This window comes from Saimiri boliviensis, chromosome 19, assembly GCF_048565385.1.
Source record: "Saimiri boliviensis isolate mSaiBol1 chromosome 19, mSaiBol1.pri, whole genome shotgun sequence".
In the NCBI taxonomy this organism is placed as follows: domain Eukaryota; kingdom Metazoa; phylum Chordata; class Mammalia; order Primates; family Cebidae; genus Saimiri; species Saimiri boliviensis.
In genome coordinates this window covers 24,429,091-24,659,455 of record NC_133467.1, presented here as the reverse complement: position 1 = coordinate 24,659,455, position 230,365 = coordinate 24,429,091, and the positions used below count along the sequence as shown (strand labels likewise).

The following is a 230,365-nucleotide window of genomic DNA, read 5'->3' as shown; positions in this document are numbered from 1 at the left end:
TCCTACAGGAAGAACATATAAAAAATTAACATTGTTCTACTTTTTAAAACAGAGCTATTAATTTGTAAGCTCAGGGACATCTGTGGATACAATGAAGTATCATTTCTGCCTGACATTTGGGGATGTGCGTTCTGGCTGTCTTGGTGGAGAACAGCGTGTAGTGTATGACTGGAGGCTACTGTTGTCTCAGGTACCCAGACCTGTTGGAAAAAACAACACCCATTCTCGGCCTATGGGATGGTCTCTGGCTGAGGCAGAGAACTCTGTCCTGGACCTTTACTTTGTCCGGTTCAAGAATTTTATCCTTGACTCACATGAAGAAAAAAAATTTTATAATTTAGCCGACATGACAAAGCACAGAGGAAGTTTAATAACGATGACAGGTCTGAGAGTTGAAAATCATTTTAGCAGCCTGGAATAACAGGCTAAAACTAACAGGAAGAAGTTAAAATTTCAGAGGTGTTTTTTGTTTTGTTTTTTTTTTTTTCCTAAAGCAATTGTCCAAATTTAGAAGGAGAACTGTTTATTGGAAAAGATCCGGGAGCCAAAAGATACAGCAGCTACAGAGACAATGAGAGCGCAGAGGCAGGCGAGGTCTAGGCTGAGTGTAAAGAACTGGCCTGCGTGCTGTTGGGTCTGGGTCTGGAGTTGGTGGCAGACCTGCCGTCTAAGGAAGACACTGAGAGTCAGGGCTGTGGTCCAAGCAGCCTTCAGGATGATTACAACACTGGAAAGTGAACACAACATTATGGGGTGTTTTACGGAAGAGTAGAGAAGAGAGAGTTTCTTTCGGATCTTGGGAGATAGGTTATACAGAAGTGGGACTGACTAGTTCTGAGTGGCACCGAAGGCCAGAAATAGTTCTCCAGACCCACTCTTCTTCACTCTTCACTCTCCGTTTATAGCCACTTCATTCTAATAGGCCTTATCTGACCATCCTACAAAACGATCAGTCCATCACCCTTTTTTTCCTCCTCATTCATCTCCCTACTGTGTTTTCTTCACAGCATATGTTGGCACTAAATAACTCTATGTACTTATTTTCAGGCAGCTTTGGAGAAGCAGTGTAAGTTGGTGTGTGTGTGATGCTAGGCTCTGGAGTCTGACTGCCTGGGTTCAAATCCTAGTCCTGTTTCTTTCCTGTAACTTTAGGCATGTGTGTTAACCTCTCTGAACCCTATTTCCTCCTCTGTGAAAAGGGGGATAAGGTAATAATTGTATCTACTTCATAGAGTAGTGCAAGCACTAAATAAATTAATTGTTGTGAAGGACTTAGAAGAACTCTTCCCTAAGTACTCAGTAACCGTAACTCAGGTGTTGAGGGAGGGGCAGGTGGGTCCTTGACTGGGAGTGAGGTACAGCTTATCTCTGCTTTGGTTGGGACGTTGGACTTCCAAGATGCTCTGTAGCTTCTGAAGAGGGATATGATCTTATAAAGTGACAAAGGTCATCACTGGGCAAGAAGTGCAACTGAGGAACTGCTGAGTCCACCGAGCTTATAAGATGCCAGATAAGACTCTTTTGGGTGTAAATAACAGAAATAGAAGCAGGGGCTTGCAACTCCCGGGAAGCTGGAAACCAGGTGTGACAAGCATGCAGGAATTGTTACCTTAGGTAGCTAGTCAGGCAGAGCAGGGCAGGAGGGGAATCTGCCTGCCCAAGAATGTGGGGCAACCATCAGGTGATGGCCAGGTGCGTTTTAACTCTCTAAAACAGCGATTGGTCTCAGCCAGTGCCAGAAAAGGCAGTCTTCCTATAGATAGAAAAAACCTGAAACTGGTGATTAGTTTCCTGATAAAATCTCAGGAGTTGAGCCAGTGATCCCAAGCATGCGCATTAAGAGGCAGAATGGTGGCGTTTCACTGGTATAGGACCTTCTGCGGGCATTGCACCGGAATAGGTGGAATGCCTCACGTGAGCCTGTGCTGGGACGCTGCACGCTCCCCTCCCAAGCACTAGCAGGCCAGTACATGCAGAAAACCCACCTCAAGGGAGGAAGCGGGGAGAAAGGATGCAAGACCCCAGAAGTACGCCAACATAAAAGCCCTAGGCCAAAAGGTCAAACCGCACGCTTGTGCCCCAGGATGCCCGCTTAGCCCTCTTCCACGTGTACCTTACTTTGTTTGCATTCCTGCTCTAAAGCTTTTTAATAAACTCTCAGTCCTGCTCTAAAATTTGCCTCAGTTTCTTCTTCTGCCTTACGTCCCTCAGTTCATTTTTTCTTCTGAGGAGGCAAGAATCGAGGTTGCTTCAGAGTTGTATGCATTTGCTGCTGTAACTCAGACATCCGCCACTGATAACAGAACCAGGTGGGTTCCTGTGGGTTATGAGGCAGGAAGCCAAGGTGCTTTTTTCATAACTCTGGGTGACAGAGTTCAATTGGCTCCTGTAGTATGTAGGAGGCCAACTCCCTCCTACCAAGATTCACAAAAATAGGAAATTCTTCCAAATAGGATGTGGGTTTCTGTTATGGTTTGAACGTGTCTCTTTCAAAAATCAGGTGGTGCCAGTGTGACAGTGCGACTGGAGCCTTTCAGAGGTGATTAGGCAATTAGGGCTCCTCTCTCGTTAATGGGATTAAGGCACTTACTGAAGAGCCTTCTCTTCTGCTCTCTCTTGCCCTTCCACCTTCTGCCATATGAGTATGCAGCAAGAAGGTCCTCACCGGACCAAATGCCAGTATCTTGATCTTGGACTTTCCAGCCTCCAGAACTGTGAGAAATAAATTTCCATTCTTTGTAAATTACCAAGTCTCAGGTATTTTGTTGTAGCAGCACAAAGGGCTACAAAGGACTAAGACAGTTGCTGGCCAGCTGAACAGTGTGGCAGAAGTCCCTGTGTCCTGCCTGACTTCCCCACCACCTGAAGAAGGCACATATTCCCAGTGAGGTCCAGGTGTTGGGAGGACAGGCTTGCCCTGTAGACCTGGCTCAGTCCGAGTCAGCAGCGTCTCTTTTTGCTAGTTCTTCATCTCCCAGCTATGCTGGTTGGTGATATGTGTCGCTTTGCTGTCGCGAGATTCTTTAGTCTTCATTGCAGCCTTAATAATCTTGTAACACCAATAACAGTCCTATAATAGAAAAATAATTATTAGCATGTTCAAAAATGTATCAGATGCCAAGCACGGTACTTGGGTATTTACATGTGATATTTCTTTTAATTTTCATTTCCTTGAGGAAGATGTAATTTTTTCCGTTTTATAAGTGATGAAACAGAGGTCAATAATCAGTAAGTAACTTTCCCAAGGTCCCAGAGTGAGGGAGAGTAGGAGCTTGGATTTCTAAGCCTTTGTCTGACTCCAGAGCCTGAGCTATAAACACTGTACTGTGTTCTTCTGTCATGCAGGTGGGGAAAACAATGGTTTTACCTTTGTAGAATGCCAGTAGTAGATTCCTTAGGCTACAGGTTGGTCTTCTCTAACTCACTTTATAAGCTGTAATGTTTACTTTTGAAGTAGAGAAACTCCTTAACCATGAAACCAAGGTAATCTTGCCCTCAAGTGCAGCCACGTAGATAGGCTCAAACCACACCAGGGAGACGTCAGCCAGTCAAGGTGCACTGTGAGAGAGGCAGGTGGCAGTGTCGGCTCTAATATCTTGTCCTGGCCACCGTCTTTCCCCACCTGGGAGGACGTGCAATGTATCACCTGCTCCCTTTCCCCTGTCTTGCTTGTCTTGGTTTTTCTCTTCTCCTCGCTTTCCCTCTCCTCTTTTCTTCTCTCTCCCTCTCTCTTTCTTTCCTTTCTAGCTTAACAATATTCCCCACCTTATACCCTGGAATTTTGCCCGGGTACTCTAAGAGAATCTCCCTCCTTCACTTACTTTCTTTTCTTTTTTCCTCCTTTTCCTCTTTTATTTAGTTTAGTCCATTTGTAGACCAATTTTTAAAAAATTATCACTGATAAATGCATGAATATTGCCACCAAAACGTCAGTGGAAAGGAAAGTTCTATATCTGAGGGTGACATTAGGCAACTGGTATGGTCAGGATCGAAAGTCCTGGAAGTCATTTTAGAAAATCCAGGCCAGGTGTGATGGCTCATGCCTGTAATCCCAGAACATTGGAAGGCTGAGACAGGTGGATCATTTGAGGTCAGGAGTTGGAGACCAGCCTGGCTAACATGGTAAAACCTAATTGTTACTAAAAACAAAAAACAAAAAATTAGATTAGGTGTGGTGGTGGGCACCTATAATCCTAGCTACTTGGGCGGCTGAGGCAGGAGAATCACTTGAACCCAGGAGACAGAGAGTGCAGTGAACTGAGATCGCAGCCTGGGCAACAGAGTGAGACTCTGTGTCAAAAAAAAAAAAAAAAAAAAAAAAAAAAAAAGAAAAAAAAAAGAAAGAAAAGAAAAAAAAAAGAAATCCACACAAGTCGTTAGATATATCTGAATACACTTTTAATGAAACCTGCTTTTTTTCTCAAGCACTGAAATTTAATGAGTAAAAACATTCAGTGATGGGCAGTGGGTAAGACTGGGAAAGCAGAAAAATAATTAAATAAGAAAAAAAATGATACCCTCAAAGAACTCCCAATCTAGTTTTACCCATTTTTTTTTCTCCCTGCTAAGTACATTTTCTGTCAACTACATTTTGGATGGGAATTTTTGCAGGTGGTTATGGAAGCTAGCCACCTGTTATCAAAACAACTCTATGGGAAAATGCATTTTTAAGTTCACAAAAACTGGCTTGGACACAAGTGGAACACGATCCTTTTGTACATGAGGGCTGCTCTGTGAGCGTCATTGGATGACTACCCTCTAAGGCACCAGGCTGACCTACGGCTGAAAGAAATCTGTATCTGGCATCATCTGGGGCTTGAAGGAAAGGAAGTGCTGCTGTCAGCATTTGTGCCAACACTTCCCCTTATCATGACACTAAGAAAACCCCAAGCTGAAAATGACATCCAGAGAGGTAGAAGCAGTTTTCTAAATGGGACTGGTGTCTCTATCAGCCATTCACTTTGGTCTTTGAGTTTTAGCTTCAGGTCTGTCCTCCTGTCACAGCCCCTTCCTGCAGGCTTCCCTGCCTCCTGCCTCTCTCTGAACACTTTCCTTTACCACATGAGTGAGCCACCTTATCCCCAGAAATCACGCGGTGGTCTGGGAAGGCTGTAACTATGGAGTGGCCGGCAGGGGAAGGGAGAGGAGGGCCCCTGAGAATCTTGATTGTCTACTGACAGCAATTAGAGCACGGTGAAATAGATTAGGGCCACAAGAGGGCTGTGTCAGCTGTGGCCAGCACTGTTAGGATGGTGATGATGATGATGATGATGATGCTGGATGGAAAGCTTGGGCAGGGAAAGAAGGGAGGGAAGGAAAGGGGGGAGTGTCAGATTCTTCTGTACTGGAAGGCTCATGAAAGAAACAGCAGTACTGGGTATTTCATAATACATGCTATTGGGTGAGAAAATAAGTTTCCTGACATTATTATTAAAAAAAAAAATGGCATTAAAGAGAGTCTACTTTAGGTAAAATTAGTCATGAAAAGTACTGGGTCCACAAATCTGGAGGTGGACTTAAATCAGGCAGATGGCCCAAAAAAGGATGGGGGAGTTTGATAGATTCTTTTCTCTCAGCTTTGATTTTTTTTCAAAACATCAGTTCTGCGGCCATGGACTATGGGGATGAGGCTGGGAGGTGGAAGGAGAGGAGAGCTCGGAATGTGTAGATCTCCCAGCCGAGGGAGCCTCCGGTGCACAAGGGAGGTGACTGCCCAGTCACTTATGAGACCATTTGCAAACTTGGAGGCATCTTGTGTTTTGAAAGCTGTCTTCATGAAAAACAGGGCTCCTTAAATATGATGGCATATAGCACCATTTTCTGAACACTTATGAACCCTCAGGAGATGTATAATTCAGTCAGAAAGCTACTCGCTTAGCCAAGCTGTGTTTACTCAGTACAATTCTCTGGCTAACAGAGTAGGAGGCAGGGTGAGAGGAAGGTGTGAAAATAAAGGCAGGGCTCCTTTCTCGAGAAGCACATATTCCTTATGAGAAGAAGATACTAATACGTAGGGATCAATGAAAGCAAGATCAGAGGCAATTGAGAAGGCAGCGTGCTGCCATGTACATAACCCGTGAACGGAGGCCAGCAGGGAAAGCCAAAGCCCCCTGTGCGCGCTGGCTGGGGAAAGTTGCATGAAGGAGTTGGGATTTGAGTTGGATCTTGGAAAGGGGGAGGATGTCGACTGGCAGAGAGGAGAGAAGACACTGTGGGCAGAAGAATAACCAGCTCGTGGGGGAACAGGGAATAGACTTGCTGAATTGGCACAAAGGGAAAGATTTCAACTGTGTGGAATTTGGGAGTTAGGGACTGGCCAAGGTGAGAGAGTGAGAGCATACAATCCTATTCGCCAGTGTCATACTGATGTTTTTTTGAGACAGGGTGTTGCTGTGTCACCCAGGCTGGAGTGCAGTGGCATGACCATGGTTCACTGCCACATTGACCTCCTGGGCTTAAGTGATCCTCCCACCTCAGCCTCCTGAGTAGCTGGGACCACAGGCACATGCCACCATGCCTGGATAATTAATTTGTGTGTGTGTGTGTGTGTGTGTGTGTGTGTGTGTGTGTGTAGAAGGGGTCCCACTATGTTGCTCAGGCTGTTCTTGAACTCCTGGACTCAAGCAATCCTTCCACCTTGGTCTCCCCAGATGCTGAGATTACACGAGTAAGCCACTGCTTCTGGCTGATTCTTGATTCCACAGGCGATGGGGAACCCAGATGTTTGGAAAGGAGGAATCACATGACTTGTGTCATAGACACACTTCATTAGAGTTGCAAGAATCTTTAGAGAGCATGAAAGTCAAATCCTTCATTGTATATGTGAAGAAACTGAGGCCCAGAGAGGAAAGATGGTTAGTCCAGGGTTGTCCAGCAGGTCAGTGGCAAGGCCAGGTCTCTGATGCCACCCACCAGTCCAGAGGCCCTTCCCTAATGTTCCAGGGTTGTGTGCTCTTTGGAATATTCCAGTCTTGAGGACGGAGTCTACATATGCTCATGGCTGCTGTCATCTGCTGACCCAGACTCTGCCTCTGCCTCTTACCTGCCACAGTCCCTGTTTTCTTTCTGGGATTTGGACGTCCTTGTGAGAGAAGTAGCTTCCTTTTGGTGCGGAGAGCTAAGTCCAAGCAATGATTGTATTTGGAATGATTGTAGAGTTGGAAATATGGCTGATGACGAATTTATCATACAGCTTGGACATTTGTTCTTTCATCAAATATTTACTGAGCACCTACTAGGTAATAGGCACTGTGCATCATGCTGAGAAGACAACTGGGTTTTTAGGCTAGCAGAAAAGAAGAGAATGAGAATGTAGCTTAGGAAGTGACGTGTGGGTGGGAGACCCCGCCAGTGCCGAGGCAAGGGTCTGAAGCCTCAGCCTGTTCCCACATAAACGCTGAACTAGAAAAGAATTAGAGATATAGTCACATAGTTATTCCTATATATAATCATAAATAATCACATAGTTATTCATATGTAATCATATATGTATATACACACATATATATATATTCAATATAAACTTTTAATTTTATTAATGAGTCTAAGGTCATGAAGCATGGAACTGAAGTAACACTGTGAAAGAGGTGACCCTAAGGCAAGATGCTCTCAGCCCTTTGTCACGCCCGCGTAAGGGCTGCCGGAGGGCGCCTCGGCTGTGCGGCAGGGCTGGGAAAGTGCCCGCTGTTGAGCTAGCTATGGAAGGAGATGTCGGAGATGTCTCCTTCCTCGGAGGAATTAGGAGAAAACTCCACTCCCCCAAGCTCTTGCGGTAGGCCTGACGGCTGTCAGGGACCCACACACATCTGGGGGCTTAACCACCTCTACGTGATGCTTCAGCGGTCCCCTTCCATGCCTACTTTCATGTTCCGCTTCTGCACCTGGTTCCTCTTTTTCTTAGAGGATGAGAATTAGTAAAAGTAACATGAATCTTAATGTCTTTGTTCTTTCTTGACCAGTATGTAAAAAGTGCTGACGCATTAGATTTTCTCCTTCCCTTGGCTACTCGAAAGTCCTGGCCACCCCCCCACCCCCCGTTCTCCAAGACACCTGAGTTACCTGACCCTATCACTGACCACCAATGCTTCGCCCAACCTACCCTGCCGCCTGTCTTGTCCTCAATAAAAGTCAGAGCGTCTGGGCACTCGGGCTACTGCCGGACTCCACGCTTTGGTTGGCAGTGGACCCCTGGGCCCAGACTTTCCTTTCTCTACCTCGGTGTCTTGTTTTTTTTTTTTTTTTTTTTTTTTTTTTGAGACGGAGTTTCGCTCTTGTTACCCAGGCTGGAGTGCAATGGCGCGATCTCGGCTCACCGCAACCTCCGCCTCCTGGGTTCAGGCAATTCTCCTGCCTCAGCCTCCTGAGTAGCTGGGATTACAGGCACGTGCCACCATGCCCAGCTAATTTTTTGTATTTTTAGTAGAGACGGGGTTTCACCATGTTGACCAGGATGGTCTCGATCTCTTGACCTGTCTTATGATGTTTATTTCCACAGTTTCTCATCTCCGCACCAGTACGGAGGGGTTCATAGGATCCTGCAGGGCTGGACCTTACCACAAGAGGGAGCTGTATGGGCACAGAGAGCACTGACCCACTGTGGAGCAGGCGTGGGCAAGGCGAGGAGCAATTGGGCAGGCAAAGAACTAATGGGGAAGGAGGGAGGGAGAAAGAGAGAGAGGGAAGGAGAGAGAGAGGTCCTTTCAGGGTCCGCACGAGGCTCCGTGTGTCTGAAGTAGTGTGTGCTGGCTTGGGAGATTGAGAGATGGGGCTGGAAAGGTAAGTGGAATAGATAGTAAAGACTTTTATAGACCATTTACGAAGCTTGGATTTTAAATAGCAAAGAGTGGAGAACAGTAAGTGTTTGCAGATGCTTAGTCTACAACCTCAATCAGTTTTTAAAGCAACTCTAAGAGACAGGTGCTATTAATATCCCCATTTTATAGATGAGAAACATGTGCTAGAAACGAGAGAGGATTGAAATCAGGTAGTCCAGCCTCAGAGACCGTGCGTTTGAGCACAGCCCCTGGGCTATGTGGCCTCATTTAAGGGTTTCAGCAGGGAAATGCTGTGGCCAGACAGAAATGTTGGAATAGCAGGATCTCAGAAAGACCGACCCACTGACTGATGGGATCCAGGGCTGAGGGAGGGAGATGGTGGCAATGGAGTTGGGTGAGCTGCTGTGCAACAAGTCTGAGTACATCGAGACAGCATCTGGGAACAAAGTCAGTTGCCAGTCAGTGTTGTGTGGAATCTAGACCATCGTTCTCAACGGCAGGACTGTTGTGATGAATGACCGTGCTATCCTAGGGGATCTGGCAAACGTGAGAGCTGGACACCATGGGATTGTGAGAAGTCGTAGTGTCCTTAGGCCACCATTCAAGACATTCAGCAAAGGTGTTGCATTCTTTCCTTTACATATCGGGGACCAGGTCTTTATTGAGGAAGATTGTATGGTCAACGCAGCTGAGATTGCTTCCAATGTTGGCAAGAGCTGTGTGATTGGGTGCCGGTGTGTGTTGAAAGACTGCTGCAAAATTCTTGACAGCGCAGTATTATCTCCAGAAACTGTGGTCCCACCAGTCACTGTCTTCTCAGGCTGCCCAGGATGGTCACACAGGTAATGCCCAGCTTTTCTGCTGCTAACACATCTGGCCATGTTGCAGTTGCTCATAATCCTGGGAAAAGGTATTTGTGACTTTTCAGAGCAGAGATTCCTGTTGGCTGTTAAAACTTGAAGTGGGGGTGATTAGTGTTTCTCTCTCTTTTTCCTAAAAGGATCTTAGCTGTCCTAGGGTAGTTAGTCAGACTTTTTATCATTTTGACCTAGGGCCTTTGGCTTTCACTAAAAGTGGAGACCTCAGCATCTCAGGTTATACTTTTGCCAGGTGTTAGATTTGAGACTCTCGTGTGGATGCATTAGTTAGATGGTTAGTCCTTGCCTCAAGGTACTTACCTTATTTCATCGAAGACATCGTATTTGTGAACTCATGCTCCCTGTCCTGGAACCATTCAGCCTACCCTGTATTTGCCATAAACTCCACAATTCACACAAAAACGTCTGTATTAGGAGCCCATTCACACACACACACACACACACACACACACACACACATATATATATATATATATATATATATATATATATATGAGCGGCTCTTAAAATCAGTTTGTGGGCACAGAGCCCCAGGAGTAAATGAAGCTGCTAGGGCTGTTCTTACCGTCTCCTTCTGGCCAATAGCACAACCCTTCCTGGTTCTGCTCTGACCTCTTAGCTTAGAAGGAAGATTTCGAAGTGAGGGGCTGAGAAGATTGGCCTTGCTTAGTGCTCTGATCTGTAAGTGAATAGGGCAGAACAGTTCAGCCTTGAAGGTTAGAATTTAGCAGGAGCCATCCTGACTTAATGTCCACTTTTGGGGTTTGCAAAACAAAACAGCTGTATGTAATCATTTCCACTAGTTCCATCTAGAACTCCTTTCTAGTTTGTCATTAAAAAAAAAAAAGTTTATACATTAAAACCACATAGCTCAGACAAGATGGAAGTTTATTTCTCTCTCCCTTAACAGTGCAGAGATAGTCAGCTGGTCCTGGCCAGGCAAATGGCTGGTTCCATGATATCATCAGGCACCCAGGTTTCTACTGTCTTGCCGTGTGACCATGGTTAGCAACAAGGGAGGCTGTAGATTTAGTTTCTACTTGGACAGCCAACACTCTGAGGAAGGAGATTCTGCTAGTAAAAAGGAGTGGGGGGAGAAAGGCCACTGGGAGGCAACAAGCAAACTCGAACAGGCCTCTGTGGTGCTTCCTCTCCTCCTGCTGCACGTGAGCCTTCTCCGTGCATCTGGGGCCATGACAGCTGTCAGCTCCAGACCTGCATCCTCCCAGCTTGGAGGCCCCGAATGAACGGTTTCTTCCTGTCCAGTTCTAATTGGCAAAACTCCCAACATTCTCAATCATTTGTTGTGTGAGTCCTATGCTCTCTTGGATCAGTCCCTGTGGCCATGTGTGTCTGGACATGTGATTCATCCAGTGTAGGTCATGACCTTTTCTCCATCCAAAACAAGGTGCTAGGAAGACAAAAACAATAGCTAATACAAACAACAGGAGTTTATAACTGTGTGCTGATGTATTTGAAGATGTGTCGACAGTCCTAAGTGTGTATCCTTGGGAAGGCTAGCTGGACTCTGTCTCTCACCCCAGGGACCTAGGAACAGTCTGTCACCACACAATTACTTTTATAAGCCTCAAGAAGAAAATCTCCTTGCCCTCAGAATACTTCCAGAAGAACAACCAGATGGGAAGAACCTTGGTTGGGACTCTTTCCAGTGGGCTTGGGGCAGAGGGAACTTAATGGCTCGTGTAGCTAAAAAGGCTGGGCTAGACTGGGCTTCAGGCTGCATCCCAGGACTCCAAACAGGGATCTGCCTCCTCGGCTCTCAGCTCTGCTTTCCTTTGAGTTGGCTTTATTCTCAGGCTTCACGGCGTGGCCCCACAGCACCAGTTATTGGTAAAATGCGCTCTCCTTTGATGACAGAACTGCTGAATTTGGTTCTCATTGGTCCAGATGAGGAAGGTATCCAGCCTCAAGTTATCACTGTGACCAGGAAGATGAAATGCACTGAGCGGACAGGGCTGGCACGCATCCGCAGAGACGGAGGGGTGGTACTGGTGGTTGTGGTGGGCGGATGATTTTAACCGAAGAAGGGATGAATGGGTGTGTAACCGGGTTTTTTCTTGGATGTTGTGGGTTCTTGGCCTCCCACCTCTTAAAGAATAAGCAGTGGGGCCGCTTCAGCTGCACCATACGCTCTCGAAAAGTGAATATTGGACCCCAAAAATGTTGCAGAAAGGTGATTTTATTTAGGTAAAGAGAAGAGAAAGAAAGGAGAAGAGGAGAAAGGCTTCCACGAAGAGTGTGGAAGGGGCTTCCAGAGGGAAAATCCCGGAGGGAGCTCCCACAATGTGGGAGGGAATTCCAGAAAGTTGGAAATCCGGCACAGGTGAGGGAGCAGGGACTTTCATCCTGGGAGGAACCCCCACCTTCTCCAAGACCCTGGGCCAATGAAAGGAGTTCCTTAGAACTTCCGCTGGAGTGATTGACTTTTAGTTTCTTCCCGCCACAGCGAAATTCAAACATCAACTGTTGAATCTCCCAGATGGAGAGAGATGGGAGCGGGGCGTGGCGCCGGGGAAATTCTTGCCCTTAAAGCTAAACCCCTGGCCAGGCTCAGTGGCTCACGCCTGTAATCCCAGCACTTTGGGAGACCGAGGAGGGCGGATTGCCTGAGCTCTGGAGTTGGAGACCAGCCTAGGCAACATGGTGAAACCCTGTCTCTACTAAAATACAAAAAATTAGCCGGGCCTAGCCGCGAGCGCCTGTAGTCCCAGCTACTCGGGAGGCTGAGGCAGGAGAATCGCTTGAACCCAGGAGGCTAGAGTTGCAGTCAGCCAAGATCACACCACTGCACTCCAGCCTGGGCGACAGAGCGAGACTTGGTCTTAAAAAAAAAAAAAAAAAAGCTATGCCCGCTCATGGACCCAGAAAGAGAACACATTCCCTCAGGTACTGGGCAGTAAAAGCATGTACAGTTTAGGCCTCTTCTCTTTCGCTCTTGTCTTCACTTTCCTCCCTCTCCCTGCTGTCTTTTACCCTCTACCCAATCTCTCGGCACTCTTGGGAGGTGCCTTCTGAGGATCCTCCTGGCAGGGGTGCCTGAGCCCGGATTAGAGGCCAGGGACAGGATGTTGCATAGCCACAGTGGGTGTTCAATAAAGAACCATTTGGAGATGTTTTTTTTTTTAAAAAAGTTAGAATGACAACTCTGGCCATAGGGAGGGAAGACCTGGGCCAGTTAAGGAAAATGAGCTGTGAAGAGCTGCCCTTGAAAAGGGTGGGACTGTAAGAAGAGAGTCATCATCTTCAGCAAGCCGGAAGACACTGCTCTCCCTGATTCTGGAAGTGGCAGTTGCTTCCTTTACAGTGTAGACAGGAGAGCCTCGTGCATACTGAGGCTTTGTAGCTGCTGGAATAGATGCACATTTGTGAGTGTTTAGGAGAAAGGAACACAGCTGACTGAGGAAATGGAGGAGGGGTGATCAAAGTCAGAATGATGTGTCACTGATCCATGTGCTTCTTGAGGGCTACAGTAGAAAGCACTGGGAAAAGTCAGGTGGACAGAAAGCAGGAGGGCGTGGGGCCGAGGAGGAAGGCGCAGCACTAATCTACACACCCTTGATGGCAGAGAACTCCATCAGTATGCCCCAAGCAGGAGGGGCTTGGGGCATCGTTCCCCATGAAGGCAGAATAGGGAAGACAGGCGACATCTTGACTGGACATGAGGAAACACCCTGAGCAGCAAGGGGACACAGGAGATGATGACCCCTGACTCCTCTATCAGGTATGAGTCAGCCTCAAAGAGGAGCTTCTCAAGCTCAGTTCTGGATTCTGGCCACATAGAGGCGGCCTGGCCCCTTGCTTGTGGCTCTGCTCCTGGGGCAGAGAGACAGTGGGCTGAGTGAAGGCAGGAATTCTGCAACCAGGGCTGATGTGCCAGTGTTCAGCTTTGTCTTTTCAGCTATAAGGCCTATCTTGTTTCTGAGGGGAAGGAAGATAAAGGAATAATGGCTGACTGGGTCTGACCCAGGAAGATCCTTTACCCTTCACAGCCTAAATTACTAACACCTAACACAGGGCTTAGCATGCAATTCATACTCAAAATGTCTGCAGCACATATCCAGAAGTCCTGTAAAATCAGATATATGGCTGGAAATACTGACGGCATGAGGGACCGACAGACAGGAGAGGTCAAAAGTGTATACAGAGTTTTACATTTTGCAAACCCCGACTGGGGAAGAGTTGAGTGGGCATCAGTCCTGCAGCGGAGAGGGACGGTGGCTTCTGAGACAGGACACTTCCTTTATAATAAGGAAGCCTCTGAGACACTCCTCTTTCGGAAACAGGGAGAAATGACTTGCTTATTGGGTTAAAAGCTCATCTTGTAAGAAAACCCAGGTTGGCTGCGGAGTTTCCATGGGGAGGGTGCTGCAGACCGCCTCCCTCCTGCTGCAGGCTGACTCATTCCCTCTTAGACAGACAGATTGTGTCCTGCGTGGGAGTCGCTATGCAGATCCCAAAGCTGTTCCCTGAGAGTTACAGGAATTACAACCTGCTGAAGGGAATGATTGTTCTAAATATGTTCTTTTTTTAGTATATTTGTTGCTGAAGCGTGCACTAAATATGTTCTTTTAATGAGACTTTATTTTGATTATTATTTTATTAATGGAGTCCTAAGAGGAAACAGTAAGAACTGCTGTCTTCAGAAAGCCATTTGCTTTTCTCTTTAGGGGTGTTTGGTCAATTGGCTCTGAATCCTAAACCCTGCAATCAGGTCAGGCCTGACTTTTAGTGCACCAGTGTTTGGCAAAAGTCCTGGGCTAAAATCTTCCAGGAAGGCTGCTGCCTTGGGATCAGAGTCTCTGGGTGGTCTCCTCTGGCACATGGCATCACCCAGGGATCTGATGACTTAGTAAGGGCCTGTTGCTGGTTCATTATGGTTGGGATCTGTCTGAACAGAGCTGACAGCTGTCAAGGCCTCCAGGGAAAAGAAAAGAGCACATATCAGGTATGTTATTTTTCCAGGTGCCCAGGCGGAAAGCTCACACCTCCTCAAGAGGAAGCTGGGCTGGCAAAGGTCCTCATTGCTTGTGTGTGGCACCCCCTAACGTCAGATGATTGCTTTTGGTTCTGTTCTGTTAGAGATGTGGCAAGAGCTAAATTTTTAATCTTTCCTAGTTTGCAAAGCTTGGATACTGTGCCTGGTGGCTGCTGATAATGCAGGAGACGTCCAGTCCGATTTTTACCGGGTGAATATGAACAAGAGAGGTCCCCAGAACAGCAAGATCTCCACTGGGGATCATCAGGAGGTAGGCTGCACATGGTGCCCAGCTGGTTGTTAATCCAGCGTAATTTAACAAATGTCTGCCAAGTGCCTGTTGAAGGGCTGGGGCGGGAAGGTCAAAGGTAGGCCTGCCTCAAGTTGCTCATGGATAGCAAATTCTTCTAGGTCCTGGAGAATTTGATAAAAATGCTGAGAGCTCAGCTTTATCAATCTGTAAAATGGAGGTAATAGAAACCTAATGGTGTCCTTGGGAGAATTAAAAGGGACAATGCATGTAAAGTATGTTATATTTGCCTAGCCCATACTGGGTGCACATCATTTGTGGAAGGGATAAATGAATGAAAGTGAATCAAAGAGACAAATATGAGTCGAGTATGCATATTGTGCTGAAAGGTAGTTAAGTCTGAACTAGTATTTTAACCCACTTCCAGGTGGGGGAAAGTGCAGGTTAATTTAGGACAGCCTGACTTGTTACCCAAGTCAGGGAGTGTGAAGGCTGAGAGCTGAAGATCAGAAATGGGTCTCAGGCCGTGTGCTGGGTTGAGTTGGAGACCCAGAGCCAAGTGTTATCAGACCAAGGGGGCTTTGGGAGACTATTGGGAGTCAGGGCCCAGCATCAGTGGTGATCAGAGAGGCAGGGCCGGCTCAAGGGCGTGCACACCGAGTGAGCAAATGCACAATCAATTTGGAGGTCTGGGGCCCTCCCTGCTGCTGGAGATGTGTTTGCATGGGTGGGCCTTGTCTTTGAAAAAAGGTGGAGAACGGAAGCTCCTTCCATGAGGCACTTACATTCATTTCTATCCCTGGCCTGAGCACAGAGAAGTATTACATTAATACTCATTCGATTAAAGGTTGCTTCTCTTTACACTGCTTCCAGCAGTTTTCAGCTTTGCCTAAGAGATGAGGGTATGGACTGTGAGCCAGTTTCCTCTGCCTTCCTCTGCTCTGCCTCTTACTAGGTGTGCAGTCTTACTAGGCAATCTCGCTCTTTCTCAGTTTTGTTAAATGTGAATAACACCTCATCGGGCTGTTATAAGGACTGGTTGAATTAGCATAAGTCAAATGCTGAGAATAGTCACTCACACACTGTAAGTTCTCCAGTAACCCTTAGGCGTTATTAACACCTTCACCACTGAAATGAAGATCCATATCACTCTGGTGGGTAACCAAGCAAGAGAGTCCTGACTGGGAGAAAGGACCTTTGGATCTCATCCTACCATGTTGTATCCTAATGCCTAGATCCTGGCACACAGTAGGTGCTCAATAAATATTTGTTATTGTTGAATTGTATAGAGTGGAGTTCCTGGTGCAGGGTGGGGAAGGAAGGACAGGATCCAGGGTCCTTTAGGCAATTGCCTGACTTCAGGAAAATGGGGCAGGAAATTGGTGAGGGTCTCTGGACTTGGGACCCAGGCACAGCTTGGGGACTGATCAGTGTGGAAAGCAGGAGAGGCAAGGGTGAGGAAAGAGTGAGAATCACTCTAGGGCAGCTGCATTCTTGGATAGGCAGAAAGCTGGTTTTGAGTCTGCAGTCAGCCCTTTCACTTGCATAGGATAGGAGTGTTGGGTCAGTATTTCTGGTTATCAGGAGTCTCTTATGTAAAATGGAAATGATAATACCAAAAATATGTTCTGCTTTTCTAAGTCATATGTTTGTTAATAAGAATCAAATGAGGCCATACCTGCGAATGTGCTTAATCAACTATAAATTACCGTGGAAATATTATGACTAGTATAATTTTCTATCTCACTGAAACCTTGATTCCTTAGCATATCTTCAACTTTTCTGTCTCTGGGATATTTGCATTTTCAGAGAGAGTCTAGAAAAAAAGCCTTAATATGTCAAAGGAATGAATGGTGAAGACTGCAATATCAGAAAGGTGTTTCTGTTTAAGAGGACCTTCTAATCCTGAGCATGGGGACTATGATCACTAGGAGACAAGACCAGGAAAGAGGGCTTTGTAAAATGGTGGCTGCAAAATGCTTCTAATTTCCGTTACTGCTAACCTCCACAATTCTCTTCTTCCTTTCTTTTTAATCTCACTGAATCGTAAAGTGTTACAGAGGGTCATGATGGGAACTCTGTCTGTGAAGCTAAGCTGAGGGCAGGAATTGGCCTTGGGGGTGCTTCTGTCCCCAGAGAGTACAGTGCCTATTGCTTTCAAATAACTCGTATAAAGAAATTGAAAATATCATGTTGTGGTAATATTGAATCCACTTGTACACGTGCAAAAATACCTCCACTGAACCCTCTGGGGAAACATTCCCCTTCAATCTCTTTCCTTGTGCATGTAAACCTCTTTTTTGAAAATCGATCAATCTGCATACAGCAAATCATGTATAGCAGGAAGCAACCCTTTCTTTTCTGAAGGAAGGAGTGCCATCTTCTTTCTATTTGCAAGATAATTGGGAGAGATAGGTTTGATCCTTATTTCCCACAGTTTAGTGAGGAATGAGTGAAACGAACGAAGGCAGGTTTTAGTTAGGGAAGTAATACAGTTCTGTAGGGAAGTCACCACCTAGTTGCATTTAAGCAGCTGTCAGACTTGAAAGCTAAAAGCGTGGGCCCGGCACAGTGGCTCATGCCTGTAATCCCAACATTTCTGGAGGCCAAGGTGGGAGGATTGCTTGAGCCCAGGAATTCAAGACCAGCCTGGGCAACATAGCAATACCCCATCTTAAAAAAAAAAAAAAAAAAAAGATAAAAGAGTGAGTAAATTTCAAGTGCTTCCCGGCAGGTGAGGTACCCACTGTTTTTTCCTCACACAGAAATGTTTTCCACCCTCCTTTTCATCTACCGTAAGAGCTACTTGACCAGAAGAATTGCACTTATGCGTAATTTCCCTCTCAACTCTCTCGTGGATGTTGATTAGTTAATGCATTCATTTGCTTAAAAATATTCATTGAGCAGCATTTGATTTTATAGTATGGCTTTTAATAGTGGTAAAGCGTGTGGGTTCTGTTAAAAATTTGCCGCCAGACACAAAGTCTCTTTCTTCTTTGCACTCAATTTTAAGGAATTCCATTCAAACATTTGTAAGATAATAAATTACTGTTCTCAAAGATGCAACAATGGGGATGGGGCAGTAGAATGGGGAACTCATTGGCTGGGACAGGGGTCAGGTCTAAATGAAGAGGCCAAGCTATTGAGAAAACAGTCGAGGACAAGATTGAGAGATGTGTGAAGGAAACAAAAGAAGGGGTGAGCTCCAGCATGTGTAGAAATGAGGATACAGACTCAGATGCTGCTGCACTCACAAGTTCTTGGTAGGGAGGGCATCTTGAACCTAAGCCGAGCTTGTCCTAGGGTCCAGACATGACAGAATGAGAGAAGGGCCTGCTGGGGCTCTTTCAGCATGAGGACGTGTTTCTCACGCTCCTCTTGTTCATGCTCTACATAGAGAATGATTGCCATGGCATGCCACACTGAGGTAAACTGAGGGGCTGCTGCCTGCATGGGGGGCCTGGCTCCGTGACTCTTGACCTTCAGGGCCAGCCTAGCAACTCTGGAGACTTCAGGGGAAGGAAATCTCCTGGCACATCAGTGACCTATCTGCAGCATGCTGGTTGGAAAACTCTGGTTTGGGGAACCTACATGTCCTCCCCAGGGGAGAGATACAAGCTTTTTTTTTTTTTTTTTTTTTTTTCTTTTTAAGAAAAACAACTTGGAGTCAGAAATAAAAGACAGTTTTGAGTGTAGCATTCATTCTGCAGGACTCCCTCTAGCTCAGGCCACTGCATGTTAAACAATGTTTATTGGGCACCTGCAAGAGCCACTGTGTGTAGTGAACAGAGTGCTCCACTGAATACTGAAGAAGAGGAAATGTTGTCTGAAATCTCTGAGACAGCTCCGCCCAAAGGTGGCAGGGCTTCTGCTGTGTTACTGTCAGGACACTGGGGCTGTGGCTGTGGTGGGGTGGGAGGCATCGGCGCATCTGTAGCTCTGGCACCAGGAGCAGCTTCTTGGGGTTGGCACTGCAGATTCGGAGGAAACAGCAGCAGGAGGCCATAGCCGTGGCCATGCTGGAGGCTTTTCTCCCATGGTGTCCATGGAGACTTTGTGGTTTGGCAGCACCTTTGAGTTTCAGAGATGTCAGGCATTGCAGCAGGGGAGAAGAAAAATGGCTGATGACACGTGGTGGCCAAGAGGACTCTTTTGTGAGCACATGGAGACATATCTTTGGGACTTCCCCCATAGATGTGTTAACTTAGGACGGAGGTTTGGATTCTGCAATGATGAGTAAGGGCAGCGTTAATCAATGCTAGGGAATGAATGTTGTGCCCTCCTTGTCCCCAAATTTATATGCTAAAGCCACAATTCTCAATATGATGGTATTTGGAGATGGGGCTTTGGAGAAGAAACTATGGTTAGATAAGGTTGTGAGGGTAGGGCCAAGGGCTGATGGGATTAGTGGCGTTAAAAGCAGAGACATCAGAGAGCTCGTTCTCTCTCTCCCCTCCCACAGGCACTGGGGAGGAGTTGCGTGATCACGCATTGAAAAGGTGGCTGTCTATAAGACGAGGAGTTGAGGCCTCAGAATAAAACCTGCCTGGCTAGTGCCTTGATCTTGGATTTCCTTGCCTCCAGAACAGAAAAGAAATTTCTGTTGTTGTTTAAGTCACTCAGTCTAAAGAATTTTGCTATGGTAGGTAGCCCAAACAGACTAATATTAATCATACTAATAATGGCCAACCTTTGCCATCACTCTTGTTTTAACTCCCAGCATGTGCAGTCTGGAGAAACAGCTATACATGCTTGAAAGCAAAGCCCATTCTCTAGCAACAGGTATTTTTTAAGCCACAGCAGTTACCGCGGGCTGGTGGTATGGGCAGAGCAGACCCTCATGGAACCTGAGCCGGACTCTCTGTTGGGTTCTTACAGGTAGTGCCACTTACTTTTCACAACAGGCTGCAGAGTGGGTATGATTATCTCCACTTTACTGATGAGGAAAGTGAGATTCAGAGAGTAACTTCCTAGTGAGGATGGCATCCAGATTTGGACGCGTGTCATTTGATTTACACTCAAGCTCCCATTCTCTTGAGCAGAGCTGAAGCTAGGGAGTAGAAAAGCTAGTATTGTATCCAAGAGCTATCTAAATTTGAATTTCATGTTCTTTTCACTCTATCACTCTAATTCTCTATACTCTGGGAAGACAGTGTGTTTTTCAACTATTTTAAGTCACTATTTCATTCTTAAAAGAATCATGTTTTACTCTTAGAAATACGTAGTTAAATACTATTGGAAAGTAAGACCTACATTTTCAAAAATTGAGACAAAATGTCTTCCTTGCTTCTCTAATGATAATTTGGTTTGGAAAAAAAAAATTTTTTTTTGAGACAGATTCTTGCTCTGTCATCCAGACTGGAGGGCAGTGGTGTGATTTTTGTCTCACTGCAACCTCTACATTTTTGGCTTAAATGAGGCTTCCATTTATGCCTCCTAAGTAGCTACAGGTATACACCACCACACCCAGCTAATTTTTGTATTTTTTTTGTGGAGGGTTTTGCCATGTTGGCCGGGCTGGTCTTGAACTCCTGAGCTGAAGTGATCAGCCCGCCTTGGCCTTCCAAATTGTTGAGATTGTAGGCATGAGCCTTGCCTGGTTTGGATGTTTTTTTTTTTTTTTTTTTTTTTTACATGAAAGAAAGTGTCTGGTCAAAGTGTTAAGATAAGTGGACTGGACTCCCCATTACTTCACTTCTGTCCAAGAAGCTTCCATTTCTTGAGTGCTGGAAAAGGCAGGTTTGCAGAAGCTAGAGGGCGACTGAAAACAAGTGACTGTATTAAATGCATTTGTTGGCCCTAATCGCTGGTGAATGTGGTTGGAATAGAATATAAAATAAAACAATCGTGAGTCAGAGGTTAAGTGAAGCCATTTGAAGGCTGTTTCTGGGAGACTGTCTTCATCATCAGCACCAACAGTTACGCAGCACGCTGATCCCTTTCCATATCTTACTGTATTTCACCTTCACGACGGCTCTAAAAGTAGGTACTGTTAATATCCCCGTTTAACAGGTGAGGAAATGGAGACTTAGAGATAGTGTTTTCCCCAGGGTCACTGGCTGGTTAACTGTGGAAAATAAATGATTTTGGTATCGCTGAGTGTTGCCTACACGGGAGGGGGAATTGTGGTGTTGTGGCATTTGGGGGCAGTTTGATTTTGATTCAGTGAGCAGGAAGGTGTTAGTGAGGTTTAGGGGCAGAAAGTGATGTTTAGAGCAGTATTTTAGGACAATTAGCCAGCCCTGTTCACCATATAACAAAGCAGGAAATTGGTGCTCTGAAGACCAGCTGGGAAGATACTGTAGTTCAGAGGAGAGGAGATGAGTATTTGAATCAGGTGGTGGCAGGAGGTCTGGGAATGAGGGGATCAATGCGAGTCCATCAAACGAGGAGGGCATGGTCTCTGGATGAATATCGAAGTGGAAGAAGGATGAAGGACTCCAGGCCAATTTCAGGATTTCAGACTTGAGCAATGAAAGAACTATGAGGCTTTCAGCAGAAGTGGGAAGTGAGAAGGTGGAGCTTATTTCGCTGGAAGAAGAGGAGTAGAGTACGGTGCTTTGAGCTGAATAGAGAATCCCTGGATGGACTTATAGAGCAGGCTGGTAAGAGGTCGGGTTTAGGGGTAGAGATGTGGGCAACACCTGCAAAGTGGTGATAGTTGTAACCGTGGAAGTTACCTCCGGGGATGGGGGTACTGGAAGCAACACTTTTTTGGATACTGAGGGACAACTGTAGCAATTTAGGGATCCAGGATCCTTCTATCTCCCTGCTTTGCCATCTTAGTCTGAGGCGGCAGAAGGAGAGAGAGGGCGGAGATGGCCTCATTTTGATTTGAGAATGACCCATATCACTTCTGCTCCCTGGTAGGAACTGGTCACGTGGGGCCTGGGTGCAGAGGCTGCTGGGAGGCTTCTCCAAAACCGTTTTACAGCATGGAAGGGGATGGCTAAACGTTTGCTGGTGGCAGTAGTCTGTCTGAGAGAATGGCATCAGGGGTCTCCAGCTTTTTCCTCCCTGCCCAGTGGTTACCCTTTTTTTCTGTGGGGAGAAATCGTTATACTTATTGAGTGACGGGCTTTGCCCAGAGGTTAATTGAGGCTTCGAGTAGGAAGGGAGTGGGGAGGAGAAAGGGGTTTTAACTTCGTTGATCAGATTTGCCTCTGTTCCTGCCCCACAGAGTGAGGGCAAACCCCTTCCAGTCTCCCACTGCTATCCATTTTCTCATCCCCTGGGTCCCAAAGCAGAGTCGCAGATACATTTGCATGGGGATCCTTCAGGACCCCTCTCTGGTTCCCTGTCTTGTTTTTCTTTTCTTTTCTTTTCTTTTTTTTTTCTTTCTTTCTTTCTTTTTTTCTTTTCTTTTCTTTTCTTTTTTCTTTTTTCTTTTTTCTTTTTTTTTTTGCGCGATTTTGCCTTTTCATAAAGGCAGCTTCCTCCCTTCCTGTGTTTGCTGAGATGGGTGGGAGTGGGAGTGCAGTTCTGGGAGTTCTGGAGAAGCTCAGGGAATCAATTAAGGCTGACACAGGCCGGTGAAGCCCGCGGGAGGCGCGGCCGCGTGGCTGCGGAGGTGTCCTCGCCCGGTGACGTCAGGCGCGGCTGCCGTTGCCTCGGCAACCTCACCTGATCGCAACGCCGTGGGCGCACACGCTGACTTCTGGGCTCTCGGCTTCAGTGACGAGGAGCTAAAAATGAATCGCGCTATCCCAGAAAAGCAACTTAATCATCAGGAGATACTATCCAGTACTCATGCAACCTGTAGGTGGAGCCTGCTCCAGGGAGTGGATGACGCTGGACTAACCTGAAGGACACGTGGGGGACCAGGATTCTTTCTTTTCACATAAAATCTTCATGTTCTGGGAAAAGGAAACTGCTAGTTTGCCCTCTGACCGTGCTCTTCAGTTCCACCTGTTTCATATGTAGTCTCATTGAATTATGTGGCCCATTACTCATGACGGTTCTGGAAATATCACAGAGGTGGGCACCATTAGATGCCCACATGGTAGAGAAGGGGAAATGGCCCCACTCAGAGCTTACAGATCCTCAGCTACCCACGTTCAACAGATGTGTTCTTTTTCCTCTCATGTTTGCTTTTGGAGCCGCTGAGATGTTCTGATATGCCAGTTTGGATTACATGCAAGAAGAAGGTCACCAGAACTAGTGGTTGAGACAGAATTGCTTTAGTGGCCAAACACCTAGGCATTTGGTGACACTGACCCACCGGCTCTACCACTTCCTGGCTGTGTGATCTTGACCCAATTAATTAACGTCACTGAGCTTCCGTCTCGTCATAAAATGATAGCAATATCTACTCCACGGAGTTTTAAGTAGTAAGCGATATCATACATGTGAAGTGCTTAACACATGATCGAGCACGAAATAAGTACTCAAATAAATGATGGCTATTTCTCCTCTTTAGAATATTTCTTAAAATGCTTCTGGTCTGGGGCTGACATTTGCACACACTAAGCCTTCACACACATTAGAAAAAGTGACTCAGCTGGCAGACAAATTCAACAAAGGTCCTTCCTCCTGCAGCATAATGCAGGCCTGTGCAGGCTCCCAGAGGCTTCATGGTTTGGCAGAGAGTAAGCGTCACGTCAGCGTGCAGCGGCCCTGGCTCTGAACTCCTACATCTCTAGTTTCTCAGCAATTTTCCTGGAAGGCAGCTTGGAAGAGTTAAGTCTCATAGAAATATTTAAAAGATTCAAAATAAGTAAGGTTTGGGGCAGATGAAAGTTCTACATAGATTTAATCACCGGAAATCAGGGGTCAGTTCAGCATTGCTGGTCTCCTCTCTCCTCTCACCACAGACCTGCTTACTCCTAATCGCTAGCCTGTCTGTGACAAGCTGCAGGCAGCATCGGTAGCTTGCTTTTTAAAAAATTCCTTCTTGTTATAATTATACTTTAAGGTTGGCTTGTTGTGAGCTGGCACTGGATAAGGTGTTACCTTATTTTATTTATTTATTTTCTTGAGACAGGGTCTCACTCTGTTGCCCAGGCTGGAATGCAGAGGCAAGATCTCAGCTCACTGCAACCTCTAACTCCCGGGTTCAAGCAATTCTCCTGCCTCAGCCTCCTGAGTAGCTGGGATTACAGGCGCTCGCCATCATGCCTGGCTAATTTTTATATTTTTCAGTAGAGATGGGGTTTTATCATGTTGGTCAGGCTGGTCTCGAATTCCTGACCTTGTGATCTGCCTGGCTTGGCCTCCCAAAATTCTGGGACTACAGGCATGAGCCACTGCAACCAGCCAAAGTGTGACTTTATTACAGATGGTGTTGAATTTAGGAGAATTTAATGCCAGTTCTGAAAGCCCCTGCTCAAAGCTGGCTCCTTGGGACTATTTTCTCTATTGGGGTGCTGCCATAATTAGTATTAGAGCCATTCACTCAATACACATTTGCAGAGCAATAGCATACACCACAGCCTGGGCTGAACTCTGGGATCTGACAGATTGAACGTAGTCCCTGTTTTCAGGGGACTTGTATTCTAATGTGGGAGAAGAAAGACAGAAAAATGGTCATTTGGTCTTGTATATTTACATATACCTGGGAATCCTGGATTGAATGCTGGACATTTTATGTAAGAATAACATCCAGTTAACATCTGGATGATGTTAGCTTTCTTCAAAGAGAATTTGTTTCTACTTCTGGCAGGCTGTTATACTGGGGGCACATCACCTTCCTCCTATTTGGGATTGTGATGATTCACAGCTGTGTTTCAGTTTTGTAAGAATTTGTCTATTTCTAAGTCACTTTTACTGCAAGGATGTGTCTGCTGAATAATGGCTCCCCAAAGATGTCCATATCCTAATGCCCAGAATCTGTGAATATGGTAGGATCTACAGTAAAGTAGAATTAAAGTTGCAGATGGAGTTAAAATTGCTAATCAGCTGGCCTTAAAATAGAGAATATCCTAGATTTTCTGAGTGGCTGCAGCATAATCACCGGGACCCTTAAAAATGGAAGAGGGAGGCTGAAGAGGAGGTCAGAGTGGTGAACTGTGACAAGAATTCCATCTGGGCTTGCTGACTTTGAAGATTGAGGAAGAGGGCCACCAGCTGAGGATTATAAGCAGCTTCTGTAAATTGGAAAAGGCAAGGAAATAGATTCTCCCCTGGAGCTTCCAGAAGGAATGCTGCTACCTTGAATGGAGCTCAGTGAGATTCTCGTCAGACTTCTAACCTGCAGAGCTAAAGGTTAGCACTATACCTTTGTGTGGTTTTAAGCCATTACATTTGTGGTGATTTGTTGCAATAGGACATTAATATAAGGGTTCCTGCTGAAAGTCTTTGAGTGTTTTTTTCGAGAGCATCCTCTTGGTGGGTCTTGAACTCCGCATTTTGTTTCCATATCTCTGTGAGGCTGCTAAAATCTTTCCCTTTTACCCAATGGTTTCTGCTTGCTGCTTACAAATCAGCAACAAATCAGCAAATCTGGAGAGCAAGAGCTGTCCAGAATTCAGAATCGCTTCTCTGTAATTCCTTTATTTTAGGAATCAGTTCCCTCAGGTTTGGGCTGACTTGGTAGCCCTGAACTCAAATCTATGTCTCTCCAGCCATGTGGCACTTACCAGCTTCTCAGCGTGGAGCCTCATGCTACTTATGAATCAGCAGATATATATGCAATAAATAAATTAAGCCATTGTGTTGCTATTATCATTAATTGAGTTTAGGAAATCCTGGCTCAGCCTAATGGCTTTGGGTGAGTCATTGCCCTTCTCCGGGCTTCTTTTCCTTCATTTATATAATGAGGGTTTCAGATTAGATTATCTTCCAGCTGTTGCCATCTGCAATTCCGGGGTGACCTCTGTGTGCAGGAGAGTACCAGGTGGGTTGGTTTTGTGAGGGTCTAAGAGGTGGAGTCCCTGTAGAGAAAAGGAAACTCTTGTACACTGTTGATGGGAATGTACATTAGTACAGCCGTTATGGAAAACAGTGTGAAAGTTTCGAAAGAAATTAAGAATAGGAGTTACCATACAAACTGGCAGTCCCTCTGCTGGGCATACACCCAAGAAAAATGAAATCGTCACCTTGTAAAGATATCAGCACTCATGTTTGTTGAAGAATTATTTATAATAGCCAAGATACGGATTCAACCTAAGTGTCCGTTGATGGATCAATAGATAAAGAAACTGTGGTACATTATTACAATGGAACACTATTCAGTCCTAAAAAAGAACAAAATCTTGCCCCTTGCTGCAACGTGGATGAGCTTGCAGGACATTATGCTAAGTGAAATGAGCCAGATACAGGAAGAAAAATATTGCATGATCTCATTTATATGTGGAACCTAAACAAATTTCTAATATACAGAGATAGAGAAAAACAGTGGTTAATGGGGATGGAATCGGGGGAGGAAACGGTGAAGTAGTTCAGAGGATTCAAAGCAGCAGATATTTAGGATGAACAAGTCTAAAGAGATAATGTACAACATGAGGATTAAAGGCAATAAAATTATATTGTAAATAGAATTCACACTGAGTAGGTTTTACCTGCCCCCCCCACATAGATAACTGAGATGATGAATATGTTAATATGCTTTACTTATAGTAACCTTTTTATAATCTATATGTATTCCATAACATCGTGTTATGTAATTTTTTTTTTTTAATTTTTAGATGGAGTCTTGCTTTGTTGCCCAGGCTGGAGTGCGGTGTGCGATCTCAGCTCACTGCAGACTCCGACAACCAGGTTCAAGCAATTCTCCTGCCTCAGCCTCCCACGTAGCTGGGATTACAGGCACCCACCACCAGGCCCAGCTAATTTTTGTATTTTAGTAGAGACAGGTTTTGCCATGTTGGCTCGGCTGGTATGGAATTCTGATCTTAGGTGATCCGCCTACCTTGGCCTTCCAAAGTGCTGGGATTACAGGTATGAGCCATCGCGCCCAGCCCTGTTATATATCTTAAATATTAAAAAAAAATAGTTTTTTTTTTTCTGGGCCCTTTTACACAATAAAATTTACTTAACAGTGAAAAAAGAGGGTGAAGTCCTTGCCCAGAAGGTGATTCCAGTATCCTTATTATATTGATGAAATAGGCCTATTTATGCAGAAAAAAAATTAGAGAACCAAGTAGCATATAATCAAATGATGAGACAATACAGAGCAGGCAGACAGCAAGATTTCAATTTAGATCCAATGAAATGACACAGCCAAATATTATTAGCTCTTTTCTCTAAAAAAAAAATAACAACCGTAAGCCTCAATACTTTCATGTCAGCACAGTTTGGTTAATTAATCCATGATTAATCGGGAGAGTTAATTGAATTCACAGAATTTAACAAACTAACATCATGATGGATTTAGGACCCAATGGAGTTGCAAGCTATCTAACATTGGTTATTTGCACAAGCTGTGATTTTGACCTGATGACTGAGGTTCTTGTAAGCAGTGTGACAGTTAAATGGATGGCAGTTGGTTCCATATTAAATAGGATGGCATTAGGTAGTATTTTGCAGGCTCTGCAGTTCAGTTTGTTTTCTGGGAAGGGAGTCAAGAAAAAAAAACAATAAAAGCCCTTGATTATATAAGCATTAGACCAAAGCAAGGACTCCTCAGGGAGTTCTAACTCTTATTGTCTTTGCCTTCTCAGTGCCCTAGTACATCGCTTGGCACATAGTAGGTAATTAGCTAAGTAACTGAATGAATGAATGAACATGTGCATGAATAAACAATGATTTCTCCATCCATTTCTGAAATACATATTCAATAAATTACCCTGCTCCAGGACCTAAGGCAGGTATTGTATCTAAAAGGTGACAAATAAGCCCCAGTTCCTGTCCTGGGAGGGCTCCCAGCCTCATTGGGATGGCTGTCTCCCAACAAGTAATTGCATGCCATTTGATGTAGTATCAGGTCAGTGACTAGAATGAGAAGGATCTGAGGGAGGTTTCACAGAGGAGGTAACACTTGATCTAGATCTTCATGCACGAATAGATGTTTGCCAGAAAGAGAACTGGGGAAACCATGGTCCACAGAGAAGGACGGCGTTACTGTTAAAGATGGAGGTGTAAAAGCAGAGAGCCTTTGAGGAATGCTGAGTGGCTTTGTGCAGCCAGAACGTGGGAGGGAGCAGAGGGTGAAACCAGAAGGGGGATTGGAGCAAGTTTTAAAAAAGGAGAATGCCACTTTAGTGAGCCTCGATTTTATCTGGACCTAAAAGGGAGTCTTTGAAGGATTTTCAGTATGTGAGTGGCATGGTCAGATTCATGTGGGAAGGAATTCTTGTAAGTGCACTTAGCTGGGTTGGAGGAGATAGAGACTCGCGGCAGATGCTGGTTAATAGTTGGTATAGACAGACACAGCAAGAGGGCAGCAGGTTGGTTGGGGAGGATAGGTGGCCATGGTGGGAGGAGGATAGGAGGGCATGCTCTGGTCCAGTTAATTTCCCTGAGCATCCTTTAGTCCAGGCGTCCCCAAACTTTTTACACAGGGGGCCAGTTCACTGTCCCTCAGACCGTTGGAGGGCTGCCACATACTGTGCTCCTCTCACTGACCACCAATGAAAGAGGTGTCCCTTCCTGAAGTGCGGCGGGGGGCCGGATAAATGGCCTCAGGGGGCCGCATGTGGCCAGTGGGCCGTAGTTTGGGGATGCCTGCTTTAGTCTATAAAATGGAAAAAAATAATTCCTACCTCATAGGGTTGAGATTTTGATGAGAAATGGCATGCAAAACTCTAAGTATATATTACCTGGCTCATAATAAGCACTTAGTAGACATTAGTTGTTTATGATTCACCTGGGGAACAATTATAAGAGGACCAGCTAAGGCAGCAGCTGTAGGGATGAAGCTCAGAGATAAAAGTGAGAGACATTTAGGAGGTTGACTAAAATGCTGAGTCGTGTTGCTACCCTTGGAGCCGAAGGCAGTTTTATGCTGACATCTGCTGCTGCTGCATAGTCGGCTCTGCTGGCTTCATTATAAACTTCCCATGAGGCCCTGGGTCATTTGACCTTGGGCCATCCTGGGCTGTCAGGTAGAGCCCACAAAACTAAGTCAGCCTCCAGCAAGAGAGACCCTGTTCTGGTTGATAGCAGTTGCACCTGAACACCGGCTCATTGCACCTGTCCTCGCAGGAGCCCAAGGCACGTCTTGCCTAATGGTGATCAGCTTTGTTCCTGAGCAGCAGAGCCACGTAGGCCCTCCACGTGGAGCGGCAGACCTGATTGCATCGCAAAGGAGGCTCAGGCGCAGATAGCAGCTTCTGTGAGTCCCAAGTAGGTGCCCATGATATTTCTCTTGGTCTGAATCCCTGCTGTTAGGAAATAATTGTTTGTATTTAAATGCTCTTTGTCTTCCACTGAATGCAAATACCCCAAAGAAAGATAGTATATGTTAAGGGAGGGGTAACAATCGGTACCAGAAATAATAGTAATAATGTGACACCAAATATTTATGGAGAACTGTTTAGCATCACTAAACGCTGTGATGGGCACCTTCTATTTATTGCCTCATTTAATTGTTCTGACAGTCCTATGAGGTGAGTATTATTATGCCTGCAGACATGAGAATTGAGAGAAGTTAAGAAACTTAGTTAAAAACACACAGTGTGTATCATGGAGAGCACTGTGGTCAGAGTCTGAGAACTAGGGCGAGAGTGAGAGCAAGAGCTGGAGAGAGGTAGATGTTAAGTATGGAATGTTGAGTAGGTGTCCCTGGAGGGGAGAGAAAAGGAGGAATAAAAGGTAAAGGAGTAGCTAAATTCTGGCCAGGACTGGCCCTGCTTACTTCATAACCACTAAATTTACAGATTTGCTTCTCCCCATGCCACTATTTTAGTTTGGAGGCACAGAGATGGTCGCAGGGCTCCTAAGATTGGTTGAGTTAAAGATTCTGGAGGGGACTAGCTTGACTGCCTAAGAGATTCCACTTTATCTAAGTCTGTCCAGCTATGGCCAGAGCAAAACAGATCCCTCAAGAGCCAGGGTTGGGGATTAATAGTTTTTGCATTCCCTATGCAAGGCACAAGGCATGGCACTCAGTAAGTGCTCAATAGATGCTCACCTTAAAACGTTACCTAAGGAGTCCCCACTAGAACTCAGGTTTGCTCACCTAAGAGCCCTGCACACTCCTCTGACTGCTCTCTCTGTTTCCAGTGATAAAGGAATCAGAGGTTCTTTATGTACGCATTCAGGAAGGACCACATGAGGATCCAACGCAATTGAACTGCACTGTTTAGTAATGATTGCTCATCTGAACTATTTAAAATTCGAATCCTAAATTCTAAGCTTTTAATCACAAGTGGGCAGAGAAGATGGACAAGGCAACTGTCCTGATGGACAAGGCAACTGTCCTGTTCTTCAGGGTCATGGTGACACATGTATCTCAGACACAGGGTCAGAATGGCTTGATGGTGTCCAAGAGGTGTCGCATCCCAGCAGTAAACTGTATGTAAACTGTAAAGGTATCATGGGTAGGTCCAAAATGACGCTGGAGACAGAGCTGGAAGTTAGGAGATCCTGGTTTTGCCACCAGCTGTGTGACTTTGGATATCATGTTCGCTTTTTGGGCCTCGGTTTGCTCGTTTGTAAAATTGGGATATTGGATTTGATAAGTAGTTTTCAAACTACATTGAGATTTGGAGTTCTGAGTTATGATCTATTCCAACTCAAACTTGTTACATTTGGCTTCTACCCTCCCTATTGCACTGAAATGAAGTCACCAAGAACTCTGTAAAACCAAGAACACTTTTTAGTCTCTGCATTCTTTCTGTGAACCATTTTCTTTCCTTCCTTCCTTTCTTTCTTCATTCCTTCCTTCCTTCTTTCTTTCTGACACAAGGTCTTACTCTGTCACCTAGGCTGGAGGGCAGTGGCGTAATCATGGCTCACTGTAGCCTTGAACTCCTGGACTCACGTGATGTGATCCTCCCCCCCAGCCTCTCGAATATCTCAGACCACAGGTGTGCACCACACATCTGGCTAATTTTTAAAATTATGTAGAGACGGGGATCTCCCTATGTTACCCAGGATGGTCTTGAACTCCTGGGCCCAAGTGATCCTCCCACTTCTGCCTCCCAAAGTGTGGGAATTGCAGGCAAGAGCCACTGTGCTTGGCCCTGTGTAGACATTTTCTCTAGCAGTTCTCTTTTCTTTTGACTTCTGAGGCATCACTATCTTCTGGTTCCTTCCTAGCCCTACCTCCTTCATGGAATCCTCTTCTTTCCCCTCTTAAACTTCAGTGTCTCTTCTTACGCCATGTCCTAATAGTGGGTGACCTTATTTAAAGCCAATTTCGGTTTCCTCGGATGATACCAATTATCTCCAGCCTTCTCTCTGGTGTTGCACAGAACTGTCTCTCTACTAGATAATTCTACTAGGATGCACACAGGCATTTCAAGTTCAGTATGCTAAATCCTTGGTGAGACATGCACCTTCTGCTATATTTCTTATTCCCGTAAATGTCATCACAGGCCCCTTAGTTGTTCATTTTAAGGATGAACAACTTTCATTCACTTGTGCAGCTTCTCTTGCTCAGCAAACCAGTCACTACCTTTCATAGCTTCCTTAAATTCTCCTGTATCAATCAACGCATCTCCATCCTCACTGATGTTGCCTTGGATGAGTCCTTTATTGCTTTACTATATGTAGGTACCATACGGTAACCCAGGTTACCATTCTTCCTGCCATCAGTATTTTCCACCTTCCATTACTTCTTCCATACTGCAGACTGAGTCATTTTTCTCAAATCCAGTTTCCAAATTGATATGTCTTTCTCCTCCAGTGAATTTTTCTCGATGTGCTCCTTGGTAAAGTGTTTCAAGGTCTGGCTTTTGCTTACCTCTCTAGCATTATTTTTCTTTCCTAGGCCACATACATTCTTGCTCTGATGGTACTACCCAGCCAAGACCTGAGCTTCTAAAAATTTTTTTGGCTTCTTTTTTATCCTAACTTGCTTTACTGTCTTTGTTCTTTCCCAGATCTTCTTGCAGCCACTATCTTTAAAGTCCTAATATTTTAATGGTAACAAACTTAGGCCATTTATATTTAATAAAACTTACAGTTCCTTTCAGAAAATGCCCATATAAGTTAATCACATAAATGAATGGGAGCACACATACAAAAATAAGTGGGAGAATGTGTTTTATGTTATAAAAATGTGATTTATACTGAATTTCTAAGCACAATTATAAAGTAAGGAAAAGTGCATAGCTTTAAGGAAGTAAACAAATTTATTAATAGATTTTAATATTGGAAAAAATAAAATAATTTGAGAATATTTTGCTCCTCCTAAAGCCACTGGCCACCATTCTTCCACTATTCACAGACTGGACAATGATGCATCTAATTAGAACAAGAGTGTAACGGAGAGTGTTTTCCAAATTGTGGGTCAGATAGATAAATAATTAAAGGAGATGTTGGCAGGTTTATTAATTGTGGTCTAGCTTATTTTCTTCAGAGATGTGTTCATATGCAAGGCTCCATTAAGATCAGACTTAATTTTCACTTAATCCATCAAAAAATTTTTCTTAAGCTCAATCAAGCAATGGTACAATGATTGAAAGAAGCAAATTATTCATATACTCCAACATGGCTTCATTTATCATTATTAGAATTGATGTGGTGACTTATTCCTGGAGAAATGCTAAAGAGCTATCATCCTGGCCGGGCGCGGTGGCTCAAGCCTGTAATCCCAGCACTTTGGGAGGCCGAGGCGGGTGGATCACGAGGTCGAGAGATCGAGACCATCCTGGTCAACATGGTGAAACCCCCTCTCTACTAAAAATACAAAAAACTAGCTGGGCATGGTGGTGTGTGCCTGTAATCCCAGCTACTCAGGAGGCTGAGGCGGGAGAATTGCCTGATCCCAGGAGGCGGAGGTTGCGGTGAGCCGAGATCGCGCCATTGCACTCCAGCCTGGGCAACAAGAGCGAAACCGTCTCAAAAAAAAAAAAAAAAAAAAAAAAAGCTATCATCCTGCCCTCATAATTGAGGGGATGGGTGGTTTAAAAAAATCTAAAAGATCTTTGACTTGTTTTGTAAATAATTTTGTCCCATGACATAATGAGGGGCTAAACTATAACCCATGTATAAATTACATGAAATACATTTAGTCAAAATGAAATTAAGATGAACATTGCCATTATGGGTCTCTTAAGTGGAGAAAGAGAAAGTCATTAAAGATTCCATATAGTTTTCTCTCCCTGATTGCTTAATGTTAGCACTCAATCAGATTCATTGAAAAAAGTAGTTCTATGCCGAAATAAGAGTGTTGAAAGAATGTGTGGATGTATTTTAGTGCTGATACCCAGTTACTATTCTAGGTATATCACTAGGATAACTTTTAGTAGTTGTTATGTGTTCCTAGGCAAATCTTCTAACTTCTTTGAGTCCCAGTGTCTTCACCTGTAAAAGGAGAACAATCCTAGCAATCACACCCACATCACAGGTCCCCTGGAGGCGTAGTGAGTTTATATATGGAAAACTCCTGTCATAGTGCCTGCAATGTGGTAGGTCCTCACTCGACCCAGCTCCCACAAATGCAAACAAGCAGATACATGTGCAAAACACATGGGCGCAGGCACAGAAGGACAAATACAGCTTTCACGTGGGCATGAAGATTGTCCCAGGGGTCATGGGGAAATGAAGACAAGCTAAAGAAAAAGAATGGCTCAGGCAGGCAAGTGGACTATTTCATAGAAACCACACAAGGCAAAAGTCTTCATTTTTGGTGATCATTACTATGCTCATTTTATATGCTTGTTGGTTGCTAGTCAGCCATGACATCTCACAAGAGTTTCTAAAAAGCAGTAGATTAAAATTTATAATCCTGTTTCTTCCCATTACTCATCCCCACTTAGCCTGAATAGCTGATAAGGATCTTTCATAAACTGGTTTCTCAGAATCATGTTCATAAAGCTATAACTTAGAACCTTTTCATCTATGGAATATGATCTAATGTTATTTCTTTGTGGAGGGGAAAGGGGTAGGTGGAGAGTGGATGGAGACTGAGGGGATCAGGGCAAGGAGAGTGAGAGTAAAATTAGGTCTAAATATTTGTCACCATCTTCTGAATTAAGTGTAACATTTGGACTCTTTCTTAGATATACAAGTTGTCTCTGAAATCTTGGAAAGTTTTCCTCTTATTGAAGGTTCTGGGGAAAGATTCCTGAGGTTCCTCAGGGCAGGATCTGCCTACAATTAGCTGACAATGTGAATCAGTGATTTGCCAACTTGAGGCTTCCCAGGGACTGCTCTGAGAAGGGGTGGGGGCCCAGATCCAACTCAGGGTGTGGTTCAAGGCATAGGGCCATTCATACTGTGAGCACCCGGGATGCTCTTCTCTAGAGAGCATCTAGGCAGGAGGGGTGGTAGCATCTGAGCACCAGTGTGCAAGTCCTAGCTCTAACAAGTGAATGGTTTCAGGCAAGTCACTTAATCTTTTTGATTCTTATTTTCTATGTCTGAAATGTGCAGATTATGATATCTGTCCTGCTTATCCAAAAACATTGTTTTGAAGAGCAAATTATAGAATGTATATGAAAATACGTGAAAAACAAGAAAGCTTAGTACAAATACAAACCACTCCAGGAAAAAATAGAAATTCTGGGCTGCTTGAAGGAGGAAAGTGTGTTGGAAATGCCACCAACAGGGCTATCCTGATAAGCAGAAGGGTGTGACAAACAGAGAGACAATATGGAGTGGTGGCTAAGAGCTCAGACCTGAGGTCGAATTCTGATGCTACCACACATAACACGCATATCATGAGCATATTACTTAACCTCTCTTAGTCTCAGTTTCATCACCTGAACAATGGGAATTATCAAATATTTACCACCTGCGTTGCTGTGAAAATGAAATAAGAAAATATATGTAATGTGCTTGCCATGTTGTAAACTCTTAGTGAATATTAGCAACATATAAATGGACATGACAGCTCTTCCAGCTTTGCGCTAGGGGCTGACTTCATGTATAGGACACTTGGATTAATGTTTTTGCACAAGACTTTTCCAAAGTTCTTTATGTCCTACATAGGGGAGGTAGAAGGAGGTAAATCACAAAAATTGTGACAATTTCCAGATTAGACATAGTGTAGGTGTTGTCCCTTGGAAAGAGTTTGGTCATATTTCTTTTCTTTTTTTTTTTTCCTTTTTTTTTTTTTGAGACGGAGTTTCGCTCTTGTTACCCAGGCTGGAGTGCAATGGCGCGATCTCGGCTCACCGCAACCTCCGCCTCCTGGGTTCAGGCAATTCTCCTGCCTCAGCCTCCTGAGTAGCTGGGATTACAGGCACGCGCCACCATGCCCAGCTAATTTTTTGTATTTTTAGTAGAGACGGGGTCTCACTATGTTGACCGGGATGGTCTCGATCTCTTGACCTCGTGATCCACCTGCCTCGGCCTCCCAAAGTGCTGGGATTACAGGCTTGAGCCACTGCGCCCGGCGGTCATATTTCTTAAACATTTTTTAGTGTTGTCTTGAAGATGATCCAAGAACATTTTCTTTCATTCATTCAACAAACTTTTACTGAGCGCTCAGTGTGTGTAGGATGAGCTAGGCTAGGAGATAAGGATGCAGTGGTGAGTAAGATAAATAAAATTCCTCTGCTAAAGAAGCAGATGCTCTAGTAGGGAAGATACAAAAAAGTACATATTTAGTATGTAGTATGTAGTAACTAGAGCTAGGAAGAAAAGTAAGGTGGGGAAAGGCACAGCCTTGTCTCTGGGAGGACAAAGGGTGGAGACAGTAGCCACTCTGCCCTGTTCTGAACCCAGGAGCACAGAGTGCAGGTCACAGCTTAAAGGGCACTGCACTTGGCTGTCCTCTGTGGCTGTGTTTTTTTTTTTTTTTTAAATGCAAACATGTTTTAAGACATGAGATAATGACCACATATCCTCTCTGTCTCTATTTGGAGGCAGTGAGCTTGGTCAGTCAAGATCCTAGGATCATAGTGGGATAAGGCAGAGGTGACGATCTCCTCCTGCCTGTACCCCTGTCCTGGCCCATCACTACCCATAGGGTAGGGGTGTGTGTGTGTGTGTGTGTGTGTGTGTGTGTGTGTGTGTGGTCTGGGGTGGGATGGGAAGGTATACATAAGGTCTTTTTCAGGACACTTGAAATGCAGACCTCATCTAATAAGACTTTCTGTGACTCGGGTATATTATCTTCACAGCTCACGGTTTCATGGGACATTTGTGCAGATGAAATTGATCAGCAGCAGGAGGAAAATAGTCATTGCCTAGGCAACTAGCTGATGACTCATCCAGGCTTTGAAGCAGCCAAAACCATGAGACTGCAGTAATTTTCCAGATGCTTAACCCGCCCTCCTCTTTCTCTTCTCATTGTTTCCCACTCTCCATCCTTCACTTCTTTCTCCACACCCACTTCCCTGGATGCTCCTACTGGATCCTGAGCTCTCTGGACTAGGCATTAAGACCTCATCCCACCACTGTATATGTGGCTTGATTTGCTGCTGCTCCTCATTCTAGCAAACAGGGGATGAATGGCCAGGCTGCAAAAGTCTTGTTGCTGCAGAGCTCCAAGAAGCTGCTTGTTGCCTTTAATCACAAAAGCCTTGCATGAGTGTAGTACCTTTTCTTCTCATTGAATCCAACCTAAGCTTGTCCATTTGTCTTAGAGATCTGCAGAGCATTCCTTTGAGGAGACGCAGTTAAACCTTGGGCATCCCCAAGCCAATTTCTGGAAATGATATTTACAGGTGACAAAGCTCCTTTTGACAGTAGCTCTCTCTGTTGGGTTTTCTCATCCTCTTACCCCACCTTTCCTCACTCATAATCTGGAGTCTGATTTTCCAGGCACTTCTTAAATATCCATCATAATCCCCTCTAAAATGCAAAGTGATAGAAGTTTAAACCATTCCCTCTTCCAAAGGCGTTTTCATTTTAACAAAGAGCTTTTAAAGGCAAAGTATTTCAAGACCCCCCTCAAAAAAATCTTTAATTAGCTTTTCAAATACAGATTTAGGCAGTGGGGCTTGGGTGGTGGGCTGTGGTCTGGTAAGAAAGTTTCCCCCTGCACATTGTATGTGCAGTACCTTCTTTGCTGCTGATACTGACTTTAAAAACATTCATATTGGATACTTACTGGTGCCTCAATTCTGTATTTCACCCCCCATACGTGTGTATTCCATTCACATATGTACGTACACACACACACACACACACACACACACACACACACCCTTGAGCAGCAGGAGCAACTAGTGGGGAAACAACGAATCCCCAGTGATAAAGGTTGGTTCGCTCATTTTTATTTATTGGATGTATGTGAAGCATCTACTCTATGTAGAACATGTAGCCATCATTGGGATTGGGATGTCCACCTCAAAATGGCTATGGTCAGAATAGATTAAAGGCAAGCAGACACACACTTCTGTGGGAATGAGTAATTCAGTTTGGGGAGAGGGTGCTGGGTATGACTGCCTCTCAGAGTTTGCCCTCTGGGTCCCTTCATAGCTCTTGGCCTTAATTAATTCAGTAGGCTCAGGCCTATGAGAGCTTCCTCACTGGTGCTCCACCTGTCCCATTACGGTGTCACTCCACTTTGAGATGACCAGACTGCAAAGCCACCAGTCATAGACAAATGCTTGTTCCCTTCATCCTTTCCTGAAGAAAGCTCTTCTGATTGCAGGGACCTTCACAGTCTGAAAAGAAGCTGAATGCATATCCTTCTGGTCTCTCTGTGCATTTACACATGCAGAAACACACATGACTTCTGAGATGGATGAGTCCTTAAAGGGTACACACTCCAGCCATTTGTCTAGTGCAGGCATCACTTTGAAAGCATCTCCAGTGGTCATCACTGTCATCTCACTGCACCCAAATGCTCCAGAATGAGCAGACACTTCTCACAAGAAAACCCCTTTGTTTTTGAACAAATTTTAATGTTAATTTATTTGTGCACTTATTTACTCCACAAAAATGAATTGACATGCCTATGGTTTTTAGACAATGGAGGTGCAAAGGTGAGCAAGGCGTCCTTGCTATCATGGCTTGTGGTCTTCAGGGAAGGCAAAATTAACTGAACAGTCGGGCAGGACTGTAGTTACGGATGGGGAAGAGTCCTGGGAGGCAGCAGTGCCGGAGGCGATGAGACCATAGCGTAGGGGACTCTGGGCCAGTCAAGATGAGAGGCAGGGGTCAGGGAAGTCCAGGAATGGCTTCCTTGGGAAAGTGATGCAGCCGCCAAAGCATGGAGTTAGCTGGGCAGGGTGGGGCTGGGAGCATTCCAGGTAGAGGAAATAGACTGTTCGGAAATGATCGTGAAGTGGCAGGAACCACAGCAGGTTTGAGAAAGGGAAAGGGGACCAGTGTGGCTGGAGAGTCCAGGGGCAGATCAAACATGGCTTCAAGGACACTGTGGTGGCGGCCCCAGCTGACTCGCAGTGCAGTTCAGATGAGGGAGCAATAATGCAATAATGGTTTCTTCCTTTTTCTCTCCTTCTTCTCCGCCCCATGTTGTCTTCCTCCTCTCTCCTCTTTCTTTTTGGTGGGGGGTGGGGGGGGAGCTGGTGCTCTGTAACTAATTTGATCTTTCTCAGAAACCCCATCTGCTGAAGAGCAAAAATTTCAGTTTCAAAGCTTAGTGTGAAGTAAAAATATAAATACAGACGGTCCCTGAGTTACGGTGGCTCGACTTAACAATTTTCGACATAATGATGGTGTGAAACTGTCACAAATTCTATGTAATGTACAGTATTCAATAAATTCTGTAAGCTATTCAATACTTTATTACAAAATAGGCTTCATGTTAGGTGGTTTTGCCCAAACGTAGGCTGATGGAAGTGTCCTGATCATGTTTTAAGATAGGTTACAGTGTTCAGTGGGCTAGGTTGTAGTAAATGCATTTTTGACTTATGAGATATTTTCAACTTATGACACATTTATCAGGATGTAATCCCATTGCAAGTTGAGGAGCATCTGTAATCTTGTGAGTAAACATACTCAGATGCAGCAACCCTGACCTCCAGCTCCTCAAGGTGGTTTTGAAGAGTGGGCTAGATTTTGGCTTACTTGGTACTTGTAACAGAAATGACAAAGGAGACCTTGGAGCCTTGTAGTGACCTGGACTATCTTCTGCTTTTTTCAGTCTCTTCAGAGTGTCCTTGTCTTCCTGACCTCCAGTTGCTCTGCTGATGTTGGTGGCTGTGGTCTGCTACTTGTGCATCTGGTATCTGGGTTGTTTTTTTTTTTCTTTTCTCTCTCAAATTAGTCAGAGCCCAGCATCTGCCCCCAGAATGATCTGATCTTGTCTCAGCTCTTGCTATATTTTTGTCATGTTCTCAGACAGCTTTGTCCACGTGTTCACCTGAAGCATGTGGAGTAAAGTCTTCTGATTTCTGCTCCTGTACGTCTTGGTAGGCTGTGGGCTCTCAGTTAGGAGCTCACTGTATATGGGAATATGTGCAGGATGAAAAATATAAACGACATGTTTTGATTGCTACTATAGAACAGCAAGGGGGACCTTCTGTGTTCTGTGGGTAACCCATGATCTGGGCAGCCAGATTTGATTCTAGATTAAGTTAAAAGAGAGGATAAAGGAATTCAGGAAACCTTTTCTTGCATAGCTGCTGGTTTGCTGCAAAATTCCATTTCAAAGTAAAAAATGGGAATATGAACTCTTCCTCCCAGCTTCTTTGCATTTTTCCTTTACAGTTCTAATCTTTCCCAGAGCAGACGGGTGGCTCTGGCCACCTAGGGGATGCATTTACTTTTTTGGATTGGCATAAGAGAAAAGTGTGTGGGGTGTGTCTATGTTTCAAAATAGGATTTCTGTTACTACACTATTTTAAGGATTTTGGGTGCTTCTCCCTAGGATCATTGGGAAGTCACTGAAGCATTTTTAGCAAGGGAGTGACAGATTCGGATTTGCATTTTTATAAAGATCTTGCTGTCTACTGTAGAGAATAGATTGGATGGGACAACCAACATGCAGGCAGATCCGTCAGCAGTTAGCGGGTGGTGGCAAAGGAGACCAACAGTGACAGAACTGAGGGATGTCTAGACGGGTAGACGATAGGATAGAGAGGCGGATCAGATATAGGGTCGAAGGAGAAATAGGTATCAAGAAAGAACCTCAGTTTCTGCTTTACATGACAGGATAAATTTGGGGACCATTTACTGAGAAAAGGAAAAGAAGGAGATCTAGATTTAGAGAGTGGTGAAAAATATCCAGTAGGACATTTTGAGTTTAAAGTATCTCTGAGAAATGCAAGCGGAGATGATCAGTAAGTGGTGGGATGTTTGAGTCTCAAGCACAGGGCAGAGTCATTTATGTGCAAATGTCTTCATCTGTTTGAGTGACTTAACAAAATACCAGAAGCTGGGTAGTTTATAAACAACAGAAATTTATTTCTCACAGTTCTGGTGGCTGGAAAGCCAAGATCAAGGTGTCAGCAGATCTGGTGTCTGGTGAGGGCCCACTTTCTGGTTCATAGATGGCTCCTGCTAGCTGTGTCCTCGTGTGGTGGAAGAGGCCAGGCAGCTCTCTGAGGCCTCTTTTATAGGGGCACGAATCCCATTCATGGGGGGGGGCTCCACCCTCATGACCTAATCACCCCCCAAAGGCTCTACATCCAAATACATCACATTAGTGACTCACCTTTGACACGTGGGTTTGGGGGTGCGCACACATCAGACCATAGCTGTAAGTGAACGTTGGTGCCGTGGAAGCAAACAGCCCAGGGAGGGAGCATGGAAGGAGAAGAGAAGTGGGTGTTGGACAATAGAAGAAAACACAGAGGGGTGGTAGTAGATAAAGGGGACTTACATTAAACGTATAAAAATAATTTATAGGAAGTGAGGCTTTTCTAGTTAAAGAGGGTAGAGCCTTGAGTACTTCTAAATACACAATCCTGAGATAGTGGCAAAGTGAAGAGGAGAAAGTGCTTGGATTTAGAGCACAGCTTCCTTAACTCCTTCCCCAGACAGGGAAAAAGAAGCTTCCCCGATGACATAAAGGAGGGAGCAAGGGTCCGCCTAGAGCAGATGAATCTGTAGTGGGGAGACCAAGAGTTGGAGGCATTACTATCTGATAATATCTGTTTTTGTTGTCATGTAGGATACGAGATCCTCCAGAGAGTGGATTGGGTTTTAAGGATGGGGTTTTGGTTGGGGTTTTAAGGATCTGGTAAAAGTGTTGCTGTGAGATAATGGGAGACTGGTGAACTGGGACAAATAGGGTAGATGACAGTATTTTGTTGTGTCATCTCCAGCCTTAACTTTGTGTTATTCCCACTCTGGCCTTTTCTCCTCTGACTCCTCCCAACCACTGATTCGCAGGATCCGCTGCCTTGTCCATTGGATTCTTCCCGCACTCCACCCCCAATTGCTAACCTCAGTCTGAGAAAATGATGCATCTATTGAGTTAACAAATCAAAGAATGACTCCATAAAGGGAAGCCATTTGTTATTTGAATAAAACTTAAAAAAAAACCCTAAATACCATTTCCCTTAATTCTCTGTATTAATTTGGAATTTTCCTTTTTACTTCCCTTCTTCCTTTTCCCCATGCTAGGTGTGCTAAGACTCCTTATGAGTTGCCCTCTAGCTAAAAGATTAAGGGAGGAGAATAAGTTCATGAGCATGGCAAGGCTGCCAGAAACTGGGAGATCCAATTAAGACCATTGTAAGCTTTGCTGCCATTAGAAGAAGAAAAGTTAATTGTATGACATGAGCAAATATTTGAAAAACAAAGTAATTTCAAAACATCTAAAAGCAATTATTTTGTTTTGGTCTGGGTAGAAAACATTAAAGTAAAAAACAGATTAAAGAATGAAGATGGCTAATGCTAATAATGACAACTTGATAATAATACATGAAAAAAGTATGTATGACTGCCCTTCAAAACTGTTATATCTTCATCTATATTTTTATTGTTCATTGAGAATATAGTAACTATGTCTTGGAGTGTAGCAGGATAGCATTAGCTGCACTACAGAGTGTAATTTTTCCTTTTATAATTGTGATTGAGGCTCAAAGCTGAGAGAAGAAGGTGCAAAGAACATATATTCTAGGTTCAGAGGGCCATTGCGAGTTGCTGAGGCCAGTCTTTAGAGGACTGTACATAAAGAGGAGGACTGAAGAGAGGGGACAAGGCTATCTTTACAGGAATGCAGTGTTTGTGATAAGGGATGTTCTTCTTCCTTTTTGCCTCCTCCCCACAAAATCATGAGTGAATGTTGCCTGAGAGCTACCTGTAAAACCACTGGGGCATCTGATTGCTGGTAGCTATTGGGATATGGAGATAGTCAAACAAAGAAAGTGAGAGAGGGAATATGAATAAGGATCTAGAATACATTTCCCCTGTTTGGTGTGATAAGAATGCTATAGTTAAAATTAGATTTGGCTGCAGGTGACAGAAAACCTAAAGTAACAGTATGGCTTAAGTTAGATGCTCATATAAACAAACTCCATGGATCTGCACAATCTAGAAACCTTCCAGCTCTGGTAATAATAGATGAGGCAATCTGGGCCAGCCACCGCTCTAAAGGCAACTAAAAAGCTGGGGGGGAAAAAAAAACTCTCCTTAGAATCATCAAAGAGCTAGCAAGATAGTGAGACATACCAGGCTATGACCCAGAGAGATGAGTAACACTAGGCCACTTTTGTCCTGGGGTACTTTTCAGTTCAAAGGAGAGCAGAGAGACTGATTTGTACTTTCTGGTGGCTCCCGATGGTGAGAGAAAAAGTGGTAATTGGTGGACCCTGGTGAAACACCTCTGCTTTATGCTGTGTCCCCAAGGGGCTGTACTTTTGGAGTGTAGATAAACCAGGAGTTTATTTCCTTGCACAAGAGCCCAGTTTCTTTGTGTCATATGATGTCCCAGAAATCCAAAGGCCTTACGTCTAGATTAAAGTGGTCTTTTACTGCTAATGTCTCTGGTGCTTGGCAGAAGCAAACAAAAGTGTCCTAAGAAAATAACACTATGTTAGGTCTCATATTATTTCAGCAAATAATTTTCTTTTAAATAAATATGTACTATACCATCAAAGATAATGCAGTAAGACATGATGAATAAGAACTAACCAACAGAAAAAAAGACAGTTTAGGTATATAAGTGATATAGATATTAGAATTATCAGACGCAGACTATAAAACAACTGTTTGCTCTCTCCGAGAAATAAATACTTGAAAATTTAGCAAGACCTAGAAATTTTAAAAAGTGGCAGAATAGAGTTAAAAAGAGTATCAAATAGAAATCCTAGAACCAGAATGCACAGTAAGCAAAGTAAAGAATCCAGATGGAATTAACAGAAAATTAGATATAGTTGAAAAGAGAATTAATAAATTGAATATTATTAGGAGAATCTATCCAGTGTGGAGAGCCAACAGGATGGCAAGACTGAAGAGAGGGGAAGAGACAGGAGGAAAAAAAGCATTATTAGACATAAACAGTCTACAGGCAATGACAAAGAACAATTCTTCAGGTTATAAATCACTTCTAAATTTCTTTACCCCAAGTAAGATAATCCCAAAATGCATAAAGTAAAAATTATCAAAACTTCAGGAATAAGTAGAGAAATGGACAACCATAGTGGATGATTTTACTACACATCTGTTAGTAATTGACAGAACAACCAGACAAATATCAGTAAGAATTTAAAAGAGTTGAACAACACATCGAATAAACCTAAGAATGTTTCAGGAACTGTTCTAGGTGTTGGGGAAGAGTAGTAGATAAAACAGAAAAATCTTGGCTTTCATAAGGAAAGCTATGAAGAAACATCAAGCTGAGAAGGTGATACAAGTACTAGGGGTTGAGGGGTGGTTTGCAAATTTTAGTGGGGTGATCAAGGAAGACCTGACTGAGAAGTTGACATTTGGGCAAATACCTCAAGGTGGTGGGAGGAAAAGCATTCCAGGAAGAGTGAATAGCAAGAATACCCCTAATAATACCACCTCACAGCTCTCTTCCGTTCTCCAGGGATGACCTCAATTATGAGGAAAGAAAGGGATTGTGAGAGAAAGAAAGTAGCAAAGTGGAGGAAACTGGACCTTGGAAAAGAAATCTAGAGGCAGAAAGAAGATTTTGAACTTTGTCTCAAAAAATTCTACCCCTGATCTTGATCAGAGGAAGAATAAAGTTAGCAATGATGAATTTTTATTTTATAAAAATTTATCCATTTTTATTTTATGGTCATTTAGGCATTAAATAAAATTTCCAACCACACACAGAGATCTCTAATCTCACTACTTTTGCAGAATTATTTTCATTAGAAGTTTTCCTTCTAGTCTTATCTACACACATGCCTCTTTTTTTCCAACCCATAAAAAACCTTTATTGAGCCCAGATATGAGTCACAGAGTTAGGTGACTCATCTCTCACGATTTGAGCCAGAATCTAAAGGTGAAAGGGTGATGATTTCCCCGGACAACCTGTGAAGAATGGTTCTGGGGCATTCAGGGTGCATGAGGTGCTTGGTAGCTCCTGAGGGCATGATGGGAAATAGAGGCTTAGAGCAGCTGAGCCAGAATTCAGGGTCCTGAAAATGGGAAGGGCTGGGACAACAGCAGCATGAACAATCCTAGTTTCCATTCTGCACACACAGGCAAAAGGGCATCAAACAGCAGCATAAAAGGGAAGGAGGTCTAAATTAAAAAACAGAACACAAAACACAACATTTTATCAATAGGAAATCAATTTTCATCTATCCACTGTGACGGGAGCCTTGGAAAAATCCATCTTTCTCCCATCTATGTTCCCAGAGCTCCTTACACAATGCCTAGGACACAGCTTGCGTGCGGTGAGTGCTGGTGGGATTGGGTAAAGCAACAGTGATGCCGTGGCTGGATGTGGTTAGCACTGTGAGAAACTGTGAGCTTGACACGCCTGGGTTCAAATCCTACTTTTACTACCTGTTAGTTGTGAGCCTTGGGCAAATTACTCTTTGAACCTCTGTTTCCTAATTTTAAAATGGTTATAATAGTTCCTACCCGGCAAAGTTTTAGTGAAAATTAGGTGAGATAATTCCTGTCGTGGTTTTCAGCACATGGCATGTGCTGTTTTGACAACTTTGTCACTTTGGTCCTGTGACCATCATGCTAAAGGCTAGAAGTGAAGGTTGGGGAGGTTAACAATTTGATGGTTAATCCATAACAAACTTTTTCAGGATATTTTGGTCTGTATTTTGTAGGAAATATCTTAATTCTAGCCTCCATTTTATCATCGGCCACAGATTTAAGTAGTCTTTGAATTTCCGGTAGCATTACTGTCTCTGGCTGTGAAAAATAGGCAGTTCTCCAAAGACCTTTCCATGTCTGTGCTGAAAGGTGCAATGCAGAGTTTCGCTGCAGTGAGTCTGTAGGCACTGTCTTGCTGAGGAAGCCTCTTAGATTCCCCGAAGCTGGCTTTGTGAAGTTTCTGTTTTGCATAATAATACATTTGGCCTAGAAAGGGCTTCATGAACATCATTGTCTTTTAGACTGTGAGCCTGATTATATCAATCAACTCCCAAAGAACAAGTCAATCACTTTTCTCCTTGGGCCTCTTCGATGCCATTTAGAAAAGCATCTTGTTAGTGGCATAGTGGTACCTGTACCTTCCTATCTTCTGTATGGACTGGGGCAAGGTGCAAATCAAATCCGTCTGTAAAACCCTCTTCCTTCTGTCTGCAGAAGAAAAGCAGGAGATAGAAAATGTATTCAGGTTTGCTAACCTGGGATGTTCTGATTGAAGACTGATTATCACTTGATGTTCAAGTTTAAATCGGTCAACAACAATAAAAAAATCTATCTCCATCCTCGGGAATGTCATTCCAGTTGAGTTTGATTTTATTTACTTACGTACTTCTAACTAAAAGTTTCCTCTGGAAGGAATAAAGTTATAGGAAATTAAATAAAATTAACAGTTTCTCTGCCTTCTTAATGCTACAATTAAATATTACTCTCACTAATTATAATAGTAGTTATCCTTTATTGAATAATTAATATATGTTAACTATTTTGCTAAGTGCTTTATGTGTTTAATCTCTTTTTTATTTTAAAAACAATTTTCAAGGAAAGAAGTATTTATCCCTATTTTGCTGTAAAGGACACTGAGATTCCACTAAGAAGTCATGTCTTTACCTAATTTCATTACAATATCCTTCATTTAATACTCTGCTTACCTAACACTACAACTCTGCCTTCTGAGCCCTCGTGTCTACATTTGTAGGCCTTCAGTCTCTTCCCTCAAATTTGTTCCAAATGCAGTCTCAGCCACGACCCCAGTATCTGAGCATCTGAGTATGGGCTGGCTGAAGTCCATCGCTATTGGTTGTTCTGGGATGGGACCTTTTTGTTTTTTTGCTTATACTCTAGGTAGATAAGGATATCAGGTCACTACTAAAAATATAAAATGGTACTGTGTCATTTTGTAAAATTGGTGGTATATATATATATATATATATATAGCATTTGATAAATCTTGAGACGGTACAGGCTCAAAGTAAAAGTGGGTTTTAGAAAGTATTTAGGCAGGCTGGGCCCGGTGAGTTACACCTGTAATCCCATCACTTTGGGAGGCTGAGGTGGGTGGATCACTTGAGGTCAGAAGTTTGAGACCAGCCTGGCCAATGTGATGAAACCCCATCTCCACAAAACAAAAAACAAAAAGCAAAAAACAAAAAAACCCTCCAAAAACAAAAATTAGTTGGGTGTGATGGTGGGCGCCTGTAATTCTAGCTACTTGGGAGGCTGAGTCAGGAGAATTGCTTGAGCCCAGGAGGCAGAGGTTGCAGTGAGCCGAGATCATGCTACTTACACTCCAGTGTGGGTGACATGTTGAGTGACCCTGTCTCAAAAAAATAAATAAGTGAATAAAAGAAAGTATTTAGGTAAATGTATACAAGAGGTTTTACTATAAATATGGGGACTAAGATTCCTGTGGCTATCACCTCTTCTTTTGTTCTGTTTCTCTTGTGAACATATGTTCTTCAAGTCCCAGCATCTTCATTAGTTGTCCTGGACAATGTGTGGTGCCCACCCATCCCACCATTCTGGTACTCATTTCTATCAAGCATAGATGGGGGCGTTGGTGAGGGAGAGTGAAGAGGTGCCTGATATCTGCAAGCCTGATTTATCTTCTCAACTCTACCGTCAACTAGCTATGAGACTTTGGGGAAGTCAATTAATTTCTCTGGGCTTCAGTTTTCTTTCTTTCTTTCTTTTTTGAGACAGAGTCTTGGTCTGTTCCCCCAGGCTGTAGTGCAATGGCATGATCTCTGCTCACTGCAAGCTCCGCCGCCTTGGTTCAAGCGATTCTCCTGCCTCAGCCTCCTGAATAGCTGGGATACAGGTGTGCACCACCACAACCAGCTAATTTTTGTATTTTTAGTAGAGATGAGGTTTCACCATGTTGATCAGGCTGGTCTCAAACTCCTGACCTCGTGATCTGCCCACCTTGGCCTCCCACGGTGCTGGGATTACAGGCATGAGGCACCATGCCTGACCCAGTTTTCTTCTCTGTAAAATGAAGGCATTGGATCTACAGTTCTCTTAAGAGACCATTTTAATGGAAAGTTAGGATGTTGAGAACAGAGAAAACCATTAAGCTGTAGCCAGAAACATCCTGCTGGTGTCAGAGATAGACTGTTGAATTCATTGGGCATAGCAGTGAAGCACGGCCCTATTTCCTATGCTCAAATCATTTGAATATTGCTACCTTCTCCTCAGATGTTGAAAGCATGTCTTCCTTTTCCAGATGAGAGAGCTGAGGCTAATTTGGCCATTGGCTGGTTATGGACTATTAGTTATTGCTGATTACTTAGTTTGCAGGGCAAATGCAATATCAATGAATGGCAGATGAGTGGCAGCTGACGTGATGGTAGCCAGGAATAATTGTCAGTAAATGAAGAGGGCTGCCCTACTTTGCTTTACTAAAGTTAGCAGGCGCCTGTGGAGACTCATGGCTCTTAATGATTTTTGTTAAGTTTGGAGAACAGTTGGACTGCAGATTAATTTCACCATGTTTCTTCCTGACATTTCTCATTTAAAGGTGCTAAAATTCTAAAATGAACAAAACTCAAAACTGTCTTCTTTACTCAAGGGGAAAATTGCCTCTTTGCAGAAATGCTTTCTAAGGAATATTGACTTCTTGATTTGACTGAGACATTTGTCTGTCATGAGTTTCCTCACTGACCCTACTTTCCTTTCTTTTTCCAAGTATTTGTTTCTACGCACTTTTGTTCTTTCTTCTCTTTTGTCTGAGATAAAAAGATAGTTTTCTTCCTAAGTGCCATGTCTTCCACCTGTACTCTGGAATTACCTTCCTGATTGTAAAAGTAATACGTATTTATTGCAGAAAATTTGAAAAATGTGAGCTGTAAAAGAAGAAAATAATTATCACTCATAATCCCACCACACAGAGAAAGTTGCTGTTAACATAATGAGGTCTTTCTTATTTTTTTTTCCTAGGTACATTTTTAAAAATAATAAAATTACAATTCTATTGTACACTAATTTGAGTGGCACTTAAAAATTAATGTTATGGCCAGGCGCAGTGGCTCACGCCTGTAATCCCAGCACTCTGGGAGGCCGAGGCGGGTGGATCACGAGGTCAAGAGATCGAGACCTTCCTGGTCAACATGGTGAAACCCCGTCTCTACTAAAAATACAAAAATTAGCTGGGCATGGTGGCGCGTGCCTGTAATCCCAGCTCTCAGGAGGCTGAGGCAGGAGAATTGCCTGAACCCAGGAGGTGGAGGTTGCGGTGAGCCGAGATCGCGCCATTGCGCTCCAGCCTGGGTAACAAGAGCGAAACTCCGTCTCAAAAAAAAAAAAAAAAAAAAAAAAATTAATGTTATACAGAGAGTATTTTCCATGCTGTTAACTATTTTTTGAGAACCTTGCTTTAATGACTGTATCAAATTTTATTGTGGGATTGTATGCTAGTTTGCTAAGTTGTTCCTTTCACCTGGCATTAAGGCTTGTCCCTGCACTTTTGATCTTGTCCTTTCTTAGCTCCCCTAAGAGTACCCCTTTCATCATGCCTCTGCTCTTCCTTCATCACCGCTGTGTTTTCTGCTGATGCTTTCTTGCATCTTCAGGCACATAGGTGCACCTCTACTCTCATCTCTAATCTGCTGTGTCATTTTGGATGTTTCCCATTTCAGTCTCTGTTTTTTTTTTTTCTTTTTATTGTATTATGTCTGTGAACTGATGGTTTTGTCTGGAAGGAAGGTTTTGTCTGGAAGGATGGAAGGCAGAATAATGCTCCCGAAACATGTGCATGTTCTAATCCCTGGAACCTGTGAACATGTGGTCTCACAGGGCAAAAGGACTTTGCATATATGATTATATTAAAGATTTGAGATGAGGAGATTATCCTGGATTATCTAGGTGGGTTCAGTACAATTGCATAGGTCCTTAAAAGAGTTAAAACAAGATTTGAGGATGGAGGAAGGAACCATGAGTCAAGGATGCAGGCAACATCTGGAAGCTGGAAAAGGCCAGGGAGCAGATTCCCTGTAGAGCCTCCAGAAGGAACGTAGCCCTGCTGACACCTCGATTTTAGCACCATGAAATCCAGTTCAGACTTCTGATCTCCAGAACTGTGAAATACTAAATCTGTGTCATTTTATGCCACCTGGTTTGCGGTGATTTATTGTTACAGCAATAGGAAAGTATTACAGTAGGTGACCAATAGACATTTTAAATTCTTGAGATTTGAAAAAGGCCTTAATGCCTGTCTACTGCGATCCCTATCCTGAATTCCCCTTTTTATGACTTCTGTCAAAGGGAAGCCTGTGGTGTATACATTGGGATTGGGAAGAAGAGTATAGGCGAAGGAAAATGGGAGATGAGAAAGCATATGTAAATATACAGTAGAGTAGCTTTTTGGAGATGTAAGTCACATAACATTTCACCCATTTAAAGAATACGGTTCAGTAGATTTTAACATACTTAAAGAGTTATGCAACCATCACAATTGATTTGGAACATTTCATCATTCCAAAAGGAAATCCTCTACCCATTAGCTGTCATCCTCTAATCCCTCTCACCCCCAATTCCTGGCAGCCACTAATCTACTTTCTGTCTCTATAGATTGATCTATTCTAGACATTTTGCATAAATGGAATCATGCTGTATGTGGCATTTTCTGACAGGCTTCTTTCACTTGGTATAATGTTTTCAGAGTTCATCCATGTTGTAGCATGCATCAGAACTTTATTCCTTTCTATCACTGAGTAATATTCCATTGCATGGATAGACCACATTTTGTTTAACAAGTTATCAGTTGATGAACATTTGGGTTGTTCACACTTTTGGCTTTTATGAATGATGCTGCTATGAATAATTGTATGCAAATTTTTGTGTGGACATACACTTTCATTTCTCTTGGCTCTGTATCTAGGTGTGGAATATCTAGGTCATTTGGTGACTTTATGTTTAAACCTTTGAGGAACCACTAGTCAGTTTTCCAAAGGAGCTGCACCATTTGATTATACTTTCCCACAAGCAATGCATGAGAAACCATCGTCAATAGAAATTCTTGCTGGCCTCTGAAAGTTATGTAAAGGACACAAAATGCAAAATGTGGACAAGAAAGAGTGACCTGGATGTTTCTAGAAGTAAAACAGCATCAAAAGAAACTTGGGTGACCATTTGGCGTGAAAACTCTTGAATGATACCTGGATTTTTTTTTTTTTTTTTTTTTTTTTTTCTGAGAAACAGTTCATATTGGCCAAATTCTATTGGCAACTGGCTGCAATAAATTCTTTTGATGACTTTAGTCTGTTTGGTTTCTTTGCATTTCATGTGACCAGCTTTTGAGAAATTCTGATGACTAATGCCCCAGAGGGGCTTCTTGAACAACACAGTGGGGCAGGACTAAGTGCCCCATATGAATAAACACATACAGGCATTGATCGACTTACGACCTATGCAACTTATGACCATTCGACTTTACGACCGCAATTGCTAGCCACAACTGCTCTGCATCTGGCAGCGCAAATGTTGCCCAGCTGGGCGTACGACAGTGCGGACCAGCTTCCGGCAGCACTACCATCTCCACGTGCACCATTTCAACTGTTATCCCAGACTCTGTACAGCAATTTGTGTTTTGTGTCTTGGATATTTTGGACACCTCCCAAGATGTCTACCAAGAGGAAATTGTCTTTGTCTACGCCTCAGCCTGCCAAGAAGGAAAGAAAGGCCATCAATCTCGACACGAAAATGAAGGTAATGAAGCAGTACGAAGGAGGAAAGAAAGTGAATGTGATCGCACGTGATACGAAGTTATCACACTCGACTGTGTCGACGGTTTTAAAAGATAAAGAATTCGTGAGCTGTGAAAGGTTCTGCACCCATGTGATCAACAGTTATAACAAAGCAACAAAGCAGGCCCATCCATGAAATGGAGAATGTTTCCTATGGTAATTTTTACACCTGTATTTTGTATTTTTTATGCACCTGTATTTTGTAATTTTGTATGTTTTGCAAATATTAAACCCATTGTACTGGTAATGCAGTGTTTTACTTAAACCTGATGAATGTAAAAATAAGAAACAAAATGGTGTAGAGATGATACAAATGGCATAAAATGAACAAAGAAAATTATGATATATAACAATAATGAAAGAAAATTATGATAAAATATGACTTAAAGATTTTTATAACATCATTTCACAGTACTGTACATATAGCCTACTCAACTTACGACCAAATAATGTTACGACTGGTCTGTCGGAACCAATTGTGGTCGTAAGTCGAGCACTAGCTGTACCATTATTCTTAGTTAAAAATAATAGCAATTCAAGGTGAAAAGCATTATGCATTTTGGAATTTTTATTAGTTTGCTAGGGCTGACAGTATCACAGTATCACAGACAAGGTGAATTAAACCACAGAAATGGATTCTCTCATAATTCTGAAGGCTGAAGGAGAGCTGAATCAAGGTGTTGGCAAATGTGGTTTCCTTGGAGGCCTTTCTCCTTGGCTGATAGGTGGCCATCTTCACCACCTATGGGTTTGTCTTCACGTGGCCTTCCCTCTATGTGTATCTGTGACTTGATCTGCTGTTATAGGATATCAGTCATGAGAACCCACCTTGATAACTTCATTTACCTTAGGTACCTCTTTAAAGACCTTATGTCCAAATACTGGGGGTTAGAACTTCAACACAGGAATTTTTGGGGGGACACAATTCAGCCCAAGACAAAGTTCAGTATCATAAAATCGTATTTACTATACCAAAGGGATCTGGGCTAGTGGAGAAAACAGACTTTAAAGGTTTATATTATTTTTACTGTGTGTCTTTAGGTGAAAGCATGAGCTTCAGGTCCTTATTAAACATGGAAAGATGTTTGTTCTCGGTGCAAAAATGTCTTTGAAGGGTACTGTAAGACCTAGAGCAGACTCGAGAAAAGGTTAAGTGGATGCAAAATACATTCTTAGTTGTTCTTCTGTCTTCCCTTATGTTCCCTCCTCACCCATCACAATTAGGTATCAATATCTCCTTGCTATAACCCTTCCACTAAAACCTGTTCTCACTATCTGCAACTTATTTACGCTGTAATATGAATGCCTGACAAAACTTCAGGAGTTTTTTTTTTTTCTTTTCTGCTTTATGTTTTGTTTTTCCAGAGGCCCAAGCCTTAAACCAAAGGAATCATGCCTTAAAAGGAATTTCAGAGATCAGTGAGGGGATGAAGAAAGTATTTCCTGAAATCCTTTTTAGTACCCCACCCAGATAATTGCTTACTCACTCTTTTACAACGTCAGCCTTGATAAGAACTCAAGATGAAAGATGCACTTAATTAAAAATAAAGCCCAATTCCAGAGAAAGATATCTTGCAAAAAATTTTTCTAGGTCTAATGTTACCCACTTATGTTGCTAATGATGGTATACTTCTTAGTGTGAGTCGACATGTGCTGGCTCCTGTTTTCAGGGTTCCTAGATTTTTATCTGCCTGCCCTATTTTCAGAGGAACTGGCCTAACATCTCATGAGTGCTGATACTATTAGAACTGGCCAATATTTGGGTTGGCTAGGGGGTGGGGTGGGGCTGGGAGGCTGGCTTTGCTATTGGTCTCTAGCCTGCAGAACTGTTGCTGTCAATCACGTAGAATGAAAACTCCAACTTTAATGGTGCTCATTACATCATTCACTGTCTGAAGAGAGTGCACACTGTAAGTTAACATAAGCATTGATAGCTGAGGATGGAAGCCTGAATATATTTGATCTTCATGAGTTCAGTGTCTGGAGTGATGGCTAGATATCTTTGAGCCTCTTCCCTTCCCTTTGTGCCTCTTCCCTTTCTAGTTGCTGAAAAGGTGTCTGATTCAACAGAAAAGTCCTTCAAAGTCTGTATGAAAGAAGCTTGTCTCAGAGCTTCTTGATTATATAAAGGCCTCTTTAGCTTTGAAATGAGGACATAATCAGAATCTTCCTATTATATCGTGGGAAACATACTCAGAGACATAACAATTCAGGAGGAAAAATGGACAAAATGCCTTTGGAACCTTCCCATCTCACCGTAATTAAATTTAGTTCCAGGAAGTGGAGCCTGACAAAGGGCAGCCTTTATGTAGAAATGATTTCCCCCTAGATCTAGAGATGACCTGATAGCCAAAGGTTGAGATTCATTTGATTAAAGCCTAAACCTCCATCTTTTATGTTATGAATCTCTTTCAGATTTGTAATTCTTATCTATAAAATAGATATATGCTGCTCTTCTAGCTGCATGACCTTGGGAAAATCACTATACATTTCATACTTTAGTACATTTCATACATTAGTAAAATTAATATTTTACTTATTAGTGTTACAACAAAATAAGATAAGGTTTATTAAGTGCCTAGCACATAAAGATTAGATTACTTTGCCTTGCCTTGGTAGCAAAACTCTCTAAACAAGCCTCTTATTATGAACATGTTGAATTTTTTGAAAAATAGAGAATAGTAAGATGAACACAACTTATTCATTACCTAGATTTAACAATTGTTAACATTTTACTATATTTACTTAATCTATTTTTAATATTTTTCTGAAGAATTTGAAGTAAATTATAGACATAACTTTATTTTAATTTGAAATGCTTAACATGTGCCTGTAAAAATGAACATATTTTCCTATAACTACAGTACCACTTTAGTCTAACAAAATTAGTAATAATTTCTCAGCGTCAGCTGACACCTAGTCTATACTGAAAATTTTCAGTGGTTTCTAAATGTCTTTCAAAGCTGATTTATTCAAGCAAGATCCCGATATGCCTCTTATCAGGGAACTCTATTTCATCTCATTGCTGCCCACTCAGGGGCCAACCTTGTTCTGCTGTTTACTGGTCAGCAGATCTGAAATTCCTCAGTAAGTCAGGCTAGGAACATACTTTAAGCTAATTCAATATGCAAACTTAAAAACATAAATTATTCACAACAGCAAATGACTCACATGTTTTCAGGGACTGGTTGAAGACTTGAAGTCGTGGTCTTCCTGTTGGTACATCTTAGTGAGCATTCACAGGTGCTTGAATGATGGGAAGATGATTAGTGACAGTGGGTTTGGGGTGATGCAGACAGGATGAAAAACTCATTTATATGGCGAATCTAAAAGAATCAAATTTACAGAAGCAGAAAGTAAAGTGCAAGTAGGTAGGTCAGTCCTGGGTCTAGCCTACTGGCCAGAGGATCTTATAAACACCCTCAACTCAGCTCCGAAGAGAAAACTATTTCTCCCAACTTCCTTGGTGGCCAGAGATAAAATTGGGGGATCCCAGTGGAGGAGGTGGCTTTGCACAAGGACGGAATGGACTCATCAATACCCCACATAGGTTTAACTCCTACCTATCAAGGCTCGGTGGAAAGGCACAGATCTGGTTCCAGATCCCAGCTCCACTCTTCTAGCTGCATGACCTTGGGAAAATTACTATACATTTCACACTTTAGTTTTGTTTTTTCTTCTGTGTTGTGCTAATACTTTTGTCTACTTTTCATAGATGTTGAAGAGATGATAGCCAGTGAACACAGTGTTCTAGGTGTATAGTAACCACAACATCTATCTATCTATCTATCTATCTATCTATCTATCTATCTTTTATTATAATTATTATAATAGTTTACCTCCTATGGTGGTTGGTGCTTCCAGCTCTATTGATGAATGCATCCCACACTTGATTGTGCTCAAAATGTCATGACCTAAAGTGAAATAAATACAGGAGACATAGAAACTTAATTGTAGGATAGGGTTTTTCTGTCACATTTCAAGCAAAGCATTTCTCCCCTGATCTCTGTCCATCTCCTAACCCTCTTGGTCCATATGGAAGTACTGCAGTTCAAAGTCACAAGGCTATCCATGGCTGAAGCCTCTCTCTAACTCCCAGATGCCAAAACCTTGCAAAGCTCTGCCTCCTGCTGGCCCTACTGCCCAAGGTCAGTCCCGGATCTAGCCCACTGGCCAGAGGGTCTTGTAAACACCCTCAGCTCAGCTCCAAAGAGAAAACTATTTCTCCCAACTTCCTTGGTGGCCAAATTATCCTTTTCTAAAGCAGTTTTATTCCTATAGAATTTAGAAAGCAAAATACCTTTGTTTTCCCAGGAAAGAGGTTTCCACAACAGCGTTTGGCAGGTACTTGTCATTGTTCAATTGTTGCTAGGAGACAGGGGAAGGCTGGCTTAAGAGAGTTGCAAAGCATGGCAGTCTACTCTCTAGAACTGCAGTCTTGATTTCAAATTTTAGCTTGCATATGAATCACCTGGGCTAGTTAAGATTCAGGTTCCTGGCTCTACATGTCTGGGATGGCTTGTGTTTCTAATAAACATTGTAATACAGATGACCCAGGCATCAGGGTCACAAATGGAGAAACATGGAAGCAAGTCAACTTGCTTAAAAGTGAGTGTGTGGAATTACCTCTCTAAGAATTGGTTTTCAGTGAATTAAGAGCTTGGAAACGTTTTCCTAAAGAACATATGGTCTTTTCACTATGATTTTGAAAGATAGATCTCCACAGTCATTTATCTGTGCTAAAGTGGTGTTCTGGTTTCTTTGCCTTTATTATGAAAAGCTTCTGCAGCCTGTTATCATTTGCCTCATCATCGACCAGGTAGCCAGGAGAGGGAAGGAGAACTTTCTAGGCCATGGAACATCACATTAAAGGCCTATGATGGGAAATGTTTGAAGAGTTGAAGGATCTACAGGTAAATTAATATGATTTGGTGCTAGCCTGGCTATGGGAAATACCAGGGAGAAGATAATGCCCATGATGGGTTCTGGTTTATGCTTATCTGCCTGGTGGATATCATTCAGGAAGTTAGGAAACACTAGGAGAAGAGTCTTGTCTTTTTTATTGTTTCTTTGTCTGAAGGATTGGGAGATGGAAATGAGAGTTTGGTTTTGGACCTGGTTAATTTGAGATACTTTTGAGATGTCTAACAGAGATGATAAGTAGGCAGCTGGGCTGATGGGCATGGGGCTGGGAGGTATCTGGGTTTGACACAGAAAATGATGACTCATGTGAGAATTGGTGTTTATGGAAGCTGTGGGTATGGGCACAACTTTCCAGATAGTGTGGAGGGAGAACTATTAAGTTCTGATGACTGATCCAGAAGAATCTTAACAAGTAAAAGACAGGGAGAAGGGGATGAGCCAGCAAAAGGAAGCCTGAGGGAAGCTAATTTTTCTCAAGTGAAAAGTTTAAGTATTAAAAGTCAACTGGAGCCGGGCGCGGTGGCTCAAGCCTGTAATCCCAGCACTTTGGGAGGCCGAGACGGGTGGATCACGAGGTCGAGAGATCGAGACCATCCTGGTCAACATGGTGAAACCCCGTCTCTACTAAAAGTGCAAAAAATTAGCTGGGCATGGTGGCACGTGCCTGTAATCCCAGCTACTCAGGAGGCTGAGGCAGGAGAATTGCCTGAGCCCAGGAGGCGGAGGTTGCGGTGAGCCGAGATCGCGCCATTGCACTCCAGCCTGGGTAACAAGGGCGAAACTCCGTCTCAAAAAAAAAAAAAAAAAAAAAAGTCAACTGGAGAGGCCGGGCTCAGTGGCCCACACCTATAATGCCAGCACTATGGGAGGCAGAGGTGGGAGGATCACTTGAGGCTAGGAGTTTGAGACTAGTCTGGGCAACATAGCAAGATCCCATTTCTATCTGAAAAAAGAATGAACTGGAAGAAACCAGTTGTTAGAAAGAGGTTGAATGTACTAGAGAGAGAAAGATTTCATATGAAATGTACATAGGAAGGCAGGAAGGATGGGACCCACAGCCATGTGTTCCAAAGAGGTTATGGTGACACCATCACAAAGTATTTTGCTGAGTATATGTCAGCACACAGGAATTCTGAGTGTCACAGGGTTTTTGGTCTCTGAAGGGCTGGTGTGCTTTGGCTTTGCCTTCCACATTGACTCCTCTGTCTGGGGAGGAGATGTCTCTATGAACATGCAAGAGCTGTGGGTGTTTGCAGAGACTTGGGACCGAGAAGGGTTTTTGTGTGGGGAAGTTTATCTCCAACATTCCCTTCAAACAGGCTGGTCATGCAGTGTCTATAGTGCTCTATGCCCTGACTTGGCCTCAAAAGGAATGGCCTGGAAAGACCAGTACTTGTTTATTCGTTTCTATTTTCCTCAACTGAATTATGCAGCCATATAGGATTTCTATTATAAATTCCATGAATCAGCTTTCCCTAATGAAAGATTTTTGCATTTTGGGGCAATTTTGTGGAAATATTTTGCAAAATGTGAAGTGACAGCTGCCTGTTGTCAGACACCCTGATTCCAGCTGCACTGGCAATTTAGGTTCCAGAAAGTTCTCAGACAGGAAGGAGTCATGCTATAGACAGAAAACAACCCATACATTTAATTCCACTGGAACTGCATTTAGATCCTATGTTCAAGCTAAAGAAAGTGTGTGATTCTGGAATGGTTGCTGAGAAAGATTGTTTCCAGGTTTTTATTCATCTATTTGTACTTTCTTCGTGCCAATGATCAGTTTAATGCATGTCAGCTGAGCACTTTGTCCAAGTTGCTGGGTGCAGGACAGATGAACAAGGTATGGTCCATGTTACCAGAGTGCTGGGGATAGATGGATTCACAGATACAAAGTGATCATCCTACAATACAGATAAAACAAAATGAAATGAAACAGTAACACAGAAGCAGAGAAGGTGAGGGAGGTGATGGAGTGTGTGTGTGTGTGTGTGTGTGTGTGTGTGTGTGTGTGTGTAGGTGAGGCTGGCAGAGCTAGGACAAAGCCTGGAACTGGAAAATGCCCACAGAGTAGACGACAGTCAACTTGGATCTTGAAACATGGATGGGAGTTTGACAAGCAGAGATGAAGGGGAAGAGGGGAAGCCAGTGGCAAACACAAGGTCTGTTTGGGTATGTTTGCTGAGCAGAGCTGTTACCTTAGACTCTACAGGCCGTACACCTTCAATGAATTCCCACCAATTGTAAAATAAAGCCCAGCCCTACAGCCAGCTTGGAGTAGGGAATGTCTGGCAGTGCAGTTGGGCTTCATTTTACAGGTAGTGGAGAGTCATTGAGGGAGTCTGGCCTGGAGAGGTCCGAGGTAACAGCTCTGCTCAGTAAGGTCGCCCAGCAGAGAGGTAGAGGGGTGAATTGGAGGGCAGGGAGGCCTGTTGGGGGGCTGTGTCAAAATTCTCGGTGAGAATCCATGAACAAGAATGAGAATAGGAACAATGGGTTTGAAAAAAAGGAGATGGCAGCTGTGAAGGAAGGATATAGAAAAGAAAGGGGGAAGTTGACAATGAATTGAAATCAACAGACATATTTACTCAGCAGAGACAATGTTTATCCCCTATCCCCAATATTTTCTCTCACCCTCTTCTTTAGTTATGGAAATAACAGCCAGGTACGTGGTTACTCAGGATAAAGACCACATTTTTTTCTAGCCTGCTTGCAGCAAGGGGGCTCTAGGTCAAGTTTTGGCTAACAGGATGCAATGAGACAGTTTCTGTGTGTTCTCTGTTCCTTCTCCCCGCCATCCCCATTCCAATTCTTGGATGTGGCTGGGATGGTTGGAACCCCATCCAGTCATTAACAAGACCTCTGCAGAACAGGTCAGCAAGAGAGGAGGAGTCTTTGTCCCTGACACCGTAGACCAGCCTTGCAGGCAACCGAGACTTTTATGGGAGGAAGAAATAACTACTGTCTTGGTTAAGCTACTTTATTTTGGGTTTTCAGTCACTCACAGGTGAACCTAATTTGAGCTGACAAAAATGGTGACTGATTTTGGCTTCTGCTGACAAACTCAGAGACTAAAGCTAGGAGCCTGGGCCCCAGGAGAGGGGATGTTGGAAGGAACATCCCATTCAGGAGAGCAGGGCAGGTTCTGAGCACAAGGTAGTAGGCAAATGTTAAGAAGAAAGATGGTCAGGAAGAACCCCTGCCCCATGTGCTGCCTTTCGGCCCTGGTAGAGTTTGTCACATGCTAGTCCTTAGTTAGCAATCTATTGGGAAGCAAAGGGATGCCAGTGTCCACGCTTGGCTTTATAGAGAACAGGATCAACAGCTTGGGCAGCCAGGAGAAGCTGTTATGAGTTGGCCAGGGATGAAGGACAGAGAGGTGATATCTGGAAGAGGCATAAAGGACATTTTGGACAACATAAACACTTCTGGACATCCTTAGATGTATTTGGGAGGGTACTGATAATTTCATCTTGCACAACGGGGAGCTCAGACGGCCATCTTCCAAATATCGAAGGGGACAATTTGCATTTCGCCTTAGGTTAGAGGTTGGCCTAGATGATCTCTAAAGCTGTTTTCAAGTCTGAGAACCTATGATTCCATGAAACAATTAAATCACTAGCTTGATTTCCTAGTATATGTCATTCTTGTTTCTGCTCAACTGACTCTAGGCCCAAATCTTTTCTGGCACAAGTAATGTGCTCAGATACATGGTGTGCTCAATACATGGTGTGCATGTATTGGCTGGTGGGGCTAGGATAGTAACATCATGATTGGGTTTTCAGTCCACTAAGGTCCCGCTAGTGCTGACCCTGAAATGGAACGAGACTTGAGAATCACCTGGGAGGAGGGCCAGGACTCAGATGGAAATGGAAGTCCCAGAAAGGAACACTGGGTTGAGTGCCAGGTCATGTGATAATTATTTTTAGAAGGTGTAATGATCAAAGACAATATTTTGAGCAGGAAGCATTCCAGGACTGGATCTGGGGCCTGGGATCCCAGGAGAAAGGAAGTCAAAGGGATAGGTGAGGCCCAGTCTGATGTGGCTGGTGGCAGAGGGTGGGTTCCCTTGGGGAAGCCTCTGTTTGTTTGTTTCCTTTTGAATATGCAGAAATGCTGAACAAGAGAGATTTGATTTAAACTAGGGAACTGGAACTAGTTGCAGAAACTCCATTTATATGTCAACCAGTACCAGGGGGCATTGTGGAATGTGCAATGATGTGCTTTTTGCCTAATCTGTGCATATATTGTGTTCTGAGACTCTCTGACGTTATAGAATATGTTTTTTTTTTTTTTTTTTTTTATGGAGAACTGGGTAGGCAGCTCGGGAGGACGTTCCTGATTCCAGAAGCAAAGCTTCTGAAAAAGAAATGCCTGCTGCCCTGGGTGGCAGCTCTAGAAAGTCAGCTGAGTTGTTACTAAACCAGTAGGGAGATTTCATCATGAAGACTAGATCTGGATATATTTTATCTCCAAATTAATTTATTTATTCCTTTGTCGTCTTATGCCATCTCTATATTTATATCATTCATATGCATCTTATATTTATTCTCTTTGCCATCATAGATAATTAAATCCTATAATACTACTTGGCACAAAATTGAGTATGTCTATATCTATCTATCTATATGTCTGTCATCTATCTATCTGTTTTTGGAGGGAGCTTAGTTGATCACCTTTTAAAGATTGTGAGAGGCATTTTAGTTTCTGCTCCAGGTTGGCTTAGATGATCTGAGAGGACGCCATCTATCACCTCTCCCCTTCATCGCCTATTTCTAAAGTTTTTTTTTTTTTTTTTTTTTTTTTAAGAAATAATCCCTTCAGCAAATGCTCATTCTGTTGCCTCCTCAGGATATTAACCCTTTAGGACAACTTACTCCAAAAAACATCTTACTCAGTAAACAGTGTTATGTTCTGTGGATAGAACACTGAGCCCAGGCAGCTCTGCAGTTGCAAAGAAAAAAACCCTAGTCCAGAATTATTTTGGGAATGCAAGAGAGGCCAAATACATTGCTGTACTATGTCAGAAAAATGAAAAGTGGAGAGGGAGAGACACTATGGAAAAGGTGATGAGCATAAAAATAAGCTGCAGGGAACCAAGTCAGTGTATAAATGGTGAGAGGCAGCCCCACTGGAATCCTTCATCCTGACAGGTCCCAAAGCGCAAGCTGGGCACCTTCCTGAGGAATCATTTCAGCCTGCAGTGAGGGGAGGTGGACAGCCAAGATCTGCCAGAGACAAATGCTTCTCTGCAGGCCAAGCGTGAGGGCAACTGCAGCCAAGTGTCCTGGAGCACAGCGGGGCTTTGCAGAGGGGAGAAAAGGGCAGGACCCCTTCCCTGGGAGCAGGCACTTCTATCCATCCGCTCCCTGAGGTCTCTGGGCACTCCTCAGGGGCTCAGTTCACTGTGTGAACTCAACTCTCTGTGTTTTCTTGTGGTAGCATTCAAGCCTCATGCCTTTTTGAACCATGGGAGGCAGTATGAAGTTAGAAGAGCATTTTTTTTTTTTTTTTTAAATGAGATCAACTCAGTTTGAATGCTGGCTCTGCCTCTTAGATATATGATTTGGGACTAGCTACTTAACCCATGTAGGCCTCAAAATTTCCTTGTCTGAAACATCAGGATATCTCCTAAGATAGCTATGAAGGCTAACTAGTAATAAACAACAATACTTTTAGTGTTCTTGATCTACAGAAGATTCTCAGAAAATGTTAGTCCTCTTCCCCGGGGGCCAGGCTTTAGACCTGGCACCTGTAGAATTTGTGTAATTTTATAACTAATGGCTGTCCCACCTAAGATGGCACCAGTAATATGCCTAATGTCACTGGACCCAGGTGAAAACTGACCAGTTGAGGATGCTTTATAGCCTTCATCAGAGAGGGGACAGAGCCATCCCCACAGGAATCCCTGAGCAGACAATACCAGCTATTTATGAAATGCCCATCCTGTGCCCTGTGCTGTGCTAGGGACAGTGAAGTAAGTATACATAGCTGTTTAGAAGAAGAATTCTGCCCTGAAGGCTTTATAATCTGGATGGGAGAGCAACTCTGACACTTTACAGATTAGAAGCTCTGAAACTTGAAACAGATATACAACCCCAGATGTGGTCTACATTGTACAGTCCATGAGGGACTATGACATCTTGGCAGAGAAATTCTATACCTCTTTTAATGCAGCAAAAGATGGCAGTGCCCCTAGGGCTGAAGCATCTTATGCTGAATTAAACAGACTGAGAAGGGCTGATAAAAACAAATAAGAGCTAGTGTTTCTTTAAGATTTTTTTTTTGTTCGTTTTTTGCCAGACCTTGTACTAATCACTGTACCTCATTCATCTTTATTGTAACCTGACAAGGCTAAGTAATATTAGCCACAGTTTATAGGCGCAGGGCTGTATGCTCTGGGAGGCAACCCAAGGTGACATGAGAAGGACCAAGATTCAAACCTAGGTCTTTCTGGCCTTAAAACTTGATGCTCCTTTGACAATGATGTGCTGTCCTACAGAATTAGGCAGCACACCCCTAAGAACTGCTGAGTAGGCAGCATTTCCCCTAAGAACTTTCAGATATCACTTTGGGGTAAGGACACACAACCCTGGTAGAAACATAGCAAGTGGCTGACTACAGCATCACGGGTAGAGGGAGGGAGAGGCCAAGGTTGAGTTGAAAGCTCCCCTGCCAGTCTGCTCCTTTAGCCCCACCACAGCCAGCACTGGGTCACGCCCTTGGCTCTGAGGGGCAGAGGCTGCCTGGCAGGCGCTGTGACCTCTCCTCGGTCCCCGGGATGAGATACATCCCTCAGGGAAGGACTACTGTAGCCAGGTGAGACAGGTGGTGAATGGAGAAGGAGGGCACTTTAGTCCTGGGCCCCTGTTCTCATTCTTCCCTTTCCCGGCTGGTCACTGAACCATCCAAGCCTGAAAACAGGGTTAGTTTTACCATCGCCTTCCCAGGGTTTTGAGGGAGTAGGATAAAGTCCTACAGCGAGAGAGCTCTGTCAAGTGCTGCATCCATGCCAGGTAACATTTGACACCTAGCACTGCTGTGGGTGAGGGGTAGATTTTTTTTTTTCCTGTAAGTGTAATTTGCTAAATTCACCCTGAAAATAGACTCCAAACTACATCGTTGGCGGAGGATGAAAGGAAGGCCTGACTGTTATCTGCCGAAGCCATAAAGCTGCTCTCAGGAAGCTGCTGGCTACAAGGAGAGCCCCAGCTGAGGAGAGCGGCTGAGAGAATAGCCTCCTCCAGCCCAGCGGAGAGAGAGGAAGGCCTGCGGTCCACGCCAGCCACTCAGGCAGCGTGGGCGGCAGGGGCCCACACAGCACTTGACTGCTGCGCCGCCATCGTTCCGGCAGGGCATCTTCTCAGTCCACTTGTCTGGCATTGGCAGGGCTGCACGGAAGCCCAAAGGCTGAGCCAACTGGGGTGGTAGAGAGGAGCAGTGAGAAAAGAATGGAAAAAAAAAAAGAAGAAAGAAGAAACCCCTCCAGCTAAATGCTATCCTATTATGAAGTAACAGACTTTTCCCTCAAACCCTCGGTTGCCCTTTCACCAATCCCAAGCAAAATAATGGACAAGTCCGATTCTGTGGCTACAGCAGATACAGTCTGTCAATCTGAAATTGGGGGCTATTACCTCCAGTTCAGCCCTGGGTACCTAGAAGGTGGGAGGAAGGCTGTGGACGGGCCATGGGGTTGGTCCTGTCCTTCGCTCTGGGTGGTGTTTCCATCTAGGGTCTGGGTTGGCCTCGCCTTGGTTAGTCCTGAGAACTGCAGCCTCCTCAGCCTTTCTGCAGCTGTCAGGGGCATATTTTATAAAGATTGGATCCTTTTGCCTCGATGTCCTTGTGAGGGAGGATTGTTGGCCTTAAATCTAAGGATACTTCTGCTTCGGAACACAAAATCTGATGGGGTCAGAGGAGTTCCAGGGTACTCCATAAGGATTTGGATGGGTTTTGGGCTTCTATTCTAGCACTTAACCAACCTAAAAAAACTGCTCAGGGTCTGGGCCTATTCATGAAAATCAGATTCCAGAATATGGTGGTGAACGATCAGGACTCAGGCCACTCCTCTCAACCATGAGCTGTGGAGCCATTGCCAGTGAACTATGACACTGAATCTGAGCCCAGTCTCCTTGGCATTAGAAGTCTTTTCAACAGAAAATTCTCTGAAAGTATTATCATTTCTCAGGAGCTGTCACTTGAAATTTATTTATTCATTCAGTCGTGTGACAAATATTTACTGAGCTTTTACTTGATGTCAAATACTGCAGTAGGCATTGGGATACAATTCTGGGTAAAATCAGAGTGTTCCTGCCCTTCAGAGCATCAAGTTCAGTGGGAGAGCTCAAATGTACCAACACATGTAAAATTGCAACAGTGACAAGTATGTGTTAAGGGAGAAACATAGAGTGCTCATAACTAGTAGATTTCACCTGGCTGGGGAAATCCAGGAAGAAGGGATAGCTGAGCCGAGATCTGAAGGATAAGTAGGAGTTAACCAGGTTGGGGGCTGTGGGTGGAGGAGCACTTCAGGCACAGGGAGGAGCCTGTGCACACCTGTGGTGAGAGGGAGGCTGGAGAGTGTGAGTGCTGAGCACAAAGGAGGCTGGAGAGGCACATGGAGCCTGTGGTCTGGGCTTTTTGAGCCAAGCTAATGGGGTTTTGCTTTTATTCTGAGATCAGTAGGAGGTCACCAGGGAGGTTTACATAGTGAAAATGTGTGTTTTGAAAAGACCACTCTGGATAGAGTGAGTGTACAGAATGGATTGGAGGAACTCATCACGAATGTGAGTAGACCAAGGTGTTGGTGACTATGTTACTTGCATTTTGTATTGTGGGTTGTGGTCAAAAGAAATCTGGAAGTCACTGCTCCAGAGACTTCTAAGGAAATGGATCTGTTCTGGGGTTCTAAGCCAATAGGAAGGAACTCAGCACCAAATGGGGAGGGACTAACACTAAACATGTGATCACTGAGTCATTCGCTGCAGTCCTGGGGCCTTGGCCATGGGTGGCTGAAGGTTTTCCAGGATGGTTTCACATTTCTGGGCTCAGAGACAAGTAAGCACCTCAAGCATCTAAGTCAATGCTGGAGCCAGGCTTTAAATCCACATCTCCCAAATCCCATGCATGCTACCTGCAAAAAAGGGAAGAAGAAAAAAGTAGGCAAATTTGCTTTTTATTTTATTTTTTTGGAGACAGTGTCTTGCTCTGTCACCCAGGATGCAGTGCAGTGGTGTGATCTCAGCTCACTGAAGCCTCTGCCTCCTGGGTTCAAGCAATTTTCCTGCCTCAGTCTCCCAAGTAGTTGGGATTACAGGCATGCACCACCACGCCTGGCTAATTTTTGTATTTTTAGTAGAGATGGGGTTTCACCATGTTGGCCAGGCTGGTCTTGAACTCCTGGCTTCAAGCTATCTGCCTGCTTTGCCCTCCCAAAGTGCTGGAATTACAGACGTGAGCCACCGTGCTCGGCCGAACCTTGCTTTTGAGGGCTCATGACTGCCACATGGGCCCATCCCTGCAGAACATGTTCACTACCTAATCTGCCATGGGTTGGCAATGTCTGCATCAGGTCCAAGCCTTCTTTTTGTCTCCACGAAGTTGTTTTCCTAAGTCTTATTGGACTATAGACGGATCAGCCCCATTTCAAAGGATTTCTAGGAATGAAGGCTCCTGAATCCTGTCTTTCCTACATTTCCTGTGTTGGCCAAAGACTTTATTAAGACGTTTCCCATACTGCATCCTTTTACCTGTGGATCAAGCTCAGAATCAGGGGCTTCTGAGAGTATCAGAGCTCAGACACTTGGGAGATCGACTGTTTTCCAGGGACCCTGTATTTAGAAATCTGACAAGGAGTGATGATATGAGCTGTGGAGAGCTGGTTCTTTGGGTTGCCACAGAAACCAAATGGAGATGAATTTAGCATTAAATTACAGGGTACTCACAGGGATGGAGTCAAACATTTGTCTACTACTGCTTTTTTCTTTTCTTTTCAAATTGAACCTTCCTGGCAAGTGGCAAAACACCTGTGAAGCTAAATGGCAGCAGCAGATTGTGCTGCACTGAAGGAGTGGGCGTTCTGGAAGCTTGGTAAGCGGCAGGGACTTAGATTTTCACCCAAGGCAGGATGGTTGCTCAAGCATCTCCCTCCAGGTCTAGGCTCCTTCTGAGGGAGGACCACCTTGAGAGGATAGCACAGAGAACAACTGGACAGTCTGGAGCTGTGGGCTCCAACAGAGTTGTCACTAGCCACATGTGACCACTGGACACTTGTGTCGTGATTAGTTCACACTGGGTTGCACCGTGAACATGAAACACATACCAGATATCAAAGACTTTGTATGACAAGAACAATGTAAAGTGTCTTATTAACTTACAAATATTGATTAAATGTTGATATGATAACCATTTGAATATACTGGGTTAAATATGATTTAGTATTTAAATGAATATCTCCTGTTTTTTTTTTTATTATTCGTAATATTGTTACTAGAAAATTTAGCATTGCATATGTGGCTCACATTGAATTCCCTATCGGACAGTTCTGGTTCAGACACTTGTTCTGAGGCCGGATTGATGTTCCATGAACTGAAGAAGTTGTTCAACCTTGTGATACTTCAGATTCTTGATCTGCAGGATGGAGGTATTAACGCCATCTCTCGCTTCTTCACGGGTTTGTGTTGGAGATTCGATGCTGATGTGGGCTCTGTAATGCACTTGCTTAATTTCCCCTTCAAGGATGAGGTACTCACTCCCCTAGCTGCCAGCACTGGCTGCTGAGGACTCAGCTAAGTCCCTCTTCAGGCATTGCCTGTGGCTGAAGTGGGCCACCCATCACGAGCTGCGCTCTTTCAGATGAGTCTCTAAGATGCAGGTGGTTCATTCAGTATCAAGTACAAGCAGGGCTGGAGATCACCAGGAGCTACATGAGCAAGTGGCTTAGACTCCCACATCACCACTATTGTTTCCTCTCCCTCAGCAAGTACCCCTGGCTGTGGCGGAAGTGGAGGCTCCCTGATGAACGGCTTAGAGAGGAGAAAAAAGGTCAAGAAGGGTCACAGATGGGTTGGCTTTGTATGTGGGTTCCAGTTTGAAAATGGACTGCTGTGAACTAAAGTTCCACTTGGGGGTGTCCCTGAAAGAGAGAGATGAGAGGAAATTCTCTCAATAGGCAGAGCTTTGGGAGGTAGACCTAGTCATTCTTCTGTGTGGAAAGAGAAGTGGATTAAAGTACAAATATATTTTAGCTCATGAGGAGTACTGAATGGATTGACTGGTTGGTCAGGGACCTGGAAAGAAAAAGATCAACTAGCTAATGTCAGGGGCTGGGGAGGGGCATGGGGATGGGCAATGGGAGTGGGCACAAAGCACTGGAGTCTATGTATTGATGTTAATGCCACCTGGCAGCAGCTACCTTGGAAGAAAGAGGCACCAGACAGCCACGTAGACAGAATGACTGTCCGTTGACATCAGCCAGCCTCAGTCTTCAGTCATTCCAGTGTCTGAGCAATGGGTAGAACAGCCATGGTATTAAGGATTCAGGTGGCAATGTGGTATACCCTTTAAATCAACTACCATTGTAGGGGGCTGTGCTGCAAAGGGTGGAATTCATGGAGCCTGGAACTGAGGGGTGAATGTGGACGTGGCCACATCCCTTCAGCCTACCATCCCTCCCAGTGACTCACGGTGGAACCTGTGCTCTCCATCCCCACAGCAGGAGACTCTGTGGGTCTAGAGGTGCTGGTTCCTAGGGGGAGAAGGCTTCCATCGAGGTATATGATAAGGGCCCATTATACTTTAAGCTGTCATTGCCATCTGTGTCTTCTAGCTCCTTGTACTAAGATATCAGCAGGCAGGGAAAGGAGTCTCCACACTGGCAGGAGCCATTGGCCCTGATATCAGGAGGAAGTAGTGCTGCTGTTATTTAAAGAGGGTGGGAGATAATCTGTTTTGGCATTCAAGGGATACATTAGGGTGTCTCTCCTGCCCAATTTGAGGTAAATGGACAAGCGCAGCAGCCACAGCCAGAGAAGAGTGTGGTGACCAGGGGCTCAGTGTCTTCAGTGATGAGAGCTCGAGCCATTCCACCAGGCATGGAGGCCAGCAGAGTTGTGGACCAAGGGTGAGAGGAATCTGGAATGGATAGAAGAGGAGGGGCAGAATAAGACTCAGTGGCAGCCCCAAGATCAGAGCAGTAATGCGGTTCTTCCCATTAATCTCCCACTGAGAATTCCCCAGGTGAAGAGAGCAGCCAGAATAACAGTGAAGTTGCTCCCAGAAAGGGCACACTTACACTATGAAGCAAGTGAGCTGGTGGTGCCAAGGGTGTGCTGTCCCAGGTGCTGCAGTGTGCTGCTTGGATTTCCCACACAGAACAGAGCTACTTGTCCCCTGACTGCTGGGAGTACTGAGGGCCATTGAGTCCCTTCGGAGTCCCTCTGTAAGAATGACTCAGACCGGTTGGTGTGGAATGCAAAGGCCCAGTTCCTTTGTCTTGATTCAGGACAGCTTTGTAGGACATCCCAGCTCCTGGGCTTCCTGTGCGATTCATCTTCTCCTTCTGCCCAGTCTTACTCCCCTTACTCTCTTAAAGATGTTGTTTCTGAGAGCACTCCCCAGCACACTTCCTGCATGCAAATATTCTGTCTCACAACATGTTTCCTGGACTACTCAACCCAAGAATGATGTCCCAGGCACTAGATGGTGCAAAGCTTGCTGAACTCGGCCTGGGAAGCTCTGGGTTCTAGTCAGGGCTCTGCCCTTTCCTGGCTGTCAGGCTGGCCCAGGTTCCCCATGTATGAGTTGGGGACAGCAAGGAAGGATTTAGGACCAGGTGATGGAAGGTCCCTTCCAGCTGTGACATTTCATATGTGTGAAGTGGACGGGAAGGATGTGTTATATGAGGAGCTGGAATGACCTTTGTGAACCCTTCAGATGTCCTCTACATGTACAGAAACTAAACGTTGGAAGGGTAGTGTGATTTGTTTCATGGCTGCCCTAGAGCTGAGATTTGGACTAGACTTCAGTCTGCCACGTTGCCTTGGCGTATCCCCTTCACCATCTCTGGATCTCTAATGTCACCGATTAGGGGCAAGGTGCAAGAGTGAGTAGGACAGGAGAAGTTGAAGGTTGATTAGAAGGTTCTGATGGACCAGCTGCTGCACCTGCATGTCTCTGGGTTCTGCTAGCAGGCAGGGCAAGCAGTCACTACCCAGGCAGCAGTCATTCACCCTGAAAATGAGGAGGAAATTCTATTTACTTACCTCAGATTGCCAGGATGTTATAGCCTTTGTCCTAGGGCAGTGCTTCTCCAACTTCAACATGCAAATGAATCACCTGGGATCTTGTTAAAATATAGATTCTGATTCAGGAGGTCTGGGGTGGGGCCAGAGAGTTTGCGTTTCTAACATGCTTGTAGGTATGGATGTGAACTGGTCCATTGACCACATTTTGAGTAGCCAGGTGCTACGGTGCAGTTGTCAAACTCTGCGTGCGTCAGAAACCCCTGGGAACCTCTTAAAACTACTCATCATCATAGATTCAAATTCAGTAGTACAGGATGAGCATCTCTAATTTTAACAAATGCTCTAAGTAATTAAGATAACTGCCAACACTTGATAACTATGGTGCGGTTCTGTAGCAGTGACCTTCACAGTTGCAGCCAACATTTATGTTCCTGAATAAGCTGAACAGGTATCACACTACTGCTGCATGAGGAAGGAGACAAAGCGGTAGCCTGAATCACTGGGGACACAGCTGCTGAGCTATACTCAGCGTTCCACACAGGCCAGGCACAGATGACCACAGAAGGAACCCCTGGGATTTGCAAAAATTACCAAGAGGGTTATAGTTGTATGAAAACAATCAAAATACAGACATAAAAATTTGTGGTTACTTATAACATGTATTTCCAAAGTAGCCATAACCTTTATAACAAGGAGCTTTATCTCTATCTCAAGGCTGATGGGCAGTAGTTGGGCTACTTGTGAGTTGCACACAAGGGCATTTCATGGTTGTTACAACTCGGGCAAAATTGGGATCAAGAGTGTAGGCTCAGGCTGCAGGAGCTGAGAGTCCTGCTTAAAAATACATTGCTTCATTCCCTGAGCTTCATTCTAGGGCTTGTCCAAGATGCCAGTCAGTCTAGATGGCATCGGCATGTCACCCCATGGCTTTCTTAGCCCATTTAGGGTGGGAATGGGTTCTTCAGTGACATTTGGTGGAGAAAAATAGACCTACCTCCCCTAAGTGTCTCCAGGTGGCTCACCTGCTAGCCTGCTCCTCCGAAAGACCCCCCTTTTCACCTCCCTGCTCACCACCAGCTGTCTGGCGAATGGACATCCCCAGTGCCTGGTGGGGGAGAAGGTTCTGCTGCCTCAGCACAGGGTGGGTTGGGCATGAGAGTGAGTAATAGAATGTCCCCAAGAAATCCACCCTCCCTGCCAAATGTGCGTGCCAGCTTACACCTACGGAGAGTCTGGTTGCCTTTGCTTGTTCATCAGAAGAAAATAAGATGAACCCTGAAGGGAGATGCTGTTGGTAGGACAGCCACCATGGCAGGCGAGGACTTCCCGCAGGGCGTCTCAGAGCTAGGGGCTGGAGAGGGTGGTGCTGTCCTCAGGCAACCGACCTAGGACCTGCCACAGAAAGCCTCTGCTACTTGCTGGATTTCCAACCCCAGGTGATACTGCAGGTTGGGATAGCAAAGGAGTTCAAGAGGCCTTCAGCACACGCAGCCTCCAAGGAGAATGGAAGGCAAGGGGCTGGATTAATGGAGCTGAAGTCAGCCAGGACAGCAGCAGCACTAGCCCCGTTGTCTAGTGAGGGGAGAGGCCCAGATGCCTGTGGCCTAAGCTCCTTGGTTGGGACCTGAAAGCAGAACTGAAGGCTGGGTTTTGCTGTTTGGCCACCCTTGTTTGAAGTGAAATGACGAGATCTCTGGACTCTTCTCTCTCTCTCCTCCCAGTCTTTTCAAAGCATCTTTCTTCCTGGCACTCACTGGCGCATCCCCCAAATTGTTACTCCCTGTACTTCAACTGAGCCCTTGCCACCGCCCGGAGGATTTTGTCCTTTATGTTCTCTTCCCTTGTCATCAAGTTTGTTTCATAAAATAAATCACCTAATTAATTAAATAACCATTGACCGAGAATTTAGTTTTTGCCATATACCACGATAGGGTCTAAATGACCTCGTTTAATCCTCAGATGAGGATTTTCCTATGAGTAGACACTTTTATTCTGGCCATTTTACAGAAGAGAAGGATGAGGCAGGGTGGCTACGTGATGCCCTGTGCCTGCGGGGCCTCCTTTGGTGGAAATCATGGTGCCCTGGTTTTCCTGTCCTCAGGCTGTGAAGTTGCGGCTTCACTCTCAAGGTTCTTTTTTGGGGGGTGGGATGAGAGCAAAGAGAAGTAGAGTTCACAATTGAGTATTTTTGTTTGTTTGTTTCAGGAGATAATTATTCAGAAACAAATCTCAGGAAACTTGGTCAATTGCAAAAACTTGTATTTATCTCATCTGTTTGCTGGTAGGGATTAGAAATGAAAGTTTTAAAATATTAAGGGCTGATGTGATTTTTTGGGGGTGGTGGACAGGAAAGAAGATATTAAGTGAGAAGCCAGAGAGCTTGTGTCCTTTTCACTCAGTCTCGGGGAAGCAGGACCCCCTAAGAGAGTGGTAGAAGATGACAGCTTTAAAAAGACCAGGAGAATGGATTTGATTTCTGAGGCCTCTGAGAAGAAATAGGGGTGGGAAGCTAAGTCCCCAGACACTTAACAGTGAGGAAGTCCTCCAAAAGACTGACTGCAAAGATTAATCAGGTGTTGGCTTCCTTGGGCTCTAATAGGGGAGATAACATTTGAACATAAACAGCTATACTACAAAGCATAATGTGGAGCTGAGATCAGCATTGGTGAGATCAGCAAAGCCGCAGTGGAGAGAATTCTGTTGCAACATTTCTGCTGCAGGCAAAGAGCAAGAAATCTGAAATGCCTAAATTCGATCCAGCCTTTACGTGGTGTGGGAGAAGTCTGTGTTGGGATAGAGCGGGGCCGCGGAGTGACCTTGGGCATGTCTCTACATTCAGATCCTCAGCGGAGTGACAAGCCTCCAAGGCTTCTGTCTGTTCTCAGCTGGAGGGGAGAAATGAAACCGTAAGAAAGGAGACAGATGTGTGCTACAGGGCTCGTGCAGGGTTTTCCTGGGAGAGCCGCTGGTTTGCAGTGTGACAGGGAGTATCAGTACGAATTTCTTAGTTGCCGTTTTCTCCCTTCGCTGTGGAGAGCGGAATTCCAGGCACTGAGCAGCTTGGAGAGAGCATCACTGCGGTTTTCAGAGAAACAGGGTCCAGCAGTCCAGAGACAGCATGTGGCGCTCTTTCTCCTGAAACGCACGGATGTCTGCAGCTTGGCTTGCAGGCTGTGCGGGGGATGCAAACTGAGTAAGATCTCTGCAGTCTGAAGGCATCCCAGGAGACGAGGGCAAAAAGGGCTGGGCAGGACTGCCTGCCAGGTATGACGGTTCCCTCACTCGAATGCCCCCTGGAGGCGCCACCTGGGCCTGGGCTGCAGCACTGGCCGAGGTGAACACACACAGCCTCCTTTCCACAGTTTTACCGTCAAGTGGCTGCATTTGCAAAGGAAAATCTTCATTTTCACAAATGATTACTGTACCTGTATGGGCTTTAGATTGTGACAGGGAAGAGTCACTCCATCTCGGTGTGTGATAAGTATACTCATCACTTATTACATGGGAAGGCAAGAGGTCCAGGGTGCTCCCTGCCATTTTAGATGAGACAGTGTCTCAGGGGAATGCCACACACACACACACACACACAAAGGCAGAATCTGGGAGAATGTCTTACCTGGAGGACCTGGCTCTTTACCTGGGAGGTGTTGTAACTTCTCAGTGAGAAAAAAACCTGACATTAGATCTCCTTTGAAGACCTATTAAAGAAAAGCAAAAACAAAACAAAACAAAACAACAACAAGAAACCAAAATGAAACATTTCCATAATGAAAAGATCACTGCATTGAAATTCATGAATCTAGTAAGGTCACTCACTGGCTGTGAGACTCAGGCAGGAAACTTACCTCTGGTTCTCAGTCTCACTTTGATGTTCAGTAGTTATTGATTGCTACTGAACCTCAAAGTGAGAAAATTACTAGTGTTGATTCAGTAGTTATTGGTTAATGTCTCTTCTAGCACATTACATAGCATGTATGTGTGTGTGTGTGTGTGTGTGTGTGTGTGCGGGAGAGAGAGAGAGAGAGAGAGAATGAGGAGAGAGAGAGAGAGAGAGAAAAGAGAGGCAGCCTATCAAACAGAATACCTTTTGGGGGAAAATTTGTATAAGGCAAGACAGAAACACACATGATTGGGAACTGAAGAAACCCTTTCACTTTAATTTCCATTTCAATCACTGAAGCTCATAGTGACCACACCCAGTGAAAAAGTCATGCCATTTTCCTCTTCCGGGAACTGAGATAGATCCCTCAGAAGTATCACCATCAATGTAGACATGTACCTGTGATCTCCATTCAGTTGCTAGAACAGCCTTGTGCCCTCCATCAAAGCCTCTCTTCTGGCTTCTGAGGTGAGGGGGCAACTTCAACAAACCAGGTCCCAACGTGGAGAGAGAGGTAGCTCTTCCTCTGCTCCAGCGGCACTGGAAGCATGTAGTAGAGGTGATGAGGGAGGAATCATGGTGGGGAACAGGTGATGGTATTCCAGGGATGTGGGAGGAAACTGCAGTGTTGCACTCCTGCTTGAGGGACTTGGCCATTCAGCAGCCATCATCAGCCATCAAACATGAACTGAGCACCTCCTGCGTGCGGCACTGGGGATGCCTCTGGAACCCCACGCAGTCTTTGCTCTCAAGGAGCTCACTGTCTCATCAAGAGAAATTAGATAGAGTCTGTTTTCTATCAGAAAAGGATAGAGTCTTCTTTTCCCGAAGAAGCACGTTTAGGCCCTAAGGGGCTCACAGAAGTGCCCTGCTCAAGGGATACCCTCCCCAATCTTCCTACCCACGTGCTCGAGGTTTGGCTAGACACAGTCAGTAATAAAAAGATTGCTTTTCAGACCAGGGGATGCAGCTTTGCATGTGCTTTGCCTGCTATGCAGATGGTTGCCAGGCCACCCTGTTGAGGATTCTGTTTGGTAGGAACGTGCTCTGATTCCTTAACTGTAGGCTTTGGGGACCAGACGTGCCCAGGGGCTTAAAGGCAGCTGAAGTGAAGCAGCTTTTCTGCACACTCATCAGCATCAGGTTTCAAGCTGCAGTGAGGCATGGATCTGAGATAACTGCAGTGCCCCAGGTGGGATGCTGCAGTGTCCTTGGGCATACCTGTGGCTGCTGCAGGACATACTGAGCACAGTGGGCCACGGCTGGGTCTGAGCTGCCAGCTGCAGGACGAGCTGCTGACTCACTGCTGCAGCCATGAGACCTTTAGCAACTGGAACAGCACAGGGAATTCTTTCTTACTTTAAAGGAATATGTGATGGAGAGGAGGGCAATGGGATGACGAGACAAATTGTGAGCCTAAATAGCAGCTGTAACGATTTTCATAGCATTCTTGGGCAGAAATGTTTTTGTCAGCCTTGGAAGAATGCAGCCTATTGGGGAAGTTATTTAATCAGTCAGTCGGCATGTATTAAACACCCATCTTGTGCCTAGTATTTATTGTATGCTTAGTTTATAAGGGGAAAATGAGGAGTAGAAGATGTTTCTTGCCCCACTTGGGGATTATTATAAGACTGGCACTTAGGGAACCTTACTCTGTGCCAGACACAGCATTCTGTGTGCGCTAGTTTATGTCATCTCACAGTAACACTATAAAATATTATAGGTATTTTAATTTATTCTACTGTAAGTTGGGAAGTTAGAATTTGAACCATGTCAGTTCAGAGTCAGAGCTCTTTACCATCATGCAATTCTGTTGTTCGAGAAGTGCACACAATTTGAGAACAATACAGGATAATTCATGATTAAGGGCTAAATCATATTTATAATACGAGCATTTATGATGAGTCCAGAATAAATCCCTAACAATCTGCAATCCTGAGTCAGCTGAAGTATGGAGATTTGCTCATGTTTAAGCAAATATTGAGCCTGCAGAGGGAGTTTTTGAGAAGGTGGGGGGTCAGAATGAGCACTTGTAAGGTCAGGGAGTGGAAGCTGTGGGTACCATCAAAGGGATAGCATCAGGTGACCTGCTATGAGTCTCAGGCCACTGTGTGCCTAGAATAATCCTAATTGTTGGGGAAAACACAGAAAGATAATTAAACATATTTTTATCCTTTGAGAATTTGTCTGGTTGGATTTATCTGACCAATTCATCAAGTTATGCTCTATTAGCAAAATAGGAGGAGCATGAGGTTCATAAGGGGTTGAAGAGGGCCCATGACCATCCCATTCAGTCTTTACTGGATCAACATTTGTGTTAGCGAGGAGGCCATAGGCCTTTTGCCAGGTAATATTGACAAAGACCTAAAAGCTCTTAAATTTTCCTGTGGAGATACTGACCATACATCTGTGGTGGAGCTGACCAGAACTACCCTCTGGTTTCAAGGATGAGAGATAATCCTGGGCAGCTGTCAGAGAAAAATCTCTCATGAAACTGATGAAATACCTTTGTCTTTTGGCTGGTAGAGCTGATTTTTCCAGGTACACAAATGTGCCAGCTCTCTGACCCAAAGCCCAGTGTCTTGTACACTTCTCAGGCACTCATTTGGGTTCCTGGATTTGGGTTACAGTGTCTCCTTTTCTCTCTTCTCTGGTGTTTAGCTAAGGTAGTGACGGATACAATCTACCTAATTCTAGTTCTGCTTTGCCCATTGTTATTAACCTGTTTGAGTCCTATCAGGGACTCTATACCCTTTAGCTGGCTGGCTGAGTTCTGATGGGGGTTTTAGAAGTTTAACAATTGTGAGGAAGATGAGATGAGTAAGATCAGATAAAGATATCTTCCTGGACAAAACCCTTTGGCATAATGCCAGAAAAATAACAAATGAGTTCAGGAAGACTCTGGAGGCAGAATCTGAGACACAGGCCAAATCACCGTCCCAGTAACCATGGAGAAAGCAGTTTCCACGACAGCCAAGCAGAAGGAAACTTATCACCTCATACCTGAAAAAGGTTGCTCTGGAGCTGTTCTATGGGAATGGAATAATTATGGAGGTGGGCCGGGCATGGTGGCTCACGCCTGTAATCCCAGCACTTTGGGAGGCTGAGGTGGGCGGATCATGAGGTCAACAAATGGAGACCATCGTGGCCAACATGGTGAAACCCTGTCTCTACTAAAAATACAAAAATATTAGCTGGGTGCGGTGGCGCGTGCCTGTAGTCCCAGCTACTCGGGAGGCTGAGGCAGGAGAATTGCTTGAACTGCGGAGGTTGCAGTGAACCAAGGTCATGCCACTGCACTCCAGCCTGGCACCTGGTGATGGAGTGAGACTCTGTCTCAAAAAAAAAAAATTATGGAGGTGGACATGGGTGGTTATGGACAAGGAAGAATAGATCAAGAAAAAAAACGAGTTGAGGCAGGGATAACCAGAGAAGACTGGTAACCGTGTTATCTAGTCCAAGCTAGAGAGAATCCTGAGGCTTTAATTATAATCATCAAGTTATGTTTCTTCTATTCAAAGATCTCTATTCAGAGGAAATAAAGTTGTTTTTGAACTGGGAGTACCTGGCTATACCTGTTCTGTACAGAAAGAGACCCTGAGAAGCAGATCACCACAGAAGAATAAAGGGGAAAGCCAAGGCCCATACCCTGCTATTTCAAAGCAAAACCACCACCTCTGTGAGGTGGTGATGCAGGATTCTTTCCGTGTGGTTAGACTCACTGAGCAGCTTTCTCTTTGGGGCTCTCCTAGGCCTATTTCCTGGTGCAACCAGTGACCGAGTGAGACTCATATTCCGTGATAGCTAAGAATTGACTGTGGGCATGGCCTGGAAATAGAGACACTTAGAAAATTGTTAATTTCTCAGCTCACGTCTATAATCTTAGCACTTTGGGAGGCTGGTGTGATATAATCTTAGCACTTTGGGAGGCTGGTGTGGGTGGATCGCTGAGGTCAGGAGCTCAAGACCAGCCTGGCCATCATGATGAAACCCCATCTACTAAAAATACAGAAATTACCCAGGTGTGGTGGTGCATGCCAGTAATCCCAGCTAGATGGGAGGCTGAGGCAGGAGAATTGCTTGAACCTGGGAGGCGGAGATTGCGGTGAGCTGAGATCGCACCACTGAACTCCAGCGCGGGTGGCAGAGTGAGAGTCTGTCTCAAAAAAATAAAAAAAAAAGAAAAGAAAATTGTTTATTTCTCTAGTGCAAGGTTGTGTCTCACTCATCTCTTTATCCTCAGCACCTAAAAAAAACTCCCAACACATCATAATAAGCCAGTTTATTGAGCCATTTAAAATGGTTTGTGCTTTGGGATTGGCTATGTGGAAGATACAAGGTCTAAAGGACTGTGTCCTCTCTCTGTTGTCTCAGAAGTATTTCTCAGATAATAAAATAATGGCAGATTTCTGATGATTCTCAAGAAAGCTGGAAAATAGAGCTAAAAAACATGGAGGATAATAAGTTATCTCAGGAATAGAAGAAAAGAAAGTCTCTTCAAGAGAACTTACTGAGGTTCTGGTTTCTCCAAGGATTGTGTTGTGTAAGAAGGCAAATTGTTGCGATGTTTGCAGGAAATGTTTTCTCAGTATATGAGGTGTTTGTCAGATGCACAAGGACAATGTGTGCAGGACAGATGTGGCGCAACAAAGCCCAGCCAGGGAACTTCTCAGGGTGGTTGGTGGTGGGGTGAGTTGGTGTAGCTGGAGCACAGGTGGTGAAAGGTGAAGAGGAAACTAGAAGGGTTTCAGCCCTCAGTAGTATGATTCAATTTTCTTTCTAGAAAGACAACACTGGCCGTAGTGTAGAGGAAGGAAAGGGAGAAGGGATGATGGGGAGGCAGCAGGTCCAGGTAGGATTCAACTGCAATAACCTGAGTGCTGAGAACCTGAGCTGGGGACAGTGTCAGCCGGTGGGAGAGGACTCAAACTGGGAAGTGAGAGGAGTTGCAGTTGACTGAGCTTATACATTGTTTGGGGTTGGTGGTGAGGGAGCAGAAAGAGTCTGGGAAGGTGAACAAACACTCAGGGTTTGAGGTCCTGCTGCAGGGGACAACATTCTTTGAAATATTTTTATCTTAAACGTTCATGCAAATTTGTATTTTTCACTTACAAATATACTAACATTTGCATGTCTATGAAAATAATGTGTAAAACAAGTTAACAGACTGAACTTTCCAAAGCTTCAGAGAAAATGAACATGTAAGGAAACCGTGGTTGTATGTGGTTTCTGATGCTCCCAGCAAGGAACCCTTTTGAAAAGTGTGGGAGTCCTCCATGATCTGGCAATACCCACCCCTTCTAACCTTTGCTTTGGCCAAACTGGTCTAGTTACTGTCCCCTCAACTTTCTCATAAATATTCTACCTCTCTGGTTTTGTGTGTTTCAGATTTTCTGGTGTTTCTCTAGGCCATCTTCCAGGTCACATTCTCCCTCTAGCCTTCCAGGACTGTGACCTCCTTCCAGCTCCTTTCTCTGAAATTCTGCAGACTTGTTCTGTACTACTTTTTATAATTTAACTGTAGATAAAAACATACATAAAAGACCTAAAAAAGTATTGTAACTATTATTATTATTATTATGGTGCTTCAAGGTTGTATGTTTTGTTTTATTTTCAAGCAGATTATAAGCCCTGGAGGTCAGGGACAATGTCACTGATGTCTTTGTCACAGCACTCAGCTCAACATATACTTTTTGAATAGATGCAGTCATTCTGTATGTAGAAAACAAGCTTACATTAAAGTAGAAGGAACAGATGGTAACTTTTTTCCCCAGAATATATTTGTGACTTTAAGTTGAATGTTTATTTCCATTAAACGAACTCTTTTATTTCCTCTGTGAAGCAAATTTAAACATCAGAAAGCCAGGGTATCTCCTCCCTTTATGTTTTCTCCTTGGATGGGACAAGTAAATGGTAGGGCCTGGGTCACCTTAGGTGGCTGTGATTCTGACATTGTACAAGTGAAAGCACTTTTTCTGTCAAGTCTGCCTGAGTCCCGTTCTTAGCTTTTTAGGCAGACATTTCCCTGCTAAGGAATCTAAAGGTGGAAAAGCTAAGAGAAGTATGATGGGAAATTACTTTCTAAGAACATCCATGCAGAATTGTGTGGCTTTCCCTGAAGCCCTTCTCTCCTTATGCTAGGTTAGGTGTTTCTACCATGTCACACTTTATTGTTGGTATTGATTTTCTGGGCTCCCCAATAGTGGAAGCTCCCTGGGGGGGATGTCTGTGTCTTATAAGGCAAAAATCTCGTCAAAGAGTGTATTGGAATTATTCCTTGAGAGAACATAGGAAGAGAAAACTGGAAAATGTACCAGAAGGAGGTAGAAGGAGATGAGGATCATGTGATACTTTTTTGGTTCACTAAAGGTCTGAATCGGGTAATCATGGGTTGAGAAAATAGAAAAAATACAGAGAATTGCTGGTGAGGCTGTTGATACAAATAGAAAGGCTGAATGAGGGAATTAAAATAAAAAAGGCAGAAAAGTATGGAATAGATGGATGAGGCTATGCTTTGAAGGAATCAAAACATAGTATATCAATAGTTAAGTGACTTTAGATTCAGAGAAGGAAACGGAGTCTTTTGAATTCATTTCATCTCCTTTCATATCATCCTGGAACTACGTTCCAGGGTATTCCATTTCTTTCTCTGATCCTTTTTTTCTGCCTCCCTTTCCACTCTTGAGGACCTTTGTGATTACTTTGGGCCACTCAGATATTCCAGAACAGTCTCCTTGTTTTAAGGTGAGTTAAAAGTTTCCATCTGCAATGTTAATCTCCTTTTGCCATGTAGCCTAATGTAGTCATAAGTACTGGGAATTAGGGAGTGGACATCTTTGGTAGGCAAGGCTTTATTCTGCCTGCCACAATTCTTGGTCACCATTATTTTGACCTGGATTGCTGCAAAAGCCTGAGCTCTGCAGGTATCATACAGCCAGCAAAGAGCAGAGCCAGCATGTGAATGCAGAAGTCAGGCTGCCTTGAGTCAATATGAAATATTTGCCTCATTGAGAGGACTTTGAATAGCCTAATATGAAATTGAATCCATGTTAGGCTATTTGAAGTCCTCTGAATGGTGCAGATATTTCACATCTCTGTGCCTTTGCACACGACACTCCCTTTGCCTGGACTTCCTTCCTTCCCTTGACTCTCTGTCCAACTTCATTCATACTACTGAGCCAATTCTCTGAAATCATGGTCAGAGCTGATTACCAACTGAACCCTTCTGTACCAGCTACATGTCTGTACTCCACACTACTCACACCCGAGTGGGCCACACTGGCCAGGTAGCTTCTGCTTAGAGCCTGGCACATACTAGATACTCAAGAAAAGAGTGTTAAGAGCACTGTGCTGGGGATTTATTCTTTGCAATTTATTGGAGCGTTTTCCTCATGCATTTTTTTTCAGGTGTCTCCCAGAGTAGGAATTATTTAAACAAATTTTTTTTTAATTTAATAGTTTTGTGATACCAGGACTTGCAAATTAGAAAGGGCTTTTCAAAACTTGTTTGGCTTTTTAGTGTATTAAAAGCCAGCTTAGTTGAACTAGGTCTTAGAAATTCTTTGGTAGCATAGCGGGACACTGTTTTCTGCAGTTAACCTGAGCATAAGGTTTTGTTGCCCTGAGAAGAAGAAAGACAAGTTGCAGAAAGTGCATTCCAGAGGGGAAAATAAATGAAAATCTCTGCCTTAGGCCCTGGTGAAATTTGGGAAGGAGAGGAGACATGGGCTGGGGAGAATCTTGCATCACGGTTCTACCTGGTAGATGCGGGAAAGCCAGAAGCAGAGGACATTTTCATTTTCCTATTTTCCTTTTGGGACTCTGGGAGGAAACTGCCTTGGAACAGTCATGTTAAAGCAAAGCAAATGGGGAGCTATAGTTTGGCAGAGCGAGAACTTGAGCTCAGCTTCTAGAGGTCTTCTCCAGCTCTCAGGTGGAATGAGAAGAATCCAGATATTTCTTCCTACCCTACTGAGTGACATGAAAAGCAGCCGATTACGCGGCGGGCCAGCAACCCTGTAGTGAGGGCTGTTTGGCAGACCAACTGCACTAGGGATCAGGTGACCTTCCAGACCCCAGATCCCAAAGGGCCCCAGAGGCCATGCAGTGCCAGTGAGAGCTGATGTGGGGCCAAGTCAGCCAGCAGGGCCACTAGGCTCTCAGCAAATAGGAAGAGGTCAACTACGAGTCTGACTCGCTGCTGACTTCGGCTGCGGGCATTGGCAAGAAGAGAACTGACCAGGTGGACAAGAGCCACCTTCAGGGGGCCCATGAGAATGTGAAGAGAGGCACCAAGACCCACATGCAGATTGGAGGCCTTGCCACCCATCACAATAATCTCCCACATATGGCCACATATCATCTTAGGTGGGCGGTACAGGAAGGGGATGCATTCAGAAAAACCAAAAATAGACCTGCACAAAACTTTTACAATGGAAAGGAGGGCTATTTTAAACCAAAGGGAATAATAAAGAACTAACTGGCAAGTTTAAGTTTTTACTGTTTCCCAGCTACCCATTTTGTTGACTGCATTGCTGGTCTAGGGGTGAGGTCAGTATAGCACCAGCTGCACGTGAGATTTGATGGGGTGTCACTCATCGTATGGGTCCTCAGCATCTTGCAGTCTTTCTATCTAGTTCCTGAAAACCAGAATATCTTGACTCCAAGGGTACAACTGTCTGGAAGTATCATAATTAGCAGCTTTTCTTCTGAATGCCATTCTAAATGGAACTAACAGTTTATTTGAATCATATACCTTCCTCCTTGCTGCTTTTGCTATTGGTGCTGTATTTTTTTTCCTTTTGCTGTGTAAAGGAAAAGTTACGGAAAAAATTAACTTGGGATTCTAATTTTTTTGCTTAATAAATGCTGATACATTATTATTAATTATCACAGGAAATTAAAAAAGTGATTCCATGGAATGATGGTATTGACAAGAAACTTGCTCAATTACAAGAGTTGAGCAAGACCATTTGACTCTCTAGAGTATAGAACCTATAGAAGTCATTTTAATTTGCAAGATATGTTTAATGTTTTAGAGAGACAGAGGGTAAATTTTCATTTTCAGGGATTGATGAACAATATCCATGAGTTCTTGAAGTTGAATAACAGGAAACTGTACTTGCTTTTCAAACCATTTGGCTGCCGGTAAGAAGCTGCCGGTCACAAAATGCACATCCAAAAAACTGCAGTTCTACTGTGACTAGGTTCCTAGCCCAAGTATAACTCAAAATGCAGCTGAAATAGAGCACATTTGAAGCAAATAGTTAAAGATCATAATGGTATAATGCCAAAGTTTTTAAAAAAAGAAATTAAACTAAACCATGTTTATTTTGAATGTTTAGTCTTTGAGGGAAAATATATTTAATTAAAAAAGGGGCCGGGCATGGTGGCTCACACCTGTAATCCCAGCACTTTGGGAGGCTGAGGTGGGTGGATCACTAGGTCAAGAGATCGAGACCATCCTGGTCAACATGGTGAAACCCCGTCTGTACTAAAAATACAAAAAAAGTTAGCTGGGCGTGGTGGTGCACGCCTGTAAACCCAGCTACTCGGGAGGCTGAGGCAGGAGAATTGCTTGAATCTAGGAGGCGGAGGTTGCAGTGAGCTGAGATTCTGCCATTGCGCTCCAGCCTGGCTAACAAAAGAGAAATTCCATCTCGAAAAAAAAAAAAAAAAAAAAGGGAGGGGGATAAGAGGTATATGAAGATCCTAAAGAGGATGTCTCAGCAACTTTCAGGATTTCACTGGCTCTTTATAAATCTGATTTTTCACTTGAATGTCTACAGATTCCCCTTTTCTTGTTATTGCTGCTTCTCAGGCATCAATCATATCTATCAACTATGAAAATAGATTTCACATTTTTGGGTGGGAGGGGAGACTGGGGAGAGTTCTATTATGTTTCAGGCCTGGAATCACTTGAGATACATCAAGGGCAAAACAAAGTTGCTGTTTTTGAGAAATTTTCTTTCTTCTGCAGATATTTAGACAACAGACTAATGAAAGACAGGTACATCATAAAATATCAAGTAGGGATAAGTGCTTTGAAGAAAAAAATTGGGGTGAGAGATAAGATTTTTAGATACATGAAGCAAGACAAATCTCTCTAAAGGAGCTGCTGATAGGGTTCCTCAAAGAAGTAGGGAGTGAGCTTGTGGCTCTGCAGGAGGAAGGGCATTCTAGGCAGAGAGAAGTGAAGCTTAAAGCCCTATGCATGGGCAGGTTCCAGGAACAGCAGAAGGCCAGTGTGAGTTGGGTGGTGTGGCAAGAAGACAGCATGAAGTGTGAGGTCAGAGAGGTCAGATCGCCATGAAAGTACTCTGTGTCTTATTCTAAGCGTGACTTTTTTTCTATGTGTGAAACTGTTTTTCCATGAGAATCGAGAAAGACTTGCATACGAGAGAAAGAGGCAATGATAAAAGATGGATGAAAGAGGGAGAAATAATTTTTGGGGGACCATATTCTTGTGTAAATGGATAATTTGAGATATATTTACTTAGAGATAAATAGAAGGGGTACAGCAGGTAACTAGTGAGGGCAGCAGGGGTCAGATAATTTCCAGTGCTGACCACTAGATTGTGCATTTAGCCCAGGACAGCTTGGTTACTGTCCACAGCAAGCCTGGGGTGTGGAGGGACTGAGAAAAACCACAAATTTACTTAGACTAAGAAAGTCTATGCTTCAGGGTAAAAACTTACTGCTTGCTGAAATCATGAAAAATAATTATCTTAAGATAGAAGATCATGAAAATGATGAGTAATTTACACAACCTTTATTGTTTCGATAACACTAATGTTCCTCCCTGCTTCCACATTTTTTTACAGGAATGAAGAAAGAAGGAGCTAAGACTTCCAGGTGATCTAGGTAAGACCACCCCATCCCAGAACAGCCACACTATTTACAAGAAAAGTGGACGGGGGCCTGAAAGTCTGTGTGCTCCTGTCCCTTCTTCCTCAACATACACAGCCTCTCCATGACCACCAGACCACAAGGCCTGACTTCATCTGGTTCTTCATCCCATTTTGCATGAGTTACCACAAGAATTCTGAGACTCTCAGATCCTCCTCAGCCTTAGACTCTAATTCCCATAAAGGTCTCTGCAGGGTGTGGCAATGGAGCCTCCCCATCCAGCTGCTCTGCTTTCTGATTCTCCATGGCACTTATAGCCCCTGCCATTTATATAACTTATATATGCTAGTAAAAGCTCTATGCAGACAGAGGTTTGCATCTGCTTTGTTTAATTCTGTATTCTCAGGGCGTAGAACAGTGACAAACAGTATTTAATAAATATTTGTTGGAAGGTTAAATATTATTTACTTAGCCTGATCTAAGCAGGCCTGTGTATGCATGAGAAATGGAATACAGATTTTCAAGAGCTTCTGCAGGAAAGGAGACTTAATATTCCTGCACCTGCCAACTTTCTCTGTTTCCTTTGATCCCAAAGACCCTGTGGAGTTCTTGCTGAAAGAAAGGTTTTAAATGGCAACTTTCACATTATCCCTTAGAGCTGTGCAATAGTTGGCATTTGCCTGCAGTCTTTCCACCAAGGGAGGCTGGTTAGTCTAGAATGGGATTACCGCAGGGGATTATACAATCTAATTTTCTGAGTGTCTTGGGATGCTGCTCCTCTCCCCACTCAGACAAGAAGGGCATTATAATATAAGCCTTTGTATTATCTCTTCCACATCCTAATAATTAGTACAGGGAGTCCCCCTGCCCCTCAGGTGACATTTAAAGTGTTCAGTTTGTATAACTTGCATAAGGTTCATATGGATGCTGCCCTCCCCACTACTCAGGCTACTTCAGAGGCTACAGGGAAACACCCAGCTGTGGGAGTATGGCCTGCCCATGAATGCTTTAACATGTTCCTTCTTAAGTTTAGCTGCTTTATAGATGGTGAGCACCTTGAGGGCAGGTCTGGGTCTTGCGCATCTTTGTAGCCCCATGCACCAAGTTCAATCCCCTGAGCCCCTCCACTGCCAACCTCAGGTAGTTTGGTTGGTCTACAGTGATTGATAAACTTGGCTGATATTGGCATGGTGATGGCTTTCAGTTTTAATAGGGAGTGTCATGTTTTGGTAGCAGACATTGCAGTACCTAGGCCCCAGCCTGTGAGGACGTTCCTTCTGCCTCTTGACTTGCTCCATTCACTTTGTGTTGTGTCTAATGCATTGCATTTAAATCAGAACAGCTTGGTGGATCTCTGTAGAGCATTTTTCATTTAATGTTTGTTGAGAACTGGCAGGGATAGTGCTGCTTGAAAGCACATAGGCCGTGTCTATTTTCTTTCAACATCTACAACTTACAGAAAGAGGATAAATCACAGGCACATGGAAACTAAGCTCCTTTCCTTTTCTAATATAAACAGACCATTTCATTTACTTTCTCTCTTTATGAACAGACAGATCTGTAAGTGACATGGATAAATGATGGCAGCGGTTGGCTCCCTAGGTGGTCAGATGGTGACAGTGACTCTGTGGCACCTTGTGATAATTTGGACACTGTTTCCCAGTTTGTGGACATCCTCCTTTCTCCCTCCTTCAACTTGACCATTTCACTGCGATTATCACTTCCAGAAAGGGATAAACCAAGGAAGGGAGGTAGACAGCAAGTGAGCCAATTTTGCTGCAAGTTGGTCATTCCAAAAACCATGTGCAACAAGAGGGAGAGGCTGACATTAATGACCAGGATAATGATTTGAGATTATATATGGCACAGTGCTTCCCATTAAATTAGGTGGAAGAATTCTCTTTTTAAATTAGCTCAGAGGGCCTTGTATGTGTATCTATCAGAACAACAGTCCATTGAGGTGGGTGAAGAATGTTGTTTCTATCATTGCGGGAATGATGACAATCTCATACACATCTCCTCTCTTTTTATGCAATAGCCCCCAAAATGGGGTATGAACGTTCCTTCTGTATGACAATTTACTGCAGCACAGGAGTAAAATATTAGAGTTTCTATTTATTTATGTCTAAAATAAGAAGGAAATTGAGCTCTAAAAATTTATACTATATGAGTTGGCAGTGACTTACATATAAAATTTGTAAGTAAATATATTTTGGGGGTACATGCTCAAAAGTTTTTACTCACAGGGGTGGATAATCAAAAAACTTTGGAGACAGTGATATAAATAATCACAAGGAGAAAATTCCCTTGGAATATTAGAAGTTTCTCTGAATCAGGCAGCATTCAAAACAGGAAAGATAGGTTCATGTAAGTAATTATTATAACAACAAAATTTAAAATTGTAACTCAGGAATTCTCATCACAGAGATATTACTGCATATTACCTTAAAGCTCATGTCAAGACAAGATGTCAACACAGAAATTTAAACATGTCATGAAAAGGGCAAATAAAATTGACTCAAGTTGTGATTTGAATATGGAGAATGACAGAGAGTTTCTGAGACACACTGTGGGGAAGGTGTAGCAAAATGGTCCCTAAGGGAGAGGCCTTAGTCTCATGTTCAGGAGCCAGAGGTGTCTTGTGCAGGGGGCACTTGGTAAGTGGAGCATTGTGGTGCCATCCCTGCAATAGCGCCAGTGATAGCCAGTCAAGATGGCCATGCAAGAGCTGAGCCCCCTTTTCCCCGGTTCTTTCTCTTGTCAGCCTTTCCTTCTTACACTACATTGAAAGGCACATTTGCCTTTACTTGTTGGGGTATCTTCTGAGAGGAGATACGTACCTGAGAGATTAGACCAAATATATCATGAGATTTTTAACAGATTGAGAGCTCAGTGAGAATATTAAAAAGTAGGCCAGACACAAAGGCTGATTTTTCTGTTACTGCCTTACTCCAAGACCATTCCATTCGGTTGAACTCTGCAAGTCAATGAACACGTGGCTTATCTCTCTGGCTGGAAAAGGGCTACAGTTTCATCTTTTGGACAATGCTTAAAAAAAAGTCTCACTCAAGATTTTAAGCTTGAGTTCTCCTAAGTAAGAGAAATAAGTCTTTGTTACAGATATTGAGACGGGATGACACCTCCCCTTGGCCTGGTGTGGACTCCCTCTCTAGAAGGCATTAACTGTTGCTGGGTTAGCTGACTCAGAGGTTCATATACTCTCTGGCTGTGGGTCATTCTCTCTTCTGCCCTTTGACGGATTCTGAAGTTATTAAGAATCAAAGAGGGAAACTGCTGGGTAGTGTTCCAACAAGGCAACTACAGGAATGTTTGAGCCAAAGGATGGTGGCTCAAGACAAGGAGGGCAGGGGACCAGTGTGCAGGGAGGACCCAGGGGGTCAGGGCTGGTGTCAAGGCCAAAGCCAGTTATTGTGCCCAGGCAGGTATTCCTCACTGATGTCATTATACACAGCGACATTGCAGGGGAAGCCAGCCAGCATTAGGATACAGGGAATGATGCCTCCTTTTCTGTCTTCTACTAGTTTACTAGATCTTCATCTTTATTTTTGATGTTTTTCTAATCAAATCACTGGAGAGACTTTGAAATACACAAGAAGTATCTCTCTTTTCAAATTCCATCTCTTGCCATCAGCATGAGGACTGCTTTTTGCATATGGACAGTCTGTAAGACATGTGGCATATATTGGTGACTTTCTTGTCCTTGCAAAATCACAGGCATGTCACTGCCTGGATAGGTTTAGGAAACACAGCTCTGGCTTAATACCTGCTCTTCCTCACCATCTATTTGGGGATGTTTGATGACTTTTCAGTGTAGAATACAAACAAATGAAGATTTATCAAAGATGCTTTGTTTAGCAACTGGCTAGCTATTTTATCATGGCTTTAAATTTAACTTCTTACTAATGACTATGTGCATTTGGGAGAAAAGGCTGGCTTTGCAGATAAGAAAGCAGCTGTGTGTGTCTTGGTTAATGCCTTTATTATATCACCCTCTACAACCAAACTTCATTTTCATTAGCTACAAAAATGTTTGAAATCAAGCCTATATTCAGGGCACTTCAAAGGATTCAAAGAAGTAGGGGCCACAGTTACTTTTCTTTTTTTTTTTTTGGCTTAAAAACAATAAAAATTCCTTCCTTTCCTTTCCTTTCCTTTCTTTTTCTTTCTTTCTTCTAAAAAACGTGATACATGTGCAGATGTGCAGGTTTGTTACATAGATACACGTGTGCCATGGTGGTTTGCACACCTATTGACCCATCCTCTAGGTTCCCTCCCTTCATCACCACCCCCCAACAGGCCCTGGCGTGTGTTATTCCTCTCTCTGTGTCCATGTGTTCTCAATGTTCAACTCCCACTTATGAGTGAGAACATGTGGTGTTTGGTTTTCTGTTCCTATGTTAGTTTGCTGAAGATGATGGCTTCCAGCTTCATCCATGTTCCTGCAAAGGACATGATCTCATTCCTTTTTATGGCTGCATAGTATTCCATGGTGTATATGTACCACATTTTTTAAATTTAGTGTATCATTGACGGGCATTTGGGTTGAGTCCACGTCTCTGCTATTGTGCTGCAGTAAACATACGTGTGCATGTGTCTTTATAGTAGAATAATTTACATTCTTTTGAGTATATGACCAGTAATGGGATTGCTGAGTCAAATGGTATTTCTGGTTCTAGATCTTTGAGGAATTGCCATACTGTCTTCCACAATGAAGACAGTATGAAAATACTAGTTTACCTTAGTATTTAAATGAATGAATTCAATGAAATGATGGACTAGGGTTTATATCTTATTCAAAAACCAATATTATGTCTTATTTGAAAAGCAATATTATTCAAAAAACAATATTATTAGCTAATGGTTACTCAAAAAGGATGTCTTTTAAGCTCTAGTGAGAAGTTTGCATCTTTGAGAATGTTAGGATGGATAAACATCCATTTCACTGCTTCTAAAAGAAAAGAACAATTATATTATTGCTAGTCTAACCGGAAATAGTCTGGTTAATTACTTATAAACTAGTTCTTGGAACTAAGACCATAAACCTTGACTCAATGCAGGAAATGGTGTGGTTTTACATGCTCAGGAAACAATGACCAGAGTAAAATATTTGACAAATTTTATGCTCTGATTGAGAATTGGAGGCCTGGGGGAATACCTGAATGACTTGCATGCTGCTAAATATTTTTCCACAATATGGTTTTTAATAGTTGCATAGTATTCTATGGTATGGTTGCAACAAAATTTAGTCGCATGAAATCTGGGAAATAGGGAAGTTGCTAAGAGCAGGAGGGATTTTAGGAAAGAGAAATTGGGTATTAGGTTTGCAGTAGCTAGCTTTTCCAGCATTAGGAATTTTCCTGGAGCTAGCTCTGTCCAGGGGGTAACCTATACATGCTGTGTACTTTTCCAGGCAGGAAGGGGAAGGACTCATGCTTCTTGGTCTAGCTTCTTTCCAGAAACCTTTGCAAAGTTCATCCAACTCAATCTTGTAGTCTTAACGAAGGTCAAAGATTCAGATTCCAGTTCTCTTAAACCAGCTACAGAAAACATATCCTATAACTCAATGGAGTCAGGCTTGTTTGTAACTTAGATTGGCTGAAGTCTTTACTAAGTGAAAAAAGATGGAAGTATACCAACATTCCTAACTGAATGCCATTCATGGAAAGAATGTCTGGAATGGAATCCTCTGTCTTGGCTAAATTTGAAAGGATAGCATGTTCTGAAAAGAAGGATGAAGGAGATTAATCTGATCTTACCTACTGGCCAAGGATCAAAATGTTAAGAGAAGCACAAGAGATCATCTTTCTGAGCAGGAAGAGTCTAAAAATATCAGACATACTGAATTAAGTCATTAACTGGAGTCATGTCCTAGAATTGTGCCCATGCACCTGGCCAAGACATTTCCTATTAATTTCAGGTCCAAAGTTCTCATAGTGCAGAACTACCTTTAGAAACATTAAATAACAGATCTTCTTTCAGACTGGACCATGATGATGGCATCTTTCAGGCAGGAAGAGGAGGGTTAACTGGTCTGGGAGAGGTGATAAGGAGCTGTCTAACCAGTCTTCTCACCACCAAAAACAAAACCAAACCAAACCAAACCAAAAAAACAAACCCATTAGCACCTAGCACAGCACCTGTGCTAAGCCTCTATAGTAATAGAAGCTTAATATGTATTTTGTGAATAAATATAAGAATTAGAGGTTGAAGTAGAACTGTGGACTGTCTATTACCATGCTTGGTACTTCAGTAGAATGTCTGCCAAAGAATAAGGGCCCAGCTCCTCTCTGGGCTTAGGCCTGGTCTCTCCTCAGCTTCTCAGCTTTATAGGTCAGGAATTTCCCAAGGTATCATTTTATTAGTCCTCTCTGGTACAGAAGTGACAAAGAAGAGATGAGATATAGTTAGAAATTTATGAGAAGGGATGGGACGGAGAAAATAGTGCTGACTTGACTCTGTATTGACAGGGACCCCTGCCCATCAGCAATGCTTTGAGCTACAAGTAGAAGGTGGGGCATGGGGCAGAGGCTATATTGGTGGCTATAGAGTAACAGATGACCTGGTTGACCTTGATTATTGACCAACCTATTACAATGGAGTGGTTGAGGGGTTACAAGTATAGACACAAATAATTTTGTATGTAATAAGTAAACTAATACTTTATATGTTTGTTTTTTTTTTCTGGGAAGATGGAAAGCTCTTTGTTAGAGCAAATAATTCTGATAGTGACACATGCAGAATAAAAATCAGATTCATGACCATGACCTTCAGTTCCTGTTTCATATTGGATTAGCCTTGGGCAAGTCAAATAAGCTAGGGAAAAGAGTGTTTCCATTTCCCTCTGTAAAACCAAGTTGGCCTAAATGTCTATTTCTCCTTTCATATAATTAGTGTGAGTATTCAAGCTGGATGGAGGCAGACAGTCTCTTTTGTAATAAGCTGCCACTAGAATGTCTCATTTTGTTGAGAAGAGAAACCCCTGAAACTGATGGCACTTGGAACAAACTGTCTGGGACACTAAATGGCAGGAGACCCAGTGTTTTAAGAAGTCATTTCTGTCTTAGTTTGTTATTAAACTGTGGAGCTTCCTCCTCAAGTTAGTAATAAGTCATATAATACAAATCAATTTAAAATGAGACTTAGGGACTTACAGAATCCCAAGGCTGACAAGCATCAAAAGTGCCTGCTGATCCTGCAGGAAGCCAATCCCCAGATGTTACTTTTGTCTGGGAAGGGTGAGGAGGAAGCGGTGGAAGAGTGAGACTGTCTCAAAAAACAAACAAAAAAAGTAAATCCATGGTCCTTAGGCCAACCACTGCTGAAGACATGTGCAGGATGTGCAGGTCTGTTACACAGATAAAAATGTGCTATGATGGTTTGTTACACAGACCATCCCATCACCTAAGTATTAAGCCCAGCATCCATTAACTCTTCTCTTCTTCAGAGACCTAGAGGCAGAAACATGATATGACCCAGCAATCCCATTACTGGGTATATACCCAGAGGAATATAAATCATTCTGTTATAAAGATATGTGCACGTGTATGTTCGTCGCAGCACTATCCACAATAGCAGAGACATGGACTCAACCCAACTGCCCATCGATGACACACTAAATTAAAAAAATGTGGTACATATACACCATGGAATACTATGCAGTCATACAAAGGAGCGAGATCATGTCCTTTGCAGGAACATGAATGGAGCTGGAAGCCGTTATCCTCAGGAAACCAATGCAGGAACAGAAAAACAAACACTACATGTTCTCACTTATAAGTGGGAGCTGAACAATGAGAACACATGGACATATGGGGGTGGGAACTACACATTCTTGGGCCTGTCAGGGAGGGAGAGCATCAGGAATAATAGTAAATGGATGCTGGGCTTAATACCTAGGTGATGGGATGGTCTGTGCAACAAACCACCATGGCACATGTTTACCTATATAACAAGGCTGCACGTCCTACACATGTACCCCTGAACTTAAAAGATGAAGAAAAAACAAACAAACGAAACAAACAAAATCGTGTCTAGTTGCAAAATGCTCAATATGGACTGGACACTTCTGAGTGGGTAGTTTGGAATTTTCCTAAGTTGAATCCTAAAATGACCTCTGATTGATCAACATAATTAACGAGCTCCTCGCTGTGTGCCCAGCACTGCCAGTAGTTACGTGAAGGGCCACAGCTGTAAAATCACATTTCATGCTCTCATTGAGAAGCCAATCTAGCTGTACTGACAGTGCTGGCATCTGTGGAACAATGGTGGAGGTGAAAAGTCAGCATAGAACAAGGTGTGGAGAAAGTGGTATACAAACTCTAAGACTGGGTAGACCAAGGAATTGAGTGGATCAGGAAAGGTGAAGCTGAGCTTCCTAAAGAGGGGATGTGAGCACTGTGTCTTGAGGCATGCATGGGATCTGGCTGGGCAAGGAGGAAATGGGGGCATCTGTGGGGAGGCGATGGAGAGGAGCCTATGGGCAGCAGCGCTGCCAAACTTCTGTTTTCCATGCACTCCATGTAAGTGCAGTTATCCCAGTTAAAAAATATCTAGAGGACAGTGTCAGCAGCAATAGATTTCTACTAGATAGTCGGGTTACAGGATTAGAGCATGCAGGCTTACACAGAGCCTGTTCCAATAGGCGACCTTGTGTCTGGGACTCCACATCAACAGGGCTCATCCTGTTCTCTGTCCTGCTGTGCTCTGCTATGGGGCCTGTTGCAGGCTGAGAATTGAAGGGGAAGAATCAAGTGCCAGGAGAGGGAGCTGGGGGAAGCCAGAGGCTGGGTAGGCCTGCGGAAGGGTAGGCCACCTCCTAGCTGGAAGTTTGTCAAGGTTGGAACCAAAGCTTGGTGTTGGCCACCTCTTGCTGAGAGGGAAAGGGAGGAAGTGAGAATGGGGCGCTTGTGCTAAGGAGGAGCTGAGGCCAGCCCCTGCCGGCAGCCTTTCCCCTGGCATGCTCCCTAGGGCCTGGGATTGCTAATCTCTTTTAGAAAAGCAATGAGTTAGGCTTCAGTAATAGTCTGACTCTGAACTAGGGAGTTCTAAGGAAGCTAAAGGACAAAAAGATTATCCTTGACTGAGGAGAAAGGACTCATTCTGCTCACACTCAAATAGCAATGTGAAATACAAACAGTTCTTTTAAACCACCCATTAAGGAAATAACCACAAGGTTTAATGTGACAGTTTTTAAGATAGTGAAAAAATTACAAACAAAGTAAATGCTCAAGAATAGGGTCTTGATTAAATGAGTACAGAGAGCTCCTATCAGGAGGTGCAAAGCAAACATCAAAGTGAGGCTGTAGAGTAGAAATCAGCCGACTATGGCTCATAGGCCAAATCTGGTAGCTGCCTGATTTTTTTTAATGACCCTTGAGCTAGGAATATTTGACGTTTTAAATAGTTATCTAAGAGCTTACATAATAGCCTCAATTTTGCTTTGTAGTCTGCAAAACCGAAAACACTATATAGCCCTTTAAGAAAAGTTTGCTCACTATTGCTATAAAAGGATATTTAAGGAGATACAATTTTTTATTATTAATTAGGTGAGAATATAGTGTTAATTTGTGTCTAAGTTATCTGTTGCTGTGTAACAAACTACCCTGGAATTTGGCATTTTAAGACACCTACCATTTTGTTTGCTCATTATTGTGTGGGTCACGATTATGGACAAGGCAGGGTAAGGATGTCTGGAGCCTTGGCCAGGATGGTCTGAAGGATTAGGGGCTGGCTGGAATGGGCCTATGAGAAACACATGTGCAGGGATTTAATCCTCTCCATCTGTGACTGTGTTCTTCTCCATGTGGTCTCTCCATGTGGCTAGCTTGGGCTTCGCCACTGCATGGCAGGCTGAGGGTAGATGAATTTCTTACATGGCAACTGGTTTCCCCAGTGCAAAAGCAGAAGCTGCAAGCCCTTGAAGGCCAGGCATAGCTTCATTCGGCTGCATTTCACTGAATGTCATGAAGAGTTCCATAGGTCACAAGGTCAGCCCAGATTCAAGAGGGGTGAAGAAATAAACCTCCTCCTTTTTATGGGAGGAGCAACATACATGCACAGGGGGCTATGAGTGGAGCAATGTGGAGCTGTCTTTAGAGACCACCACTGTGGACAGTAAATATACATAGAGATGGACCTACCTTAAACAATTTTAAGCAGATACAAAAGTGTGAAGAAATGGCCCTACTTATTTTTATAAATTTGTGGTAGACTTCTGTCATATTCATGCTTACCCATCATTTTGAATAACATTTTTAGATTTGAGTAAGTGAACTAATGTCCTACCTCCTTGCAGTTAGGATGCAAACATATGAATGGAACATTTCAACAAAACAGAACACAAAAAGTGTTAAGATATCTCAAGCTTTGAAGCCAGACTATCTGAATTCAAATCTCAACTTTGCCACTGATTGTCTGTGTGATCTTAGCCTAGTTATATGATTTCATGTGCCTCAGTTCCCTCAGCTAGAAAAAAGGATGCTAGTAATACCAACTATTTTAGGGTTTGTTTTTAGGCCTAAATGAGATAATGCTTCAAAGAGCTTAGGATAAGTCAAGGCTCTGCCAATCAGAAAGAAACATGAAACTTCAATTCAAATATCAGCAATCTGAGACAGCAACTGACTCTGTGGATCTGCAAAGACATCCAACTTTTACCTCAGTCACAAGATCAAAATGGAATTGGTCTGGTGGGAGGAGTGGCTACAGAATAGTCAAGTTCCGGGGATTTATATATTGTTTCTCCATTGAATTAGTTCTGTGTGATTTAGGGCATTATTCCTGAAAGCTTCAGTTCTAATCTGTTTTTCCAGCTAGTTCAAGAATTCTGTGGGCAAAAGTATCTTTTAAAAACCTTCCCACCACCATTTTTCCCTGAACCATATAGAGTGGATACAGATACAGTAGATTCTGTTGTTCCCAATTCAGAACTGTGGCTGATATAACAGTGGTATGTTTCAGGGATGTAAAGAAAGGCCTTTTGGACTACTTTTTATGTCTGGAATTGTAGCATCTGGGAATTTCCTCTAAGGCTCTTATGTTGATGTGCAAATCCTAGAAGAAAGGTGTCATATATGGCGTTTTTAATTATTTTTGTGTAAAATGCTTTATTTGGAGCTGGGGAGGGCACTCATTTGGATTCCTGTCTAAGCAGCTTGAGTCTGGAATGAGAAATGAGATTGTTTTGATTAATTTTTCTCTTCCCTTGTTCTCCAGAGTTGGGCAACATGACGTTGGTTTGTCATCTCACATTTCCAGGGTTGCCTGATAATAACCAGAACTTGTTTTTGCCTTAAAATGTTTCACATTCTTTCCCCTGGGTGACACATAAGATTTATATAACTCCCATATTTGTCAGATCCACTTAGGCTAAATCATTCAGTAGATCCAAGAAATATCTCTGACATCATGATTTGGAGGATACTCACATCCATCTGAAAAATGTTCAGTAGTCATTGCCAGGTACTGTCAAAAGATACTAAGAACCCCGAAGAAGAAAATGTAAACATTTCTGGACTAGAAGTGAAGCATTAATGGCCAGCTGAGTTCACTTGATTATGTGTGTAATAGTTGTCGCTAGAGGAGGGGTTGAAATTCAGAGAGCATTGTAAACAATTTAGATGGAAGAGAAAATTTCTTCTGGATGGATAGGGAGGGATTGTATAAATTGAATGCACACCTTCGAGCTATGCAGGACTACCTTGCCAATACTCATAATGCTGCAAGAATCATGATATCAATATTATTTCTTAACATTTCATAAGGCAAACTGCTGTCATCTCTATTTTACTCCATAGACACTCAGAGTGGGTTATGGTGCCAGTCATAATGACTAGTCTCAGGCAGATGAGTCCATCAGGCCTTCTCTGAGCGTTTGCTCTCTGAAAGATGGCATTACCCCTGTGGATGAGGACAGGGAGACACATAGACATGGTGAGGCACTCAGGCAGTGCAGCATATCAGAGAGTGGTGTTGGTCAAAGTCTGGATGGGAGCAATAGAAATGGGTTGAGGGAAGGCACAACAAAACACCACAAGGGATGAGAAGGGCCACTAAAAATAACATAAGAGCTTGTTGGAGACAGATTTCACATATGCAGTTTACATTTTACTAAGACACCCCTGCTTAAATGTTAGAGAGCTCTGTGGCTTTTCTGTTTTTTTTCTTTTTTCTTTTTTCTTTTTTCTTTTTCCCAATGGAGTATTTTTTCTTCTTTCTTTCTTTCTCTCTTTCTTTCTTTCTTCTTCTTTCTTTTTTTTTTTTTTTTTTTTTTAATACAGAGTCTCACTCTGTCACCAGGCACCAGGCTGGAGTGCAGTGGTGCGACCTCAGCTCACTGCAACCTCCACCTACCAGGTTCAAGAAATTCTCCTGCCTTAGCCTCCTGAGTAGTGGGAACTACAGGCATGCGCCACCAGGCCCAGCTAATTTTTTTTTGTATGTTTAGTAGAGATGAGGTTTCACCATGTTGGCCAGGATGGTCTCAATCTCTTGACCTTGTGATCCACCTGCCTCGTCCTCCCAAAGTCCTGGGATTACAAGTGTGAGCCACCGTGCCCGGCCTCTTATAGAGTATTTCTATGGAAATCTGCTTAGAATCTGTGGCTTTTCTGTGGGTTTTTTTTCCCAACGAATTATAGTATACATCACAGTACCCATTTCCACGCTCTAGTTCCCTGACTTCCAGAAGGAGCAACATGCTCGATTTCTAATAATGCTTTCAGTGCAAGAGAGAAGAAAAAATGCAGGGTTAATTGCTGAGGTTTTGTGGAATCACCTTTTATTCATTTATCTGGCATTTGCCCAAGAACCTTAAATCCTTGTGGAGAGACAGTATTTGGAGAAACTGTACTAGCACAATATGTCTGCAGAAACATTTGATATCTTCTTGCATCTTCCTAAACTTTAAGTGTTATTCCTAAGAGTGCAATATAGCTACACTTTCTCCCTCATATTTTAATGAAAATGAATTAATGATTAACCTGCTATCCTTTGCGATTTTATTCACTTTTTATGTACAGCAGATGCTGATTTTCCTAAGGGGTTGTAAGCCCTCTGCTTGGTAAGAAAAGATACTTTATATTCAGCTGTTTGCATATTAGTGGTGCCGTACCAGCTCTTGCAGGATTAATGCATTGGTGATGCCAAATATTAAATTGCTTGCTCTCTTGTAGTTTGAGTAAAATGATGAATTGGAGAGCACAGATTCCCAGGCTGGCTGGAATCCAGACCTCTCCTTCTTTCCAAACCATGAACACAGTGAAACCTTGGGTAACCTTGAAAAAGTCACTTTGCTTCTGCTACTTTCTCTACCTTTGTGAAATTAGGCAATGATGTGTTCATCCCGTTTCTTTCCTTAGGGTATGTGAGTAAGGAAGAGGGTGTTCATCAAGTACTTTGGCTGCTTTAGAGGAGATGCTCTATTGAAGGCAATAATAGGAAATCTTATAAATCATGAGACCTCTTGGGGGTGTGTTGCCTGGATACAAAATATTCATATTATTATTTTACACTTTGCAAATTAGATCTGTTGCACAGTTAGCATTACATTGGATGGACATTTTTTCATACTCAGAAATTATGTTGTTGTTTTAAGAACCAAAAGGAATCCTCATTAAGTGATATAACAATAAGATTGACAAAATATATGAAATTCTTCTAGTGGCTTGGAGAGAAATATTTTACTAGAAAAAAAAAACCCAGAAAAGCTATTCGGTTGATCATTCCTAGTAGAAAATTACTGTAAGTAATTAAATATCAAGCAAACTTTTCAATGATGTCCACAGTACTCTTGTTAGGATGGAAACCTAAAATCAATATGAGAAAACCTCCAGACTCTTATGACCAAAATGGAGTACAATTCATAGCAAAAACTCATGTCTTAACATGAAAGAAAGCATAACCCTTGGTAACCTAGAATACCTCTATGTTTGGTTTCTGAGAAGAAGAGGCAAAAGAACAAATTGATATCAAATATTTATTTTAAGAAGACATTTCTAGGGCAAGTTCTTTAACTGTGGAAGGCTAATTATTATTATTAGTCCTCTTCAATAATCTTCAAAAGTCCTCTTGTAATTCTGTAGGATGAAGCTATTTGGCATGACAGTCCTGAACCACTGAAATCAAGAAGATGAGGGCTGCCTGGAAACTTAGAGATTACTAGACAAACCACTCTCCTTCACAGAGGAAGAAACCAGGGCTCACAAGAGGTCCTCACTGAAATACATTTGATAGGCTGGGTGCAGTGTGTCACTCGCATAATTTAAACACTTTGGGGGCTGAGGTGGGAGAATCACTTGAGGCCAGGAGTTTGAGGCTAGCCTGGGCAACATAGTGAGGCCTTACATGTGCAAAAAAAAATTTAACAAATTGACTGGGTGTGGTAGTACGCACCTGTAGTACTATCTGCTTGGGAGGCTGAGGTGGGAAGATCGCTTGAGCCCAGGAGTTTGAGGCTGCAGTGGGCTAGAACTGTGCCCCTGCACTTCAGCTTAGGGCCTGGGTGACAGAGCAATACCTTGTCTCTAATATATATATATATATATATAGTCATGTACAAAGTGTTTATTCATTAGTTCAACAAATATACATAACATAACTGCTATGTGTCAAGCAAACATTACTGATTACCTCCTCTTTGACAGGTACTCCAAAACATAGTGGGAATGGATAATAATTCTCAAACAGAGTAGGGTTTAATAGGAGAGAATTTAATTACAGTGCAATAAAATATGTATGAAGGCAATGGGACACAGAGAAACTCAGTATTTCAAGAAATACTGTAGAATAGCATTTCCTACACTTTACCCTACAAAATATAATAATCTATCATAGGAGGAGTATTGACGAAACAATATTCTTGGCTCTATAAGGTTAAGAAATGTTGAACACTTTTTTTTTGTTGTTGGAGATGCACAATGCCCATTAATGTATTAGAGAAGCATGTTAGAGAAGCATGTTAAGGAAGTTCTGCAATTTAAGCATCCTTCTCAAATTTATTTGAGCATGGAAAATATCCCTCAACTCAACATTCTTTCCCCCTTTCTCCTTTTCCTTCTCTTTCTTGTCCTTCTCTTTCTCTTCTGGCAGAACATTTGTTTATATCTCACAGAATGCTCATGTTACATAGGACAGAAACTTTAAAAAGCGTTTTGGCCACCTCTCAGTTAATCAGAAAGCTCCATTAGCTAAGAGATCACATCCTCAAAAGATTCAGCTAATGGAAGTTTACTGTAGTTCCAAGACATTGTTGGATTAAATGTCCCTATAGTGATAAATTAACATTCCCTTATCACAAATGTAGAATGTTGAAGCAATAATGAATGCAATTTGGGAAATTTGATTATTAACCAGAAATGAAATAATTTGAAATGTAATATAACAAGCGATGGCTTATTGTTTTGCTACAATTAATCTAATATGTCTAGGATAAGAAATAATTCAGAAGGTATAAGGTTTCAGAGCAAACACCTATTTGGGGAAATGCTCCTAGCCACCAATATATGCAGACTGGACCCCTGAATATAAAAATTCTTCATTTTGGTAGAAATTAGAGAAATAGAGAGTGTTGATTTCTTTCTTGATGAAATTTCATCAACGTCAAAATTACAGATTATTCCCTGGGGAAGTCAGATTTCATATCTATTTTTTCCTTGATATTTCACTTAGTTCCAAAGGATTACAATGCAACACATCTTTGCATACTATTTTATGGAATTTCTCTATTACTTGTAAATTGCCCAGTATATTTGATGTATGTGGTGTATATCATATATATACATGGAGATTTGATTTCCTTTTTCTGTACAACCTTGCCTAAAATTCTTCATTGTAGTAGTGATCTAAATGTAATCTGGAAATTGTGTTTGGGGAGCTAGTTGAATGGTGGGCTTGTGCTATTTGTCAAGTCAATATCTATGGCAAGACTAAAAATCAAATTGGATGGGGTTTATTTCTTGCATTCCTTTACTCTACTACATTTTATTTTCTCAGTCTCTTGTAACCTTTGGCAACAATTCCTGATAGCCAGTAAAATTTACCAACCTATAATGGAGACTCCGGCAAAGTGTCCTGACAACAAACCCTACTGTGTGTTCAAATCTCAGCTTTACTGTACTCTCTTCCAGGAGGTTTTTCTACTTCTCCGACACAGAGCTAAGGGCTCACTTAAATGCTCCACAGCAGTCTTCTTCTATGGCTCTTTCCCACTGCTGTGTCTACTCATCTCTTTGTTTATCACGGTCTCTGTCTCTCTTGCAGCAAAAGATGTCCATACACATTTTACTAGTTCTGGCTTTTCCTCTTTAAGACAATACTTACCTTGCAGTACTGAAGGTACTCGTTTGTCTGGATCTCTGGGTCCCCTTCCAGACAGGTTATAAGTTAGGTGAGGAGAAGTGCCATGTCTGTATTTTTCACTATAGAATTCTCAACAGCTGGCAGGGTAGAGAGCCAATAAATGTGTTGAAAGTAATTCAGTTGATTTTACTCTTGCTAGACCTCTTCATGCCCCTCACTGGGTTGGTGCTGCCTGCTCCATCTATTAAATGAGACTTAAGTGACTTGGCCATGGAGTCACAGTGTTTCTGGATTTAGACCACTATACCTGACCACTGTGTCCCCACAGAGCCCAAATCACTTCCAAACACAACCTGAAATGGCATCCCTCTCTCCATTAAAGCATGTGCAGATACTTCCAAACCCAGGCTTATATCCCATGCCTTCAACATGCCTTCCTGGATTGTCCCCAGCTAACCTTGTCCCTATAGTGGGTCTTCTCAACACTCAGGGGCTTAGGGCTTCAGAATACAGGCATATGTGTATTAGACTAGGCAAACTATACTGGAGCTGAGCTATTTTGTTTGTGGGCTAGCTATATTGTCCCTGATAACAAACCCTGAAGGTAAATGCACGTAGGTTCAGCAACCCTCTAGTTTCCTTGATTTTCTCATTACGTGTCTGTCAGTTATGAGTTTGCATTTATCCTTCTTAGCCTCTTTACATTTTTATCTTCTATACAATACCATTATATATTTTTGATGTGATCCATTTTCATGTGTTTTTATTCATGTTTAATTTACCTTTTTAATGCTTCAAGGACATTTTATGAACTCTAGGCCATTTTCTGACTCTAGTCCAATTCTTACTGTAAGTATCTTGTGACTTAAAGAAGTGTCTTATTGTTCTCTGGAGACTGGCTGAGGTTTCAGCTCAAGAATTCTGATTACCATGCCAGCATTATTTTTACCTAGCTGATTTCCTATATTCTCAAATCTTCATTCTGTATCTTAATTATTTCTTGGATTGGGAGCTATAGTAATTATAATACTATAAATGTTAGTACCAATGTTATCTACTAACAATGAAAATATTGATTATTACATTGTCTCAAGTATGGTGCTAAGCACTTTACATGCACTATTTTACTTAATCTTCATAAGACACTGTCAGGTAAGTGATATCCTCATTTCACAGACAAGGAAACTAATATTCAGAGAAGTTAAGTAATTTGCATAAAATAGCAGAGTTTGTATGTAAGTGGCACACCTAAGATTCATATAGATATGTTTGACATTAAAGTTAATGTCTTTAACTATTGGCTTTATTTCAGGAGAAGCTGGTGCTGGAAATATCATAGATCCCATTGAGGGAAGAATTTTCTCGGGGGGTCTCCCATTACTCACTTACCAGGCTCACCTCCAGAGAGTTGTAAGTCTCTTCTTTCTGCAGAACAGGGAAGAAATTCTTGATGGTTGTGAAACTCCCTGGTCCTGTAATATGCCTATTCCCATGCCACATTTATCAAAGGATCCTCTCCATTAATGACAACCCTCTCCTTACAGTGGCAGATTAAGAAATGTTAGGGTCATCTCTTTTTCTCTCAGATTCTGCATTTAATCCATTAGGAAAGGCTGTCAGCTTCATTTTCAAAATTTGTCCAAAATCTGACTACTTCTTATCACTTGCATTTGCTGTCAATCTGGTTCACCATCATCTTTAACCTAGATTACTGCAATATCTTCTTGCTTTCCTGGTCCCCTTGTAGCCTTCTAGACACTCAGCAGTGACCTTTATAAACATGTGTTAAAATACATTGCTTCTCTATTGCCAAACCTTTCTGACTGAAAGCCAATGTTTTTACAATCATCTATTACACAAAGTCCTGCATTCTCTCCCTACACCTCCCCTCCGCACTCCCACCCACCCCTGTGGTACTTCTCTGATGTTACACCACTCTACTCCCCACCTCACCATGGGGTAGATTCCTCAAGTACAAGGTTATGCACCCACCTCAAAGCTTTTGCTCTGACTTTTTACTCTACCTGGAAATATTTTCTCCAGATATCTCCATGGCTATACCCTGACCTTCTTCAAGTTTTTGCTCAAATATCACCTTTTCAGTGTCCGCTCTATTTAAAATCAGGACTTCCCTGGACACCCGATACTTCCCACACTACCCACATCCCTTTTCAACTTAGAACATACTGCACAATTTTCTTATAGGTTTATTTCTTATTACGTTTCTCCCCACTAGAATATAGGCTGTGGGAGGATAAGAGTTTGTGTGTTCATTTACTAATATATTCCTTATGCTAAGATCAGTGCCCTGATCATGGCCTGTGCTCATTTAATGACTGTTGAATGAAGGAAGGAAAGACTGCCTAATTTTTGCATTTTAATTGAAGTTTTCTGCAGCACAGCACCAAGGGGATTTGCAAAACAGGAGTTCAGGGCAGTCAGTGTAATTTTTTCCATACTTGAAGATTACACTGTGTTTATAATTTTGACAATTTTTAAGATAGTCTTTTCTTTAGTTTTTCTTTTTTTTTTTTTTTTTTTTTGAAGAGTCATTATATTGTCATGCTTTCCTCTGATTCTAGCTCTACGCTTATTTAGCATTCAGCTTTCTGGACCTCTCTTGTTTTTCACAGGAGTGAAGATTTCTGGTGTGGCTGCCTGGTCATTTTTATAAAACCTATGATTTCGCTGATGTGTATATTAATCTCTCCAGCAATGCCCAGCAGTTTGGTGGGACTTTGGCTTCAGTTGCATGAACTTAACAATGTCTAGAATCTGTTTGCCTAAGCTGTAGAATCCTTTCTTGGATGAAATCTATTAATCTGTCAGTATAGTTTGATTTATGTTCCTATTGTCTGTCTTTCTGCTTCTTTACATAGGCAGAACAGGATGCTCTGCAGTTTCTGTTGACTGCAGGTTTAACATTTTGCTATGAGGAGTACTTAGTGTTACTCGCAACTAGGAATTTCACCACGTACTTCCTCTGAGCACATACGAAAAGTTTAACTAGCATGTTCCCTGGCACTGATCTCCCACAGTTAAGCACTTTGCAGTTCTACCACCTCAGAAATATTTGTGTATCCCTGGTATTTGCATCCCATTTCTAAGGCTAGTTCCTTACACATGGCCTCCTATCCTGTATCAATTTGTTAAAAATATCTTAGTGGTACAATTATGAAAGTCATTGAGGCTTTAAATCAAGTGGCTTTGTAGGCTCTACTTAATTCTGATAACTAGCCTTTCAAACAGCTTTTGTTGAATTTAGGCATCAAATAATAATAATAGATAATGCGTATATGTGAGTAGCCATTTACAGTTTATAATGCTTAGTGGAAAGATCATGAACATTGCAGCCAGCCAGACGTGAACTGGAACCTCGCTTCAACATTTACTAGCTTTGTAATGCTAAGCACCTTACCTCCCTCATCTTTACAAGGGTGGCAGGAACACCTTGCAGGCTTTTGGTATTGTGGGATGGGGGGAATAGTGCTTGTCAAGGGCCTAGGGGGTGCCTGATGCAGAGCACTGGATGGGTGCTCAGTTCACGTGGGCTGCTCCATTTCTCTGCTCTTATACTGACTCTCTTGCTATAACCTCTGTTACCTCTACACCTGTTCTAGGTACTAGGATTCCTTATGAAAAAGAAAATCCATACCCTCATGGAGCTTACCTTTAGAAGTGGTGGCAGAAAATAAAAACAAAGAAAAACACACAAATATGTGATACTAGATAGTGATAAGTATTGAGAAGAGAAATAGAGTAGGGTGAGAGGCAAGGGAGGCTAGTTTAAACAGTGAACCAGAGAATGTCCTGGAGTGAGTAGGAGACAAAGTGGATGTGAAGCTATGGATCTTGACTTCAGTCAGTTGTTCTCATTCAAGAGTTTGATAAAGCTGCCCTCACATTTTCTTCAGCGGGCCAGGTGTGGAAGGAAGACACATGAATCTCAAGTTTCCAGGTTCTTATTTGGAGTTCTCAGGTGTAGAAGATACCTCAGTTGTCAGTTAGTTCTGCGTCACAGTGGCCATTTGCAAGGGTAGCAGTTCTTGACTTTTCCTATGAAAATGATCCTAGAGTTTTTACCTGCAAAGTCTTATTGAGACAAGAACTTGTGTCTTTTTTATATCTCTATCACCAACACTAAGATGCCATCATCTGCCCTATGGAACATTGCAAAAGCCTCCTACCTGGTCTGTGTGTATCAATTCTCACCCAATCCAGTATGTCTTGAAGTTTTTCTGCAGCATCATAATGGTGGGCAGCCTCCTTGGAGAGAGTGCTCAGAGGAAGCAGCAGCAAGATTCACCAAGACCTATTTGCCAGCTTTTAGGATCTGAGGGGCCGTTGCTGGGCTGGCTGCAAGAGCCTGGCATCCCGATTCCTGAATCACAGCCGTTGGGATGAGTTCTTTTTTTATTTTTTTTCCTCTCTCTTATTTTTTTTCCTTTCTTTTCTTAAAATTGTACTTTAGGTTCTGGGGTACATGTGCAGATCATGCAGGATTGTTGCATAGGTACACATATGGCAATGTGGTTTTCTGCCTCCATCTCTCCATCACCTACGTCTGGCATTTCTGCCCATGTTATCCCTCCCCGACCTCCCCACCCCCCTGCCGTTGAATGCAGCCTTTCCATGACCTTAAGGTCACAGTTACCCCAGAGAATCTGTTCAGTGCCCTGAGAGTCATTTGTGGAACACCAGTGCATATGGTGCCCCTCCAGTCAGTCCAGTGACTACGTAAGACTTTCATTCTATTTCATCTTCTTGAACACCTAGAGTGGTTGTTATTTTCTTCACGGAATACTGACTAATGCTGCTTGTTCTCTTCCATTTCAGTGCCTGGTTTTCCCTTTAAAAAAGGCTTGCCTCTACCTTTTTCTCCCTTTAAAAAACAAAAACCAAACAACAATAACATTATTTTGGGGCTTAAATTGCATGACTTAAGGTCTTAAGCTCACCACAGTGGAGGAGCCATATACTTGTATGCTTCTTTTTTATTTAACTCAAGAGGTTTCCAGATTCACTCTCCAAACACACTTCTTGTTTTTTTCTTTTAATTATCCTCATTCATCTTTCAAATCCCTAATTATTTCTACTGTCTGCTTACCAATGAAAATGAAGGATGAAGGGTCTTTGCAAAGATGAGGATTTATTCTCCTTAATATTCTTCCATTCTTTTGATAACAAAATTATCCTGAAAATGAACTATCATTATGATACCTATGGAAGCAGAAAAGTCTAAAACAACACTCAAGATGGCTGTTTGGGAGAATATTCTCAATAAGCTATGTTAGAATATAGGTCAGGTCAGCTATATAAATATCTAAGACCATACTCTCGGACACTAAATGCTACTCATAAAAAATTAAGTGAAATTTAGAGTGGTTTTAAAATTTATTACAAATGACAAATTGAAAAATAAACCAATTGACAATATAGATTTTATTTCTATATTTAGTGCTGAAGTCATAGGAATCCCTTGGCCAGTGATTGCAAAAAATTTAGGTTTGGAGCTGTAAATGTTGAAATTCCCATGGTATTAAATTATTTCAATGAGTTCAAAAATATCCTAAATAATTGAGAGAAATTTGTTATTACCTGTTTTTTACACTACTAGAGTAGATGGTTTCAGATATTTTTTATGCTAATCATTTTCTCTCTTTGATCTAATTTAATGGGCTAGAATGTTCTCCATTAGACCAGGTGACTCAATGAAATGAAGTCAACTAGTTTGCATACTCCCGCTTTTTATCTTCTCAGTGTAGATATGAAGAACAGGAAAAAGAGATTTAAAAATATAATAATGATATTAATATATTTAAGTGTGTCTCCAAGTATTTTTAAGTATGTCTCTGGCTAAAAATAAGAACTTTTATTTTTAAATCAGTGGAGGGGTCTGTAGTGATTGGAAAATCATTTTTTGATGGGGAGAAAAGAGCAGTTATGACACATGTGTGCAACTGTTATTTTCTAAATAAATTCATAATCACATAACATTCATATATTATTAATACATTTTAGGTCTTTTAAGCAGGAGTCATACATTTTTAAAACTATTACATAATTTAAAAATTAGTAGGGGAAACAAAATTTGGAATAATGATATATTTTAAGAGATAAATATATTCTCAAACTCTTATTATGCTGATAACAATTTGCTAATTGCAAATCAACTCTATTAAAGCAATTTCTCTAAGGACTAATAGATTACATGTTTTCAACCTCATCAATTATTCTAGATGTATGTGAAAGTAGTGAAACTGAAAGTAGAAAAATATATTTCTTTAACAATATATTTTGTCATTCAGACTTTTTACTCACCAGGTGGGTCTTCTCCTGGTTTAGTGCATAAGGGGAGATTAGATTATGGAGAATATTTCTGTTCATGAAAGTCACACACTAAATCACTTCAGTTTCTGTACTTTCCAGAAGAAGCTAAACATTTACAGGAAAAAGTCAATATTCTGTATGGCTCCAGAGGACTTTTAGCATTTCTGTAAATGTAGGGAGAAGAAGCATGGTTCAAATCTCTCTCGGGCTTCTGCATAATTTTATACCAAATACCATACACTCAGTTAGTGACACCCGTAGATGACTCAAACAGCACTGTTTACATTGGCTTTGGGGACCATGGGGCTAAAGGGTCTTAGGGGTTGTAGTCTTCTTACAATGCTAGATGCGAAAACACTTCCCATGATGATATCACAGCTATTGTTTGCTCCTTAAATCTTTTTTTTTTTTTTTTTTTTTTTTTTTTTCTTTTTTTTTATTGCATTTTAGGTTTTGGGGTACATGTGATGAACATGCAAGATTGTTGCATAGGTACACACATGGCAGTGTGCTTTGCTGCCTTCCGTCCCCTCACCTGTATCTGTCATTTCTCCCCATGCTATCTCTTCCCTCCTCCCCACCCCCCGCCCCTCCCCCATTTCCCCCCAACAGACCCCAGTGTGTAGTGCTCCCCTCCCTGTGTCCATGTGTTCTCATTGTTCAACACCCGCCTATGAGCGAGAATATACGGTGTTTGATTTTCTGCTCTTGTGTCAGTTTGCTGAGAAGATACAAAGGAGTTTTCAGGTGGCTGCCCTAAAGAAACTGGCCAGTGGATTGCTCCCAGAGCTTAGGAATACATGGCTTCTCGGTGTGCTCATATATGCAACCCAGATGTTTGCTTGGATTGTTTGCCTTTTAAGGTTCAGATTTGACTCACCTGAAAATCATTTTACCTGGATGCTCAATCCCTTTTCTAAGATTTTTGCAGTTTCACAAAGGGGCTTATGTTTCATAATTATCTTTAGTTCTGAGCCTCTGTGGCCATTGAACAGTTTGGCTTCCAGACCACTTTGTGTGTGTGTGTGTGTGTGTAGTTGTTCTCCACTGGTCAGTGTGGCTAGAACTCAACCCTGTTGTTTGATCACACACACACACACACTCTCACACACACACGCACACACACGCACACGCACACACACACGTCATTGTGGGTCTAGCAGAGTTTATCAAAGGACTGAAGGTTGGAAGAAAAGGCAAAGAAGTGTGGCATTTATTTCAAGCAACTTAAAAATTTCAAACTTATTACGAAATGCTTTTGTTATTAAAGGACCTTTGGGCAGGCTGCTCTGTTACTCAGCCATTCTCTCCTTCTCCTTCCTGATAAATTTTTGGCTTGTTGATCTACACATACACTTGGGGTTTTACCTCGCCCCCCACCCCCCAGGGATTCCCTAAAGATGGCTCAGTCTCTAAGCAGATTCTGATGCCAGATGTTCAGATAATACCTTCCAGCACATGCTACGTATGTAGCATTGAAAGGAGTCTTAGGATAGAGCTGGTTTCTGATCTATGTTTATGTCTTGGTTGTGAAAAAATGGTCAGTCAAACTGTCCATGCTTCAGTCTGTTTCATCTCCAGGCCATTTTGTTTTATTCTTTAAAGAAACTAATCACCTTGTAAACACCATGTACTTTCATGACTGGAGTGAGTTACTTCATGAATCTCACGAAATTCTTGCCAATGATTGCTTACTCCTCTCTGATGTGTTCACTGGTGGCCCTTCTGGAATTCTGCCATCTATCTTTATTCCCAAGGCTGGGGCTCAGTAGTCACTTCCCCTTTGCCTTCTTTCTTGCCTCCACTTAGAGAGAGCCAACACGGACCCCTTACTCTGGAATCTTCCTTCCTCTGGGCTGTACGCTAGCAGAGCCATTTGAAGATGTGTGTGCCCATGGTCTCAGGTGGACAGAAGAATGTCTGAAGACTCTCAGGTCAGACAGTTACCATTTTCCTCAGTCTCTCTTCCTCAGAGAAGTGCTCCTGCAAGGTACTGTTTTCCATGGAAACCTCCTTTTAAGTCACCAATTAGTAGAAACCTGTTGAGAATCCACTACATTTTTGTGACCACATATTAGTTGCTGTAAATCATTATATTCTGCCTAATATTGAAGTGTTCATGCTATTTTCATTCCTACTTTATATCTGATCTAATCAGGGACATAATGTCTTGGGTGAGTATAATTTAAATGCTATTTCTGCTAAATGATGCTTAGCCCCAACCTTTTATTTGATCTTTGAAGGACAATCTCATTCATTTTACACTGCTCAGAACCCAGAACAAGCTGACTTGAATGCTTAAAATAGCCCAATATCCCCACAAGCAGTGTGTAGTGGAGTTGAGTCACTGAGGCAGGGGAAAGTCCATATCTCGGGTGTTATTATGGTCAGAATAAAGGTAAATATCTCAACTCCTTTCAGAGCTACTCGAACATCAGATAGCTGTGTGGTTTCTGCAGAGTTTGTGAGAGAGCTGGGCTGGGTGGCAGGGCCTGCTGAGTGACCTCATGTGGCCTGCTAAGTCCTGGTTCCCACTTCCGCCTTCCATCTTGCTGAGGAAGAAGGAGACACATTTCCACAATCTGTAATGAGACAGAACTGGGGTGGGGGTGCTCTGGAAACACACATCCCCTGAAAGAGCCCAGAGGGAGGAAACACTGCAATGGAATGAAAGATCACTTCTCTCATGAGGTGTCTGCATAGGGCTGAGAATGGGACTGAGCGAGGCGTGTCGTGGGTGGCTAAAAAGCAGATTGGGTGAAGGTCCAAATTCACTGTCACGAAGGTGATGTGTGAAGTGTGGGGGCTGAGGCTGAGGAACTGGAAGGTCAGAGGTCTGGGCTGGCAGAACAGAAGGAGGAGTGTTATTTGGGGTAAGAGGTGATTTGCTGGGCAGGAAGGTGACTTTCCATCTCTTTTCAGTGGTGCTGGGTGGTGGGAAGAGAAGAGGAAGCTGGGCTGGATAATGTAGTGTGAGCTGGGTAAGGAGCACGTTTTAACCTGTTACTATTTGTTGAAGGTGTCTGATGCACAGCAAGATCATGGAGGAACCGCACATGCGGGATTGACTGAAGTAACCAACTGAATATACTCATCTGACCTGGATATCCCTACAGGGGGAGAGTTAAATATATTGACTTCTGCCTTAGACTTTAGTTCTGATGAACATAGTCATGTGATTATTTAGATCCCAGCTTCACTATTACTTCTTCAAGGGACTTTCCCTGACCCCTCACATTAAATTAAGTCTCACAGATGTATCCACACTATTAACAGCTGTGATTTTCCTTCTTAGCACTTGTTGCTGTGTGAATTCTAAGTTCATCTGTTTGATGTCTTTACTCCTCTAGACCATTATGTTCCACAAATGCAGGAAGTGTGTGTCTCATTCATCATGGTACTTCAAAACCTAGCATGGTTTAATAACTTTTTGTTGAATGAATGAATGAATACATGAAATAAGTGTTCACTGAGCACCAACTGTGTGCCAGCTCTGAGATGACTGCTTCGAGGAGATGGCATGAGGAGTTGGTGGCAGACCTTCCTCACCGCATGGCTTTCAGGGCTGTGGTAGAGTCATGCAGTCAACGACACAAGGCACAGCACAGAATCAGCCGTAGGAGAGGAGTAAAGGGGCTCATGGAGAAAACGGCAAGTAGTAATGCCGTGTTTATAATGACCAGTTGCAAAGACAATGAATGAAATGATCTGTCAGTTCTTACAATTTGACTGTGGGGATTGAAGGGTGGACAGTATTATTTCTTTTTCACAGTAGGGGAAATCAAGGATCGGAGGTGGTCTGAAATTTGCCCGGAGTGGCGCTGTCAAGTTTTTTCCTAGTACACCGATTTCTCATTCCTTTTGAGACAGATCTTGAAGATTGAGAATTCTTTTTTTGTCTTATACTGTGAGAGAATATTGACAATCAGAAATTGATGAAAGGATTGGAAAGAAAGCATTCAAGAAGGAGGGAACAATATTAGTAAAATCACAGATGTTGAATGTTCTAGGATCTGGGAATCACAGCATCAAGCTTATTAGGGCTGGAGGTAATTTAGATCAGTGAATCCAAGTCCTTTATTTTATAGATGCAGAAACAGACCCAGAGACCCTGTCCACAGGGCAGTTAGAGAGGTGAGCTGGAAGCAGGTCTTTGGTCATGTCTATTTCACAGCATTCCTATAGCATCCTATGAAATGGATTCTGGCATTGTCTCCAGCCAAGGAAAGTGAGCCTTAGGAGATTAGGAAATTTGAATTTGCTGTGCTACAGGAAATCTAGGATTTAATCTTGTGTCTTAGATGATCCAAAACCTGAGCTCTTAGTTACGGTTTTCTCAAGTATTTAAAAATAGTTTTGGAAGCTGTTTCTGGGACCCAGGGAAAGCATCACAGTGAGACGCTAACAGCAGAGTTGGAACTGGTGTCTATGTTCCATGACTTGGAGTTGAAAGGGCAGTTCTTCGCTACTACATTAAAGACTCAGTGTAATTTTAAGGACCCGGTCAAAGGCTCTCCTTCCTAATAATAACTCTGTCTCATCATTCAGCTGATACCAGGAACTCTATTAACTTAAAGGTTTTTAATTTCATGAGAGAATACCTAAACGTAATTCCAAGTAAAGCCAGCTCACTAAGCTGTGAATTTGTTGGGACTAATGGCAAACCCAAGGTGAGTTTTGAGCACACTGAGTGTGAGGTAGATAAGTGAAATAAACTTTTGTACGCATTAGCAATAATTATATTGCTGAACATGTATTCTGTGCTGCCCCAGCACCAAGCCCAGGGCATACACGTTACCTCGTGTGACCATTCCACCCCTGTGTGGACGACATTCTGCTTTCACTCCATTTTACAGATGAGGAAAGGGAGGCACAGAGAGGTGAGGACATTTGCCGAGAGTTACAAAGCCAGCAAATGATGGATCCGAGATGTGAACCCAGGTAGACTGTCCACTCTCTTAACTACCCCATGGGTCCAGAATTCAGGACGGGCCATGGAAAGTTTTAATGTAGTTGAACATGAGAGACATTACTAAGAAATGGAAATGGCCTATTAGGTCAGCACGTTTTTGGTATGACTCAGATTCTACACCTACCATGGGAAACTGTGGCACTGTTTGTTTTTAGGGAATTTCTCTGGTGTAGTTTAAGAAATTTGGAAAAGTGTGAGAAATCCTGCCACTATCGTAGACACCTGCTAAACGTCACGTCACTTATCCTCAGGTTCAGCCTGTCTTCTGGCTGTTACTTCTGTTAAACACGCCTCCTGTCAGCTTCTCCACTGGCAGAGTAGCAGATTTCTGGGATTAAGTTTCCAATGACCCATCCGAGGGCTCCTGTGCTGTTTGCTGCTGTCACCTGATGGACTGGCATTTAACTAATGTACACACAGGCCATTTGATGTTTCGGCATCATTTAGCAGTCATCTCTTATGTCCAAAAGCTTTCAGGAGTCTTAGTACCTGGAAGGGAGAAAGGAAGGGAGGGCAAGTGTCATGAAAGTTTAAATGTCAAGGAAGAAATAAAGATCACTGACACAGGAGTTAAGGTGCTGGATAAGGGCTCCAAAGTTCATGTGCTGCCTCGGGCTTCGAAGTGTCGTTGGAAGCCCATGACGTTTTGCATGCCAGCAGTGTCCACTTAGCCCAAGGTGGAGTGCTGGCTTCGACAGGCTGGACTGCTGAGGTGGATCTGGCCTCAGTCAGGAATAGATGCATTTTGTGATAGCTGTGGCAAGCAGAGGGTGCTGCACTTACTGATGCTAAAAATAAAAGTGCTGCCGAATGCTAAGGCACTTCAAAGTCACTAAGAAGTGTACTTGGGGGAACTGCCACTTCCTGTCGTGCATATGAGAGTTTAGAGAGGGACTGACCGCAGCGTGTGCAGCAAGGAGGTCAATTTGATGTCTGTAATGTACAGGGAGAGGGGAGGGTGCCGTGGAGTCCACTCCCTGACGCTAGGGAGGGCTGCATGCAGATTTGTTCACCTCAGAAACCTGACGTTTGTCCAGGTGCTTCCTTTGCTTATAAAGTCTTGCTCCTAGTGCATCATGCAGCCAAATCCTACCCATTTACAAATCAATCAAACAAACAAACAAAAACATCAAACAATGTACTGTTTACTTGCTTTCTATTTCCCTCATTGCCTGTGGTCTCCTGAAGGCAGGGGCCTGTGTCTCACTCAGTCTCCAGGGCATAGCACAGTGCGCTGGAGAATTCTCTTTTGAATAAAGAAGTCTCCCTCTAGAGCACTTTGCCCATCCCCCTCTTGCCTCATCAAGGATACCACTCCCTCCTGTTTCTTCTCTTTTCGTGGCAGATAAATTATCCCTTTTCCACAAAGTTTGTCTTCTTCAGCGGCCACTGCACATTCTACCCCAATGCCTTCCTGCTCTACTATGCCCTGATGGGAGGGACTACGGGGGGAGTCCCCTCCCCGCCACCCCTGCATCCCTGGTGTGATGGGCAGGGAACCTCATTGCCCGTGACTCTCTTGGTGTTATGGGGTGATGTGAGCACTTGTCCCAAAGGAGTCAAAAAAGTCAGAGTGGAAACAAGGACTCGGCTTGTCTTGTTCTGAGTTCGTGATAAAGAAGTCTGCTTTCTATTTGGCTGGATCTTTGACTTGGCTTCCTAGAGTCATCAAGAGAATACAAACAATCAGAAGAGAACTTCCACCTGCCTCTGTCCCCACTACTCTCAATCTACTTTTCCTCTAACGAACGAAACATCTCTGTTCCTACCCAAGCCAAGCCTTACTCCACGGCCCGGGACCCCATGTCCACCTGCCCAGCCAAAAGTATCACTCCAACTTTGTTTCTGCTCTCTGGTGTCTCTCGCAGCCCTGGATTTTCCAATCGGCGTGTAAATGCACAATGTTCTCCCATCTAGAATTAAATCTGTCTTGAATGTACATGGTCCTTGATCTATTAGCCCATTTCTCTGGTCCCCTTTTGAGCCATAAGCTGAAAGGGTTCTCTTTACGAGCTGTCCCCACTTCCTTTTCTCACCTTTTCCCTTGAACACATTGCAGTCAAGTTTCTCTCCCCCCACCCCGACCCGCTTTTTGTTAAGTTTCTTTTTCTTTCATCACTCAAAAACTAAAACAAAACAGAAGTCCAGCCTGCTTTTGTCAAGGTCATGACGAGCAGGGTGGCGATTTGTTTTATTCTATTCAGATCATTTCTGGCTCACACATGTTGTCCTGTCATGTTTTAATTACCAAGAGCTTCTTTCTTTACTCTGAAAAATGTTCTGATTTAGGCAATAGATTATTAGATGGTCACTTATATCTCAGTAAAGGACAACTCCTTTGTTTCACCTCCTTGGACCCAAGTCCCGGAACCATCCTTGCCTCCTTTCTTTCTCTCACACCCCCACATAATTCATCAGCAAATATGACATCTTTAAATTCAAAATATAGCCACAACAGCATTACATTTCTCCAATATCCCTGTACTCCAGGCTACTGTCGTATTTTACCTACTTTGTTTGATCACCTGCTAACTAGTCTTTCTGCCTCCACCCTGCCCCTCCCTCTACCTAGAGTCTATTGGTTACACAACAGCCAGGATGATTCTTGAGGCTCTCCCTGACCTGGCTTGGTCATCTACCTCTCTGCCCAACACTCCTCACCTTCTCAACTCTAGCCATACCGGCCTCTATTTTCTTCAAGCACACCAGGAATGTTCCTGTTTCACCTCAGTGTCTTTGCATTTGCTGTTCCCTCTTCTGAAATTCTCTTCCGGCTTTCCCTATGTCTCACATCATCATGTCTCTGTTAAAATTTCAGCTAATCACCTTTCCGTACAGCCCTGTTTATAGGTAATAAAACCACTACTACCATAACATCCTCACAAACACTCTCTGTTCCCCCTTCTCCCATTTTATATTTCTCTGTTATAGTTAACACCTCATTGACATATTCTTTCTGTCTCTTCTGCTGTAAGATAAGCTCATGAAGACAGGAACTTTATCTATTTTGTTCTAGGCTTTATCCCTAGCACCTAAAACAGTTCATGGCATGTAATAGGCACATGATAAATATTTGTTAAATGAAAGAATGTACAAATAGATTTCTAGCCTTACAAAATGAGATCAATGCCACGTTTTTCAAAAATTTCCTGATGTCCAAAAGTTGGTATCCATTTTTTAGCATGAGAGATGCACAGAAAATATGAAAAAAAGAAAAAGAAAACAAAACTACAAAGACTTTTAATTTTCCAGCTATTTCGAGAATAACTTGGCACACATTATTTTATTTGTATATATTCATGCGGTACAAGTGCAATGTTGCTGCACTGATAGATTGCATTGTAGTAAAGTGTATTTATCACTGGAGCAACTGAAAGTTCTTTTTGAATAAAAAGGTGACAACCAAAATGTCCCCACAGAAAATTTTATTTAAATTATATCATACCTATATGGAGACTATTATATAACCATAAGAATGATCAATAAATAACACTTAATAGCATTAGAAAGTATTTATGATATGATGCTAACAGAAAAATATGAAAATAAATAACCAACTATAGAGTCTCAAATATGTAAACATATGAATGTGACCTTGGGAAGAAAAACCATGGAAGAAAATGCTCCAAAACATGACTAGTGGTAATTTCTAGATGGTAGAACTATGGGAAATTTAAATAGTCTATTTTTTCTACCTTTTCCAAAATTTTCCTCATGTATATTTTTTGTTTTACTATCAGAAAAAAACTTTCTTATATATTTCAAAAGTGATAGCATTCTAAATTCACTGAGGTAAGTTGTTTTCTTTGAGTTTTTACAAGCATGATAAAGATTTTGATAGGCCCACATATTCTCTCCTGTGCATTAAGGCTGACACTGTGCATTTGGAAGTCAGCTGGCTGAGCTGGTAATCCATGACCTAAGAAAACACAGGTTCAAAATTCTTAGTATCAATATTATATTTACTCATTAAAACAAGCTTATTGGAGTTGGTTACTAGTTGATAACACTGGTTTGCCTTTATATTATAAATGGGGGTTGTTAACATAATATTTAATTCAGTAGATCTCTGGGTGCTACAGACTATACATGTAACTATTATTAATCTTACTTTGTGAGGCTTTATTTTAATGTGTCATTAAACTTCTTCTCTTCTTTGTGCAAAGAGGTTGATAACATCCTTTTGTCAATTATTAGAGATAATAGTTTCTCAATGGTTGTGAGAGTGATGAAAGCGTTTTTTGAGGTTGTGATTTATTGTAGAGAAAGTGTTGACCAAACCTGACATAGGTCAACTATTCAAAAAATCTGAAAGTCAAAACTCAGATTAACTCTTAGATCCATATAGTCAAAATTAAAATTTCTGCCTATTCTTATTTGCCATCTGACTCCTGTGATGGAAATCTGGAGACTAAACTCATGAGAATCTCAGATAAAGATATCATGAATATGCATGTGCTCATTTCCTCCTCCTTTTAATAGCTGTCTAAGCTGGGACCCAAGTTTAAAAGGGTCATCGATTAAAAATTTATATTTTGGGGTGAGAAGAATTTGACAGAGTAACAGTGAGAATAGGCAGCATGGTGCTGTTGTTGGCCAGCTTGGGAACTAGCTTGTAAATTGTAGCATCTCATCTTTGTTATTGATCATTTAAAAAAATCTTTAACAATAAGAGTACAATTTAAGGAATAACAAAACCATGTAGGTTAGCAAAGAGATTATAGCAAGTAAAATGCTCTTGTGTATGTCTCTCCAGTCATATTATTCCTCACCCCTGAGATAACCACTTTTCTGAATTTTGTGTTAATCACTCTTTTGGTTTGATTTATAGTGTTATCACTTACATATATATTTCTACACAATATATTGTTGATATTTTGCATATTTTGAGCTTTATGTGAGTGGAATTATACTGGATATATTTTGTGGATGTACATTTCTTCCAATATTAATTGAGGTTTGTCAAAATCCATCTGTGCAACTAGAGTCTATTTTTCATTATTGCACAATATTCCATTGTGTGGGCATACCACAATGTATTAGTCTATTCTACTTTTGATGGACATATGGGTTATATTCAATGTTTGCTATTACAAAGGCAGCTATAAATATTCTTTTAAAAATATGTGAAAGTAAATATCTATGTAGAATGAGAAAATAAATCACAACAGATTATGGGGGCCTCTCCACTCTGAGGCAGTTTTTCAGGGAATTTACCATCGGTCTTCTCTAGAAATGCTTTCTACTTGTAATCTGCCTTCCCATCTCCACACAGAATATTCTACAACTCTCAGCAAAAACACTTGGCCCATTAAATGGGCTTTTGCAAGAAAAAGCCTGAAGCTTATTAAGCCTCATGACATTTTGCTACATCCTTTTGGGTGGGCTCACATCTGGGTTCAGAATTGTGGGCATGGTCAGATGTTGGATGGGCCAGACTCTCATTCAGTGAGTGGAATGGGACAGTCACAAGTGGGTGTAAGAGCCTGACAGGAGAGAGCTAGGTTCTGTTGAATCCCGACCATGTGCCTGGCACTGTGCATGGCATATTCTAGGCACTTCTATTCCCTTCCTCTTTTAGCTCCACTTCATTTATGGAAAAAATGTAAGACTTATAGAGGTGAAGAATCAACTTGAATATGTCTAATTCCGTCTTTTTCTTACTTGGTGCTGCTAAAACCTTCCTACTAGAAAAGTTTTCATCTTGGTGGAAGGAGATTTACCTATTCTTGAGGACACACTGCTCTCAAAGAGCAACTTGTGTATCCATCCAGTGTAGGAGTAAAACAACATATACGCATTCATGTCATGCCATCCGCTTATACCTTTCTGGCTTGAGGAAGGAGTTTTTAAAAACCAGAAGGGAATAATTTTTATGTGTGGTTAAATGCATATCAGGCTTCACTGATGATAAATTACCAGTGTCATCAGTGGAAAGCTCTACTTTAATTCCAAGAAAGTCTGGGGTCTTGCTTTTTTTTCTTTCTCATAGCTACTTCTAATTCTTCTTAAACTTATGACCAAATTTTACTGGTTGGGTCTTATTTTTTCCATTTATAATCCAACAGTTCTCAGTCCTCATTCAGGGTCATTGTGATGATTCATGTGAAAAGAGTTTAGTCTTTAATAGGCCTGTTTGAATACAGATCACATACAGCTATGAAAGGCATTGATATTAGTTTTATTTTTATTAAGAAAAACATTTGCAGATAATAATGCTAATTTAATTACAAAAACTTGTTCTCCCTTTGACGGAAGTGAAAAATGTATTATTTTTCTTTTTTATTATGAATATTATATAAATAATTTATGTTCATTATGAGCATTCTTGAAATATCTCCTAGAACACACGTTCAAGAGTTTCTCTAGGTATAAACCTGGGAGAAAAATTCTGAGTCACTGGATATGTGCATGTTTAGTTTTCCAAGGATTTGCCAAACTGCTTTCCAGAGTATTCATACAAATTTATAAACCTAGAAGCAGGAAATGAGAATTGTCTTCCTTCACATATTTGTCAACACTTGTTATTGTTTTACTGTCTTATTTTTACTAATCTGGAAGGAGAGACTTGGCATTTCATTCAGTTTTAATTTTCTCCTAACTACTAATGAGGTTAAGGTTGAGCTTGTTTTCATTTAATTTATGGCTTCTTTGTGTTTTCTCTTCCATAAAACACCTGTTCATAGGTTTTCCAAGATTTTTTGGTCTTTTTTTTTTAAAAAAACTAATTGTTGAAAGTATTTTTTTCTGGATATAAATCTTGTTTTTGTATGTGTAGCAAATATTCCTTTCTAATAGTGTCTTGTATTTTGCCCTTTTTATACATCTTTACATAAGCAGAAGTTGTTAATTTGAATGTCATTAAATTTATCAATCTTTTTCTTTGGGGTTTCCATTTTTGTGTGTTTTTTCTTAGTAATAAAAATCTTCTATTTTTTTTCTACAAGTCTTTTATTTTTTCCCCACATTTAAGTATTTATTGTTGTGAGATAGGAACTTTATTTCATTTCCCTCTATGTGGTTGCACAGTAGGACCAGAAGCACTTATTTAATTATCTGCTGTTTCTCCACTGATCTATAATGCTTGGTCAGTTACAGATTACGTGGGTCTGTGTCCACACTCCTTTTCTGCTCCCTGGGTCAGTTTGCCTATTCCTTCCTAAGAGCACACTGTCTTAATTACCTGCCTTTAAACCAAGTATTAATCTCTATCCTTTAGGGCAGGTGTCCCCAAACTATGGCCCGCGGGCTGCATGTGGCCCCCTGAGGCCATTTATCTGGCCGCCCTACTGCACTTCAGGAAGGGGCACCTCTTTCATTGGTGGTCAGTGAGAGGAGCACAGTATGTGGCGGCCCTCCAATGGTCTGAGGGACAGTGAACTGGCCCCCCCTGTGTAAAAAGTTTGGGGATGCCTGCTTTAGGGTATGACCTGTCCTTCTCCACTCTCCATCTAACTTGGTAGAATTATATACTCTTGACACTTTGTTTTTAAGTAGAAAAGTATTTTAATCTGTCACTGGCCATACAGCCAAAAGTGAATGGACCACCTCTCCCTTTTTTCAAGGACTCTTTATCTTACAGAGTTGTTTTGAAAATCACAGAAGACACAACGAATGGAAAACATACTAGAGAAAAAGAAAATGGTCTTCAGTAATTTCTAGGATTAGGGAATTTCCCTTCCTTTTAAATCATTCTGCTTACTCTTCAGGCTTTAGTTTTCTCATCAGCTCATTATCTCAATACATGTAATATCTGAGCTGACCTGTGAAATGAATTCAAAACCTTCAGACTGAAAGTGTAGGTGCAGGAATACACTTTAAAGGTGCAACTTCCTGTGGCTGCTCACTTTTATTCTCTGCTTCTTGGACAAAATAGGTTTGGTGATTACACACGAAGCCTTGAGGCTGGGAGACATGAATATCCTTGGAAAAGGTATAGGATGAGCCTTTAGAGACAGAAATAAGCCTCACATGTGTGAGACCTTGCAGGCGCCCCTTGCCCTCCTGCACCTACCATCCCATGTAGCTCCTCCCCTTCACATGCCTCACATGAGCACGGAGCACAGGTCACAGCTCCTCCTACTCTTTACTCACTGTTGAGATCGTCCTTCAGTAGGCAGTGGGGAGCTGCAGAGAAAGACTGTGGTTTTCTCTGCAGGCAGTTGTGGGTGTGACCAAGTGAAAGGGTGTATGTTAGTATATGTCATCCTGGGGGGAAAAGAACAATAATACTCTACCATCACTGTGGTGGGTTTTCCTCTCACCCCACCTAACACTTCTATTTTAATCTATAGTTGTCCCAGCCTCTAGGCCCCTTGCAAATGTCACTACTTCTTTCCTGCCTCCCCCTCATTCTCTTCTGTGACTTTTTAGGGCTTTCTATGGGCAGAGCTTTTATTTAAGGGGGCTGGATGAATGATGCAGGATGCCTCTGTGCTTTGTGTGCAGGAGGGCTGAAAACCACATTGCTCAAGTCCAACATATTTGCCTAAAAGAAACATGTTCCTTCACAAAATATTCTACTTCCTAATTTGCCATACCAAATGATGTGGAAAAATCCAACCCCCCCTCCTTTTTTTGTTCTCTCTTTCATGCTAATACCTGAAAAGGGAAAGTAGATGGAAGTAAAAGCAAATTTACATGAGGCTGAGTGCATGTGGTCGAGTTCAGCATTCTCCATTGAGAACTCTTCCAGTGTGCACTTAGACTCTGTCCCAGTATTAATCCCAATTACGGGTACAATGAGGTGAAGAAAAATATTTGGACTGATTCCTTTTAGAGACAAGACTATATTTGTTTGGAAGAAATACTTTGGTAAGTTTGTTGAGTTTGAATTGTGAGACTCCAGGGCATGTGCAAGCAATGACGTTTGCTCTTCTAACTTGTAAGTGTGAGATAAAGAGTAGAATGCATTTTGCTTTAAAAGGGAGGGGTGCCAAGAGAGAAAAAAGAGACCAAGAGTGACTTGATGGAAGACCATGGGCTACATGATGCAACACCATCCCTTCATCCCCTGCTTCCCTGAAAATCAGAAAAATTACTGATTTTCCAAGTTCTTGATGGGAATCACTTTGTTTTTGCAGAAATCTGAGGAGCTGAGTGTGTCTTGTCAGCACTGATGTGGAGTTGAAACAGAAACAGTATATTTAGAGGTAGTAGAGGGAGGCAGAAAGTATGACAAGAAAGAAAGGGTCTCTAGGAATTTGCAGAAACTACGGGGAGAGTTTTGGCTTTACAAGGGCTGTGGAATTTGAAGCTTTAACCTAAACCTGGAAGTTGGAGTGACAGAGGGGTCCCTTACGACCACGAGGTTGCAGGAGGAAAGTGATGTGGTTATCATAAAGAACTGCAAAGCCTCTTATCCTGTAGAATACAGTTTAGCTACTTCACAACAGCTTGATTAGGCTTATCTACCTTCTCTGCCAACTTCTTTTGCTTGCTGACTGTTGCACTGGAATTGTGGACCAGTTGGCACTGTCAGTGCTTATATGTGCTAGACAAGTATTGGGTATTTCATCCCTTCAGACTCCAGGACTCAAGGAACTTATTGAGCACAGAAAACCTTGTAAGTACGTGTGGAGCAGTGAATCTGTACACAAGCCAAGGTCCAGTCCCTTAAAACCAGAGTCAGTGGCCTTCAACAAATCAAGGTACTCTCTACTTATGAGAGAAGTCTATATGCAAATTTAACTTTGAATATCATATAAATTGAATCACATTTTACATGGGTCATAAGCTAACTCTAACATCAAGAACATGTTTGGAATTAACAAATACTGTGAATCTGGATCTTTAAATTCTTAGATTCCGAAGAGATTTCACAAGAAACAAAGTATGAAAAAAACCTCATCAATTAATAACTTAAAAGAGCAGGTAACTCTAATCTGATAATCAGAAAGAGGACCCACATCATAAGCTCTGAAAAAAGGCGGCAGCCCATCAGGACTTAGAAATAAAGCCCCCACCTTCCTGGGACAGAGCACCTGGGAAAAGGAGTGGTTGTGGGTTCTGCTTCAGCAGACTTAAATGTCCCTGCCTGGCAGCTCTCTGAATGGAGTAACAGATCCCCCAGCACTGTGCTTGAGCTCTGATAAGGGACAGACTGCCTCCTGAAGTGGCTCCCTGATCCCTGTGTATCCTGACTGGGAGATACATCATGCTGGAAAGCTCTGGCTGCCATCTGGTGGGTGCCCTTCTGGGACGAAGCTACCAGAAGGAGAAACAGACAGCAGCCTTTGCTGTTCTGCAGCCCCCACGGGTGATTCCCAGGCAAGCAGGGTCTGGATGGACCTCCAGTAAACTCCAGAAAACCTGCAGCAGAGGGGCCTGACTGGTAGAAGGAAAATTAACAAACAGAAATAAATGGCTTCAACATCAACAGAAAGGACATCTACTCAGAGGCTGCATCCAAAAGTCACCAACTTCAAAGATCAAAGGTAGATAAATCCATAAAGATGGGAAGAAACCAGCACAAAAAGGCTGAAATTGCCAAAAACCAGAATGCCTCTTCTCCTCCAAGGAATCACAACTCCTCACCAGCAAGGGAACAAAACTGGATGGAGAATGAGTTTGATGAATTTACAGAAGTAGGCTTTAGGAGGTAGGTAATAAACTTCTCTGAGCTAAAGGAGCATGTTCTAACCCAATGCAAGGAAACTAAGAATTTCGAAAAAAGGTTAGATGAAATGCTAATTAGAATAACCAGCGCAGAGAAAAACATGGGCACAGTGGCTCATGCCTGTAATCCCAGCACTTTGGGAGACTGAGACAGGCGTATCACCTGAGGTCAGGAGTCTGAGACCAGCCTGGCTAACATGGTGAAACCATGTCTCTACTAAAAATACAAAAAAAAAAAAAAAATTAGCTGGGCATGGCAGTATTGTTTCTATAAAAAATCTGTTACCTGTGAGATTTTTTGTTATTTCTAAGAAATTTTTCTTTTCTTTCTGGTAGCTTTTAGGAATTTTCCCTCTGTCTTGATGTTTTCCAGTTCTACTACAATATGTCTGGGTGTAGACATTTTTAAATTCATTCTGCTTGCAGCTGAATGCATTTCTTCAATCTGAAAACTCATCTCTCCCCAATTTTGTTAAATTGTCAGCCATCACTGATATTTCTTCTCCTTTATTGTATCTGGTCTCTCTGTCTGGAACTCCTATTAGAAATAATGTGTTGAACATTCTCATTCTATCCTCCATCTTTCTTAACCTCTCTTCTACATTTTCCACATTTTCTTCTCTATTCTGTATTCTACCTAATTTCTTCAGAGCTAAATTCCTATTTGCTAATTTTCTTTTCAGAAGTGTCTAGTTAATGTTTAATCTGTCTGTTGAGGTTTCTTTAAATTATTATTTTCAATGTTTGTTTAGATTTTATTATTTCTTTTCCTTCCTAATGATTTATATCTATCTATCTATCTATCTATCTATCTATCTATTTATTTAGAGATGGAGTTTTGCTCTGCCATCCAGGCTGGGTTGCATTGGTGCAATCTTAGCTCACTGCAACATCTTCCTCCCAGGCTCAAGAGATTCTTCTGCTTCAGCCCAGAGAGAAGAAGCAACTTTTCCAGGGTTCACAGTCACCCAGGCCTCCTAACACCTAATCCAGTGTCCTTTTGATTTTACTATATTTATCACCACACAGCTAGCTAGTGGCAGAATGAGTGCAGACCTCAGGCCATCGATGCAAGTCAAGTAATATCAAGACAGCTTCCTAATTTGAACACAGGAGTCTCAGGCTCTGCCACTAAAACTGGGTGGCTAGTCTTATCTTTTCCTTGTGAAGCCTCCTAATATTGGGCAACCAGGGCATCTTTTACCTGTGTTGCCTCTAAAGAGCTCCTTTTAAGTAGTCACCCTTTCTTCTCTCAGATGTCTCTATATCCTGACCCACTTCTGAGTTAGGTGCAGGAACTGTGGTTGCTGTGATTATACTTTCACATGTAATCCACCAGCAAAGATTGAGAAAAATCACTTTCTCTTCTGATATAATCACTACCCTGTAATCTAGGGAAAGCAGAGGAGGATAAAGTAATCATCTCAGTATCACTCTGCACCTGTTGTGTGTTATTTCCCCAGGTGGCAGTGCGCTTACATGTGAAAGTGACACATCTCAAGGAGAGCTGTTCTGGTGGGAATTGCTCTCTGGTGGGAGCGTGTTCTTACTTCTTTGTATCTCAGAGAGTTCTTCCATGCTGCCCTTCTTTCCAGAGCTAATGGGTCATGGATGACCATTCTTTTTACAGTTGCTCTGTCTGACACGAATGGCATCATTGTCTGGCAACCTGATGAGAGATCTATTTTGGAGGCGAATGCAAGAGATGAGGGTTCTGATGACCTACCTCATGTCCTGGCTTTGCCACATGGTTGGATGACTTAGGCAAGTCACTTTATCCTGTCTGCATCTCAGTCTCTTCATGAATAAAATGGACATAATCAGACCTGCTGTTTTCCCTTACAAGGCTCTTGGAAGGATGAAACGAGGTAAGGGATGTGCAAATGCTCACAGTGCCAGAGAGCTCTATAGTGTAAGCATCACTAGGCTCTATAGTGTAAGCCAGAGAACTGGCTAGGGTGGAGAAGTAGAAGGCAGGTTGGGGAGATGAGTGGCATTGTCTATCAAAGGGTCCTGAGGCCCTCTTGGGGATTCCTGGCAATGAGCTCTCGGGCTAGGGTTGGGAGGCTGGGTGGGAGGTATGGAGTAGAGGGATGGGGTTGGGGGACTCCTGCCAGATGAGAGGCCCTAGATGCAGCCTCAGCTTCCCACAAGGTCTCTAGGTGCTATCAGTATGGGAATGCAACTCCTGAGCATCCAGTACCCACACTCAGAACTTTCGCCTCCTACTTCCAAGGCCACTTTCATGGATCCTTATTTTTTAAAAAAGAAGAGCAACATGGGGCAGGACCCCTCTTACAGGCAGAGTGAAACTAGAGCAAACCTCTTGATGTGTTCAGTTGTGCATGACCAAGCATCTCTATGGAATTTCAAAAGATGGCAGCTGCATAATCTGTGCTGATACCTCTGCCTGTGAATTTCAGCCCACGCCATGCAGTATTTGCATGATGTTCATGTGAGCATCTCCCTCAGTGCGGGTGGGCATGGGGCACTAAGAATGGAAGATGAATGTATGTCTCTGACTATGTGTCTTTATATTCCAGAGCCAAAAAATAAATACCCTGCAGAGTGCTTGCTTTACTGTGCAGGCGTCCTTTAATTTTTGGTGTCACTCATCAAGTGCTGAGAGTAATAATTATTTATAGTGTTTATTGCTGTCTTTGGCATTATGCTGCTTCAATATTCTTGGTAGGGGGAAGGGAAGAGTATTATGGAGAGGAGTGGGTATAAGAAGAAACTGACTTAGGATCTTAGAGCTTGAGGATGGAAGGAACCTTAAAGAGCATTTCTTCTCATCTTTTCTCTCTTTTTCTGGTAAGTGGTCATGCAGACTCTGTCCAAACACATTCAGTGATGCATAATTTACTGCTTCTCAAATCAACCTGTTTCCTTTCTGGATAATTGCAATGGGAGAAAATAATTTATAGAAATATGCTTTCTTCTATTTTCAATTCTTTTGTTTCAGTTATATCCTAAAGGTATTATCTCTAGGTGGATCAACTCTACATGATGCATTCAAAAGACATTGTCATAATAGTCCTACTGTTGCCTACAGGGATTAAATCAGAGTTTTAGGCATGGTAGAAACTGAAATTTCTCTAAGAAGCAGTCTTGTAGATACCCTTTAGGACTTATATTAGAGGAAGTTGTAGTAGAACCTGTAAAATGGTTAAAAAAAAAAAAAAAGGAATCCCAGATAGCAATGGGATCTATACAATTCAGGAATATTTTAAAAATCCTTAAGACAATGTATGAAGGACCCATTTATCGCCCACATATTATGCCAGACATAGTTCTGGGGCTGTGTCTACAGTGGTAAACACAATAGGCAAAGTACCTGCCTTCCTGAAGCATACCTCAAATGAGCACAAGACCCCAAATCAAATGAGTAAACTAGTCAGTATCATAACACGATAAACACTATAAAGAAAATGAATAGGCCAGGCGCGGTGGCTCAAGCCTGTAATCCCAGCACTTTGGGAGGCCAAGGCGGGTGGATCACGAGGTCAAGAGATCGAGACCATCCTGGTCAATATGGTGAAACCCCGTCTCTACTAAAAATACTAAAAATTAGCTGGGCATGGTGGCGCGTGCCTGTAATCCCAGCTACTCAGGAGGCTGAGGCAGGAGAATTGCCTGAACCCAGGAGGCGGAGGTTGCGGTGAGCCGAGATCGCGCCATTGCACTCCAGCCTGGGTAACAAGAGCGAAACTCCGTCTCAAACAAACAAACAAACAAACAAACAAACAAACGAATAAGGCAAAGAGACAGACAGCAACTCTGTGTTTATCTGTGATTTTGAAATAGAAAAACATATCAAAATTTTTTTTGTGAGTTATTTTTTTGGGAATATAGTTATGGAATCTTTCCCTCCTCCAGGCGTAATAACGATGTTCTCCTATGTGTTCCTTCTTTCCCTTCCTTTCCTCTTTCCTTCTTTTCTTCCTTCCCTCCTTCCTTCCTCTCTTCCCTCCTTCCTTCTTTCGCCTTTCCCCTCCTTTCCTCCTTCCTTTCTTCTTCCCCCCTTTCTCTGTCCCTTCTTTCCTTCCTTCTTGCATTTAATTTATCAGAAGCCTATTTTTGTATGTGGTGTGAGGTAAGAATTTTATTTTTCTCTGTAAAATAAGCAAAAGTTTCCAACAACACATTCTGAATTATATGCCTTATTCTTATCTGATCATAGTTTATACACATACAGACACACATATGTATGTGTGTATAGATATGCATAATTTAGAAACATGATTCTGAGCTTTCTATTGTTCTGGTTGTTAATCTCTAAATTAGCACTACTGTGTTTTTTATTAGCACAGCTCTATCTTATGTCTTAATATTTGATAGGGCAAATCTTTATTCTTGGTTTTTCTTTTCCCAACTTGTTTTAGCTGTCTGTGGATATTTTTGTGCCATATAAATTAAAAAATTTGATTAGAAAGTTTCTTCCAAAAACTCTATGGAAATTTTAACTGGAATTGCATTGAATAGTAGACTAATTTGGGGCAAACTGACATCCTTACAATGTTTGTCATCTGGTTCATCAATATTTATGTCTTTTTTGTCTTTTAATAGAGCCAAATATTTCTTTTATCTTAAAACCATATAAATATGAAGCAGAATGCAAAATCATCACAAATTTTAAGATAAATCATGAAGTTTCAAAGAACTGTTACACTTCCAGTGTATTATAACTCCTTCCTACCAAGACTTTCTTTCCTTTAGCACAGATCTCTCTCCTCTGCCCTTGAGACTTAGCTGGACAAGTTTTGCCCATATGCATAGTCCTGCAAGCACACTCTCATGAGTGGTTAAGTAGGTGGCTACTGGTGTCAAATCAGTTGGATTCAAATCCCTAATCAATCATTTGTTAGCTGTGTAACCCTGGACAAGTGCTTTAACCTCCCCAAATTCTTAGTTTTGTCAGTAACACAATGAAGAATCAAATAAGAGAATGTATGTCAAATGCTTAGCAGAGTGCTAGAGATGGAGTAAGTGCTCAGTAAATGTTAGTGACTATTATAAGCAATTTTAAGCTATCCTTGTTATGCTCTATCACATGTGCATGTGGCTGTACCTGTCAATTAAAAAAGAGAAGAAATGTTTGCCTTATCAAACATTAAATAAACTTTCTGAGGCAACTGCAATCTAAAGCTATTCCTTGTTCACTTCAAATGCATAATTATTTTAAAAAATCAAATGTGTGAGGTTAGTCTCAACAAACAAAAATCTAAAACAGGCTACAAAAGAATAAAATTGAGGCATCTGGTAGCAGAGAAGTGGATACAATATTAAGTTTTTAATAGAAACAAGGTAAAAGCTTTGCAATGGGAATTGTGATTTTGTGGCCTGAGTTAGTATATCTGGAGTGAAAGTGGGGACCAAGAGGCTGAGAGAGAAATTCTGTAGTTATTACTTAGCAGAGTTTTCACTACTCTTGGTTTGGGGCAAGGGCAGAAGCAGCAGGAAGGGAGGGTTGAAGGGTGTTTTATTATAAAGTTAAACTGCAGTTGATCAGGAAACCACAATGTTGAAGACATTCTCTTTAAGGAACTGTTTAAGATAACACCAAGAGCAAGTAATAATACTGAAGTCAGTGAAAGTGACTGCCAATACAGGAGCTACTTCTTGAATTACCTAAAATGTTGATATCCCACTCCCACTAGGGGGGATCAGGGTCCACAGATATCAGACTCTTAGGAGAAGTCAACTTTACTGCCACTGGAACTTTGAATAAACATCCAAGGTTAAATCAAATACTAATCAGTAGTAGTTTAAAGAGGAGGAAGACTCAGTCTATGCTTGGGGAGGTTTCGTTTTAATTTGAAATCAACAGTTATTTAAAAAAATTTTTCCAACATAAAGGCAGGTAATTTATGTCTAATGGCTGTTTATAAAACTCTTAACTAAATCATGTTTTTATAAAAAATGTGTAATTGTGAGGGGCTCTAACAAGGTATTATTTATTACTTCTTTCTCTTATCCATACCAGGCAACAGTTTAACTGTAGACCAAATTGCTAATATGATTAGTTCCTGGTGAAAATAGTGAAATTGAAAATGCAAAGAATCAGGAGTACATAACGAGTTTCTAGGGGAATGCATTTATGAATTCAAATTTTTGAGAGAATAGCAAATATATATAGTTGATACATTAGATACTATACTAAGTGTTAAACTTTCCACTGGATCATCCCCATTAGCATACAAACTTGATATTTCTTCTCTCATGTAAGAAGCAAAATAAACAAAACACCCTCCTTGACTCCACTTCCACTTCAGCTACAGTCCTTTTACCCTTCAAGCCTCTATAATAATGCTTATGGGGCAACTGTAGAGTAAAATTATTCTCTTTAAAGAGTTGTCATTAATTCCTCTCCCAGGCCTTCTCAACCCTTCTTTAAAGGTTTCTGCTCTTACCAATCCACTGACACTTTTTCCCTTGTGGTCATTCTGTGGCAGCCATGCTGTCAAATCCAACTATTTCTAATTTCTGACAAATACACAACATTTGGCAAATTTGCTCACTGTATTTCTACAAATGTGCTCCTGCCTTGACTTTCGTGATACCACACAAGATTTGTTTTTCTTCTGTGTTTCCGTCTACTTCCCAGTTTTCCTTGCTGGTTCCTCCTCGTCTTTCCAATCTGTATCCAAGGCTCAGTCCTGAACCTCTTGTTTTTTTTGGTCAACTCTACCTACATGCCTTACCCATTATTAAGGCTTTAAGTGCCACATATAAGCTGAGGACTCCAAAATTATTATTTCCAGCTTAGACACGTCCTCTGGATTCCTGACCCAGATATCTGTCTACTTGACATTTTCATGTGGACGTCTACTAAGCACCTAAACTTAATATGACCAAAACAGAGCCCCTAATATTCTCCCTGAAACCAGTAAATACTGTATTTTCCCACTTCAGTTAATGGCAACACCTTTCTTCCAGGTGCTCACATCAAAAGCCTTGGTCTCATCCAAGCTTTGGTTTCTCTTCATTGTCTAACATTCTACACCCAGTTTGTCAGCAAATCATGTCAGTTGTACCTTCAAAATAAACCAGCATTTGAGCCTTCCTCATTGGCCGTCTGGCTCAATAGGAGGTAATAACCTCCTAAGTGGTCTCCCTGTGCCTATCTTAGCCCTCTGCAATCTACTATTAACACAGCAGACAGATAAATCTGTTGAAGCATAGGTCAGATTGTATTACATCTCCTCACACATCTTCCCAATGTCTTCATTTCTCACTCAGAGTAAAAGACAAAGTCTTACCAACAACCTATAAGGGTTAGAATGGCCTTACTCCCTGTCACCTCTCTGCCTTCATTTTTTACCACTTCTCTCCTTTGATTTCTCAAACCATCTACTTTGGACATCTTGAATATTTCTTGAATGCATCTGACACATTCTTGCCTCGAGGCCTTTGAACTTGCTGTTTCCTTTGCCTTCCTGGAGTGCTGCTCCCCCAGATAGCTGTGTGGCTAACTCCCCCATTCCCTCTAGTTCTTTTCCCTAAAGTCATCTACTCAGTGAGGCTTGTTTGCCAGCTACCTTATCTAAAATCTCAGTTAACTCCCTCCCCGATATCTCATCCTCCCCCTCTATCGTTTCTTTTTTTTTCTCTTTAATACTTAATAACTTCCTGGTTTATAGTACACTTACATAAGTATAATAAATTTTACTTATATAATCCTGTTGATTAACTTTCCTTTCCATCAGAATGTTTGCTTCACGAATTCAAAGATTTTGTTTGTTCTGTTCACTCTTGTATCCCTGGTTCTTAGAAATAATGGCTGACATGTTGTAGGCCTCAATAAATATTTGTTGCATTAAACAAATTAAACCAAATGTAGACAAAGAGAAATGATTTCTTAGAACTCGATCCTACCACTGTTCTCTCTAAACATACATTTAAAACTAATTCTTTCATCCTTTCAGGTGGAATAATGTTTATCATTCTTAGCCACAGCACCATTATAATCTTTAGCCACGAGAATTTTCAAACACTGAAATATGACAGCATCAGTGTTACCTAACCGTACTGTATTTTAATCAGTCATTTATTGAGTACCCATTTTGTTCCTAGAACTGGGCATTTAGTGAACTGTTACTGGAATAGAGATATTTAGAGACAAACAGCTCTCTTATTTACCAACTGTGTGATGACCCCATGCAGTCACAAAATCTCTGGGCCTCAATTTCTTCCTCCTTTAATAGAGACAATAACATGCTCTCCTCCAAGTTGTTGAAAGATGTATGAAACTTCAGTCTATGCATAACTGCATACTTCTTGATACTTTCACCACAAGAAAATCAACTTCACTAGAAAGAATAGTTTTTCTGGTATTAACATAAGTTTTATCACATATGCTTTTGCAAACATTACAGATGTTGCTGCCCATTATTGCCTGCTGGGTGGGTAGAGAAGGGAGTAGTACTTGTAAGGGAAGATTAGACCAGAAGGATATTATTTTAACATGCAGGAGAAGCCTTAACTGACTCTACATAGATGCAGAGCCACTAACAACAATAGCAATTTACCCTTTACGATATTTTACTGCACACAAAGCACTTTCTCATGCCTTATTTCATTTTGAAATCATATTTGGCAGGCAGGATTTATATGATCACGTCCATTTTTTAGAGGAGAAATTGAGGCTTCATTTAAGTGACTTGTCTGAGATGATGCAGTGGATCAGTGGTGCAGCTAAGACTTTATTCCTGATTCTTTGAATAACTATCTTTGGAGTATCTGATGCTCCTATATTAGTATTTCTGTCAGCTGGGCGAGAGTCTAACTACAGTTCACGTTACTGGCATCTACTCATTGTGATGTTGGTGTTTTTGCCCAGAGTTCAAGCTTTCGTACCCTCCAAAACACCCTTCTCATTATTTTGGAAGGGTCCTCTGAGGCCAACAGAGAAATGCAGAAAACCACACAGAAGTCTGAGCTCTTTTTTACATTCTCTTAGGTACCTTGCAGGATGACCAGAATGTCCATGCTTCATGAGTGCCCAAAGAAGAAGCAGAGCCTTGAAATAGAAAATGACAGATCAACAAATCCTCTTCAAGAGTCTGTTATGTGCCTGACACCGAAGGGAGACAGGCAAGATTGGAGCACTAATTTTGGTTGAATGGCTAACAGCCTCATCTAATTCTCTTACCTGCTATTTAAGTTCATTACTACTCTGCTTAAGCTCCTTAGCAGACTTCAGTGCCCCAAACACATTGAGGTTAAAATCTACATGTGTTGGTTAACAAGGTGGAGTTAATTTTGCTGTCTGGCTTCTTCCTACCTTTGTTGTCTTAGAGCTCACATCAGACCAGCTTGCTTGCCTCATTATTATCCAGGCACTTGATTTCTTCATCTTCTCCATGTCATTAGACTTTGCCTTTGCCGGGAATCCTGGGGCACTCTTGTTTCCTCCTTTATCTGACTAATCTCTATTCATCCTTTAAGACTTGTCTGAGTCATCAATCCTCTATAATTACTTCTCCATCCAGCCCTTACCCACTGGGAGAGATGCCCCTTCTCTGTGGTCCCACACGACTCTTGGCTTTTTTCAAATACCGCATTATCGCCCTGTGTTGCAGCTGATTTCTTGACTCACCCTCTGTCCCCAGTGCTGGCACTGGGTATGGAATTGTTAGATGCTCCATAAGGCATCTTCTGGATGAATTAATGAAATATGAGTGAATTGTTGTCGAATATGAAGAAATGATTGGCAAGGCAATTTTTATTATTTATTATTTATTTTTATTTTTTGAGATGGAGTCTTGCTCTGTTGTGGAGTGCAGTGGCATGATCTCAGCTCATTGCAATCTCCACCTCTTGGGTGCAAGTGATTCTTGTGCCTCAGCCCCCCAGGTAGCAGGGATTACAGGCACATGCTACCATGCCCAGCTATTTTTCTGTGTGTGGCAAAGCAATTTTAATTTCCTCCACAGCCTATGATATAAAAGATGGAACTCGGCATGCAATGAATATTCAGATGCATGACCTCAACTCTCAGTTTGGCTCTTATGTTCCTCTTGACTTTTGTGCTTGATAGGACTTAAGTCTTAGCCTGAAACCAAGAAGGTGACAAGAATCCTTGCTCATAGAATGGAGCTATGCCATGCATCCATAGCAGTGTCCCATAAAGGCTATGTGAAAGTAGCAGCTATGTGAGTATGTAGGTATCAGGGGCAACAGTTTGCTTTTGCCACATGTACCCACACAGAATGCAGTACACAGAGCACACACTGAATTAAAATGCTGGAACCCTGCCTCAGATGGGGAAGTTGAATGAAGAGAGAAGCAAAATGTGAGCCTTATGTGGTGGCGAATGGAGAAAAAGTCAAGTCAGCTTTTCCACTCATACAGTGGCTCACCCAGACCACTGATTTCTCTTGCATAACCTACCCTAGGCAGACGGTCCCCTCTTCAGCCTGCTGGTTAGGTGGCTGCACTGGTGGTCCCACACCCAAGGGAATCTCTAGTTCAGAACCTTAGAGTCACCCGTGGAAAGTCTAATGACTAAGGTTTTAAGTCAGAGAACGACAAAGTGTGAGAAACTTGGGGGCCGAGAGGCAGGACAGAGACTTCCTCCTCTGTCTTCAGCTTTCCTCCCCTCAGCGCTCTCAAAACAGAAATTATTTCTCACCTGCTCTACTGCCTCTCCCCAGCCTCAGCATCAGGATGGTCTACCACAAACATTCTGTCCTGGCTGCCAGTGGAGAAAACACCAACCTTTCTGCTGTCAGGGACCACGCAGGGGAAGATTCAGCCCGGGCCAGACCCACCACTGCCAAAAATCACGTTGATGTTTGGCTGGCCAGAGTGAAGAGGGAATGAGGCTGATGAGGGAGCTCTGGAAAAGACACATTGCCTCTTGCCTCTTGTGGGTCTGAATGTAAGCAGGGGAAAAAGACATTGACCATCGGGAAACTTAGCTTGGGAGATCTTTGAGGATGGGAACCAACTGTCCTCTATAACTCTGAGCCTGCCACTGGCGTAATCCCCAGCAGTGGTGTTCATTCAAAAATGTGGAATACATCATTGAATAAAGGAAGGAGGGGATATGGGATTATTCCCCGGGAGGTAACTGAGTGCTTGCTAGCTCAGGGTGGCAGAGAGGAAAGAACTTTCTTTTTGTATTTTTTTTCCTAAGGGGTCAAAGAAGAAGCAGGAATGCTCAATTATCTCCTGTAAATAACAGCAAGGAGCTTGCAGCATGAGAAAATGTCTAATTGCTTTGTAGATGCCATTTAGCACTAGGAACAAGCTATTTTTAAGTCATGATTAAGACGTAACTTGGCTAGGGGACAACTTCTTCAAGGGTCGCTGGCCTGGGTACTGAGTAATAGTCTTATTTGTTACCATGGGCAGGGCAACTGCACTCACAGCGGGAGCAGACCAGCCTAACCATGGTTTGATTTGAGGGAAGGGTGATCCAGGCAGAGGAAACGGCATGTGAGAAGGCCTGAGGTATGACAAAGCAGTGTCTTAGAAGTGACTTAATAAGTGAGGAAGAATCAATGAAACTTAGCCAGTAGCACTAGAAGACCTAAACAAAGTGAAAACTGTAGTAATTATTTCTATTTCACCTAATTTGATGGAATCATGGGTTAACTCTTAGGGTGAGGTATCTGCAAATCAGAGCTTGGGCTTAGGATGAAAGCTTTTGAGGACACCTCTGCTCTGCCGCTGCACCTTTCTTTGCCCTCACCCATCATAACATTTTAGAAAGGATATTGCCACTTTTGATTCTTTCTGGAATAAGCAAATCTCCAGATTGCCTCAATTTTGTTGACAGAAGGAAAGGAGGGGGTTGCTTTAACAGCGTCTGTCTGTTACCTGCCGAATCTGATGATCTCAATTTGAGTTCCAAAATGTGCCTTCTTGGTTCTCCTTGCTTTGTTTTTGGTTTTGTTTGTGGGTTTCTTTGGTATTTGATAAGTTAGTTTTATTGGATACCTCTTGTTTGTCTGCTTGGCTCTCCTTCCAATTTTCTGAAAACTACCCCTTCTGCCACCCTATACAAATGTTTACCTCTGTCCCCCAGGAACCTTGAGTGGGGCTTGAGAGATTCCAGTTTCAGTGTGGCTGGGGCTTTGAACAGAGAACATGAAAACCAGGGGGACCGTGATGTACCATGTGTCTTATTGGAGGTAAAGAAGGCTGGTCTGCTGTGAGGGAATGTGAGATTGAAAGTGAGGCTCTGGGGTCTCTGAAAGGCTCCAATCTTACATTCAAATTGTTATCTGGGCCTGGGTACATCTCTGCCTATGGCATCTATGAGCTTCCCTTATATCCTTTTGATAATCCAGTATTTTATCTGGAGACCCTGGTTGGAGGAGACCGCAAAGAAATTCAGTCCAATTTTGATACAGAAATATGCTTTGCAGAGCTGGTTCCTGCTGCCACACTCCACTTTCACATTCCCTCTTCAAGTAGAAACAAATCATATAGGAACAGATTCTTCCTGGTCAGGATTTTGTATTTAAATACCAAACTTCAAATGCAAAAGAGGAAAAGTTTAAGTTTTTTGGTAAATCAGGAAAAACTCCCATTCAGGTGTCCAGTCATTTAAGCAAAAGAAATTGTTTTGTTCTCCCTCTATTGAATTAAGTTACTAATTTTCCTCAAGTAACATTACTCTAAAATATGCTTTTAAGAACTTTCATTCTCATGTGCATAAGATTTTGTATAATAATACTATATTAACAATATCAACTAATAAATATTGAATGCTTAATACATGCCAGGAAGTCTTCTAGGTGTTTTGCATGTGCTAACTAATTTGATTTTTTAGCAGCCTCATCTGATATATTATTATTTCCATTTTATATATATAGGGAAACTGAGGCACAGAGAGGTTAAATGCATTAAGTCGCTTGCTGAAGGTCACACACTTACTAAGTGATCAAATGGATATGAACATGGCAGTTTGATTCCAGAGCCAGGGCTCTAAACCGCAACAGCAGATTACTCTTAGAGGTAGATATTCCACAAATAAACAAAATCACATTAAATTAAAACAAGTTTACGCTGAGTGTTCTGGGGTCTCAAACTGTATACACATCTGGTTTTACAACTTTCGTAGAGTGCCTGATTTTAACTGCTTGAGTAAATGGCTGTAGGTCATGGCCTCCCCTACAAGCCCTTAGCTTCCGTGTAACACCTAGGGTGAGAAGTGAGTAAAGGAGATTAGTCTGTTTCCTAGATCATTCTTCTCTGCAGTTTTCTCCCATTCATCCTAGACTGATCTGCTGGGCATGTGAATGACAAGTAGTCACTTTCTAGGAGGTGAAGAGCAGTCTGCCTTCCTGGGGTGCTCTTTGCTTTGGTCCAAACATTTTCAACTTTTTCCACCATTCCTTTGAGCTACCAGAAATAATTCAATCATGTTTGAGTTCTGTGATTTTGCATGAATATTATCTCCTTGGGCATATACCTGTCTGTAGAAATTTTCTTACAAAACTTTAGTACATGTTCAAATAAAAAATATAGCCTTTTACAGGATACAAAAAGAAACCCTTCTTTGTGGGCCTTTGGAATGGAAATTCTGTCCTTGTAATTTCCCATGGTGATTCTAAGTGCATGGTCTTTTCCAAAGCAATTATTGGTAATGAGCAGTAAAAGTGGTAAAATATTTTCTTTTATGTTTTAAGCCTGCTGCAATTTTAAAGAGTTTAAGTATAGGGCTTTATAGCGAAAGCAAATCATTAAATCCCCATGTTTATCTTCTGCATGCCAGATGAGAGTGCATCCCTAAATTCTTTCCCTGCTTGTCTTTCCCAGGTCCCCCTTTCAAAGACAAATCTTTAAACTGAACAGATGTTTTGAACTTTTACTCACGTGGCCTAGCATCAGAACTTACGGAAACACATGAGGGAGCAGATAAATTGAGACAAGGAACCTGGCTTACCTGATCCCTGTGTTATCAAGGACAAGCAGTGGCTGGAGAAAGTTTTGGTACATGTGACTAAGATAAGCTTCTGAGGAATGTCTGATGGTGGTCGGAGTGTAAGGACTAATGGTTTTGAAAGTATTCATCACCATCGGTGACGAAATTTCACTTCAGTTTTGGTTACTTTCAATAAACCACGTAGACTTACTGTGGCTTCCCTTAATGTGATGAAGCTAACATTCAGCACAGTGCATTACCAGCAAGACCATGCATTAGGGGTAGTGTGTGTGTGTTGTGTATTTGTGTGCATACGAGAGAGAGAAAGGGTCGGGGGAGACAATGAAGAGAGGGTGGGGGGAGAGAGTACAGAGAAGACAAATTATACTACTGCTAAGAAACAGCAGTTACATAATTTGTCTTCCATATACTTTGTCTACAGCATCCCTGTTGTTCTCTTAGGATAAATCAGTCTTTAGCAAAAGTACCAGTGCTGTTAGTAGGGTCATTTCTACCATGATTTTGTGCTACTTTATAAAAAGCAACCCTAGACTTGTTTTTAATCCTTTTTATTGAGATGAAATTCTGGTAATATAATGCTTTTATCAACTTGTTCAGATTTCACATATGAATGGGATCATGCAGGCTGATTTCACTTAAAATAATGTCTTCCAGGTTCATCCATGTTTCGGCAAGTTAATGATTTCCCCCCTTTCTTGGCTGACTAGTACTCTGTTGTGTATATGTACCACATTTTATTTATCTAGTTAGGTTGATTTGACATCTTGGCTATTATGAATAATGTTGCAATAACTATGGGAGTGCAGATGTCTCTTTGATATATCTATTTCATTTCTTTTGGATATATATCCAGTAATGCTGTATATCCAAAGTGCTGGATCACATGGTAGTTCTATTTGTAATTTCTTGAGGAACCTCTGCTGTTTTCCATAATGTGTAGTGGTATATATGCAAAGTGGATATATATATATATATATATATATAGTATATTATATATATAGTAGTGGTATATATTCAAAGTGCTGGTAGTTCTATTTGTAATTTCTTGAGGAACCTCTGCTGTTTTCCATAATGTCTATACTAAGTTACATTCCTGCCAACAGTGTGCAAGAGTTCCCTCTGCTCCAATCCTCGTCAACACTTGTTATCTTTTGTTTTTTCCATCACAGACATTCTAACAGGTGTAGGGTGATACCTCATTATGTTTTTTGAAAAATTTAAATTTCCCAGATGATTAATGATGTTGGACTTTTTATCATATACCTGATTGCTATTTGCATGTTTTATTCTGAGAAATGTCTATTCAAGTCTTTTGCTCATTTTAAAATTGTGTTGTTTTCTTGCGAATTAGTTGCTTGAGTTCTCTATAGATTTTGCATATTAACCCATTATCAGATGTATAGTTTGTAAACATTTTACCCCATTTCATAAGTTGTCTTCTCTCTTTGTCGATTGTTCTTTCCTTTGGTATCAGCTTTTTAGTTAGATGTAATTCCATTTGTCTGTTTTTGCCTTTGCTTCCTTTATTTGCCTAGACCAATATCATGGAGAGTGGCTTTATGTTTTTAGATGGTCATCTTTCACTTAATACACAATCATTGTAATTTTGGCTTTTTAAATATAATTCATTTATATAAAAACCAATTGTTGAGCGATTATTACCTACCAGGCTTTCTGCAAGTGCCAGGGAATCCAGAGATAACAAAGTAATCTCCTACTCTCAAGGAGCCTGCCATCTAGTGGGAGATACAGGAATGGAATTGAGTAGAACACAATGAAATTAGTTGCACAATAGCCTTGAGAACAGAACAAAGTTCTAAGAGAGCATAAAGGGGTGGCACAACTTAATTTTAATCTAAAAAAATCAGGAAAACTTATACAGAGAGGAGGAGTTTACAAGTAAACTATGTAGGGAACTGTCATGGGCATTTCAGTTAAAGGAAACAATGGGTGAGGTATGAGGAGCATAAAAGAGGCTGGCTCATAGGGTTGACTGCACATGTATGTGTTTGTTAAGGTTTGGGAGTGTGTGAGTGAATGGTGAAAGGCGAGTGTGAAGGGAAAAGCAGTACTAGATCTTGAACATTCTTACCCATAACAAGGAAAGATTTGAAATAAATCCTGTAGGCAACAGAAGTTAGCAAAGAGGTTCTCAGTAGGGAAACGGCATGATTAAATTGAAGTTTTACAGCGATCACTTTGGCAAAGCTGCAGATAATAGATTAGAATGGTGGAGATCCTGGACTGGGAAACCAGCTGGTCCACTGCAATTGGCCTAAGATTTGAGCAGTATGGGAAGAAAGGAGGAGACATCTTGAAGAACTGCTTAGAAGATACTCTTAGTCCAGTTTGGCTGAGAATGACATGTGGGTGGATAGTAATGAGTCTAAGATGGTCCCTCTATATCTGTATTTGGAAATTAAACGGAAGAGAACGCATTGCTCCATGCTAAGGAGTAATACAAGGAGAAGCAGTTTGAATGGAAGATGTGTCCAGAGTTCAAGGACTGATTGTGTAGCAAGGTAGAAATCATTATAGAGCCCATTTGAAATTTGGAACAAAGTCTGAAAAATCAAATGTGATTAGTGGAAAGTCTCTTAGAGTTTAACCTATACCTTTTATGAAAATGTAGGAATTTATTTTCACATTCCTAACAGCAATGACAAAACCTTTAACTACACATATATTTAATAAATACATTTTATAGATACCTATGTAAAATAAAGAACAACCACTATACAGACTCAGTGACTGAGAATTTCCAGTACAGTCAGTATATTTGAATCCTACTGGGAGCACTGCAAATTAAAATTACATTTTGGGGAGACTATACGGCAATATATAATAAGAGCTATAAAGATGATCATATCATTTTACCCAGTAATCCTACTCCTGGTTATTAAAGGGAAGTAATTCAGTGTATATTAAGGAAATCGACCTTATAGTTCTGATTTTTATAATGTTATAAGAAAATGTTTAATGTGTATGTGTATATATTTATTCAAAGTAGAAATACAAAGGCTAAAAAAGGAAGATATTTAAATTTGTATTAAAACAATATTTAAAATGACCACAATTATGAGAACAAATGTATGCCAATACAGAGTCACTGGAAAAATACTAAAAATGAAAACACCATATGGTAAGATTATAATTTTCTTTTTTACTTGAAATAAGTTGGTATAGCACAACTTTTCAAAAGCTTTTATAAATGTGTGTGCTAAGTTGTAATAAAGCAAACATATGCATATAGGCATGCTCAAGCCATTATTTAATTGTTTCTTGGGTACCTGGGGAGATTGGTTTGAAGAAAGGGGAATAACTTGAATAAGGGTGGTGGAGAAAAATGAGAAAAAGCAAGCAAAGGATTGAGAAACTCAGTGTGGCAGCAGCCTCTCTTCACCTCCTGAGAGAGTCAAAGGGTGGCACCAGGGGCTCATGATCCATGGTTGTGGAAGACCCATGTCACACTGGATGTCACATGAGGTGGGATGGAACACAGAGACCACCCCACCTCATTTCCTTTACAGTTTCCGTGCTGGGCCATGACAGTGAACAGCCTTCAGGCATGTCTACAGTGGAAGATCTATATTCAGACTGGTGGCAGGAGACAACACAACCACGTTTTCTTTTATGCATGCATTTGGTTTCATTGACACATTAACCACACGCAAAGGGGCAAAGGCCACAAGGTTAGTATGAACAGGGAAGAGGGACTTTTTTTTTAAAGAAAAAAGAAAGCATCAGTATTGCAAAGATTTTCCATGATCCTACACCCACATTGAAAGCCCCCTCTCACCACAGGAAGTGTGCTGACCACTGGATGAATATAAGACGTCCTCAAAGAGCCTGATCCTCACTCTCTCCCTGAACAGCTCAGCAGGACCTCAGCCATGAGACTTCTCATCCTGGCCCTCCTTGGCATCTGCTGTCTTACTGCGTACATTGTGGAAGGTAAGTTGAGAGGCTGTCTGTAAGATAAAGGACAGGGAGGCAAGGCAGGTGGGCACACACTTTGGGTTTGACTCAGGTTTTGACTGGAGTAAATGACTTTTCCCAGATGAACCTTAAACTTCACATGTGCAAAACAGGAATGATGGTTTTGACTGTAGGGGCCTTCGTAAACTCCCAAAACAGGGAGAATTTGGTTAGTATCTGGGTTCCTACTTTTCCTAATTGGATAATTACGGGTAAATTTCTTAACCACTCAGGACCTATGCCTATCTATGTATAAATGGAATAAAATAACAGATGTGATCACCTGAGATTAAGCTTAAATAAATATTATGGCTTATTTATTCATTTAATAACATCAGATTTCTTTACAAACTGTAATTGTTTAGTTAATGTTAGCTCTGGATTAGAGGTGATGATTATAAATGCATTTGTATCTTTTGTCTATTTAATATATAGTTTGATAAATCATCAGAATCTTTGAGAGTTCAGTCACAATGTGGGGATGCACTAGAGGATGTATGTTCTGGAGCAAATCAATGTTTTCAATGTAAAACTAAGCCCCGAATGACTGGAAATTCAAACCCTCATATCCAGAAAACCAATATTATCTTCAAGTACATGGGGGATTCTGTTATTACTGCCATGAATATTACTATTTGTGAGAAATTTTCTGGATTTGTAAGAGACCATATTATAATAAATACTAACAAATAGATCAGCACCTTATACACAGTTCAATAAACCTGCAAGACACATCCAGGTAAGATTTAGATATACTGAGCCCTTACCTGAGCATTCAGTAGATATTTCTTGAAGGATTACTTTTTCCTACAACTGGAGTAAATTTGTCACTTATTTGTGCTCTAACTGATAGACTTGTCCTTTGGACTGTGATATATAATTTAATCATGGGTCCAGAAGGGGGTCCATGAATAAAGGTGGCTGGAAGTCCTTGAAATTGTGTGCAAAACAAAAAAAAAAATTAATGATACAAAAAATTTGATTACTGCACTAGGTGTCATGCATTTTGCTAAGACAACGGGCATGCCATTTGAGGGAAACTCAGGTCTGGGTAGGGGGAAGGAAGCTCTGTTAGAGGCTGAGAGGAACTGCAGACACTGGTCTCAGATTCCCAAGTTTTCTATTTGAAGGAGCTCAATAAGTCTCACTGGTGCCTAGCTTCTTATGTACAGAAGGAAGGCAAAGCAGTCTCTGCTTTGACTCAACTCTGCAACCTGAAAGGAGGTGATGTTTTAAAGAACAGCATAGACACACACGCATTGCTGAGAATAAGGAAAAGCCTTTGTGGTTTCAAGTATAAAGTCTTGGGAGTTCATGTTAGATACTTCACAGAGAGAAATACTGTTTCTAAAATATGAGAGAAACAAAGATAAAGCCCAGATTTTTCCTCTTTCACTGGCTTCAGAAACAGTTCAGCATTAAAAATAAATTGGCAAAGGCAGAGGGTAGGAGTGTGCTGACTGGCATTGGGAGCGAAGGAAAGAAAAAGGAATGATGAGGAAAAGCAACATCCGTGAACACTGTTTAGTTCCGTACTTTAAAAAAATGCCTTCTGATATTAGCAACACTACAGAGCAAACTTCGTGGTTATCAGTGGTTACTTTAGATGCTTTTTTGCTGCCTATTTCTCTAGGAAGCAAAGGCCAGTGTCTACAGCTAAGGAGAAAATCAGCATTTTTAGAAACTTTGATTAGATTTTGCCCAACCCTTAACAGTATTAATTCTCCCAAGTTATTTTTCCTTTTGCAATGTAAGATGGTTCTCTAAACTTAATAGTTTAATTCCCCTTAGGCCATTACTACTGGGGATGAATATTTTAGGGCTGACTTCTTTTATATATACATTTATATATATAAATATATATGTAATATTACCTTTTACCATTTATTAATTTTTTTTGAAGGAGAGTTTTTATTATTTTTATGTACAGAAAACTCAACAGTGTACATTTAACCCAGTTTAGTGGCAGGTTCTTCAGCCTTTGCTATTTCCAGCGTGGCAATGCGAGCCACAGATTTTTGACCCAGGATACTGCAGACCTCATCATATCCATCGTTGTAATTGGTCCTGCTAGCTTCCATCAGCTTAGCCAAAGCTTCTTTGTCTTCCTGGTTAACCTGTGGGAAGGTGACATTGGTACTTCCTGTGGACTGGATGTCCCAGTCTTGCCTTCCTTCTCCTTGATAATGCAGTAAGGGAACCTCATTTTAGGACACAGGACAGGCAGAAAGATAACCAGCTTGATGGGGTCCATGCCATGTGCAATCACCACCGGCTGAGCCTTCTTGTTTTCCAGCAAGGTGGTGATGGTGCTAACACCTGCTCAAGGGACAGGTGATTTCCTAGTGGGGACACCCCCTTTGCCAGCAGCTTTCTTCTCAGCCTGGGCCAAGAGTCTCTGCTGCTTCTTTTGTTTTGTCTCTGGTTGGTACTTGTGGATCAGGTTAAGTGGCTGAGTAGCTGTTTGGAGTCTAAGGCCTGGGTGAACCACTTAATTGCAGAAGGCACTTTCAACTGCTTATAGAGGATAGCTCTTTGCTGCTGCAACCAGATATAGTGGGGCCATTTCACTAAGCAGGTGAGGTCCCTTTTGGGCTAGATGTCCTGTCCAATACCCTTCTTCACAATGGCAGGGGCTGGGGTCACCTTCTTTCCTTTTCAGCATCTTGGGAGGATGGCGAATGGAGACAGTTTACCATTTAGAATGAGAACACCTTTACTTAGTCAGTGAAAAACAAGCTTCCCTCCCCCACTAAATGTTACCTTGCCTAGATTACTCTTCACGCATTAGTCTCTCACTTATAGTAACATATTTCACTATTTGAGATGATCTTTTCTGTTTACCTGTCTGTTGCCTGGCTCCCTCATTAGAAGATGTGCTCTATGAAAACAGGATTAACATCTGTCTTAATAAAACATGTGGGACACAATCAGCACTGTTGTATAAAAGAATGAATGAATGTCACTGGGGCATCTGCTAGCCGTCCCAAGAGTCTAAGTGAAAATGTACACAGATATGGGATAATCTCTTGTTAACTTCTCTCAGTGTGAAATTCCTGAAACAATTCTATTGATTGAATTTTTAAATTAGTCAACTATTTACTAAGATTCTATGATGGGCAAGACATTCAGGATGCCTATGAGTCAAATCTTCCCCCCAACAGCGAATGGACTTACAGTCTCACAACATTTGCAGAGTAATTTAACAGATGATTATTCCTATGATCTTGATAATTGCTTTATTTTTAATTGCCTGGTATTTTTTTCTCTCACCAGGTATAGGGAGTGAAGTCTCAGATAAGAGTGTCTGTGTGAGCCTCACTACCCAGAGACTGCCAATTCACAGAATCAAGACCTACACCATCAAGGAAGGCTCCTTCAAAGCAGTAATGTGAGTTTCCCTCCTCAGAAGCTGGGCTGGGTGGATAACTAGAGGTATAGAAATGTAGTTCATAGAAATGCTGCCCTCCTCAGGAAAAGTAGGCTAACATGGAGGAACGTCTCAACTTAACCAATAACCTCTTTATTTTTCCTTATCCATCGTGTCTTTATGCAGCCCAATCGAATAGCGATTATTGCAAAAATTTGGCTGCCAAATAAAGAATAGAAGTCCTCCTCTATTTAGCTTAGCAGAAGAGTCCGATGAATACTGTGCACAGCTCTGAGGGCTGGGTTTAGAGATGGCTGGCCCATTCAGGGTTTCCCTGCAAGCTGCACTGGAGTGGGAGTGGTTATTAGGGTTGAGTTAGGCTGAGTGCCATGTTTTGCCAGTTGCATATTTCAAGAAAATGAGTCAATGGACAACCTATATGGTGACTTTCTTCTACCAGAATCTCATTTTGAGAACTAATAACTCTTCCCAACACATAATGGCCAGCTTTACTCTAAGATATGAAAAGTCAACAATCGCCTTTTATTCAAAAAATAAGATGAGTATTTTTGAATTTGAAAAGGAAGAGGATATGTAGTAATGGAACTAGATAGCCTCAAAAGCTTTTTGTTACATTTGGTGACATGGATGAGAAAATGAGCCTGTGAATTATAGTAAACAGGGGGCTGGATACTACTTGCATATATTTCTGCTTTATGTTAAAATAGACGGCAGAAGAAGGATGCTCATTTATGATTTCATGGCTCAGAAAGACTGTTTCTTGCAGTAATTTCGGCACAAGATCTCTTCATGTCTGCTCTGATCTTAACTCCTGGCCCTGAGGATTTGAGAATGTGGCTAACTTCATCTATGTTTTCCTTGTATTACAGTTTTATTACCAAACGTGGCCTAAAAGTCTGTGCTGATTCACAAGCCAGGTGGGTGAGCGACATGGTCAAGAGCCTGGACAGGAGGTCCAAGACCACAAATAACATGACCCGGACCAAGCCAACAGGAACCCAGCAATCAACCAATACAGCTGTGACCATGACTGCGTAGCCTCTGGCACCATGACCCTCTCTCCAGCCAGCCAGCTCATTTCACTTTATGCATTCATGGACTGAGTTTATACTCACTTTTTATGAAAGTACTGCATGAATAAAATTATTCTTTCGTATTTTTCTTTTAAATGCCTTCTGCATTCACTTATATGTTCTAATTAATAAATATTTATTATTAAGAATAGTTTCCTAGTCTATGCATTATTTATAGGGAAAGGTAGTGTATCATTTGTGTTTGATTTCTGTCCTACCTGTACCTCTCTTTGACAGTAACCATAATGGAAGAGATTCCTGCTAGTGTTTACCAGGGGTGAAAGCTATCTTCATCACTCATAGATTCCAGCTCGTAATGGTCCTTTATACATGAGTTACAAGTTACAGCTGTGACAGTGGCAACAATTTGAGATCTATTTCAACTTGTCTCTACAATAGAATTCTGTTTATAAAAGGGAGGAAATAATCCAGTTGTCACTGGGTTCCCATTCTGAGGGTCCACTACTCAAAAAGTAGCTTCACTCAACGTTTTTTTTTTTTTTTTTCTGTGTTTTAGTTTGGTTTCCTATTAAAGGAATAGAATGACACAACTTATCCTTTTTTAGTCCCATTAGCAAAAATTATATTTTGGTATAAAGTAACTTCAAGTAAAAATCAACACCTTTTTAATTGGACAATAATCTCACTACCTTTATACAAGTTATGCTTTCTTGTATAACAGATTCATGCTGTCTTGTATGCTATTTAAATTGCTAATTTGTTTCATGCTTAGGGTTTTACTATCCAAGTAGCTGATGATGTATACGTCCTGTTCTATCTGCCCCTAAATAGGAAAACCTGACCTTGTCTTCACAGTTTTACATGAACTCAGTCCACCAGTACATACTTACGCATGCCTAATGCATTCTGCATTCTTGGCTGGGCACTGGAATGCAATGATGAAACCTTTAGGTGTTTGCCTTCCCGGGGTTTACACTGGGGAAATACACAAGTAAGCAAGTGATTTCAATGCAGTGTGATATGTGCAATGATGGAGAAAGCAGAGGGTATGAGGTTTGAACACACAGGAGCAAGGCTGTCCAGATCTTAGCATGAAGGAAGGGTAGAGATAAGCTTTCCTTTAAAAATAGCCTTTATCCTGAGACCAGCAGGATGAGTCAGAGTTATGCAGAAGGTTTCAGTGCATTCTAGGCAAAGGGAACAAGCAGCACAGGCAAAGGCCTGCAGGTAAGAGAAATCCTGATGAATTAAGGAAATGCAAGTAGTTTAATATGACCAAGGGACAGCGCAGAGGTTAGGAAGTGGATGCAAAAGGTGGTGTCAGGGAGGCAGAGGCGATATGAAGGGCCGTGCCTGCCAGTCGTTTTAAAGGCTGTGGGAAATGATACCAGCTGCCAGGTGGAAGATGGGGTGTAGAGAACAAGAGGGGAGTCAGGAAGCTAACTGGGAGGAGGCTCTGGACCTGGTGACTTCTGAACTTGGCCTGGCATGGTGCGACAACTTTTTTACCTTTACCTCATGAGTCTTTACTGCTTAGCCAGGGAGCACATTAGTTATGCATGACTGCATGACTCACGATGCGGCTCAGCTGTGAATGCCAAATGCCTTGGGCCAGCGACTCTTTTCACCAATTTCCATGGCTGTATAGAGCCAGGGCTTGGACAGGAGAAAATAGCATTGGTGGAAGACAGCTTATTACTTTCATTATTCATTGGCTAAGCTAAGGTTCATCAGTGGGAACGCACTTGGAGCCAACCACCCAGAGGAAGAAGGAGGCTCATCTCTATTACTGCTTATTTCACCCTGAAATACCATTTATTTGACTTTATTTTCTGTCTTACTTAGAAGCAGGTTAAAGACTATGAATTTGATGTCTATGCACCTAGTGCCTGGGATATCATAGCCTTCCAATACATTTTTATGATATGTACTACCTCATACGTACCATAAACAGCTATAGGAATAGAGTCTTCTGTATATTTAAGTCCACCCTGGGGAAGTTAGGAAAAGCTTAGCTGAAGAAGTGCCTTTGAACCTGAGAAAGAGCTTGCCAGGAAAAGACAAGGGTGGGCACTCCTGCTAGAGGGGCCAAATGAATGAAAGTACAGAGGTCGGGAAATGAAGGCACGTGTAGGGAAGCTGCTTGTTTCCAGGATGGGCGTGTTGTAGAGCTCAGTGATTATAGAGGAAAGGTAGCTTGAGGCCAGACTGAGAAGGCCTGAGTACCATGACAAAGGATGGGCTCTTAGGCAGAGGGACCTAGGTTGCAGCATGTCAGATGTGAGGTGGACAATAACGATTTGTAGGAAAATGGTTGAGGGCAGTGGGAACCATTAGGCGATCATTGCCTTGGTGCAGGTTAGAGGAGATGCTGGCTGGAGCCAGGTCGTGGCAGTGAAAATAGAGGTAAGGGCCCTAAGATAGTGCTGGAGTGGCCTGTTTACCCAATGACAATGAGCATGAACCAGCTGGAGGGCTGGAGCCAGCTCTGAGAGTTCCAGCATGGGTGACTGGTTCAGAAACAGCACAACTGCTTGGTAAGACTAAGGTCTAAATTCTGGTGAGGCTACTAATAAATCCTGAAGAAAATAACAAGCACTAAGGAGAGGGAGACGAGGGAAAAAAAATAACCTGGGAAAGTGAAAACCTGGTTATCAGCCTTAATAGTCAAGTTATTCAGACAAAATCCCAAACTACATTTTTATTCCCTTCTTACAGACAATTCTTTTACAAGAACGAGGTAAAAATAAGCCTGCATTTCTGTGAAACTCTTTATGCCCCTTGGAAAATAAAAAAGGTACATATAAATGGAATACAGTATCCGCCGGGTGAGTCACTGGTGCTATTTTAAAAGGGATTTGTCACATGGCAGTGGGAGGCAGAGAGAAGAAGAGATGAATCGGTAATGAGAGAAAGAGATATGAGGTGAAAGAGGTTTGGAGTGGAGATCAGGGGCACCCAAGCATGACTAAAAGGTGGGGTTTGATGAGGGAAGGTGAGGGAGAAGCCAAAGGGACTTTTTTTTTTTTCCTTTTTAGGGAAAGAAGTAGTAAAAATTTGGACAGACTGCTGAGGACAGAGGAAGGCTAGAGGAATAAGCTGGGGCTATTATTCTGGAGGCTAGGAAGGAAATTTAAAGAAATCTCAGCTAAGAGAAAGTTCCTCCTCATCAGAAGAAATTTCAACCAAATACAGGTGATGTATGTTGATTTTCTGTCACACTGTGCTGCCTAGAGTAATTGCTAACACTGGATATATTATCTGCTTCTTTCTGGAACTTGTGATTTCTCTCATCAAAGTGGAATTGCTGAATGAGATATTTGGAAAGAAGTTCCACCGTCTAGAATAAGGAAACCAAACGCCACATGGCCAGATGGAGATTATCTTAATCGGAATCATGAGGTGTTAATTATCTTAATCGCAATCATGTGTGAAGGAAGAGTGACTCCCCTTTCTCTGAAGACTGGATGGAAGATTGAAGGTTGGGTGGGTGGGGAGGTTGATGAGAGAGTAGAGTATTAGAGATCTAAACCCATCACAGGCAGTAGATAAAAGAGGGAGGAGCCATCATGTGATCTCTCTCTCCCTCTCTCTCTCTGAATAAGAAACTTGCGTGGTTGCCAGGAGCCTTAGCTCTGCCTGGGTTGTACACTGGCTCCACCACATACCATTCAGGTGGCAGTGGGGAAATTCCTTAATTTCTCAGTGCTTCAAGTTGCCTCACTTACATAAATGGAATAATAATAATACTAGTGCCGACCTTGAGGGCTTATTGTGAGGGTTCTAGCACTTAAAATAGAGCCTGACACATAGTACAGGCTCAGTAAATATCAGCTTTTATGAACTATAGTCAATGGAGTAGGATGCGGTAAAATGGAGAGTGAATGAAAAAGGGAATAGATATATCAAGCATCTTCAAGAATTCCTGGTAGCTGACAATTTACTGTTTGAGACTTGTCTTCATCATTTAGGCAAACTGTGTTTTTCTGTATTTTCTATAATTGCATATAACTCATAGAGCGGTCTATGAAATACTTATTCCATGAGAGCCTCCATTTAAAAAAGACTCTATGGTCAAATGTATTTAGGAAATGATAATAACATCCCACTCCTCTTTGACATAACATGTCAGAATCTCTAAGAAGTACTGTGGAATATATACCCATATATACTCACCTACCTCAGCGTTCCTTCAGGTGAATCTGAGCACAGAACCCCTTTCCACGTACTAGTTATTAATATCCTAGGAACACTTATTGAACACACATTCTTAAAGCATTGTTAGACCAAAAACATGCTTAGATCCATTATTCTGAAAGAATAATGCTACAATTAGTGTCTCTGTAAGCTGCTAGAGACTGGAGTCCTATTTTTGGAAATGTCTGTTGTTCTGGAGTTTGTATGTATCCTGTGTGTGTGAATATGAGGTTCTCACGGACTCTTTGGTTCCTGTAGATTGTTCATTAATCAGTGCCACCCAAAGTGTCTACCTACCAGCGTGCACTGAGTACTGTATTAGTCTGTTCTCTTGCTGCTAATAAAGACATACCCTAGAATGGGTAATTTATAAATGAAAGGGGTTTAATTGACTCACGGTTCAGCATGGCTGGGGAGGCACCAGGAAATTTACAATCATGGCAGAAGGGGATTGTAAATCCTTCTTCACATGGCTGCAGCACGGAGAAGTGCCAAGGAAAAGGGGAAAAAGTCCTTCATAAAATCATCAGATCTCGTGAGAAGTCACTCACTATCACATGAACAGCATGAGGGTAACCTCCTCTATGATTAAATTACCTGCCACTGGGTCCCTCCTATGACGTGTAGGGATTATGGGAACTACCATTCAAGATGAAATTTGGGTGGGGACACAACCAAACCGTATCAAGTACCTACTGTTCATAAGATGCCATACTAAGCATTCTTGGGACCAAACCAGAATACCTGATGGATCCTAACTTACCTCTTTCAGCGGCTTTGCTTCGGCTCTTCTTTGTGCCTGGAGAGCAGCACTCCGCCTCCTCTTTCTTCCTTCTGCGATCAACAGCATCCGTCTCAGATGCTACCTTCTCCAAGAAATCTTGCTTGTCCTTTGAGCCAGATCTAATTATGTGGCTTTTCTAAACCTTGAGGCCTTTCTTCTGGCATTCATTTTATTCTTCCCTGAATTGTAGATATTTGTAAACTTCTCATCTCTTAAAGAGATCAGGAGCTCTTGGCAGCAGGAACTATGTCTTATTAATCTCTGTATTTCCTGTAGCATCTACAAGAGGGCTTTCCCACGGTCTGTGCTCAATACACAGTTGCTGAATTAGAACTATTAAAGGGAACATAAGACCTAGTCCCTGTGACTTACGTATTATATTGTAGTTGTAGATATAATAACTATGCATGAGGATATTATGGCAGTAAAAGTCAGAGGTCACTGATAACTGCCTAGTAAATGAAATGGACTGATGACAATATACCTCTTTTATAATATCAGCTCCGATTGATTGGCAGTGGCTGCAGACTTTCTGTGTTGAATGGGATCTTCACATTATTTCCTGGCTCAGCAGGGAGTGCTGTGATCAGTTATTGATGTCTGCACTGTGCTGTAAGCTGGCCAGTGCACATAGATCATTCAGTGACTCTGGTATGGTCCATACCATATGGGGCTCAGAGAAGGGGCAGTGACCTGTGGGCAGACTGGGCTGGTCAGTGAAGGTTTGTGCCATGGACAAAGAGATTTTGACTGGGCCACGGAGGTGAGTAGAATTTAAAAGCCAAAGCAAATGGGAGAGATAAGGTAGGCAAAAAGGTGTGAAGGTGGAAAAGACCAGGATATTTCTGTTGATGATTTGATCAATTTGCCTTTTCTGTTAGACTAGACACTCCATAAAAGCAAGGCTCACTTCTGCTCTGTTCGTGGCTGTATGCTGACACCAGGCATAATGCAAACACTCAGCCAATACGCACCAAGTGGGCAGGGAGTATGACCAGGAGCGTTAAGATGACAACTAGGTCCCAACAAGAATGGAGGAGCGGCGACAGACGAATGAAAAGCTGACTCAGGAAAGATCCATGAGGCTGAAGAATTAACTTTATCTTGTGGGCATTTTGAAGAGTGAAAATTTTTTAGGAGAAAACCTGAGTTCCATTGAGATGTAAGTAGCATTTGAGCAATTTAACCCATAGCTGAATTAATCTAGTTCCAGATACAAGTAGTATTTGAGTAGTTTATCTCATAGCTGAATTAATCTAGTAATTTAGAATCATTTTCTGTGGTTGGCCTCATCACAGATTCATATAACTGTGCCCACACCAGTAGAAATGCAAATCATGACAAATCATGGACATCCAGACCAACTGCTGGAACTGCTCAGCTGAGGTTGAGCATCCTGGGTGCCTCAAGAGATCCATGTCACAGACCAGCAGGCCTTTTGCCAGTGGGCTGCAGGCCCGAGACACATAGGAGCAGAGAAACCCAGAGCCAACCGTCTTCCTTATCCTTAATGACACCACTAGGGCAGCTTATAATTGGAGAAGAAGGTTCATTTTATACCTCAGGGCACATTTAGGAGAGAGCTGTACTGTCAGGCCTTGAAACATGTCCACATTAAATAGGTTGACAGGGGAAAGTGGTTATTTATAAATCCACACCATTACCTTTACACCTGGAATGAATGAATACAGGCCCTAGTGTATATTTTTTATTACAGACAAAATAGGCAAACTGATTATTAGTGTAGTGTAATGATTGTTTTCTTCATTTTTATAACTATATTTTTCCCTTGACTGGAATTCCCTAACTTATTCATTCATTATAGCATTCAGATGTTGTGGCAGGTTTGGAAGAAGTTGTCTTGAGTCTTGAGGAATCAGAATTATTTAAATATTTCAGTTGACAGTAGCAGAGAAATCTAATGATTAGATGGGCTACACCTGATTGAGATCGACAGTCCTTTGATATGTGTCAAAGCAACTGTGCTTTGCATGCTTGGGTTAGAACTTATATTTACATAATTGAATATGAATATACTAAAAAAGTTTACATTCCATCTACTATATTTGTAACATTTCATAAAAAAGACATTGGAAAGGAACATTAAATTCACAAGTGAGTTGCTTAGTGCAGTTGAGATTTTGTTTCTTGATCTGGGTGCTGCTTATAGGGGCCTGTTTAGTTCATGAAATTTCATCTATTTGTTAACTTACAATATGTGTACTTTTTGATTTATGTGTTATATGTCAATAAAAAATTGAAGGAATTAATTGCTTAGTTTTCTCTCTTAATCATGATGAATCATGTTTAAGACTAGAGTTCATTAAGAACACAGGAGAGTTAAATTTGACAAAATTGATAGGGCTGAATTTTAAAGGTGGACCTAGAAATGGAGGAAGATGGCCAATTTCTAGTCACATTCGTTTTGAAAAATTAATTTTGTGGAGTGATATAATACTAATCATGATCACCTATGTGATTCCAAGAATGAAAAGCCTTATAGGTAAAGATGAAAGATTAAGTGCTTGAAAGATTTTTTTCCTTCTAAGCAATGAAGTGTTTCTCCATCATCTTGTCAAATGCTAAGAAGCAATGCCAATAAACACAGAAATGTTGCATGAAAGTGAAAAGATCCCAGTACACTCTGCTGGCACATAATTTTGATACCATGAAACAACATCAAATGCTCCTGTATACAAGTGTCCTTTTTAGGACATTTAAAAAAAATTATACTTTAAGTTCTGGGCTACATGTGCAGACATGCAGGTTTGTTATATAGGTATACACATGCCATGGTGGTTTGCTGCACCCATCAACCTGTTATCTACATTAGATATTTCTCCTAATGCTATCCCTCCCCTAGCCCTCTATCCCCAACAGGCCCTGGTGTGTGATGCTCCCTTCCCTGTGTCCATGTGTTCTTATTGTTCAACTCTCACTTATTAGTGAGAACATGTGGTGTTTGGTTTTCTGTTCCTGTGTTAGTTCGCTGAGAATGATGGTTTCCAGCTTTATCTGTGTCCCTGCGAAGAACATAAACTCATCCATTTTTATGGCTACATAGTATTCCATAGCATATATGTGCACATTTTCTTTATCCAGTCTTTCATTGATGAGCATCTGGGTCAGTTCCAAGTCGTTGGTATTGTGAACAGTGCCACAATAAATATACATGTGCATGTGCCTTTATAATAAAATGATTTATAATTTTTTGTGTATATACCCAGTAATGGGATTGCTGGGTCAAATGGCAGAAATACATTAGTTATTTGAAACCAGTGAGAACAAAGACACAACATATCAGAGTACCTGGGACAGAGCTAAAACAGTGTTTAGAGGGAAATTTATAGCACTAAATGCCAAAAGGAAAAAAAGCCAGGAAAGATCTAAAAGCAACACCCTAACATCACAATTAAAATAACTAGAGAAGCAAGAGCAAACAAATTCAAAAGCTAGTAGAAGACAAGAAATAACTAAGATCAGAGCAGAACTGAAGGAGAACCCTTCAAAAATCAATGAATCCTGGAGTTGGTTTTTTGAAAAGATTAACAAAATAGATAGACACTAGCCAGACTAATAAAGAATAAAAGAGAGAAGAATCAAATAGACACAATAAAAAATGATAAAGGGGATATCACCACTGATCCCACAGAAATACAAACTCACATCAGAGAATACTATAAACACCTCTATGCAAATAAACTAGAAAATCTAGGAGAAATGGATAAATTTCTGGACACAGGCATCCTCCCAAGACTAAACTAGGAAGAAGTCGAATCCCTGAATAGACCAATAACAAGTTCTGAAATTGAGGCAGTAGATAATATAGCTTACCAGCCAAAAAAAAAAAAAAAAAAAGCTGAGGACCAGATGGATTCACAGCTGAATTCTACCAGAGGTACAAAGAGAAGCTGGTACTATTTCTTCTGCAACTATTCCAAACAATAGTAAAAGAGGGACTCCTTCCTAACTCATTTTAGCCTCATTTTAGGAGGCTAGCAACATCCTGATACCAAATGTGGTAGAGACACAACAACAGCAAAAAATTTCCCGCCAATATTCCTGATGAACATTGATACGAAAATCCTCAGTAAAATACTGGCAAATCGAATCCAGCAGCACATCAAAAAGCTTATCTGCCACAATCAAGTAGGCTTCATCCCTGGGATGCAAGGCTGGTTCAATGTACACAAATCAATAAACGTAATCCATCAGGTAAACAGAATGTTTTTACTTGCATTAATTCACTAAAACTTCACAGCCAAAGTCAGGCAGGATGAAGTAGGAAGGGCAGGAATGGCTGCAAAGTTTACAGACCATGGAACCATGGTAAAAACTCAACCAGAATTCTTTCTTTTGTGTGCTTCAAACGTTCTGCGTTGAGATTTCTAATTTTTATAATTAGAAAAGATGTAAATAAAGCACACCAACAAACACTTATTGAATGTCCATTCAATGTAAAACAGATCCCTGGCTGCATTGAACAGTGGAGACAATTGATAAACCCTTTCTAATTGATTTGTGATCTCTTTCTCCAGCCAAATTCTTAGCTTTCTCTGAAATTCAATCAGATAGGTTTTACTAACCACGAGCAAAACTACAGTAACTCTTGCACTGTGTTTTCTCTCAAGAGAAACGTTCTGTAAACATTCTGTGTTTGAAGCTCTGATGACCCGAATGTGGTTACAGAAATTAAAATGTTATAATGAGGAGGCAAATCACCCTTGGTTAGCACAGACAAATCCGGGACCTATGAAGAGACTGGGGGTTATCCGCAAGGATAAGGTGGAGGTAAATGATTTCTCACTCCAGCTCCTATCAAATAAATCTGATTCAGTGTTTTATGTACAAATACAGTGTTTCCCTTATCCTCTCGTTGAGGAAGGATGCATGAGTGATGTCCAGGCTTGGACTCTGTGCCCTACCACCAATGCCAGCAGCCTTCACAGCAGACTCTGACTCAACGCACTTCACAGCAGTGTCTTGCAGGAGGAACCACAGAGATTCTGTATGAATTTTCTGCAAAGAACTTAAAACTTTTTTTGTAAAGACATCTGCAGATTAAGAAAAGAAAGGCTTCTCTCTTTTTGGTGATGGCCTTGGATTGGTATACAACAGCAAGCCTGAAATATGGAATCAGCTATCCCCCCCATCAGCCGTGATTATGTCATGTTTCATTTGTTTTTTAATCATCATTTTAGGTTTGTGCTGAGCTTCTGCCTGGGGTTGAGATGGTTGGCTGTAGGATACTTACTTTGGCTTCCAACAGAAACTGTAGGGATGACTTTAGTGATGGATGCCTCAGCTCCGTCCTCTTGTTCCTCACCTCCCGGAACTCAGGAGAAGAGACTAGGGAGGATACACCTGCTTGTCTTTCTGATAAATGGTATGATTCTTGGAGCAATATTGTCTTTCTTTGTGTAGCCCCATCTCTATATATTCAGAAGTTGGGAAAAGGATAGGCACATGATAGGAGTTAATAACAGATTCCCCAGTGTGTTTTAGAGAGGTGGATTATGCTGTCAGTTGCTCTGAGAACCACCTTTTCTTGTTGTTCCTTTCTTTCTCTCTAGCACTGATATGCTTGGAGTGTCCTGGAGACACAACTGCATTCATAAGTACCTGTGTATTTTGGGAAGATTCCTAAAATACAAAGGAAGATATAGAAGAAAGGAAACTAAAAACAGAGTCTCGACATTGAGATGAGCACTAGTGTAAATAAATATTTTACTCTTTTCTTGATTACATTTTGTGTGTATAGCTTTTGAGCAAAGACACAATTTAAAAAGGTTTAGTTATCCCCTGACTACACAAATAAATCACACGGATTGCTATGAAGAGGTGTAACAGATTATGCTCTGCAGGAAGAAGGAGATTGTGATGAATTGGCATCATCCATCTTAAATGTTCCTACCGTCCTATTCTTAATGTTAAATTGGATTTATGTGAATGCTTAAAATTTTTAATTTTTCTGAAATGTGTTTATATCAGGCTATGGGAAATGCATTTATTTCAGGTTATAGGTTTATTTCATGGCTGGCTTCTCTACAGGATGGGACAAATGTGGGGAAGCCAGCATTGCAAGTGCACCTCTTATTTTCTACTACACAGATCTTGCTGATGTAAAAAAAAATCAAGGGATTCAGAATGATTAGGACCATTTTCTAGGATTGCAGAGGAGCAGAATAAACAGAACTCTGTTCAGTGGGATTTGGTTTAACGGTACTTCTTGGCATGCTTTCTTGGTGTGGTCAGTGTAGGACTTGTAGTGAGTGTGGCTCCATGGCATTGGAGTCAGACATTATGGCCTTAAATTCCAGCTTGGATAAACATTGGCAGAGTGACCTTTAATAAACTGCTAAATCTCTCTGAGCATCATTGTTTTCCTCTGTAAATAAGATGGCCTAACTTACATGGTGCTTGTAGGAATCGAATGAGATACACTGATGAGCAAATAGACAAGAGGCAAGACCCTGTCTTCATGGAACTTCTTTCTAGATGGGGTGGTCAGGGGGAACTACACACAAATGCACACACACACACACACACATACACACACACACATATCAATCAAAGTGTGCCAGGAGGTGATAAATACTACAAAGAAAAACAAAGCAAGATAATAGAATAGGGAGGATTTATAGGGAAAGGGAGGAATGAGCAGTGCTCTATTATAATAGAATGTCATCAGGGATGTCTTCTCTGATAATATGCAGGAAACCTGAATGAAGTGAGGGTTGCTGTGAAGATATCTTATGGAAGAATATTTTAGGTTGTATGAGGATGAGTATGCAAAGGTCCTGAGACAGGAGTATGACTGATGTGCTGAAGAGCAGCCAGAAGACTGGTGTGGCCAGGGCTGGTGACAAAGAGGAGAGTCATATAAGGGGGCTTAGAGAGCTCACGGAGCATTGTAGGGCCTTGTTGGCCATGGGGGTTATCTGGAGGAACCACTGGATATGTTTGAGCAGAGCCATGATGCAATTTGTTCTAACCCTATAAAGAGTAAATTCTAATGAGTCAAGGGTAAAAACAGAGATTCCAGTTAGACTATTAAAATAATCCAGGCAAGATGATAGTGGCTGGGATGGTAAGCAGAAGAGATGGTGCGAAAATAATCACATTTGAGACTTTTGGGGTCTGTATTTTAAACAACGTTGTTGTGCTATAATTTATATACCATGAAATGTATCCATGTTAAATATACAAATAATGTTTTCAGCACGGTTACGGAGCTGTGCGATTGTCACCACAAGCCAGTTTCAGAACATTTCCATCACTCCCAAAAGATCCTGCATTCCCATTTGCATTTAATTCTTGCTCCCACTCCCAGTCCCAGGCAACTTCTAATCTGCTTTCCGTCCCTACAGATTCGCTTTTCTTTGACATTTCATATAAATGTAATTGATATATGTAGTCTTTTGAGTCTTGCCTGTTTCACTTAGCATTCTATTTTTAAGACTCATTTATGTTGTACCATGTAGAATTAGTCTATTTCTTTGTTTCTGAATATTCTGTATATTCTGTATATTCTGAATATTTCTGTAATTCCATTACATGAAATATCACATTTGTTTATCTATTTATCAACAAACGGGCATTTGGATTGTCCTACTTTACGGCTAATACTAATAATGCTGCTGTGAATGAGTCTTTACATGGACATATGTTTTCATTCTTCTTGGGTAGATACCTAGGAATAGAATTGCTGGATCTTACTGTAAGTCTGTGTTCAACTTGTTAATAAAGTGCAAAACTGTTTTCCAAAGTGACTGTATCATTTTACTTGACCATTAAACATGTGAAGTTTCAGGTTTCTCCATATTCTTACCAAATCCAGCGAACAAGAGCCTGTAGAGAGGATCATGGATGGCTGATCCATTGCAAATGTAGAAAAAGTAGAGGAGTTTTTCAGGAGAGCTGCATGTGGGCTGAAGGTTTGGTGGTTGGAGCATGAGGGGGCTTGCTTCTGATGGATCTTACTGTTTCCAGGGTCGTCAGCTGAGCGTGGAAAGAAGGAAAGAAGAGCATTGTTAGCTTGGAAAGAAAGGCAAGAAATTGACATCTAGAAGAGTGGAAGAGCTACTGAACGAGGGAAATGTGGCTAGACTGAAGGAGGGAGAGGAGCAAGGCATTTTCGGTGTGTGCAAGGCAGTTAGTATTGCGAAGCTGGAAAAGGAGGTGGGTGAGGATGTTAGGGAGTGATGGTCAGTGCAAAGGTGGTAAAGTCAAAATATTTAAGGACTTACTGGGCTGAAGAATTATTGGGATTAAAGTACAAGAAAGAAGGAGATACAGAGATAGGGCGTGCTGTCCAGGAACCAAGGTAATGCATGACATTCCATGCATTGGTGATGACAATGTACGATCGTGAGAGGAAGGGTCTGAAAGAAGAGATCAGACCAATATTTGAAAACAAATAGTCTGCATGGAGAGTGAAATCAGCAAGAATTAGAGTAGAAGTAACGACGGAGAGATAAGAACCACATCTCATCTCTCCATTGTTGGAGACCAGGTGATGATGGAGAGATGAGATGCCAAAATCTTCAAATAATAAAAGCGAGGATGTTTTGATTCTGGAGAGGACTGCAACAGGAGAGGAATCTGGCATCTAGTAGTATTACCTCAAGATCTTGTCTTCAAAGTCTCTGTGTACGGGAAGGTCAGGATAAAAGAGAAATAGTGGTTTGGAAACAGCAATAAAATGCAAAGAGGATGCTTAATCTTTTTTCAGACTCTGTACATTAAGTACGGGAAGCAAAACCCCTGCCACGTGCCTGGCACAAAGCAGGCTCTCCAAGCATGTAAGCTCCCTCTCATAGTCAGCAGTAGAGGTTCTCAAGGTCCGGATCTCTTAATTTTTAAATTAATTATTTGGCTTAACTAAAATCTGTTGTGGCTTGGCATTTGCATTGCTTTAAATCTACTTTTGAGCATATTAATGTTTTTTTTTTTTAATTGTACTTTGGGCTCTGGGGTACATGTACACATCCAGCATCCTGTAGGATTGTTACATAGGTACATACATGCCCTGGTGGTTTGCTGTCTCCCTACCCCCTCCCACATCACCTACATCAGGCATTTCTCCCGGTGTTATCACTCCCCATCCTCCCTGCTCTCCCACTGTCCCTCCCCTCCCCTCCCTTCTACCCTGCCACTTAGCCCTGTGAGGGTTGTTCCCTTCCCTGTGTTCTCATTGTTCATCACCCACCTATTAGTTATAATATTGTCCTGGCAGTGTTAATGGTGGGACTGCCAGGCATTAATGCTAAATCTGAACTTCTTCCTAAGCTCCTTTCCCCAGGTATTTCTGCAACTTCTCCAGTGATTTTTTTACACCTGCCCTTCAAAAGTCTTGCTTGTACGTATCTCCTCGTGGCCTCTGTTGCCGTGGGAGCCAGGCACCCTCACTGCCAGTGGAGCCTCTAATCCTGTGCATTCTGCCAGGTGTGCGCCAAGCTGAGTGCTGGTTTTCTCCTGCTTGAATCCGTCACATGGTGTAGATCCCTGGCAATCGGATATAAGATAGAGAATGCGCACTCCTAGTTACGCTTTGTTAGGAATTGGGAGTGTCCCACAAGAGAATTGCTTGAGCCCTAACATGTTAAAGAGAAGATCATTTTTCAGTAAATTCCACAGCCCCTTTTCTTCTAGCCTCATGTGTATGTATCAGGGTAGCTGAGTTAAGGCAATGTCCAAGCACATTTGTCATAAAGAATGCCGAAACTGTGACTCCCCTCCCACTTGGGACCCTGCAGCTGAGTCTATTCATCGTAATGGAGTTCTCTTTAAAAATGTCAGATTCTGTCCCATGGCCCTACAATCTCTCACTGCAGTCTGACTTCAGTGACAGCTTCCTCCCCACAGCCCCGAAAGCAAAGGGAGGCCTTTAGAAATCTCTGCATATACCTCAGTGCCAATTGTGGATCCTGTACAAGTTTTATCTTCTTTCTCTCAATTTTTCTGACTCCACCCCTCCTTCAGCCTCACTGGCACTGTTGTGGATCAGGGGATGGAAGTGGAGCCTTGGTGGCAGGGGTGTTGCCACCTCTACCACGGAGGAACACCTGCCAGACACCTCATTATGCCTCTGGTCCGTCAGATCAGATGATAGAATCTCATCTAGGCACAAGCTGAGGAAAAAATTTATATTTCGAGCATAGGGACCTTCACAGAGAATGGGTGGAAGCTGGGAACATTCCGTTTTCTATCATTCTTGACTCAGCTGGGTTACACCCAAGTTACTCAACCTGATGTACACCACAGACTCCTTTCAGTCTTCGTTCTCATTGATCATACTCCCAGTTGGTCCCAGGTATCCCAGTAGGATACAGTTATTAAAGAGCACACGGTTTTAAAGCATTTTTTTTTCTCACAAGTACTTACAAATTTCTCCCCCTCAAAATGTAAAAGGTAAAATTATGATAATAGTAAACCTAGAGAACACACAATAGTCAAAAAAATCGATGAACTTATCATCCACAGATTTCATGGAGTTGTTTCTATTTCTGTTTTGCTTATCCCCCATGCCTCTGTGATTTCTTAAAAATCAAATTGGGATCATATGTAATTTCCTACTTCCCTCTAAAAATATTAAGTGTTATAAAACCAGAGATTTAGGATACTATTATTGGTTAATTTGATTGAAGAAATAAAAAGGCAAAATATATTATAGCTAAACTAAAATGTCTACATTACTGATTTTTCTTTGAAGCAATCCTGGATGCTGCTTTCAGAGGCTGACCTCTTCCTCATCTACAACTTCATCTACCACCTCAAGAAAAAGAAAAAAACAATGCAATAAAAAATGTGAGCTGACATTTTCAGTTTCCGTCCTGCCTCAATATAATGAAAACCCTTTGCCTTCACTTCCAGTGAGTAAGTGGCCAGTTGCTATGATTGGTAGGTTCCATTGTGACCCTAAGATGTTAGGAAAGGGACAAATCATAAATGCCACTCATTAATTCTGATTTTAGAGAGATTTTTATCTCCACCCAGGAGATGTCTGCAAAATGATTCATGGGTGCTTTGAACAGGGTTGGCCAACTCTTATTTCAAGAGAATTGGGAAAAGGGGATTTATGATGACACAGTCTGCCTGTTTTCCAGGCTGATGTTTGCAATATGTTTTTGAGAGCAGGTCAGTTCTGCTGCTATTTCATTCTCCTGGCAGGCCTTTGCCTTCCACATGGCAGGGTCCCTTCATGTAGGAAATTAGCTAACAAACTTGAGATTGGCAAAAAAGACAGATATATAAATTTGATGTAATAAAGAATGCATTAAGACAAACTTTCTTAACAAACAAAAAATACACACTTATTTTTGACAATGTATGATCACATACCCAATGACAATGGGTTATATGAATAAAGGGCTCGTACATGCTGATTTCTGGAATGCCTGCTGTCCCACTATCCTTTTTCATTTTACCTGCTCTAACACCCCCTCTTTTATGCTTAGATTGGAAACAGAAATGTAAAATTAAGCACGACAGGGAAAATTGTTCATCTGGTTCAGGAGGAGCTGAGGCAAATGGTAAGTTAACAATTTGACAGGTAAAGCTGATGCTCTTCTGAGACTTACTGTCCAATTTTGCAGCTCAAATTGGATTAGGTAAAGTTGTATACAGTGCACTTTCACAAAAGGAAAGAATTCAGCCTGACGCTGCTCTGTGACTTGAAGCTTACTGCCTTGCCTTCTCTTGCAAGGCAAACTATGCAGATAAGTCCCATGCATGAGGATTGATAATGGACCATGGAGGCAAAGGCCTCTCTTATTCCTTTTGCAAGCCAGCAGCACGCACAGCTGGCGAATTTGCCATTTTTTGAGATCGTCCAAGAGTCATATATTGCAAATATATATTTCAGTCAATAAGCAAAAGTGTGCAAGAAATAATTTTCTTTGTTTTCCAAATCTCTACTTAATGTTACTTTCAAGCTCATTTCACTAGGTTTGAACAATGTAATCTCACTGAATTTGGAGTCTCCTCTTCCTCTTGCCTTTTTTCCTAGACCTGAGGCGATGGGAGTAGAGCTGACACTTCCTGACAGCAGCTCATCCCCACCTGATGCACACAGGTACCCACTGCTCCACACGGGCCACCACTGGGACATCCCTAAATCATGTCCATGTGACTCTTTCCTCTACTTCTGAACTATGGAGTTCTCCTGCTGCCTTTGCCCCTCTTTAGGGGTTCTAGAATTTCTGCTAGGGGCCTAAAGCTTTAGTGGAAACTGCTATCCATCTGCATGTGTAGTCCTGGCCAGAAGAGCAATCCCATCTCAATATCCAAGACCTAGTTCATGTCTCATGTACTCCACAAGGCCTCTCCTTTTCACTCAGAAGCCCATTTTTTCTCTCTTCCCTTTAAGATTCTATAGCATTCAGCTGGGCATGGTGGCTCACACCTGTAATCCTAGCACTTTGGGAGGCCGAGGTGAGTGGATCACCTGAGGGCAGGAGTTCGAGACCAGCCCGGCCGACATGGTGAAACCCCATCTCTACTAAAAACACAAAAATTAGCCAAGGATGGTGAGAGGTGCCTATAGCCCTACCTACTCAGGAGGCTGAGTCAAAAGAATTGCTTGAACCTGGAAGGTGGAGGTTGCAGTGAGCCAAGATTATGCCATTTCACTCCAGCTTGGACAAAAGAGAAAAACTCCATCTAAATAAATAAATAAATAAATAAATAAATAAATAAAAATAAAAATAAAAAGGTCCTGTAGCACTCATCTAACACTTGTTATGAAGGGACTGTCTCGCTGTTGGGCTTTCCATGAAGGCTTGCAGGACATTTTAGGGATGGGGTCCATCACTTTTGCAGTCTAATGAGCATCCACATGACTTTCTCATATAAATTAGCAGTCCATCTTGAAGCTAAAAAGTCCATATGCTCATGTAGAAAGGCAAAATCATAGGTTATAGGAGAAGAATGAAGTTGCATGTTATAGGTTATCAAGGTCATGCATCAGTGAATAAAAAAAAAATGCCACAGGTTTTATCTTCTGCACCACATGAATAAGCTCAAAGGCAATGTCTCTGTATTAACAATCTTTTATTTGTTTCAGTCCAGTGACTCATTTGATTGATGATACTTCTGCTGTATGCTGACCCAATTCCAAGTGCAATGAAATCACAAGAAGGAAATTAAAAAATAAATAGAAATTCCCACCAGAACATTTATTCTCAAGAAAAATTGGGAAACAATATCTGTGAATATGATTAATGGATAAGCCCAAATAATGAATACCTCTATCATCTCTTTATTAGTAACTCACAGCAAGTTTGGTTCAATTCAGTCAAAGTTTGTTGACTTTCTACAAATTGCTGCTGTATGAGTCTCTGGTGATACAGAGAAGAGAAAGACTTGATTGTGGGGGTATAGTGCTGGGAATTTCTTAGCAGGTGGGCATGCTAGATAGATATAAATACAATATTCAAGAAACTTATTTTCATAAATAAAGTACTCATTTTTGAGGACAGTACTCCAGAGGTATTTTAGTTGGAGGAAAAAAAATATGTAAAGTATAGTGGTTTCAGGTGGGGGCTGGAAGTGGGCTGCAACTTCTCAAGCCAGGAAGCTCATCCAAAAACAAAACAGATGCTGTTTTGGGGTAGTTAACTAAGGAGTAATTTTATGCTGTATACAGATCTTTATTAAAAATCCAAAGGTGGCTGGGCACCGTGGCTCATGCTTGTAATTCCCTCACTTTGGGAGGCTGAGGCGGATGGATCAGGAGGTCAGGATTTCGAGACCAGCCTAGCCAACACAGTGAAACCCTGTCTCTACTAAAAATACAAAAATTAGCCAGGTGTGATGGTATATGTCTGTAATCCCAGCTACTCAGGAGGCTGAAGCAGGAGCATTGCTTGAACCGGAGAGACGGAAGTTGCAGTGAGCCAATATTGTGCTACTGCACTCCAGCCTGGGCGAAAGAGCAAGACTCCATCTCAAAAAAAAAAAAAAAAAAAAAAAAAAGAAAGAAAAATTCAAAGGTTTCCTGTTATTTGGGTAGGTTTTGAATTGGGTATACATACATGTGAATAATTATCTAAACCCAGAGATTTTCCAAAGCAAAAGGCACTAATAATAATGTTGTAACAAAAGGAGGCATTACCCTGAAAGTATGGCTTTCCAAGTCTTGCAGAAGTGATTGTCAGAGTTAATGAAAAGAATTTAAAGGCTGACTAAAACAAACAACGACCCCTCTGAAACAAACCTCTCCTGAATGGAATATCAAACCACAGCTGCCCTAGAAGTAGAGTCATTTCCCATTTGTGGTAAAAATGAAGCAGTCTTCCCAGAATAATTCCACAAACATATTTGCTCCCTCCAGAATTCACTTTTTGCAAATTCCCTGACCTAGGGGTTTAGTGTTCCCAAATCTGGAGTTATCAAAATATTTACTTGGTCTTGGACTGATATGAAAAAATCTTTAGAAAGATGATGAATATTAGATACCAAGGAAACAGCATTATTTGAGTGTGTTTCTTTGCATGAGGCATTGAGTTTGTGAGTGATGCTGAGGTTTGAATATATATTTATGTAACTTCACTGTGGACTATTTTAATAACATTACATGTTATTCTTTTTATAAAGTAGTATATAATACTTCTTGTATATCATTTTAAAAACACAAAAAATACATAAGAAAATAGAATCATATGTAAATCCTAGAGAGAGAACATTTTGGTATATTTCCATTGTTGTATTTCTTGTAGTTGAGATTACTGTACATGAAATTCTTTTCTTCCCTTTCCATCTACTATTATACTACTTTAATGTAATTATTATGCAATATTCAATGATAATGATATCTAATGTTTATGGATGCTAATATGTATGATATAATTTAGCCCATGTGACAGTCCTACAGGGTAGGCATGTTCATGAACCCATTTTGCAGATGAAGAAACTGGGCAAAGTTTGGTGAGGGGATTTGTTCAAGATTTCACTATGATTAAAGCAGATCTTGGGGTTGAACCAAGTCTGAATGATACCAAGTTCAGGTGCTTAACCAACAGGCTGTGCTGCATCAGTTAAATTTTGGTTGTGAAAACAGAAGCCTCTCTGAGTTTTTTCACCACTGTGTAAAGGAATTTGACATAGGGAATAAGGCTTATACAACCTTTGTATATGCCTCCCTTTGGAAGGAAGCAATGGTCAGGAAGGCTCCAGAGCTAGAAACACAAATATTGCAGTGATACTCCTACTACTGCGCTTAGCTGCTTGCAGCACCTGGGAGCTGCTGGCAAAGCCCCACACCAGCCATTTGCTGATACTCAGACAAATGGTATCAGATTGCCGATACCTAGATCTTCTACTAGAAGCAATGGCCCACCTTTTTCTTCTGCAAACGTCACAAAGTGCCGCCCTGATGATATTCAAACAAGCACTTGAGAAACGTGGTTTCCAGGCTTTCAGCCTCTGTGGTACAGGGAAAAGCTTAGAAGGACAGAAAGGCTATTGAGCATCTACAGATAATATCAGGCTCACAGGTTATGAGACAAACCATGATTTTTTTTTTTTTTTCACTCTTGTTACCCAGGCTGGAGTACAATGGCACGATCTCGGCTCACCCCAACCTCCGCTTCCTGGGTTCAAGCGATTCTTCTGCCTCAGCCTCCCGAGTAGCTGGGACTACAGGCATGCACCACCATGCCCAGCTAATTTTTTGTATTTTTAGTAGAGACAGGGTTTCACCATGTTGACCAGGATGGTCTCGATCTCTTGACCTAGTGATCCACCCGCTTCAGCCTCCCAAAGTGTTGGGATTATAGGCGTGAGACACCGCACCCAGCCTAATTTTTTTTTTTTTTTTTTTTTTTTTTTAATAATCATTTTACGTTTAGGTTGTTTCCGGGCCTGTGGCTACACGTTTCACTGGCTCATATGCCCACCTGCATATATCTTAACCACACACCCAATTCCAGTTCTCCCAGGGGGACTGAATATGCAGGTGGGCATTTGACTCAGGGAGAACTGAAATTGAGTGTGTGGTTAAGACATAACCCAGGTGAGCTCACAGATGTTCTGCTCTTCCACTCCTGGCCCCCTGCTGATGCTCACTGTCCAAACAGCCGCTTGGGGGCAGCACCTCCCCGCTACCACGGATGCTGGCTTGTCTCCCTAGGCTAGGTCTTCTTATCTTCCCAAAGCTGCAGACCCTCAGGTTGCCAAAGCACATCTTCATCTATCTTATGCTGAACCCAACCAAGATTCTTCCCCAAGTGAAGAAGGCTCTGCACTAAGTCTTCTAACTTCTTCCTTGAGTAGTGAACAGAGTTTCCAGGCCTCTATGTCTCATTTATGGAAACAGCTTCTTCAGTCTCTGAGGGTGATTCTCTCTCTCTGGTGGCTAGACTGACCTATGGACCTGGTCGGAGGCAGATGTCTCATTGTCTGCCACCTACTCATTTCTAACATTTATGTCCAAACTCTTAGAAACCCTTTCCTTGATGAAAATCAACTCATGGAAAAAAACCTCCAGTTAACTGCCATCTCTGACACTTCTTGAAACCTTAGGTTCAGAAACTTTCTGTGTATCTACTGCTACAGTGAAAATTTTGGCCATTGCTCTTTATTCACATTTGTGATACATATTGGCAAATTTTTTCCAAAAGATCACAACCAATTTGTGCTTCTACCATCCAGTGACGGCGTCTGTATTTGTACCCTGGCCACTGTACTCTCCACTGAATACTATTTTGCCTATCTATTGAGACATTATATTTATTTGTGTGTGCACATGCATATGTATATATTTATATGTGTGCGCCTGTATATCTACATATACATATATATATGTATTTATGAATGTGTATTTCCCTGAGGATGTTTTGTTCACCATATTAAAATGAATCATGCCCCAATTCTCTCTGCTGTATCCTTGAGACTCCAAAACACTGAGCCTTCCAAAAATGTGAGAACAGCAACAGCCCCAACATATCTCTTTAGTCCGTCGTAATTGTGATAGTTGCAGCTGTTGATTGATTGCAAGGTATTCTTCCAGAGGTCAAAGGGTTGTATTGCTAAGGAGTAGGTTTCAATGCAAGTGACCAAAAAACCAAAATAATAGTGGCTTAAACTAGATAGATTTTTTTTTTCTCTGTCATCTAGTGACAAAATCAGTAGTTAATCAAGCCAAGGCTGATATGAGATCCCTGGAACGCGGGCTCTTTTTTTTTTTTTTTTTTTTATTCTCAAATTTGCATCCACATTCCATCCAGCAAGAAGAAGAAAAGGGAAGAAAAATGTGTTTCTTCCTTCAAAAGACATTTCCTAGAAGCTGCATGGGTAACCCCCAAAATACAGGTAAGTTCAGCTGCAAGGAAGTGTAAGAAATTAAGTCTTTATTCGATGTAATCTTTTTCCATCTAAAAATCAGAGAAGTTAAGCAAAGAACAGATATAAAGCAACAAATAGCAGTCTCTCATGTGAAGGTATATAAACTATGATGTCTGTTCTTAAATTACCCACAGTTTACTTATTTCCTGGAAAGCCCGTGTTCCTCTTTTACACGGTAAACACAATGTTGTGGATAATGGCCTATTTCTTTCTTTCTTTTAATTATAGTCTGATTTTCCTTTGACATAGATTATGGTTTCAGAGATAATTCAGATTCATTTTGGACTTCAAGTGGCTGAAGTTTCTCGTGCTTTACTTTCCTTCCTAGCCCAGCCTCTCTGTCTGGCCATTAATTAATCTGAGAATAAACACTCAAATGCAGCTGGTAAGTTGTGAGCCTGAAGATTTGTTTCACATCTTTTTTTGACAAAAGAAAGGTGGAAGTGTACTAAAACATGAGGAGGCAAAGAAACTGAGAAAGAGGGAAATACAGACAATGAATATAACCTCCATTATCCAAATAAAAAAACAGTTTGACCATTCCAGGGAACTTTAACGGAAGATACACATCAGTGGGCTCAGGGCAGTTTACAGAGGCAGGGTTTCACCATGGTACTACATACAGCACATCTCATAAAATGCACAACAGCAAAAAATTAAGGTAATATAATTTCATAAGTTACTGGTGAGATTAGTAGTGATGGTGATATAAGCTTTATTGACTAGCAACCTTAAACAAATAACAGGTATGTCTTGAGCAATGAATCCCAGAAGTGTTGCTCATCACTCATAACCACTTGACAAATGGTGTTTCTGCTGTCCAATTGGTTGGGAAAAAGTTTCCTATTTAATTTCACATCCATCTTTTTTTCTAGCTTTCTCATCTTTCACTTGAACCATGTACATATGCAATGTGCCTTACTCAAGAGGTGTTTTCTAAATGAAGCAATTTGTGTATAGTTGATACCCAATTCAGATGCATACATTGATTGAGGGCTTTTGCCTGAGGATTGTATTACTAGAATGTGCCTTTAAAATAAATCAGAAAACAACAAGTATTGATGAGGATGTGGAAAAACTAGAATTCCCTTACGCAGCTGGGGGGAATGTAAAATGATGCAGTCTTTACAGAAAATATTATAGTTTGGTGGTTCCTCAAAGAGCTAACCATGAAATTATAGTATGATCAAGAAATTCCATTCTGAAAAAGAATTGAAAACAAGAACTCAAATGTATACTTGTATGTCAATATTCATCGCAGCATTATTCACAATAGCCAGAGGTGGGAACAACCCAATGGTCCAGCAGCACGTGAATCAGTAAACAAATGTGGCACATATGTACAATGGAATATTAGTCAACCATGAAAAGAATGAAGTTCTGTTACATGCTACAATGTGAATGAAACCTAAATACATTATACATAATGAAATAAGCCAGACACTATAGGACAAATATCGTATAATTCCACTTATATGAAATATCTAGAATAGGCAAATTTATAGAAAGAATGTAGATTAGAGATTACCAGTGGCCTGGGGAGGGGGAAAAGGGAGTTATAGTCTAATGGGTACAGAGTTTCTATTAGGTGTGATTAAATAGTTATGAAGAAACATGGTGATGATGAATGCATAATATGAGGAATATAATTAATGTCACTAAATTATACACCTAAAATGCTTAAAATTACAAATTGTATTGTATGTATTTTGCCATAATAAAAAACACTTCCTTTAATCGTTCACATTTAAATGGGTTTTGATTGGGATTGGTCCCCATCAAATCTCATGTTGAAATTTCATCCCCCAGGTGCTGATGTTGATAAGCGGGTCCTAGTGGGAGGTGTTTGGGTCATGGGGGCAAATCCCTCATGAATAGCTTGATGCCGTTCTCATGGCAGTGAGTGGTTCTCCCTCTGGGAATGTTCCCACAGGAGTGGTTTGCATAAAGCCCAGATACCCCTCGAGTTTTGTCTGTTTGCAGGTGTCTGCTTCCCGTCTGACCTCCGTCACGTTATGATGCAGCTCCAAAGCCCTTACCAGAAGCCAAGCAGGTGCTGGCACCATGCTTCTTGCACAGCCTATAGAACCATGAGTTAATAAACCTCTTTTCCTTATAAATTACTCAAGCTCAGGTATTCTGGTATAGCAACACTAAACAGACTAAGACAAATAGTATTACTACATTTTATAGTTTACGAAGGATTGCCATATCTCATTTAATCCTCATAGCCCAACCAAGTGGGCAGAATATCTAGTAATCCCTGAACCCACCTGACCCCTATTTGACCCGATCTTGCTTTAATGATGATGAAGCTGAAGTTTAGAGAACCTACTTAGTGAGTTGCTGAGCCAGCATTGGTACTCAAGTCTTCAGATTCCCTGCTCAAGGTTCAAGTGTTGGTCCTCTTAGGAATTCAAGCCTTGGAAATCCTTCTGAAGTCATTGATCTACAGGTGCCCTTACCCTAGCTGTCACTGTAGACGTTTACCCTCTGGATAAGACTGGCCTTCACCTCACCTCCACTTCAGGCATCCAAATAGCTGAATAGTTGTTTGCGGTATACGAATTCAGCCAAAACAGGCCTGGAAAGAGATTTGACTTCAGAGTTCAAGGTGCTCTCTTCAATAAGATGAAGACGCACAGGGAGAAGATATCCAAAACATTAAGTATTTATCTAGAGCGGATACAATGACTCCCAACACGGGGGCACAACGTGAATCAGCATGGAAAATCAGGACCTAAGCCATCCTGGGAATTGCTGTTCAGGGCCTAACACTTTAAGAGCCACTAGAAGCCCTTTCTACCTGTTTAATCCTCACAACCACGGGGTAAGAAGAGAGCAGAAAATGTTTTTCCTATTTTATAGCTTAGGGAAGATTAGTGCTTGTCTAAGGTCATCCAATCAGAGGGAACCAAGATGAAAATAGAACTCAGGTGTCCTGACTTCAAGACCAGGGCTCTTTCCATTAGGTTGCAGCTGACTGCTTCTAGGAGACCACGTCCAGTGCCCAGTAAATGCCATGTAGAAGGTGGCTGTTACTATTATAAGTTTCATGTGGGGGATGGGGACAGCCAAGAGTGGAGTGTGGGGATGCCATCCTGGATATGGAATCCTTTTTCATGACTTATGCCACTCTAACTGGCATAAACAAGACATAGCTGAAGATTAAATGTCCCGAACATTATTAGCCCATTAGATTTCTTGACACCTTTTCCCGTAATGCTGTCTTGTTTACATTCCCAATCAGGTTCTGCTTATCAAGTTTCTAAAATATTCATGAGGACTTGTCCTCTTCCTTGCCAGTCCCCAAGGAGCAAATACTTTCATGTATACTCTGGGAAGAAAAACGTGTTTATTTTTAATTGAAAGCTCAGGTTGCCAAGAAGACATTGCTTTACCACTTCTACCCTTGCTCTGTGGGACCCACTTGTCCCAGGCTGCCCAGAACTTTCCTGGCTGAAAGTCTGAGTCCTCCCTTTAATGTAGGGCAAATTGGGGTGGTCAGTCACCCTACCATGGTCCTCATTTTCTTCATTAGTTCCCCTCCTTGAATCCATACCCCTTCTGTTCCTACATTTAAGACTAGCCTTTGAGAGCTGGATCCTGCTAGGGTTGGGCGCTTGATCACAGCAAACAGAAATCTTAGGCATTAGTCCTGGGCTGAGGCTGATGTGGCTTTTTTGGCTTTCCCAGCCTAAAAAAGGTTTTCCCCAGCCTAGGCATGTTGTGTTAATTGCAAGCAGTTTCTTCTTTCTGCCTCTGCAGGTGATGAACCCGACCCTATAAAATGCTTTGTCCTCACTAAAAAGACATTCTGTGGCTCAGTTACATCCAGCAAAAGCAGATGGATTGATGAATTGGCTTGACGACCTTTTCTCTGTAGGACAAGGAGAATCCCCATGAAAGTGAAATGCAGATTTTTTTAAGGTCCTGGGTTTCTTGGGGTGAGACTCGAAACCCAGGAAAGGAAGAGAGTGGCTGTGGCTGGTCAGAAGCAAGAGGAGGAGACGTTGGTGCCATTCACTCTCGCCAGCAGGAAACTGGGACTAGCCCATGGCCCCAGGGAAAATTCTTAATATTTTCACTGTAGAACATTCTAGTAAAGCCAGACGGGAAGCAATTACTGACAAGGTTAGTCTATGAAGTGAGGTAATTGAGAAAATTCAGCACAAACCAGTTTGTCCTTCATTTCTCTTAGCAAAGTAGATTTGATGATTTTGGCTGGCTTTACCCGGCGGGTGATTGTCGCAGCAGGTTGGGTGAGGCCCTGTGCTGGTAGAGAGGTAAAAGCACTGACTCAGAGGCCTCCTTCTCAAGTGTCCCTGTTTTCTTAGGAAGAAGAGTTCGCTGTCCATGGTTAGATCAGGCTGCCTTCCTGACCTGTCACCGGGCATTTGCTGTGCTGGATTTGTTGTTTCGGGGCATGACGATTTGACAGCTCCGGAGAGGAGGACAACCTAGCAGCATTTCAGCTTTCACTGCCTCGCCAGGGGTTTTAATGTTAGAGATGAATTCACTGCATGTGTGCTGGGGGTTATGTAAGCTGCAAGCAGTAGCGCCGAGTGGAGAATGGGAAGGCATGCGGGGGCGGCACCGCAGTGCAGATCAGAGCTTGGGGAGCTGGGCTGAGTTCACAGCACATGGAGGTGCAGCGACTGCAGGATGCAACGCAAAGCCAGTCCGAGAGCCTGCAGCAGGGGCGGAGGGGCAGCTTAGGAGCTTCTAGGGGTGGTGCTGTGGCATAGAGCCCTCATTGGCCATATTCAGAGGGGAGGGCTGGGAATGGAGGGGGAAAACTGCCTTCCTGGGGCTTGTGACAATGGCTGGGGGATGCAGTGTGGGAGATTGCTGAGGAGACAGAGGGGAGAGGGAAAGGCCAGACAGAGGCCCCGGAGCTGCGGTGGAGGGGTGAGGGATTAAAGCAGCAGGCCCCTGTAACTGATGAGCTAAACAGTTTCACTTTGTGGGCTTCCCCTTTTCTGTCGGCTCAATCTACTCCTTCCTCCCCACCGCCCCACCCCACCCTGGACCCCCCTCCTCCAAATTCTTTCTTCCTTATCATCTCAGCCAGATTCCTCCCCATCTTGGACTTTCCTAAACCATGGGCCCACCCAGCACTTAGTAAATAATAGCTCTCCTTGATGTCTCAATGGGGTGATGGGCAGATATCTCTGCTGGAGTCATCATGTTTGAGGATGCTCAGGATCTCAGTTGAGTGGCCACCTCCACCTAACGACAGTCTGCTCCAAGCCCACAATTCTTAGTTGAGCTTATTCTGCATAAGGAACTGGGCTAAGTCCTTCAGGGAATGTTGCTGCCCTCTGTGGCTTGCAGGATAATGATAAAAAATAGGACAAGAGCTCAGACAGATAAAGCATCCAGCCGAATATGGTACCTGAACACCTCGAGAAAGATGCAAAGTGTGTGTGTGTGTGTGTGTGTGTGTGTGTGTGTGTGTGTGTGTTTCTATAGGTTCAAACACCTAACACATATTTCCTTCCAGCTGATTTACTGCTTTGCAGGGATATGATATGAATTATTTTTTCTGACCTCTAAATCCAATGGGGTTTTCAATAGGGTGAAGGGTGGTGGTACATCTCAGTTTCTATCTAACTTCAATATATTTACTCTCTTTTTGATCCAGTAAAGAAAGCTTGCCTTTAAAATCAGACAGACCTGGGCATAAATCTTGGCACTGCCACTTACACTCTTTGTGATGTTGGGCAAGTAAGCCCACTTGCCATCTGTTTTTGCATCTGTAAAGCAGGGACTAAATAAAAAGTAGGTAAGGAGCACAGGTTCTGAGGTTAAACTGTCTGGGCTTGAATACAGAAATCACCAAATACCGTGTGATTTTGGGTAGATTGCTTAACTTCCTGGTACCTCAGTTTCTTCATCTGAAATATGGGAATAATAATAGCACCTATCTCATAAGGTTACTTTAATAATGCAGTATGTCAATACATGCAGAAAGCTTCAAATAGTGGCTGTCAGAGAGTGTCTTCTAATAATGAAGGAAACAGTATCAGTTACGTCACAAGGATGCCGTGAGATATAAATTCGGCAGCATACATCAGGATACCTGGAAAATACATAAGAATATCTCTGAATATCTTCTTCCCTTATTTATCATGAGTCAGGAAATCACAGAAAAGCCTTCTGTTCTGACATTCTGTGGCTCATAATTTAGACTAATATGAACAGATAATTTTTTCTTTTTTGCCACTTTTTAACAAATTGGAAAGTTAATTTGATATAGTGAGTGATCACTAATTTGATAAAATAGCTGTTAACATTAAGCCAAAAAGTTATGATAAAGTACAGTTTTCAAAAAAGTAAAATCATGACTCACATGCAAATGTAACATGAATAAATGTCAAAAATTTTACTTAACCCATTAATTAATTAGGGAATGAGTAAGATGCTAAAATGAGTTCAAGGAGAATTTGAAGAATACACAAACACGCACAAGTAGGAATGCTGAAATTAATTTGGTAAAAGGATAGAAACTGATTAATAGCCTACAATGCAATAAAGTAAAATGCTTGGAGTTACCTTTTTTTTTTTTTTTTTTTTTTTACAGGATGAAAATCAGTCAAATTTCTACCAATCTACCTGCATTTCTTTACATAAGCATCATTTTCTTTACTCTCAGTTTTCTAAAACTCAAATTCTATTCCTTCTGAGTTGTAAAATTAGCTAGTGAATGAACAGTCAAAGGCGCACACCCTGTGGAATCAGATGACACCCCCACCCCGAGAGTCTGCTAGCCAATGCTTGTCCCCTCACAGAAAACAGCCCCCAGACCCTCATAATTCAAAGCAAATCAAAAGAGAAAATATCTCTGGAGTTAGATAGAGGAGTTTAATTAGTGAAAAGTATACTTGTCAGTTGGTTCTATAAAATAAAGAGAATCTGCATATGTGTCATTATCTTGTCACACACCCTGGATTCCTAGGTTCAAGACCACCATCCATCAGATGTGAGACATGTAGAGGCCACTGAAGTGAGGGCTGGTACCAGAGGCTGCTTTTTGCTGACTGACTTCTCAGAGAGACTCTATGGCCTGATAATTCTTCTTCCAGTGGCATTGCAAGCTTGAGAGAGAAATCATGCCACAAGTCTCCAGGGCCTGTAATAGGAAACTCAGGAGGACTGGAGAGATCTAGACTCCAGGGAGTTTGATGGACGCTAAGCTGCTGGGCCACAGAACAGGGTAACTCTCTCCTCTGACTTCTTTCTGGGGCTCCCAGGAGTGCCCATCACAAGTCCCTGAGCCATATTCCTATTAACGTGTTTAGGCCGGGCGTGGTGGCTCATGCCTGTAATCTCAGCACTTTGGGAGGCCAAGGCAGGTTGATCATGAGGTCAGGAGTTTGAGGCAAGCCTGGCCAATATGGTAAAACCTCGTCTCTACTAAAAATACAAAAATTAGCTGGGCATGGTGGCATGTGCCTGTAGTCCCAGCTACTCAGGAGGCTGAGGCAGAAGAATTGCTTAAACCCAGGAGGTGGAGGTTGCAGTGAGCTGAGATCATGCCACTGTAATCCTGCCTGGGCAGCAGAGTAAGACTGTCTCAAAACAAAGCAAACAAACAAAAAACCAAACAAAAAACCAAAAAAAGGTCAGTCTCCAATCATAAAGCAGCAGAAGATCTCTGTGACTTTTTAAACCACTTTGGGTATAATCACGGGCTAGTAGGGGTGCTAAAAATGAGCATTAGGGCTCCCTGGAAAGTTTTCTGGAAGAACCCAGGCTGAGTCTGTCTCTACTTTCAAGGAAGGAGTCAGCTTTGTTCCCCAAAGCAAGGATCACTGGGAGTCGATCACGTTGAGTGTTACCTCCAAACTCACGCGGACGAACGAGGACACTTAGATAATCAGTGGGCCAAATGCTGTCGTTTCTCCTTGTTTTGAATGTGAGACCAGCCAGTTTCCCAGTCCGCACTGGGAGGAGGGAGGGGCGGGAGAGATGGCAGACACAGAGGCTCTCGGTCTGAGATACTGAGTGATGCAGTGAACTGACCACGGCGCTTCTCTATTCCTTTTGAATTTGGGGGAAGCAGGGAGAAGTGAGGGAGAACAGTGGAGTAAATCAAGTATGATTTATTCATGGGCTGGCAAAGGAGCTCTCTCTTCCTTGCTTGGGCCACATAATTAAGTCTAATTAATGGAAAGTGATTGTAGAGGGAGTTCAGAGCCTATTTCCAGTTGTCATTACCCAAAGACAGCAATCAAAATGTAGATGAGCTCTCTCTATCTTACCCCAGGAGGGAAACGCGGCTTTTTGATAATGAAGGGGAAATGGCAGATGGATGCTGCTTGTGGCTTCCCTATCCACAGTGGCCGCCAGGGTGGCGGTGCAGGATGGAGGGCTGGCAGACCCTCTTTGTGTTCTGAAATGATGCCACCCTGTCTCCACTGTCTGCTGTCTACCAGGGCAGGTTAAGTGCTGCACTAAGGCTCTCTTCTCACACTGCTGGGAGAGAGGTAAGAGGCCAATGAGTCTCGTTTCTTCCTCCCTTCACCCCAACCTCAACCAAGATGAGCAGCTAAGTGGCTTTCCCCAAAGTGCACCAGACCACCGGGATTTTTAGCCAGAAAGGGCACTTTGGAGCATTGCAGTTTGGCAGCATTAGAGATTCACTCTCATTCTGACCTTCAATCTAAATAATTAGAGCATTCTCTACTAAATAAAGATCTGGGGCAGCACGGGACGGAATTAGAAGTAACCACCGGGAGATCCAAGCCCAGCCTGAGGAGGACAGCCTGGTGCCATAACCCAAATGGGAGGAAACAGATCAGCTGGAGGCAGACATCTTCCCAATCTACATTTGTCATTATTATTTTTGAAAAACAGAAAAATGACTCCCAACCAATCCCTCTAAACACAAATCAGCCTGGGATGAAATTGCCAGAACACCTCCTTCCCTGACAGGATCATAAATTAACCCTGGGCGGCAGCAGCTGCTGGGGCATCACTCTGGCTGCTTCCAGCCTGTCCCGGGAGAGCCCCCCACAGCCCCTCCTTCCCCACCTATGTCAGCACCGCTAAATTTAGCTCTTCCAGCATGTGCACAGTTTATATTTAGTGCCTAAAAGTCAGAGTTCAGTGTACAATTCATCAAGTCATCAGCCATCCCTCTGTTCAAGCGACACATCATAGAAAAACCCTTCCAAAAGACTCATTTGCTTTCCACAAGGGGTAGATGCCATTTTAAGAAGGAATTCACTGGGCCAGAGGGCTTTTCTCCTCACCCTGGTGTGTGAGGAGTGCCAGATAATGCCAGGCCTGGAGTGGGGCTGAGTGGTGGGGAGAAGAGGGGAGGGAGCAGGCCACTCAGAGAGTGGACAGCAAACCCTACTACACTCAGTACCTGCTGAAATTCAGGCAGCTGGCTGTGGGTCTTAAGGCCCCTGCTTAACTGTCACTTTCTGACGGGAGCTTGCCTTGAGACTCTGCAAACAAATTAGGAACCGCCCGGGGCACACAATGTTTTCTCTGCCACTCTCAATAGCAGCAAGCAAATCACCAGATGTTGCTGAAATGCAGGTTCCCATTTGGTATGTTCAGGGGGAGGCCTCACATCCTGTACTTCTTACAAGCTCCCAGGAGATTCCCAGGCTGCAGGCAAGGTCCACAGTAGACAGGCAAGGGCCCCGCTGTAATCGCCTGGCAACCTGCTATCTTCTGTCACAGACTCCCTGAGGGCACTGACCTCACATGCCCCCTGGTACATAGTCAGTGCTCAGTAAATATTTTTAATGTATGAAAACAGTAATCTGACTCCTCAGGAAAGTCTTTTTTTTTTTTTTTTTTTTTTTACAACACAGAATAATATGAAATATTCTTAAATTTGCATTTTAATACCTTATAACACAAACATTTTAAGTTTATTTATTACACAGAATGGACAGATTTTCTTTTTTTCTTTTTTCTTTTTAATTGTATTTTAGGTTTTGGGGTACATGTGAAGAACATGCAAGATTGTTGCATAGGTACACACATGGCAGTGTGATTTGCTGCCTTCCTCCCCCTCACCTATATCTGGCATTTCTCCTCATGCCATCGCCCCCCAACTCCCCACCCCCTGCTGTCCCTCCCCTATTTCCCCCCGACAGATCCCAGTGTGTGATGCTCCCCTCCCTGTGTCCATGTGTTCTCATTGTTCAACACTCGTCTATGAGTGAGAACATGCGGTGTTTGATTTTCTGCTCCTGTGTCAGTTTGCTGAGAATGATGGCTTCCAGGTTCATCCATGTCCTTACAAAGGACACCAACTCATTGTTTTTGATGGCTGCGTAATATTCCATGGCGTATATGTGCCACTCTTTCCCTGTCCAGTCTATCATCGATGGGCATTTGGGTTGGTTCCAGGTCTTTGCTATTATAAACTGTGCTGCAATGAACATTCGTGTGCATGTGTCTTTATAGAATGATTTATAATCCTTTGGATATATACCCAGTAATGGGATTCCTGGGTCAAATGGAATTTCTATTTCTAGGTCCTTGAGGAATTGCCACACTGTCTTCCACAATGGTTGAACTAATTTACACTCCCACAGGCCGGGCGTGGTGGCTCACGCCTGTAATCCAAGCACTTTGGAGGCCAAGGCGGGCGGATCACCTGAGGTCGGGAGTTCAAGAAAAGTCTTCTAAAGCAACTTTCCTGGCAACATGCTATCTTCTGCCACAGACGGTAGGGCACTGACCCTGAGGGCACTGACCTCACATGCCCCCTGGGGGGCACTGTCTTCCACAATGGTTGAACTAATTTACACTCCCACTGTGTAAAAGTGTTCCTATTTCTCCACATCCTCTCCAGCATCTGTTGTCTCCAGATTTTTTAATGATCGCCATTCTGATTGGCAGGAGGTGGTATCTCAATGTGGTTTTGATTTGCATTTCTCTAATAATCAGTGATGATGAGCATTTTTTCTTATGTTTGTTGGCCTCATATATGTCTTCTTTTGAAAAATGTCTGTTCATATACTTCTCCCACTTTTGGGTGGGTTTGTTCATTTTTTTCTTGTAAATCTGTTTTAGTTCTTTGTAGATTCTGGATATTAGCCCTTTGTCAGATGAGTAGATTACAAAAATTTTTTCCCATTCTGTTGATGGCCAGTTCACCCTAGTGATTGTTTCTTTTACTTGGCAGAAGCTCTGGAGTTTAATTAGATCCCATTTGTCTATTTTGGCTTTTGTTGCCACTGCTTTTGGTGTTTTAGTCATGAAGTCTTTGCCTGTGCCTGTGTTTTTGCCTGAATGGTTTTGCCTAGCCTTTCTTCTAGGGTTTTTATGGTGTTAGGTCTTATGTTTAAATCTTTAATCCATCTAGAGTTAATTTTAGTGTAAGGTTTAAGGAAGGGATCCAGTTTCTGTTTTCTGCACATGGAGAGCCAGTTATCCCAACACCATTTATTAAAGAGGGAATCCTTTCCCCATTGATTGTTTTTGTCAGTTACATTTGTGTGCAAATAGAATTCATTATGTAGTAAAGAGATGAAACATTGGAGAGAGGGAAATCCTTGAGAAGGTAAAAGGGAATGGAACTCAGAGCACATATATTGGGGTTGACTTCAGCTTAAAGCACAGAGTTTATGCATTGTAACAAGAGTGGACAGTGCATATAGGTAGACTGGTAGATGGGAGCACGTGGGTGTTCTGTTATCAGCTACGAATATAAGATGAGGAATTGTTGTAGTTTGAAGTGGGAGGAAAAGGTTTGAAATTCTTGTCTTGAAGAGAGGGAGATTGAATGAAATATATATATATATAATAGAATGAGAAGGTATCACAAAAGGGCTCACAGAGGTTAATAGCTGTGCATTGCAAGTGACAGAAGTTAGCCTGGCTGTGTTTTTTCTCTAGCTGGGCTGGAGGTTCAGAGAGGAAAGGGTGCCCCATCATCTCTCTCCTTTTCCTTATTTTTTTCTTGCCTCACACAAAGCTCTTGAAGCTCTTAGCTGTTTGCTCCAAGCTTTGAGTTCAATCCTGGATGAGAACTGAGGGTTGAAGACAGACAGCACTTTCTTTGGAATGTCTGCTCTTCCTGCCAGTCAGCATTCATCTGGCAGGCTGGCCTTTGACTGCACTGGTATTTTAAGCATTTAAATGTGTTCTAAGACAATCTGGCAGCCATTCTATGTAAGTCAAGCCACTGCCCTTTACACCAGAGGGAACTTAGGGACCCTGGAAATCCTCAGTCAGCAGAGCCTGGTTTGAAGTACAATGAAATCCATTTGCCCAGGGACACTAATAGACACAATTCAGAGGTCAACAGATTTGGAGCTTTCATTTAAGGAAAAAGGAATGTCAAGGAAGGAAGGATCTAGGATAGGAGTAAAGTTTGGCTATGACAAATGAAACAGGATTTAGATAAAACGGTCTCCCCCACCACCCAAAAATAAAGCATATATTGTAGATGAGATAGGGGATCAACCTATACCCTGTCACCTAGATATGTACTGATGTCCTCATCTCTGTGAGCCAGGAATCATAATAGAAATTACATTATAGAGTAGTTTTATATTAATACCTGAAAGGTACTTGGAACATTATTTGACCAAGTAAAGCTCAATACATACTAGAAAACATAATAGTACTGATAAATAATTAGTAATATTTTATTATTATGTCTTGGCTAGTACTGAGCTGCTTCTTGTTTCTGTGTCTTTTCTTAGACTGTGAAGAAAATCTTATTTAAATAAACAACAAAAATTAATAGACTGATTAATATGGTTCCTGTACAAGGATGGCATCCACATCTATCAAGCACATCACAAATGTGATGTGGAGGTAATGTCAGGTAGTAAGAAGGTTCACGGTTTTGAGTCAAAGACCCCCTCAGCCAGCCCAGGCATTTAGCCAAGCTATTTAACCTTCAAGAACCTTACTTCTTTGATGTGCTAAATGGAGAAAATAATATTAATTTTTGAGATTTTTATCAGAGTTAAGTAAATCAATATATAGAATGTACCTTGAACAACGTCAGGTACATAGCATGCATTAAACAATGGTAGCTATGATTATTGATAATTCTGGTGAATCCTCAGTGGAAAAAATCCTTCCTGTCCTTCTCCAGCTACAGAAATCCTCTTCACTCCTCCCAGGACCAGCCTCTGAGAGGATCCTGTCCCTCGGCTTCTGTTAACAAGTTGCTCATGCTTCTAGCACATCATTTTCCTCCTCAGTTAATTTTGAAAGTCTTTTTCCTTGTATGTCTGTCTCTTGAGCTAGATTTAATATATATATATATATATTTAAATGCATCTATAGACGGCCAGGCATGGTGGCTCACGCCTGTAATCCCAGCACTTTGGGAGGCCAAGGCAGGCAGTTCACGAGGTCAAGAGATCAAGACCATGGTGAAACCCCATCTCTACTAAACAATACAAAAACTAGCTGGGTGTGGTGGTGCTCACCTGTGGTCCCAGCTACTCGGGAGGCTGAGGCAAGAGAATTGCTTGAACCTAGGAGACAGAGGTTGCAGTGAGCCAAGATCACGCCACTGCACTCCAGCCTGGTGCCTGGCAACAGTGCAAGACTCTGTCTCAAAAAAAAAAAAAAAAAAAAAAAAAAAAAATCTATAGACTTACAACTCAGCAGAGAGGCTAGGATGTAGTAACCATCCAACAAATATTTATAGAATTAATCGAGAGTTCTCTCTGATCTCCAACCAGAGAAACTGACCTACATTTAGAAAAAACTCCTTCCCCCTCTTTCCTCAAATTTTCCCTCTCAGAATTTTGGGAACAATATAGAGTAGTGACTTGAACATATGGTCTCTGAAGTCAGTAGACCTCTTCTGAAATTCCATTTCAGCAATTGGCGTAGCGTTGCAAGGAAGGAGGGCATACACAACATGCAGCCAGAGCATAGCAGAAGAGCAGCGTTTTCTAGTCCCACTTGATCTTGGAGCGCAAGGATGGCATACCTGGCTCCCATCAAGAAAAGATCATTGTCCAGGCAGGACAGAAAGGAATCAAACTGTTCCTAGGTTGTCTCGGCTGTTTCCTGCACCAGCTGATCAAAGTAATTAGAGCAGGTAAGAATTTAGTGAAGACAGGCAAAAAAACGGATCCTACTTCCTTGCCAGGGATAGGATATAGTATGTTACGAAAATATCACTTAAAACTCTGAGGACAGGCATTAGTCATCAGATCTCCAGTTACTGAAAGCATCTCAGGCTTGATGTAGGAAACTGGCCGTGAAATGGAAGGTCGGCCAGAGGAGGACCTCTTCATCACTTAAGCTGCTGCTGGGCTCTTCTCTGCCACCAGCTGGGTTCATTTTATCAGCATCCAAGAAGAAAAAAATAGAAGCTATAACACACACGTCAGCGCAGTGTAATGGAAAGAAAAGTAGATTCAGATCCTGGGTTTATCATTTACTAGCTATGAGGCTTTTTCAAGTTACTTAATCTCTGTGAATATCATTTTCCCAAAGATGAGCGAATTAGAGATGATGTAATGCACATACTATGTACTTGCTAACTGTTAACTTTGTCATTACCGAGCACCTGATTCTTTCAAATTAGAGATGCGTAATCAAATCTAACTAAGCATAAACAAAATCAATTTCAGTTGAAAGATTCTGATTATTAGGAGTTTGGAATATGGGCCTCCTGAGACTCTTTGTGCCTGGAACAAAATCTTATGAGTCAGTAAAGTTAGTTTCTTTCTATTCTGGATCTACTTGCTGTACCTCAAATCTCAGCTTAGAATTTTCTTGAGATTGTGTTTAGGGGCATCAGCTGAGGCATGGGAAGACAGTAATACTCACTTGCTCCTACTGTAGAGAAAATCGCTCAAGGGCACATGTCCCACTGATGGTGGATTAGTGATGTCATCTTCCTTCTTGAAGGACAATGCTATTAATATTGCAGCGACTCACACTGTGACTCTCCAGGCATCTGATGGAGGGTAGAAATAAATGTAAAAGAATGTGGCGTATGGTAGAGAAGGACTAAGACCTAGATAGATTTTTTTTTTGAGATGGAGTCTCAGTCTGTCACCAGGCTGGAGTGTAGTGGCACGATCTCAGCTCACTGCAACCTCTGCCTCCTGGGTTCAAGTGATTCTCCTGCCTCAGCCTCCTGAGCAGCTGGGACTACAGGTGTGCGTCACCATGCCCAGCTAATTTTTGTATTTTTAGTAGAAACAGGGTTTCACCACGTTGGCCAGGATGGTCTCAATCTCTTTCCCTCATGATCTGCCAGCCTCGGCTTCCCAAAGTGCTGGGATTACAGGCGTGAGTCACTGTGCCTGGCCTAGACAGAATATTTTAAATGGGCAGTAGCACCTTTAGCTTTGAGAGATGAGAAATACGGAGGTCACTGGTGGGCTTAACTAAGGATAGGAGAGAGAGGGGAATTAGAGAGGGAGTTAGAAAAGGAACAAGAAGAAAAAGAAGAAATGAGATCAATAAAGGAGAGACACATTAACAGAGAAAGAAAAAAAGTGACTTGAGGAAGAGGCAAGAAAAGAGTGACATTATTTAGAATGGAAACTCAAGCTATGGGGATGATCAATGAAAGATAATTAAATTTGTAAAATATACTCAGAGGTCAAACGGGTCCCAGAAAGAAGGTATTTAGGAACATCTAACTCAGTGGTGAGATGTTCTGGTGAATTTGACAAAATTCACAGACAAAAAAATGCATGTAAATTATAACTTCTTTGTACAATTTTATGGCGTTTATAGATTTCCTAAAGCTGATCTGTGGATCCCCTTAGGAGATCTTGTTTTATGTGTTTCTATACATCGTTCTGAGACAGCAATAAACGTAGTTTCCTCAAGCAGATCTGAAAGTCAAAACAAAGAGCTTACTAATATTTTCTTGGGGTCTTCTCCACAGCATGAATGTCATTTTTCAAATCTAGCTATGATCATATTTAAATATTTAGTCAATTCAGGCATATTTTTTAATTTAATTTTTTTTGAAAGTTACTATTAATAAATGGTCCAAGGGTTCTAGGCCAAACAAAAGAAGATCGTGACTTTGAAGAACGAAATTTACCTTTTAAGTGTCAGACTTTCTCAGGCCAAAAGGAAGAGGTCCATTGGAGTCTCCTCAATTGACAAGGTTTGTTTTACGTATACACAATAAATTGAGAATAGAAGTTTCATTGTATGGTGTCATGAAGGAAAGGAAAGACAGTTGTTTAGGAACTGGGTCATCTGGGTTAGTGTAGGTTGAACCCCCTGATTTTCTAGTCCCCCAGCAGCAGGCGTCTGTTATTTCCCCTCTTGGGCTTCCCCGTGGTGCCTTTGATATCATCTGCCATTCCCCCTGCCGCCACCTCCTTTCTCTTCAACAGATTCTGCCTGCTCAGCCTTTTGCTTGGCTATTTTCTCCCTCCAAGTTTTTTGTATTCTTTTTCCCATTTTTAAGTGCTGACCTCCCTGAATGTATTCCAGATTGCCCATGAAAGCCGCTGATGGCTCCTTATTCACCGTCACTTGTGATGGAGGCTTTCATGGTCATTCCACAGCAGCGGCTCCTGGGGTCTGTGTCCGCCCTCGGCCAGTCTCTGTGACCAGTGTCACCATCATGTAGTCAGAATCCTTCACAGCATCACAGTTTCTTCTCCAGTGAAATAGCTGTTGCACTTCATATGTTTACAAAGCTCTACTCTCACATCCAGTGCATTGTCTGACCCTTGCAGTAATCTTACAAGGATTATTATCACACTCACTTTACATACAAGGAAATGGAGAGTCAAGGGAGTTGGGAAGAAGACTCCAGGTCACTCAGTTATCAAACGGGAGAGCAAACTCAAATCCAGGTCTTCTGATCCTAAAGTCTTTGTGGACACCAGTCAAGAGAAGGAAAGTTGGGGGCAAGGCAGGAGAGATGTGAAAACTGGTATTGAGATAAAATGACTATTTCATGCACACTAAAACATTAGTGTGCGTGCATGTGTGTGCTACCATTTTGGTTGAGGCCAGCTCTGGGGGTTGCTCTAGAGAAAGAGAAAGGGTAACAGAGAGGTAGCTGCAGCAAGTTCTCCAGGAAGTGGGTACAGGTGCCAGGGCATGTGTTCTCTCACCCGTGTGTTCTTGATCTAGAGATCAGCAACATCAGAGGAAAAGGATAATAACCTCAGTGATATGTGCAGAAGGACCTGCAAAGGGTCATCTGAGCTGCAAAGCTTCCTTTTCCACGATGCCATTTAGGAATGTGCTGTGCATTGAGAGTCACTTCTGGCCTGTCCTGGTAGTGAGTGAGATCGTTTGACTTCCTCAATGCCTTTTGGGGGGCTTGAATGCCATGTGTCCCTTTTCCTGACTTCTTTATTTTCTACTGTGGACTCATTATCATAATGGCTCAGGCACTGCTTGTGAAACATTCTAAGTTGCCTTCCACTCTTCAGTCAAAAAAGGGGCAGCATGGGACTTCTGTATGGTGATTACTCTCATGATCTGATGTATTAATGATTCTCAAAGCTTAATAGGTGTAAGAGTCATTCAGGGAGTTTGTTAAATTATAGGTTTTCAGTCCTGTCTGTCAGATATTCTGAGTCAGAACTTTGAAATGGGGCTCGGGAAGATATGCATTTCAATAAAGTATCTCATGATACATTTATGCAAATGATTTTTGGATTATGCAAGAGAAACATTGTAATTTGGATGAATCTTGGTTTATTTTCACTAAGTAGAATAATAAGATTTACTTCATCAGACTGCAAACAAATCCCTTGAGTGCAGAAACCATGTGTATATCTTCTACCATAATTCTTAGCACATTGCCTGGCATAGGGTGGGTTAAATTCAGTTACCCACAGCTCTCAGAACCTCTTTGTTAGTCTGAGCTGGGGGACTGCAGAAGACTTGGCTCTAAGTCTCTGGGGTTGAAGAAGAGATTGGGGTACACAGCCAGGGGAGCTGTGACATGTGCTGAGGAAGTGATGTTAGTTTTCAGAACATCAAATTCTGCCTATGCTGTTACATTTTTATATGAACCTTTAATGTCTTTTCTCTGGAAGCAATTTAAGTCTTAATGTTTTGGGTCTTCTACTTTGAATAGGCTCTCAAATGAGGATTCCCCAAACTTTACTTCATTTTTCAATGTTCTTAGCAATCCTATCTAGTGAATTCACATTCTTTATGGTTTATACCAAGCCTCAGTGTTTTATGTGTCAGATATGAGGTGAAAGGTTGAACTTTTTGGCAAAAGCATTAGCTAAGTTCATGATGTGCTCTGAGCAGACTGAATGATTGGTGGAAAAGTACATTTGAGTGCCTCTGACACCCATGGAGAAATGCCTCACAGTGACAGGTACTTCGAGAGCAATGCCAATCTAGTGCCAATAGCCAGGACCTGTCTAAGCATCATGGAAAATGTAACTCTTTGACAAAACAGTAGTCATCCATAGCTTTCTGGGTTACACCCAGGAAGGACATGTTGGCTACTCCACACACCACCTTTATGTTATATTCCATAGAGTCTTTTCTTCTGTATTTGTCTCACTCTGCTCACTCTCACTTGGGATTTCACCCATGTTTATGCTTTTTACCACCATTTAATGCACCATCACATGATACTGTAATTATCTGTTTACTTGTCTCTTTTCCCCACTCAACTGTGAGCTCTTTAAGGGCAAGGACTATGTCTAGATCCTTAGCACTTACCCTAGCACCTAACTATAGTAGCTGTTTTATAAATATTTTATGAATAAATAAATGTACTTATTCATTTATTTCTTTGTTCCAGAACAATAATTAAAACCCATCTATGCCTGCTATTGCAAGAACCAGGAGAAATGGTAATAATAAGAGAAGGAGGGTATCTTCCCATGATGATGACCAGTTAGTTACTTAGACCAGTTCACAAGGCTTCTGTTACTCAAAACAGGGCACTAATTGCATTATCATTATTTCAACTCCCTCTCTTGCTGTAAATAACATGGATGCCATGGGAAAATGTACTTAGAGTTCTAAGCAACCAACTTAGACACCTTTGCTAAATAAGTTTTTCTTAATTAGGTCCTGCTCTTGGTGCTTGTTGATTTAACTACATTTCCATTCTTTGATTTGGGTTCTTTATCCCTAATCCACATAAAATAACAGATCATGGGTCAAATGTAGAAGACAGCAGGACAAAATGTAGAAGGACATCATGATGAAAAACACAAGACCTGAAGCTCAGTTACCCAAAAGAAACTTGAACAGAAGCACTGAAGAGGAGGGACTACAGGCACAGGTGGGGAAGACAGGAGTGTTTGCTGAAAACAAATTCTTACCCTCTCTAAACTGATTGTAGAGAAACAACAGAGATGGTCAAAGTGAGTGTTGGAGAAGTAGATTAAAAAATGATGATAAATGTCGGTGGAGCCGTGACCATTTTCTTGATTATAGGGAATTGCCTGTTTTATGGTTTTGGAGGACTTCTTGCATGAAGAAACTTTAGGAAAGGTCATTTAACTGTAATTAGCTTCTTAGCTAAATTAAGCATACTTTCTTTTTAGTTGGACTTAGAAAACTGGGCCAAGGTGGAAATCTAGCCTCTCTTGGGGAAACCCCACTTGCTTTTGTTAGAAGCTCTGAAAATCTTTCAGATCAATTATTCCCTCTGGGTGTCAGGTATCTTCCAGGGAAACTGGTTTATTTTTCTGAGTGTTATCTGGGGCCAGTTGCTGGGTGCCCTCAGAGAGAGAGTATGTCCATTGCCTGCTCTTCAAAGTATTAGACTAGTGTGTGGTGTAGGGAATGTGGGGGTGGAGGTTTTTATCCTCCCCGATAGCCAGAGGCAAGAGGGACAAGAAAAATCTACTTCTAAATTTGAAAAGTGAGTATTAAATTTTATGCCAATTATCTGTTTATCATAATCTAAGGCAGCTTCTGTCTGGGTTAGCTCTGTACAGAGCCACAGAAAAAGTCGAACTATTTCATTTTCTTCTGGATAGAGAGGGCTTTTCTTACGCTGTTTGACCAAGGCGCTTTCTGCTCTCCCCACCTCGCAGAAGGAGGTTCCGATGTGTTGCTTGTCAGATGCAGGAAGACCCTTTCTACCTCCGACTGATGCCCCAGTATTGAGCTGCCCCAGGAAGAGGGAGGTGATGGAGATGTTGAAGGTTAAAAGGAGGAGAAGGATAAAGAGACTGCATGAAGATGCATTGTGGCAGGCCTAATAAAGTTATATCCACACATCCGAAGCATTATGGTAAAGAAGAGCAGGAATCAAGTTATTTTATATTTCTCCGAAGAACAGGAGTGTGGAAGTAGCAAGGGACAGATATTGGCACAGTATGAGAAACTATCCTATCAGGAGAATTGCCAAGTATCCAGTAGGCTTCTTTTGTAGCAAAAAGTAGCAAACTTTTGTCTCCATGTGTGTTTAAGCAGACATAAGACAAGTGCCTGCAGGTTGGAGTTGGGGAAAGAAGCCTCAAGGAGTCTAAGCATTCTGCCTTTTTGTCTTGCTTTCTTGACATTTCTTTTCTGTGCATTGGGAATAATTGCTTTCATCTACTTGGTAGGAGCTAGGAAGGAGTCAGGGAAAGTTTTCTGCATGCTTTGAGCTTTGACGGTTAAAAGTGTGTAGCAAACTAGATTGCTACAACTTGGGGGTGCTCTTCTGGGGCTTCTTGTTGCCAATTTTAGCAAGTATTATTTCTGATTCATTGTGTGCTCTCCTAGCATTTGTCTTCTAAGGATGCCACTTTTCAGTTATCTCTGAAGGTGGCTTAAGGGGACACTTTCTTTACTTTTTAAGTGTCTGTGCCACCTTTTTTTGGGTGCCCCTTTCCTGTTTCCTGGGGACACTGAGAATGTGTTGGACAAGTACGAATAAATGAAGCAGAGTCAGCTTAGAAATAAACATGCCTTTCCTCTCAGGGAAAAAAGCGTTTGACTAGTCTGTCTAGATTTTAAAGTGTGATCCTTAGTGGCATCCTGCCATCCTCTGTGTGCTGGTGTGGAGTGAACCGTGCCCTCTGCCCTGCGGCACACACTGTTCTTCCTGGAAGGCTGAGCACAGGCAGAGATTGTGGTGGCTACTTGCATGCCAAGGAGCAGGACACACCTCTTCTCAAACATTGCCTGCTCTCCTCTGAAGTTCAGGTAAGTCCACAAGCCTGCCCCTGAGCTCACCCTACTTAGTGCTTAGTGAGAGTTGTAATTCCTTTGAACAGTTCCAAAGTTTTTCTATAATATGGAAAGATTCTCATTTCCCATTTAGGTCTTTCAATTAGTGGAGGGCAATATAGGTCTTTAAACCTGGGCGAGATGGTTCTGGTTCCTATGTAACAATGCCTTTCAGCTGGCTAGCTGACCCTGTACTGTGGATGCCTGGTCCCTAGCTGAGGCCAACGAATAGATAGCCGATGGGTAGACAGATTTAGCCCATCATCATGTCCATCCCATCCTGCTGCTTTGGGTTCCAACCCTTCTCTAAGCAGACATAGAAAGACTTGAGTCTGTGATGTAGCCCTCAAGAAAGAGATGATCTAAGTGTCCTCTCTAATTATAGGCACTGACAATATAAGTGCCTTCCCTTATTACTTTTTATTATCTTTCTCTTTCTCTCATACTCACTCAAATGCGCAAACACACTCATACGTAGAGCAGACTGTACCCTCACTCAGCTCCCCACGTCTTTGTTCCTCCCTTGCCGTTTCCTTTTATTCCTAGCAAATAATGGCATTAATGAGGAAATCCATCAACTTCACATAGCCTGATTTTAAAGAACTATGACTGATGTACTTCAGTGAACTGTTGGCTTGATGTTTCTCTTTGATATTTATAAAGGCAGGTCCCATGGTAATGGCATGAGAGGCAAGTTGGGTACGATGCAGAAGACACTGGGGAATGGAAGACATTTGTTGGTGAAGATCAAGAGCTTACTTTCTGGAAAGAAGGCTTGGTGGTGAAGAGGGATGGTTGTAACAAGGGAAGGGTCAGCTAAGTAGTTATATTTCAGACTGGAAAGCGATACAAAGTTATACCAGGGGAAGCCAAGACAAAGAGTTATTACTAATTTTCTAATTCCTACCTCTACAAAAGTTTGTTATTTCTTTACTTTTGTTTATTTTTCCTAGCTTTCATTCTACCCCAAAACAACACCAAAGAAGTCTCTATAAGTTTTAACTATCTAAATAACGACATGTTAACAATACTGTTTATCGGTCACTTATTATATGACAGGAAATGTACCATGAACTTATTATCTCATTAAAATAATTTACATATATGGTGTCTATAATTGTCACCTTCAAATTACAGATGAAAATAAAGAGAGATTTGGAGACCTTAAATGACTTTTCCAAGATCATGCTCCTAGTTAGTGGCAGAACAGAATTGGACACTTTGATCTTTTAAATTTCAGGCCAATGCTTCTTCCATTACCTTTTGGCTGTTCTCAATCTTTCTAGGCACAGAGGAAATGGTGGTGGCATTGAAAAGTTCTCTAATGCAAGAAGGCACTGTAGAAGACTGATCAATCAGGATTCCTCAATGGCAAAGGAGAGATTTAATGCACAACGAATACTGTCATGACAAAAATAGCACCTTAGACCAATACATTCATTTTTATAACAATATTTATCGAAAATGGAAAAGGCGTTATTCAAGGAGCTAGAGATGCATTGAGAAAAAAGAGACAATAGATAATTCCTCTGCCCTCATGAAACTTACATTCTACTCAGAAAAGATAGACAATAAAGAATTAAAAATTGTTAAGTGCGGTGCAAAGAATTAAAATCAGCCAGGGGGATAGAATCTTAACATTATCAGATCTTAATGTTATCCTAATCTTAACATTATGAGATTTCAAGATTTACTAGAAAGCTTCAGTAATCAAGATAGGGTTGGAATTTATAATAAATCCTGAAATCTGATAATGTTAAGTTCCTAAACTGTTCTTTTAAAAATTTTTTTGGGATATTTATGGAATCAGGTCCCATGGTAATGTGCATATAATTTTTATATACACACATATGAAAGACATATGTCAAAGGAACAGAAGAGAGTCAAGGAATAGGCCCACGTATATACAATCAAGTGATTTTTTTGTGTCATTTTTAGATTATTTATAATGCACACAGCCATTACTTCCTAAGTTGACCAATGTACTTTCATTTGTTGTTCTGTGATTAGTTCTATGACAGCAATGGTGATACTTTTCCCTTTTCATACAACACTTGGAAGGATTTGCACCTTTATAATAGCTTTTGTGTAGAAAAGGACATAGGTAAATATAAGTATTACAATGTAAGTATGCAAAAATAGTGGCATCGAAACATTTCTAATGTTTTTCAATATTAGAAAAATCTAAGACTAAAATGTATTTATTTTAAACATGAGACATAAAGTAAATTAAATTCTGAGCAATAATAATGTTATAAACAAAAATTGATAGTTGTTCACCAATTGATTCTTGATAAAAGTGCCAAAGCAATTCAATGGAGAAACGATAGTCTTTATAACAAATGATGTAAAAACAATTGATATCCACGTGCAAAAAAGACCTCTTACCTCATACCATGTATACAAATTAACTTGATACGGATCACCATATACATAAATGTAAGAGTGAAAACTGTAAAATTTTTGGAAGAAAAATTAGAAAAAAATTTTCAGTGACCTTGGGTTAGGCCAAGGAGGCTGGAGCCCAGTGAGGAGTAGGGAACCAATTATGATAGAGAAGTGGACAGGGCTGATCATATTCAGGTCTAATTCATTTGTCAAGAATGTTTGATAAAGTCATTGAATACCTCTAGAAAGAGGTACATGGTGTTTGGTTATCTCTTGGTTTATGTTTTACAATGGTCATCTTGGCTGTCATTTGGGGAACAGTTCCTAGTGAGGGCCAAGTGTAAAGAGGCGGTTAGGTAAGGAGGCTTATCTCTGTTAGGAGGCTGGGATGAGAGCTACTGGGGCCTTGTATCAGTGTGATATCCGTAGAGATGGAAAGAAGTGAACAGATGGAGGATATGTACCTATCACTTTATGATTTGCAAAAGACTTTCAGCTACATTATCTCTTTTGGTTTTATAACAATCCTTGTGAGGTAGTAAAGATATAATTCCCATTTTGCATATAGGGGCATTATTCTCTGAAAATGTAGATTTGTTTCTATCCATACAGCTAGTAAATGGAAGGGCTGTGTGGGGAAACTCAGTCTTCTTGATACAGTAGAGATGTTGCTTCTTCCCTACCAAATTGCCTCCCCTGGAGCCAGAAGAAATCCCACACATAAGCATCATCTCCAGAGCTAAATACAGTCACACTTTTTGGCTCTTTTCTGCTATAGCTCTATTTTGGGTTAATTTACCTCGTACTGACAACTTTGACTCTCAAACAGTTTAACAGTTATTTCAGACATCTATTTCTGCTCAAAGATGCACTGCTCCTATTTTTGTAAGCCAGATGATGCAGAGAATAGGTAATGTGATAGGAAACCTTTTACCCCTCATAAATCACTGACTCACATCAAACCAGATTACCAGGAATCCATATATATTCTGTCTAATGACATCTGTAAAGATGACAGCACATAATCATATTCCTCTTTGATCTTTTAATAGTATTTACACAAAATAAAAATTATTTATGCAAATATATAATATTAGGTATTTTACAGATGTTACCTCCACTTTTTTTTTTTTTTTTTGCAATAACACTGATAGGCTCAAGTAGGTTAATTTTCCCAAATACCTAGAAAGCGCCTTGTTTGAATGTTTGAATTCAAGTCTCTAAGGCCAAAGGCCAAGTTCTTTCCACTGTAATACTCTTTATTGGAAGAAAGAGTAAAACCATTATGTACTTTCCTCCTTGGCATTTAGTATTTCCATCCCAGCCAACACTAGCTGTGGGAAGTAGGCACGATTCCCCATAAATGTATACTTCAGTAAAGAATTTATAACTCAGAAGCACCACAAAATACAGTTCTTAGACTTTCTTCTAGGTCACGCCGACAGCAAGAATCTTTGATCTTCTCCAGGTGTGACACCTGTTTATTATTTTATTTTATATAACCCTAGCACTCCTTCTCCCTACAAATACTACAGAAACAACTCTGGTATTCAGTGTAAGTAAATTAAAATTAAATTTTGCCATTTGTTCTTTTTAGAGATTTTTGAAAATGCCCTGGGAATTTGCAAGAAAAGTGATCTGTTGACATCAGATCTATAGCCTGTAGCACTGTCAGCTGACAACTTTCCAAAGAAGATATGAAGTAATCAGTGCAAACTTTGTGGAAGTTTGGTTGATAAAAACCAAGAGCAACATTTAATCTATATTCAGCTGGTTTGGAATGTTGACGACACAAGTTAAATATAGATTATTACCAACCATAAGCCTCTTTGGGGGATTTTGCTTATTTTCATTATCAAATAATGACAATCAGTTTAGCTTTGCTGGCCAGTGACTAACTAACCCTAAACCTCTCAACCTAGCTGGCACTAGGATGTCAAGAGCTAGATGGCACTATGGTGTAATTCTCTGAGTTGCTCAATTATAAAGAGTTTGTCTGATTGTGATGATAGAGGTTTCTGGAATGAGAAATTCAGCTGTTTTGCTTGTGTCTTCTCTAAATGCAATTTGGTACAACATAAAACAGAGCATTCTCTTCTGTCTTGCTCACCGCCTCCTGCTCTTGATTTCTTTTTGATAAGCTCATGTGTGTGACATGCACAAACACACGCACACACCCTTTTTGAGAATTATTTTTTTAAAATCAACAATTAGGAGCCTTTCAGACAAAAGGTCACATACACACCTTCTAACTCGTCCCTGATTCAGGAGTTTTCCCTCTAGTGACAAAGGTGCTGTTTATAGTTCATACACAAGCTGAGACCAGAGCCTACTATGTGAATAGCTTGTAATGTGTCAAGAAGGACGATGATTGTTAAAGCTGATCATATGAATTGGGGCATTCTTGTTACACCCTACTAAAACAGGATGGAGAAGTGAGGGGAGAAAGCACTCCGGGCACATGATATTGCTCTAAGAATGTAATTCTCTGCAAGCCTAGTTCTGAAATCCCTGCTGTAACCTGAAACCAGTTTTATCGAAGGGGTGCTGAAACAACCCCTTGTATTTTACCTACTGCCTTCACTCACCAACCAAATCTTGCCAACTCTCCCAGACCTTACTAGGGCCAGTGAGCTTTCTGAAAGGACAATATATAATGTTTCCTTTTTTGAAAAATGAAACCTTTAACCTCTTCGTTATTGGGACATATTGAAGACAGTCTACATGGATGGCCTGAATTACCATTGTTTCCTCCCCACAAAAGGGGTTAATTTCAGAGATTAACCTCTCTATTTTGTGTGACTTTGACAGTACTTTAGAATTGAAAGCAGACATTAGCAGTTTCTCAGTTCAACTTCCCACCACGGGATGTTTGAAGTTCATCTCATTAATTTTGAAAAACATTTTATTTTCCGATATTTGAATCTATTTGCAGAAGTTTAGGAAGGCTCGGAAGAAGTTTCTGGTGCAGGAAGGCGGAAAATGGTAGCCATGCCATGACTGTGCATTCTCATATGATAGAGCAAGACAGGATGAAACTCAAGGGCCAGGAGGTTGACAAAGTGGTACCTTCCTAGTGTGTGCTGCTATGTCACATGGTATCCTGTAGGGGGAGTTAAGCCACTCAACCGCTGTAGATGTAGCATTTAAGGCAATGAGATCTTTTGCTTCTCACAACCCCTCCTTCCTTACCCTCCCTCCTTAGCTTTCCAGCTGCCAAAAATGTTATAAATACTTCATTTGCCCTTGATACAAGAAGAGCGGACTATCCAGAGCACAGGAAAGAGAGAGACCATGATGGAAGAGATGATTGTGTACATGTTAGAAGGCCTTCCCCCGATATTTCCTCTTCAAACTGTTTCAGGATCACAGACACCATTCTCAGCGATAAAGTATATTTCTGAATTGAGGCTAGTTTTATTTAGCCTACAGGGGCTTGTCAAGCATATTGTCTTGTCTGGTAAATGCTCCAAATAAATATTTTTAGAATACATTAGTTATTTGTCGAGTAAATGAGATAAGTTTAGTAGGCCTTAAAGGATGTGTCACATTTGTGTGTAAGGCCTAGATCCTCTGACTAACGTAAGTGACTAAACAAAAGTCAAAGGCACACTATTTATGATAAAAAAAGATTTTACAACAGAAAGTTGTCATTACCACTATCTTTATTCTGGCCTTCCTAACCAACAATTAAGATAAATCAAGTGGTCTATCTTTAACTTTTGATAACGACAAATCAAGTGTTCTATCTCATTAACATTTGACCAAATAATGATGTAATGATGTCCCATTGACCTTTAACTCGGCATAATTTGTCATATCAGCTGAATCTAGCCTTGTCAAACAGTAATACATAATTTTCCATCATTCAGCATATTTTTAGAACTCTTTCATGCTATTCGTAATTTCCAACATTATGCCCTACGAATCTACTTGGTTTTAACACCTGTAGGCCTTTTTCAGGGCCTGCAATGTACTGGAACATATGTCATCTGATTTAGTTCTCACAACAGCTTTATAAAATTTTCAATACCCACAAACACCTATTGCAAATGCTAATAATGTAAACACTATATCCCTTTCTAAACATTACATGTACTCTTGTGTGGGCTGCATTTTTGCATAGCTATTTGGAGGGAAACAAAGATATGTGGTTCAGTTAAACATGTGGTTAATTTAAACCCCTTTGTTCATACAGTGCCTGTCGGGTTTCGTTTGCATATGAAGAATGGGACATCACAAAGGCTGGCAGATCCCAGTGAGCACTGCACGAAGGGAGTGGGCAGGTAAACTGGAGATGAAGGAGTTGGCCTTAGTGCTGCACTACCAACAATTATTTACTCACTTTTTCTCCAAATATATACGTTCAGAAGCTATGTAGAGAAACATGATCTCATGCACAAAAGCATTTGAGAAATGCCCCGTATTGTATCATAATGTGAATGTTCAAAGCACTCCTGCAGCAGAGGAATTTTGCTCAACCAAGCTTTTTCCAAGCTTTACCAAAAGTATTGGAACATGTATTCATTTGTTTATTCACACAATAGGTATTTTTGAGCACTTACTTTGTGCCAGGTCTAGACACTGGAAGTTCCAGCAGATAAATCTTTATCCTCAGGGAGCTTGCTGAACAGGGACATATCAAGGAGCAGATTTTGGGAAACACTAGTCAAGGAGTTCTTGTGACCACTGCTGTAAGGAGGAAAAATTCAAGGATATATGATTTTTTTTCTTTAGATGTGTAAATATGCAGGACAATTACTAGTCTTCAGAGCAATGGGCTGTCATCCTGCTTTGGCTCTTACAAATATTCTTTAGGGGCAAAGTTATAAGAACCACAGGACTTGAGGGCTTAGAGAGATGTTTTTCTCCTCATTCTATAAGCTAATTTGATGCCCCAACACACAACTATGAGTACTGTTTAGGCCTTCAAACATGCTATCACTTTTCCCCCCAGTATCCCTGTATTCTCCCACATCTGTTCGTCTCTTACTCATTCTTCTGACTTCAAATTAAATGTTTCTTTCATGTTTTCATTGATTCTCCAAACTAAGTTAGATATCCATGTTATAAGGTTGCCTAACACTCCATACACCCCATTTATATTTTTTAGCATATCGATATATTTGTCCTATTGCTATTCCTACTTGATACAAATAATTCATGAAAACTAGGACTCTGTTTTGCACATCACAGTGTCCCTACAGCCCAGCCAAGTATGTGGTGCTAAATAGGTGCTCACAATATATTAGTAGATAAACACAAAATGAAGAACATATAGAGCAAAGGCTTTAGCCTCAGGCATACCTACCTTCACTACCTGCCAGTCCTGTGATCTTGGTCAAAATGCCTATCTTCACTGTCTTCACTGAGTCCTGATTTTTACCTGTGTAAATAAGAGTAATATGACCAATCCCATAAGGTTTTTATAAAGATTAAATTAAATACAGAATGTAGAATACATCAAACAGTAGCTGGCTCAGAAGACATGCTTAATAAAATTAATGATAATCATTATAATTGTTACCATTGATAATTTGACTAAAGCTGACCTTGAAGATAAGCTACTCATCTACCTATCCAGAACAAGTCATTCTCAACAAACAATTAAAAACACCTATTTTATTTACTGTATCCCTTAGTTAATCCCCAGTGTTAGGGTGGGCTAAAGATATTAGCTTGAGCTTGGAAAATGGAAAAAAGAGGAAAATTATATACAGAAAAAATACAGTCATAAGAGAAATGGTACACAAAGGCAGCAGAAATGTTCCATGGTTGTTTCAAAAGCGGGTTTTCAGAAAAAAAAAGCATTTGAAAGACCTAGAGTTCCATCTTCCTTGCTCTCCCCCTCTCCCTTAGCTACAGATGCTTCTAAAATGTCCTTGCTGTGTTCTTTTGCAAGGAGGCCCTCACCTTTGACTAGTGCTATTTCCAGATTGGGTGTTCCAGTGTAGTGAATGGCTGAGTATCTCCATCTTGATATTGCCTGTGATCACACATCAAAACCCAATGTTTATTTTTATTGATCAGCTTTTAGAAAGCCCCAAAGGTGAGCAAACACTTTAAACTGGATAATAAGCACTCAATATTTAACGAGCTTTTGGTTGTTACTAGCAACTTGACATTTATTTGAACAACTATTTTTTTTTTTAAGAGAAGTGATTCAGACAAATTGTTCCTTCATGAAGGAATGTGAGTGAGTCCGTTGCTGAAAGTTCTCAACTTTCAGCCAGGTTCAGCGGCTCACGTCTGTAATCCCAACACTTTAGAGGCTGAGGCGGGCAGATCACTTGAGGTCAGGAGTTCGAGACCTGCCTGGCCAATATGGTGAAACCTCATCTCTACTGAAAAAATACAAAAATTATCTGGGTGTGGTGATGTGTGCCTGTAGTTGCAGCTACTTGGGAGGCTGAGGTATAAGAATCGCTTGAACTTGGGAGACCATGCCACTGCACTCCGGCCTGGGTGATAGAGCGAGACTTTGGCTCAAAAAAAAAAAAGTTCTCAACACTGGGTGGCCTCTGTTGCCACTGTACATGCTGGAAGTCACTGTGGTTTAAGTCATTAGGTTTTTAAAATCCTGTTTGATACATGCGGAATTAAGGTGGTGGTGTTGCATGCTACAATGATTAACACCTTACACTGATAGTGGGCATTTCTTTACTGGCCTCCTTTTTGTACTTCCTTTTTTTGTGAAATTCTTTAAGGGAGGTAAGTTTTAGCCATTTTACAGATGAAGAAAATTGAGTCTCAGCAGTGTTAAGAAATTTCCACTGCATTGCATCTCTGGGGTTTGATAGAAAACACATGAAAGAGATTGGTGCAGCTCAGCATCAATGAATGGCTATTTTGCTGAAGGCCTGTATGTGTCTGCACTGTTCATTGTTAACTAATGTAACACACACGCATAGCTCAGGGAGACTTTGGCTAATTCCACATAATTGAAAGAAATGTAGAAAAGTCCATTTACAACTGATTTTTAGTCCATACAAGGCCAAAAATGGTGTATCTTTAAAATGGCTAGTATTCACCAGAATATTAACACCATATAGCACCTGAGACACAGGAGGGAAATGTTGAATATAATTTAAAAACAAGAAGTAGTGTGGGTGCTTTCCATGGGAGAAAATGTAGAAAGAAGATGCAGTGGATGCAGTAGTGTTTCATCCAAATTAATTCCTCCTTGCCCCGCTTAAGGACTGAAGCCTTTGTTTCCCAAACTGTCGGGAGGGTTATGAGCCAGCCACTGACTTGAGTCTCTGGGTCTTGTCTCCAGCTGGAGAGACTCAGTTCCTTTCCCAGGTCAGCCTGCATTCAGTCACTGATATATGTGAAAGCATAAGAGCTTGACCCAGCAAGCCCCAACTGGGGGCAGCACTGAAGGGTCATCCAGTTCCAGAGCTCTTATAAGTAAAACTGAGTGAGTGCGTCACCCTCACTGTCATGAGAGGGGCCCATGGACCCACCACCAGCAACGGTAATGCTGTATGGCCTCTGGGGCCAGTTCAGATTTTATTGCATCCTCCTCCCTATTATGAACTCAGATGAGGTTGGCATAGGCAGCCCTTACTCTGTCTTTGGAACAGCTATTTTAGGAAGTAGTTCATTCGATGATTTCTATGGCATGCCTGGTGGTTTTTAATTCTATTCAGTATATGTACAATTAGAAATTAATCAGGAGGAACAGTTAAGCTCCTTTTGGAAGAAAGAGCATAGAGAAACAAAGAGAGTTCTCTCAACTAGAAATTAATTCCACCACTCATCAGCAGTCTCCAGCCAAATTAAAACAATCCTCTGAGCAAATCTGGAATACCAGTTCTGGTACAAAAACCTTTAACTTTCCCTGTAGTGCTTATGCCTCAATGAACATTTTCCTACCCCACATATTCAGGGAGAATTCATGCCTGAATGGGGCCTAAAGTTTGATAACCTCCTTTCTGGCTCCAGAGATGGGTGTAAGTCCATGTTTTTAAACATTTACGACTATCCTTGAGCATCCAGCCCATACCTCTCCTTCCCCAAAAACCTTAATCCTCACATCATGCAGTGTACTATGGCCCTCAAGGCCAGGACACCTCTGACTTTGGGCAGTCTCGGCCCCAGCAAGCCCAGGTTATCTTTGTCTCCTGCGTCTGTCTCCCTCCTGCCCACCCACTGCAGTGGAAGAATATTTCTTTTCCTACTAAAAGTATTGAATTCTGACTCCTTAGGGCCCTTTTTTCATCAATTACAATGAGAACAAAAACGACAATAACTGTCAGACAATAAAGAAAAAAAAGGTACCAACTACACCCTCTATCTTCACATATCCCTTTATCTCCTTTTTATTCCTCGTTCCTTTTTAGCCAAGCTACTTAAAATGGTCATTTAAACACTCTCCCCATTGACATTCATCACCAATACTGTTCTCAATCTTTGGCAATGTCAGCTACTGGATACTGAGAGGTTAGATATCCCTGGCATTACAGAAAGTTTATCACACTTATTATTGTCTTTGTATCCTGACAACATTGTGAAGGAGTTGTTATTATTTTCATGTTGGAAATAAAGAAACTGAGTCTCAGAGAATTTAATTTGCTCGTTGCCACTTCTAGCACGTGGAGGAGCTTCACTTCTTCTGAATGGCTTTCACGCCTCCCCTCAGCAAACCAAGGCACATTTGCTGACTTAGTCAAGTAATGGTTTTGAAATTTGTATTTGGCTTTTAATTCTATGAGATTGTTTGCTCGTTTATTTGTTTTTACTATTTCAAGCTGCATTTTCCTTATTCTATCTAGAGTGGGTTGTGTAGAATTTAGAATTTTGTCTTTTTAAGAAAACAAGTCTTTTGATGGTAGTTCTTTATATTTGTGTAGACCCTCATGCTTTCCCTTAATACTGATCTCTCTTCTGTTTTCCAGCAGAGCAGATAGACATATCTGAAATAATAGATTAATGATTCACACTTCAACCAAGTTCCTCTGGGAAGTGACAGCTAAATATACACGTATTTATAATGCAGCTTACAAAGATCTGCAAAGCAGAGGACACGGTATCAATATTCTCCAGTCACACATATGAGAATACCCAGTCCCTGTTTACCTAATACGTATTGGGCCAGAGAAACATAGTCTGGGACATGGATGCCTGCATCTGTCCAGGTGTCTCAGTCCTGATTATGCTAATTACTTGAATGCAGAGTCCCAGATATTAGAGCCAGGAATAACTTTAAAGGCTCTTATTTCACCATTTCACAGGTAGGAAGGTTGAAAAGTTCAAAGTGACCTCTAAACCAGTTTTAGAACAGCCGGGACTTAAGTCAGATACTCTGACAGCAACTGCAGCACTCTTTCATCTTCAGAAAGTCACGTGGTATAGCCGAGTCCTGTGTCGAGGGACACATGGCAATTTGGGAGTTCAGAGATTCAAGCAGTTCCTTCATTGATATGCACCATGTTACTCTTGAGCCAAGCTGATGATTTCCTATTTTCTCAGACTCCCCTGGGGATAGGAAGGTCTGAATTCCAATAAAGACTCCTCTTTGATTCTGAGTTTTTAATGGAATGTATGCTACCATCCTTGTGAATTGGAAAGAACAAATAACTTTCTGCAGAGTCGATGACTTGATGCAGATTACCTTGATATGGGTGTCCTCAGTGAGCCTTGGATCTACAAACCATAACTCTTAGCCACATTCATCATGTCGGTCAATTAATTAAGCTTCAGCTTAAAAGGGCCATTAATATCTATAGATGTTGCTTGCCAAACTCCAGAATCTTTCTTCACTTGAAAAATATGCTGATCTACCTACAAACTTGGAGCAGAAAAAAAGAAAAGACCCGAAGAGCTGGCTCATCCTGCAGTCTTGGCCAGCAATGCTCACTGCTGTGAGTTGACTCATGTTCTTGGCTGGGGAGGTGGATGCCAGTTCAGCGCCCTAGAAATCCTGCTCTCCTACTGTGAAATTGGGGTCCTGAAAGCCACCCAATGTTTATGCCAGAAGGCTAGGAAATACTGGGATAAAATTTTCCAACACACTCATCTATTATCCCCTCTTATCCCCATTTCTAACTCTGGCCTGGAATATCTAATAAAAATCCCTGTAGTCTCGATGTTGTACTGAAAAGAGGCCTGCAAAAAGAAAGGCATTTTAATTTTCTTTCTACTCTTAATTATCTGTGAGTCCTTAGTCACATCACATAACCTCCTTGGACTTTGTATTCATTTTTTATGGCTACTATAAGAAATCACCATAAATTTAGTAGCTTACAACACATAAATTTATTCTCTCAGAGTCCTTGAGGACACAGTCTGAAAGTAGCATCACAGTACTGAAATAAAGATGCTGGCAGGGTTGTGATACCTTTGGAGACTCTAGGGCGAATCTAGACTTTGCCTCTTCCAACTTCTGGTGGCTGCTGGCATTCCTTAGCTGTGGCGGCATCATTCAAATTTTTAAGAACAGCGTCTTCAAGTCTCCTTCTGCTTCATCTTCACATCACACCATTCGCTGTGTATCTGTGTGAAAAATCTCCCTCTGCCTCCCTCTTACAGGAAGACATGTGATTTTATTTGGGGATCCACTTGGATGACCCAAGATCATCTCCCTATCTCAAGATTTTGAATTTAATCATACTAACAAAGGTTCCTTTAAGGACTACTCTTTTTCCCCCTTGCAAAGATTGCATTTGCCAATTCCAGGGATTGGAATGTATTCATAGTATTTTTTGGGGGGGAGGCATTGTTTTTAGCATACATAGACTTCAAGTGACTCATTAATTGAATAACAATAACACTCTAACCACTGGAACTATCTTACTTTAAGTTCCCTTCCAGCTATGAGATTGAAGATGCTATGAATCATATATCAATTGCAAAGTATTCCACATTTCAACATGGCCTAAAAGAAAGCTAATGTGATAGCCTTGGATGTAACCTGTAGCCATAAAGCTATTCCTGGATAAACTGACAATTAGTAGATGTTTGTCCCTGAGACCGATTTTTCCGTTTGGGTCCTTACCTTTGCCTCAGTGTTGTCCCAATCATTGTGTCCAGAGACTGGCCATTATTCTCCTGTATAGATGCTTATAATTAACAGACACAACTAGCTACCTACCGATAATTTGGACTACATTCTCCACAGCAAAGAGTCTTTGCTGGGAAGCAACTACCCAACAGGGGGGCTGTATTTCTCAGTCCCTTTAAATCTGGGTGCAGATATGTGTCTAATAGAATATGGGTGGAAGCAAAGTCTGTCATTTGCAGGCCTGGCCCACCCAAAGCTTTCATGTAATCCTTCATACTGTCTTTCCTTGATGGTCCATTCCCTGATGCATGCTCTTGTAGCAAGCTTAAAAACCGTATTTTGAAGATGTAAGAGGCTCCAACAGCACCAGTTCCTCAGTGGGTGTTTTCAGTAAGCCCACAATCCATTCTCCTATTGATGAATGGACTTTGGTGCTTTAGAAATAATTAGTGTTGTGTCAAACCCTGAGTACTTTAGAGTTTATCTATTATTAGCAGTTGCCAATCATTTTCAATACCAGGACTGCCAATTTATTCTCATTAGCATTAATAAATGGTTAAGATGGCAGCAGAAAAGAGCTTACCACCTTCCCCAAGTCATAATACTAGATTACCTGCATAAGAATCCTTTGGGTTTCTGAAAATTCCTGTATCTCATTCTAAATAGATGAAATTATGATTGTGGGAGTGGTGGTTGGGTGAGTTTTTGTGGTAGTGGTGATGGTGTAGATTGAATATAGATGGTGTAGATGGAATATAGATTCCTGCATTTTAAATCATCTTCCTAGGTAATTCTTAAGCATCCTAAATTTTGAGAAAACCAATTTATAGTGCTACCCATCACGTTTTAATAGAGTTCACTTTGTGTTCCAGGGGCCAGCCATCCTGGAGCAGAGAGAAATGACAGAGGTTATCCATATACTTTGCCTGTTTTTAAGAACGGATCTTGTTTTGAGGTTGCATGGGATAACTCATGAATGGTTTACAAGGAATGTAAATAGACAACCACTTTCACATTAATATTGTCCTGCATGTTTCCAACCTTCATTGGTTATTGGAGGTTTGGTTATAACAAAGTGAAAATATATGTAAATTGTAGCTATTCCAGGACAAGGATTAGGGTGAGGTGAGTGAGACACTTGCCTTGGGTGTAAAAGTTAAGGGAACACCAAAAACCTCAAATAAAGAAAATCGTAATGCTATATTTTTAAAAATTAAGATTAATGCAAAAATCTATAATGAAAAACAGTAAAATTTTAAATAAAGATAGGCACTGTGGTTACCAATTGAAGATGGAAAAACTCAAATTAGTGCTTCTATTTTTATAAAGTTGAATTTTGCGCAGTTACTTCCATTCTCTACCCCAAACTACAAGGTTAGTCAAAAGGAGAAACTTGATGAAGAACATGTCAGTAAAGGTCAATGACACTTGGCAAATATCAGTGCAATGAAAGTTTACTAAACACAACTTCTTTTGTTATAGGTGCTGAGAATACAATGAACAAAACAGATTAAGCCTCTACTTTAATGGAGTGCCCTCCAGTTAAGTGACAGATGTCACTTTTGCTCTCACCTAATTGGTCAGAACTATTTAAATGGCTCAATTCAACTAGAAGGGAGAAAAGTAATGAAATCCTGCCATGTGCCTGAAGACTGGAGCACAAGAAATTCTTGGTAAACAGCACAAATGCACTCTTTTCACCATCAAACCTTTGGCCCATTCTCTCTATCACAGGTAAGGTACTCTCCCGTGGGAGACAAACCAAATTCTACTTAGTCATATCAGGAAGCTGAAATTCCAGAGGGTCTGGATGATGCCAGGCAGTCTCTATATTAGATGGCATTCATATCAATTTTGGATGTGACTTATCTTCATGCAAAGCTCTATGAAATAAAAAAGTAACTTTTACGCCCTGTATGGATTTCCCAGGGCTGACATAACAAATATTCACAAATTTGAAGGTTTGAAACAGCAGAAATTTATTTTCTCATGTTTCTGAAGCTCAGGTGTCTGATATTGAGGGATCATCAAGGCTGTGCTTCCTCTGAAGGCTCTAGGGGAAAATCCTTTCTTGCCTTTTCCAGCGTAGGTACCTCCAAGTGTTCCTTGACTTGTGGCTGCATGATCCCAATACCTGCTTCCATATTTACACACCCTCTTGTCTGTGTCTGTATCCTTCTGTGTGTTTCTTTTAAAAATACTTGTATTTGGATTAAGGAGCCACACAGGTAATCTGGATGATCTCACTTAAAGATGCATAATTTCATTTGCAAAGCTGTTTTTTCCATAATAAGATCAAAATCACAGGTTCAGGTTCAGGGATAAAGATGTGCGCTGACTCTGGGCTTATGTGGGGAGTGTGATGACCTAGTTTTGTGGGGAGTGAGATGACCCTGTGCTAATGTGGGGGCTGTGCTGACCCTATGCTTATGTGGGGAGTGTGATGACCCTGCACTGATGTGGGAGCTGTGCTGATCCTATGCTATTTGGGGAGTGTGATGACCTAGTTTTGCAGGGAGTGAGATGACCCTGTGCTAATGTGGGGGCTGTGCTGACCCTATGCTTATGTGGGGAGTGTGATGACCCTGTGCTGATGTGGGTTCTGTGCTGACCCTATGCTTATGTGGGGATGACCTAGTTTTGGGGGGAGTGAGATGACCCTGCGCTGATGTGGGGGCTGTGCTGACCCTATGCTTATGTGGGGAGTATGCTGACCCAGTGCTGATGTGGGGAGTGAGATGACTCTGTGCTTATGTGATGACTTCCTTTATACTCATGAATGAGGTAAGAGCTTTGGAAAGGCAATTCTTACATATCATACTTTGCTCTCTGTTCAGGAGAGAAAGCTGCAGAAGAAAAGTTTGAACCTAGCAGAGATTGATTCATGAGGTTGAAGGAAAGCAGCCACCTCTATAGCATAAAAGTGCAAAATGAAGCAGCAAGTGCTGATGTAGAAGCTGCAGCAAGTTATCCAGAAGATCTGGCTAAGATCACTGATGAAGGTGGTTACACTAGACAACACAATTTCAATGTAAATGAAAAACTGGATCCTTATTTCACAAGAAGACATCATCTAAGACTTTCGTAGCTAGAGAAAACTCAATTCCTGGTTTCAAAGCTTCAAAGGACAGCGGGGCACTCTTGTTAGGGGCTAATGCTACTTGTGACTTTTAAGTTGATGCTAGTACTCATTTACCATTCTGAAAATTTCAGGGCCCTTAAGAATTATGCTAAATGTGCTTTGTCTGTGCTCTATCACTGGAGCAATAAAGCTTGGATGACAGCATATCATGTATTCAGCATGTTTTACTGAATAGTCAAAGCCCACTGTTGAGACCTACTGCTAAGAAAAAAAGATTTTTTTCAACATATTACTGCTCATAGAAAACGCAACTAGTTGCATTTTGAAAGAAGTTTTACTGTGGGCAAAATGCTATCAGACAGCATCACATGTTACAGAGAAACCTGTTTGAAAGGAAGAGTCAACTGATGAGGCAAAGTTAATCGTTGTCATATTTTAAGAAATTACCACAGCCATTTTAACCTTCAGCAATCACCACCCTGATCAGTCAGCAGCCATCAGCATCAAGACAAGATGCTTTACCAGCAAAAAGATGACAACTTTCTGAAGGCTCAGAGGATTGTTTGCATTTTTTAACAATAAAGTATTTTTAATTAGATATATACATTTTTAAAAGATATAATGCAATTGCACAGTTAGACTACATTATAGTACAAATATAACTTTTATATGCACTGGGAATTAAAAAATCCATGTGACTCACTTTATTGTGACGTTTGCTTTATTGTAGCAGTCGGGAACTGAACTCACACTGTCTCTGAGGTATGCCTGCACGTCGAAGAGATACCTGCACTCCCAGAGCTATTTGCAATAGCCAAGATATGAAATTGAGCTAAGTGTTCATCAATGTATAAATGGAAAAATAAAATGTGGCATATTTACACAATTGAATATTCAGCCATAAAAAAAAGAAATCCCATTATTTCAGCAATATAGATTAGCCTGGAGAATATTATGTTAAGTGAAATAAACCAGGTGCAAAAAGACAAATACTGCATAATCTCACTTGCATTTGGAATCATAAAAAGTTGATCTCATGAAACTTAAAAGTAGACTAGTGGTTACCAGAGGCTAGGGAGAAAGTGGGAGTAAGGAGGATAAAGAGAGGTTGTTCAACAGGTACAAAGTTCAGTTAGGTAAAAGGAATTAGTTCTGGCATTCTGTTGCACAGTAGAGTGGCAATAGTTAACAGTAATATATTGTATATTTCAAAATAGCAAGGAGAGGATTTTGATGTTTTTACCATAAAGTAGAAATGTCTAAGGTGGAAGATATGCTAATTACCCTAATTTGATTATTACACATAGTGTACATGTATGGAAACATCAATTTTTGCCCCATAAATATTTACAATAATAATGTGTCATTTGAGTTAATAAAAATAAGACAATTGAAGAACAATAGAGAACTAAATGGCCACTCTTTGAATCATTTGTCAACTAACTATATTTTAATGTCTATCTCATTTAAGTATATGCCAGATACTGACTTTACAAAGATGAGCAAGATTGTTAAGATATGGTTCCTATCTTAAAAAGCACAGAATCTTCTTTAAGGATAAATATATCAGGTATTTCTATTTACATCAGGTAGGGGAATGAGTTTAAAGGGAAATAAGGCATAAGAATTATTGAAATAAATTATATTTGTTTCAGTTATATTTCCCTTTAATTATTGTTAAACTCCAATCTTAAGATTTTGTGAAAATCTTCTTTTCCTTTCTTTTTATTTTGTCTTTTTTTTTTTTTTTTGAGACAGCATCTCCCTATGTTGCTCAAACCGGTCTCGAACTCCTGGGTTCAAGCAATCTACCTGTTTCCACCTCCCCAAGGCTGAGATTACAGGTGTGAGCCACCACAGTGCTGGGATTACAGGTGTGGGCCACCACGCCTGTCCTCTGAGAATCTTATTTTCCATTTCATTTATTATCTAGACTTTGATATACTGCTTTCATTCTGTTTCTTCACCCTTTTGACATGAGGACTTTCTCTAACTTTTTATAAACTCTTATTTCTATGCTATTAAAACCACCTTCTTAAAAGGCTCATTATGTCACCTCCTACTTCATAATCTTTAGTGGTTACCTGTTAGAAGCATTATAAATTAGAAATTTACATGAAATTTGAAAAATGAAATTTGGAAAATGCCAGAGTTAGTTTCAAGTATTCTGAGATATCTGTTAAGTTACTTAGTGCTTCTAATCCTCAAGGCCCTTATTTGTAAAATAGAGAAACTAAACTTAACTTTTCTCATAGGATTGTGATGAGGACACATTCCCTGGTTTATAATAAGTACTCAATAAAGGACAGCCATCACAGCAATTAAATACTGTGTATAAGACCTTATTCCTTTAACATATTTCTTGTCAGGGATACCATGGAACAGACTTCTCTTTGGCTAAGAGACTAATAATTGTAAAGATCGCTTGTAAGATTTTCTGGATTCTCAGCCCATTCTAACACTATATGTGTATTACAGTCATGAAACAGCAGTGTTCAGTATATAAATCCCTTGTAAAAGTTTTAAATAACTCTCAACACATCTCTTAAAGGCCACAAGATGGTAATAGGAGAAAGGAGGGGATGCTCTTCTTGCATGCTGCCAATATTGGCTAGATGCTAACCAAAGACACCGAGGGGAAGGACTTGGTGACATGGTGGCAACATTCCCAGTGCCTTAAGCTGAGTAGTGCTCTCTTCTGCAGTGACTGATTGCTATTTATAGCCTTAATTTTTGGAGCTTCTAAGTAAGTGTCCTAAAAGGAACTTACCAAAGAAAAGCAAGAAGCTAGAAGAAGCAGCCAATTCCTTTTCTTTAATTGTGATTTTAAATACAATCAAACTGAAAATTATGCATTGAAGATAATGTATATCTTGATTATATTTATGGACTTAAGAATTTCCAGTCTCTAAAAATGAGATATAATGTGTCTGCAGTACCTACAGGTCTCATGTACTTTATCCAAAATGTCTGCATATCCTGCCTTTGTATGCTCATGAAGGCTGATTCAATCCCAGCAAGTCAGAGTCTTTGACATGAAAGTTCCTTTCAAAGTGTCTTCCCAATTCCATTTTCTTCCACAAACAGAGACAGAAGTGAACAAGAAGGTGTTGCTGAACTCCAGTGGAGAAAGAGGAAGGGAAAAAGAGATTCAAGTAATCTTTTTTATCTCCAAGCACATAGAATTTTCCTTCATGGGAAGCTGAATCTTGGTATGATCAGATGTGGGATACCTTCTGTAATGTTAAAGGGCCTGGGTCGATGGACAAGTCTGAGGACTAGAGGGGAAGGAGAACTATGTCATGTATAAAATAGAAAGAACTATTCTAAACCCCTTGAAGAGTTCTCTAACAACAACAACAAAATAGACAAACAAAACGCTATTGGGTACAATCCCAGCCCATTCTTAAGTCTTTGATAGAAGAATATAATCAATAAAGCTCTGTATGAAATTTTCAAAATATTTAGTAATAATTATTAGATGGAAGTGTTTGAAGTAATGGGTCTTTTGTAGCCATTCAGGGTATATATACAGAGCTAGGGTTAACTGGGTAAGTATCATTTAGCTTAATAAATATGAAACTTTATTCTATATATTTGTTTCTTTATGACTTCATGGGTCATTGTGTTGGAAATAAGCAACAGTAAAGTGTTTGCCAAAAAATCTGAAAAATTAAATAAAATTACTGTGAGACATACTTAAATATCACAAGTAAATTATGCAATGTCATTTTACTAGTTAAGATAGGCAAAGTGTCATTATAGATAAAATCAGCTACAAAATCTCCATGGATTACTCATCATGGTTTGTTTCTTGTTTATAGTATGTGTCCTATACATATTATAGCAACTATCTTATCTGAAGCCCTGTGTTCCATATTTCCTTTGGGAACCAGAGCAGACCTCAAGTAACCTCTTGAAAATTCAGTTTCCTAGAGGGTTTTCTACAAAGAGAGAGAGAGAGAGAGAGAGAGAGAGAGAGAGAGAGAGAGAGAGAGAGTCAGGATGATAGCAGCATCTAGTTCACTTAGTATAGTTCTATTTTAAATTAACACATCAATATCTGGTTTTATAAACTGATTTCTTGTAAGCCTAGTTGGCTTGAATTAGCTTCCTCATTCAAAGGGGTTTACTATATACTTTTATAAACAAAATCATAAAACGTGCACTTCATGCATGATTCAATGTATTTTTTTCTATTAGATTTCACAGTAAAATAAGTCAATTTTGTGAGTCAATATCTTTATGTTGTCTTATAGAGGACTGTACAAGATGTTGCAGAAGAGATTAGCATTTGAATCAGTAGACTAAGTGAAGAAGGTTGCCTTCACCAATATGGGTAAACATCATCCTCTTTTTTGAGCATCTGAATAGAACAAAAAGGTGACAGAAGAGTAAATTTGCTCTCTCTGCTTGAGCTGAAATACCCATTTTCTCCTGCCCTTGGACATTGGCCCTCCTAGTTCTTGGGCTTTTGGACTCGGACTGGGGCTTACCCATCAGCCCCCTGTCAATTCTCAGGCTTGCAGACTTGGGTTGAATGACACCACTCACTTTCCTGGTTCTCCAGCTTGCAGACAGCAGATTAGGGAACTTTTCAGCCTCTAAGAAAAATCCCTGTAATAAATGTTCTCTTATATATCTTTATACATCCCATTAGTTTGGATTCTCTGGAGAACACTGATATATAGTAATGGTACCAAGTTATTTACCTAAATATTTATGTAAGTGTTTTTATAAAGTCATTTTGAAGCTGTGGTTAATATCTACAATCAATTGACTTTAAGTAAAGATTGTCCTTGGCCAGGGATAGTGGCTCATGCCTGTAATCCCAGCACTTTGGGAGGCCAAGGAAGGTGGAACACTTGAGGTCAGGAGTTTGAGACCAGCCTGGCCAACATGGTGAAATTCAGTTTCTACTAAAAATACAAAAATTAGCTGGGCATGGTGGTGCATGCTTATAATCCCAGCTACTTGGGAGGCTGAAACACGAGAATTGCTCGAGCCTGGGAGGCAGAGATTGCAGTGAGCTGAAATCACACCACTGTACTCCAGCATAGGTGACAGAGGAAAACTCTGTTTCAAAAAAAAAAAAATTAAAAATGTCCTTGATAAATCCAGGTAGGTCTTGTTCAATTAGGTGAAAGGCCTTTAAGAGAAAAACTAAGATTTTCCTGAAGTAGAATAAACTCTTTCTGTGGATTCCTACCTGCTGGGCTGCTCTACAGATTTTAAACCAGCTTATCCCTGTGACCATATAAGCCAATTTCTTGGTGTAAATCTCTCTCTCTTTCTCTCTCCAATATAATATCTGAGTTTTTGTTGTTGTTGTTGTTTGTAGATATTTGATTGGTTTCTGCAAAGAAAGCAAGCAGCACATTACTTCCTGGTACGAAAAGAAATCTATACCGTCACGTACTGGGAAGTGAGGTGCTGCTGTAACAAATACATACAAATAAGGAAGTGACTTTGGAACTGGGTAAGGGGTAGAAGCTAGAAGAATTTTGATAAGCATGAAAGAAAAAGCCTACATTGCTTTCAAGAGACTATTGGTAGAAATATAAAGGCATTTCTAAGGAGGTGTCAGAAGGAAACCAAAACATATTATTTGGAACTAAAGGAAAGAATCTTTTTTTACAAACTGGCAGAAAACTTGCCTGAATTGTGTTCTGTTATTGAATGGAAAGTAGAACTTGTAAACAATGCAGTTGGATATTTAGCTCATTTTCTTTTCTGTTTTTATTAAGGGTAAAAATATAAGATATAAATTGAGGGAAAAAATGTTAAGTAATTGAAATATATATTTGAAAATGAAAAAAAGAAAATTTTAAGCAAAAATAATAAATATCTGATTGTTTGGGAAGTTCCTAATCTATCCAGATTACAAAGAATGCTAAAATTAGAGAATTCACTGTTGAGAAAATGTGCTCTGGAGAGAAGGCCAAGGGTATAGCTGGACAACCTTTTATGGAAGAGATTAGCCATGCCGCTCATGGATCCAATCAATCATTTCAGAAGAAGCCAGGAATAGAGATGAACTGACTCAAGAAGAATGAGTGGAGAACTCTATTGTTTAATTCAGTGAATACTCTTGACATACATGGGAGACCCATGATGGGTCTGGAACTGTTGCCACAGTAGAAACACTTTCAGCTTGGACTGAAAGGGACAAAGACTAGATAAAATAAAAAAACATTGATTAGATTCCAAAAACTCTATAGGCAAACAATGAACTGATATAGCTACTCAGCTTCAAATATGTACTACCCTTCAAGGAAAAGAAAGAATGGTGCAGAGGGTGGAACTGTGGACCCAGAAGCTGATGATGGCAGAGCAGCTGTTAAGGAAATAGGACAAAGGGCTGCTCTAAAAACACAGGTGTAGGGGTGACAAAGCTGTGGGCCCAGCAGGTAAAGCTGTGAGCCACAGAGGACTATTCCTAGGCCTCAAAACCATAAGCCAAGGAGTGCCAAGAGCCACCAGATGCTGGAAAAATCAATGAAAGATGCTCGTTTAGGGTCTTTGGAGTAAAAAGGCCCTGATGACACCTTGAGTTCAGACCTACAGAACTGTGAGAGATAAATTTCTATTGTTTTAAGCCACTAAGTTTGAGGTAATTTGTTAGGGCAGTCCTAAGAAGTCAGTGCATAACCTTATATTGCTTGTTTGTACACATTTGTATTTAATTTTGTATTCATAAATACAAAAATAAACATTTATTATGTGCTTGCTCTTTGTGAAAGGCACCAGTCCTAGATGCTGAGAATATAGCAACAAATAAAATACATTCCAAAATGTACCAGGCAAGCAAAACAAAATACTTGCCACACTGTGTAATAAGTTCTGTGATAAGGATAACCCAAGAAGCTACGGGAATGCAGAGCCATACACCCAACCCAGTCTAGGTTGCTTAGGGAAGCCCTCTTCGAATTTTTGGGAGTTAACTATGGAAGGGGATAGAGTGAAGAGAAGAGCAGGTACAAAACCCCAGATCCAAGAGAAGATGGAGAGTTTGTTCAAGGACTGTAAATAGCTCCATATGGCTGACGTCTTGGGCGTGATAGAGGTATCAGATAGTAAGGAGGTGGACGGGGCTTAGCTTGGTGATTGCTTGAGTGGGCACAGGATGGCAGAAACAGAGAATGACAACAAGGCTTCAGACACTGTAAGTGATGGGGCCATTCCTGAGGCAGAAACAAGAGAAATATCAGATTTTCGAAGGAGAATGATTTCAGTTTTTAATATTTTGCGTGTGAGGTAAATGTAGGGCATTCAGTAGATGGACAATAGGCCACTGGAGTTAAGTTTATGGAGTTTGGGCAAGACTAAATTGATTCCTCTCAAATAGAGGTGGTATGGAGTTTGTAATTGGAAGTTGAGGAAATGGAGATAATTATTTTTAAAAGTTCAACTTTGAAGAGGAAGAGATACAGTAGAGGAGTCACTAGAGGGAAATGTCACTTGAGGATGGGTTTATTATGAGACAGTTTCGAATAACCTTTCAAGGTTGATACAATAGAAACGAGAGAAAGACACTAATTCGAGACAGAAGGAATAACTAATCGGTAGGGTGAGGTCCCCAAATAGACAGAAGAAGATGGTTCGGAGCACTGGAGGGATGTGTAGTCTCAGACAAGTGGCACATATGTTCTGTGTGGCAAGAGGGAAGAGGGAAAGGACAGGCTACAAGTGCCAGCAAGTGTGTGGGTTGTGGCAGGAAGACTTAGAGAAAGACACCCATTGTATTGGTTGTTTACTGCAATGTAACCAATTACCCCAAACTTAGTGGCTTGAAACAATGAACACGGACTACCGCATAATTTCTGTGGGTGGGTTTCTGGCACAATTTAGCTCTTACGTTACAAGAGACTCATTCACAGTCTCTTACAATAGAGCAGACAAGTGGTCAGTTGGGGCTGCAGTCATTTCAGAGCTCAGCTGAGGGAGGATCCACTTTCAAGCTCACTCACATGGTTGCCGGCACAGGCACCTCTTTAGAGTCACCTTGAGAATGAGAGTCCTCAGAACATGGTAACTGGTTTCCTCCAGAGAGGGTGATTCAAGAGGGAGAAAGCCAGACAGAGCACCCAGGATGAGAGCGACACAGCCTTCTTATGACCTAATACTTTCCTGGTTCATCCTGGACTTATGAGATTCAGTCTCCAAGTTAGTGCTTTCATCATAATCGCCTCTTCATCATGCCCATCCCGAGTTCTTTTCTCCAGATTGTGCAGTAGCTCTGTTTTGGTTGCTCACCTCTCTAGTCCAGTTGTGTGCGTCCTTCCTTCTGTTGTTAAAGTAGCACAGTCTTCTGGCCTTCTTTTTTGGAGAGGTCCAAGTCATGCACCTGTAGTTATTGCAATTATTCTTACTTTCATTATATGAACTCTTAGAAAACATGGTCACAATAGACATAATATTAAAAAACTAAACTAGCAGTGTATCAACACAAAACACTGTAGTTGATCCACAGGAAAGTTAAAAATCAACTGCTCACATTTATAATTGCATTGCACTTAAATTGTCCATATAAGTCTTATCACTTGAAGCAACGCAACCATGGATAATTCATTATGCATTGTGAGCTGCAAATAATGGTTGTCAACCTTAGTAGCCATGGGAAAAAAATCAACAGCAATACCTACTACAGAAGGTGGATAATCTGTGTCACATTCATTTGTCACAAAAAGTAGTGTTACTTTCACTACTATTTTCTTTTTTGAGCCACAGTATGGGTTTTGTACTTTTACTCCAAGCTTTCATACCTATTTCCATTGGGACTTTTTCTAGAGAGGCAGAACTTTCAATGCTAACACTGGGACAATCCCAGGCAAACTGGGATGGTTGGTCTTCTTATGTTATTAAGAGGTCCCAGAAAGACTGATGGCACTACCTGGAAGATAAATTCATATTGTGGGATATCCCTTACTTCTAGTTTTAAATTTGGCATGACCATCTCTGCTCACCAATATTCTGCAATGGGTTTCTCAAGGAATATCTTTCCCTCTTCACCTTTTCCCTCCTTCTCCCTCACCATATACTTCTCACAGCACATTTTAAGCTGGCCCTAAGGACTGATAGAACTTTGCAAGAGAGAGGAAGGATGGAGGTAAATATCTGAACAACCAGACAAAAAGGTTTATTATTATTGCTAATTTGAAAGGAGGCAGAAATGAGCCGTGAATAATGGGCCATTATCCATGGGCCATGAATAATGATCTGATCCTTGGATGCAAAGGAAAGAGTTTGTCCTTCTGAGTCAGAGCCCTCTACAAAGTGCTCCAATCGAGGCCAACAGGAAGACAGAAAGGTTCTGAAACACCAGCTTTCTCCCTCTGAAGTGTCACTGAGAGTAAGAAGCTATGGCCAGTTCTCTAAAAATCATCCTTGCTCTTTACTCTCCTGTGCCTTTTAAGGAATTCATTTCTCAGGAGTTTGTCTGTAGCAAGAACTATTCACCACTTGTCTCCAGAAATGAACTTTCTCTTATTTTGTTACTGATGAGTTCCAAATCATCTCCCTCCACTCCCTCCACTCAGGGGCCAGCGTCAGAATGGAGTTTGGTTTGTGACCACCTGGTCAGCTATTTTAACTTAGAGCACAGGTACACATGTTTACTATCTCTTTTCATCTTTTTCCTCCTCTATTTTTGCTTATTTTTACTTGTGGCAATTACTCGCCTTTGTCCACTAGTCTCTTCCCTTACTGCAGGTACACAACCTACAAAAGGTGTTGGAGCACTAAATATTTCTATCTAGTTGAATGAGGGGCTAAATTTTCCTTCACAGGCCCATTTTCATAGGGATTCCTTTGACAGAAAGGCCTTGCTTACAGAAAAACAAACAAACAAACAAAAGCCTAAATGAAGACGTGCGAGGAACCTAATTTTCTTTTAGGATTTAAAAAATTCAGTTATCCCCACTGATTTTGTTTTGGGAGAGGACGACTTTGCCTTAGTGACCCGTTGTCTGAATTTCCCCAATTTACAAAGGTGCTTTCTAGCAAAATAAAAAAGTTTCTGCAAATTTTAAACACTTTTACAAAAATAACAACAAAAAGTTCATGTATTTTCTGAACAATATTTCAGCCATACTGAATTGTGCCATGGCCTACGGACACATTCCTGAGTACCTCCAGTGATGAGAAGTGGAGTCTGGATCAAAATGGAAAGAAAAGGCTTTGTCTACAAAGCCTCACGTATTCCAGACTCCCTCATCCTATCATAGAGCTGCTCAAGCTAATGCCACCTGCACACGACTTTCAGGAAGAGGAGGCTGCTGTGGGAGGACTAGACGGTTTTCCTTTGACATGGAAACATTTTCAGTTTGGTGGTGGGAAAAGAGGGGAAAATATACAGAGTGACAAGCTGGAACTTAGGGTAATGTTTTTAAAAAGATGGCATTGTTAAAACCATATTTTAACCAGCTGTCTTTAATGGTGACCAGATCTCACAAAGCCCAGCAGCCCTTTGCTTGGCACTGTCTGGGATCACAGCCCTTGGCATTGCAAAAATGCTAGAGAGAGTCAATTCATTCACTGCCAGGAGTGTTCTCAGGGCCAGGCAAGCATCTTTGCTTTTGTCTTTTTTGCAATTTTTCATCTGCTTAGCAGTGGTCTTCAAATCAACCTCCTAGACAGTATATTCTACATTCTACAACTAAAATGTTTAGTGTTCCACCACTAATGTAGAATAATGGAGGATACAGCCCAATTCACAGAGAAAACAGAATTACAGAATGGATAGATATCTGATTTTAGCTGTTATTCCCATAAATACTGGCAACACTTCAATACCTGAGTGAACAATTTGCTCATAAAACTAAAACAATAGGAAATATTTATAGAGGTGTTTGAACTTAAAATCCTGACCCTGCCATTTATGTAGGCAAGTTAATCCACTGCTCTCTAGCTTCAGTTTTATCATCTGCAAAATGGGCATATAAAAATACTTAGTTCATTGGGTGGTTGTATTAAACTATATCTTAGTATAGTAACTTACATGTATTACACACACACAAAAAAATGCTCATCATTTAAAAAAAAGGTATGGATACTGGAAAACATGAAATGTAATCCTTAGGTATTTTTTTCCTAATTTGTCTTATAGCATTACATGCAAGAGTATTTCGCTGTATTTGGAGTCACTCCAAGGGCCCACCTCTTCTCTTGACCAAGCTTGTCAATCAGAGCATGTTAGAGTTTCTTATTCATCCTTGAGGTCAACTTCAGTGAACGTGTTTCCTTATACATTTGCCAGCATTTCCATCTTGTTCTAAGAAGATAGGGATCCTTGTGCTAAGACCTACATTTTGGTTTCCGTGTTTTTGTTCCTCTTCAATTGTGGTGTCATTCCTTTCTGGCCTCATTTCAGGAGTGGCTCAATTATGGGATGAGCTTTCCCCTGGCTACATCTTGCTAAATGTCCACATCATGCCCAAGCTCCTGTGCCTCGTTCACAAAGTCTTGCCCTCCTACTGTGCCAGACCTCAGCACGGTCCATCCTTCACCTCTGCTTACATGTGAATCCATACAGCAATGATCTCACCTAATTAGCCTTGGCATTGCAAAAATGCTAGAGAGAGTTAAATTGACACTGTCTTGATTTTTTTCAGTATTTGTTTCTTTTGTGTCTGTATTGACTATATAATGAGATATTTAAGGTCAGGACCATCATATGATATACATATTTTTATGTATTGTTAACCCTTGTAGCTCTGAGTAGAATGTGGCACTCACATCTCGTGCTCAGTGAGTACTAGCTCTCAAACTCCTTCCTAATTCAAAGTTGAAGGCATTTAGGAGCTGAAAAGAAGGATTTACTCAGGCAACCTAAAATGGCAAGTAAGAATGTAGAATTAATACTAACAATGAATCAGCATATGGTGTTCAGAGTACGTTTTATCCTGTCTCAACTGATGCTCACAGAATACAGTGTGGTACGGAGGAATTATTAAAGTTATCTTCATTTTACAGACAAAAACTCTGCCATATGAGGACTGAGTCACTTGCCCAAAGCTGTGCAGACTAAATGTTACAGAGGCAGAATGAGATGCAGTAATCCGACTCTGCATCTCATACCCCACAACTCTGCTGTGCTGCTGCTTTCTCAACCTTTTTGGTGAAATAGTTTCCTCCAAAACTTTCTCTATAACTGTACACACCTGGTCCAAGGCATGAGGTTTCACACTTAGCCCCTAGAAGCAAGAGCTTTCATTGTAATGAAATTTCTTTCCCGATTTTCTTTGATGAATGAAATTTACCTAAGGCTTGTGATCTTGTGATTATCTGCATTTTAAGCTAAAATACTGTCCTTCAGAAAAAAAAATTTGCCTAGAAATTTAGCAATTACACCAGGAGCACAGATGTGGAAGTCAGGTCAATGCAGAAGGCAGCTGGTACATGTGGGGTGGAGCCAGCACACGGTCTGAGGGCAAAGCTGAGGCTAAAATCCCTGGGCTGCGATTAGGAAGTCTCTCTTGTTGAGATCCTTAAAAGATATTCCCATTGACGGTATTTTGAGGATGCAAGCCATAGTCCCTGGCTTCTCAGGGTTCACCTTGGGGAAAAAGACTCACCATATGGGAGTTGAATGAAAGCTGAAAATTGGCCTCAAACATTCTCCAAGGGGGTCTTCAAAGATTCTCTTTTTTTTTCTCATTAAAATATCTTTTTTTTTTTTTTCCCCTTTAAGCTGTAGGATACATCACAGAACGTGTAGGTTTGTTACATAGCTATACATGTGGCATGATGGATTGCTGCATCTATCAACCCATCTTCTAGGTTTTAGCTCCACATGAATTAACTATTTGTCCTGATGCTCTCCCTCCTGCCTCCCCCAAGCCCTTGACAGGCCCCAGTGTGTGTTGTTCCCCTCTTTGTGTCCATGTGTTCTCATAGTTCAACTCCCACTATGAGTGAGAACATGTGGTGTTTGGTTTTCTCTTCCTGTGTTAGTTTGCTGGGAATGATGGCTTCCAGCTTTATCCATGTCCCTACAAAGGACATGATCTCATTCTTCATGACTGCATAGTATTCCATGGTGTATACATACCACATGTTCTTTATCCAGTCTATCATTGATGGGCATTTCAGTTGGTTTCATGTCTTTGCCATTGTAAATAGTGCTGCAATACACATAAATGTGCATGTGTCTTTATAGTAAAATGATTTATATTCCTTTGGGTATATATTCAGTAATGGGATTGTTGGGTCAAATGATATTTCTGGTTCAAGATCCTTGAGGAATTGCCACTCTGTCTTCCACAATGGTTGAACTAATTTACATTCCTACCAACAGTGTAATTGCATTCCTATTTCTCCACAGCCTCACCAGCATCTATTGGTTCTTGACTTTTTAATAATCACTATTCTGACTGGCATGAGATGGTACCTCATTGTGGTTTTGATTTGCATTTCTCTAATAATCAGTGATGTTGAGCTTTTTTCTATATGCTTGTTGGCTGCATAAATGTCTTCTTTTGAGAAGTGTCTGTTCATATACTTTGCCCATCCCCCTCTTGCCTCATCAAGGATACCACTCCCTCCTGTTTCTTCTCTTTTCGTGGCTGATAAATTATCCCTTTTCCACAAAGTTTGTCTTCTTCAGTGGCCGCTGCACATTCTACCCCAATGCCTTCCTGCTCTACTATGCCCTGATGGGAGGGACTACGGGGGGAGTCTGTATGTGTCCAGGTATTTATCAATTTCTTCTAGATTTTCTAGCTTATTTGCATAGAGGTGTTTATAATATTCTTTGATGGTAGTTTGTATTTTTGTGGGGTCAGTGGTGATATCCCCTTTATCATTTTTTATTGTGTCTATTTGATTCTTCTCTTTTTTCTTCTTTATTAATCTAGTTAGTGGTCTTTTTTTGTTTGTTTGTTTGTTTTTCAAAAAACCAACTCCTGGATTCATTGCTTTTTTTGAAGGGTTTTTGGGTCTCTATCTCCTTCAGTTCTGATCTGATCTTAGTTATTTTTTGTCTTCTTCTAGCTTTTAGATTTGTTTGCTCTTGCTTCTCTAATTCTTTTAATTGTGATGTCAGGATGTCATTTTGAGATCTTTCTAGCTTTCTGATGTGGGCATTTAGTGCTGTGAAGTTCTCTCTTTACACTGCTTTAGCTATGCTCAGTGATTCTGATATGTTGTCTCTTTATTGTCATTGTTTTCAAATAAATTCTTGATTTCTGCCCTAATTTCATTATTTACCCAGGAGTCATTCAGGAGCAGGTTGGTAAATTTCCATGGAGTTGTGTGGTTTTTAGTGAGTTTCTTAATCCTGAGTTCCAATTGGATTGCACTGTGGTTTGAGAGACTGTTATGATTTCAGCTTTTTGGATTTGCAGAGGAGTGTTCTACTTTCATTTATGTGGTTGATTTTAGAATAAGTGCCATGTGGCACCGAAAAGAATGTATATTTTGTTGATTTGTGGTGGAGAGTTCTGTAGATGTCTTTAGGTCTATCGATCCAGAGCTGACTTCAAGTCCTAAATATGCTTGTTAATTTTCTGTCTGGTTGATTTGTCTAATATTGATAGTGGAGTGTTGAAGTCTCCCACTATTATTATGTGAAAGTCTAAGTCTCCTTGTAGGCCTCTAAGAACTCGTTTTATGAATCTTGGTGCTCCTGTATTGGGTGTATATATATTTAGGATAGATAGCTCTTCTTGTTGCAGTGATCCCTTTACCACCATGCAATGCCCTTCTTTGTATTTTTTGATCTTTGTTGGTTTAAAGTCTGTTTTGTCAGAAACTAGAATTGCAACCCTTGCTTTTTTTCTTTGCTTTCCATTTGCTTGGCACATTCTCACTCAGTTGGGTGTTACAGGGAGCAGGACTCATTTAAGGAAGCACTTTGGCTATCCCTTGGTGTGCTGTGCTGGGAGGAAACCCACTTTTCTGGGCTGCCCAGATTCCTCAGAACTAGCAGGAGGAAAGGCTGTGTCTGCTGGTCCATGGAGACTATCAGCACCCCTCCCCCTAGAGGCTCAAGCCCAGGGAGATCAGAGTTCTGTCCCTGAGCCCCTGGCTGGAGTTGTTTGAGTTCCTGCAGGGAGGCCCCACCCAATGAAGGATGGGTCAAGGTCAGGACTGAAGAGGCACTCTGGCTTCAGTCTGCCATAGGCGGTGTGTTGGGCTGTCGGGACAGGTCTTGGGACCAAGTCGTTCAGCTTCCCTGGCTCCAGAAGAGGAAAAGCATGGCCTGGAGCTATAGAGATGGCTGTCACCCTTCCCCCGCCCTGGGAGCTTAGTGTGTTAGTGTCCCAGTGTTGACTGCCACCTCTCCCAAGAGCGCAGACAGCTTAGACAACAGGCAACTGCTCCTCCCCCCATTCTGCTCCCCCGCCACCTCAGCAGGTTTCAGCAGATTCTAGCTGAGTGGCTGTTGAGAATCTACATGGCTTGGTGGCTTGTACCCTAGGCCCCAGTGGCATGGGCTCACAGTGGGGTCTTCTAATCCGTGGGTTGCACAGTTCCATGGAAAAAGCAGTTTCCCAGGCTGGGTAGCATGCTCACTCACCGTCTTCTTTGGCTGAGGGTTGGGGTTTCCCATGCCCATGTGGCTCTCAGGTGAGCCACTGTACCACAATGCTCTTCCGTTCTCTCCGTGGATCATGCCAGTTGCCTAATTAGTCCCGATGACAGAACTTGGATATCTTGATTGCTGGTGCTGGATTTACATGCTGCTTTGGTTTGTTTTTTTTTGTTTTGTTTTTTGAGATAGTTTCACTCTGTTACCAGGCTGCAGTGCAATGGTGGTTCTTGACTCACTGTAACCTCCGCCTCCCAGGCTCAAGTGATTCTCCTGCCTTAGCCTCCCAAGTAGCTGGGACTATAGGTGCACATCACCATGCCCAGCTAATTTTTGTATTTTTAGTAGAGACAGGGTTTCACTATGTTGGTCAGGATGGTCTTGATCTCTTGACTTCATGATCCACCTGCATTGGCCTCCCAAAGTGCTATGGGATTACAGGTGTGAGCCACTGCACCCAGCCCTTGTTTTGGCTCTTTTGAAGTGAGCCTCCAATCACACTGCTTCTAGTTGGTCATCTTGGCCCTTCCTACCCCTCCCCGCCCCCAGATTCATAAGAAAGTGGAGAATTCTGTGGACATATAATGTACGTGATCCTCAAATAATAGCAGTGATAACACACTCAGTAACTTAATAAAAATGTTAAAAATAAACAATAGGGTATTATGTAAGAGTACAGAAATATGAAGGAAGCCAGAAGAGACTAATAAATGTCATCAAAATACATTTTATTAAAAACTCTAATAGCCAAAGAGCAGTTTTAATGAGGGGATAGAGCCATTTATAAATAGGGATTCAGTGTGTTAAACATAGTAACACTGAAGAAGTGACGTAATGTTAAGCTTGGCTAAGATTTTGGCTTTTTTTCCACTCTTGAGCAGTTTAACCATTGTGCTTAAATTGTTCAGTTAAATAAGTCACTGTTTGTTTCTTCATTGCCCTGATTAGTTGCTTGATAAAACAGTTTGGTCATAATGGCTGAGTTATGGCTGAATTGATGGTGCCCATAAATACAGATTAGAGAGGATTGTGTACTTTCCAAATTGGAAGACACATTATAGATTGCCTAGTCCAAGACGTGTAACCAAATCTGCCTTAACAGAGCTAGTCTATAAAATCTCATTTTGGAGGGAACTTGGAAGGACTAAGTATATACTTTTTTGGAAAATCTGACATTTGCCTTTTGCATGGTACTGGAAAGAGCTTGGATCTGGGAGTCAGAAGACTTGAGTTTAAGTCATAGTGCTATTTCATATAGCTATGTAAACTTGGGCAGGTCACAAGCTTTGGATGCTGACTTCCTCAAGTGTAAGATGGGGGCAGTGTTACCATCACGCAGGCCTGCAGAAGAACTGTACAGTTGTTTATTGTGTTTGTGTTCATTAGTAATAATTATGTGTAGAACACATTTGACTGGAGGCAGTTTTGTATTTATAGGTTATCTCTTATTGCTCATGGGTGTCCCTTTATTTTCACTCAATAAGTTGTAAAGTGCTTGAGTGTCAGGAACCAGTTATTTTATTACTCCCTATCACAACAAATATGGTGCTGTCCCCAGAAGATGATTTTAGCTAGTACGGTTGACCAATTGACTGAATCCTTGCCTAATCATAGGAGACATCGAGTGGTGGCTACCAATGAAAGAGAACAGGTAATGGAACGTCACTAGCTGCTGTGGATTCTACCAATGAATGCACTCGTGTTAATGTTATGTATCGTTAGTTTTGAAAATGTATATTAGAATCTTTTTGCTTTATGAAATTAGCTGCATTTTATGAAGAGAATTTGCATTTTTATTTTCAACATATCTTTTATGATATCTTCAGATTTTGATTTGAACTGAAGAATATTAACAAAATATTGTCCTCAATGGAAGAACTTTAATGAGAAATGTAAGTCCTGTATCATTCTGGAATTTATTTAGCTTATTGTTTGCTGAAAGATCTGATCTTTGTCCACAAGTTTGCTTTCCTTTGCAACACATTGTGGTATTTTTCTTGCCAACTCATTACTCTACCTGAATTACTATTAATTCAATACCCATAACTGAGCACCTACTATGGATCAGAAACTGTGCTATCTATCAGAAATTTAGAGATAAATAAAATGCAATCCTTATCCTCAAGGAATTTACTGTCTGGCTATGGGAACATAATTTTCATAAAGTCTTCATAAAGTATTATGGCAAAGGCAGTGATGATGTTCTGTACACAGTATTGTGGGATTCCCATAGAAAGGCTTCTAACCAGCCAGGGAGGGATAAAGGAAGGCAGGAAGTGAGGAGATCAGAGGCAGAGGACACTACTCCATGGAGGACGTTAATGCCTTTTCAAGAAGTTGAGCTTAAACCCAGGTACTATGAGGAACATGGCAAGTATAAGCAGTGGAGTCAAAGATTCCATGTTCCATGTCGATTACTCTGGCAGCTGTGTATAACTGGAATTTAAGTGGGGCAGCAAGAACAAACACAGCTATATTAGGTAGAAAGCCACTGCAGTAGTCTGGAATGGAGATGATGAGTTCTACTTGTGGTGATTGTCCATGGAACTATAGACTCCCAGGTGTCAGAAGACACTCCTTTTAGTCTTTAAACATTTATGTAGTTAATAGTTAATGAACACCTACTATATGCTTGGCACTGGGTATGAAGAGACAAAGAGAACATTTAGTTACTCTCAAAAGAGGAAAAAAAAAGCAGAAGTGTGACAAGTGCTATGACATAGGTATCGTCAGGTTTATGGCAGCACCAGTGAGGAACTATTAACTCATCTTGGAAACCAAGAAACACATCACTGAAAGTCCTCCAGGAACAGAAGGTACAGGTACAGAGGCATCCAAGCATGTGAAATAATATGTGAAGGGTGCTATGCCACTGAAAGAATATGTGTTTTGCTTGGAAAGTGTTTAGGAAAAATTTTAAGTGGGGATGCCACCAATTGGATTTATGTTTTGGAAAAATCTCCCTCCAGCAATAAAATGGACTTCCTAAAGAAAAGCCTACACCAAAGGAGATAGAAAAGCAAGGATAAGGATCTGAATAAAGGAGGTAGATGGAGAATAGATGAAAGGGTTCAAATGCAAGAATTACATAGGAGGTCAAAATGATACTAGAGATTCCACAGCACTCAGAGCCTACAGGACTGCATGGCCCTCACTCAAGAAGACTGAAGGAAAAGCTGGAGTTCAGTTAAGGTGAGGGGGTCAGGCAAGAGTCTACGAAAAAATGGAATATGGGTGGTCATATTTTTTCATTTTTTTAGAGCTATGGGGTAGAAGTTCTAAGGTCCCAGATAGTGTAAATGTTTGGGGATATGGGGATGAAAGCAACAGTGAAAGAATATGGATTTAAAGACTCTGAATGAAGAGCCTGGAGAATAACAGGTGAATGAAGGGACTGCCACTTAGAACATCTACCAAGAATATTCAACTAAGTCATTCATTCACTGAGAAAAGATTCACTTAGTGTGTTTATTCTGTTTATATGTTTTATATATGTTTATATTTCATTTATTATTTATTGGGTTTATTTATTTATAAGAAACATATATTTGTGACTCAACAACAACAATGTACTCTCTACTCTGTGAGGCATTGGGGATACAGTCATGAACCATGTGTACCAGGAGAGGACCTAGTAACCCCAATGTTTGAAATGAGCTTTGATGTGGAGTTGGTGTGGTGCTCATCCTGGTGGAGCCCTAGGTGGTAAGAGAAAACATGCCCTGAGCAGTCATTACTTCTGTAGAAGGCAGCATGGCATAGTCTATACTGGAGTCTCAGGACAGCACAAAATATCCTGGAATGCTCAGGCTCTGGACTCAGCCAGGCCTGAGTCTGAGTTCTGCTTCTATGTGTACGGTTATGTCTCTAAGAAAGCAACTCCATCACTTGGTCTCAATCTTAACCTTTGTAAAATGAGGATAATGATAGCCACCTTGGAAATCTACTTGAGTATTCAAATGAGGTGCATATAAGGCTAAGTAAAGACCTTGGCTCAGAGTAAGCACAAAGTAATTAATTGTTTTCATCATTATTATTTGGTACATCTATTTAGAGCCATAGGAGAACCAAAGACCTGGATCTTCAGGAGACAGATACTTGCTTTGATTGCACTGAGGCCAGTGTGGACTGAAGCAGCACATAACTTCAGAGACAGCTTTGTTGGTGGCCATAGAGACTGGCTTCTTGTGGAAGGACCTTAAGGTTGCAGCTACTGGAAATTTGCTTACCCTTCTACATTTTTTTAAATAAGTAAGAGCTTTACAGTGTCTAATAGAGCTGAGTCACATGATTTCACATCCTTGGATTAAGTGTCCAAATTCCTTTACTGGCAATTAAAGCTAATGAAAAATTATTTATGTATCTAGAATCTGTTACAACTGTCACATTCCAGTGATGCAGATAACCTGCACAGTCTAAGATAACACTGAAAAGGAGCAACCTGAGGTGAGGTGGGCTAGAACTGTGATACCAGCCCAACACGTTTCTGCTAACAGACCGAATATGCTGGAGTTTAATCAACTGAAGAGAACAGTGGCGCTTATTGAGTGTGCTAATTCTCTAGGCAGAAAGCTGCCCAGAGCACACACAGCAAAGATAAACAAGGCCATGACTTGGTGTGGAGAGCCCACACAATTGTGGAGGCTGAAGGATCAAACAAAGGCAATGATAATCTCAGTTGTCAGAGCAATTCTGCTTATTTGGGTTAGATTGCGTTTGTTATTTAGGAGTTATTTTAGAAGGCAGACAAGAATTATTGTCACTCCAGGAGATCTTGAACCTGTGTCTGATTTTATTATGATGGGTAATGTCTACATTAATATAAAAAAGTCGATTAGCAACATTATTGTTTTCAGAAAACTCATCTGGCTTTCTAGACTTCCAACAACATTCTCCAGACCACCTTACAATGCCATCTCTCCCTTCAGAGGCAATGTTTAAAATACTGGAATAAACGTTTGAATCTTTTTTTCATATTGGACCTTATTCAACTATTTCATATTGTACGTTATTCAAAAAGCAGGGTTTAAGCCAGTTATCTCTCCTTCATCCCAATGGAAAAATTTGGCTCCAAGGTGACTTAGCAGAGATGATGGGACTTTGCAAACAGCTAGACTGTTCAGTTCAACACCCACTTTCACTAGCTGTGTGACCTTGGGCAAGTCACCTACTATTTCGGGGACCTCTGAAGCTATCTGTAAAATGGCAGTAACTATGCCTGTTTAGGGTATCTGCAGGTAGTCAGTGGGGAGCCTGTTTGAGTTTGGAGTACAAGAGTCTGCAATGCATGTTCTCTCCCACTCCCTTCGCCTCACTAAACTACTCACTGGACAGGGACCTGACAGAGGATATCACTGTGCTCAGATCCCAGAGGCTTGAATTCTAAGTGTCTGCAGCATTTACACATAGGGTGTCCTTGTGCAAGTCATTCACCTCACTGGGCTCCAGTCCGAGAATCGGATTCAGGAGCCCCAGGGTTTACCTTGGCTTCTTGAGGAGCCTCCTCACTTCCACAGGGTTGCTCAGGCAGTCTGCTGCTGGCATAAATCTTCTTCATCTTCTACCTGTCCTAATGCCTTCTATTTCTTCAGCCCGTAGTGTTCCTTTGCTCTCTGCAAAAGCATAAGACTTTCTGTGTGTCTCACTCACTGGGTGTGTGATTGTAAGCAGCCTTCTTTTATTCATTAAACTTTGCTGTTTTTTGTTCTTGTCTCCCACTCTAGAACAAAACATCTCTCTGAGGAAAGGCAAGTGTTTTATGCTTCTTGACTTTCTTCAGTTTGTGCCAGGAACAAAGCAGGTGATTAATGGCACCTTGTTGAAGTAGTGGTCAACATTATGTGTACAAAAGTGTAGCCAAGTGATATGATCCATTTAGAACACGACAAAGTGCCATTCTGGCAAGCGCTGAGTATAGCCGCCCTGCCCAACACAATCCACTTCTCTACCTCTTTCCGTGTTTTCTGCTCCTCTGCAGAGACCTGGGAATTTTCTCGAGGCTCACCTATTCACGGAGAGAACTAACAGCCGACCTTCACTCTGTGAATTTCTGTGGACTGAAGTCCTCCTCTAAGTTGAGCTGTGCAGTTTCATGCCATGACATATTTTCCATTCCTTCTTCCCAGAAGCCTATTGGCAGAACCACTCCACATGCTACACTATCGTGGTCAGCAGCAGACAGATGTGACTCAGAGCATGTTTGATTTCCCAGAATATGTTTCCATGGGAGTCATGGTGAATGAGCTCACCTTTGAGTCTGCCAACCAAAGAGGCCCACAGAGACATCCAGGACAGCTGAAATCTACCAGACACAGAGAAGGAAGATTCCAGACACTAGCAGGGTCTATGAATGCCTGCTGGCCAGCCGTATACCTAATTCTGAGAAACCGGCTTCACTGTCTTGGTCCAGCTAATCACAAGTTAATCCCACAGGTAAAGTTTAAGTGGGAGTAACAAGAAAAAGGGCTTTAAGATCCATGTTCATGAAGTCATAATCTTCATTAGGGTCTGTCTTAGGGCTCTACTTTTATATTTTCATTAAATATTTGTTAAATTCCTGCCAAGTGTCAATCCCTGTTCTAGGTTTAGGGGACATATCAGACAAAAATCCCTTCCCATCTCACCCCTAGAACTCATATGCTTATATAAGACTTAAAAACAGCATCCAAATTTACACAAGCTTACACTATTTTACCAACCTGAGCCCCTTTGCCTTTTGGTACCCCAGTCTCCTAAGGAGTTATTCAGTGAGTCTTTCTCTCATGTCCGCCAAGTGCCTAGTATTGTGCCAGCTGCTAACATGTTGCTATTGTTACAATTCACAGTTCATAAAAATACCAAAATTTTCATGTTACCTAGGATGGCAAAACATAATTTCTGAATGTTTAAGTGATCATTGTGATTGTCTGTTATACTTTCCAACTCACTTATCATTAGTGAATAACTCTTAAAGGGATGAAATTAATGATTACCTAATGATGCTGAATAAAGAGAGTAATGGTATTAAGAACCACAGTACCATCATAATACCTTGCCTCTTAACAGAACTTCGTAGTTATCAAACTGTTTTTCTTAGTTATTGATTGCTTAGAGTATTGATAGATCTATTGAAACCCACCAGAAATCCAGATTCGTTTAAGAACACATGTCTTGGATACCCATTATGTGTAAAACACCTAGCTAGGCATGGGAAATCTGTCAATGAACGAAGAGAGATGAGACTCCTGTCCTCAGGGCAATGGAGATAAAGACACAGAATGCTGAGGGAGGGAGTGAAGAGCCCCAGTCCAAGAAGGCTCAGGGAAGTTTCATAGGGAGGCTGAATTTATACTTGATCCCGAATTAGGACTCCTGTGAGTGGAAGACATGGGGAGAAGATTTCCAGCTACTGCTGTAAATGTTAGTTTCACATTGGCCATATGACAGGCTGCACATCTGTTCCATTGTCTCTGGGGATGGTTGGAGATGTTGGAAAGAGCAGGTAACTCTGCATATTAAATTATAACCCATTAGGCGGACGGTTAGATAAAAGGGCCTGGCTTCATAATCTCTTTCTTTCCATGAAGTAACCATATGGTCATCTTTCAGCTGAAACATCATCCTAGGACTGAACTGCCTGGCAGCCAGTGACTTTTTTTGTTTATAAGATTAGAATTACTTTTTTTTATTATTATAAATATGATCAACGATATTTGTTTTCGTAAGTTAGGGAAGGCAGAAAATATAAAGAAGAACAAAGGAATAAACAATAATGCTACAATTCAGAGACAATCATCATTTGAATTTTGGAATATTACTATTGAGCATTTTTCACTGATGCAGACAGTTATTCATTCACATTTATAACCAGGCTCCTTATGGATAAACAAGCCTGCATTAGTGTGAGAGGAAGAAGAAGGTCACACAATGGTAGATTCAAGTGCCTAGCAAGACACAGTGGCATCTAATGAAGAGGTTTTAAAATTAATAAGGACATTCAGTTGGTTTCAGTTTTTGGGAATATTTTATTCTATGAAAAATTTTAAGCCCCATGAAAATCTGATATATGCATGAATATGTTACTATTATTTCTTACAATAAATTTTAAGGTAGTTTTAAAAAATTCTTGCTTTATAAAGGAATATATTTAATAACAGAAATTCAATAAGTTAATAGGAAAGGGATGCTACACCCAAGTAGGGTCCAGGCAACATTTCATTAAGGGTTCTGCTTATCCAGCTTCACCGATTCTGGATCCCAGGTTGATAACCAGGTTCAGATACCACTCCTTAATAATGTGGTTCGATTAAACAGAAGTGGTTTAATTAAAACTCATTGAGACTTTAAAAGGGTAGTGGATGCCATTGACTATGTGGTCTCTGTTCTGTTGGCCACTGTGATGTGAACAACTGTTTAGCCATGGACTATATTGAGAAACATTTTCTCTGTTTGAGAAGAGCCAAGTACGCTTGGAGCTAGCTGGGGGACCAGCTAGAGAGAAATAAATCCTTGATTTTCTGGTGAAAAAGAACACTTTTCAAGACAGAAATGTGTGGAATTTGTTGTCGTTGTTTTTGAGTTTATGGGGACTGAATATCAGATCTGTTTAAGCTTTTGTGAGGACTAACACTTTTGTGAGAATAAATTTTTCTGAAGGAACTTACAAAAGTGTTGAGTTCCTTGTCTGGGTTAAAGCAGTCAAGCATGAAGACATACGTATGGACGAAGGGCCAAGCTGGAGAGAGAACTTCTCCAGGCCATCTGAGTTCCAGGTAGATAGAATAAATAACAACTAACATGCACAAATAGTAGAATGCCTTATGGTACTGATGTGAGTGACCAATCTCTCTTTAGGGCACTATACTGCATGTTGGACCTCCCAGACCCCCTTGGTAAGGTCGGCATTTCCTGGAGAACCCTTCTCAAACCCATACCTTATTGTATGCCTTCCATTATATCATTTCCACTGCCTTAAATGCCACCATCCCCTTTCCTATCCTGACTTTTCACCGCCTTCTATTGAAATGCCGCCTGCCCTTGACTTATCAAACTGTACTGTCATGGTTTGTTTGCTTGTCTAACTCCTTTAGTTTATAATTCTCCAGAATGTAGGAACTGTGCCTAGTAAAACAGTTGGTATATAATAAACACTTCATAATATATTGATTCAGTTACTGAAGCAAACTTACATCCCACTTGTTTAATAAATGTTTCCTATTATTGACCTCCACTAAAATCCAGCGTACCTGAGGAATTTTGTTTCTAATACATACTAACACTGTTTTCTTCTCTGACTACATTTATTGGGTACTTATTATGTGCAAGACACTATGTGATCCATTTAATTCTTACAGTAACCTTGTGATGTAAATACTATGATTATGTCTACAGGCAAGGAAACAGAGTCTCAGGAAAGATAGATGACTTGGCCAAGGTCATAAAGCTGGGAAGTAACAGGACCACAATTTTTGCCCAGGAAGTCTGATGTCAGAGCCCACAGTCTTTTCCACTCACCTCAGAAGTCCTGCTTGTCCTTCAGGTCTAAGCATAGACTCAGCTTCCTCAGGAAACTTTCTTGTAGTCATTGCCATTGTCTATCTTCTCATCTCACCATTAGACCGAAGGCCTTGTGAGGCAGGAATAGTATCTCTCTTCCTTTTGTCACTGTATGTGGCCAGCATCTTGTGAAGTTGTTTGGAAAGGGATTCCTACCTGTGCTGGGCAGATGAGGGAAAGGAAGCGTGGCGATTTGTCTAATCTTACACAGCCACCCTCTGTTGGAGCCAGCAGTAGGCCCCAGGTTATCATCTCTAGTTCCAGGCTCCTTTCCTGGAAGAAAATACCTTAGAAAATCCCTTTATAAACAACTTAGGAGGTGATAGAGTTTAGAGATTCTTAGAATTGCAAGAAACCACAATGGTAACCTAGGTAAATGTCCTCATTTGAAACAGTAGGCCTAGAAAGGAGAGGTGACTTATCCACGACTGTGGAGCAAGTTAGTAGAAACATTAGAGCAATGAAAGAACAGAGAACAAAACTTGCAGTTACCAGATCTGGGATTTAGTCCTCACTCTGACACTTAGTTCTTCCCGAATGACCTATAATATAAAGGATAATTATTCAGATTCAAACCAAGTTGACAATGTCTTTCCTGTCATTGTCCCTAGCCTATCTACATCCAAAGAATAGTTTTCTTTTTAAGAAAAACTCCTTTTATTCTGTTTGGCACAGGCCCTTTTTATTGAATTGCTTTAATGTAGTTGTTGTTGTTTTTCTTGACTTATGTTCTCTTGCAGTCTCCTGGCTTCTCCCAGCTGCAGCCTCTCCACCCCCAGCCATGCTCTCTGCACCCTCCCATCTCCCCATCCTCTCACCAGCCTTTTGTTTTCTTCATGGATGTCAAGTCAGCCAATCAACATTGCTTGCCTCCTTTCCTGCTGTGCTCCACACCCCCAACTAAGGCCATT

The 230,365-nt window shown here is 41.6% G+C and overlaps 1 protein-coding gene, 2 long non-coding RNA genes and 1 pseudogene across 11 annotated transcripts; 2 read left to right on the top strand and 2 right to left on the bottom strand.

The window, feature by feature from the left end:
* Positions 1–8,230: 8,230 nt before the first annotated feature.
* Positions 8,231–10,037, top strand: LOC141582204 (dynactin subunit 5-like; annotated as a pseudogene).
* A 2,855-nt stretch (positions 10,038–12,892) lies between these two features.
* Positions 12,893–156,687, top strand: LOC101052132 (lymphotactin). 9 transcript variants are annotated; one of them, XR_012515048.1, is made up of 9 exons: positions 14,118–14,618; positions 14,789–14,919; positions 83,927–83,966; positions 108,408–139,782; positions 139,895–140,044; positions 143,345–143,459; positions 144,329–147,418; positions 147,532–150,636; positions 154,332–156,687. XR_012515048.1 is itself a non-coding variant. In XM_039460267.2 (7 exons), the coding sequence occupies exons 5-7, from the start codon at positions 139,984–139,986 to the stop codon at positions 144,495–144,497; spliced, it is 345 nt and encodes a 114-aa protein (XP_039316201.1). In that variant the 5' UTR covers positions 14,118–14,618; positions 14,789–14,919; positions 83,927–83,966; positions 139,621–139,782; positions 139,895–139,983; the 3' UTR covers positions 144,498–144,683. The 9 variants fall into 9 exon arrangements, 2 of the variants coding, with proteins under 2 accessions (XP_039316201.1, XP_074246023.1); XM_039460267.2 differs by lacking the exons at positions 147,532–150,636; positions 154,332–156,687 and having other exon boundaries at positions 139,621–139,782; positions 144,329–144,683; XR_012515053.1 differs by lacking the exons at positions 143,345–143,459; positions 144,329–147,418; positions 147,532–150,636; positions 154,332–156,687 and having other exon boundaries at positions 12,893–14,618; positions 108,408–135,159; positions 135,964–139,782; positions 139,895–139,988.
* On the bottom strand, positions 51,612–55,410 carry LOC104651414 (uncharacterized). Its single transcript, XR_744885.3, has 4 exons — positions 55,360–55,410; positions 54,899–54,973; positions 54,231–54,385; positions 51,612–51,856 (listed from the first exon to the last, which is right to left on the bottom strand). It is a non-coding gene; the product is annotated as an uncharacterized LOC104651414 (long non-coding RNA).
* Positions 156,688–180,437: 23,750 nt separating the features above from the next.
* On the bottom strand, positions 180,438–195,764 carry LOC141582243 (uncharacterized). Its single transcript, XR_012515056.1, has 3 exons — positions 195,613–195,764; positions 194,867–194,993; positions 180,438–181,737 (listed from the first exon to the last, which is right to left on the bottom strand). It is a non-coding gene; the product is annotated as an uncharacterized LOC141582243 (long non-coding RNA).
* Positions 195,765–230,365: the final 34,601 nt, after the last annotated feature.

Excerpts from the sequence above, each read along its gene's own strand:
- LOC101052132 (XM_074389922.1), top strand. The coding sequence starts at position 139,984 with ATGAGACTTCTCATCCTGGCCCTCCTTGGCATCTGCTGTCTTACTGCG. Across the intron at positions 140,045-143,344 it reads TACTGCGTACATTGTGGAAG|GTATAGGGAGTGAAGTCTCA; the intron begins GTAAGTTGAGAG and ends TTCTCTCACCAG. Across the intron at positions 143,460-144,328 it reads GGCTCCTTCAAAGCAGTAAT|TTTTATTACCAAACGTGGCC; the intron begins GTGAGTTTCCCT and ends CTTGTATTACAG.